Genomic DNA, 209,066 nt, shown 5'->3' with positions numbered 1-209,066 from the left:
CAAGAGGCAATACAGAGATTAGTAGGATTTTGGACTGGTGAAAATTTTTTGCGAATGTAACTACTGGTACTGCAACTGTAAATATTGTAGAGTATTTGAAGTAACTCAGGTTAATTATACCTGATGCTCTTCTGTATCTTCCAACTTGTTTATGCTTTTTATGTAGTCTGCCACTTCAATTACAGACGTTAATATAACTCATAATTGCTTTTGCAAAAATGGTACTTTTGTACTTATCCTCGAAGAAAGATGTGCCATATTGTTCTATTTGAACTAATCTACCATATTGCTAACCATAAGTGCACACTCAACATGCAAAGCAATTGTATTTCTTTACAATTATTTTGAGCGATCGTAAACAATTTTTTCCAACTTAAATGTACCAAGAGATAGCCATGCACTAATGCAGCTAGGATTTTCAACCAACCCTGGCCATAGGGCTTTTCCTGAAATTAGGAGAACATTTTTAAATATTTTATTACTTGGGAAAAAATGTATAATAGATTGATATTTTATATAACAAATACACAGTCAATTTGTGAAACAAAAAAACTTGAGTGACGTTTCAAAAAAAAAAAAGAATCTTATGATTTTCTTTCTGTAAGCAGAAAACGAAAAGCATCATACTGTAATGTCTAGAGTTTGAACAAAGGGGAAAATCTGAAGAACTACAGTTGAGTTAAGTATTTTGATGCATGTATAGAGATGGTATTTCATAAGGAAACAACTTTGGGCATTAAATTCTATGCTACTGGACTGGTAGCATCAATCTATGTCCAATTGCATCTAGGAATCAGCAGAATTACAACTCGGTTATAGCAGAAATGTTTCCCAATGAATATTCCAGTCTTAGACCTCAAAACTTGGTGAGTTCTAAGCGTTGAATGGTTTACAGGTTAATGCAGTTAGACATGATTGATAGAATTATTTAGGCTGCAAAGTTAATAAGTGTTTTCCAATTAGTAGAAATTAATACGTATTCAAAGTAGTCTACTTCTTGTAATATTTTTCATTGAAGCTTTTTCTTGACGAGTAACGGTGTCAATCACAATCCAATTATACTGATCCATTCAAATCCGCCCACCAATGACTGTCCATTAATTTTGAATAGGCCTAAATAGATGCCCAATTTAATCCATTTAATTGGTGAATAGTGGGTTGGTTCGACTCACCCATTTATACCTATTTTATAATAATTATACATTTAAACTCAATTTTTTGTAAGTTTTAAACAAATAAATTTGAATGTCTTACCAATCTAATAACAACAAAATACTGTTATTTCTTGTCAAACAACATGCGAAAAAATGAAAAAGAAAAATAAGTAGAATTTTAAGTAACTCATCAATGGGTAATTAGGTATATCTATACTTATTTATTAAATGGCTATAAATGGGTATCCATTTATATCCGAGTATGGATGAGTTGATCCAATTATAACACTTATTTTGATACCTCTATTTACAAAGTATACGAATTTAGCCAATGTTCCAAGGTACTACTATTGTTTTTGTTTATAGGCTCGTAGCTTTCTTTAAAAAAGGGCGCTAAACAAACATAGTCATAAACATAATTAGTCATGTGCACACTCCATGTGTTCCGAGACTTCCTGACTATTGACGAAACAAAGTCAAAGTTTAGTACCACTTTCGGTGGCAATTCAACGACACTTCTTTATTTATATCAAATAGTCAATTTATTTAAATTGTAATGTATTCTTAATTGTTTAGTAACCCAAATAAGTTTAGTTTAACTCAAGTTTTCTTTATTCTCACGCGATAAGTGGGACTAAAATTAAATTTGACGCCGAATAGTGATACTGAAATTCCCAATTATTTTGCAGGCAATGACATGCAAAAGCTCACTGCTGTCCAAGTGGCGAACGAATAGAAAGAAACCACTAGGATTAGAAAAAAAAAAATCTTATGCACGCATCAACGAGTGCAAGATATTCATCCTCCTCTCCTCCTTTTTTTTTGTTACCATGGATCTTTACTGTATGACTAAATTTCACTTCGGACTCTTAAACTATAAATGCAATTTCACTTTAGTAGGTGTTTGGTAAATAGGTTTCAAATTCAATTATATCCATATATGATGTTTGTTGGGGCAATGGGAATGATAGGTCTCTTCTATGAGTTTTCTAATTAATCACCTCTCACTTGGGAATCATCTTAATTATTCATCATATTCTCCTTCAATGTAAAAATTAGAATATACACGCTTACATTTATTATACTCCCTACACGCTCTTCCAAATCAATTTCACTTTTTGCCAAACAGTTAAAACCAGAATCCCCTCTTAAACGGACGAGGGGCTGGAGCGGTTGTCAGACAACCGCTCATAAACTTTTCATGGCCAAGATGTGGTGGGCCCATCATCAACGGCCAAAACGAAATCGAACAAAATGGAGATGAGTGTAGAGGATTGTTGCTTTAATACAAGCTTAACTTTTAACTCCGTTTGGTCTGGCCGTTAAGGGTATGAAAAATTCAAAATCAAAATTTGAAAATCAACTTTTGGTACGATCGGCGGGCTTTAAAACTCTTTCAACTTAAAAGATGTGGGAAGAAAATGGCGGTAGTGGATTTTCTCTGAACACAATACATTGTCGCTGTAGCTCCTTTTGTTCTTCTCCTCTCAACAAGCTCCTTCTGTTCTTCTCCTCTCAACAAATTATTTCGCATAACATAGACATAAATTTTTGTCTTCTTCTCTTCCAACTCTTAAATAAACCCTATCAAAACGGGCATCTTGTCTGAGGTGTGCACAAGATAATTGTGAAGATCCGCTGCAGCAACAATACACGCCGATTTAAGTAGTGGATGACTGAGATAGATATTCATCGAGTAACAAATGCATAGCCGAGACTTGTGAGTGGCCCATTTGAAATTTACTGCATAGTGAACTCTATCCAAGGTAAACGCTAATATTATATGTAATTTGATTGTAATAAATGTGTTATTTAGTGAAGCATGATTTAAAAATTATAAGAAGTATGTCATTATCCTTTTAGAGAGAATGGTTAACTTGTACAATAAAGATCCCGTACAGAATTTCAAAATATAAATGAGGATGTGTACAAATAAAATAACATAAGCGTAAAAATAACTTAACAATGTGACCAACTTAAATAACTACACAAACGGTATAGATGACAATGTATAGATTTTGAGAATTCTGTCAAACCTTACGCTATGTAAAAGTGTATGAGGCATACATGCATTTGTTATGTTACAAGTTGATATAAAGGGTGTACACATTGTTATAAAGTGTGTACATATGATTGTAAAGTATGTAAATACTGATATTATACACAAATTGGTTATAATATTTGTTTGAAATGTATATCTTATATAGTGAAATATGCTATGCAAATTATATTAGTTATGTGATTACCTATTACAGAGAAGATACACATCCATAAAAATTATTTTACAAAATGTTGTAAGGTGTGTACACGTCGTTATAAAGTATGTACATATGTGAATACAAATAATTAAGTGCTTATGATATGAATAAAGAAATAAAAAATAAATATAATTGTTTGTCCTGAAAAACAATAGCAAAAAATGCTTTTGTCGAATACAGCACAATGGAGGAAGCATTGTGTCCTAAGATCGGTATGGAGTTTCAGTCAGAAGATGAGGCATACAACTTCTACAATAGGTACGGATTAATTATTGGGTTCAGTGTTCGGAAAGACTACTTGAACAAGGATAAAGACGGTGTAGTTACATCGAGAAGGTACACATGTTGCAAAGAAGGTTTCAAACCACGATACGAAGGAGATGTAAAACCAAAGAGAACTCGGGCTGAAACAAAAACCGGATGTGAAGCTAAAATGGGGATAATTTTGAATAGAGAAACAATGAAGTAAAGGTTCGAGATCTGGTAATCGAGCATAATCACACACTACACATTTCAGAATGTGCTCATATGATGCATTCACAAAGAAAAGTAAGTATTTCTCCTTGAGCCCAAGCTGAGATTGCAAATGATGCAGGAATATCCTTGAAACAATCCCATGAACTCATGGAAAAATAGGCAGGTGGATTAGGCAATATTGGCTACACTCGTGATGACTTAAAACGCTATCTACGAACAAAAAGAGAGAGGGGATTAAAGTATGGTGAAGCTGGTGCAATGCTACGATACTTTGAAGAACAAAAATTGGAAAATCCGTCATTCTTCCACGCAGAGCAGCTTGATTGTGAAGAACAAATTACAAATATATTTTGGGCTGATGCATCAATGCTGATGGATTATACCTATTTTGGTGATGTGGTTACATTTGACACCACATATAAAACTAACAAGGAGTACAGACCATTGGGCGTATTTGTGGGATTCAATAAATTTAGACAATTGATTATTTTTGAAGCAACTCTATTATATGATGAGACCATTGAATCATTCAAGTGGGTGTTCGGTACATTTGTAGAGGCAGTTTGTGGAAGGCACCCAAAACTCATCTTCACAGATCAGGATGCAGCCATGGCCGCTGCAATTTCAGCTGTTATGCCTTCAACATACCATGGTCTGTGCACTTTTCATATTAGAGTCAATTTCATGAAACACCTTGGGAACTATTACAAGGATGGTAGTAATCTCCCATATAGATTTGCTGAATGTATGTATGAGATAGAAGATAAAATGAGTTTATTATAGTCTGGGATGCAATGCTAAAAGAACACAAGCTCGAAACAAATGAATGGTTGTGTGGCATTTATGCATGTCGAAAGAAATGGGCAAAATGCTTCATGAAAGGCGCCTGGACTACAAGTATGCGTAGCACCCAACTAAGTGAGAGTCTAAATGCTTCCATAAAAAAATATATGAAACTTGATCATGATCTGGTTCAATTCTTCAAACATTTTAATCGAGTTGTGGATGAAAAAAGATATAATGAACTAAGAGCTGAGTATCACAGTCGACAGAAGTGCCAATGTTGGGATTGCAACAGACTCCCGTACTGATCCAGGCAGCTTCTATATACTCTCCATACATGTTTGTTGCATTCCAGAATGAATACGATGAATCCACTACAATGGTGATCTTGGACCAAAAGCATACTACAATGCATGTGGAATACAGTGTCAGTCAGTATGATGGAGGAAGGGTGAGAAGAGTGACATTGAATCCAATAACTAAAGACATTACTTGTAGTTGTAATCTTTTTGAGCAAGAAGGAATCCTATGCTCACATGCTTTAAAGGTGTATGATATGGTTGGAACAAAATTTATTCCTGATCAATATGTGATAAAGAGGTGGACAAAGAAGGCAAGGTCCGGAGGCAACGTCGATTGCAAGGGTAGAGAAATATCATCAGGGCCGTCTTTCTCTATTTCCCATCGATATCGGCTATTAGCACCCGAAATGGTAAGACTTGCTACCAGGGCTGCCATGTCAGAAGCCGCTACAAAGTTAGTCAGTAGCGTAATGTCTGAATTATCAAAGAGAGTCGAAATGCTATTTTGTGGAGAAATAGATGAAATAACACAGAATAGTGGCTCAATAGATCTATGTAAGGAAATACAGGTGCAGAATGCAGCTGGCCACTTTGTGACTCCAACGGGTTTGAAGAAAAGAAGTGACAAAAAAACTAAGAAAGTATTGCGTAGTTGGGTGGACAGGCTTCATAGGCAAAAGAAGAACTCTACATTGTCCAAGGCAAGCACTCCTGAGATGGTTAGTACTGAATCTTATTTTTCGACTTACATAACTATATCATTTCAATTGACTCTACTATCATAAGCCAACTCAGTTGTTGTATATTTTTGTCTTGTCAGTCATCAGAATCCTATCAACCCATCCAAAATCCAAACATCAAGCAAATGTTTGTTATCGAATAATTCGGTGGCAGTAAGTAGCTATTTTTATACTTTACATAATGTGCATTATAGTTCATTGTTCGTTATTTCGGTGTTACAAATTAATGTTTTACTTGTACACATTGGTTATTAAGGTGTGTATATTAGTGACAGGATGTTCATCACATGTTATTTATTTTTGACATAGTAATATCACTTTTTATACATATTTTACAGATTATTAATTTATTTGCTCACATTTATTTTTTAAATCGTACAAGTTACAATTATTTTTTACCCGTTGTTTAGTTTTGACATCGTGTTATTACTTTGGTGCACAGTGTATTTTAGTTGGTACACATTACAGCGATCTCTTGATTTAATAGCATTTACATGTTTTTTTATGTGTACAAACTGATATATATGCTGTACGCATTTATACATACCATGTACCACTGGTTACTTTGTTTTGAAATATCGTTATTGTATTTGAACACATGATTACACATTTGCATAAAATTGTTTACATATTATTCATTTATTTTCTCATATTTATTTTTTAAATTGTACAAGTTACAATTATTTATCACCCGTTGTTTAGTTTTGACGTCGTGTTATTATTCTGGTACACGGTGTATTTTAGTTGGTACATATTACGACGATCTCTTGATTTAATAGTATTTACATGTTGTTATTTTATATTTACAAACTGATATATATGTTGTACTTATTTATACATACCATGTACCACTGGTTACTTTGTTTTGAAATATCATTATTGTGTTTGAACACATGATTACACATTTGCATAAAATTATTTACATATTATTCATTTATTTGCTCACATTTATTTTTTAAATCGTACAAGTTACAATTATTTATCACCCGTTGTTTGGTTTTGACATCGTGTTATTATTCTGGTACACGGTGTATTTTAGTTGGTACATATTACGACGATCTCTTGATTTAATAGCATTTACATGTTGTTATTTTGTGTGTACAAACTGATAAATATGTTGTACGCATTTATACATACCATGTACCACTGGTCACTTTGTATTGACATCGTGTTATTATCCTGGTACACGATGTATTTTATCTTGTACACACTACAAAAAGACCTTTGCAAATCTGTTGCATAGTTACTTCAATTTTAATGCATTGGTTATGTGTTATATTCATAGTAGCCCATAAGCTTGTAGTATAACTTTACAGTGTATTCATTTATGGTGACGTATGCACTGAATTTTGGATTTTCTTTAGATTACTTTCGGTTGATTTTTGTTTACATATTGTTAATTCAGTTGAACACGTTGTTATACATTTTGTACACATTTGTTTCATAATTTTCGTACATCATAGCATCTTAAATTTTGGACACAATGTGTATTTAATTTTTACGAATTAGTTATTTTGCTGTTATACACAGTGTTAGCATGACTTTGCAACTAATGTAATGTGTCACTCGTGATAACAGTCATTCAGTGAATCAAATTTTGGATCATCCCCAGTTATTCACTCAGATATGCAGTCTTGTTGTATGGTAAGTGAGATATTGCATTTGTGTGGATAATCAAGATTTTGGACAAATTTACAGTATCTTATTCAGTACAATACTGAAATCCAGCCCGGTGAACCTGGAATCACTCCTCAAATACTGGCTACTCATAACATCCGTATTGAAGATCGTAACAATCTCCCACTTTTGATTCCTAACGATCCTGTGAGGAAGACAAAGTACAGCTCATTCACCGAATTCTTAATGGTCAGTAATTCTTTGAAAAAATTTATTTAAAGTTATTATTTAGAATTATTCATACCTTGCTACAAGACTATTGTAGGGCATGCTTTTATGAACACTGAATATTTGATTTAAATAATTTATTGCTTGTTTCAATGATTGCCAGACCCCCATTGTGGCTTCTGTGGAAAGGTCAAAGAGCAGTACTCCCATACATATAAGCAACGAAGAAGTGCAACTACCTACGATATAAATGGGTAGAAGCTAATTGCATTCCATGAATATGTATGCTAAGATGTCAAATCTTGTGACCCTTTTGGAACTAGATTGGATCAATGTAATACTAAAATGATTGTTTTCTTTTTATATTAGATAGTAGTTTGACAATTGCAATCAATGCAGACTAGATTTAGACCATTTACATCTCTTTAATTGAGTACAAGAAGTTATATATTAACCGTGGTGTGCCAACCCTGTCTACTGCAAAAGGTCAAAAAATTCTAAATGTACCAACAGTAATGAATTTTGCTCCCAACAAAAAATTCTACATGTCCCAGTAGTAATAAAACCTTCATAACTAATGAACTTTGCTTCCAACAGTCTTTTTCCAAAAGGAGATAATTCTACACAACACAAGTACAAAATTCTACGCAACACAACTATAAATTACTAGATATTTATCAATCATTTATTACAACTGCTTTTTTTGTCGGGGAGGGATATTTAACAACTCAAGGATGGATTCGGCCCATTCATTATGCTCAGTTGCAACAATCATAGACACATATTGCACTCGATACTTCCACATGTTATCCTGTCCAAGCATTGAATAATCAGCACCACATGTTATACATAAGTCATCATAAAAATACATGCTACCAAAAAATTCAAATAAATCAAAATAATATATACACCTCCATAATGCGCATGCCTAATCTTCCATTCCAGTGCTCCAGAAATTTCATTGTGAACACACCACAATCATAGCTAAAACACGAGGTATACATTGTCGTGAGAACTAGATAATTGGACATACAAGTTTTACCTTACCATCCTAATAATATAACTTAGTTTTTAGTTATATTCCAAGATAGAATATAAATAAACTCTTATTCACCGTACATATACCTATTGTGTGGAGACTGTTGAGGCACATCTGCAACTTGCAATATAAATTCCTTGAAATCCACCATCCTATCAAATTGTTTTGCCATTATTAATCCCAAGGTTCGCTTCTACAACATACAAATATAATTTTACTGATTACACTTTCACACTAGTTACATAATTTAAAGCCATGGAACAGATCTATTAAAAATGCAAGTTATAAATAGTATTTAGATTTCACCAGTCGTCGCAAGATGTTAGTCTTTTGAACCCGTGACGAATCAACTTGTGAGTCAAAGAGATGAACAATGCCTTATGCAACATCAAATGAGTATACAAACCAGTGATTTTTGTTCACAACTGGAACCAGTATCTGAAAATATAACGTGTTAGACTTTACAAATGCAACACATTTGATATAAAGTAAAAGATATTTGATCCAGGAGTTATAAGAGATTGATCACGATATCGGCATTTGCTAGACTTGAAGCATTATCTGCTCTTATTTTGAACCACTTGTTCAATTGCAAATATAGGTCATCATCAGACATTTTCTCAAATTGATCCACACGTTGAATGGCAGCCTGCCCAACAAATCAATGAAATTGGATCGAAACTCATAGGATAGTTAGAAATTGCAACACTAGAACCAATACTATTTATTAAATATTGGAATCAAATTTTCTAACTTAACTAACAATGAGTGAAACTATATATGCATGGTGTTAGTTGGTTGTTAAAAAAAAGTTGACCATTATACTCACAACAACACATGACTCGACAATGTACCACTTAACCATCATCAGTCTTTTACTCGTATCCATATTCAACAACCTTGCATACATATCAATGACCTAAAAAAGGGGTGAGTATAAGTGCAAAATTTTTTTAGCATTCCAAAAGGTGAAACTATCTCCAAAACTACAATAAGTAAATTAGTGAAATAAAAAAAATTTGATTTTTCTCGTGGCTTACCCTATCTGATACCCAATGCTTCTCCCGCAAGGATTGCATATCTTTCCGGTTAAGGCTAAATTCGAACATTTCCACTAATATCTCACTACATTGAACATTTGAGTCAATAATGTTAAGTTGAATTATCAACAGCTTTTGAATAAAAATGGCATATAACTCCGAATATTATCACACATTAATGATTTTACCTCTGATCTCCCGCGTCTTGCCATGTGAAATTCGCAATCTTCCTTTGACATTGTGTCAAAGTAGCCTGGATTTGGAGCTGATAATCAGTAGACCTAATGAGCGTGTTGTGCCTTGTCGTCCGCAATGTCTTATGCATTCGACCATCTTCCGCATCTATATTAAGTCAAGAATAGCAAATGTTTTTGTAATGATCAATTTCATATCATTTACAAAGTGCAATAACAAATGGAAGCTGAATTTTAACTACAACATATATAACTTGCCTTCGCACTCTCTTTTTTCATATCTAGACCGACCCTTCCATTGTGTTGCAGCATATAGCGAATGTTGCTCTACTGGAGCTCCTGATGGGGAAGTTATACCTCCATCCAAGCAATGAACTTCTGCAATTGCCTTGGCATCATCTTTTTCTTCTTTATCTTCGGGCTCATTTGCCACATTTTCACCAAAATCATCATTCCTATCCCCAACACATGTCTCGTCTTGGTCGTTTTCATATTCAGATTTATCTGTATCAGACTCTATAACAACCTTTGCCTTCTCATGATAGATCATTCGCTTTTTTGCCTGTTTTCTTGTGGATCTAACGGCTGGCTGGGAAGATGATGCCATGGCACTACGTTGCGAGCAAAGGATACTTGCTATATTCATTACACTCTGTTGACACTCGATTGCTATCCGCTCGGCATTTGCAGCTTTTTTATATAGAGTCGCTAGATGAACCTGAATATTAAAAAAAAATGCAATTAATCCTCATATTGGTATAACTTGGGACATATTTGCATTCGTATTAGATTTAATTTATCATCTTACAGCAATTTCTCCATGTCCATTATTCACCATCTAGATAATCACATCCGGTGGAAGCTCAGTAGGTTCCTCTTCCTCATCTTCTGCTCTATCCGTTTTGTTTGACCCTACCTTTGTGGACAAAAAAGTATATTGTAAGTTTGCCAAAATAGTTAGCTGTGTAACATAATGTCTTACTAACTCAAATTATAAAAATATCATTGTTTCAGCAATACTTACTAGTTTTCCTTTGCCAAATTTTCCAAGACCACCCAATTCTAGTGTTTCTCTTTCCATTATATTGGCATCAGTCCATGCTTTTGCTACAGGGCAGGTCCTACGAACACAATGATTGAGTATACTTACTCGATCATAATAATGTAGTTGCAAAACAATAACAACTTATCCTTGTTACATATAATTAACAAATATAAGGTAAGTCATCCAATAGTTGAGATTTTCTTAACTTACCAGCAAAAATAGGATGCAACCTCCAACATTTTTGTGGGCATTGCTTTGCATATTCAACAATTTTTTGCATAAATCAGCTCTCACGAACTCAGTCCAATTAAATTTTGCTATTTCTGAAGTTGATTGTAAGCTCTCCCATAAATTGGCTTTAATTTCAGCTCGTGTTGTTGGAGCAAGCAAGCACCCACATGCAAAAATAACAAATAATCTCTTGAATTCATCCCCGACCTCCATAGATATTAGTTTATCTTCTATATCATGCCAATTATACTCCTTCTTCCTAGGATAATGTGCTTCACTATCAATTCCATCATCTCTAGTATCTTCAACCGGCACTGGCCCTTCACCTGGAATTCCAAGAGCCTTTGCTATATCCTCTGATGTTACAGGCAGTACACGTCCACCTTCAAGTTGTATATATGAATGAGTTGGATTGAAATTATTCACCAACCACATGCATATAATACTTGGAAGGATGTGGCATTGGATCTCCAGTAATCCACCAAAACCTATTTCTTTTATTGCAGCTAGTTTCGCCCCATCAATACGCCCCACAAACTTTAGAAATTTAGCTGGTGTGCATCTAAACCTGTATGCCTATAAAAACAATATAACAATGTTGATAAAAATTAACAAACAACAGTCCAATACTTGCACTTGCGCTTTGAAACTTCTAAATCATTCAATTTAAAAACAATAAAATTTGATGCTACGTCCTTGTTACGCTACATCACTCTTTATGCTTTCTCCCCTGTCCGCTATAGACTCCTTGTAGATTTTCATCAGCTCCTTATATTTCTTCATATTTGCTTCATTCTTCCATACAAGTTTCCCCTCATCACTCAATTTGTTCCATGCATTTCTAGAGGCTATGTTTAGCTCCTGCATTGTTAATGTCTTTCCCTTTGCTTTTTGCTTGCGTGCGAAGTCAATCCTACCATGATTTAATATGATTAGATCCATTACATAAACTTTTGATTTTATCATGAGTTTTTAAACTAATTCAAAGCCCCAAATGCAGACAATAATCCTTCTATAAAGTCATATATACCTGTATGCAATGAAATCACTTGGTGGCCTCACTGGCTTTACTGGATTATTGTCATGAAGTTCCTCAACCTGCTTGCCTTTATCTTTTGTAACATTCATCTTCTTGGTTCCTCGACGTCCCATTTCAAACTGCACCAAAATAAATGACATGACAAAAGCATAAGGGATAATTTCAATATCCTATCCCCTGAGGTTTCTTCACAGAAGTGTATTATCACACTTTTGTTGTTACAAATGTACAAGAGGTTTACATAAAGTTACAAAATGTTCAAAATGAACTTCTTCAGAAAAAAGAAAGGTTAAGAATTCCAAAATATTATAATACATCTTTGCTGGATAAATATTAATTAAACATTATTTACACCAGGGTAACATTATGAATTTCCTCTGCAGAAAGAATATAAAATACACTTACATCTTTCCAATTTCAATCATACAACTTAGGAGAGTGTATTCCAAAAATAATTGTCTGAGTTTTGATTTTTTTTCACAACACACTAAATAGTCTGAAAAACAGCCTCCAATGTTGACAAAAGTATAAGCTGTTTTTAACTTAATTATGGCATTCAAATTTATTAAGTTTGAAGACACGTATGTGTATAAAAATATAGTGTTATTCCTCTTAGTTGATATTTCATTACTAGGAAATAAAAATTCAAAACTCAATATGTAATGCAACACTTAACTCCAAAAAAAATAATAAAATAAAAATCATACCTCAAATTTTGGTATGTTCCTCCTTGTTCCACCTTCAAATGCAAGTACAGGCAAAAATGCCAAAGTTGGTCCTTTAATGTCCACCAGAAAGTTTTGCCATGACAATTATAGTCAAACTCTGACACTAGACATATAGCTAGTTTACCAACTTAAGAACCCAATTATCAGCTAAGACATTAGACATATCATCTTCACTAAATGTAACCATTATCATAGTGCATTATGAACCAGAACACACTTATAAAGAAGACAAAGGGATTGCAATGATGCATAACATCACCCTTTCATACTCTTTGCCACCATGAAGCCCTCAATCCTTCCCAGTTACTCAACTTTTGCACTATGTTGCATGATACTTCCATCAATATAATGGATAAAAAGGGAAGAGAGGAATCCCCTGCCATAAACTTGTATAGTTATCATATAGATCCTTGGTATCCATTCAGACTGGCTTGTAATCTGATGGTACAGATACAAAAGCAAATCATTGGACCTATTCTTACCGATTTCTTTGCAGCATTAGGCTTGAAGTTTCCAAATTATGCAGCCAACTCACCCCCCCTTTTTTCTTCCCATCACGTCCACTTTGACTGAACATAATACACTTAGATTATAGATATCAATGAAGACATCCCTAGATAGTTTGTATACAAAATAAGATATGCAAAGAAACATACATGCATAAAGTTAACAAGAACATTTTTGTGTCAGTTCAAAACTTAATATTTCAAGTACCCAAACAAGTTTATTTCTTGAGCGTTTGAAAACCTTGTCTAGTCTTCTATTATATGACAAAAAACTCGGGGCAGGGGCAGTTAAGAACGCTGCAGCCCAGATGTTCCTGGGAAACCAATACACATACACATACTGCAAATAAGTCACATCTTCACCACACATAATAAAATAAGGTTAAAGTGTTATGTCCATGCCTACCATATTCAATTAGGTATAGATAATTCCAAAGGGCTATCTGGAAATTTTGGAAAGAAACATGTATAAGTTATCCATATGGAACATTAAAGTCACCTACTCTACAAGTGATATCAAACTTTCTGTTACTACACAAATCAGATGCAAGTCAAAATATAATAAACAATGCTCTAAATGATTACTAGTGTAGAACTCGAGGCCCATATTATAACCACATAGGATGTTCCGCCCATCACCTCCATCTAGTAATCCTTTATCTAACAAATATAACCAGGAGCTATATTTGCTGAAACTGTGTCATAGCCATGCAGTGATCACTGAAAACAAAAAAGTACCGCCTTTATGTTACTATATTTTCTTTTAATGAAGATTTTACTTCAGAAATCTGAGTCCGAAGTGGCTTTATTAGATCACAACTTAGCATCAACAATTCAATACTCCACTCAGAAGCCAACATTCACCATCAACAAGATCATTGTAAATGTCATTAATGTGATGGACCACCAGGCTACTCAGTCTTGCTACAATGATATTAGGCATATATATCTATGTAGAATTTGAGTATTCTCAAACTCTTAGATATTAGACCCACATAAACCTTATTCTGTAAATAACGAAGAATATAGTTTCAGGAAATATAAGGACATATGCTAAGATATGGTGGCCAGGATTATCATGTTTAAAATGTTTTAATGATTTGAAACAAATTTTCCCACAACTGGTAGAAGAAGAGCAAAACTTCTCCTAATTGAAAACACTTTCACTAACTGCTTTGCACAAAAAAATAAGTAATCATCTATCTAGATAAAGTCCACAACATCAGCCTTTCTCAGCAAGCTCATGTCTGAGAAATTTAAGCACAAAACTTACCCTTTTCTGCGAGCTTTCAACCCAATACTTATTTGGCTTTGAAAACCTTAGCACAGCATCACCATCCTGAAAATGATAGCAATGCAGCTTAAGTTCTCATTTTCTTTCTCCTTCCGCATCTTCACTTATAATTTTGGGCTCAGGCCACTACGGTTTTAGATAGAGTTTAAGTTGATTTAATCTACTACTCAAAAAATTTAAAATTTAATGAACAAGACAACAACGGCAAAGGCAAAAGAAACTTTTCGAGCTTCTGGAAACCTTAAATTCAGCTTGCCCATCAATAGGCAAAAAACCAAATATTTTAGCATATCATGATTGCCAAAAGAAAAAAAAAAACTTACAATTAGCTTGAACAGAATATAATGCAAAACTAAACAAAACAGGATCAGATTTTTTTTGTCAATTTCTCATCTTTTCCTTTCGTTCTTCTAATATTGCGGGTTCTTTTGATTGATTACTAGATTTTCAATAATTTTGCAATTAAATAAATTAATTAAAATCGAAATTAACCACAACAACTTAGGCAGAAAAGAATTGACATTAAAAATTGAAAAATTCAACCAACATAATTGAGAGGGGTAAAGAAAAACCCTAGTGAAAACGGAGACATTACAGGAGACATTACAGAGAAATTACTAGTTTGTTACAAGATAAAAATAAAAAATCAGGAAGGAGACATTACGAACCGGTAATATCTAGCTAACAACGAAATTATTACCGATTACGAACTAGTAACAACGAAATTACTAGTTCGTAACAACGAAATTACTAGTTCGTAACAACGAAATTACTAGTTCGTAACAACGAAATTACAGAGACATTACGAACCTCCTCAAAAGATTTGTAAGCAGGAAGAAATTACAAGGGCAACATAGGAGCAGAGAGTGTAAAAGATCCCATCTTGCCTTGGATTATGCAGTTTCTCCTTCTCCAAAAAACACCGTGGGTCTTCTTTAGGAGGAATTCAGGCAGTTGTTTTGGAAATTAGCAGAGAACGGGGAGTGAAATGTGAGTGATTTTGTGGAGTGAAATGGCAGTTCTTTTGTGGATAGATTTTTTGCATTAGCAGACAACGGGGAAAGGGTTTGGGAAATGGGAAAAGTGAAATGGGGATTTCTGATTAAAAGAAACTTTTCATTAATAATTTGGGCGGGATAAATTTGACGCCGTTTAACGACGATGCTCCATCCGCTTCCAAAATTTTTATTTTTTTTATTTGCCACTCAATAAAACGACGCCGTCTTCTTCAGCTGATATAACTTTGCGACGTGGCTTCGTTTTGGCCGTTGATGATGGGCCCACCACATCTTGGCCATGAAAAGTTTATAAGCGGTTGTCTGACAACCGCTCCAGCCCCTCGTCCCTCTTAAACTGGGGACAGCCGCTCAATTGTGCACCTGCAAGTCAAACCCACTGAAAAAAAAAAGTAAAACAATTACAGCTATAACCGACTCAAACCATTAACAGCATTTAAAAGTAATTACTACCTAATTTGACTAGTTCAATGACATTAACGGGATCATAACATTATCTAATTTTATTGTTTTCCATATGATTACTCAGTCATGATGCTTTGTTTAATATTCTATTCATACCCATGACATAACCCCTTTTTGCTGAGATTTTTTCTTGAACTTATGAGGCCCTAATCCAATTTACATCAGGTTGTGGCTGCAAACAGAAAATCTTTTCAGTTGATCAGAAATGGATCTGCTCGTCGTGCAATTGATGTTTTGCTAGTATAGTGGTGAGTATTCTCGCCTGTCACGCGGGTGACCTGGGTTTGATCCCCGGCAACGGCGTAAAAAATTGATAAGTTGTCGAGCCTGTGCAATAATAAAAACCTGCTCAAACTAAAGGTAATTTTTGTAGATAGTGATAAGTGGAGTCGAATCCACAAGGATTGGGAGTAATTGTTTCTTTTGGAGTTCAAATTAACAAGGGGGTGTTTTTGTATAAACGATGACAATCAAAAAGGTTCGAATAAAAGTAAATAGCTAACTAGAAATTAAATGACAATTCACTAAAATCAGAGTAAAAATAATTAAGGGTCTACCCAAGAAATAACTTCAGCAATGGTTCACCCAATTGATCATCGATGCACAAGCAATTCCAATTATGTATTAATAAATAGGTTATAACCACCAAACAAGCGATGACAGTCAACCCGTCCTTACGGTGTCGGTGATTAAGGTACATCCGTTAATCACTGCTTTAATTGAGGAATAATCCTAAGTACGCCCGTAAGATTTAATTCCCCAATCGCCTTACGTACTAAAGGAGCCCTATTCTAACCAAATAACGCACTACTAGGGTTATTTTAGGTTAGCCCGCATATTCCCCTGGTACAAACCTAATCATGTCAGTTGTCACTATTTCAGGGTAATTAAACAATTACGGATTTAACGCCCCAATTGACAATAGATTATCAAATTAACTAATTATCCGAATCCACGACAACCAATTAATTGAACAATCATAAGCACTGTAATCAGAGAATATGCGAATATTAATAAATAAAAGGAAAAGATAAAATTAAATCGATCTCACAATTTTTAGGCGAACCAAAGTTTTCATTGTTCCTTGACTAGAGTAAGGGAATTAGTTCATCTTTAATGAATAAAGCCCACAGGAAATTGAAGCAACAGTAGCGGCCATTAGCCTTGTTCATGAGAATTCAATTTGAGCGATTGAATAAGGAAAAACCAGCAACTACAGAGGATGATTCAATTCTTCGTAAGGTTCCTGACATGCGTAGGAGAACTCCACTACCAAAAGCTAAAAAGAGAAAGTCAAAAGAAAAAGCTAAGCTAGAGGTCCCTCGTACGAAGAAGGAAAAACTCCCCCAAAGAAAAGTCAGAGGCTACGCCTCCCAAGTAGTGCCAGTACTCTGCGTTTCATTCTAATTTCTACCCCCCACCTCCTGCTGTGCGGCGGCCAAGGAAAATAATATTTAGCCGTCCTCTCCCCTTCAGCAATTATTAAAATGGGCAAAAGTTTTTCTTTGCCAACAATGTCCCGGGAATAAGCTTTGTGACTTGGACTCCTTTCCTGTCAAATTGGCACTTATTATCATATTTTCGTTCTACTCCCTGAAATATATGTAAAATACTAAAAATGAGTAGAATCTAACAATTAATCCACATCGGATCAGGTAGTAGAGGAATTTAATAATAAAATAAATGATAAAATTGCAACCTATCAATGTTTTGCTAGTTTCCAAGGTTCACAAAATTTATGCAATTGAAAATTAACAAAGGAGGTTCACAACCATGATTGATAAGCACTAAACAGGGGGTACTTTTAAAAACATTATCATGTGTAATAGTTGATGGGCGTAAATGTCAACCTCATTACAAATGTTTTATTTTCTCTATAATAAATTATTCAAATGAGTAAATCTTATATACACTGACAGTGTATACACTATCACCGCTTGATTCATAATTTTGCATAGTTATCATTCATTCAACGCTGATAATGTATATGCTGTCAGTGTAGGAAAGATTAATCCTATTCAAATTTACATCATCTTCATTATTTAACAATCCCATTTCTCTGAAATTAACTTATATGAACTTTGAAACGTTCCGGATTTTGTGGTGTAAGAAATTTGAATACTCCTAAACAAAGACTTTTTAAGGGTCCAATGGTCCTTGGAACAGATGCAACTCAATTTTGTTTTCTTTTGGCAGAAAGATGCAATTCCCCTGGATGTTGCTTCTTAGGATCTGCTTGAGAAAAAGTCAATGTTCTTCTTGTTTATTTTTTTTTTTTTTTGGGTACATTCTTACAGATGTCAAATCATCATCTGGTAGTCAAGTAATTACCAGATCTATAGTTTGAGCCATTACTGCTATTCAGAACATTACTGTCTACATAGGTTGAGCCATGAGGCTTGTCTTCATTCAAGATCTACAACTAAAACTCGAGAAAACCGTCTGTACACAACATATATCCATCCTCAGTACTAGTGATCAATGAGTTCAAAATACTTACTCTCCTCTCTCCTCTTCTTGTTAGGTTGGATAATCACCTTTCCTATATGCCCGACAATTGGAGCATCATTAGCTAAGCCAGGGTGCAATGATACTTGTGGCGATGTTCTCATCCCCTACCCGTTCGGGCTGAGTCCTGGCTGCGCTCTTAAAAGATCATACATCATAATTTGCAATTCTTCCAAGCCATATCTAAGCAGCCTCAGCCTGGAAGTGTTGAATATATCGCTATGGAACCAAACAGTCACGGTAAATGCCCCGTTGACTAATTTTTGCATCTCTCATCAAGCCCAGAAGAACAGCACCAGTTGGATTAGCTCCGATCTTGTGGGAACCCCTTTCTTGTACGCTCAAAAGTACAACAAACTGGTGCTTTTTGGGTGTGGAAATGCTGTACTAAACCAAGAAGACAGAAAGATTTTGTGCGGGTGTACGTCGACATGTGAACTCAACAGTTCTGATCAAACAACTAGAGCTACAAGCTGTTACGGGGTTAATAGTTGTGAATCAACAATTCCTTTCTATCTCACCAAATACAACCTGAATTTCAGGGGCTCAACAGTTAACCGCTCAGGGTACTGCCCATCTATGTTCCTGGTAGATAAAAACTGGTTACCGGAGAAATTTTCGGAATTTTTGCAACTTATTCCGGTTGTTTTGACCTGGACTCTATCAAAAGCCGATGCGACAGCGGCTTGTGATTGCTTCCCCTACATTGACAGTCTCTACCTGAATTCCGAGGCATACGTCCAATCTTTTGCTTGTCCAGTTTGCGGAATTGGCATGTATTTCCCTGATACTAACCCATATCTATCACCACAATGCGTAAGGTCAGGTACGATGGAGTGACATTGCATTTAAACACTTTTCTAAATCAACCTTGTCTTCCAATTTCTTTTTGTCTGTGTAGGGATACCTATTGATGCTAACTCGAGGACGAAGGACGCCCGGAAACAAGCTCTTGTAGGTGAGACAGCCTTTAATTCTTTGTTTTCCTTCAACAATAATTTTGGTATCTCTTCTTTCATAGAATAAGCCTTAAGAGAAAGCAAAATATTGGATCCATAGAGAATTGTGATAATATGTATGTTCCCGACTTCAACTTTCCTAAATGCATCTTTAACGGGTAATAAATCGTATTTTCTCATAGAGTAGAGAGAGAAACAAAAGCATGATTGTGGGAGCATAGTCCTTTTGGCCGTCCTAATCTTTGGGAGCAAAGTTTATATTGACATATAGAAGTGAATGTATTCCTTAAGGTTTAGACATTATGTAGAATAATATCAGCTTTTTTTTAGAAGAATTTGAAATTTTGTGAACTTCATGGAAATTGAAATGACCCACATATAATTTTAAAGTAACTTAGCAAGGCTCTGCCAAAGTTGGTTAGAATATATTATTCCCTAGAATGATTAAGTACTTTTTTTATTTTTGATTATAATTAAGTATTTACTTTGAATCTTTAACTGATTCTTCTTTTTCCTTTTTTCTCTTAGTATTTCTTGTTTTGCTTTTCCATTTTTCTGGGGTAAAATACAATTTATCTCCTGTAGTTCAGTGATTTTTCATATAACCCCTCTCTAATTTCAAAAAATATACATAACCCTCTTATAATTTGGAATAAAGTGTCAAAGTCACGGAATTTACATTTCATAATGAAGTAAACTAAAATGTCAAAAGTACCCTTTGTGAAGTTGAAAATTGTTAAATAACCACAGGGGAGTTATGTATATATTTTGAAAATTGTAAGGGAATTATGCGTTAAAACAATAAGCCATAAGTGGATCATGTAGTAAAATATAAAACCATAAAGAGTTAAAGTGTCATGCATATTAAATTTATATATTTTGATTACTTCAACAATTTTAGTTTTCAAACAAGGATATTCTCGACATTTCCTTGAGTTCCGTTACAGAGGATTATTTCCATCACATTGACACTTTAATGCAATCTATGAAGGAGTTATGTATAATTTTTAAAACTAAAGGGTTATATAAAAAATCACTAAATCACAGGGGATAACGCGTATTTTACCCTTTTTTTATTCCTCTTTCTTTTTTCAAGCTTCCTTTGAAATTATGTGACAAAGAATACCCAGAGGAGGATAAGAGGAGTATCTGGACTAATAAAAATTATGCAGAACTAAGACACTATGTCTTGTTTTCAGACTTGTACGACACTAAACCTTTACTTAGCAAATCACTATGGGAATTTGTGTTGGTCTACCGATCAACTATTAGCTGAAAATTCGTAACGTCTTTTGCAAATTAGTTACACAACTATTTACACTTTGAACTTGGTAGAGCTGATGAGGCAAAACTGTGGTCAAATTGTTTTGGCGCTGACCAAGAAAACAAATGAAATAACTCACACAAACCATCGTACGATTATGAAATTTTGCAGGTGTTTTCACAAGCATAGGTGCGTTACTTATCATAGCTGCTACTTCTACCATGTACGAACTAGTAAAAAGGAGAAGAAACAGAAGGATCAAGAAGAAAATCTTTAAACGAAATGGGGGTCTTCTGTTGGAACAGCAGTTACATACTGATGATAGTGCCATGGAAAGGACAAGGATTTTTGCAGAAATGAGTTGGCTAAGGCCAGTGACCAATTCAGTGAGGATCGCATACTTGGACGAGGTGGGCAAGGAACAGTTTACAAAGGAATGCTAACCGATGGAAAAATTGTAGCAATCAAAAAGTCAATGAAGGTGGATGAAAGCCAATTAGAGCCATTCATCAATGAGGTTGTCATTCTTTCACAAGTCAATCACAGGAATGTGGTAAAACTACTAGGTTGTTGCTTGGAGACAGAAGTTCCTTTATTGGTATATGAATTCATTCCTAATGGAACTCTCTCTAGCCTCATTCATAATCATATCGATGACGAGTTCCCCTTCACTTGGAACTTCAGATTAAGAATAGCAGGTGAAGTAGCAGGAGCTTTGGCATATCTACACTCGGCAATCTCAATTCCCATATACCATAGAGATATTAAGTCCAGCAACATACTTTTGGATGAAAAGTACACAGCCAAAATATCGGATTTTGGAACTTCGAGGTCCATTGGAGCTGATAAAACTCATCTAACTACACTCGTCAAAGGAACTTTCGGCTACTTGGATCCAGAATACTTTCGGTCAAGCCAATTTACAGAGAAAAGTGATGTCTATAGTTTCGGAGTTGTTCTTGTTGAGCTCTTGACAAGGAAAAAGCCCATATCATTTTCTGAATCAGAAGAGGGTATTCACTTAAACTTGGCCACAAGGTTTTTGACGATGATGGATGAAAATCGTCTTGACAGTATCCTTGATCGTCAACTTCTTGATGAGAGCATGGAGGAAGTGGTTATGGCTGTTGCTAAACTGGCTCAAAGATGCCTAGACTCAAATGGGAAAAACAGGCCAACTATGAAGGAAGTAGCCATCGAGTTGGAAAACATTCAAATGACGGCAAATGGTTCAACTATTCAATCACCTATTCACAGCCATGTGTTCAGAGAACCTGAATTTGTATCGTTTGCTAACACAAATCCTTCATGGACAACTGAAAGGGATACCATTAGCTTCGCTGCTGATGCTAATCCATTATTAGATTACAGGATTTAACTTTGAATTGGAAGCAATTCTCCTTCTCTCTAAATCAAATTGTCTCCTTGCAGAAAGGCTAGCTTCTTCTTCCATGCGAGGGAGACCAACTGGTATCTGTCTTTCCCTCTTACGGCTTTCTTTTGCTTTTTGTATCATAAAAGCTCACCTAAGATGTCTTAGTCGAAGATTTCTCCTATCATATGTCTCCTCTCACTGTAATAATTTTCTTTCCTACGCTAATGGTCTACTACTCTTCTACAACCGCACCACTCACCATAATTGGAGCTCTTATAGGTACCCTTGTGATAAATTTCTTCTCTTAGGGTCTGAGAATTTATTTTTTTTCTTCTAGTATTTTTAGTGAAGGTTTTTTTCTCTTTTAGAACTTTTTAGTAAAAGTCTTTTTTTAGTCCTTTCTAATATTTTATTTGTTAAATTTGAGTTTCAGATCTAAAATTTCTTGGATTTAATTTATTGCTGATCTTTATCCAAATTTGGAATAGTTTTTGGAGTGTCCTAGCGTAATCTTTGCTAATTTTTCAAATCTTGCTTATCTCTATTTGATTTTTCACATCTATTTGTTTCTTGTACCTATTTTAGTGTATCTTACGCCTTTATCATAGATTTCATGGAACGAAATGAAATTATGGTTGTATTAAAAAAATTTTGAGATTGTAGAATTAATTGGAGATTTTGTCTAGAGATCTCAGTTTTTTTTAAGATCTTACTCTAAAATTTTAGTCAAAAATCCAAGTAATGACAGAGTGCATGTACAATTTACAATATATAGTAAGCATGTAAATTACTAAATTCTTGCTATTTAAAATGAAAATTATCTATGTTCTTTATTGCCATATTACTCTTAATTTATAGAAATGGCACAATTTTACCATTTCAAGCCTCAAATTCGTAAGTCATGATGAAAAGTATCTGCTTGAGGAAAGTAAATGGTCCATGGCAGTTTAGCAACCCTGCCTGAAAACTATGAACCAAAGAAGGGAAATTTAGGAGATGATTTGAGCTTGTTTTGACCACTCCATTCCAGGCATGAACCCATCTGGAATTGCCTAGTCAAGAGTACACCATCTTCATCACATATTAGTAGAACTCAAAAGATTTACAAGTTAAACAAAGTCATAGTTAAGGATTTCGTTTACAGGCATATAACTGCAATTCTTACTCCCAAACTTGATGTGCATCTGTAACTAAATTGTTGTACACAGATATATATGCTCATTGTATATAGAGTTACATGCATAGTTACATCACAAAACGTTGACATGCATTTTTACCAAATGATTTGTTGCAAGTACAAAAATAAAATATTTTTAATCAGAGAAAGAGATCAAATGTAGCATTTTTGGATTTTATAGTATAGTGCAGTTACAAAAGTTGAATTCTTTGAGTATTCATCATGCTTAATCATGCAATTACAGGATCATGATTAACCGGCTGCACATAAGTTCTAGGGCTATTATATTCGCTCATCTTTTTCCTTTCCTTTTTGACTCTTTGGCCTCATAAAGGAAGCTCTCATTCGTCATGTTTTGTTGAATTCTTATATGTAATAATGAGATATTTTTAAAGTATTGGAGAGAGAGCTTAAGGAATGTGGCCTCGAGTGTCACAAAATTCATGCAATTGAAAATTAACAAACGAGCTGCTCGATCATATGATTAAATAGTGAGGAGGGCATATTGTTAAACTATTAATTACCATATGCACGTAATTGATTTCAAATGTTTTTCTGTATAATAGATGGTTCAAATTTGTGTCATCCACTTTATTTTTTTTTTTTATAGCAAATCCCGTACACGGGGAGGGATGCGACCCCTTTAATTTTATTAATCGTGTCATCCACTTTATTTAATCTGATCCGACCAAGCAATTGCTTCTTCACACAAATTAATTGTAGACTACTATGTTTTATCAAGAAGACATAATAGATAGAAATGGAAAACACTTTCGGGATGAAAAAGGTTCTTGAAAGGATAAATTACTTATAATCCGCCTTGATTCTATATATTGCATATGACTTCCCTAAAATTTTGAAATATCCACATTATCTCTATGTGATTTTTCGTAAAGCGAATAAACGGAAAGCAACGGTGGTTACAGTGTTGGACTACACGAGCTCCAAAACATGTATGTGATGGAAATCATGATATCCACTTAATATCCCTTATGATTTACATGACTATCCACTCTACCCCTTATATTTTTTATATTTATCCACATAATCACCTTATGGATTTATGCAAGAAGTTTGGGTTGTTATCTGGTTTAGCATTCAAATAAGGGCAGTATTGATATTTCAATTAACAAACGTTTTAACACCTTAATGGTTTTTTACATTTTCGTCAAGTTTTCATTTCACATGAAACTACAAGGGATAAAGTAGATATTTTGTAACATAAGGGGGGTCATTTGATGATTTGTAATTCCACAAGGGGTTACACGTAATTTAACCTTCTTACAATTGCTAGGCGTAGTATATTTTATTTCTCTTTAAGTGACCATGAATGTTGTAACTGCTCTCACATTCAATTCATAAGTGTAATCAATTCCTTCAATCAGTTTCAACTCATTAAATCTCCTACTTTGACACTTTCTGCTGATCCATACATGGCTTAATGAACAAAACATCACAAGTCACAATAGTTCTTCCTCAGAAGCATGAAAAGGATGAAGCTAAAAAGCCAATGATGAAAGAAACAATTTTTTTTTTTTTTATTTAAACTGAATTTTGCTCAAATAAATAAAAAAAAAAAGAAAATTAAATTTATATTCATTGATTTTGGTCCAAGGTTTCTACATGCTAGCTCTTTCAAAGTTCACATTAGTCAGAAGTCAAAAGTCATTCCCCAATTCTTTAGCTTTTTCTACAGACCTAAGCTCCCTTTTGCACAGCATCCATTAAACAAAGGAGAAGCCCGGACTACCATCCTCCAGCCTACTACCTTCCCAACATTTGTTTCAAAATTTTCATTGCCGACTTGACCGGAAGTACCCTAGATGTACTTTACTGGCTGTCCATCTCACTTCATCCTCATGCTAAGGTAAAGGAATAATCAGGTCAGATCTAGTGGCCTATTCCAAATGAAAGTTGACCCTTTTTTTTTTTTTTTTTTTTTGCTGAGAAGATAGCTTAACGAATTTGATCTCCATGCCTCTCAAATTTTATGCAGGAAAAGCCAATTTTCATTTTGATTGAGAGTACAGATGTCCATTATTATGTTGTAAAGATAGAAAGAACAGTGTTGACTTGCAACTGCTACATCTCATTGCTGTCCATATATATTAGTTTAAGAGATGAGCCTTGTGTTCATCCAGGCTCTATCCCTGAAAACTCTTTTCCAAATTGCTACACAACTCCCACTTAGTATAAACCAAAAACTACTAGGATTAGATAAAACTTTTTTTTGCACGTACTTCAATCATCAGTACTCGTGAGTGATCAATGGGTTCAAAATGCTTATTCTCCTCTCTACTGATCTTGTTAGCTTGGATCATCACCTTTCCTATATGCCCAACAACTGGAGCATCATTAGCTAAGCCAGGATGCAGTGATTCCTGTGGCAATGTTCTCATCCCCTACCCATTCGGGCTGAGTCGTCGCTGCGCTGTCAATCAATCATACATCATAATTTGCAATTCTTCCAAGCCATATCTAAGCAACCTCAATCTTGAAGTGTTGAACATATCGTTAGAAAACCAAACAGTCACAGTAAATTCCTCGTTAGCTAGTTTTTGCAACGCTGATCAAGCCCAGAGAAATGGTAGCAGCACCAGCTGGATTAGCTCCGATCTTGCCGGAACCCCTTTCTTCTACTCACAAATATACAACAAAATGATGCTTTTTGGGTGTGGAAATTCTGTACTAAATCAAGCAGACAACAAGATCTTGTCCGGTTGCACGTCCACTTGTGAATTCAACGCTTCTGATCTAGCAACTAATAGTTCATCGAGGTGTTATGGGGTGAATTGTTGTGAAACAATAATTCCTTTCTACCTCTCAAAATACAATCTGAATTTCAGGGGTTCAAGATTCAACAGATCAGGACAGTGCTCAACTACGTTTTTGGTGGATCAAAACTGGTTACCAGAGAAATTTTCAGAATCCTTGCAATTTATTCCGGTTGTTTTGGCCTGGACTCTATCACAAGCTGATGCGACCGCCGTTGTTAATTGTACTTACGTCAGTGGCTCTTTTTACTTGGATTCCGGGGAACATGTGGAAAATTTTGTATGTGCATTTTGCGGCTCAGATATCAATCCATACCTACAATCAGAATGCGGCAGCCCTAGTAAGATATCAAAATATGGGTTTCTATTTCCATTCTTTTCTTGTTACTTTTCTGCATCTGATTAAATAAGGAACATTTTGTGTAACAATATCTATTTGTTTGCGTATGAAGGATTTAAGACGAACGTGAAAGCAGCTGTACTTATTGGTAAGAAACCCTTCAGTTCTTTGTTTTACTGCGAGATTATAACTTTGGTGTTCTTAGAATGATATTAGATTGCAATAAGGAGCTTGATGATGTACATATGCTTGATTTTAACATTTCTAAATGTGTATCTATGGGATAAAAGGTAAAAATGATGTGTTATTCATTGACTTTACTCCCTAGGCACTTATTCTGACTAGTTCTTCTTCCCCTCATTCTTTAATTTCTTCTCTCTCTTTACCATTTTCCATCTCCCTACCCCTTTCCTCCTTTTTCCTTCAAGCTTCCTTCAAAATCCTATGACCAAGAAACACATGTCATAATGGTAGGACAATTCAATCACCAAAGAAGAGTCTCTAGTCCAATAGCAATCAATGTTTTTAAACTCGGACCGGTCAGTGAACCGGAGAGGTTGCCGGTTCGTGGTCCGACCGGTCCAACCGGCCGGTTCATAGGATCACTGTTTTTTTTTTTTTTTTAGTGTTAAGTACTAAGCAGATTTCATTCTACACTTGAACTTTACCAACATAACTTAATTTAAGTTATGATAATAATAAATTTCGTAAAAGTTATACATAAAACATGGAATGATAAATATAATTAAAATATCATAATTCACCACAAGTTTTCATAAATTCATTATAAATATAAATAGATACAATCCAAATGTTCACCAATTATCACAAATAAAAACACAAAAAATAAATAAATTAAATATTGAAATTCTTTTACAACCCTTAACAAAATCCATAAAAGAGTTCAAGTTAAGACAAACCATTTGAATAGCAAACTTTTATGAGTGGCATGATAAGTAACCACACCACCTTCACAATTTAATCAACTTAAGCTGAAAAAGTTAAAATTTTATTATAAAAATATAAATCTAATTGCTCAAACTAAAAAAAAAACTAAAAATTTTTGAAAAACAAATATACAGTTAAACACATAAAAAATTAATTGCTACTAAACATTACTAATTAACATGTTATATTAAATTCAATGATCCTATACCATTAATTATTTTAAATTCAATTATCAATAGCTTCGATTATGTGCCAACTACCATATTTTTTACCAGCCCAATGTTATTATTTGTAATTCCTACCCAATTCCTACATGGATGTGCACTACTTTTGCAAAAATTTCATCCTTAATTAATCAAATAAAAATAAAACAAAAAATGAGGGAAACATATGAAAATTGAGGGGAAAAAGAAGAAAATGCAAAAAAATCAACTAAAGATAGTAATATAGAAAAAAAAAGCCTTGAAAAGAAAAAAAATTAAACTTACCAAGATGTTGGAAAACAAGAAAAGTTGAAATTTTCAACTTGTTTACAATCTGCTAAAGATAATAACCTGATAATAATGGTGAAGACTTGAGAAAATCTTGTTGTGGATATTTGGGTTAAAAATGGTTAAGAAGAAAAAATTGAAAAAAAAAAATAAGAGAAGAACTTGATGTTTTAATATATTTTTTAGTCAAGTAGAATTCTCAACAAACTTAACTACAGTCTAGCGGTAAGATTGTCATATGCAAATCTGGAGACCCAGGTTCGAATCATGCTACACCATTCTTGATATTTTGTTGAAAAATTTAAAAAACCGCCGGTTCACGGTTCACACGGTTCGTCCGGGTTTCAACGGTTCTCCATGAACTTCCGGCTTTAGCATTAGACCGGACCGGTGACATGGCCGGTTCGCGGTCCAACCGGTCGAACCGGCCGGTCCGGTCCGGTTCTGAAAACACTGATAGCAATAGAACATTGAAAATTAAGATATGGTAGAAAAAAAATTGCCCTTCTATAAAAATTACATGTCATTTTTGTTACATTTACGTGACGTTATTCAAACTGTAAATTTCATAGTTACTATTCTATTAGCTAAATCTTGATCTTTAGAAGTTTGGAACGGTTATTTGCCCCTGTTTAGGTAGAAAATCAATTAGTAATCAAGACTGAAAATATTCCTTGGTTTCAAATTCTACGCCTTCTTGCACTAGGTAATTCAAAGATCTTTACATAAGAGAAAATATGCCATCGTTGACTTGAATAATTTTTCCTTAGATGGCTAGATTAGTTAAGTACTAGTTCTTCCTCTCCCATACCTTTTTATATCTTTTATCCTTTCCATTTTCCACCCGTCTACCCTTTCCAACTTTTTACTTCAACCTGTGACAAAGAAGTACAAGTGGTAGAACATTTGAACCAGTCACTCAATAGGAAACAAAGTCCATGGGTAGAACATCAATTAACTATTAAGAAGGCGTTTTAAAACAAATTAAATTAAACAAATTCCTTGTTTTCAAACATGCACCATAGTAGACCTTGACTTATCAAATAACTGTGATAACATACATTAGTCTACCAAATTGACAAAAACAAACCATCATGCCATTATAAATTTTGCAGGTGTTTTTATAAGCATAGGTGTTTTATTTCTCATAGCTGCTAGTTTTGCCGTGTACAAACTAGTAAAGAGAAGAAGAAACAAAAGGATCAGGAATAAGTTTTTTAAAAGAAATGGAGGTCTTTTATTACAGCGGCAATTATCTGCTGATGATAGTGTCATTAAAAGAACAAGGATTTTCAAAGAAAATGAGTTGGCCAAGGCCAGTGACCAATTCAGTGAAGATCGAATACTTGGAAGAGGCGGGCAAGGAACAGTTTACAAAGGAATGCTAACCGATGGAAAAATTGTGGCAATCAAAAAGTCAATGAAGGTGGATGAAAGCCAGTTAGAACCATTCATCAATGAGGTTGTCATTCTTTCACAAGTCAATCACAGGAATGTGGTAAAACTACTAGGCTGTTGCTTAGAGACAGAAGTTCCTTTATTGGTATATGAATTCATTCCTAATGGAACTCTCTCTAGCCTCATTCATAATCATATCGATGATGAGTTCCCTTTCACTTGGAACTTCAGATTAAGAATAGCAGGTGAAATAGCAGGAGCATTGGCATATCTACACTCGGCAATCTCAATTCCTATCTACCATAGAGATATCAAGTCAAGCAACATACTTCTGGATGAAAAGTACATAGCCAAGGTATCAGATTTTGGAACTTCAAGATCCATCGGAGCTGATAAAACTCATCTAACTACACTCGTTAAAGGAACTTTTGGCTACTTGGATCCGGAATACTTTCAGTCAAGCCAATTTACAGAGAAAAGTGATGTCTATAGTTTTGGGGTTGTTCTTGTTGAGCTCTTGACAAGAAAAAAGCCCATATCATCGTCTGAATCAGAAGAAGATGGTAACTTAAATTTGGCCACAAGGTTTTCAACGATGATGGATGAAAATCGTCTTGACAGTATTCTTGATTGTCAACTTCTAGATGAGAGCATTAAGGAAGAGGTTATTTCTGTTGCTAAACTGGCTCAAAGATGCCTAGACTCAAATGGGAAAAACAGGCCAACTATGAAGGAAGTAGCCATTGAGTTAGAAAACATTAGAAGGGCGGCAAATGGTTCAACTGTTCACAGCCAAGTGTTCGAGAAAGGAGAGTGTGAATCTGTTTTTTTAGCTGATACTACAACTTCGTGGACAACCGAAAATGATAGCAATAGGTTAGCTCCAGATGCCTGTCCACTATTGCTATGTGATACAATTTAACTTTGAAATCGTAAAATGTACAGGAGATTTTACCTTGAGATGTATAATCTTAGTTTTGCTATCATTGTGATTCTTTCTCTTCTTTCTTTATCTTTATTTTTTTTTTTTTTACATCTGATTTATCAAAGTAAGTTGATTCACGCCCACTGTTAATGGATTTGAATTCCCATGAAAGCAGGCTTGTACACTTATAAGCAAGTTATATTCCAGTCTATGGAAACAAAAACATTTATGAAATTGAATGGGATTCTTAAATTTTCTAGTCATAATACCTTTTTTCTTCTTTAGGAGCCATAGTGTCGTGACGTTGCTTTAATTTTCAATCAGTAAGTGTAATTGCTACTCTCATGTTGATATCTCATTAAAGAATTAAAGGATTCTCATACTAAATACTGAATTTGATTAAATTTCCTACTTCAAAATTTCTCCTGCTTCAAACACGGCTTAATATGAACAAAACATGGCAATTGTCAACTCACAAATTCTTTCTTGTCAGATCTTCCCATTTACTCCTAATTTAAAGCATAAATAGTCTAGCTAAAGCATAAAAAGAAAGCTATGGGTAAAGAAATTTATGCTCAAACTGAATTTTGCTCAAGTTCCCTTTTTTTTTTTTTTTGAAGGACTATACATTCAGTTGAACATCCGCTATGAAAATGGAAACAGCTACCAGAGTAACTATTCAATTGCATCCAGTCTTTTATGAAACTGAAGCAGATATAAAGGTGAAGAAAAAACAGAATGGTATGAATATTTTTGTGAGTGAACTGTGAATTCATTATGAAATTAAACCTTGCATCTATCTAAATCTTCCCTAAGAATTTTCACTTGCTAGTTCTTTTTTTTTTTCCTCTGTCAATCAAATCACTGCTCCTAGAACATCATCAATATCTTCATTAGAAAGTTGCTGAAAATCCGGCAACTCCATATGCACGGTTTGCTAAGGATTTCGGTGCAGCTGTTGATTCCCAGATTGCAGAAAGTTTGGTGGCACTGGATCTTGGAGATTTTCAGGATTGCCAAATGCTGCCTGATAAAGCTCAACCATCTTGTCGTCAATCATCCGCTGGTCTATACTTTTAGCTTGGCAATGCCGATTTGGCACCTCTGGATTGATCCCACCTTGCTGGAAATTTTGCGGCTCTAAATTTGGGAGACATTCAATTTGAGGGATATCTGCTCCAATTCCCTGAAGCTCATTTATCATCTCCTCAATCTCCTCAGGACTTTGATTATCAACACCCTCTTGATGTTTGCTCCCATTTCCTCCTTCTCTTAAACCTCCAAGCCATTTTTCTCGTGCATTGGCTGAAATGGGCTGGTTGTTTTTCTTCTTCTCCACCTTCTTAGCCACAGGGTTTTTATTCTTCTTCTCAACCTTCTTAGCCTCAGGTGTAGGTGGGAGCTGGTTCATCAGATTGTTGTAGGCAGTGGCAAAGAATTCCTCCAATTCGATTTGCAGTGGTGTCTTCTCTGCATTATCACCTGGGAAGCTTCTCGTGACCTTGAAGTTTGATCCATCTTCGAACCCTTTCTGTTTCCTTTTACCCTTATCAGATGAGGATGGTTCCGATAATTTAACATAGTTGTGTCGTCCCTGCCCCCAAAAAAAAAACAAGAGGCAATATGGAGATCAATAGGATTTTGGACCGGTGAAAATTTTTTGTGAATATAACTACTGGTACTACAAGTGTAAAATATTGTAGAGTACTTGAAGTAAGTAAATCAAGTTAATTACACCTCATGCTCTTCTGCATCTTCCAACTTATTGATGCTTTTTATGTAGTCTACCACTTCGATTACAGATCGAAATGTTCTTGGGCTCGTCGGATGAGAATAAAACTGCAGTACAAAAACTGTTCATCATTTCTACATCCAACATGCTACAAAGTACAGAAAAGCCTTCACCAATTATTAGCTTTTCCGTTTATTTTTTTCCTAAAAAGTAATGGTATTGTAAAAACTAAAACCAAATCCTATGCAACTATTTTGCCAAGCCAAGTTTACACATTAAGGCGTACAAAATAGTCGGTCCATACGAATTGTATTTATCCTAAATCTATCCTAAATGAAAACGAGACAGAAAAACAAGAATAGTTGTATATATGTACAGTCCTAATTATCATTATATTGCTAATTTCTTGTGGTTAATTTACACCTATAACTTTTCTGATACAAACATAATCCATAAATGGACAAATTTCTACTTAAGCAAAGCCTAGTGCTACTTGAGTTGAAAATGCAATGTACCTTATCTCTTGCACCATTGGGGCGTTGTCTCGTTTCCATCTTCCATCCTTTCAGCAGGTCAGGGAATGGTAACAGGGCCTCCTGATTCACGCCTGGTGCCATGTCTTCCACATCATAGTCAGAAGACTCAACCTGTACACACACACACACACACACACGTATATATATAGTCACAGGGACAACAACGTTACAAAACCATGGCATGATATATTTTAACTATTTATGGTTTTGGAAGTCTAAAGAAAGCTGGCCTAGGGATGAACTCACATCATTGCATAACACTAAGGCAGCCTGATTCATGGAATCTTCAGGTAGTTTGACAAATTTGAAGTAAACGGATGAAACAGCTACAATTTTTGCTGAACTTAGACGTCTTCCCCTTTCTTTCTTCTGTTGACCTTGTTCTTCATCCAGTTCAGGTGGCTGCTGCTGTTCATGGCTGGGAGGCAGCATTAGACGTTGTTCTTCAACCAGTACTGGTGGCTGGTGCTGTTCATGGTTCGGAGGTAGTATTAGTGAATATGGGACATTCGAAATTTGTGCAATTTTTTTTTTTTGGGGGAAAGAAAAAAATAAAGAATACAATCATATTTCTTCAATCTCAATTTCAAGGCATGAAAATGAACTGTTTTGCAAAAAGAAGGGATCCAATTAACTCAATGGCAAAAAACCTTAAGAGACCATTAAACCATTGTGATTGCCAAATGACTTGCAAATCTACAATTACAAATCCATCCCGAAGTGCCTTTTTTCTTTGCTCTTATTTTCCTCTCTCTCTATTTTCCATTTCTTTGCCCACATTTTAAGTTGTTTGAAATTTTTCTTTTTCGTTCTCAATTTTCAAAATCCTTTTAGGATGAAAATAATTTCACCTCAAGATAATAAAATCCAATTCATGTAGTTGACACGATTGAAAGAATGGTTATTACTGACAGATCTTCAAGTTGAATGACTTATTTGAGAAATTTTTCTTGTAATTAGTTGTTGCGTGAAAAAACCTTGCCACAGTATTAGCTTATTGACCTTTTTCGTCTAACATCAAATTAATATCATTTCGACTTGCTCAATATATATATATATATATATATATATATATATATATAAATCATTTCGACTTTTAAAAGAAGTCCTTGCAACAATACCTCAGGTCTAACAGCATTTTCTGGCCACACAACGGAAACGGGATCGGCCATTACCACTGCATTTGCATTTTCTTGTTGCACTGCTACATCCAACTGCTGCCAAATGCAAAAATGGTGCAAGTCAATTCCAAAACGTGCAAGAAGAATGAAATCTATATCGAAGCTAAATGTAAATGAGAAGTTAAAACTTTAACAAATTCTAGATTTTTTTTTCTATCTTTTAAGAGAAAGGAACAAGAAAACTACTTGAGTGTTAGAAAACTCTTTTCTTTGATTGTCACCATCTCTTTGTTCATTCAAGCCAGGTATGGGAACAAAGGGTGTTATCGCCCAGGTGCTAGTGATATCATAGGAATTCTGACTAAAGTGAGATGCCATTTCTCAAAAGATACAAGAAGAGATAAATTCAAAAGAGCCCAAAAGCTAGACAGAAAATAAAGATTGCTATTGATGAAGAAGGAAGAAATGACAACTCTTGAGAACATATCCCAGTTGGCTAAGGAGGCAGTTTTATAGTGCTAATGAGACAAAATCAAATGTGAATGTACTCATACCTCAATTTAATGAGCATTTTGGTATGTAAATTAATGGGACTTTCCAAGTTTAATCTGCCTTATCTTCTACTTTGTTCCTGTCTAAATTATTCTTTGATAGCACAAACTTAGTAGAGATTTTTGTAATTATTATCTCAATAAAAGTTTTATGATGTTAATATATGTTTTTAAGTTTCCTTACCATATTACAGCTCCAGGGGAAAATCTCTTTCTACATTGCCTGATTAGGATGGAAATGTCACCCCCTTTTGGAATGGCATTGCCTGGACTGTGGACACTTTATTGTACCAGATTAATAATACACTGTATATATACATCATATTTGTGCATTCTATAAGGGGAAAATTTTTTAATGCATGATGCCACAATTTTTTCTTTAATGACATTTGGTCATGTACGTAGTAGTGTTGTGCCTTAATATGATGATTCAGCTAGCTTAACAAAACCACAATCAGCATAATAGGAAAAAAATCAGGTTCAAGAAATAGAGAGCTAGCTTTCAATGTTGATTATTATGTTACTAATGTAAAGAAAGAGAATAAAATGTCCCATGGCCAGAAATAATATATATCCATATTCTATTTCTCCCAGCTTCATTGCACAAAATCTCAAACCAGATAAGAACAATTAATACTTGAGCTGGTTAATTTTCAACCTACTATTTTATGCAGAACCTAGGCCTTTCAAGTGTTTGCCTGTAGTTTATCAGAATGTGGATTCAAGGATTAGTTACAATTTAGTCAATGAACCACCAATGCCTCTCCTGATGATTGGCTGAGACTTTGGCCATTAAGATTGGCTGAGAATTTTGCCATCAAGATTGGCTCAGACTTGAGAGGCAGTCAATTTGGTGTATTTCCAGACGTGTAATTAAACTAATTTACAAGTATGGAGATTCAAAGTCCTCTAGATAGGTAAAAGATATAGGCTCATGGGCATCTTCAAACCATGGATATAACAGGATTTTTCAGTGTAAATACATATATCAAAGCTATTGTTTCACAATAAATTTTTGTTTATGCTACAAAAGAAAATCTAAGCTCTGCACAAATTTCATGGCCATTAACCTTAGGTTTAATTAGCGTTTGTGCTAAAATCTTTATCCTGGCTTTAAGCAAAGCTAAAACTTGGAAATTTCAATAATTTATCTTAGGTTTTCTCCATAGCTAAAAGTGGCAAAATTTTGGGTAAATCTGGTGGTCTTATAAACCTAATGACTCAAATTTTGTCACATCTTCAATAGTTGAATTTGTGAGACAGTGTGATAAATTTTGAATCACTAGATCTACATAAAACATCTACGTACCCAAGTGTTTGCTACTGAAAGTAATTAAACTTAAGTTTATCAATATGAATATGGATCCTCTAAGGTGCTATATATTGTGCTCGGAGCTTGAAACTCAGAGCAAACTTTCGTTACTTAAAATTCAAAAGGACAACCATGTAGAATTTTGTTGTTTGCCCAATAAGTGAATAGTTGGCTTATATATAGCTAGATTTAATTAAACTAATTTCCATCTCTCTTTATTATTATTATTATTAAGCTTCCCATCCCTCCCCACATTTTCTCTACCCCTAATTGCCATATATAGGAGACCCTTTGAGGTATAGTCTATTAAGTGGGTCTTCAAACCCTCGTTTTGTTCTAGTGAAATCGATGTTTTCTTTTTGTATATAGAGCATGTCATTATAGTACATATAGTAAGCAAAGGAAAGGAAAGGAACACTACCCCCCTCATTTCGCTCTCCCCCCTCCCAACACCCTCCCGAGGGTATCTTCTAACTGCTAGCTCAATAGCTCTATTGGAAGAATTACTTCAGTTAAGAGGAAGAACTCTTAACTCTAGTTCAGTCGGGTACATCTATATCCAGCAACTCCAAGCTCTAATAGCTTGAACTTCTTTAGCTACTATAGTCGGCATTTGTGCGCTAGTAAGTTTCTTTTTTGGACAACATAGTACATGCGGGCATGCAGGTCTATTGATAGTTTTCTATGAATCTACGAAGTTCAGTTCGATATTTCGTATCTCCTTTCGAGCTATCTCTGTAGCTACAAATGCAGGTGAAGCACGCCCGTAGGGCGAGCTGTCTCGTTGATAGATCATACATTAGGAGATTAAAACTAAAGATCTTCTTAAGTAAAGTGTCAATTTCAGAAAGTTTTACTATGAATGAAATATCAAAAGAAATGGACATTCTATTCCACATAGATTTGGTTTCACTAAAATAATGGAGAACCATTTTGTTTCAGATCCCAAAGACTCCATTTGCATTTTTTTTCCCCAGAAAATGGAAAACAACCCAAAATGATTTTAGGCCACAAAAAGATTCAGGATGATTTTGGGCCGTTTTGGAATACAATAGGGTCGTATGAACAGCAAAATTTACACTCAACGTCTTGGAAGTTCCCTCGTCTTCTTCCACTCAGGCCCTTTTGTTGGAGTTTATTTATTTTAATGGTCAACCACCAACAGAGTTTCTTGGTAATGTCTTGGTCCTATAGAGGGACCTACATGTTAATTTTCGTGGTCCTGGCGGGTCTTCGTACAAATCTCACGTCAAATTCCATCCTCGTGGTAATAACTTGTTCACACATTGAAAGGAAAGCTTTTGCATTTTTATGGCCAACACTCTGTTTCTTTCTTTTCTTCTCTGTTCTTTTTTACAATTTCTTGCGTGCTTTTATTGTCATAGTGAGCATCCACTAGAAAGGAAATTATGGGAAGGGCACAAACCTACGACACCAGTTGAAAAGAAATGGGATAATTTCATAAATCTCCTTTGAGGTTTCTGAAAGTTTCACTTAGCATCCCTCAACTTTGAAAAATATCACTTGTCTCCCTTATTTTAAACTTATTGTAACATTGTCAACCCATTTGAAAACATTATATTTAGCAACTCATTTTTTGGATAGAGGAGATGTTTTCATTCTAAAAGTGCCCTTTGTTGTCTTACTTTTTTATCAAAATTGTAAGCATGTTATAAAATGTTAAAATAAAGATATACTATACAAATGTGTAATAAAGACAAAAAAAGAAGATTATTCCTTTATTGTAAAGTGTTTTTGGTTAGTTTGAAAGGTTTTTCAAAATTTTTAATTTTTTAAGATTTTCTGAATTTCTTTTCTAGATCGATGGCATGTAAATCATAAAAAGACAAAATGTTTATGTTCACAAACTCATTTTGAGGTTTTTTCAAAGACAACAAGTCATATTTTTTAATTCGAAAGTAGTTATGGATGACATTAAGGATTTATGAATTGTGTACAAATTTTTTGAATTCTCCAATTCTTTGACTAGATCAATGGCTCGAAAACTTAAATAAGATAAAATTCTTAACTATAAATTTAAAAACTCATTTGAGGAGTTTTCAAGGTGCAAAATGTTGTTATCTTCATTGTAAAATTCTCGGGCAATTTTTAAGAATTTTCTAAATTATTTAGAATTTCAAAATTTTATCATATTTCTTGTGCAAACTAACGGCACAAAAATTAATAATAGGTCTTTCAACATGATTAGCACTTTGTAATTCCTAATTAAAAATCACATTGGCCAAGTGTTCAAAATTTAAGCGATTAACTATATTTGTTATGTAAACAAAATGGTTCACAAGAAAAGGGACAATATTAGAATGAAAATATATTCTCTATCCACAAATGAACTTTTTTAATAATATATTTTGAAATGGGTTGGCAATGTTACAAAAATTTAAAAACAAGGGAGACAAGTGATATTTTTTGAAGTTCAGGGATGCAAAATGAAATTGTTACAAATCTCAAGGGAGCTTTTTGAAATTATCCCAAAAGAAATTATTGGGAGAGCGCAAACCTACGACACCATGAGACTTTTTTTATATTCTTAATGCATTTTTTCCTTTTTTTTTTTTTTTGTCTCAATTTCACCAAATTAAATTTTAATGTTTGTAGATGTGTCCCTTTACTTAGAGGATCTCCCCATTCTACCATGCAATATAATCCTCTCTCTCTAGAGGATAACACGTTCTGTATTTGGAGAAAACTTTTTGCAAGAGAAGGACATTTTTTATGCAAACTGATCTCTTAGGGAACTTGACAAATAATTCTAACATCCATTTTGACTTTTCGAAATGTATACCGTGTTTCAAAGACGTAATCGTCTTTGTTTGTGTTGGAAAGAAAATGAAAGGCCTTGCAAAGTTTTTCCACGTACGAACGTCCCAACTACGTTGCCACCATATCTAAGAAATGCCTGAGAAAGTATTGCTTCATTTTTTGGAGAAGGAAGGAATAGCGTGTTATATGGTGAGGATGGAATTGGTATGCTGATGCCAACATTTCCTGAGGTCCAAATTTGTTCTATTAGTCACTTGTATGTATGAGAAACTATTTTACTTGCTCTGAGAAAAGTAAGCAAAAGTTTAATTCCATGAAGACTGGACTTTGGCTCCTCCATGAGGAAAGAAAAGGAGGAAGAAGATATAAGAAAGAAGTGATAGACTTTATTTTGGTTTGGAGAATAGCCAAGAAAGCAAAGGTTTCCAATGAATACCAAATTATCAGCTTAGTGTCTTTCATTCTTTGTTAAATTCATTATCTCAAAGCAAAAACCTGCAAAGTTCTCGTATTTTCTCAAAATTTTCTCTCTTCTTTTTTTTTTTAATTTGTAAACAACCATAAATTTTATGATCAACAAATGTCCGCATTAATAGCGCAATTAACAAAGTCAAGATTAGTATGACTTGAGTTAATATGACCCAATTAGAATGATCCAAAAAGTCTCAAAATCAATTTTATTTTGAGAAAAAAGTTTCTAAAAATGCCTTATCAGTTATCACCTAACTCGGTAACAGTACACAGAAAGGAAATTTCCAGTAAGTGACTTGGTTGACTTGTTCAGTTCATTTGCTCTATTAAACCTTTCATTCCTACGATCTCTAAAATGCTTTTGCTTCTTTTGCCACATTGATTTATACCTGTGAAGTAAACGCAGGACTAACTTAACTACAAGTTTACCACGTTAAGCTTGTTGTTAAAGAAAATGGCAGGTGTGAGGAAGCTGCAATTGGAAAGAACTCTATCGATACAATCATGCTTCCCTGAGAGCTTCTCTGGTCCAGGCTCAGGAACTTCTGATCAGGCAACCGGCTATGCTACTGCCACCATTCCACAACATGTTGTTTCGGTTCTGCTTTCTTACAATGTACCCGTTGGAGATCAATCTGATCACATCATCCAGAATGGGATGGAACTTGATAATAGGACTGTTTCTGCACAGATGCTCCATCCTCCATACTGGGAAGCCAGTTGAGTATTTCTTGTTCAATTTTGCTCTTGATTCTTGAATTTATGCTTCTGTTTCACACAATTTACCGAAAGCCCTTCTCATTTGTCTTCAATGTATGGCATTTTTGTTCATATTTTGCCTTTCAACACTATACATTTTTCAAGTCATATTGTATGATTAAGATTATGGTCAAGCATTACTTGTTGGAAAAAAAAAAGCTAATCTTAATAGATTGTTAGGGTACAAAGATGCATGTTCTGAAGTTAGGAGCTTGGGAAGAACGATTAGTCGGATCACAAACAACCACTTGAGGGGTTGTTTTACAATTAACTCTGTTGCATTATCAAATGGAACAATGAAGAAAAGAGTTTCTATTCAAGTTCTTTTCTGAAGCGGCTGTTTGTGTGGCCAGTGTTTGCGTGGGGCTGCGGGCAGGAAAAAGAGTGGGAGAGGTGGAATTCATCACAGCAAGAATATAACCTCATTCTAGGAAGAGGGATGAAGGGATTGATAATTAGGATATAATCTACCCTTGGTGTATACCATTGAGTCTATCACTCTTGTCACAGACTTTTCATATTCCTGAGTGAGTAAAGTCTTTTAAGAGTTCTTTTGCAGAACTTCTGACGCAACCTACTATGCTATTGGACGATTAATGTTTTGAATACATCTCAGACAGGAGACAAGTAGAATAAATTCCATTTATTTCACCAAAATTTGATTTTTGCAGTTAGTCTAAAGAAAATTCCTTTGGCGTGTGTTTAGACTGCAACTTTGGCGCTCTTAAAAGTGCTAAGTTCCAGGATCAGTGGATTATATTTATGACTCTTGTGGTTTTGAAATGCAGGCACTCCATCTGCCAAAAATCTTACCATTTACGTACCCTTGTACCAAGCTGCACTTAAGGGTGATTGGGAAAGGGCTAAAGCATTTATGACAAGGCATCCTGGGGCTTTAACCGCAACAATCACTAAAGGCTGGGAAAGAGCTCTCCACATTGCTGCTGGTGCCAAACAAGTCAAGTTTGTTGAGGAGTTGGTTGAATTAATGGATCCACCAGAATTGGCTGCACAAAACAAATTTGGTAACACGGCACTTTGCTTTGCAGCAGCATCTGGAATTACAAGGATTGCAGAATTGATGGTGGCAAAGAATAATGAATTGCCAATGGTGAGGGGTAGTAAAGGAGTTACACCCCTTCACATGGCAGCCTTACTAGGTTATAGAGATATGGTGTGGTATCTTGTGTCAGTAACTGATCCTCAATGTTTAACCAAAGAAGACTACGTTAGCCTGATTATTGCAACTATAAGTACCGATCTATATGGTAAGACAATATTATCATTTAATATTTGACTAATTCCAAGGGTAAGTGGATAAGGCTCATTTGGTTTCCCTTGCTGTCCTCAGATGTAGCTCTGCATATAATTCAATGCAAACCAGAATTGGCAGTTGAACGTGATCCTAACGGGGAGACAGCACTTCATGTTTTGGCACGAAAGCCTTCAGCATTCTGTTCCAAGAATGGACTGGGAGTCTGGCAGAGATGCATTTACCCTTGTAGGTTAATCTATTCCCATTGACACCTTCAACCATAGTCTCCTTTGTGTATTTTCTAGTAAAAGTATGTCTTGCAATTCAAGTTCGTCCAGCAAATCTATTACTTTCAATCAGTTGAAATTTCAGGTTATGGAAGACTAAATTTGTTTTGACATGTTTCTTTTGTCTATGGTATAAATGAATAAGGTTATCAAGCATTGCCATTTCTACCGTAGTAAGCCATGCTCAGAACAACTTTCCTTTCATGCCAACTATAAGAAAATATTAAAGGAATAGAAAACTCTGAATAAGAATGCAAGGTCATGGTATGCCCTGCACACTCACTTCCTCTCACACATGCACTGAAACTGCTAAAATGAAACCTTGATATGCAAGACAAAGTGTCTTTACACCAGTGCAGTTATCATGCAATTATTGGCATGGTGTTGAAGATTAGTTATGTGTAGGGAAAACAAACTAGCAGTCAGAATTTATGCATTTTCATGTGAACCAATTATACTAGTGGTCACCAAGCAGTTACATGTGCTAAGATATTTTCTCAGGGGTCAAACTGCACCTATGGAAGAAATCTTCTTATAAGTTTAGCAAGACGGTAGACCAGAATGACAAATGTACCAGAGGTGAGTAAATGCTGAAGCGTATACATTTACACCATATGTTGGAGGGGATAAAATTTCTGACTGACAGAATCTAAGGGAGAGACAAGTATTTTCTGCTCCAAGAAACTACTCTATTTATCTCCATTTTCTGGGAACTCAGCATTATAAAGTAAAAACTGAGTATCAGTCAGCATTTGATCTATTTTACAGTTAGTGAACATATTCCTAAATATATCTTTGCAGCGCACCTATTGTTCGATAGACTTCTTCATCGTGCAACAGAAAAGATAGGTAATGCATTGTTAACAACAGTTCTTGTTTTTTCTTTTTTGAGCAACTGACTTGAATCAGCTAAGTGGGCTAGGTTTTGTTTTACGAATGTTAGGAATCCAAGAAGTATTTGAGAGAAAACTGAAGCACTTCCAAGCTCTCGAGTTATTGAAATGCATTTGGAAACAGGTTATGTTGTTGGATGACTCGCAAATTGGGAAGTTACTCAGAGGTCCATCAAGACCTCTTTTTGTTGCTGCGGAGTGTGGAAACTTTGAGTTCATTGTTGAGCTACTGCGCTCCTATCCTGATCTCATTTGGAAGGTGGATGAACAAAGCCAAAGCTTCTTTCACATTGCAGTCATACACCGCCAAGAAAGGATCTTTAAACTAATTTACCAAATAGGAGCTCTTAAAGATTTGATTACATCTTACAAAAGCACAAATAACAGTAACATATTACACCTTGCTGCTAAGTTAGCAGCCCCAAATAGATTAAACATAGTTTCAGGAGCAGCCCTACAAATGCAGAGAGAGTTACTATGGCTTAAGGTAACTGACTTAGTTCACACATGTTGTCTACTTTCCTAGATTTAACTTGCTTTCTGTAATTGTTTAACTATGTTATTACTTTGACCATTAAAAGGAGGTAGAGAAGAATGTCCAACCGTTGTATAAGGAGATGAGGGATTCAGAAGGACGAATGCCACATATGTTATTCACTCAGGAGCACAAGGCATTACTTAAAAGTGGAGAAAGGTGGATGAAGGATACTGCCTCATCATGTATGCTTGTTGCTACACTCATAACCACTGTGATGTTTGCAGCCATCTTCACAGTACCTGGAGGCAATAATGATGAGACAGGCACACCAATTTTTCTCAAAGACAAAGCTTTCATAATCTTTTCCATATCCGATGCACTTACTCTCTTCTCATCAGTGACTTCAATCTTGATGTTCTTGTCTATTCTCACTTCACGGTATGCAGAAGTAGATTTCATGGAAACATTACCAAAGAGGTTGATCATTGGCCTTATGACACTCTTCTTCTCCATAGCTTCCATGCTTATAGCTTTTAGTGCAAGCTTTTCAATTGTACATGGCCATAAGATAGCATGGATTATCATTCCAGTGGCGCTAGCTGCTTGTATTCCTGTCTTGTTATTTGCATTTTCTCAGTTTCCCCTGGTAGCTGACATGTTTCATTCAAGTTATGGTTCAGGAATATTTGCCCAGGAACCTACAGATGTTCTTTTCTAGATCAGCTAAATGAAAATAATTATGGACTACTGTTGGATTCATATGTATTCTTTTCATTGTACTCACTACTTCAACAGTCATTCCATCCAATAAATCCAGGTCTTTCCATTTCATTAAATGTATTCTTCCATTTTAGCTGAGCATTAAAGAAGACTTATCTACTGAATGCAACACCTTATTGATATCTCTCTCTCTCTCTCTCTCTCTCTGCGTTTACAATTCTCAGGAATACTAGCCTCTTGGAAATCCATTATGATTTTTAAAGCTTCAGTAAAGACCACTAGCATTCAAGCAGGATTACAAGATTTCAGAGATATTTTGGAGACAGCCATGAACTGGGGTACACTAGACTTGTACCTTTAATTGATCAATGATTTCAGGGTAAATTACATGTAACAACCCCCCCCCCCCAATAATTATGTATAAAGTTTATAAATGGCCACATAACTCCTTTATAGTTTTACGTAAAGTGAAAAATGAATTGAATATGTAATTAATTACGGCAATTAGATCATACATGCTTTAAAAGGTGCGCATGATAAAATCATAATATCCACTTAACTCCTCATAATTTGTGTAAATATCCACTTTATCTCCTATAATTTTTGTATTTATCTGTGCAGTCCTCTTATGGTTTTGTACAAGCTGGCTAAGTCATTGTTTAATTTAGTATTTAAGTAAAAGCAATATTGGTATTTCAACTAATTATGACATTACATAGACTATTTTTCTTTAAATTTTTAATTTACATAAAATTGTAGAGAGGTGAAATGAATATTTTAAAATGTTAGAATATAATATGGTTATAGATGAAACTACGAGAGAGTTATTAATAGTTTACCCATGATTTCAAATGTTCTTGCACTTTTGTAAAAGGTATGTACCTCAATCACGTCGTCCAAATATTTCCAGTGACCGCAAGTACCGACTTTATCTGAGGGAGAAAAGTTGTTCCACAACTTTGAAAAAACAAAAAAGCTAGGGGAGGGGTTGACTAATGAAGATCAAACTTTAAGAAGTTAGACCACAGGTGCAAGCTTTTCCCATAAACCCTATCTGCTTTCAAATTTTATTATCCTTTGACCACATGTGCAATTTCCACTTTTTGGTCACTGGTGCCCCAATTGTGTACTGAAACTTGGCAACAGAGGATGTGCTCCTAAACTAGGCATGTTGCATCTTATTTATAGCAAGGTAAATACAGAACAGTAACACTTAATAGAGGGATTAGAACTGGCTCAAAAAATACCTTAAGGGATAACCAGCGAATGAGAGTAAACCTTGGGGAGGCTTACTGCAATAAACTTAAGTAAGGTCAAATCCTATGGAAACTGATGGAATCGGAAACTTCACCGTTTTCCATCGTTCTTTGCCACAGTTTTTGAGGTTGTGAGCCAATCAGCACAGAACACAGCCTGAATCTGTTGCTTCCCCCAAGAGAAAGTGAACCAAGAATTCCTAAAACTTTAACACCTGAAAATATGAAGAATGAGCTGGTCTTTGTTGCAGCACCAGGAAGAGGTCATATTGTTTCCGAGATCGAATTTGCAAAGCGCCTATCTGAAGTTGACCGAGGAATATCAGTAACTGTACTACTCATGAAGTCATCATCACTAGATCTTGATTCCTTCATTCAAGAATTGGCTGCCTCTGTTAGTAGCTCTAATATACAATTCATCAGCTTACCTAAGGTAGATCCACCACCTTCCGAATTGAAGAGTTCAAATGAGAGCTACTTTGCTGCTTACATAGAGAAGCATAAGTGTCTTGTCAAAGATGCAATAATTAACCATGTTCTGCCCAAATCAGGAACTCACCTTGCAGGGTTAGTGATTGATTTATTTTGCAGTTCAATGATTGATGTAGCGAATGAGCTTGGTATTCCTTCTTATGTCTTCTGCACCTCAAGTGCTGCGTTTCTTGGCCTTGTTCTTTACCTCCCAATTCGTCATTCCCTGATTGGAACTGAATTTAGCATCTCTGATCCCGATTCCAGCATTTGCTAACCTTGTACCCTCTGGAGTTTTACCATCTTTTCTGTTCAATAAACATGGTGGTTATTCGTCATTCATAAGTCATGGTACGCGGTTTCAAAAGGCAAAAGGATTCATCATAAACACATTTGCAGAATTAGAATCCCATGCCATTAATTTTCTAACATCAGATAAGGAATCACCTCAAGTTTACACAGTTGGACCTGTGATAAACCTTGACATAACAAAAAAGCTTTCTGAGTCTGATCGAAAGATTATGAAATGGCTTGATGATCAGCCCTCGTCGTCTGTGGTTTTTCTCTGCTTTGGAAGCATTGGAGGTTTTGAGCCACCCCAGTTAGCAGAAATAGCAATTGCTCTAAAGCAGAGTGGACATAGATTCTTGTGGTCTGTCCAGCCTTCACCACCAAAAGACTTCACTGCAAAACCAAAAGTCTACGCCAATTTTTCAGATGTTCTGCCAAAAGGGTTTCTGGAAAGGACGAAGGATAGAGGACTGGTGTGTGGTTGGGCACCACAAGTGGAGATTTTGAGACATCATGCAGTTGGAGGCTTTGTTTCTCATTGTGGTTGGAATTCTATCCTGGAAAGCTTGTGGAATGGTGTACCTATTGCAACATGGCCTGTTTATGGTGAGCAGCAATCTAATGCATTTCAGTTGGTGAAGGATCTGGAACTAGCTGTAGAATTGACATTGGATTACCGCTTTGAAAACTCTGATGAGATTGTAGTGGCAGATAAAATAGAGAAAGCCATTAACTGGTTAATGGATTCTGAAAATCCAGTAAGACAGAGGGTCAAAGATTTAGGAGAAAAGGGTAGAAAGGCATTGATGGATGGTGGCTCCTCATTAATCTCGTTTGGGCGCTTTATTGCAGATATTTCTGTGAACAGATTATGAACAACCAACTAATGCTCTGAGTCAAGCTTCAAGTTAGGTGGTTTAGTTTGTTTTGGTGATAGCAGTCCATCATCAGATCTAATGTTCTTGGTATTGATTGTCTTCTTCACTAACTGTTGTCAACTCAGTTAAAAATTACTACTATTATCTAGACTTTGCATTGTTTAATTTGTAACATCACTATTACAGGCATTACTGGTAACATTTCTTTACTTCCCAACAATTCCATATAAGGAAATTAAGTTGCAGGAAATCCACTCACTGTCTGGTTTTTGCACTTTGTGCTTTAGAAATCAACAGTATGTCTGATTTCTTTTCCTTATGATTGCAGTCCCACTGGACTGCTTGGATCCATGGAGAAATATGTTGGTGTGATACATGATATCATATACCTCTAGTATCACATCCATTGAAGCCTAAACTTCATTAAATGACAAGCTACATAATCCAATTATAGGAAGCAAGGAAGGTCGTCAAAGAAAAAAAGTGCACTTTCAAGCCCTCGAGTTGTTGAGATGCCTAGTATGGAAACAAACTCTTGTTATTGGGTGACTAAAAAATTTGGAGATCTACCAAGAAATGTATGCTGGAAAAATAGTATGCTGCTGAAGTGTGGCAAATCAGCCCTTGGCTCTCGTAGAAAGAGTTTGAGTTGGATTAGATATGTTTCGGTACAATACAAGTGCCCTATGAACACCCGTTAAATAAACCATTTGTTTATTTTAACGACTCCAAGTTAAGTTATTATTATGTATATAGTCAAATGCAGAAATAATAAGGTCTCAAGTGGATTGGGAGTTAGTGGCTTTATGACTATCTATTTGAAAATTTAGGATAAATTGGTGCAAAGGTTAACTTATGCCTTGCTTAAGATCAAACATTCGTGTTTAACTAGCAATGAGCACAGATCCTCTATAATCTACTCTATTGCTTTTCATGGTCCTATCATGCATCTTCTTAGGCCAATCTGAACCGTTAATTTCAAGATAAAAAAAATTAAAATAGACTCAAATTGGACTGAAGGGATGCAATCAGATTTGGACCGTGATAAATACATATAGGGATGGCAATTGCGGGCATCCGCCCCGCGGGGCCTAATGGGGTGGGGGTAGGGCAGGGCGGGGCAAGGGAATTTTTTCCCCCTGTTTAGAAACGGGGCTCCTCTGCCCTGATCCCCATCCCGCCACCCGTTAAAAAAATTAATACATATATAAGTACATATATATGTATGTATATAATTATTATATAATATTTAATTTAATTAGTTACAAATTTATAATAATATTATTATTAGTTATATATATTATATATTGTATATTAGTATATGTAATTGATATTATCAATTATACATGTCTACTAATAGAAATTATTAATTAGTTATAATAAATTTACTAATATATTTATACTAAATTCCTAATTACACTTGATACAACAACACTTTTTTGTCAACAAAAATACAATAATGATTTAGTGATTGTATTTGTATCAAAAGTGAAAATTTGACTATTTTAGTTGTATTTGTTTCATCATATTGGATTGTATTCAAATAGTTTTTGTTTGATTATTTTTATGAGTTTCAATTGTGAAATTACAATAGATAATAATTTTGAGATGTATTGATATGTTAGTACTTGATTATTTGTTAAAATTTGACTATAATAAAATTATACAACAAATTTTTATTAGTCCCGCGATAGGGGTGGCAATCGGGTCGAATTCGGGTTGGCGGGTCGGATTGAGATCCGGGTATAACAGAAAACCCGCTGACCCGAACCTGACCCACCAACCCGAAACGGGTCAGGATACCTGACACGAACCCGAAAATTTCGGGTTGGCGGGTTAGCGAGTCAACCCGAAATGACCCGAAACTTAATTTTAATTTATTAATTTATCACTGTAATTTCTAATAAAATCAATTTCTCACAAAATTAATTACATAATCAAGTAATAAAAATTTAAATAAATAATTCCAAACCAAATCTAAATTAAATTAAACACCGTAAAAGTGTTTTATCCCAAACCAAATATAAAATAAATTATAACAGTATAACAGTAAAAAATAATATAATATATTATTTGTTCAAATATAATAATTTCAACTTCACACAAGTTAAATAAATTCATTTAGGATTAAGTAATTAATGCCTTTGAAAAAAAACAATAACTTAGTTTAGTTAGATAAAATAATTTTTATGTTTATTAAATTATTTTTAATTCGTAAACGGGTCATATCGGGTCATAACGGGTCATATCGGGTCATATCAGGTCACCTACGGGTTGACCCGAAATCGACCTGTTTTCTTTTCGGGTTCATCGGGTTCGACCCGATTCTGACCCAAACCCTCGAAACCTCAACTCAAACCCATTAATTTCGTATTAGGTTCATGTCGTGTTTTTGGGTCGTGTCGGAAATTGCCACCCCTATCCTGCGAGAGATGGGAGGCGGGGGTGGGACCGTTGCCATCCCTAAATACAGAAACATCGAATCTATTTGAATGTACACTCACTATATATGACTCTCATTTAAATACTTTCCTAATTTAACATTGCTATCTACTATTACTCTTGTTTAGCCACTTTTCTAATGTAACATACATTTGTCACACAAATCCTTTTTAAATTAGTGTTTTTCTAGCAGATGCCTATTAGCCACTCGTTAACATATTTAAAATTCATTCAATTAATATTCACTTAACATCATATATATACACATACTAACAACCTCCTTTGCATTTAATTTATACCTTCCTGATACGATTTTCGATACGCCAAGACAAATCAAGAACGTTGACCACAAGCCTGGATCTAGAATTGAGATTCAATGTTTAGGATGGATATTCTTAATCAATCTTGGATCGCTCAAGAAAGATTAAAATGGGTATAACAACACCACAATTAGGGATGGCAATGGGGCGGGTGACCGGCGGGCACCCGCCCCGCGGGGGACTGTCGGGGCGGGGGGTGGGGCGGGGGCTGGGGCGGGGACGGGGGGTAATTTTATTCCCCCGTTTAAAACCGGGGCGGGGGACGGGGGTACATTCCCCCGCCCCATCCCCCGCCCCGTCCCCCGCATTAAAAAAAAAATATATATATATATATATATATATATACATATACACATATACACGTGTATATACACATATACACGTACCAGGCAACCCTAAATTTCATCCTCACTGGGCATCTCTTTTGCCATCTTCCTGTTTTTCTTAAGCCCATCAGGAAGAAGCTTGAGCAACTTGCGCTGCTTACGCCTTCTTTATTTCCCTCTTCCTCTTCCGCTGCTCCTCCCCCGTCGTGCTCCTCTTCTTGCTCGCGTTCCTCGCCGACTCCCTAAGCGTCCTCACCTGCTTCCAATTCCTCCCCAACACGTTCCGGCTGGAGCACCTGGGCAGACCTCACTTGGATGCTGCTCTGTAATTGTGAGGACCAGATTGAATGTGGGGCCAGATTGAAGTTTGAGATTGTGACCAGATCAATTCCATTAATGTGGGACCAGATTGAAGTTTGAGATTGTGAGGCTTGAGGAAGCTGTAAGTGGCAAAGCTCTGTAATTCTAGATTTGTTTCCAAAACCTGTGCCTTTCATTTTGGACGGGAACGGGGTGTTTAAAAATTTTGTCCCGTTGTTTCTGGTCTTTTCCTTTGACTTGGGTTGGTTCATTTGGGCATTTTTTTTTATGGGTAGATTGAGAACTCTAACTGATGGAGTTTGATTGGTTGTTTCATTTGGCTTTGGTTAATCATGATTCATGCGTGACTTGGCCTGGAACTTCAGAGTGCATATTTCACTTCAAATAATTAGAGCACAAATATTTTACTTAAAAATTTTGTCCTGTTGTTTCTATTAGTTCTGGTCTTCTTCAAATAATTAGGGGAAAAGGCTTTGCAGGACAAATATTATACTTGTTTTTTATTATTGGTTTTTATATTGTACACTGTGTTTTTTTTGGTAGTTCAGTTGCTGAATATTCTTTGAAATATGTGAAAAATGAATGGATAATTTGACTCTGCTGCCACCGTAGAAAACCCATATGAAATATCAAAGCATATGAAACGGGGGACCGCGGGGGACCGTGGGGGAAATGGGGCGGGGGCGGGGCGGGGGTGGGGGGCAAGGGGCGGGGGATGGGGCGGGGGACGGGGGGAGTAAGTTCACAATGGGGCGGGGGATGGGGGAAGGCTCCCCCGCCCCACCCCCGCCCCATTGCCATCCCTAACCACAATCAAGATGATTACTTGATTGATAAGTCGGAAATCACCTTAGGACTACTCTAAAATTCTCAAGGTTGGCTTTCACAAGCCAAGAAAGTTCTTTCTCACAAGAAAGAAATCTGAAAATTTCTCTAATTCTTATTCCATGTCTAATAATAAAAATGTAAAAGAACGTGAAACTTATTTATAGTCTTTACAAGACTCAAAAACCTAACTCTAGTCCAGCTTAAGCTAATAAAACCTAACTCTAAATCGGCTCAATTATTGTCAACATGACCTTAGCCGCGTATTTCCATCAAACTAATGACTTGAGTTAACTCTTAACTAACACTAGTTATCCAACTAATATTGCTGGAATTAACTCAAACAAATGACACTAAGAAAACACTCAAATATGATGACTTGATAACAATTATAACTAACATAAACACACTAAAACTAAGGAAGGGATGCGGGTTTGTTGAGCTTCAATGGATCAACCAAACGTATGACTTGAACATCATTGATCCCATGTTCTCACCATTCCCTTCCTCTTGAAAGCAATTTGCCCACAAATCAATATATTGGAAAGAATGTAACAGCTCAGGCAACACCTTTGTGAGAACATACCAAGTTGCATGTTGACAGGGTGTCGAGCCTGTGCAATAATAATTACCTACTCAAGAAAAATACAAATTTTGTATATAGCGGTGAGCAGGGTCGAATCCACAGGGACTGGGGATAATTCGTTTCTTCCAGAGTTCAGTGCATGAGGGATTTTTGAAAAATATAAAATAACTAATTAACTAACTAATGAAACAACTAATAGAAATAAACAGGAATTAATCAATAACCAATACGACTCTAGCCAAAGGTGCAACTTTTCAGACACGGTCCATTCAACTGATCATCGATACAGAGATAATTCAATTACTCATTACTAGATTGGTTATAGTTGTCATACACGCGATGAACAACCAGCCTTTCCTTAATTTCTCGATAGTCAAGGTACGACCGTTAACTACTTCCCTAACCAAGAAATAACCCTAGGTACGACCATAGGATTTAATTACTCGATTGCATTAATAATTAGAAAAGCCCAACCCTAACCAACAAACACGCTACGAGGGTTTGTTTAAATTAGATCATACGTTTCCCTAACATGAAACCAATCACGCTAGTCGCCACTGGTATTAATCAATTGAACAATTACGGATTCAATCAATTAATTTGGCATTAGATCATTAAGTTAATTCGAATATCGGGCCCTTGACATTCAAATAACATAACAAGCATAAGCAATTAAATCAGGAAACGCACAAATACCAATAAATAAAAGAAATAAGTAAAATAATTAGATCTCACAGATGTTCGGAACCGAGTTCTCAAATTGATCTTCGACTAGAAAAAATGAATTAGTTCATCTTCATGGAGGAAATCCCATGCAAAATTGCAGAAGTAATTGCGGCCATTGTCACCGAAATTGAGATAAGGAAAAACGATAAAGTAAGAACAACGGGAAAAACTCCCAATTCCCAAAGATAAAGCAGCGACCCGTGAATAATTGCCCGACCAAAGGAAAAGAATTGTTTCCTAATCTAAAACAAATTGCCTCACTTCTCTCCGTGGTCCCGCCGGATAAGGAACAAGCAACTGCCAAAGCTTCCTACGTTTCTTTCCTTCCAAAGCTAAAAATGACTCAATACCCCCTAGTTGTTTTTGCCAAATTAAGAGAAAAGGGTACCAAAGGTGGGACCCTGCCGAATTCCTTCTTGTGGGCCACGTTGATAGAGCTTTGCAGAAGACTCCCACGTGTGAAGTAATTTGCTTCAGAAAGTCCCTCTTTTTTTTGTAATTTTCTGTTCCATTCCCTGAAATTAGGTCCAGATACCAAATATAAGTAGATATTAATAATTAAAACAATATTTGGTAAGGACAAAGGGGAAAATTAACAATAAAATTACTAACAATTAACACCCTATCACATGTCGCTTATGTAGTTGCAAGAAGCACACAAGTAAAGTCTTCAACAAAGGTATGAACCAATGCGCACGAAGCTGGTTATAGAGCCACTTTGCTCTTTGTCCCTTATAACCATTTTCCATAAGCGCTCGAATCAGCCTTTTGGAATGGTTTGTGAAATCTGAACCTATGCAAGGAGTCACCCAATAAGTATTTGTAGATGTGAAATCACTCGAAAATTTACCATTTGCATCTACTAGTTAAGGATCTTCATAACAATACTCAATTAGGCTAGCAAACCCCCAAATCTGGTTGTGCAAAGTTGTAAAATCCACCACTAGTTGTTGTTTAGCCGTCACAACTTGCACAGGTGGAACAAGACAAAAATGGAAAGCTTTAAAATCTGCAAATAAGAGACAAATTTCATCATGTAAAGACCAAAAAATTGACAATGAAAGTATGGAACATCATTATCTAAATAATATGGAAGTTTAGAACAAAACTCAAGTGTAGTTACGCCTTTGAAATGACATTTGGCTTATCAACAAGTAAACTAACCCTAGATGAGAGATTAATTATATGTTGATAGCAACAAGAAACAACACTTAAGACGTAAACTCCATGAAAGCTCTTTAACTCTCCAATGAATATAGGAATGGAACAATTTAAGATTAATGCGATTACACTTTGCTTAACCTACACAAAATAAGAAACACTAACCAAAGCAAAGTTAATATCGTTAGTAAAACCATAAGCTCTCCTCACATCCTTAGATTTTGCAATAAATATTTGCTTTCTCTCATTTATTTCCACTATGGCCGATTCACTTGTAGGATTTTCTCCACTCAACTCTTTTGAATGTTCACTCTCTTTTTCTTTGTCACTTCTCTCGATTTTTACCTCATGCCCCACAATCTCATTATCACGCTCAACTCAGTAGAAATTTTTGGAACCTAGACATGACTCTACCTGATTGTGTTTGTTGCTGGAAATTTTGGAAGCTAATCCAAATGGCTTTGGATTCAATCCTAAGAAGCAAGCTACTGTTTTAGGATGTTTTCTAAGTATATTTTGGATTTGCAGTTGGAAAAAGTAAACCAAACCCAACAAGGAATAAAAGTCCTGAATTTGGAAACAAATTTCAAGTCAACTTTGGTTTTCCAAATTTGTCTTCTTGTTTCTAAACTCTAGGTTGTGATCCGATTGTGTTTCCCTTTTTTTTTACTGATCAGATTCTTTTTCCTTTCTTTTCTTTTCACTTCGGATCACCAAATTTTAAGAAACAAGAATGCCGCAACTTCAAGTTCAAGAAAATGAACTTAGGATTTTCAAAAGTTCAAGATTTGGAAACTTTGATTCAAAATTCTCAAGAAACCCTACTTTGCCACTCAAGAACTTCAAGATTTTCATGAAATTGTTCAAGAAAGTTCAAGAAATTCAAGATTTTAGGTCTAGAAATTCAGAACTACAAGTACTTCCAATCAACAAGAGAACCAGCCATAGATTACATTTGAAACACAAGGAAAATAGCCACGGATTATCTAAGAAAAGAGGTACAACCAGAAATTTTTTGTTATTTTTGACTCTAGACAACACAAGACTCCACGAAACAAAACAATCAAACACGAAACAAGACAAAACATGATTTGAACAAAGAAACAACACACGGACAGTAAGGGAAGAAACACGGACAACTAAAAAAGATGCAAACCCTAGCGACTCAACACAAGGTACTTCGGACAAACTTTGACACAAACAAGACAAGATACAGAAACGGACAAAAATACAAAACAAGACATGAATGGGACTACACAAATTCCAACAACAAGGTTGAAACAAACGAAACCCTAGCAAGAAACCTAACGACACAAGCAAAACAAACGCAGACAAATTTGAAACAAGGAAAACTTAAGAAGACAACAAGAAAATAAACAAAACAAAAAATGATATAATGTTGATACCTCCAACTAACTCTGATACCAACTAATACGATTCTCGATACGTCAAAACGAATCAAAAACGTGAACCACAAAGCCGGATCTAGAATTGAGGCTCAACATTTGGGATGGATGTCCTTAATCAATCTTGGACCGCTCAAGAAAGATTAAGATGGTAGAACGACGCCACAATCGAAGCAATTATGATTGATAAGTTGAAGATCATCTTAGGTCTACTCTAAAATTCTCAAGGTCGGCTTTCACAAGCCAAAAGAGTTCTTTCTCACAAGAAAGAAATTTGAAATTTTCTCAAATTCTTATTCTATGTCTAATAATAAAAACATAAAAAAAAAACTTAAGACTTATTTATAGCCTTTACAAGACTCTGAAATCTAACTCTAGTTCGGCTAAAGCTAATAAAACCTAACTAGGGCTGCAAACGAGTCGAGTCGAGTCGAGTTTTGATCTAATCGAACCGAGCCTCGACATAATTTCATTGAACTCGAGTTCGAGCTCGAGCTTGACGAGCTGACAATTTCGAGCTCGAAAAAAATAAAAAATAATTATTTTATTTTTTAAAAAATAAATAAAATAATATTTTTTCTTAATAAATAATAAAATATTAAGGATATATATGTAATTTTACTATTAAAATTTAAAATATATATATACTTAAAATAAAAAATATATATATATATACTTAAAATAAAAATATATATATATATATATATATATATATACTCGAGCTCGCGAGCTTAATATTTTGAACTCGAGTTCGAGCTCAATTTCGATTCGAGCCGACTCGAACTCGACTCGAGCTCAATTCGAGCGGCTCGCGAGCGGCTCGATTCTCGCGAGCGGCTCGATTCGTTTGCAGCCCTAAACTTAACTCTAAATTGGCTCAACTATGGTCAACATGACCTTAGCCGTGTATTTCCATCAAACTAACGACTCAAGTTAACTCTTAACTAACACGTGTGTTTGGACAGGAGATTATTTGTCCAAATATATTTGCTTACATCACCATTATAATTTTCAATACACTTTTTTATCTTCCCAATTATTTTTTTATCTCACATACATCACATCACAAAAAGTGCTACAGTAAAAATATTTCAAATAATTTACAATCCAAACACTAGTATCCAACGAATATTGCTAGAATTAACTCAAACAAACGACACTAAGAAAATGCTCAAACATGATGAGTTACTAGCAGTTATAACTAACATAAACACACTAAAACTAAGGAAGGGATGCGGGTTTGTTGAGCTTCAATGGATCAACCAAACGTATGATTTGAACATTGTTGATCCCATGTTCTCATCATTTCCTAACTTATCTTATCTATCTTCTCTCATATATTTACTTTTTCTAATTAATTTTATATTTTTAAATAAAAAAATATGATACATGAAGTATACGTTGAAGTAAAAAAAAAAAAAAAAGTATACGTTGAAGTATATGTTAACGAATGCCCATTTGGATAGAACCGTCATTCAGTGACAACAACTACCCTACTCAAACCTGCTGTGGTAGGTATAGGGGTTGAGATCAGGACATGGTCACATGACACAACAGAATCATGGGCACTAAAGGACAGAAGTCATGGAACCAAAAACATGGACGCGGCTGCAGCAATCAGATTAGTGTTATGCAAAGCGTTGCATAGGGGATGGCGCAACATCAAAGTAAGGGTCCAAAACAAAGAAGTGCTGAGACAAATATTGCTTGGGAAAGCGTTGGATGGCAGGTTAACAATGATCTTAGAGGACATATTTTGTTTAAAGCCATTGTTTCGAATGTGCTCTTTTTGTTTAGATAAGAATGATGATAGTTCTGCTAGTGCTAATGCTAGCTTATATGCCTTAGGCATTTTATTGGATGAGGAAGCATCACTTCCTCTGTGTTTTTGAACACAAGTTGTACAGCTTAACGAGCCGTTGCTCGACATGTAAACTCTTTTACTAGATCTATGAAAGTCTACTAACGTTTCAGAAAAAAAAAAAAAAAGATAGAACCGTCATTAGACAAACCCTTAAAAATAACCTAATTTTGGCCAATGTTATGCCAAAACTTGCCCACCACAAGGCTATTAAATGATAAGTTATTCATGCTCGAAAATAGGGTTAATTCCACTTTGTCCCCTCAAACTTTGGGCGATTACCCACTTCAGTCCCTTAACTTCAAAATGGGACACTTAAATCCCTAAACTTATGAATTGCTCCCAGTTAAGGAAAATTGTTGACAGAATCCTGATTGCCGTTGGTGGTCGAAGTGCGTGGCAAACACTGTCCTTTGACTGAGGGCAACAATGAAAATTCACAAAAAATCACATATATAGATTAAAAAAAAATGGTGAAATATGGAGGGAAAGTTTCCCTCCATGCTACCCACTTCAGATGGATAATGTAGACCCGATCCAAATCATAAAAGGGCACTTCAGGTCGGTATGCTGAGAGACCCAAGCTGTCATTCTGCTATCCACAGGGCAGGAAGAAGAAAAGGAGAACCCAACGCATGGTTCAACAAACAAAGAGAAATGGTGAGGCAATTTTGTGATTGTGGAAAGCAAACATTGATGATGACATCATGGACTGCCATGAACCCAGGAAGAAGGTTTTGTCGATGTGCCAAGTACAGAGTAAGGGAAATTAGGGTTTTGTGTTTATACTTGTTTTTTATTTTGGGTTTGTATGAATTGCAGCCACCTAATCTTGTCTGCAAACATAATGTTCTTGTCAAACTAGGAACAAGGAGGCTGCATATACTGGGATTGGGTTGATCCTGAGATGTGTCAAAGGTCAAAAGAAATAATACCTGGACTGCTAAGGTCGATGAACAAGATGGAAGCTGAGTTGGATAGGTTGAAAGAAAATTCAAGGTGCCAACAATCGAAAGTAAGGAAGCTAAGGATGTACTTGATTATCCACTGGGTTGCCATTGTCATGTGGTTGTTTTTGTTCAAATCTGGGGGAGAAGGTCCAAAATGAGTTGTAGAAGAAGCAACCGCTTATGCCGGACTGCCCGTTTTGTTTGCTCAAATATGGGACCACCTTTGTCTGTCATTGCTAAGTAGTGGACCTTTTGAGTGGTGCAGGAAGGAAATTCTTGCTTTTGCTGACTATGTAATTACCAGCACTTTCAGAATCCCGCTTGCGGGTTTCAGCGTTTTATGCTGTCGGGATGTTAACCATCTTGCTTGTGAACATGTGCTACATTGCTTTGAATTTTTGTGACAGGTGAAAGCTTTGTCTGATGAATGTATTTGTGAAATGACCTGAGTGGTGGTAGATGGGTTAATTGGGTCGGTCGCGTTACCCAATTATTTATATCCATAAGTAAAATTTTAAGATTCGCATACCCATCTATTCATGGCCGGTATGGGTAAATGTAGTTCAATAGAAATGTCAAAAAACGAGTTTGACAACCCAATTGCTCGTTTACAACCTATTTATTCTAACTTTTTACAAATTCGTCTAAATTAATTTTGAAAACTTAACTGCCAATTTATACAACCCTTTTTTTTAACTGTCATTAATTTAAATATTGACTTATAATGCCCAAAAAGCCTAATTACCAATTTTTTCTTCTCGCTATCAAATATAATATTAACCCGCATGCGAGGTAACAATGAAATAGTAAAAAGACAGAAACCCGCTTGCGGGTTTCAGCGTTATTATGCAGGCGGGATTTTAACCTGCTTGCTTGTGAACATGTACCACATTGCTTTGAATTTTTGTGACAGGACGAAAGCTTTGTCTGATGAATGTATTTGTGAAATGACCTGAGTGGTGGTAGATGGGTTAATTGGGTCGGTTGCGTTATCCAATTATTTTTATCCATATTTTTATCCTAATTACCAATTTTTTCTTCTCGCCATAAAATATAACATTAACCCGCATGCGAGGTAACGTTGAAGTAGGAAAAACACAGAATCCCGCTTGCGGGTTTCAGCGTTATTATACAGTCGGGATTTTAACCATCTTGCTTGTGAACATGTACCACATTGTTTTGAATTTTTGTGACTGGTGAAAGCTTTGTCTGATGAATGTATTTGTGAAATGACCTGAGTGGTGGTAGATGGGTTTTAAATGTATTGTATCAAATTTAGGGATATAGTGGACCTGCTATGTCCCATAATTGTGAACGTTGGACCTGCTATGTAATCAGAATTTGTTGTTTAGGGATTTTAGTGTCCCAATTTGTAAAGTTTATTGCAAGTAATCTATGTCACATTAACAACAGCAATCAACTCAGAACATAAAATTTTCAGCAAAAACCTTTGATCATTCAACAAATCATCCAATACATAATAGCAATACCAGGAATGACAAAAATTCCACATTAACAGCCTCTAAATTTCACCCATCTGGACTAGCAAGACAAAGGCTATATGAGTTCCACAACAGAGGCTACCAAAAACAGAGGCTAACAAAAATTCCATATTAACAAAAAAATTCTTAGTTCCAATGGACTATATGAGTTGAACAAAAGTTCGCCACATCTGGACTAGCAAAACAGAGGCTTTTACTGCCCAATTTGATTGTATCTGCAAAATAAAAAAGGCTATATGCCTGTACAATTCTCTTTTGCTTTCCATTGTTTCGCTGCGGACGCGGACGCTTTTTCTCTCACATTGACTCGCTTTCTTCCCATTCTTGCAATCTTCAGTGTTTTTCAGCAACAATCATTCGGATTTTTACACACTTTGGTTTTACCCCTCCTCTCTATTTTTTCATCCAAGACAGAGGAAAGAAACGACCACTCTCTGACTGTTTCGCACTTTCCCTTCTCTGGAATTTGTCTTTGTTTGTCCTTAATTTACGACCCAAATTTACGTTTATGTCCTTATCATTTTCAGTAACAATATTCCCCCATCTTCATTAACGGAGAGTGTTTGCCACGCACTTCGACCACCAACGGCAATCAGGATTCTGTCAACAATTTTCCTTAACTGGGAGCAATTCATAAGTTTAGGGATTTAAGTGTCCCATTTTGAAGTTAAGGGACTGAAGTGGGTAATCGCCCAAAGTTTGAGGGGACAAAGTGGAATTAACCCTCGAAAATAAGAACCTGTCTCCAATCCAGGACGCCTACACTGCGGGGCTCAGTGTCGTGGTGTGGATTTTACTTGCCACCAGACTGCTAAAAAACTACAGTTGCAAGATCTGATTGTCTGAAATTCGCCCAGACAAAAGAACTTTTACTACTATGAGATGAACCCAAGGCCCAAAATCAGATCACCTCCTCCCAATTCCAAATCCCCCTTCTTCAATGTTTTACCCAATTCTTCTTCCTCCTCCTCCCACAAGATGCCACGCAAATCCTTTATCAAACCCACCCTAACCTTGGCTTCCCTCCTCTCCTTCTCCCTCTTTGCCCTCTACTTCGCTTTCTCCTCCCCCAATTTCTACCTCCAGCAGAAAATTCATGATGGTTACGGCGATGATAAGGCGAACAAGGTGAAGGTTTACGTGTACGATTTGCCCAGGAAGTTTACTTACGGGGTGATTGAGAGATACGAGAAGTCCCGGGGAGGTGAGGCTAAAACCGACGATGCGTTGCTCAAGTATCCCGGCCACCAGCATTCTGCCGAGTGGTACTTGTTTAGGGACTTGAATCGGCCGAGTCGTGACCGAGTTGACTCGGCTGTTGCTCGGGTTTATGATCCTGACCAGGCTGATCTTTTTTACGTCCCGTTCTTCTCGTCACTCAGTCTCGTGGTTAACTTGAATCGGCCGGGGACTCTGGGTGCGGCGGCTCCGTCGTTGTATAGTGATGAGGAAATGCAGGTGGTTTTTTTTTTTAGTGCTGTTTTACTATTGAGTTGAATTTAATTGAGTTTCTTGACTTGCAGAGGAGATTAAGTTGAAATGTCTATGTAATGTTTTTTGCTTTTGGCTTGATTTTGTGAAAGTTTTTTTTTTTCGATATTTATTCTTCCATTGACCGTTTTTAAGAGGGTAGATTTGTTATCTTAGTAATCTTAATTGAACTACTGGCTGTTTTTGTTGGAAGAAATATGCATTCTTAGTCGTCTTATGTAAACTCTTCAGCTTATTCCAGTTTAATCATGATTCTTTTAGTTTATCTAATCGAGCTATTTATAGCCTGAGTTTGCACCATTTTATCTGAATGATTGGCTGTTTGTCAGGGATTGTCGGGTACACAGTATAATCGCTGTTAAATTTGCTGTTAAATTTTGCACGCATTTAGTTCATTTTAAAAGGTGACGGCATTGAATTGAGGCAACCATGACATTGAATGGACCAACAACATGGAGTTTTCACTATCTATCTTCAAACTTGTACTTGAATGCTTATGCTGGACCTAACATGTGCAACATTTTTTTTTATTTCTGAATTTCTAGGTTCTATTTTGTCGACTTTTAGTTGATAATTTTGGTTTTTTTCCTGCTTCTAGAGATATTGACTCAGCAGTAGTATGTCTTCCACTGAATTATTAGCTCAAATGGAGATAAGCATTGAATTGGTTCTATTGGGTTGCATTTTATCTTCTGGATTTTTTTTTGTGCCAATAAATGCTTATTTGTTCTTCTTCATTGATTTTTCTTTTTAAGTCCTTCTGTAATCTGATGTTTATTTTATTGTTGTTACAGGAATCTTTAATAGAGTGGTTGGAAAATCAGGAGTATTGGAAGAGGAATAATGGGTGGGACCATGTGTTTATATGTCAGGATCCTAATGCTTTGTACAAGGTGGTGGATAGGGTGAAGAATGGGGTGTTGTTAGTTTCAGACTTTGGGAGATTGACACACAATCAGGGATCACTTGTGAAAGATGTGATTTTGCCGTACTCACATCGAATTAATTCATATTTAGGCAATATTGGGGTTGAGAATCGTGATAAACTGCTTTTCTTTATGGGGAACAGATATCGAAAGGAGGTAACTTCTTTACAGTTGTTTTTCAAAAGGTTTCATATTGTATTTCCTGTACTACCACCTATTCTGAAGACAGAAAATAGATTTTTTGATTTAGACGGATCTTTTGTTTATAGACTGCTATTACATGTAGCAAGCTTGAGTGAAGTAGACTAGCTATTGTTGCACTTGCTTGGAATGAGTTAGCAGATTGATAAGTATCTTTTGTGTTGATTAATCTGAGTGGTCACCGTGAAACTGAATTTATCGCTGAAAATCAACACATGATTTGTGGTGCATTTTCAGAATATCTCCAACAAGGTTCAGCTTACCTGATGTGTGGTAGTTATGGTTGTTGAGCTTCTATTTAGTAGAAGTCCCAAGGTAAAGCCTTTTTTCAGTAGATTTTTTATGACATTCTACAATTTGTTTGTGCTTATTATCCGCACCATGATGCAAAAAGTTTCTGGAAACCAGAAGGTGTAACATTTGTTTTGCTGATTTTGTACTTTAGAATCCATGCTTCAGGGAGTGGAGAAGTACTCTTGTAGGTCAAAGATTCTTCCTATTTCAACACTAATGAAACACATACTTTTTGGTCTTCATATCTATTTTCCGTTAACCACTCTGAATTCCTCTGTATTGTTTCAAGTTCAATTGTTCCAATTGATGCATCGCTTATTTGGTTCACTGAAAGATAATCCATGTCGCTTCAAGTGAATATTTCACCTTATAAATGTCAGAAGAACAAGATTCTTTCAGTATTTAATACGAAAGAAGATTTTGGGCTAATTACCATATTTTCTTTGCTTTACATTTGACTACATAATAATGCATACCCGACTAAATTTCTAGTTTTGCTTTAATCTAAATTGTTAAGTTGTGAAGTTTTCAGGCTTCTATGGTCCATTGCTTTCATATAAGAGAATTTTGAATCCTATCATCTCAGCTTTGGTTAATTTTGGATGTAAAATTTACGCTACTTAAAGATGTTATCCAATGCATATGGGAAAATATATCCCGTGGAGGGAGGTGGTTTATTATTTTCTCGTATGGTAAAAATTTAGTTGGAGAAGAATGCAAAGTGTTGCCTAACATTTTATATGTAGTTATAACATATATGCATAAACTCTCTCATAAAGCTTTAATTAGTCAGTCGAAACATAAATAGGACAAATTTATCTGAAAAGAATTAGCAATCCAAAACTATTGGTTGCATGACACATTATTCTGTGGGTGTTAATTGCATCTTATTTGGTCTGTGTTCATGAGTAGCCCTTAGATTTGGATCTATATCTTCGTAATTAAGTTGGTAATCTTTTTAAACTTTAAAATCTTCCGATAGTGGCATTCTTTTACTCTTCTAGGGACCCTTTTGAATTTTATACATCTACATAATATCATATGAGGAAAGCTCATTTGCTCCAACTAAATAAATTAACCATGGTTGACCCATGACTTTAACAATAGGATGGTAAATTTTTACTTCATAAGTACTTTGTCCATCAATTAAATAGCCAGATCCACCAGTTTAACACATATAACTTAAAGCTTGGATGAAGTCAGATATAGACTGATGCTCATTACCTGAGAATGACCATTCACATCTTTGCAACTCTATATCTCCCTTGCCCTCTTCTTGAACCAGAATGGGAACTTGAGTCTTCCAAATTAGTCGTTGCAACTTTCATGGTAGCTGCTACTTTGCATACAAGATTCTAGTGTGGGATTTGGAGTTGGTGATGCCAAATTCTGCTCCTTGTGGACCCTAGTGTTTGTAAGAGGTCTATGGCTCATTAATAACCAACTCCAATTGAAAAGAAGTTCATGTCCAATGAAGGATGCAAAGTTCCTTTGTTTAGTACTGTAGACTTTTGCTAATTTTCATTGCTCATGCAATAGTTATCTGCATGTTGTGTGGTTTTTTTTTCGTTTCCATTTCTTTTGATAAAGTCATGTCGGTTGATTAGCGTTTGCTAAGCTTCCAATATTGCAATTCCAGGGGGGAAAGGTCCGTGACTTGCTGTTCCAACTGCTTGAGAATGAAGAAGATGTTATCATAAAACACGGTGCACAGTCCAGAGAATCTCGCAGAGAGGCAACAAGAGGGATGCACACTTCAAAGTTCTGTTTGCATCCAGCGGGTGATACTCCATCAGCTTGTCGGCTTTTTGATGCTATTGTGAGCTTGTGTATACCTGTTGTTGTAAGCGACTATATCGAGTTGCCTTTTGAAGATGTCATAGACTACAGGAAAGTTGCAATTTTTGTCGATACAAATACCGCTGTGCAGCCAGGATACTTAGTGAAATTGCTCAGGACAGTAAGCACAGAGAGGATTTTGGAATTTCAACGGAATTTGAAGAAGGTACTCCCGCTCTGTCCCTCTCTCTCGCTCTCTCTCTATCATAAGTAAAGAAAAACCTGTGGCAGAAGGAGAAAGGGAAATTAAAATTGATACACCTGTTTAATGTCATAATGCGTTCCGTCATTAATTACCGCCAAAAGATGAAAGCAAGAAGAAAATATAGAGAACAGATATGCAAAGTACAAAATCTGCCCTCAGTATTTTGTTTAGAGATTTGCTGAATAAATAGGCTAGAGTGACATACTTTTGTGTAAATTGTGCAAAACTTGTTCTCAAAGTTATTTCTCTTTCAGGTTAAGCATTACTTTGAATACGAAGATCCAAATGGGACAGTGAAAGAAATCTGGCGCCAAGTATCACAGAAGCTACCCCTGGTTAATCTGATGAAGAACCGTGACAAACGGCTTGTGAAGAGGGATTTGACAGAACCAGATTGTTCTTGTCTTTGTTCAAACCAGTCAGGAATCCAGACGACACTATGATTATTGCCTATTGGCGAATTGCGTCACTGGAATTGTGGCAACTGTACATCAGCACGGAAGCACCGCCTCTCATATGGTCAGGGGAGTGACTATTCTTTTCCGGAGACTGATCTAGTTATCCTGTCTGATTCGTTCATTCTTTCTCCGCTGTCACTCCGGTCACAAAACTAGAAGGGTCTCATCAAATGTATTATGCCTGATATTTTTGTCCTTTTCGCAAAATGTTGAGTTAATAGAAGCAGGAATTAGTTGTTTATGTAAAGAAATGAGTTGTACATTATGACATTAAAAACCACAGCAATTAAATCAATTTGGCCTTGATAATTATTTCTAAGTCATTGTGTAATTCATAAGTTTTCTGGGGCAAGGATCCGGGTAACAGTTGGCCCAGTGCAGTAGTCGACTTTCTGATGCAAACATTTGAGTGCTCTTCCATTGCCGTTGCCCTCCTTTCTGTTACCCATCTCTTAGATAGCTGATCTATCTTTGTTTTGAAGGATGTGGGCATTGGGATGGGATGGGATGAGATCATGAGAGGGGTGGGCATTGGGCTAAGTTATGGCCCCTCAAGGTGCTGTATGTTTGTATTCACTGCTAGACCTAAATTTTGTAAAAACATCAGGTATTGATTGATAGAAGTCACAACCAAATGCAAAGAAACATGAAAAAGATAAGTTCAAAAATCGGGAGGTGCTTGATGTCAACACGACTGCATGAGATGTAATTATGAGTTGTGAGTTCATAGCTCAAAAGTCAGAATGGATTAGAATATGTGGTTTGCAGCAAAGAGGAAAACTAAGAGTGACAAGCAGTTGAACCTACGTTACGAAAAACACAAAGTAAAAGCTGGAGATAGATGAGTGCTTCTGCAGAGAACTTGAAAAGCACTCAACCATCTTTATCTGTGAGAAAGCTGGCCGGACTAATGCGTTATGGCTTAATAACAAAGAAAAGTTAATTTAAGGAAGATCATTGTTGGATGGGATGAGCAGAGTATCCCATTAAGCATCTAAAGTTTCACATAGACAAGCAAATTCAGATGGATACTCTTGCAAACAAGAAAATACAAGATAAAACTGTCACAATCGGGATACTCTTTTCTTGTGCTCTTTTGGGATCAAAAGAAAGGACCATTGTGTTACAAGGAGGGAGGAAAAGATCACAAAAGGAAAAAAAGATGTCAAAGCATATGAACCTGATCTCAGCCTGGTGGCCATGCCATCTGCCTTCCACCAAGTACGTGCAAGTGCAGATGGTAGACGGATTGACCTGTATATAAGAAGAAGCAAGTCAAAAAATTTTGCATGAGGGAGCAAATGTTGTGATTGGTAAGAAAAAAGCAGTTTGGACTTAAAACCATGCCTTTTAGACTTCCATTTGCTCAGGTTAGAAGATGTAGAGAGCCAATTTTCTCTTCACTGAATTGGCACTAGTGTACTTGTTCCAATTAAAACACACACACAGAAAAAGCAAAATTATAAATGACACTTACATGCTGTTGGCCCACTATTAATAACAACACGAAAACCATCGACAATGCCTTCTTTTTCGGCCACAATTTTGGCTGCATAGAGAAGCTCACCCAGTATTTCTCCATGTCTTTTTTCAGCCTGCCAAAGTGTTGGAACTCAGCCAATGAATCTTTTGTTCACTACATAAACATTCCACCACATACAATGAATTCATGAATTTCTTTGAGTGAAAATACGAGTTATGTCAACAAAAGGGGCAACTTAATGTTAAGCATGACACTGAATGTAGTCACTATCAAGCCTAGAATGACTTGAATCTATAGAAATGTATAATTTAGGAAATCTAGCTTGTCAAGCGACGATAAATATCTGATTAAGGTAAACATGCCTGCCGATATGTTGCCTCCTGGCACTAATAGGAAGTCATTCTTTGCGCCTTTTACATGCATACATGCAAACACATACAGAACTAATAGATAACCAAACAACATACAAATTCTACACCATGGGAAGACCAGAATGACATTCCTAATAAGTAATTGCAGAAGATATTTTCCAAAGATTGGGATACCAGCAAATACGCCGCATATCTTATGATCTCTGGGATCATACATTGAGCTGTCTCCTGGATAAAAATATAAATCTGAAAAATGTCCACGAATGCTTGGCATGTAGTAAATGGGTTTTGGTGAACCAATTCCATGTTATCCTGTTGTTATATTGTACAAAGAGAATTTTTTTTCTATTCTTGCCCTGCAACTAATTTCTGTATTTCGTTTGTATTTCTCTTCCAATGAAGCAATCAGCATGGCAGCAACCCTTAACAATTTCCAGAATCTAGGCCTGTATTATCACTTCATTATTTCTTCAAGAAAGTAAAACAGTAGTATTCTTGTATACTTCATCAAATACCAAGCAAAATGTATATCTTAAAATAAGCAGCAAAAGTCCTTTTGTTGAAACGACAGATGAAAGAGAAGGAAAGAAAAATTACCTTGCCAAGCTGTGTTAACCCATCCCTTGATTTTGGTATGACTAAAACATGCACTGGAGCCTGTGGGTTGATATCTCGAAATGCCAGAACCTTGTCATCCTCATATACTATGGTGGAAGGAATTTCCTTTGCAATAATCTTGTCATATCTGATGAAGAACCATAACCAAAGAATGACAGATGGCAACAGATTTTAGCATCAATTTAGAATGTGTGGACACTAAAAGCCAAGGAAATTTCCTTAACAAACATTTGTTTCTTCTTTCTACATCTTTAGACATGAGAATGAAAGAATAGATATGTTAACTTCATCCTTGTTAAGATATCTGTGGTGTAGCTGATATGAATCATATTAATTGAGTTCATCAAGAAATAGATTTTTTCAGCATTATAGAACAGGAATTGTCCATTCATGTTCTTGAAAACTACTTTCCTTTTTCAGACATGGTAAACCAGATGTTATACAACCACGAAACATCTGTTTAATGCTTTGTTTTCTGGTTTCTAAAAATAAAAAACTGACACTATCTGAAACATTATAACTGGTTTTGTTAGCTCTAAGAACACTGACAAGAGAGCAATAATTTTCGCAAAAGTCTCCAACAGATTTCACTTTGCCAACCATTCTGTTATACAGGGCCAAAATCTAAAACAGATGCATTAGTTTCTTATAACCTTCTCCAAAACTCTACCTAAAGTAACCTACAATTAATTGCTTCATTCTTTAGTCCACTTTTTTATTTTTCTTCTGCCCTGGACAAGTCTAGCATTGGTAGACATAATAAGGTCAAGCACATAAAAGAAGCATGTAGCATTCAGCTTCATGCTCTATTCTCCAATTCTAGAATGTATCCGAGGCATTTAACTGAAATAGATATGGTTATGAAGACGACAAAAAAGAAATACTTTAAATTGATATAGAAGAAGAATACATGGTTGGTCCTCCAGTATCAGCATCTGCTGCAGCTACTCGAGCAGAAGTTTCTTCATCATTTGTGGCACCGGTAGAGGACATGGTTCTTCCAAATGCCAAACCAAAAGAAAAAACAAAAAAGTCAAACGAAAGAATGCTTCTACAGTGAAGATGCATCAAAAGTTAGTCACATTCAACTCGGAATTGAAGAGTACTAACACTCCCATTAAAGACACACGAGCAAAATTCAGAAAACTGAAGTCAGAATTCAATTGATACTCAATTCACATTCAACTCAGCTAAATGTGAACTCCCTTCTATCCATAACTACTCCAAGTTATCCAAATTATCCATTATTAGACCAACAATCTCATAACAGCATCAAACTTCAGATGATAAAATGCAAAAGCTTCACGCTCCGGCTGCAACCATATAAATAGACGACAACGGCTGTTAATATAAAGCAATATTTTAATTCTGCATTCTTGACCTTGGTAAGTCCCATGGGGCTAAATTCCACATGTTTTTGCTTGCCTTTTCTTTTCTTCCCCAGATAACAGAACCCATTCTATCTTTTTCCATCCCCTCCCTCCCTTCTTTCCTTCACCCCCCCCCCCCCCCCCGCCCAAGACTGCATTGCTCCAGACAACAAAAATATGCTATTATCTATTAAGTACATGAAAAATGGTCTAAAAACAAGGCATTTCCCACCACAACTTCTTTTACAGCATAAAAAAAATAATAAAAGGGGAATTTAATGGAAAGAATTAATCTTGCCAGTGGGTTCTCGTACCTGCGAAAGCTAAAAGGGGGGCGATGAAATAGAGGAAGGCTTCTTATTGGGATGGAATTGGAAGCTTTGACAAAAGCCAGAGCTCTTATAGTCAGAGGGCCACTGTAGAATCCATTTAAAATCAAGAAAGCAAAAAAAACCAAATATTAATAAAGAGCAGGGAATGGATAGAGATACTTTGGGGTTCTTCAAGCATTAAGAGCCTTACCGGAACAGGAAGAGGGAGTTCATGGCAGCCACCATGGTTGGGACTCAGTGGACTTGGAAGTTGGATGCACCAAAACACTGAAACTGTTTAGTAGGACTAGTTTTTAGATTTTGAAGAGAAGGGGGGCTCTTTAGGTAAAAATTGCGCATATGGATATGGATTTTCCTGAATTTTCATTTTACTCCTTAATGAGTTCTCTGTTCGTGAATTATACCCATACAGAATGTTGAACGCTCAATAGGCCACACTAGGTTGACAGTGGGAGCCAATTTATCTCGATAAAAGCTCAAGGTAGGTTTGTTAATTAATAGAACTAAATGAAAATATTTTTTGATTTTTTATTATCACTTTGATGGGGTCAAAATGATATTTACCTATAAATAAGAAATCAAGATAGATTTGTCAATTTATAGAACTAAATCACAATATTGCTCAATTTTTTTATTATCTTTTTTTCTCAATTTTTTTGTTATCAGTTTGACGAGGCTAAAATAATATTTACTTATAACTGAGTCAAACTATTCCAAACTTTGATTGACAAAAAACTTATTGACCTTGATTTGAATAGTATTTCAATCACATTCAAATGTAATTTTAAGCACCCTCACAAAATGAACCAAACTTGAGCTACTTTCGAATTGGAGTCGATTGGCTTATTTATCGCTTTAGGCCTCTATTGACAAGGAGTAGGGGCATAATAACAAAATAAGTTATTTAGTTTTAAAAATGTTGTCGAAGTATTAATTATACACAAACCATTCCCTTTAATACTTATAAGAGAAGGGGATTTAAACTCTTGACCTCTATAGAGCAAACACTCAATCATTGAGCATATGTAATTTCAATTTTTGTGTAAATAAGAAGACTATTTTCTTTTTAACTTTTCGTGCTTAACTGTAACAAAATCCATCATATTATAGAAAATAATATTGAAAGGAAAAAACATTTAAGAAATTGAGTATCTAATCTTCTACATTATTAAGCACATAAGTTTATCATTCCCTATAACTACCATCATAAAAAGAAATCACTATTATGATTGCTTTACATGAAATGATTAAATCATGAAATTTAAACTTCTTGATATTAGGATTCATATGCTACATCATATGCATGATATGTATATGCCAGAGACATTGAAATGTTAAAGAAAGAAATAAGAAAGATGTCATTGATATTGACTACACAATTATAGATAGAATAAATTCAATAAACAAATTCAAATGACTGAGTATCTCGCATCATTTTGAAGGAGAGATTGAATTTCCATTTATTCTATGTACATATACAAAATGTATCTTTTACAGCTTCTTTGAGAGAGAAGAAACAGGCAAAAAAAGAAAAGAAAAAAAAAAGAAAGTTTTGGACAGAAAGCATAATCTTTTCGTTTGTTTGAGAGCAATAGAATGAAAATACCAAAAATGGAAGGATCATACCTTTCCTCTCAAACCAAAATGTATGCTACTCAAAAATGGGTTGATATGGAAAGAAGGAAACGATGTTTTAATCAATGTTTTAATATGACAATCTTTACCCTTAACAACTACTGTATATGACTCATATAAAAGGCACACTTATAAAATTAATTACTACAAGTTTATTTCTTTTCCTTTTCTCCGACTCCCAAATAAAAAGAAATCACCTTTTTCCTTCATTAAGCTCTCAAATAACTGCGAATGAAACTTGGGTCTTTCTTTCTTCTCTTTAATGACCAATATTTTCTATCCTATTTCTATCCTAAGCTCCCAAACTAGCCATTAACATATGATATAACTCACATGTCCTCGTTGTGCACTCTTATAAAATACACGGAACCCCTTTATGGTTTCACGAAAAGACACCTTACCCCCCTATCGTTTAGAAACTTCCACATAAACACCCTAAACTTCATAACTAAAGTGAAAATTGACTTCTGAACCGGCTGAGTTACCGGCTGCAGGTCGAATACCCAAAATACCCTCATTTATAATAGAGAGGGAGAGAGAATCAAGAACTAACTCTCTCTCGTTCATCCTGTGTAAGAAAAAAATTCTAAAACAAGGTCGCATCCGGTAGCGAAGAAGGGAAGGTCAGATATGTGGTTGTATCTAATCGTGAAGCTTGTTCGACATTTCTAGGTAAGAATCAGAACTTATTGTTCAATATTCAGTCCATTTGGTGTTTAGGATTTGTATTATTTTTTCAATTTGTTTATTCCTTTTCCACTATATATTGGAGTTTAAATGTACGGTTTCTATCATTTTTATAGTTGGTGGTCCATATGTACATGATTTATCGAGAAAATGGAATATCAAAATGTAAAGTTCTTAACTTTTTTAGTTTTTTTGGAGTATGTGAGTCTTTTTCGGAGTATGTGGTTGATGTCGGGAGGAAATAATAATCTGAAAGTGTTGATTAAATAATATGTGTCGGGTCTAACTAATTGTTGTTGTAATCTGAAAGTGTGATGTAGCTTAATATAGTTTATTAATCTATATTTGAATTCTGAAAGTGTTGATTAAATAATTTAGCTTAGGGACCATGTCAGATCCTTTTAGGACAGTGGATATCCACATACACTATGGTGGGTGGTTTATACATCATCCCAAGATTAGGTATATAAGTGATTTAGTGAGAGTGTTTTACAAATGCGACCCTGATGAATTATCAGCATTTTCATTGTTGAACCTGTACTCCAAAATTGAAAAACAAGCGGCATGTGCAAAATTTTGGTATTCCATTCCAGACCATGATGTGGATGTAGGTGTTATCCCAATAAATGATGACGTGGACATAGAATTGTTGACTACCTGTTATGAAGGACTTCCTTATATGCATATATATGTAGAGGTAGGTCAGACCCCTATCAAAATTGTCTCACCAGATGGCAAGCTCTTATTCGAAAGAGTGACGAATGATGGTCCACTTGCTTTGCCGTATAATGAGAATTCTTCAGAAATCAATTCAGATCTGACTAGAAATCGTGCTGGAGTTTTACAAAATCCTGTTGATTTGACTGATTTTGAACCATATGTTAGAGATACAATAGGGCAAGAAAATGACTTAGATGGCACAGCTGATGTAGAAGCTAATAATGGCACACAAAATTCCTTCGAAACAACTAAGAAAAACAAAAGAAAGGGTGGTAAAACTCTAGTGAGGAAGAGACAAACTGTGGTGCAACATGTGAAGAGAGCAGCAGAAAAATCTGTAAGAAAATTATTTCAGCAGAATACCAGAATAGATGCTGTCGACAGCCAGCAAGAGGTTTCTTCAGTGAACCAAAGTGCAGAAGAATGTGAAAATCAAGGTAACTTTGACAGAGAAGCAGACACAGTCAATAAAGAGGAGCAGCAAGGTAATTCTGACAGAGAACCAAATCAAGTCAACAGAGAACAGCACCACAGTGAAGGAAACGAAGAACCTGATCCGGATTGGTTGAGAGAGGGTCTAAAATTTGCAGAAGATGAGAACATCTTTGCAACTGCTGGTTCAACTGTACCTCAAACAAATCAGCAAACTGATGACTTGAATGAGCAACAGCAAAAACATCAGAAACCAGAAGGTGAGGAGTCCACAGCACAGCATCAGTATGGAGGGGACCAACCTATTGGCCCTGACACTGAGGAATGGGAATGAAATGAACCTGTGACTGCAGAAGAAGACTTCCTACATTCCGATGATGAAAATGGGTCTGACTACTCATATTTCAATGCTGCAGTGAAGTTTAACAAGCCAAAATTTGAATTAAAGGTTGGGAAGAAATTCACTCATTTTACAAAATTTAGAGAAGCACTTGTGGAATGGAACATTAGAGAGGGATATAAAGTTTTATATGTTATCAATGATAGTTGAAGGATAACTGCCAAATGTGCAAAAGGATGTTCTTGGAGGATTCATGCAAGCAGAGTTAATAGGATTGACACTTTCAGATCAAAACACTAAAGGGAGAGCACCATTGCGGCAGATAGTACACTAACAAGCATGCAATTTCAACTTATCTGAGCAGAAAGTTTCAAGAGAAGGTTCGAGATGACCGTAATTGCAGCCTGGATGACATTATATTAAGGGCAAATTATCCAATTGGCCCTTTAACTCTTTGTCTAGGTAAAATTAAACTCCTCATCTATTTTTTGCTGACTTTAAGCCCTTGAACTTGTAAAAGTGGAAAATCGTGGCCCTTTAAACCAGTTTCTCCGATTTTGCAACCGGAGGATCAATTCACACGAATGCAAGTGTGCTTCTTCAAAGGGCATTTTTGTCCGCATATTCCAAGCAAAAAGGGCACAACTCCTCCCTCCCTCCATTTTCCTAACCCAACCCAATCCAACCCAACTGCTAGTCGAAACTTCACAGCAACAATGGAAGCAACAATGGAGTGGCAAGAGAAAATCTTTCCGACATTTTCCTTACCCATTTTCATCTTTCCTTAAGGATCTTTGCGGAGGGAGAAGAGCAAGAGAGAATCAGCACTGTCGGGTTTGGGTATCATCGACATTGAAGCAACAAGGAGTGGCAAATCAGGCCAAAAAATCATCGACATTGAAGCAAGAGAGAAGTCTGAAAGGAAAAAAAAAAGGGGAGAAGGTAAAAGTTTTGTGAAGAGAAGAAAAAAATGCGCAAATATCGCGGCCCTCTACTTCCTACTTGTCGTTGCGATAAAGTCACGAAGATGATTACTTCTTGGACTGATAGAAATCCAGGAAGAAGGTACGCCGTTTGCTCAGAAGAAGTTGGTGGCTGCGGGTATTGGAATTGGATTGACGACGAGATGTGCCGTCGTTCTATTGAGCTGATACCAGGCCTTCTAAAGAGGATCAATGCAACAGAAAAGCAAAAAGACGAATTTGAAACTGCAGCTGCGAGATCCGAGGCAAAAGCTGCCAAGTTGAAGGCAAAATTGAGAGAAACAAAGGAGCAGCTGCGGTGGCAGAAATGGTTGAATAAGTTCCTTGTAAGGGTTCTTGTGGTAAGTTGGCTGGTTGCTGTAATAATAGTGCTTACAGAGAAAAAAATTGCAGGTGGAGTCTCTCTTGGGATACTCCAAATTGGGAATAAATGTAATGGGATTATGCAAATTGAAGGCGATACATGAAGGGCAGTGTGTAAGTGTAACATATTGCCATCGGTACTGCCAGTTTTGAGGATCATGGATGGAGCAAATGGATCTATGGTGTATGATGCAGATGGTTAGAGAGAAGTATATTGTATTGTTTAGCTTAAACAAGTCTTTGTTATACCCACAGATTAGTGTAAAAGTGTGGTTGAACCCAATCAATGCTAACTGTAATTTTCGACAAGTAATGTGATGAGAATTATTTATCCCAATTCGCATGTCATGGGTTTTGTTGGATGTATTTGATTTACCTAGTCAACAAAAATTGCTATACCAAACCATACAAATATAAGATAGCAACTGCATAACATTAGAATATAATTAGCAAAAGAAAATTACAATGATGTTTGCCTGTAAATACAGTCAACAATCACTTTCATAGGAAACAGACAAATACACAAAAAGTAGTGACCTGTGTCCATATTGCTAGATACCAAGCATAGGCACATGCTTTGATTCCCCACAAAAGCCAATTCAAAAAAATATCATTTATAGTTTCAACATTCTAGTTATATCCATTTACAGTCAACAAAATCACACAAAAATATTTGCAGGTCCAGCAATACTTCAAGAACTTGTTCCAGATGGACCCTTTCCTCTTCCCCTTCCCCTGCCTCTTCCTCTTTCTCCACCCTCCCTGCCAGTTCCAACATTGAAAGGTGATCTTTGCCCAAATAAGCATAGTTGAGATTAATAAACCTTGTCTGCTTCTGTAGTGGCCTTTTTGATTACTTCTCTTGTGCCTATGAACTGGTGTTTGAGTGGATGCTGGGACTGAGGTTGATGTGTTGGTGGCTGCTGAGAAGGCTGGGACTGAGGTTGATGTGTTGGCTGCTGCTGAGTTTTTTGCTGATTTCTTTGTCCCTGATTCTTGCTTACCTACATATTAAAGAAAGCATTTCAGATCACAAAAAAAGGTCACAAACAGGCTGAAAGTTATAATGAAGTGCAAACGCACACATTGTCTTTTTGTTGGTGCTTTGTGCTGCTGCTGATTACATGGTTGTCCAGTAGGTGGTGGTTGTTGAGAAGGTTACTGTTTAGTAGATGACTTAGGAGGATTCTTGCAAGTTTTAGCATTATGTCCAATCCCTCCACACTTTCTACAGTGGATTACGACCCTCTTTCGCAACCTTTTGCCATGATCTTTTCCTTCTGTAACATCTCTCTTTCTAGCTTTCTTTGGCCTACCAGGTTGAGTGACACTTGTTGGTGGGTCCAACTCCAGCATGTCTGACTGTGGCCACTGAATATCTCCATTAATAGGCTGCAACACATTATCAATAGTGTTAACAATATTCTATGATGAGCAGTTTAGCCACATTTGTGGGGATCCTTTTTAGAGTTATGTAGAGCAATCCCTGTGGTGTGGTAATATTACATGTACCTCCTTTTTAAGTAATCTCGTCAAAGACACTTAAATAGAAGTAGTAAAATATCATATTTACCCTCTTTGTAAAACTTGTAGTTAGAGAAAACTTACCTTTAAAAAATTGAAGGTGGTTTCAATAATAACGAATTAAACTAAGAGTTTATTACTTAAATAAAACAGTTTTTAACCAGTATAAAAGAAAAAAAACCAAGCATGTAATAATCAAACTTGATAAAATATGCGCATAAAGGAACAAAAGAAAGAAAATGAAGAAAGAAGGAAAGCTTAGAAAACAAAAAAGAAATTAAATGTGAAAAGCAAAGAAAGGAATGGAAAAAAAGTAGAGTGAAAAAAGAAAACCGACAATTGAGCGATGAAAGAAAATTTATAGAAGCAATGTAAAGGTTCACTCAATCCACCACAAAAATGAGACGGACATGATTTTAAAAAATGAAACCATTACCAGATTCTCAAATATCCTTTGACTATTTAATCGGCCATGACAAAGTATTTTGTGTAGAAAAGCCTTCTGCTAGTTTGGTTTTACAATGGGTTACTAATAAATAGAGTAAAATGCCAATAGAAAGTTGGTACTTCATTTAGATAATATAGGAAAAGAATAAGGAGCCGGTACATTATGGAAAGAAAAAATGCGTACTACATTTTCAACCCTCTTATTCGCTTGAAATTTTAATTTTACTTTATCTTTTAAATAAATTATTTTTTGAAAAAATAGGTACTTTGTTCATATAATTGGGAAAATTCGTAAAGCACTGGTATTTTATGGGATAATGGGTATTACCCCATATAATCCAAAATTTGTCACACTATTTCACCAAATTACAAAATACGTATGGCAAATTTTGCATTACAAGGTCTATCAAATTTACTCTGATTTTATCTGTTAAATAAATTAATAATTTGTTGGATTCAAAATTTTATCTGTTAACCAAAATTTTTTTCTAAAAACACAAAAATCGATAGGTCAAAAATTTGATGGAAATCAATAAGGGTTATTCAGACTTTTGGCTATTTCCGTTACATATAAGTGACAGAAGTTAGTGTGGGGGAGGAATCTGTTATTTGGTCAAATTTTAGGGATCGATTCGTTATTTGGTCAAATCTAAGGGGGGTAAATGTAATTAACCCTAACAGTCAACGTCAAAGACTAACGGTTGAGGGACTTTTTTGTTATTTGGTTAAATCTCAGGGATCGATTCGTTATTTGGTCAAACCTCAGGGAGGTAAAACCATGCAGCCCCTAACATATATGTCTCAGCTCCATGAGTGATGTATACATATCAGCTACACGAGTGACTATAGATCAGCAAATCTGATGATTGGAAAACCTTCTCTCTATCTGCAGCTATGGATCCGGGAGTCGTATAAAATTAGCCTATACCAGAAAAATAATTGATGCCATACACTCTGGAACCCTTTTGAAAGCAAATTACACCACGGCGGAGGTGTTTGGGTTGGAGATCCCTACTGGAATTGAAGGGGTCCCTTCAGAAATCCTAAATCCTGAGAACACAGTAAGTTGACGTAAATTTGACATTTTCCCCTCCAGTACTTGATCACTTCCCTGCTGCAAGTACTAGTTGTATTAACCTTATTCTTTGTTGAATTGTAGTGGTCTGACAAGAAGGCCTACATGCTCTCCTGAAATTGGGCGGCCTGTTCAAGAAAAATTTCGAGGTATTCGCAAACTACAAGATCTGAGCGGACAACAAGCTGATGGAGGAGATTGTTGCAGCTGGTCCAAATTTCTATTTTGGAAAAACTGCCGTGCTCGAGGGTTGGTGGAATAATAGAGCATTGTGTTTAGGACGGTCTGTTTCCGTGATTATATCATATATCTGTGTAACTGATTAGAGAACTCCGCGTCATTACCAACCATCCTGCTTTTATTCCTGCCAGTGAATCTATCAAGCTGCAACTGAGGCAGCTTCAAACTCGAAACATTATCAGCTTGTTCTGTGATGTAATTCATCCATATATTGATGATGACGAAAAATTTTACTCCATTAAACAAGATTACAAGCCCTCAAGTTTTCTTGAGAATAGACTCTCCGGAGCTGTGAAGCCATAATCAAAAGGAACTTGGCTTTGCACTTGCAGGCCCTTGAGCCAAGTATCCTTGGATTCGTAAAGACAACACACGAAGTATGTCTTTCCCTGCATCATTCCAAAACCCCATTGAAATTAACTATGAATAGATGCCAATGACGTCTACTCATAGAGTTGCAAACCACTGCCCAAGTTATGTATATATTTTTTCGAAACAAAAAAAAAAAGTCATAATTAATCTGTGCCGGTGTTGGCACTTCGCGCAAAGTGGCAAAATCTTTGAATTTGCGGTGTCACCCTAGGTAGACTTCCAGTAAAAATAACTAAAAGAATTAAAAAAAAACCCAGTTTAAATTCAACTAATTAATCGTTAAGTTCACGACAGTGAACACTGAACTCAACACAATCTCAATTAAAGATCTTCAAATGTTCAACAGGAACTTATTTGAAGCGAACGATATTTCGTGGCCTGTAATTTAGCGTACTTATCGTTACTGTTCTCACCCAATCAATTCATAGTACCTATCAAGCAGACGAACAAAGATTACGTACCAAAATCTTCAAAGATTACGTACCAAAATCTTCCTTGGCCTATATTAATTATCCCCCCCCCCTCAACCTATAATAAGCTGGAGAAATTGATCCCGTCAAAAGAATCTTTAAGGACAGCTACAATACTACTAGTATAATGTGAAAAGCTGATCAGCAATGGAAAACTCCTAAAAATGGCAATTCAAACGGTGGTGGGAGCACTGGACATCACAAACAAATACTCAAATTGAACGCGGCAACCTGCTGCGCATGGCAGGAGGCAGCAACTGCGACGTATATTAACATGACAAAGGACTCATGAGTTGATAGGCTGAACTTCTACCAATTTGCTAGGAATTGTACATTAAACCTGCTCTTTTCACATTGAAACGTGCTCAGGAAAAGATGGTTTCAGCCACGGAAAACTTCCTTTTTTTTTTTTTTAAGTGATAGGTTTCAAGACCTCCTACTTACAATCCCTTCTACTGAGTCAATCTAGAAACGAAAATTCCTAATCCGGTAATCTAGAATAACCAGCATCATTGTTGTATGCAAAGTATCAGTTCAGCAACACTTTTACCACCACTTGACTCAAATATTCTGTGATCTTATCAGGCTTAAATTAGAAGCATCGGCAGGAAACATACTCTGTTAATAAAATCAACTTTTTGGCTGATTGTCTACCCTTTTAAATTGTTGATTAGGGCATAGCATACGGCCATGCAATCAACATATTCTTTGCTAGTTTCTTCAAAGACTTGACAGGAATCCCTTCACCGGCTTTAATAGTGCAAGTAAGCTAAAATATTCGACTTTTAAAAGGGTCCCACTCTCAATGACTGTAAGACAAATCTAAAAGAAAAGACTTGCTCAATTAAGATCAAACAGCTAAGACGAGTTGCGGACACAAAGTTTAATGGCACTAAAGCATTCAGCTAGACTAGGGGAGGTTCAGCTTTAGGTTCACAAAGCTAGGAAACAGAGTGGATTAAGTAAGCTAATAAAAGGAACTTGACAATTACTTTTAGCATTTATATCAAACAGATCACAGCTTTACTGGTAATCAGCAGATATCACAAGAAGCTGTCTTCATATTCATAATGATAAATATCAATAAAATACGACCTGACTCTAGCTGTTCTGTCGATCCTTTCCTCCCTTAACTCCTTAAACAGTAGTACCCCTAGAGAAACAATTCCTGATTGTAGTTTCTAGTAATTACCTTGATGGCTCACCCAAATAATTTGATCACCATAGCACAGAAAGATGAAATACATTCCGCAGTTTACAAACAACTATTCGAACATCACAAATTTACAATTTGCAGGAAATGTTTAGTGAATGAAAATGTTTTTTTTTTTTTTAGTGTAAGCGGGAGGACTTGAACCCAAGACCTCTTGCTTACACTCCCCCCCCCGTACCACCCAACCCAACCCTCCCCCCCTAGTGAATGAAAATGTAAAAGTAAGTTAAAGAAACTTCAAAAAGAGAACAACGATTAATGTTACCAAAAATATATTTTAAAAAAAAACACAGATGAAGCCTCTCAAACCAGTCTGTTAGCATATATGATTGACTTGTACATCTCCAAAGACTCCTCATCAACAATCTCAATACAGCATGGCATTTATTTAATTAGGCCAAGCTGAGAGCTCCAAAACTTGTATAGCGAGTCTATCTCATCTAGGATACAATTTTAAGTAATTAAACCTCACTGGAAGAGGCAGCATCATCTTTGTGTTTAATCATGCCGGAATCCACAAGTATAGGAATCTCTGCTGCAAGCCATGGTGCAAGGCCCAAACACAGTGCATGAGCTATTCCGAACCTAGGACTGCAAGAACATCACACGTGTAAGAACAAGTGTAACTTGATCAAATCCACTAAAATCACAAAAAAAATACCATACCAAGAAAGGGGAGGAGAAAATACAAAAACAAAAAGACCTATGGTGACATCATCTATGAAAGCACAATTAAATTAAGATTAAAAACCTAAATTCAGATTTTAAAAGTTGCCAACAACACTCAAAAAGAGTGGGACTCTCCCACTACCTTCATTGCAGCATCATACATGAATGAAGCAAGGATAATCACACTATGGCATATCTAAAGCTTTACGTATTTCTCCCTGCAGTCATCTTACCCAACATATGCAAATATAATCAATAACTTTGCATTAAATAATGAAACAATGCACTCGTTTACTTCACAAGGAACCACATTTCTCATGCTTACTACCTTACAAAGTCAACCATGCTAAAAACTGCTCTTTTAACCTCCATTTTAGTCACCAGGCGAGTCAGTACCCTTATTCTTCCCTCCTCAATAATCTGGAATCCACCATCCAGCTTATCACCTCCTCCAGAGTCCATCCCTTAACCCAAGCCCACAGCCCAAGCCAAAGCACAAGAAGCCTACCCATCATCAAAGCAAACCCGAGCCATGCCAGATAAGAAGGATCTCATTGTCATGGAAGCCCTTTACTTACTCCTCAATATAGTCTATGAGCACGCTTTTCTGACCAACTCTCATGACTTTAGGAGGGGGCCCCCTAAGCTAGCTCTCGCCTTCTTCAGGATTTGCCCCTAAATTCCAACAACTAGTATAGTAGGTTACCGAGACCACTGTCACTCCAGACCTTTGTACGCCCATACTTAATGGAGTGAGAATAGCTGTAAATGGTCAGAAGTTAAAGCAAAAGAACTGGAAAGCTTATTGATTTCTAACTGGTTTTTTGACATTGGACACTATCCATGGATACCAAAGATTTTTTCAGAGAACCAGCAAATATAACCCAAAATCAACACTGCTACACTGCTAATCCGACCTACTAAACAACTCCCTGCAAAACCACAGTTTGCCATTTTATCTCCAGTAACCATACAGCATACTACTTCAATTCCTTAGAACCAACGTCTATCCTAATTACCCCCATAGAAAGCACAAGAAAAACACATATACAATCCAAAATTAACGCAATCACATCTGTAATCAATCAAAACCACTAGTCAACTTCCTGAGAAACTATTTTTCTAATATTTAACTCCCCAAAAAATACAAATGCAGCAGACAAATTCCATAAATTACCCAAAATTAAAAAAAACTTGGACCAAACTTCACTAATGAAACAACGAAAATTGATATAAACATTCAAATCAAAACCAATAAAAACGAAAGACGTACCAATTCTTTGCCCATAGCGGTTTGAAATGCACTGTCAAGCAAATCTTCCCACCTCTATACATCTTCATAAATCAAAAAAGAGAAAAATCATCAAAACCAATCAAATTAATTTTAAAAAATCAGAACTTTACTTTAAAAACTCAGTCCAATTACCTTGTGAGTTTTGCCATCCAATTGAGGCAGCTCAAGTTCGGGAGCTGTAGCTGGATAAGTTACCGGGATATCGAACTGGAGGTCGAATTCATACTTGAGGAGGTTGTGAACGTACCAACACTTGCCGGTCCACCGGGTCCCTTCCGGGTTAGCAGCGGAGATCCGAAACCAATCGTTATCATTGGACTTATTCATCGAGGTATAAGCTATCAGCGCCTTGTACTCCTCCTTCAGCCGCTGCGTCCACGCCGCCCCGTCACGTGGACCCGCTTTTGTGGTCAGTAATGGGATCTGGGTTAGCGTTGATTTCGTCGTCTGATCCCACCCCTCCATGATTTTGATTGAAGGGACGATTCTCCCCAAATGCGATAAACCCAACAACCTTGCAAGAGAATTCCGAGTTTATATAGTAACTAGCAGAAGAACACCGTGCTTGCGCACGGTGAACAATTTAAGTGATGCCCACAATGAGTTGATATTCATGTAATTTATGGATTTTTTTGTTTTGTATAATCAAGGGTGCAAACGAGCCGAGCCGAGTCAAACATTGAACTTATCGAGTCAGGCTCGATTACTGTACACTCGAGCTCGACTCGAATAAGTAAGAAGTTGGCTCAAGTTCGACTCGATAAGGCTCGATTTACTCAACTCGACAAGAGCTCGAATTGGCTTGAAAATTCTAACAGGACAAGCTAAAAATTACCCCAGAATGAGAAAATAAAAAGTGAACAATCAAAAACTACAAACCAAAAGTATTTCAATCAAACAGAAGGTATATTCCATGAAAATGTATGTAAGAAGTTAAGAAAAGAAACCCAATATTCTTACCAATCTTCAAAAAACAGTCCCTAATAATAATAACAGATCCAAATTCAAAAAAAAAATAAGGAGAAAAAAGTACATTGACAGAAAGCCTTCTTCCAATCAATAATCAGTACAATCTTAATTCACCGATCATGATATAGAAAACAATTCAATACATGCGAAAGTCCAAATAAATTCTAAATAAATTGAGAGAAATTGGGGACGGAAATGGGAAAGAAGAGGCGATCTAATTCTAACGAAAGCTCTGTCGCCATTAACAGGAAAGAGGAAATTAATAAGGGAAGAAGAGAAAGCGCAACCTGTTCGCTTTGCCTGTTCGCGAGGCCCTCCACCAATAGAGCTGATGAAATGGGCGTTGGAGAGAGCGGCAGTGGTGGGAGTCGGAGATTGTTCGCTTTGCCTACCGTAGCTTCTAACTGGGAGTCGGAGAGAAATGGCGGCAGTGGTGGTGGCAGAAGTGGCCAACAAACTGCGAGTCGGAGAGAAAGGGCTCTTCAATTGAAGGCCGGCAGTGGTGGTGGCAGAAGTGGCTTGAGCCTTGAAGACAGTGGTAGCAGCGGCTAGGGCTTGCTTTTGATTTGGGGAAAGAAGAATGCGGACAGCAGAACAGCCGAGTGGGAAGAAGGAGATGTGTTTGTGACTTTGGGTCCACCGTCCTCCACTGTCTTGGTCCTCGGAGAAATTGTTATCTAGTTTCTAATTCAGTAATTAGTTATATAAGTAGAGATATTTATGTAATTTCCTATGGCTCGCAAGCCACTCGAGCTTTCGTACACATGACTCGAACTCCACTCGTGTTATAAACGCGCCGCTGGAGCTCGACTCGAACGTTGACCGAGTGGCTCGGGAGCAGATCGATTCGTTTCCACTCCTATGTATAATGAATGCAATTAAGGTGGTATAATTATTAAATATATAATAAATAGGGTTTCAAATTTTTAGGGCTAATACATGGAACTACGGCGGTATAGTACTATAGTGTCATAATAAAAAAGAGTGAATGGCATAGTAATGGATAAGAAGGAGTTTCATTAAAAAGGATGCAAATTTCATCTGTGTGGATATTATTTTTTGGATAGAGATACTTTTTAAATCATTTGTTGAAATGAGGTATAAAAATTGGATTAGTTATTTTGTAATATATATTTGGATTTACTAATATGCGTATTTGGTTATGCACATATGTATATTGTGTGGGTCAGAATAATTGGATATTTGATTTATATTTAATTTCTAAATTTTGTTTGAAAGAACTATAAGGGAAGGACTAAATTTACACCCTTATATACTAAATCCACATTCTATCGGCTTATTATATAAAGACTTTTTAAAGTATTTAATTAGTTGTTCACATAACAGAAAGAAGAATAGTATTATGTTTTCTTGCATCAGGATACTCAGTTCATACTGCCGCATCAATAGCTACTAATTAGTAACTACTTAAAAAAAAAAAGAAAACTTTGGGTAAAAAAAGAGAATAAAAGAAGGGGAAAAAAAGGGAAAGAATACTCTATTATAATAATAACATTATTATAAAAAAGCAACAACCTTGTAAAAAAAGAAAATATTGTAGTTTATAAAAAAAAAGAAATCGGCAAGTGTTTTTCTTTCCCTAGAAATACTTAATTTCTACAGCGTTATTTTTCATTAATTAGCTACTAATAAAGAAAAAGGGAAGAAACAACGTAACAACACAATTTTATATTCTACTATAATAATAGTATTATTATTGTTGAAAAAAAAAAGCAACTTTGGGAAAAACTGTTTGGATTGAGTGTTTTTGCACCTGTTTTTGAAAAACTGTTTTTCACATTCCAAATGCTACAGTAATGTGTATTTCAAAAACAACTTAAAAAACACCATATCCAAACAATATATCAAAAACAACTCCAAATATATTTCAATTATGTATATTTAATTTGTATATTTTAATAAGTATATTTCAATTTGTATATTTTAATTATGTATTTTAATATGAATATTTCAATTATATTTTAATATATTTTAATATGTATATTTCAATTATGTATTTTAATATGTATATTTCAATTATGTATATTATATATATATATTATATTAATATAAATATATTTATTTCAATTATGTATAATATTATATATATTATATCAATTGAAATAAATATTATATATTTATATAAATACATTTATTTATATATAAATTTATTAATATATTTATTCAATTTTGTTTTATAATATATATTAATATATATTAATATGTATATTTCAATTATGTATATTATACATAAATTATATTAATAATAATGTATATTATATATATTATACATTTCTAATATTATATATTTATACATACATATTATAAATATTTTATTTTATTTATAATATATTTTTATTTATTTATAATATATTTACATAAATATTATATGTTATATAAATTATATATAATATAATATATAATATATTATACATTTATATAAATGTACATTTATACATAATATATAAATATTTATGTATATTTATAATATACATTTATATTATGTATAATATATAATATAATACATTTATACATTTATATTAATATACATAATATTAATTTTACATTTATACATAATATTAATACATGTATATATTTATATTAATTATATTAATACATTTCTACATAATATTAATATATATTTATAATTTATTAATTTATACATTTATATAATATTCATTTATAATTTATACATTTTTAATAATATACACTTATACATTTAAATATACATTTATATTATGTATTATATATAATATAATACATTTATACATTTATATTAATATATATAATATTAATTTTACATTTATACATAATATCAATACATATATACATTTATATTAATTATATAAATACATTTCTACATAATATTAATATATATTTATAATATATTAATTTATACATTTATAATAATATACACTTATAATTTATAATATATTTATAATATTCATTTATAATTTATACATTTATACATTTATAATAATATACACTTATACATTTATAAATATATTTATATTATGTATTATATATAATATAATACATTTATATATTTTTATATGAATATATAAATATATGTATTTATAAATATCTATAAATGTATTATAAATGCATATTTGTATAAAAATATAAAATTTATAATTTATAATTTATACATTTATATAATATTCATTTATAATTTATTCATTTATAATAATATACATCTATACATTTGTAAATATAAATGTATTATAAATGCATAAATGTATATTTATATAAAAATATAAAAATTATAAATATTCTAAAAATACTCAAAAATATGTTTCAAAAATACCTCTAAAAATAATCCTAAAAAATCTACAGTAAAAGTTTTTCATATAGTTTTTGAAAAACAACCCCAAAAACAACTAATCCAAACGGACTTGTTTTTCAGATTCAAAATGCTACAGTGGTGTTTTTGAAAAACAAACCCAAAAACAGCTAATCCAAACGGAGCCGTCGTTAGTATAAAACAATGTAAGCATGGGGTTTGAATTTAGGAAACTTAATTCCTGCAGCCTTATCAATAACTACTAATTAATAACAATTTATTAAACACAACAGCACTATTCCATAATCTACTATAGTAATATTATTATTAGTATAAAGAAACTGAAACCCTAGGAAAATAACAAAATTTGTAAGTAAAAAAAAGAAAAAAATTGGCATTGGATTCGACGTAGTTAGCTAATTTATGTGACATTATCAGCAAGTATTAAAAATAATAATAACCACTTAACAATGTGATGGAAAGAAAACACCAAATATTGTTAGTACCAAAAAAAATAAAAAGTAAGCATGGCATTTGAATTCTGGAGAGTTAATTCCAGCAGCCTTATCAATAACTACTAATTAATAACTATTTCATATCATAATACTTGTTTTCATATCATCATAGTTACTATTTCTGAATTAACATCAATTTGAGTAACAATTGTTCTTTAACCGAGCGAATTTGAAAAATTGAAGCAGCTCAGGTTTTGTTAACCGCCTGTACCAGTGTGGATTTATCACCATCTTTGGTGCTTCTCTTTGTGCACCCTTCCATTGTCATGCTTGAAGGCTGGAAACAAAGGAAAAATGGAGACTTTATTTTAGGCAGGGATTCTCTTTAAGAATTGAGAAAATAAAAGACCCACAAAAGAAAGACAACTATAAATCACACTTAGCAACTATAATCTTCTCCATGTCACAATACAAGAGATTGAAAATTCCTGGTAAGTTCTAATATTTTGCCAACTTCATAAAAATCATAAAAGGCTTGCTGCCTGGAGAAAGGTCCTGTTTATCAAGTGATGCTAAAGCCAGCCAAAATCCTTTCAATTCAAAGAACTCTGAAACAACATTAAAAAAATAAAATTAAAAAAAATTCCAGGTTTAGAAACATTATCAGCTGACCAGCTCAGTTAGATTATAACAAACGGTTTGAATAGATTCATTAGGCATCTCAAAAAACTGATGGAATTTCAAAAAAAGGTTCAACGGTCAAAAGGGTAAGATGCATCCATTAATCAACCTAAAAGGTACAATAATACAATCCCATAATTTACTGCAAAAATAAATGTTAGAGCTCTCTTGGAGCACCTGAGAGTGACAAATATAAGCAAAAGGCAATATTATGTTATCTTCAGAAAATGACATCAAAAGTAATCTCCATCATAAATGTTCCCCAGCATAGAAGTAGACTATTCTTGGATGAGTTATGCTATAATATACAGGTAAGACACAAGATGCAAGTATCTTAGGGAAGGAATTCCATTGACTTCTCAAGCATGCTACTCTTACTTATAGCAATCTGGTAATGCAAATATAGCTATTTTATTAGTTCCATTTTTCTATACGGTTAGACAGAATCAATAATCAGAGACTCATGGCACTTAAAAAAGGAGTTGCAAACATATTTTTTTAAGCTTGCACAGATTTTGTTTAATCAATCGCAAATTGCCAATGGCTTAAATGGATGTTCAAACATCTAGGCATTAACGCAAGGCAAATATTAAAACACTAAATAAGTAGATCATTTACCATGAATTAATTCCCGTTACCTGCCTATAACAACTCTAACAATTTTAGTCCATCCATTGCCAAGTATATTCCACGCCTGCATACGATTTCTAAATTTCAGATTATCCCATCCAATAAGAAAAAATTTGACCATCCAAATTGAAACAATCAGATCAGTAAAATTTAGCGAAAATTGACATAGGGTTGAAAGCAATTGGTTAGCTTGTACAGTTCAGATTCATGAAATATATAACTAAGAAGTTTTACCAAGAGATTTATTGCATTTTGTACTACTAAACTGTACTATGAAAGCCAGCCAAAAGGTACGAAGAAGGGAAGAAAAAAGCTCCATTGACAATAAAAAAAACCTCTTGAATAGCAGGAAAGAAGAGAAGAAAAGCCATTTTGGTGGTGAACTAACTTTAATATAATTTATATTATATCCTCAAAATGTCATCCTATCAGATACACAAGCCAATCCCCTCAGAACAAAATTAGCAAAATTTTAATGAAAAACTTGTACTTTAGCAAAAGAAAAATGAAAAGGCAAAATTTATGCAAAGACATGAGGAAAAGGCACTTAGAAACAATAATCTAAAATAATGGAAATCCTTGATGACTTACAATGCTTTTGGTCATTTGTGGCTGGAAACCCAGCAACAAAATACACACAGAACTATCAAAAACAGATCCAACATTTGATGGCATAGAGCTGCAAAGCAAATAAAGAAATCAGGCATTCTCCTTAATGAATGGAAAAGGAAGCTCATGAAAGAGCATTCAAGTAATGAATAACCAGGAAAATCACAATCAAAATTTGGTTAAAAAATATTAAAAATCACAGTGCATTAAAGTAAACTTTTTATTAGTGAATGAAATAAAATATACCATATCTTAGAGTATTGCAGCAATGTTGAAGAGGAAAAAGCCCAACTTTCTCCACCTGCAATCACAAAAAAAAAGTAAATTTTAGATGAGTAAAAAGGGAAGAAAACAATGAAGAGAAAATCAAATGTACCAAAAAAAAAGTTCACAATGCATAAGCAGCGACTTTTAAACTATCGATAGATGATAACGATCATGATGTCTGCAAAACACGACACAGAAACTATTAGACACCCAATTTCCAAATTGAAAGTATCTAGGTTCTTAACCTTCCCCATTGGAGAAATTTATCAAATAACACAATCATCCACAATGTTAAAACAGTTAGGCAGATAAAATATTGAGAAATTTATCCGAATAATAAAAAATAATTGCACAGCATAAACATAGTGAGGCAAAAAAAAGATTAAACAGATTACACCAATTACTCCAACATCGTAACTCATTAGATTCAGTTCCACTGCCAGCTTAACATAAACTTTCACATTATCAACTAAATTTCAGAAACATTCAATTGAACTTGCTCCAATCAATAAAGTGAAAAATTCATGCTTTTAAATTTTCAATTGTCCTATTTCCCGTAACTACTACATCCAACCATCCAACCTAAGCAAAAATTTTCAGCTTTCAACACCCAATTTGATGACATCAACAATTAGTAATATAGGAAACGTCTCTTTACAGTTATTGTAGAAATAGCTATGGAATTTGATTAAAACTTAAATCATAAAGAGGGAAAATGGGATAAGTAAGAGGCGTAGTAGTAAAAGTAAAGATTAAAAAACCCCAAGTTTTGGAGTTTCAAAAAAAAAGGGGACAGATCAAGGGCAAAAAAAAAAAAATAGCACTGATATAAAAGACAAAGTATTACCTCTTCATGTGCTAATTCCACTGTCAAAGTTTATGAGCAGGAAGGCAGAAACACCCAAATGGATTTTGTGGTTCACTGGCATATCATTAATATAACACATCATAAAAAATGAAAGATAAATTAATAACACGGATTTCTTTTTACTTCTAGCCAAAACAAACGGAAAACATTAGACACAAAAAAATAAAAGAAACAAAATAAGGGTTTTCTAACAAAAATAAAAGAGAAATATTCAATAACAATAAAACGGAACAAAATAAGAAAATTTGAACAAAAACAACCATGTAACAGTTAGAAACTTGTGAATGGGAAACAGGAGATGAATCTGAGGAAGAAGAGTACAATGGAGAACAGAGGTCTTCTAGAAGTGCAAAAAAATAAAAAAAAATTTAACGCAAATCTGCAAAGAAAAAAAGATTACCTTATTAGTCTTGTTGCCTGAGGAAGAGGAAGATGACAAAGGAAAAGAAAAAGAGAGAGAATGACGAAAAAAAGGAAGAAATGAAAAGAGAACCAGAAGAGACTGAGGGGGAAGAGAGAGATAAAAACACATGGTTTCTAGCACACGTTTTCTAGCACAGGGTTTCAGGTAGTTTGGAAAATAAAAGGGAACAAAACCGGCACAAGAATTCCAGGACCAACAAGTCAACAACCACGGTGCACGTGATTTCCACGTGAAGAACGACGAAAGACCAACAACAAATTCCACCACCCATTCTCACTTTATATATAAGTTCTTTATAGTCCAATACTACAAAGTTAATAATTAGCGTTAATTATAAGCAATGAATCGCCTCTTCTTTTGGGGGAGCGGGGAATTTTTATCTTTTTGGGCAAGTTTAATATGAGAGGAAAGGAAGAGGAGAAAAGAATTTACTTAGCAACTAGTATGTTGTTGATCGCCGATGACTGATGCTGGCTTCCACTTTTGCCTCTATTGACTCTTCGAGATGGATGATGGCGCGGTTTTTATACTACTGAGGAGTGACGAACTATGAAGGCGTAGTTTTGCCTAGTGTTATTAGAACCCGCCTTTGAATTACCCGCTATTACGCCTAGCTTGGGAATCTAAAATAAAGGGTAAAAAACAAAAAAACCCCATGTGCTAAACTTAATACACAGAAAAATCCCCCATGGTTTCAAAATATACAACACGACCCTCACGCTTTGAACTAATTGTAAAGGTGACGGAATCCGTTAAACTTAACGGAAATGAACGAATTGACCAAAATCCCCTAATATAATTAAGCAAAAGACGACTCAAAAAAATCATTTGTTTTATTCTCTAAATAGAGAGAATTGAGGGTTAAGGGGTAGAATAGGTATATTTGATAAAAATTAGGTATAAATTTTTTTTTAGATTTCAATAAGTCATTTCCGTTAAGTTTAACGGATTCCGTTATCTTTACAATTTAGTTCAAAGTATGAGGTGTCGTATTGTATATTTTAAAACCATATGGGGCTTTTCTTTGTATTAGACTTACTATATGGGGTTTTTTTTTGTTTTTTACCCTAAAATAAATAACAATAGAAAAGGAATAGAAGATTTTTTTTTTTTTACCAATCTAGAAAAGTCAACCGAAATTCCAACATGTAGCCTTCTGTAAGGAAATTACTCATCCATTAATTTATAAGAAAAACTCCTATTTACAATCTAAATAACTATACGTCAACTTCAATATAAATAAATGAATAGCTTCATCTAATTACTGTATAACCCAAAGTGGGAAGCTATAATTCCATTCAACATTGTGTCTTAATCTAACTACAAATCTAGTTATTTCTATTTTACTTTCATCCTGTATACAAAAAATAGAAGCAAAACAGGAAAAAAAAAGAAGGAAAAAGAGGAAATGGAAGGTGGTTTTATTTTTATGAGAAGAGGATTTTTTTTTCAAGGAAGAGAAGAGATTTCTTTTTTCCGAACACCATAAATTTTATTTTACACCTATTCCTACTCTACACTAAGGGAGAGGGGTAGATTCAAGGGGGTCAATAGGAAATTCAGAGGGGATGGAATCGCCACCGGATCAGCCTTTTGCACCCATTGGTGAAATTTTCAAAAAATCTTGGAGAAGAATGCAGCCATTTCTTAGACAAGAATGAGTGGATCCAAGGGGATGAATAGGAAATTCAGAAATGACTGAATCGTCACCAGACCAAACCAGATGGGTGTTTTTTACACCCGTTGATGAAATTTGCAGGAAATCTTGAACAAGAATGCAGCCCCGCTACCAGACTGGATTGGTACCTTTTGCACCCGTTGATGAAATTTTGAGGAAATTTTGGACAAGAATACAAACCAAGGAATTCGATCTGTTGACTTACACTCAAGGAGAGTCTGAGTTTTAAAACTCTCCTGATGGCCAACTACTCCCAATTTCACTCAAGGAGAAAATGAGATGTGGCTTCCACGTCGCACGGTCCAAAGCGACAACATTCTATTAATCACCAAAAATCTTTTATAGTACGATGGGCAACTGTCCAAGTCAGCCTGTGATAATTCAACTAACCACAAGAGAAGATCATTCTTTCATCTAACGTCTTTCCTAAGTTTTGTTGCAAATAATGCAACTCTGTGACTTAGTACGTCTTTTTTTTTATTTGCATATGACAAACTACACTAGTCTGCTAGAAAATAATGCCAATATATCTTCAAGAAAACTAGTCCCTAATCAAGCTCTGCTGTCTTGCTGGAGTAACTTGTCAACAACTGGTTCAGTAAAGGTTTCACATGTCTTGATGACCAAAAAATCGTTGCTTAGTTTAGGTAGCACATTGATACTCCAACTTGCTCTAAGCCAAAAGTGGATTCACTTGCATCACTATTAATACATTCCCTAAATATCCATACTCCATTAAAAACTTTTTAGATTACTAAGAGCATGCTCCATAACATGAATCCCTTTAACAGTTGATTGAACCTCAATATGATGGAATCCAGGCCCAAGTAAAGTGCAATTTTCGCTAAAGAGATTTTGGCTATATTGAACTGGAAGCCAAATTGATGCGGAAACGTGTTTTCTTCATGTGATCTCTCTTCTTTAAAAATTTGTCAGCCACATGGTCCACATCAGTCCCTCTCACCTGAGAAAAACTCGACCCCAAGTTATCGTGCAAATCTGGATACAAATGAACATCTGAAGGTGAATGATACAAAGATAAATTCACAGGATTAAAAATTTTTAAGATGCTTATAGAATTAGGTAAATCAATCACATAAGCGTTTGAATTTACCCTTTGTAGAATCTTGTATGGCTCATACTTTCTTGGCTGTAACTTGTGATACTTGCCTATAGGAAATCACTTTTTTCACAAAAAAAAATCATTTCATGACTTACATCAAACACTGCAATCCGACAAAATTTATCTGTTGCTACTTTGAATTTGACATTTCTAGATTCCAACTTACCTCGCATCTCTATCTAAATTGTTTGGGCATTTTTAGCTATGTTTCCCCATTGCAACACTACACCCTAAAATATTAGGTAACTTCACAAGATTCACTGCATGTTTAAACTGTTGAACGTACACAATAGAAAATGGTGATCTTCCAATAGAACTATGTACAACACTATTGAATGCAAACTCCCTTTGAGAAACAAATACAACACACCAAATTCCTCAAATTATGCTTGACCACCTCCATTTTGCTATCCATTTGTGGAATGACCAGTACTGCTGAAGTTCAATGATGTGTCAAATATCTTCCACAAAGCGACCCAAAAATGACTAAAAAATTTGGTGTCTCTGTTGGACGTGATAGACTTGGGTACTCCATGCAAGCGAACCACTTCAGCAAAAAAAGGCGTGCAATATGTAAAGCATTTGAAATCTTGCGGTATGGAATAACATGCACTATTTTAGAAAACCCATCCACCTTTCTTTGAGTACGAGATAGTCTAACAATGAAATCATTGGGCAAGTTCTCCCAAATCCCCTCATGAACCAGCAAATGAGCAAATAAATTAGTATTTTGCGATTTGCTTTTTGCTACCTGATTAGCTTTGCACTTCCATGCATACTCACACATATCATGCTTTCACTATGATCAACAATGATGTGACTCCAGGTTAGAAGTAGTTTTAGCCATACCCAAATATCCACTAAAACCACCACCATGCAAATCCCGTATTAGTTTCTCATGCAAAGAGACATAAAGAATGCAAAACCAATTACTTTTGAAAAGATAACCATCATAGATGTGAAAGTCATTCCGTGTTCTTTTGATCTTACAAGCAAGCCATAGCTTCTTGAAATCGTCATCATCCTCATAAATCTCATGAAGGACATCAATCTCATGACTTTATGGCTCATTGTCACCTCCTACGGCTCCTTGATATTGGCAATGAATTCAACTTGTATTGGTAGCAATAAGCATCTCCTTGCTATCATTGGCTTCCTTCACATGTTTAGAATGTTCACTTTGGTTTTTAGGGACCAAAGTGATCCTTTTTATTATCCTTCATAGATTTATGGACATTTTCTACACATAAAGCTAGCATCAACTTCATACTATCAAGGACGTCCTAACAATAATTGGCAAACATTCATATATATTTACCGTATCACACATGACAAGATTAGACTATTGGCTGATAGATAAACGTACTTTACACCTATCTACCACCTTAATAGTTTCTACCTCTTTAATCTAATCCATTTTGTAGGGTTCAAGGTGTTTTTCAACAGGTAATTGAAGCTTCTTAACAAGTTGTCTAAATATAATATTTTCAGAACTATCACTATCAATAACCACATCAAGAAACTTATTGGAAATGCAACACCTATTTTGAAAGAGTTTGTGATGTTGTGTCTCCTCCTCCTGTTTCGATATCTATAGCATCTTACAAATCACGTACATGGAAACCTCGAACTCCTCGTCTTTTCATTTTCTTTGGATTCTGCTTCACATACGTAGTCTTTTACGCATTTATATCAATAACGGCAGCATGTTCTACCAGATTTATTTGCCTTTGGTCAAGGCAATTATTAGAGGTATGTCCCAACTTTTCACACTTATTACACTTGTCCCCCATGAATTTTGCATACAGGTTAGGGAACTTCGTGTTGTTAGGTTAAGGTTGCCTCGTGGGTTGCCTTTTAGGCACCTCATGTTCATTTACCATTGGCTTTTTGTGTTCATGGTACCTAACTCCTTATGCCTTTTGGTTGTCCCTTTAACTCTCTTTTGTATTAGATCTATTCGAGTGAAAATTTCTATGCAACTTTTCACTTCAGGTGCTCGATTTTTAGCTAAATTCAATTCAACCTTAAAGGTCAGGTTGTGCACATCTGATAGTGTAGGTATGGGCTGAATGCCAATCTTTTCATGCATATTGTGATTCAATCCATCCAAAATCTTGAAACAATCTAACCCTTGGATTTCAACACATTGTTTCTAGCTAATAAACATAAGAACTGAACATGATAATCATGAACAGTCCGATTACACTAAACACAATGATGAAATTGCAAAAATAGGAATTGCTCATAATCTGACGGTTGGAATTCAGCAATGAGAAAGTGTTTTATCTTCAACCATGCCCTCATTGGTTGCTTCTCCTATTGAAGTCTTTGATGCTGCAACTGCTCCCATGATGTCGAGCTCCGACTTTCAATTTACAAGCCACAAACTTGACTTGGCAGTTCTCAAGAACTTCCACATAGTCAAAGAATTCGTCAATCTCTGCAAGCTAATTCAAGAAGTCCTCGATGCTTAAATAGCCATTGTATGATAGAATATCCACCTTAAGCTTGTACTCATCCAGTTTCCTCTGTCAATGTTGAAAACCTCATTAGCTAAGGTTATTGGGGCTAAAAGCAATAACTGTCTATTTATCAGACAAATCATCCTTCTTATTTTTCAGTCTTCTGCGAGGATTTTGATTCGTCTGATCCTGATGTCGTGGTTATTGACCCAAGTTAACAAGAGGCAACTTAGGAGTGACTCTCCTGTCCTATTCATCTTGTTGATTCTATCCCGTGATACACATCCTATTCATATATTGCACAAGTAAATTCACAGATATTTAGATACGGTTCACCTGAATTCATAGTTCATTGCATCCTTACTTCAAACCATCCATGTGCTCTCATTCATAACCTGAATCTCTATCTTAAGGGCAAAAGATCTGTCTCTGGATTTGTTTCCAACCATTGATAATATTTCAAGATAGGCGAATATTACTCTAATACCAACTGACACAAAAATGTGTTTTAAGAAATTGTTTCATGAACAATTTCTGAAGAACAAAAGGAATGACTCACGACCAAATCCCAAATAAATCACAAAAACCGTTAAAGAACTTGAGAAAATTTGGTAAAAATCAGGAATATTTGATTAATAATGTTAAAAGTTTGAATAACAAAGCCCTATCACATTTATATTTTATAATAGAGAAGTTCTAAGCTAGACACGAAAAGAAATAACATTAAAAATAGTAAAAATGACTAAAATGAGGAAAACGACGTCGCAAGAAGTTTGGATGTCTACTGAAATAAGCACGCAGGTTATGAAAAATTTCAAATGCATTGCTTCTTTCTTGCCCTCTTCACGTGGTTCCTCTTCTTAAAAAATTTGTCAGCCACGTCACAAATCCATCTCATAACAAATTTCATTAATCAAAATCTCATTATTGTGCAATCACAATTTTTTTTCCTAGACTAGATTTCAAACCTTATAAAAGGGGAAGGGGAAGAGGATAAAATTTGGGAGTCTAATCAGAAATTTGAAGGTCAGTTAATTGGTTAGATCGGTCGAATCTGACCAGCAACCATGATTCTTTTGTCACAAGGCAGAACATTTACGGCCCCGGCCCGAGTTTCACTACAAAGCCCATTGACCCAAGTGAGATTTGCTAGCCTCCTCAGAATCTCCGTTCTTTTCTATTTTCGTCTCTAAGTCCAAAATGGTTGCGAGATAAAACCCACCTGGCTGTTTCATAAACCGTCCAAGAAAACGGAAGTTAGAAGATCCAGAATTTTTGGACCTAAAATAAAAGATGAATGAAGCACAGTCAAATCCAAGTTGTCCAATTGGGCCCAATCCATATGACTATATAGTCCCGGACCGCTAGACCCCAACCAAAATTTTTTTAGTTCCAAAAAATTCTCCGATTTTTCTCCTTTCTCCGATTACCCTTCTTAAAACTGCCCGGTGACAACGTCTCTGCAACGAGCTGCCGGTAATTGACGTTACAAAAATTTTTAAATTGCTTCTCATTCGAAACCCTAGAAATATTTTTAGTACTATTTAGCTTAATTTAATCGGAATTAGGTTGAGGCATGGCGGCACCACCGCCGCGGGAGCAGGCGATGGCTTTACTTGCCGCGGCAAACAACCACGGCGATTTGGCAGTAAAGATATCGTCTTTGAAGCAAGCAAAAGATATTCTGTTAGCAGCTGAGCCGTTTCAAGCCGCCGAACTATTTCCTTTTCTGGTCGAGCTTCAGTCATCGCCTGAAAGTCTCGTTCGAAAAACCCTTGTTGAGTATGTTTTACATTTGAAATTCTTATAATTTCACCGATATTAAAGGAAAAGTTTAATACATTGTCTTCTTTAACGTGTAACCCTGATACCTTGTTATTCTGCTTCTCGGTTTAGCTTAAATTTTGTTGAATGTCATTTTACAATTCAAATGGAGATGCAAAGAGTGTTCTTAGAAACTTAATTGTGTTCACTAGTATAATTCAAGAAGTTCTTAGTATCTGTTTTTTATCCTTTTTTGATGATGAATTTTTAATAATTTTATAAGATGATAGATAGCCGGTGTAAATTTGATTTATTTGTCCATTTTGTTTTAAGTTCTGATGAAATTTGCATTTTATGCTCGAAAGGATTTTCTTCATTTATTTGGCATTCAGTTTGGTAGGAAGGCATTTTAAGCCAGAAAAAAGAAACTGACAATGCTGCTTTTTTATTTTTTGAAAGCATGCAATTCACTAGATTTACAGAATTAACATTTTAAATTGAAACTTTTGGTGATGGTGTATAATGGATAAGTACATGCAATTTATGTACATGAGCATGGTAAGGAAATGTACTTATAATTAAATTACCTTACATAGATGATTGAGGTTGTGGCTTGAGTGGTGGGCTAAGATGCTGCCGTTGTTCCTATGGACATACACTGCCGGATCATTGATAAACTTGTAGAGTAAGGAAATAGGTTTATCTTAGTAAGCAAATAACATTATTAGAAAATAAAAGGGAACATTCTCATGGAAGTGTTTATCTTAGTAACTAAGATGCTGCCATTGTTCCTATGGACATACACTGGCAGATCATTGATAAACTTGTAGAGTAAGGAAATAGGTTTATCTTAGTAAGCAAATAACATTATTAGAAAATAAAAGGGAACATTCTCATGGAAGTGTTTATCTTAGTAACTAAGATGCTGCCATTGTTCCTATGGACATACACTGGCAGATCATTGATAAACTTGTAGAGTAAGGAAATAGGTTTATCTTAGTAAGCAAATAACATTATTAGAAAATAAAAGGGAACATTCTCATGGAAGTGTTTATTTTAGTAACTAAGATGCTGCCGTTGTTCCTATGGACATACACTGGAAGATCATTGATAAACTTGTAGAGTAAGGAAATAGGTTTATCTTAGTAAGCAAATAACATTATTAGAAAATAAAAGGGAACATTCTCATGGAAGTGTTTCAGTGACCAAGTTGATTAGAGCCATTTCCTTCTTGTGGTTTGTCTGGACCTTAAAATTTGTTTCAACATGTTGACAGATTGTTGATGGCACTTATCTGTTAGGCATATCAGAAAAAAGCTTTGAGTTATGAACCAGAAACAAAGAGATGTTTTTGATGAAAAGAAAGAGGATATCACATTCATGTTTTTCTGTTTTTGCTCCTTTTTTATGTGTCTGGTATAAGGTTCGTTAGGTGCCATGTTTGTTTTACATCATGTAGATTCTGTTCTTCTCCTGCTCCCCTGCCCTTCTCCCCCCCATATTGGATTTCCTGTATCATTGTTTATGTTTGTTTTCATTATTTTGACTGCTGGCTATACGGTTTGCAGTGTAATTGAGGACATTGGGTTGAAAGCATTGGAGCATTTTTCCGTACTAATGCCAGTTTTAATGACATTCTTAAAAGATGAAAATGCTATGGTCGTGAAGCAATCCATAATTACAGGCACGGGTATCTTTTGTAGTGTGTTGGAGGAGTTATCATTGCAGGTTTGTATCCTCTCTATAGTGTGTTTGAAAATATGTCAAAAAGCTCTACTAGCTCATGAAGCTCTCTCTCTCTCTCTCTCTCTCTCACTTTTTTGACTAGTTACTTATGATAAATTTCCTTTTTAGAAATTTTTTTTTGTTACTTCTTCTAATATCCCAATATGTCTAGCTAAAGGTTTTTGGTTGAATTTCAACCTTCTGGTGGACAATTTATGGTTTACTATTTTATAGCATTAAAGACTGCCCTGGGTGGATACTGATTACTTTACATCCTTTCCTTTTTATTATAAATAGTTGAATTGAAGAGGTAAATACAAATGTAATTCTGTAGAGAGAGGTATAGTTTAGAAGGAATAAGTGTTAGTAATAATCTTATAACATACTGGAACTGAAGATAGTTATGTTGTATATAGAATATTATTGCGCATTTCAATTTCACTTTTTACTTTGAAGCATGTTTATCTTGTTCAGTTGTATAGCCCAGTCTAGATTTGATTTATTTATCTAAGTTTTGCAAATGTACTCTCCAACAACCATCTTATACTTATTAAAAAATACCGTAGCTCTTAGTTGATTTCTTTTTTTAACCTGAAGAAGCAGCATCATGTGACCTGGGGTCTATTCCATCTTTACAAATATGTCAACAAATTTCTTTTTGGAAAACGTAATCTATCTTTGACTACTATTTGAAGAGAGAAATCCAGTTAAAGGTGGAGTTATTTAATTTATGCACGTACTAGTACCATCCTGTTGGATGCACTAATGCTGGGCATGTGGTGCTAATTTTGCACCAAGGCTGCCACACGTTCAATGTACAGATGACGAGCTTTGTATTTTTTTGTTTTTAATGTATTCATAGTTTCAATGGGCTAAATTGGAAGCTCAAGCCTATTCATCTAGTATCTCCTGTCTTCTGTTATGTCATTTCTAGTTGGAATCTTGTCTACTACATGAGGGTTTTCATAAACTGTATCTTGAAAACTGTGTAGTTTCTCCGGCATGGCACTGTTGAGATGTGGCTTGAAGACCTTTGGACATCAATGGTTAAATTCAAGGAAGCTGTTCTTGACATACTTTTTGAGGTATGGGTAATGGTCCATGTATGATGTCTTTTTGTCAGTCCTTGAATGTTTCACTTGTATTAATTGCATTGACTGCTATGGATTTTTTTTATTTTTTTTCTTTTTGTTTTGGGTTTTTAGTTTGGAATCCACTGCAGAAGATTTAGCCTTTGGTGACTTGTTAGATTCCTGGGAAGTCATGAAAGTTTTGTTATGACATGAAACTGGTGGTAACAATAAGTATGGTTTTAAGTCATAAAAAGTATGATTTTAAGTCAAAAAAGATGGCATGACATTCATTTACAAGTCACAATTAAGCTTGCGACTATGTAGACGGTGACCCTTGTTCACATGTCACAATTGATCTTTGTGACTATTTGATTCCTTGTGACTTGTAAATGAGGGTCACCGTGTGCATAGTCACAACAAATGTCATAACTATTAGTTGTGACTTAAATTCATGCTTTTTATATCTTAAAACCATACTTATTGTTACTACCACCAGTTTCACGTCATAAAAGAAAGTTTTTGTGACTTTTGCAATCTGACAAGTTGCCAAAACCTAAGTTTTTGGTTTGAAATTGATTAACTTTAAGGTGTTTACACTGAAAAGTTTGGTCAACTCTGTGAATGGACTTCCTGATTTAGTATCTGTATTCAAGGAGTTGGAGGCATGATTGCCATAGCCTTTGCCATGTTTACTGTTCTCTCTTCCAATCTTTCTGTCATCAGAAGGTTGCATAGCCTTGGTTTTGTCTTTGAATTCTCATGTTTGAAGATCTGGTTGCACATATTTGTGGCAAGAGTGCAATAGTTTCAGCTTTTCTGCTTCTCCACCTTAGGAGCTGTAATCGCACAATGTTGTTGCCTACAGTTGGTCGTCAGTATCTTTCAAAGTTTATGTTGACTTAGACCCCTTCATTTGCCTGCCAAATTGCATTGAATTCTACCTTTTTTTATTGCATTTTACTCCGTGAAGAAAATTTTTGGTAATGTGTAGATGTAAAAAACTTTTTTGACATACAAAAGAAGAGACTAAGAAATTAGCGTTATTAGTTGGGAGCTTGTATCAAATTCACTATGTTGAACTACATGACTATCATTGTCTAAAGTTGGAGAAAAGTAAAACGTAGTAGTAGCTGCAATTGAAGGATAATATTGCATAAGAAAAGAATACCGTAAAAGCAGACTTCAGATTTTTGGAGATTATTGTTATTTTCCTCAAAGAATCTGATTGAGGGATGTTCTAACATTGGAGGGAAAGCAAAAGCTGGAAAATTTGTCAATGACTAAAGGTTGGTCTGACTTTCTAAAGTTGGAGAAACACAAACATGTCAGTAGTTTCAATTGAAGGATAATATGCATTAGAAAAAGATTTCTATACAAGCAGGCTAGAAATTTGCGAGATTGTTGTGAATTTTCCTGAAGGAATCATATTGAGGAATATACTAACATTAGAAAGAAAAGAAAATGCTAGAAAAATTGTGAATATGACTAAGCATGAGTCATGCAATCTATATCCTTTTTTTGAAGTAATGTTGGATCATACGGAATTAAAAAAGTCTTCAGCTTTTGTGCAGTTAATATGGAATGAAAGAAATAGAATATTACAAACACAGTGAATAGATATTGAGAAGAATTTTTTTTTTTTTGCATCACATCTTTTTCTGGAGGAAAGAAGCCACCTGTCTAGAACCTTGGTTGTCTTTCTTTGATTTCTTAGATGATCTTTGTTCTTAGGTATACTTTTTTATGCTTTTGTGATTTGCTTTTTCAAAAAAGAAGATTAAATGAGAGAGAAGCACTTCTAGGATTGCTGAGAGACTTTAGGCAGTTAATTGATGGTACAAAATGCTAGCATGTAAAGGAAAGTAGCATAGTGCTGAGTATCGTTTGTGAATTTTCCGTCAAAGAGCATTGTATAATTTTATGTGCTTAGGTGTTTATTTGTTTTTCTTTTTCCAACTTTTTAATCAAGACATATGCTGTACTTTTCGATACTCTTGCTTAATCTGGATGACAAATGTAAATTGTTTGTATTCTTCTGATATGATAACATTTTTTTTGATGTGGAGAAAATTGCAACATTGTTTAAGCTGAAATATGAGACAAGCTTGATCTCTTATTTTCGGATGATATTTTCCAGATGTTGAGTATGGTGCACATACCTGACATAAAGTTTGCATATGTTTTTATAGGCTGCTCCTCTTGGCATAAAGATTCTGACAATAAAGTTCCTTGAAGTACAAATTTTACTTTTCACACCTGATAGAAATGACTCTGAAAGATCCGCAGGAGAAGGTATTGTATCTCATAGTCTGAAGATGCAGATATTAGCTTGTATTGGGAGTTCCAGATTGCACCGTCATTATTTATCATGTGACTTGTCTATGAGTTACTGTTCAATGTGTTATAGGCAATTCATTTTGATACTTTGGTGCAATGTTGATGCTGTCCTCGATGTAGGTATAGGAAGAGAAGGACAGGGGTTTAATATCTCATGGCTGGCTGGTCATCACCCTGTTCTGGATACAGCTATGCTTACATCAGATGCAAATAGATCTCTTGGGATTTTATTGGATTTGTTGCGATCAGCTAGCAATCTCCCTGGTTTATTAACAATATCTATTGTTAATAGGTGAGCTTTAATGTCTTTTTTTGTGCTTTCATTCGATTCAAGGAGAAAATTTGTGATATCTTGCCTTCTTTTGTTTTATGATTTGAAGTCATGGAATGAAATTACCGTAAATAAGATTTCCAGTTTTGCATCCAATATGTTGGAAGGCTAAAAGGTTAAAAAAATATGTATTAACTAGTGTAATTTCTTGAATGACCTGGACACTAATATAAATTCTGTGTGTGTGGTGTAGAGAAAAAGATTTCAACATGCAGTTAGTTTTTTGTGTCAATGAAAACTAGATAGCTTCTTAATAGAGTAGTTTGAGAGGATTGATCAATATATCCATTCCATGGCTGGAATTTCATTGGCCAAAAAAAAAAGAAAGGTATTATGCTTTCTAAACGAATGATGTTACTGAGCACTGAAATCTGTGTAGGATTGTCTTCGTTGAAATATATGTTGATTGGCAATGTTATGGTGGTTAAACAACATGATTACAGTAAGCTGTATTTTCTGCAATTTGGTTGTTTGGACAAATTTTAGAGGTTGACTTCTTAAGTTTTTAACTACTTCGTGCCTTTTTGGTTTATGAGAACTGATATGATATATGGAGCGTGGTCATTTAAGTTCTTTTTTCCTCTTGTTTTGATCGATTTCTTACTTATTTGGTATTTCTTACCCTTTGATTATGTGTGTTGTTTGACCTTCTATTGTTGTTGTATGTTATACATAAAGAGGGAAATCTTGGTTTTCCTGTGAATAATTCAATTAGGTTTTGTGTTTTGTGCACTTAATCTTGAGAAAATTTAAACTGTCTTGGATGCTTGTCGTGATGCCAGCTACTAATGTTGTTGTCCATAGATGTGATCCCTTATTATCGATGATGTTTGTGGTTTTGAGTTTTTAGTTTTGGTAGAGGGCTATACTCCCTAATTGGAAATTGTCTGGATTCCTTTGCATTTGGGATTTAAAAGTTATGTTTGCTACATTACATGAAGAATAGTACTTTTCTTTCTCATGAGTTACACTTGTCCTCTTTTGTTTTGCAGAAAGTAATAATCGTCCATCATACGTAAAGCTTTAAATAAATTCTTGATTGCACATAATAATTAATTTACTTTTTGAAATTTTGGAGGAAGCTTGGAAACAGGTTGTAGTTAAATTTTCAACTACATGTTCTGTTACTATTGCAGCAACCTCTCCAGCTTTTTAACAAGGAGATATTGGCATGTTGCTTGGGATTGCTGAACTGGTGGTTCAGATAACCGAAGTATGAGTTTGCTGATGTCAACAACATTGGCGGATGATAGGACTAAGCAATGGATAAAATGGTCATCTCATTTGCTTTGATAACTTTTGGAGTTACAGACAAGCAATTAACGAATGCTATGTATATTGTTTTGAGAGGCCGTTACCAGTGTTTAGTAACTTGTGCTGTAAATGCATGCGGCTGCTGAGTGTTATACTCTGAGGGTTCGTAAATGTATTATTTTTTGATGACCTTTGACACATATATTACCAATGATAATGAAATTTTTTAATGGATGTTGGTTATATATGCTACTATTCATGGGCTTAGATCTATGAGCATGATCTTTATCTTCCACTTCCTGTTGTTTGATGTCAAATTCGATTCTGATATAGCTTTAATAACAAAAGTAGGTGAAATCTACAGATGTTGGCAACCCGCACTGAGAAACATCCTCCTTGTAGAGTGGTTATATAAATTTCCTTCGTGAATCTTATATCTGTAAGTAGATCATTATAATGTGATTTGCTAACGACCTGATACTACTTTTCGGCGAGAGCAAAGCTTTTTGTTTGCATCAAGAAGACACACATATCCTTTTAATACAGTGAACTATGTACTGAAACCCTGTCTTTGCTTGAGTCGCGCTTGAACATTCTCAAAACCAGGATTTGGGAGTAACTCATTTCCTCTTTTACTTGTAATGAAGGTAACCTGTATCGGTTGTGCCAATCTTCAGGAGCATGGTACCTATTTGCCTTTTGTAACGAAAAAGGAATGAAACTGTAGTACTTTACTACAGCTGACTCAGTCACAACAGTGTTGGAATTAGATATCAGCCAGTATTGACAATTAAATCATTACATGTATTCAATTGACGCTAAAAGTGCAGTTTGTAAGTAATAGTTGATTGGAGCAGGAAAATGTTTCCTGTTGGTAAGAATTCTGCAGATATATGTTTTATAGGCAACAAAGAGATTGGACCATTTGAAGCACCAACAGTTTCTGGTGGTCGGTGTTGCTTTTTTGGTATGCAGAATCATTTTAGCAGCTTGAGAAGATTAATATATAGAAGCCACAGTAACAAGAAGTATTCTTATGAAGTATTATCCATGAGAATAACCTGAACAAATGAGAAGCATAATTGTTATGTTAACTAAATGACATCTGGTATTGTCCCATGAAGCAGCTGAGAAAACATTAGATTTAGGCCTTTTTCTAACCCTGATAGATGAAGTACAAGTTTAACTGGTATGGAAGCTTCTTTCATCTAAAGTGTGAGTCATGCTTAGAGGAACATCCAAAAGGAAGAGTTGGAGAGCAGCCAACATGGATGAATGCTTGTTGGTTGAAGTGAGGGATATTTAGGATACAATTTTTGTTGGGGTCATTGAAGAAGTTTGGTGGAAATTTGAGGACCTATCACTGAACTTTAGATGTGTAGAAGTGCCTACAGTTAATGTTTTACTTATTACCCCGTCATATTCTTGTGATTCAGAAATCTGACACATTAGATTCATGCTCCTCAGATTCACTTGAAAAACTCTTTCTAGTCCTACTTTAGGACTTTCCTAGAACGATTTTCATTTGTAATGCATGGATTTGCTGTTTCTTCCATGTTTCACTTGGTTAAAGCAGTTGCTAATCTTGAGGGAATAACTAGTTTTGTTGCCTGGGTGCATATGACTATTGGAGAAGTTGCTTGACATGAGGTTAAGTAGTTATACATAAGTTGGAATTTGAAATGAATTTAGTGCATCTGGTCTAGCATTTGCTTAGGGATGATCAATGGCATTAGTAGAATGCAGTCTTAGTGTTGAATAAAATATGTTTATCTCTTCTTTTGACTCTTCGCACATATTATTAATACTTGCTCTGTTGTTTGATATATTGTTTTTCTAATATGTGTGACTAATCAAAATTATTGTAGCATTTAAGTGATTTTTGGCACTTTAGAACTCAATGTGTGTTTGCGGCATAGGCAGTGAGATACATGTAATTGCTTTCCCATGCAGCGAATTATAGGGTCTTTTTGTGTTACAGTTATGCATTTCTCTGTCAGTTTCCTGTATAGTCCAAGTAGTCAATCTCCTTTCTGTTAACTTCTGATACTGTGATTGAGATGTTTCAACATGGTACATAATTATGGAGGAGGCAAGATTAGGTTTAGGAAGTGTTATCAACGGGATTTTCACTTGAAAACAAGGCAACAATTGGATATAAAGTACGTTACAGGTTTCTCATGTTATGGAGGAGGCAAGATCAGATTTGATAACACATCCTCTGTTTGGAGGATGCGTTATCAAATCTGTCTATCATATTTGTGTGTTAAACATTGATTGCATTTGTGTGTTAAACTTGAATGTGGCAACTGTGTGATGGAAAGATAAAACAGGTTGAGTTTCTACATATAGGTTAGATCAAACTGGAAACTTTGTAGCATCACTGACTTTCTCATGAAATAAGTCCCAGCGCAGCCCAGCGTAACTCTTCAGAACTCCTGCTGCTGTTAATCTAGTTTGCTGGTGCCCATAGATAAAAATTATACTGTCAATTGTTCCACTAATTGCCTTTGTCTTTAAGATGGTAGACTGGCCGCTAATTTTCAGTTTTTTGTGCTTAATGGTTTTATATAACAGTTGTTGTATGTCACAAGGATTTAGGCCTTAAGTTGCTGCCAGAGTTGGGGTTGTTTACAATGAATGAGTAGTTGTAAGAGGTTGAATATTATGGCACAGAATGCATGGTCCTTTTAGGAGCACGCTCATGAGGTCGAATCATTAGCCTTTCTGTCTTGTTCTTCATCTGGATGTTGCTTGAGCTCTGATGGTGCCAGTGGAATGTAGCATTGCCTGAATGTTCTTTTAGAAAATTGTAGGAGAGGGTATCAAGTTAAGGCCAGAAGGTCGTTAACAAAGTTGATCCTGGATATGTTGAAGTGATGACAGTGATGTGAAGTTTTCATATTTGGTGTCAACCTTGACACATCTGATATGTTGTCAACGCTGCTGTAAGTGTAGGATGGGATCTGCTCAAAACTCACAGAAAACTGTTACCTATAAACTATTGAATGTATTGAAAAAAGCTTTATATTCTCCTTGGTAGGTTTACCGGAGATGACAATTGGCAGAAATTCGATTTTCTAACAGGCAATTAACTTGATTATTTGCCTTTGCCTGGGAAGACGGGACATAATTTGTGATAGCATCGATAGTTTACTTTTAGTGTTTCATGCTTGTTTCAAATTGAAGCTTTGCAGGAACTTATCTGATAGTTAAATTAGTCAGCGTCCAGACAGTTTCAAACTCATCCTCCCTCTAATTTCTGAAACCGTTGTTTATTTGTGGCTAGTTTTCATTATTTTATGGATTATTCTTAATCACTGTGAGTTTGCCTTTTAGTTGTAGAGTAACATGTTTACATTAAATTTGTAAAGTTCTCCAAATTTGTCAGCACCTTTTTGTCCCTTTGTTTCCCCTTTTTTCAGTGTATGTTGTGTTATTCTACTGATACACCTACAGACTTGTTCCTGCATCTTCTCTGCTGTTAACTGGTTTAAATTTGAGTCCAGTGAAACTCAATGTCCTCCGATCCTTTAGTTTGCAACCAATCATGTTGGACTAGAGCAGATTTATTGAAAAGATGGACTATTTGGCAAGCCATCTGCTGGCGAAGGCCAGTGCACAACTGCACATTATATCATGATACGTATGTATGGTGAAAGAATAGTGCATATATGGCTAAAACACGGACTAGATGCAAATCTGTGCCCAGATGATCTTCATATTATGAGAGACATTTGGTATTTTGGGTTTGGGTAGGATTAAGCTGTCTTTATACTCCAGAAATTCTTCTTGTTTGTTGGTCATTTGTGGTATGTCTGGATGGCTTGTGCAGCTGCACTGTCGTGTTGAAGGGTGTCATGTTCTTTCTATGGGATTTGAATGCTAATTCTTCTCTATTAATTAACTTAATGACTGTATTTTTGTGTCAAGTTCAGCTCTTAAATATAGTTGTATTGAGCTTTTCTTTCCCTGATGCCTCGTCTCAATATGTTGTTGCTTCCTTCTTTTGCAGTCTTGCAGTTATTGCAAGAAAACGGCCTACCAACTACAATCCCATACTTTCAGCACTGCTTGATTTTGATTCTAAATTTGAGATGACAAAGGGTGGCCATATTGCCAGTATCCAGTATTCTATACGAACTGCTTTTCTGGGTTTTCTAAGATGTTCCGACCCGGTCATGTTGGAGGTACCTAGCCTAGTCTAATGGCGTTCTTGGCCCTATTGTCTGCTTCTTTACCTTATTTATCTTGGATTTATTGAATTTCAGATTATTTACTTTGACACAATCATTTGACTATTTGAGTTTTTAAATCACCTTTTTGTTTGATGACATTTTGTTATTAAATAATTTTTGAAGAACGATGAAGCATAAAATTTTCATTTTATAGTGATTACGAGCATGTTTACCTGAGATGGTTAGACATCAAAATAATAAGGGTAAAATACCAAAAGACTCCTTGTGGTTTACTAAATGTTCAATTTTACTCCTTTTGATTTGGAAACCTACATAATAACTCCCTGTGGTTTCGACTAAATTAAAAATTGAACGGAAAGCCTAACGGTTGTATGTGAAATGTCAATATCGCCCTTGCTATACATGAAATGCCTTCCGTTCAATTTTCAATTTAATCGATACCACAGGGAGTTATAGTATAGTTTTTCAAACTAGAGGAGTGAAATTGAACATTCAGCAAATCAAGGGAGTTCATTTATACTGGGGTAATATTGACATTTCACGTACAACTGTTGGATTGGATGCTTTCCATCCAATTTTGAATTTAGTTGAAACCACAAGGAGTTATAGTGTAGGTTTCCAAATTAGAGGGAGTTAAATTGAATAATTGGCAAACTACAGGGAATTTTTTGGTATTTTACCCAAATAATAAAGAAAATACAGCAGAGTTAGTAGCTGGAAGTATCAATCTCTGCTTAGTCATTTATCACAGTTGTTTTATGATTTGCAAAGCTCATGCTACCAAAAATTCCTTTGCATATTATGTTTGCATTCTTTTTTTTTGTTTGAATATACCCCGCTTGCCTCTTGCATTTATCACAGTTTTTTGAAGTTGTTTATTCTTCTTATTTTGCTTAAATCTGCTAAAATATCAAAGTTTTAAATTTTAGTGATGGTTTTGGTCTCAGCTTGTTAAGGTCATGTTATTACCCTGTCTTTGTCTCTCTTGATATCGTCTAAATGGTGTATGAATACCAGGCTAAACAACTTCTAGCAGTTTTGGGATCAAAAGTTCTTCCAGCCAATGGTTTAGGTTCAACAAGTTTAACTTATTCTTCCCAGAGTTACTGTGTACTTGGTTTGAGCTGTGATATTCAGGTGTCTTTGATCATGGGTTTACTTGCAATATGGTCCATATGCTTGATATCTTCCTGATATTTGGTTCAAATTTTCAATATGAAGCATACCGTGCATGCTCGTATTCTCTCTTTGATATTCTTATATGAAAACCAGATCATTCAATTATTGATACGCAAAAAATTTACCAAAAAGTATAAAATGACAATGAACTTAGAGATGCTTGATGTTAGTTGTAGTGTCGATATCTTTATAAATTTTCCTCAAGATAAGTTGATGAGGAAATTCTCACACTCAGCAGATTCCTTTTAAAATTAAAGAAGAGCTAAAAGCCAAAAGAAGAGGCGTAATCATAGTTTCAAGCCTAATATTTTGCTGGGTCTGATAATCCTCACTTCAGTTACATATGCCTCCTAAAGTCCTAATGAATCCCTCGCTGGCTCTACTTAATCTTTCCCGCAAGTTCTTGTCATTGCTCACTTCCGAATCATAGGCTAAGTTTTGTTTTCCCTTGTTTCCAGTCAAGAGACATATTGCTGAAGGCTTTGAGAGCAATGAATGCTGCGGATGCAGCTGATCAGGCTCTCCGACAAGTTGAAAAGATGATGAGAATTAATGGACGTGCTTCACGTGACTCTAGGCTGAGCAAGGTAATATACTTCAAAGAAGAAGATGTAGGCATTTTAAGAATCTCAACCGTTGATTCTATTTGCCATTTAATTTCTGAATTTTAATTTCTACCAGGATGAGCAACTGTCAGATCACTCGCCTGCTTCGGTGGATCATGGGAGGAAGAGGTCCTTATGTTTAGATAATGAAGATCCAGATGATAACAATGATGTAGCTCTAAAAAGAGGTCGTTATGGCTCTAATAACCATGTAGCTCCATCTGTTGACAAAAATGATTCAGGGCAAGATTATGTAAATGGAGTGTCCCCAAAGGTTCCCTTATTGGACAGCAATTTGACCGCTGTTGAGCAAATGATTGCAATGATTGGTGCTCTAATTGCAGAAGGAGAAAGGGGTGTTGAATCTCTTGAAATTCTAATATCTAATATCCATCCAGATTTGCTGGCTGATATAGTCATAACTAATATGAGACACTTGCCTAAAAACCCTCCTCCTTTAACTAGACCATCTACTTCAGCTCGACAAGGTGATTCAAGCAGTCCATCTCAGAGTGTGGCACCAGTGGGCTCCACCGTTCTCGTGGAAGCTCCAGAAGTTGCAGCTCAAGTGCCTGTATCTTCATCAAATGCAATTAGCTCTTCATCTTTTGATATGTCTACTTCCAATAGTCTCCCTTCTGATTCAAAGCGCGATCCACGAAGAGTAAGCTTAATATCATTGTTGTTATCCTCCTAATCATGGTTTTAACATTGCCATGGAGTTTTCCTTCTGCTGTTATTCATGTTGAATATATTAATATGCTAATTTAACAATTGGTAAGTTCTCCAGGATCCTCGTCGTCTTGACCCAAGGCGTATGATGGCATCTGTTAGTGTGCCTGCGGCTTCTGCTTCAGAGGATAATTCAAATGCTACACAAACTAGTGGATTACAACTTCATGTGGATTCTTCTAGTCCTTTTATTAAGCCTCTTTCACCACCAGGAAACCTGAGCTCTGAAAGTATATTGGTTCCCATGATGCCTAAATCTGATGCTGGTTTGAGTTCACTAGAAACTTTGCCGACATATTATGTTGATCCGGTTACTGAAGAGGAAGCTGAGAAGGATGGATCAAGGGAAGTTGTTCCTGACGGAGAGGAAAAAGGTGCTTTGGAGGTTCCATCAGTCCCTCTCATTGATGAGCAAGAGTTGGTGGGACAGTCATCATCAGAATTTACAATGGTGGATGAAGTTTACTCCCCACCTTCACTGGAAGCAGATGAACTTTCTCCTGCTATTTCTGACATGGAAGCCTCTGAGGATGCAAGTGTAGAGTTGCCCGTGCTTCCATCCTATATCAACTTGACTGAGAAACAGCAGAGCAATGCCACAACATTGGCAATTGAACGGATTTTTGGCTCTTACAAGAATTTGCGAGGTCCAGGTGACAAACAAATGCGCATGGCATTGCTTGCACGATTGGTGGCACAGGTGGGCCAATTTTTCTTCTGTGTACTGCTAATTTCATTGGTTAGTATACATGTATATTGCCTCGCTTGTCATATTTACAACTTATGACACTCAGCTGCACATCGCTGAGTGTTTCTCCTGCATTGCAGGAATGTGGACCTCTGTATAGGTGTGGCACACTGCATGATGCCCATTTCCTGTCAAAGTTATTTGAAATTTTCTCCTGGATTTGTAGGTTATGTGCTTGTAATTATGTGTTGTGGTTTTACTGAAAAGGACAGGGTGCAAAATGCATTCTGCATATTATGTCTGATGCTTAAGATACTTGCCCATTTTACCTTTGTAGACACACCCTAATAGAAGTTTATCATACTTTAATGTAAAGAGTTACTTAGTGGAAAGGAAGGCCAATATCTTTCCCATAATTGTAGAAGAATGACCATGATAATACACTGTTTCTTTGAAAGGCCAACCAATTAATGACCATCATTTCATTTAGAGTTGTAGGTGTTGAAGCGGAACCAAAGTCTGGCATATTAAGCCTCATTTTAGCATCCTGAATTGTCATTCTTGGTCGATTTTCTGTCTTTGTGAAAAAATAATAATAATAATTGGAGGAGTGGTTGTTTTGTTTTGGGGGGGGGGGGGGGAGGGGAGGGTTTGGGATTTGTACATGGGCTAGTCTTTCAGCTGAGTTATATATATAGATCTTTGTTTTAGCCTGGAATAAAAGACGAAGTGGAGTTGAAAGCTGATACCTGAAGTTCTTTACCTTTTTTACATTGATTGGCGTGTTAGAGCGTGTGTTCGGTTTGTTGTAATTTTCAATTGTAGCTTTTGACAATACATGAATGAAGGTCATTAATACCCGTCTTTTTCTTTCATTTTCATAATGTGATGTCTTCTTAAATAATGTGTGATGCTGATGATGTTATCTTAAATACCTTTTTGACTTTGAGGCATGATGTTTGCTCCAGATTGATGCTGCTGCTGATGATGGTATCGTGGCACTGCTAAAACAACTTGCTTTGGACTACCATCGCCAAAAGGTTCTTTCTCTTTCCAATATCATTTTAGTTACAATATGCATCACCTTTGGGGCCCTCTTGACCTCCAACTTCTGCTTACGTGTATGGGTAGCTAGTTCATATTCAGAAACCTCTGAGAAAATTTGTGTTTTGGCATCTGGTGATTGATCCATTTTGAGAATTACTTGGTCCTTACCCACTTCTTAACTTATGCATGAAGAAATACATGACTATTGCTCTTTGCATCCATTTAATGTAATTATTGTATCGGACGTTTAGGCATCTAGATGAGATGGTAATCTAAGCAGTATTACTGCAGGAGAAAGTGTTGGGTGCAATTGTTATTGTTAAGAGAATATAAGTATTCTTGTAGATAATAAATTAGTAAGGGTATTCTTGTAAATAGTTTGTTAGGTTTGTACTCCTATAAATACTAGTTGGTCACTCATAATACAGTGACTAGATGTTTTCCTTCCAAGATACCTGTTATCATGGTATCAGAGCTAAAGTCCTAGGGTTAGGGTTAAACATCTAGCAAAATCACTGTTCACGCTGCACTGTTCATCGCGGCACTGTTCACGCGTTACTGTTCATGCCGTTACTGTTCACGGCGCACAGTTCACGCGTTCGTCAGAAGTTTTGACCCGTTCTTTGGTTTGACGTGCTATTCGCTATGGTTGAAAGGTTTGTTAATACGGTTATCACTGATCAAGTTGAATCAAGTTCTTTAGCACATGGGTCCCAGAAAACTGTTACTATATCTGAGGAAGATTATGTTAAATTCCTACAGTACCAAGCTACAAATCACGCATCTCTTCCCTCTGCTTCTTTAGCACAAAAAGGTAATGACTCATGGATTATTGATTCCGGAGCTACTGATCATATGTCAGGTACCTCTAAAATTTTTCTAATTTTCAAGAGTCTATTCCCTTTCCTCATGTTACTTTAGCTGATAGATCTACCACTAAAGTTAAAGGACTAGGCACTGTAGAAATTAATCCATCACTTCCGCTGTCTTCTGTTCTTTACGTACCCAATTTGCCCTTTAATCTAATGTCTGTTAGTAAGCTCACTAAATTTCTACAGTGTACAGTTACTTTTTTTCCTGATTCTGTTGTCATTCAGGATTTAAAGACAAAGAGGACGATTGGTGGAGGGCATGAGCATAATGGTCTTTACTTTCTCAACTTCAATGGTCCGATAGCATGTCCTGCTACTGTTTCTCCTCTTGAAATTCACTGTCGTTTAGGTCATCCGTCTTTACAAAATTTGAAAAAATTGGTTCCTACTTTGAGTCAATTATCTTCGTTAGAATGTGAGTTTTGTCAGTTAGGAAAGCATCATCGTGTTTTTTTTGCTCCTAGAGTCAATAAACGAGTTTCTGAACCTTTTTTGTTAGTTCATTCTGATGTTTGGGGTCCTAGTCGAGTCACTTCAAAGTTAGGTTTTAAATATTTTGTAGTCTTTGTTGATGATTTTTCCAGAGTTACATGGCTTTATTTAATGAAAGATCGTTCAGAATTATATTCCATTTTTTGTGCATTTGTTACAGAAATAAAGAATCTGTGTTTGTACGTATACTTCGCAGTGATAATGCGAAAGAATATTTTTCCACTCCTTTTAATATCTTTATGACTAAGTCTGGTATTATTCATCAGTCCTCTTGTCCTCACACTCCACAATAGAATGGAGTTGTTGAAAGAAAAATTGGACATTTAATCGAAATTGCTCGAACACTGTTGTTGCACATGAATGTGCCCAAACAATTTTGGAGTGATGCAATTCTAACTGCATGTTATGTAATTAATCGCATGCCATCTAATATTCTTGGAGGTCAATTACCTCACTCCATTCTTTTTCCTCATGAATCTGTGTTTAAATTGCCTCCTCGTATTTTTGGATGTGTGTGCTTTGTTCATCAGCTTGCTCCCGGGGTGGATAAATTAGATTCTCGTGCTATTAAGTGTATTTTCTTAGGATACGCACGAGCGCAAAAAGGGTATAGATGTTACAGTCCAGTTTTAAATCGATTTTTTACTTGTGCTGATGTTACTTTCTTTGAATCGATTTTTTTATAGTGTATTTAGTGTCTGTTGGTAATTCATGTGCCTGGCCTATTGAAAGATTCCAGCACTTAGTGTGGATGGCCTGTAAGGGATTTACAAATAATGAAATTGACTGAGTTTTCTAACATTTTAAGCTATTAGGTGGGGTGGTTAGAAACTGGTCCTAATCAGGTTATTGAAGTAATTTGCTCCTTTTGAGCCTTTGAGAAAATGATTTATTCTGTTTAGATTGTTATCTGATTTTTGCTCAACAAAAATTATCATTTTGATTCTTGGCAGCCAGCACAATGATTCCATATGTTTTCACTGGAAGATCTGGGCTTATGTGCTTGGTGTATTTCTTGTTTGCTTTGGCCGTGAATTTTTGTTTGGATGTGCACATTGTGAAACCAGTTCTTATTTCATTAGCAAAATAATACATGGTCAATTTTAAACTCAGTTTTGAATTATCTGTTTTTAAGAAATTCATGTTGTCTGCATTCAGAGTTTGTTCTGTCCCATCTCTCCCTCTCTCTCTGGCCCATCATCATTTTGTCAATTTCGCCTCATGGTTTCTATCTAATCTAAATCTCTCCCACAAGCTACGAAGGAAGAAATCATGGTTATACCAATATATTATTGACGAAACTCTTGAGTGTAGGTTGCTGCCTAATATGGTCAGGCTTATGGTACATTTTCAATTGTAGCATAGGAACAGAAGAGAAGGAAAAAGGACAAAGGACAACAAATTAAACGAGAAAACAATACATGCTTGCAATCTCAGACCTTAGTCTTCTCTGCAAGAGGATAAACTTCATTAGTTTCTGGAGTCGTTGCTGTTACATTTCTTTCATGTTGTGGTTAAAAACTTTACATCTTCCCCTTTTCTTTTTTCAGCTGTCAGCTTAATATATAAAGGTTGTTGCATAGATCTGTTGGTTTTGATTAAAACTTTCTTTGCCCTGTAATTGAAGGATAGGATCCTATAGTAGTCAGTCATAGACTGCTTGCAAAATTCTTTTGTCTGATGGACTACTCAGTCATGAGCTACATATCTTGTCTATCACGTTTTTGCTTTCTCCAAAATAAACAAATAATTTTGAAAAGGAACGCTTCAAAGTACTCTATTAGTTTTGGTAAAGCTTCTTTCATGCCATGCAGGTATTTCAAACATTAATTTTTGAAGAGATGCTTATGAAATGTCTGGCAGGTTTCAGTTATTCTTTTAGCTTGCCAGCTGTATTTAATATTTCTAGGCGAAGGTATTTTTTATATTCATAGCCGATAGCAACTTCATCGTTACTGGCTAAATGAATACCTGTCCGTGTTTTAGAGAAATTTACCTTGTCAACTTCCGTTTAGATGATTCTAATATATACTTATTCAATTGATACCTTTTTTTAAACCTCAGGGGCATGAACTCGTCCTGCATGTGCTTTTCCACCTACATTCACTTATGTTATCAGATTCAGAAGAAACCTTGCCACTTGCTGCTGCTGCCTATGAGAATTTCCTGACTGGAGTGGTACGGCTATCTCTAAGCAGCCCTATTCCTGTCATTTGAAATCACTTAAGTAGCTTGTCTTTTGTAGGCAAAATCCTTGCTGGAGAGTTTACCAGCCACTGACAAGTCATTCAGTCGTCTTCTTGGTGATGTTCCTCTTTTAACGGATTCTGTGATGAAACTTCTTGATGACTTGTGCTGTGAAAGATATTTGGCAAAAGATGCTTCTGATGACCGTGTTTCTCAAGGTCTGGGTGCTGTCTGGAGCTTGATTTTGGGGCGGCCACTTAATCGTCAGGCCTGCTTGGATATTGCTTTAAAGGTGCTTATACCATGGGAAATTTCTGAGCCAAATTGTGCTTTTAATATTCCTGATTTGTGCATGCTCAAGTGCTGGGAATCTTCTTTAGCTCAGTTGTCTCTTTTTTTTTTTTTTGTGGGAATGTTCTCTTTCTCACTTATGAAGATAGTAAACGCCTGCACATTGAAGTTCTATGTTTTTACTTAGAATTACACAACTTATTTGTGCTCATCTGTTGCTCAGATCTGTGCATGGCTAGGGTGGATAGGTGGGGTTTCTCCAAAATGCTAATAAACCAAGTGAGAAGTGGCTAAAACTTTCTTGGTCGCATGTTTGCAACGAATTATGTAAGAATATTTGGATATAGAAGTTGACAATGACTACGGTCATTGTTGCAGGCTTTGGGGGTGGGAATCGAATTATGAGAGTACTTTTCAGCTGATTCCTAAATTCTAAAAGCTTTGGGTTCAGACTATTTCTTGAACTTGAAGAGGTTTTTTGGGGCTCCTGAAATCAGAATCTTGCTAAAATGGGAGAAGGAAAGAGGTTTACTGTGACTTTTTCATAACAAATCAAAAACTTGCGGCAGATTGTTCTTCTTCCAAGTCTGCATAGGACCAGGAGTATTTTAATGGTTACAATGGAAGATAGGCAGGGTTTTATGAGATCACAATGTTAGAATTTGTTATGTGGTCATATGTACAATATATACTGGTTAATTTAATGATCTGGAAAATTCATGTGCCATGAAAAACACGCAAACGGGCGTGCAGAGTAGCATATTGGCATCTATGTTTTTGTTTTATATATTTGTTTGTGACTGATGCATTTGCACTTTGCAGTGTGCCGTCCATCCACAGGACCACATTCGAGCAAAAGCTATCCGTCTGGTATGCATACTTGCAACTTGCAAATATTTGTGACTTGGCATCATTGTTGGATGTAGTAGTTTATTGCATTTTTATTTCAACTTTCCATTTCTGTTGGGTAGATGTTGTTGGCATTTCAACTTAAAAAATATTTAGTACATGTAAATATTAATTAGGCCCGTGAGGACTTGCCCTTTTTTACTTCATCTGCGCTTTCTGAACTCGTTTGTGACTGGCAGGTGGCAAAAAAACTCTATGTGCTTGGTTACATTTCAGAGAGCATTGAGCAGTTTGCAACGAGAATGTTCTTGTCAGCCATAGATCAACGTGCTTCAGATGTAGGCCTTTCTCAGTGTGGAGGGAGTGAACAGAGGGCAGAACCAGAGGTTTGAAGTTTGGCTTCTTATAGTTTTCATATCATTCATTTTCTAACTAGAATGAAATTAAAAAAAATTCTTTAAACAATGCAAGCATTTGCATGGTAGTTCTGTATATAACTTGAGATTGTGAAGTATTTAAACAAGAGATTTTTCTGCAATAGTTGACGAGTGATGCTGTAAGCATAGAAGATTAAAAAGGAGTAAGGAAGCAAAAACTCTCCTTCAAGAAATATTTTGGTCTGTCAATAGAGTAGGTGGTAGTTGGCTTTGTTGTTCCAATATGTCATCTCTTGCAATGATGTATACAACAAACTAGGAAATTATACAACAAACATTTTTGTATAGCTTGTTTTGTGGTTGGAGATGTCCTATGGAAACCTCTTTAGATGATTATTTACCGATTGGTTGTATTGCTTATAATGATTATTGACTTTGTTTTGCCATGGTCTTCAACACTTAAATCCTGTCTAAATGATTGCCCCAATTCATACCTTTGTTTTTTAGTGCTGCATTGAAATGCAAGAGGGTCTTACATTTCATCATATTGAATCATCTAGACACATGGTGTTAAAATCTGTGCGCCTATTTGCCTTGCATAGTTTAAGACAGTGAATTAGTTGAAGTTGGTTGCATGTGTAATAAGTGTCAGAAAATGGTTAGCTGATCATAACGTAATTGGGACTGGGCTCCATTGTTTTTCCACTTCTAAATGTAGCGGTTTTCTGAAAATATTTTCTTTTCATGACTCCCAACTCTGTGTCCTTACGAGACAGCTTTTGAATATTTGATAGTTGTTACAACCGTTATTCAAAATTACCTTTGACATTGCCATTTTTCATCGTCACATGTTTCTCTCCTAACACCTTCTTTCCTTTTTTTTTTCTTCCCCCTCTTTCTGTTTTCAATCTTAGGTGGGAAGCCAAGAAACATCTATTAGTGGTTCTCAAGTTTCAGAGCCAGGGGTATCTGAAATCGACTCCATGAAGGGTGCAGAAATTGATACTCAAAATGAATCTGCAGTGACATTGGCTCATGCTCAGCAGCATGTGTCTCTGCTTTTTGCCTTATGCCCAAAGGTCGAGACAACTGTTTATTGTTCTTTAGTTTTTTACATGGTGGAGCTTGAAAAGCTATTTTTGTTCCCCCTACATCAGGAGCTCCAGTGATATATGTCTTCCTCACTCCTTGTTTGTTCTCTGTCTTCTTTCTCTTTTCTCCTTTTTTGTTTACAGAAACCTAGTCTCCTACGAATTGTATTTGATAATTATGCACGTTCTCCCAAGGCGATTAAGCAGGTCTTTTTCCACTCTTCACTTTGTTTTCTTACTTGTTCGTTCAATCAAATATTCTGCCTTTGCATGTGGGATGATTTGTCATCGCTCATTATCTAGAACTTCATTGCTCTGGAGTTGTCTCACATGATCAGCACTTTTTGCCATCTGATGACCCTTCTTCAAGCCAGTGATGAACCATCAGAACCTGCATTTGTTATTTAATACCATTTCCCGGAATTTTATATTTGTTGTCTTCATGTTGTTATTGACAGGAATTAAGTCAAAACTCTGTGACCTTTTAGGCATCCAATTGACAAAGATAGAACAAGGTCATCGCTTCAAACTGGTTACTCAAAAGTGGTAATCAGTTTGTACTTAATGTACATTAAATTACAGCTGTTAGGAGTTAGTTTATCAAGGCCCATCATTCACTGGGTAATATGGTCAACAAATTTGTATGGTGGCCCCACACATCGATCTTTCCATTGACTGAACTCCGGCCTAGTTTTTCATATTGATTGGCATCAATCTGTGCTTTCTCCACAAAGGGTTTAATCTCATTGTGGCTTTAACTATTCAATCTTCTATCCCTTTCTGGTTAAAAGAATATTCATTGACTTTAGATGTCCAGTCACTGTTGTAGAATAGTGGGTACCTCTTGTCCCTATATGAAGTTTCACATGGTTGATTGTGCATATAGTTATATTGTTAATGAGTTTGCTTGATTAACCCAGTCATCTACATTTTTTGATTTTCCTACTGCCTTTGTTGGCATAGTCATCTTTTTACGTTCAACTGACTGAGAACTCATGAAAATAAAAGGACATGACTGAGGAGAAGTAACTGAGATAAAGGAGTAAAAACTTGAAGGATGAAATATTTCAGAAATGGAATTATATATGGATATTATTGTTATCGCTGGATGGTTCTTGTATTTCTGATGCTTGCAAGGACAAAAGGACTTTTGCCTTATTATAGGTTTAGACATGTTTATATGCTTGCTCTTGGCCATTTATGATATATAAACTAATTCCTCAATTGTTTGAATTTTTCTCCACCTTGTTGCCCTTTACTTGACAGTTGCCATCTTAAAAAGATTATTTTTTTGGAAAAAAAAAATGTCCCATGTTATAAGAGTTTAGTTCTTTTGCCTGTGTCCTTTTAACTGCAACATTTACTACAAAACATAATTTCAAATATGTCCACTCTCCTATAGTGGAGGACTTGGCTATTTCTGACACTTGGACACAACCATAGCAATTTATATGACTTTATGCTTCTAATTTGGATCCTTTGTAATTACTTCTGCAATTTTCTTTAGGAAATATCTTGTCTTCACTAAATTTCTTTTTGTTAGTGTAGGCTGTACATCGCCATATTCCTGTTCTTATAAGGGCTTTTGGGTCCTCCTATTCTCAGCTGCTTGAAATAATATCTGATCCACCCACAGGAAGTGAAAATCTTTTAACTCAGGTAGTCTCTTTGTTCTTAATTACTTGAACAGCTGGAAGTTGTCTTCCTCTTAATTCTTTTCCTTAAATAACGGTGACATGGTTTCTTCACTACTAGGTGATCAGTGTTCTATCCGAAGGGACAACACCTCCAGCTGATGTTATTGCCATTGTCAAACTTTTATATGAAACAAAGCTGAAGGTTTTCAACTAAAGCATTTCCACTTTCCAATGCCATTAGCACCAAGACCTCTCTCTCTCTCTCATTCATACGTTCACTTACAATATTTCTTGGTTATCCATTCTTATGTTTCATTTCTGTTGCAGGATGCTACTATTCTCATTCCAATACTGTCATCATTTTCCAAAAAGGAGGTAGGCGGTGGTTCCTTATATATTTTCTTTCTAGTTAAACTACTGCAAATAATGTGTGTCAGTGGTCTTTTGATCTCAGTGATCTGGGTAAGACTTATTTGCCTTCTAGCTCTGATAATCAAAGACTAACCTCTAGCAATATGGAATTGTAGGTCCAAGAGTAGATGTTTGGCATTCTTTTAAGGCCTGATATGGCATGCATATTATTATTTTTAGCACTATAAATGCACCTTTTTCACATTGGTTGTGTATATTAGGGTCGCTTGCTGGCTTGCTTCAATTTTGCTTTTTCATCTTATTTTTTAGCAAACTGTTGTTTCTAGTTAGTGTCATGGACTTGTGGTTGTTCTTGTAGTTAAGTTTTTGGAGCACTTTGTATATCCAGCTCTAGGTTATTTTATTGCTATATTGAAGCAACCTTTAAATATATGGTGTGGATATAATTTGAATAGGGGTAATCTTGAAGCTGACTATCTTTTTTAACCTTACAAAGGATAATGGATTGTTTCTTATGTATCAGGTTTTACCTATTTTTCCTCAGCTGGTTAACCTCCCACCGGATAAGTTTCAGACAGCACTTGCCCACATACTACAGGTATGAATTCATTCTTACTGTTACAGCTCTTTCTGTTTGCATCTTCTTATCATTTAAGATGTGTCTATACATGGTCATGCTTATGGCACCGGTGATGTCCCTTTCCTCCAATTTTCTTGTTCTCTATTTCTTTTGGAATGTCCTAAACAATATTCAACCATTCAAAATGGAATAGGCAGGTGAAATTCTCAATGTTTCTTTATGAACTGTTGCTTTTTTCTATGTGGAAGTAGTTAAGTGGTTGGTTTAATGAAGATATTTCCACTGCATGTTAAGTTAGATTTGTTTCTGTTGGGGAGGATTGGGTTGGGTGGTAAGTTGGGAGGGATTGAAAGTAGGAGGTCCTGGGTTCAAGACCTGCCACTTACAAAAAATTAAAAAGAAAAAAAGTTAGTTTTGTTTCTTGTCAAGGGAGTATATTGCTTACACAACATACACACACAGCACATACTGTTGATCAGCTTGAGGAATACCGTGGCAACATCACTATCCGCTGTAATTATCCTTTCCACCATGCTTTTACATGATAACATCTCAGGGATGGACGTCCTCTGTACAATTTATCTTTAGTTTCGACATTTAGAGGACACAGAGAATCCAGTGAAAATGATCATCGAACATGTCCCGAAATTCTTGTCTGAGATTTTTAACAAAGAACTGATTTAGAACCTTCTTGAGGATTACTGACTGAATAACAGATATTCTTATACTTGATAACCTATGAAATCATTAAACCAAATGAAAAATGTGCTGTAAATGCAATAGATATATCTCACATTAGGCCATTTTTATCCAACATTAAGTTTATCAGGATTACTTTCAATTTTTTCGTCATTGTATAGTTCTTGTGCATGTTTGTCTACTTATGTTTGAGTGTTGCCTAGTCATAATAAACTACAGCTTAATTGTATTTTCTCAATTCAATTTTTTTTGCACATGTACAGGCATATATTCACCATTCTCCTCAAACCCCAACTGTTCAAATTTGTCTAAGTTTAATCCAATCAAACAAGTGGATTTTGCTTGTGAGATTACTGCGAGTTGCTTTTGATAGTGAACATATCCTTATTTCATCAATGTCTTTAGAAGATATTATATTTGCCTGTCTATGTCATGTTGTCTATCCTGATTTAAGAGGTACTCAGATGAAAATGCAGAATGTAAATACTATGTCTGCAAATATATGGTCATAGCTTATTAGTGGGAATTAAATAATTTTTACTGAGATGAAATATTAGTACTTGTGCTGTCAAACCTGGATTGTGCTGTGATGTCTCTTGAGTCACTGTATTCATGTACGGTTGGTTGAATTTATTTTGAGCTGGCAAGCAATAGATAAATTTTAGCATTAGTCGGACTTTTAATTAACTGTCCAGAATTATTCATTTCTGGAAGTAACTTTAGCATCAATATTTGGTTGAATTGTATTCTAAGTTTCTCCAGTTTGGTGTCGGAAGTTTTCAGATTCAAAATGTTTCTTGGCAGGGTTCTGCTCATACAGGTCCCGCTTTGACACCGGCAGAAGTGATGGTGGCAATACACGACATTAATCCTGAAAGAGATCATCTTCCACTTAAAAAGGTTGGTATTTAGCAATGGCAATTCAAAATAATTTGGTTAGGTTTCATGGTTATCCACGACAGTGTCAGGAAAATGTGTATTGTTTATTTGGATTCCTAAGAATCCAAAGCAAGAGATTCCATCTTCAGCGAGCATATGCTTAGTGGAGTAAATGAAATCTTTTTGTTTTTTCCCAGTTCTTATGATTTCCATCCGATGCTTATCAATCTACATAATTCACATCGGAAGCAATTTAACCTTTTTTGCCTTTCAGATTACAGATGCTTGCTCAGTGTGCTTTGAGCAGCGAACGGTTTTCACCCAGCAGGTCATGGCAAAGGCCTTAAATCAGATGGTATAAAAGTTTAAAGTATGTGCATGTTACAGCTTGTAAATTGGAGAATGGTTAGCTTATGCATATTTATTTTTTAGGTGGATCAAACTCCTCTACCACTTCTATTCATGAGGACTGTGATTCAAACTACTGATGCTTTCCCTGCTCTGGTAAAATATTTTTCCCTGTTCAGCTGCATTCCTTGACATCCTACTACCTTTCAGAGAATATGTTGAACTACCTCATAACTGAGCAAAAAAATGAAGTTTCTCGAGATCAACTTTCTTAGGTTGTCGCTGGATGCAGGTCAGCTAACAAATGATTCCAATACGATGAGGACTAGAATTGAATAATCAATATGGAAAATTTGTGGAAGGCGCACACTTGTATGTTTATTCATGAAGAGGCAATGATTTTTGGCTGTTCATTCTAAAAGGGTATTTGTACTGTTTTGCACCTAAAGTCAGTGCAAACCCCATTTAAAATAAGTAAGCTTAAATTGTTACACTTTCCAAATTAGACATCCAACCATGTCCTTTCCATCAAGTTCGTAATTTAGTACAGCAATTAAAACTTGGTTTTATTCAGGAATTATAAATTAAAAAAAAAAAATCCTAACTCACCATAAACTACAATGGAAAAATTTGTCAAGGACCATGCAGTACTACTTGTGGAATGGAGTGATGCCAAATAGAATGAGATGAATTATCAAAAGAAATTATTTTATCACTAACATGGTGGTCCCAAGTTGAAGTGGTGCCCATTAATGCCCTTTATGCCAGTTTTTAAGATATAGTATCCCAACGTCTTTTATGTGTGTCCGCAAATAAGCTATTTTATGTGCCAGCACTTAATTACTTTACTTCTTGCTAACAAGTTTTCATTACTGAAGTGTATGCTATGACAACTTTGTTGTTAAAGTTAACAAGAGCTAAAAATAAGTCCCAAAAAAGTGGTATTGCTAAAGCCTTTGAGGAGTCCTCTTATTCCATGTATGCATTTTCCTTTCTGTGTCCATGTACTTATTCATAATTGATGTTCCAATTCTCACACATAAGTGTTTGAGACTTGAAGAACAATTTTATTGTTAAAGTTAACAAGAGCTAAAAAAAAGTCCAAAAAAGCGGTATTGCTAAAGCCTTTGAGTCCTCCTCTTATTCCATGTATTTATTCTCTTTCTTTGTCCATGTACTTATTCATAATTGATGTTCCAATTCTCAACGTAATTGTTTGAGACTAGAAGACTTGTATGGTGTTTCACTTCCCTGCTTTGAAAATATGGATATGCTCTTTACCTTTTGCTTTTTAACAGGATAAGAGGTTCTTGTGCATGTTCTGTGAAAGGAATGAGAACTGAAGCAGGAATTTTGAAAATATTCCAATCTAAGTAGATAACTAGGTTGCTATTTGTGAACAGGATATAACTATTATTTGTTTGCGATGGTATTGTGATTTCTTATTTGTGCATAATTCAGCTTTTTGATTAATGTAGTCGGCAATAAACAACAGCATGGTTTAACTTCATGTGCAGGTGGATTTTGTCATGGAGTTACTGTCCAAACTTGTGAGTAGACAGGTATGTTCTGCTGTTCCTTTTCTTATTCTTCTTAAAAATTGTCATAGCCTGGATGTTTATTCAAGGTGAGGCTGAGAATAAGTTTGCTTGTAATTGGAATTTTCAGCCCGCCAATTTATGGCCTAGAGTTTGTGCATTGGCTGCAGGTATGGAGAATGCCAAAGCTGTGGGTAGGGTTTTTGAAATGTGTATCACAAACCCAGCCTCATTCCTTCCGTGTGTTACTGCAGGTAGCGTTTATATAATTTACCTAATGTATGATTGTATAATTCGGGTTTTGAATTCTGCATGCCATAATCTTCAACGTTCTTTTTTTGTTTCCCATGTTCTGTTTGCAGTTGCCATCACCCCAGCTTGAAAGTGCTCTTAACAAATATGCTCACCTTCGAGGACCACTAGCTACCTATGCAAGCCAACCTAGTGTGAGAAATTCATTAACTAGGTAACGGGTGTTCTTGGAAATGATCATGCTTGGTTATGTTTCAAAGTACTCTCTGAAATTCTATTAGGAATATCTTCAATATTTTCTGGTTGCACCATCATTCTAATGATGGTTCAAAGTTTTTCTGGAAGTATATACGGTAGTAAAAAGGCAAAGGTGAATGGAAGGTGTTTGTTTGACACTATTAACCATTATCAGTGTACTATTACTAATCTGAGTATCGTGATACTCCTGAGTTGTGTTAAAAATCTACTGAAATCAACCTGGAGAAACCAATACTCAAAAGTTCTGTGCACTGAAACTACTCCAAATTTGTAATCATATGGTTGTGGTATGCAATATTGTCTCCGAGCATAGCATTATCATATTAATTCAACTATCAGAAATTTTAAGTTTCATTCCTCTTAGCCAAAATAATGTCAACCTTCGTCTAAATAGTGCACTCCTGTCTGGTTGATATGAAGGTTTACTTTTCATGGTCTTGTTTAAAGCTGGTTGATCTCATTTTATGTCTTGGCAAGTATGGTGGGTGTCCTTCAGTTGTCTTGTCCAGTGAAAGTTCTGTGTTTGAATTTTGCAGATCAACGCTGGTACTTCTCAACCTTGTCGATGAACCACATCTGCAGAAATCACATCTTACATCTTCATTGCATCCCCCAGACACTAGCTCTTCCCTTCATGGAGCAATGCCAACGTGACCCTTATGTTTTCTGGAATCTGCAACACCAAACCTTTTTCTTCACTCTCTGGGAATTGCTTGATCCCAGGATTCCAGTCCCTGCAAGCTCGGTTGAAACTGGGAGTTCCGGCTCCAGCCAATATCTGCGTTACAATTTATTTGGAGCAAGGACTTCTAGTGCTGATCCCGAAAAGGTTGGACAATTCTGGGCCGTCACTCAGCACAAGGTGTTTTGGAAAAAATTTCCTGGGCGGAAATTCTCCCTCTGCACCAAATCATAGAATTTCTAATCACCGTGTTATGCGATGCGCATGTCATAGCTTAGCGATTATGATCAATAAAGAAGTTTAATTCTTCTCAAAAGCTGTTGCTTGTAGACACGAGAGATTATTCGTTTATGGATTTTGCTTGCATATTGTTTGCGATGATTTTTGCCCACGGACAAGCAAGCAGCAAATGATATTGGTGTACCCTCCCACTTAGTTTGGTTGGGAACTTGCCCTTTTCCAGGAATGAGCATGCAATCCATCCAGAATGATTAAATCCCCTAGCATCCAGCCTTCTTAACGCCCAACAACCCTTCAGGGTGGATTTAATTCAGCTTTTGTGTTTTTTTTTTTCCTGCGTAATGGTGATAGTTCTAAGACGTGTGCTTCTATCCTTTCTCCAATATTAAACGCAAGCGTTGTAGTTTTGGAAACTTCTACGCAACATTGTCAAAATATTTAAAAGTATGATATTGTGAACGTTAAGGTATCCCCATTTTCTCAACTTTATTGTCCTTGTAAGCTGTAGCCACTATCGTAGAGCTCATATAAGAAATATCGCAGCCAAAAGTAGGCGCTTGCTATCAAAGTCTAAAGGAACACCGATCCTTTTACGCTTAGAGCAAGCGATCACTCCATATTTGAGATGGTATAATACACCCTTTTGATCGCATTACCGCCTGTATATACTGAGATGAACATGCAATCCCTTTAATTTCATGTGGTACTGCACAAGGTCCCATAACAATAAATAACAGTTATTTCACGGCAGACTTCTTAAGCGTTGCCATGTGAAATGGCAAGGAGAAGAATGGAGCAGTTAAAATAAAAGACTTGTTCCTTTTCATGTGTCCTAATTCATTTACAATTACCAGTCAAGAGGCCACCACATCAGAGTATATAGAAGCTATTACCATCCTGATGTATGCATAGGAGGCAATAGGATCGCTTGCCTGCTAGCTTTTTAGAGTAACTATGGCGCAGCAACCAATGGAGGAATTTTGCTAAAGATAAGAGGTTTTAGGCTAAAAGGACTTTGTATCGAAGACTAGAGATTGCTCCATAATTGTCTGACTTTTGGGCCCCCATTGAAAAGGACTCCAGATTGTTTGGCAAGGAAAGTGATCATTGGAACTGAGTCAAAAGTTCAAGGGGCTTTACGTAGAAAACACACTGGCAGAAGATCCTGTTCCTACTATGCTCCTCCTCCCCTATAGTTTAGAATAAAATAAGTTATACAATTGTTATCGTGTCCAGGGAGGAAAAAAAAAAAAAGATGATCCTGCTCCTGCAGCTGCCTCTATCTAGGACTGCAAGTAAATGATGGCAGGACATAGGGTGGGTGTCTGGTGGAGCAAACTTGGGGAAGCGGAAGCAAATCTTAGCAACTAATGATCATGCTTCTGATTAGGGTAGGGAAGGAGTTTGCTTGCACATGATGTTAGGGGAGTAATCCTCCCAAGAACCAGGCCATAAAATTCTATGACCATGTGATTCACTGAAAAAATGATGATAAATATAAAAAGGAAATTTTTGAAGAAACTAAAAGAATATCCACCTTCCACCATTATACGGAATGTTCCTCGCTATTACCAAAAATGGCATGAAAACAGAAAACAGCTACAAACAAAAGTTCCTGATTCTTGCTTCAACGTCTATGTTCCAACATGAACTGCTTCAGCTTGTGGAGGATCACATGATGCAATGCCCTGCTTTTAGATGAAGGTGGTCTACCACAATATGCTGTGCTAACATGCAGAGAAAGATAGTAATATCAGCAGTCATATCTTTTCATAACTAAAACAAGAGAAAACAGAGACACTTCACTAGTCATAATAGCAAGTGCAACAATATCGAATCAGAGAGGAATAACATATACATCCGATAATCCTTGACGTAAAGCCTAAGTTACCCTACTTTCTTTCTTTGTCTCTGTTTGCTTAGAAAAATTTCTGTCCATCATAAGGCCTACTATAATCCGTTTCCTTTTAGCTTTTACTTGATTTAGACACAGGAGAATAATTTGTTCCCAAACCATGGCCAACCATCAGAGTCAAATCTCGAACACATACCTGCATCAAAAGGTATATTGGCCAGTGTAAATTGCAACAATTAGCTCAAGCATCAAGGTTCTTCTGCAGCAGTGAAGCTTTAGAATTAAAAAGTTCACGTGCTTCCAGCTTGAGGTGCCAATTCAGTATCTTTGAACAACCAAGAGGAAGGCCTTCCATTTGGCTTTCATCTTCTACAACTTGCTCGATAAATGTGGTTCCCTGTAAGGAGACACAATGAAAACTGAGTTTTGTCCATCTGCTCTGGTTCTGAGAACCCATCAATTGCACAAAATAAGGATCCCAAACATAAATGGATAATTTATACTGCAAAGACATAATCCATACATGAAAACCCTCCTTCACAGTATCTAACTGCCGAATTGGATCTGAAGTTGGACGTTGCCATCTTTTTGGATCCCACAATATTGTACTATTGAAAGCAAAACCTGACATATCGATGTGGAATCTACGAAGTCCTTTACTCTTATTTGTATGCCATCCAATTACTTGACTCCCATTACAGACGGGACCTTCCAACTCCACCTTATTCCAAGTTTGAGCCAACATTGCAACCGGCCAAGTACCAAAACGCCTGTATAGAATAATAGGAAAGTTATGGCAAGAAAAGAGGAACACGATTCCTTTCATCTCACTAATTTTATTTTCTTGAGGTTCAGGTAGGGAGCTAAGATCAGAAAATATAACTGCCTCGTCAATCAGATAAAAATTACATGGCATCAATGTCAAGAAATCAAATAACAATCTCCCGTCACCAAATAAACAAAGGAGACTCATGTGGCAAACAAACAAATTAGGATAACCATCCAATTCGATTGTCAAGAGTCCATTTCTCCTCCTTACTGCATCCAAATACACTGCCTTGAATGACCTCATCGATCTCCTTTTGACATCATCAATGTTAAGGATTAGTCAAAGAACTTAACTATCGACTTCCATCTCTTAAGAGCATTAAAATTTTAAGAAAGATGTGAGGCTGGACCAATTCTCATAGAAGCTCTCCTCTCTTAGAATTCATAAAAAGTTCCCTAATCTAATATAGAAAAATACAAGACATAAACATGAAAAAGAAAAGAAAAAGAAAAACTACCACACAACAAACATGAAAACAACGAAAAACCCCGAAAAAATCATAAAAGCGATTGAGAAAAACAATAAAAAGTCAGCAATTCTTTCAGGAAATGTCTAAAAATTACATATATAAACTCCAATTTAAATTACTCCAACTCATAAATAATGAAATGAGAGGATGTATCATATATCATATTTCTAGATGCAAACAACAACTAAATCAACAGTAAATAATGAAACTGAGCTTAGGTGCACCATTTCAATGAAGCCACACTTGTGTTACTCTTCTGATGTTATTATATGTCAATTTTCCTTGATTTCCTTAGCTTGAAGGATCTAGTAGTGCATACTTAATTACTAAGCAGAATACCTAAAGTTCTGAAATCCTTCAATACTACACAAAGCCACAATGGAATTACGATAGTCATAGAATTCTTCTTTTATGCTTTGAGTTTCCAGCGATTTCGACCAATCAACAAAGGCAGAGATAAGGCTTGTATTGAGCAGTTATAAGGTCTGAACTCTCATTCAACTGACGCAGCACAAATATCACAGAATAGAATCCCAAACATTAGTGTACAAGAAAACTAAAAGCAGTTGCAATGCTAATCATAATCAAGTTACCTGATTTCTCTCAAGCACTCGAATAACTCGAGTGAATGGATACTATCATCATCAGCAAAATACACAACCCCATCAAGCTTATGATTCTCAATATGCTCCAGTGCTGTGTTTCTTTGATGCACGCTCTTGTCCTTTACATCCGTCAAATTCTTGGTAGTCACCAAATGCCTGTACATAACCCCAGTCTTCCTCAAAATATCTGCAGTCTCCAACGATGCAACATTCATCTCTACCACAATCCATAACAATGGCGGCGGCACCAGCCTCAGAACCTGTCCTAACCTATTTAAATAATAAGCTTGAAGTGCCCTATTATACGTCGGTGTCACCACAATCAACTGCTTCCGTGGAACAAAATCAAACCGCTCCTTCACTTCTTTTTCCTCAACAACCCGTAATTCAACTTTATCCACGACTAAACCTTCCCCACCTTTCGCCTCCACAACCAACAAATTCCTCACATCCCCCTCATCATTTTCTGCCGACTTTGCCATGGTATTCTCCTCGAACGAGAAATCACGGCCTTTAACATCCTCATATCCCCCAAAGGGAGCCATGCCTAATAGAAACCCCAGCGAGAAAAATATCAAACACCTAAAAAACCATTTTTTCCACGAGCTCATGCCTTTACGCGAACTTTTTTGTGAAAGTACACCGGGAAAGAACGGCGACAACGGAGACGAACTTTTGGCATTGGATAACGCCCTGTGAGACGGCGAGTTAACGGAAAATTGATTTCCTCCGTTCTGATACGGCCGATCGTGGTACAGCGACAGCGTTCTTAGCAGCGATGACATTTATATTACTAAGTTCTACTACTACCTTACTAATCTAGAAAGCATAGAGCTGATTAATTTCGTAACATAAATTAATCAAAATTTTACAAATTTACAAAGAAATTTAACCAATTCAACGTTAAATGCATAAGTTTCAAATGAAAAATGCAACAGTCCTACTGCATAGCTTCGTTAAAATCGAGGTATTCCACGAAATTAATTAACTTTTAGGAAAAAAAAATTCACCTGAAAAATGAGCTTCACAAAGAAATGAAGAGCTGAGATTCAACTTTAACTTACAAATGAGCAAGTAAAAAAAAGAAATGATTGAAAAGGAAAACGCTTACGGACTTGAGGTAAAAACTAACAATGGAGGTGAGAGATCCAGGTGGAGGTGATAATTTTGGGTAGAAAAGGAGATCCAGAAGATTTAGAAGAGTGATCAAAGAAGAAATTTACATCTCGAGTGGTGAAGATATGGAGGATTATGAATCTGGAAAGAAATCAAATTCTGTTGAAGCCGGCTGGAGCTCAAATTATTATACTCCTACCCTACCACCACTAGTAGCTTTTTTGTTCTAATTTTACCGCCGGAAGCGGGGAGATGTACTGGGGAGTGGGGAAGGAAAGCCGAAGAAGCGGATGGGACTGCAAGCTGGCCTGTGACCGTGACCGTGACCGTGACCGTGAGAGAGTCTGTCAACCGATGCATCGGACAAGCTTACGTTTTTGGAATATCTGACTTTACATACCAACCCATGATAAGTTAGTAGTAACCAGTAACTACTTGCGCTGCTACTAAAATAATCGATATATCATTTTCATTTCAGTTTTTGGTCATCCACTCTACTCATGATGTAAGCTAGAAGATACTCGTAAGAAAAAACATGGAAAGAAAAATTCTATACGTACAAATCAAAAGATGGCTCACCTCACATCGTGATTTTTAAAATTTCAAAAATTTTCATATTTATGTTTAGAGATAATTTCAGGCAATTTCACATAAACGCCCTCTGATATTAAAAGTTACGTTAGTTTCTCTTTGATTGACAGACATGTTCATTAATAAAATCAGTCCCTGTTAATCTCAAAAGTGAAGCAAAAGTATTGACACATATATACCCTCTTTGTCTCTTTAAGAAAATAATTACTATTAACATAATAAATAACAATCAATACTTAAAAAACATGTAAATAGTTTTAAAAACCTAAAAAAGTTTTGACCTTTTACCTCTAGTGATTTTGATGGAATCTAAATTGTGCTATAGTAATCACTTTTTTACACAAATCCTTTACCAAATGTAATATCACGAATGGCTGAGCCTCTACTTCCTTGATTTTTTTTTTTCTTTTGTAAAGCTATTTTGATTTTTCTCAGATAATAATGTTATTGCAAGTGCTACTTGGCGCTTTAAGCATATATACCTCCAACTATTTGGTGCCAAGTAGCAAAACAAACTATATTTGAAGCAATTTCTTTTTTCATATTTTCAATATTTGTTGGCACAAGTTGTTCAGGGCAATTTGGTCATTTGAATGCTCCTCATTATGACACTCGGTCATGTCTACGTGAAAGATGAGATCAATGTAATTTGAAATATTAGAGAGTATTTATATGAAATTGTCAGAGAGCTCGAGGGAGGTTTTTGAAATTATCCCTTGTATCTATCGCTCCCTATTGTGTTTTTAAAGTTGTGGGCTCCCATAGAATTAGTCTTGACTCTCATAGAATTAGTCTTGACTGAGCAGCTTATTTTACACGTTTAACATATTTGGATCCTTTAATTTCTTAAAAATATTTCCAACTTTTAATGGACTTTATTCCTTTTCTTTTTTCTCTCTCTGACAAGTGACAACTTTTGTTTTAGTATTTGGCACATTTTAGTAATTTATATTCAATGTATATTAGTGGGACATCGATGCACTAAATATTACGATTTTCTTAACATGAGTAAGTATAAGAATTGAGGTATCAAAATGATAGTTCTCCCATATTTAGAGGATCCATTGCTCTCTAAACATGCAACTACAGGGACAACGGTAAGAAAATCGGAGTGTCCGCTGACCCATGTACGTCTAGATAAACGTGTGTAGATATCTTAATGTCTTCAAAAAAAAATTTTTTCTAAAATGGGATTGTCTCTTGTGCTCTTTCTTCCATATGGAGGCAGTATATATTCGTAACTGATGTTGGAACTTTTAATTGGCTTTTGTTCTTTTTTGGTCTTTTAAAAGAACGATATAAACAAGAGAAATGGAGTAATGATCATTTTCTCATTACGGGAATAGTATTCCTACATACCGCGCATTACAGAAAAATATCTCACAACACATTTGTCTGCGTCCTCCTCCTCCTCCTCCTCCTCCTCCTCTTCCTCTCCCCTCCGGCGCTCGTGATTGCTTTTCCTTAACGAGCATAAAGCAGCCAAACCTACACATACCATTGCTACGTTCTCAGCACCTGATGAAGTGACATGCCAACCCCTAATCTTACTCAGGCAGCTACAAGTTATTGTACCCATTGCTTTTCCTTAATATAGAACAGGAATCTATTGAACAGAAAAGTTCTTGAGCATTCCCGATGTAAATACCAAAGAGAATAAAAGAATTCAAAACTATGTAGACCATATTTGTTCATTCTAATCCGAGTCCTAGTTCATGCACATTAACAGTAATGTGCAATGGTATCTCAGAAGTATCCAGCAAAGCTACCTGCATAAGGTTGGTGTAGGCAGCCGCAACATTCCTTACCTATGAACAGTTAGCAAAACTCTACAACAAAAATAGAATGCACTTCCGCTGCAGGCATATCCTCTGCTCAGCACTCCTTAACTCTGAACAAATATCAAAACTCTACAACAAAAACAAAGTGCACTTCCCCAAAAAAAATATCCACCTCAACCTTTGCTGGCGTATCCTCTGCTCTTTGCTGGACGTGGCATGAGATGAGAAAAAGATTAATGAACAAGCTCTAGCATATCTCTTTGAGAGCTGCTTCAACTTGCTGGGAGTCACTGCATAATAATTTGCTCCCACATGAAGGTGCTCCACCAGACTACGAGATGAGCTATCACATAGAGAAAGTATCAATTAGCTGTTCTTTCTTTTGCAAAGTACAAGAAATATCAGATAGAAGCTTATGTCAACAGCAATTATCATGTGAAACAACCTCCAATCACATAAATGATTATCACATAACAATTATTACCCAGTGTTTAAACTTTTTATGTGTGTTTGCTTGTCTAGGAGGCTCTTGACAGTCAAAAGGTTTACTATGCTTCCGTTGCTTTTTATTCTCACAGAATGACAACTCTCTGTATAAATCTAATTTGCAGGGTTAAAACCATTAGACAGTCTATACACAAGTATAACACATACCTCCAGGATCACACATACTTTGTCCGCTGTAGGCATAAAAATTAGCTATTATTTGAAATAACAACATCAAGATTTTTCTGAAGCAGCCAGCCTCTAGGATAAGAAACTTCACGAGCTTCCAAATGAAGGTGCCAATTCATTATCCTCGAACAACCAGGAGGGATACCCTCCATTTGACTTTCATCTTCAACAACTTGTTCTATAAATGTAGTTTCCTGTAAGGAAGCAAACTAGTCAATTAGTTTTGACCCTGTGCTCTAAACGTGAGAATTTAGCCATTTCAAAAACAAAATTTGAGTAAATGACACTCTAAAAATTAAATGCATAAAGTAAACTGCAAAGCTAAACTTCATACTTGGAAACCCTCCTTCACTGTGTCTAACTGCCGAATTGGATCTGAAGTAGGGCGTTTCCACCTCTTTGGATCCCACAATATTGTACTATTGAAAGCAAATCCAGACATATCAACATGGAATCTACGAAGTCGTTTACTCTTCTCATTTGTGTGCCATCCGATTACTCCACTTCCATTACAGACAGGACCTTCCATAATGGCTTTATTTTTACTCTGCGCCAGCATAGCAACAGGCCAAGTACCAAAACGACTATATAGGAAGAAGAGTAAAAGTTAGGAAAAGCAAAAAGATCACTTAACAACCCCATACTTTAGGCAGTTGGGGAGGTGGGGGTGTCAGAAGATAATTTCTTACAACAATTGATTTAAAACTGGATAATTCCTTATAATAACTGAATAAATACTTGATAACAAAAGGAAAATTCTGAAGAAAAAACAGCTAGTGCAGAAATTCAACAAAAATCTAGAAGGTTATAGATGTATTATGATCGATTCCCTCTATACAGAGGGGTCCTATAACAATGAAAGAACAGGATCTATCATATTTGTGATCTCAAAAGCAAATAAATCAAGACCAACAGTGACTTTGACCTCTAGTAAACAATTTAAATCTTAAATATGTTTCTTTTACCGTTCCAACTGTACCTCTCATATAACCAAGTCATGCTAGGACATCATACAATTCAACATCTACGTGAAGCCACAGCTGCCTGCCCCTTATCACATAATTCCTCTTCTACATTTATGTTTATGTCTTCAATCAAAACATGTATAAGCCAATGTCCCAGAGTTTACACAGCCCCTTACTACCAATACAATTTTCACACAGTACTACATTTCAGCTTTTCAACATTTTTAATAAGCCCACCTTCAAAGTCATACATAATCCTATAATTGATATGTGTAATGTTTCAAGTTTCATTCGCCAGACCATGATAAAAGCACCACTATTGCATCCCAAGCAATACTACAAACAATAACAAATTACTGAAAAACACTTGCAATACGAGTAGTAATCAAGTTACCTGATTGCTCTCAGACTCTCAAACAACTCAAGTGAATAGATGTTGTCATCATCAGCGAAGTAAACAATCCCATCAAGCTTATGACGCTCAATATGCTCAAGAGCTGTGTTCCTCTGATGCACGCCCCTGTCCTTTATATCGGTCAAATTCTTCTTTGTCACCAAATGCCTGTACATCACCCCAGTCTTCCTCACAATATCTGCAGTCTCCAACGACGCCGCATTCATCTCCACCACAATCCACAACAAGGGCGGCGGCACCAGCCTCAGGAGCTGCCCTAACCTGTTCAAGTAATAAGCTTGAAGCGCCCGATTATATGTCGGTGTCACCACAATCAGCTGCTTCCTCGGAACAAAATCAAACCTCTTGTTCACATCAACAACCCCTAATTCAACTTTATCCACCACAAAATTCTCCTCTGGCTTCTCAACCACTAAATTCTTCACATTTTCCTCCTTAACAATTTCCACAGGCTTAGCGACAAAACTCTCGTCAAACGAGAAATCACGGCGTCTAACATCCTCAACTCCGCCAAATGGAGCCATACCTAATAGAAACCCTAGCGAGAAAAACATCGAACACCTATAAATCCACTTTTTCCATGAATTCACGCCTTTTCGCGAATTTTTAGGGAAAAGGCCTCCCGCGAAGAATTTAAGAATGCCGAGACCGAATGAAGGTAACGTTGATGAGGCTTTCCCGTTATATAGCACCTTGTGAGAAGCCGATTCGATGGAAAAAGGATTTCCTCCGTTCTGATACGGCCGGTCGTGGTACGGCGACAACGTTCTTCGAATCGATGCCATTTCTTTCAACTTAATCCAATTAGCATAAAGAGCTAGGTCATCACTTCCTCCCGTAACATCTACTACTCAAGAATTTTCCGATTCCGGCGAAATTATTCGGCAAATAAAATTGCGAAGAAATGCAAGTGAATAGTTCGTCCAGCCTATTGCATTACTCGGTTAGAAATCGAAATTCTCCCAAAGTAAAATGCTTAGTCCCTAAACAATAAAAATGGAGCTGAGATTCACACAATATTTGGGATTTGGATGAAGAATTGATGAGCAATCAGCTGCAGCCTGTACAGCCAGTGCGAGATCAAGAATTTGCCGGCGGGGGTTGTTTTTATTTCTTTATTTTCCTTTCCGGAGTGGTTTTATACTAGTATTTAAAAAAAAATTGTTTATATGCTCCTTCATGTTTTCGATAAATCTTTATTAGCCCATCATGTTCAGATACAACGGTACAATTTGACAATAAATCTCTATTTAGAAGAGGCTTTTTCTTGGCGTTTATCTCCATCTCTTCAGGAATATTTAACTCCAAGCTATGAATATTTAGGATATTTGCTTTTCGATGTAGACCTACTGTTATAGGCAAAATTTACTTATATGTTATCTACTAGATTTGATTATTTTATTTGTAGTAAGAGGATTGATTACAACTTACAAGCATCCAACCTATTCTTCTTTATCTCGTACACTTCTGTGTGTTATTAGGATTACTACATTTTGTCGTCACATGTCTTTAAGTTTTGAAATTATAAGATATACGCTAATCACTTTTTTTATGAAGTAATAAATAATTTTTAACATTTGAAGAAAAGGTTTAAATAAAGGGCTCTTTACTATAACATAAGATTTTGCTACACAGTTATATTCTAAAAATTTATTTTAATTTCGATATACGTGATAAGCCTTTCAAAAATGTGATGTAACCTACGCATAACATGTTTTGCTAAGAGGTGCATGGTAAACCTGCATATGTCCCCGTATTTTCCGCGTAGAAAAAGAAAAAGGAAAGGGGCTGCCAATGACCAAAAAGAGTTAAGAGGTACTCCAAACCAAAATATTTCAGGGGGCTGTACCATTATATTTGCAAGATATAGGTGTTGAAAACAAACATTTGAGAAGGATGAAGAACTATTTTAGCAATTCCTGCGGAGAGTAGTTTGATAGTGCAGTGCGCACCGGAGGCGCCAGCTAGGAATACTACTGTGGCCTTGGTTGTGACTAAAGTGAGCTGGCAAGTGGCCTAATATAAACATGACACGTAAGGAGTTGGGGTCCAGCGAGATCATTGTTTTTGTCTTTTTCAGTCTAATCAATGTCGGAATTGTTACTTCAAAGAAACTAATCATATTGTTCTTTTGACTTTTGAGTCTGCCAAAGGACTAGATTACAAATTTGTAATAAATGGAAGGGGTAATCATCTCGTAATTGAAAGTTGAGGTAGGGACTGGAATTGAAAAACCAACTGATGTTCATGATTTTTCACCTTGTTAGGCAATTTACTTTGGCTTGGATTTTTTTTTCTTTTAAGCGACTTTAGCTTTGAATTTCAAAAGGACAATAACTAATGTAGTAATAGTACTAGTGGACTGGTAGAGCTAGTCTTGGACTCAAATGAATATTTTGTGTTTTGACCAACCAAAATTAGGAGCATGTTTCTTCTTCTTAAATAGTCTGGCTAGAATTGAATTTTAACAAGACCATAAATACTGCAGTACTAGTGGCCTTGGACAAAAATGAGTTTATCTTTTGAGTTTTGACCAACCAAAATTAAGAAGTTTCTTCTTAAATAGTCTGGGTAGGATTGATTTTGACCAACCAGAGTTTTGACCCCTTACCCTTTTCAGTCTCGAACTTCCAACCGCAACCAGATCTAAGATGGAACTCACGACCAGAGGATCATGACCGGAAAAAGGTTCCACCGACGGGAAAGGAAGGGAAGGGGAGGGGAAGAGAGGAGGGAAAAAAAGGAAGAAGAAAGAAAGCGGAGCAAAATGAGAGGAAGGAGAGATAAAAAGGAGCGGCGTGGTGACAGTGGTGGATAGTTGTCGTGATGTGTGGTTTGTGATGGTGGCTGAAAGAAAAAAGAGGTTATAATTTTTTATTTAAATTTATTATTTTTTAGGTGTATTCGAGATTGTATATATTTTTTGGAGTGTTACTATACATCCCAAAAAAATAATAATATAATTTTTGACAAACAACTCCAAATTTTACATATCCTAACTTTTCCAAATTTCATTATTAAAGGCAACTCATTCTATACATATATAAAAGGAAAAATCGTTCAAAATGTCCCTCGTATTTTGTACAATAACTATTTTCATGCTTCACTTTTAGAGTGTACTTTTACGTCTCTTATAAATTCATATTGGTCAAATTTGATCTCTATTTAGGTTTTCGACTAGTTTTTAATCGAAATTCATCACGTACCTTACACGTGATCATTTTTAAAGGGCAAAATTATCAAATCAAAATTTACTTAATTCGATCCATTGTCCCTTACATTTTACAAAATAAATTTTTTTCCCTCATATTTCACAAAATGAATTGTTTTGTCATTCACATTTCACAAAATAAATTTTTTATCCCTTAAATTTTACAAAATAAATTTTTTAATCCTTCATTGATTATGCGTATGAATAATTTTTTTTTTAAACTCATGTATATATCTATTTGATTCCACGTGAAAAATATGAATAGCATGTAATATATCTCTATTTGATTTCACCTGAACGTACCGTGCAGATGAAATTAAAATAGATATATACAGGGGTTTAAAAAAATTTATTAGTTTTTCACTCATGTTTATTTTCTTTTACTTGAAAATTAAAAACAAAAAAGACATTTAATCATAATTATTATCAAGTGTTTATATCGAATTAAATTTGGACAGAAAAAATAAGCAAAGAAAAAGTATGACAAAAAGAAATAAGTGATTGACACTTTCAAATTTTACGATAATTACAATGCAAGAAATTCATCTGTTGGTCTTAAAGGTGACGAGTAAAAATTTCAAATTTAAATTACAATTTATTAGCATAACTATAGAATTCGAGTTAGGACCGATTAATTAGATGGCCTAATTACACAACTCAATAAATTAATTATTACCAAAATAGAAAAGATTATAAATATTGAATAGATTCACATGGTAAAATCAAATATATATATATATTTATATATATATGGGTTTAAGATAAAATTATTAGATTTAAACCTATGTATATATTTATTAAATAGCATATGTACAACTACAATTAGTCTGTTTAGATGAAATCAAATAGAGATATATTAGATGTTATTCGTACTGTTCATGTGAAATTAAATATATATATATTTTAAAAAAATTATTCATACACATGATCAATGAAGAATGAAAAAATTCATTTTGTAAAATATGAGAGATGAAAAAAATTTATTTTGTGAAATGTGAAGGACGAAACAATACATTTTGTAAAATATAAGGGACTATAGATGGATTATATAAATTTTGATTTGACAATTTTTTTTCCTAAAAAATGATCACATGCAAGGCACGTGATGAATTTCGGTCAAAAACTATTCACAAACTTAGATAGGGACCAGACTTGACCAATATAAATTTATAAGAGATGTAAAATTACACTTTTAAAAGTGAGGGACGGAAAAAGTCATTTTACAAAATGTAAGGGACATTTTGAACGATTTTCCCTATATAAAAAAACACTTTAGACATAATTGTTCATAAATTTTCATCCCACCTCCTATATAATTTAGTAATTCCACACATTCTTCTTAAATTAGTTATGAAAATTGTATAAGAATATAATGCAAAGACTTGAAGCTAGAAAATAACCATTTCACCCTTTATTCAATCATTGGATGAGCTACATGTTATTGCATCATTAATAATTGGATTTTGTATGAAATTAAGACAATTTAAATGTCCGTAACAAGACTTAATTATTTCTTGACCATTATAATCATAACTACAAAGTGATTCAAATTCTTCTTCTTTAGTCTCCTATGTTTTAATATCGGGCAATCATAATTGCAATGTGATTGAAATTCTTCTTCATCGTTCCTGTGCTTTAAAATGTAACTATTGTTCAATATATTATTGTTCTTCTGCTTCTTTTTCATTTTTGGCTCTAGGTAATTAAGGAGATATGCTTCTTATTCTCTTACTTAATTTGATTTGTTTTGATTGGTTAATTTGCATAATTGTTTTGTTGTTTTTGTTTACAATTTTGTTAGTAATAATTTACTGTATAAAAAATGTGTTATTCCTTTTTGGTATGTGAGTTATAATCTCTAAGAAGTAGTTCAAGAATTGTACATCCAGATGTAATTTGTTGCATTCCATGAGTTAGAGTAAAAAAGTGAGCATCCTTTCTTGTAGCAACACCATACATGAAGCCATTTTATGCTATATATTTTTGTTATAGGCACTATCTAAAAGAATTCACTAGAAAATTTTTTAAATGAAGTCAATTTAAAAAATGCTTGTAGAATATATTCATTGGCAATTCATGCCAGAATAATTTTCCATATAATGGTTGCATTAGTCAAATTTGTGTGAAATTACTATGATTGAAGATAATTTTAAATTATGCATTATTGTGCGGTTATGTTTTCTTATATCATTATATTATTTTCTATTCTTATTTTCCCTTCATCCTTGCACTAACTTTAAATTCTACTAAGTGATTTTCAAAAATTGAATGCATTACAATACATTAGTAGATAAAATTATTATATTACTTTCTATTACTTCTAATACTTCTCGCAGTTTTTTCACTTTCTTTTTAATAAGACATTTCAAATTTGTTAGTTACTACTTGGATACTTTTTTTCACAACATAGGTACCAATTCCTGCATATTACGCGGGCCTCTCCCCTAGTCCTCAGTTATAAAGATCTTGCAAAATGATAAAGAAAACTTGTTCAATGATTGATGATATACATGTTGCATTGCTAGATCTCGTATCGTTGACACATGTTTTGTTCTACACGAATCTAATAAAGTTATACTCTTTTCGTCCCAATTATTTTCTCATATTTTGGAAATTCAACTTTTTAAAAATAGTGGTTTGATTGTGATGTTTGTGCTTCTCTTTTCAATCTTACCCTCACAAATTTAAATTTTGAATTTGAATAGTAACATGCATATGATTATAAGAGAGGGACTATATTGAAAGAAGAGATTAAAAAATACTTTGACTTTGTCAACATGACAAACATTTTGGAACATTCTAAAATGAAAAATATGACACTTTCAATGAGACGTAAGGAATACATATTTTGGTACATTATGCTAATGATAGTAATTTTTTTGATTATTTGTGTAACTAGTCTCTTAATTTAGTTAAGCAATGAGTATTAGACAATTTTCTATAACAGTTAAGAATCAACAAGAGTTTGAAAGTAAATTAGAAACCTTACGATAACTTAAATAATGTCATTACCAACTAAGGCACTTAAGTGCCTTGAGGGTAGGGGGGTCAAAGGTTTGACACCTACTTTCATAATTATCACTTATGTGGTTTCTTTAAGATCTAGATTTAGTAGTACATACGCACTTTTGGTACGAAAATGATTTAGTTCCCTCTAAACTTTAGTTGGATTTGCCCAGTTCCCCTTCCTCTTCCCCATAGGTGAGTCAGTTGTAAAAAGTAGTGTTCATTGACCAGGGGGAAAAAAAGAGCAACGTAAACACTAGCTCAGCTTGAAAAAATAAAAATAAAAAAACTCTTTATGTTATTGTGGCAGCCTTGAAATAAAATTAATCTATCCATGATTAAGAGCCCATTAAAGACTATGATCGAACCTTTCTAATAGCTAGTTTGTGAGTTTAGGACAGAAAGAAAAGGATGAGAAAACTTAATTATGAGAGAAAAGAAGAGAAGAGAAATAATTCTAATGTTGTTTGGGAGTTTTGGAAAGAAATGAAATGATTTGGACATGGAAGTCAATACAAATTCATGCCATAGCTTTTTAAGGACAAGATGGGTATTTAAAAAGTATTAGTAGGCTTTCAAGAGATTTCTCTCGCTTTCTGCCCGAATCTGGCTGGAAAAGTTTTTTAAATTGTAGCGCAAATTTTATCCTTCTAAATCCGTTCCCTTCCTTTCTTTTTCTATCTCATGAAAATCTCCAAAACACATGATAAGTCAACTTTTCCTTCATTTCTTATCTTTTCTGTTCAAATCTTTCCATCCAAACTAGCCATAAGGGTGGCCATGGGGCGGGGGTTGTCAAATAACTCCCCTTGTTCCCTGCCCCTATCTCCTACCTCGTTTCGCGAGGGAAGGAATTAACTTACCATATTTAACAATCTGTTCATTTATGGGACAATTTTATCATTCATTCTATCTTAAAATATTCAATAAAGACATGCTCATGTACTCAACTTTAATCCATTCAAACGAGTTGCAAAATACTAATAACTAAAGAAAAAATACAACCTGTCAATACCATGAAAATGACATTAAAACATCCGATTGAGATGTAATAGGATCAAGTCACAACTGTATATTCACTTACAATAATACAATTGTAAACAACACTAAATAAGATTAACAAACTGTCAATATGGAAACAAAACACAATAAGTCAAGTAACTCAAGTTACATTCCAGTATTCAACAAACTCAGTCAAGTTGATTTCTCATATTCAATAAACTAAAGACAACTTTTCTCTTCATCAGCCTAACTTAAGAATTGGATTATAACTAAATTATTATATTGTATATATATGTATTATATATACATCTATAAATTTAAATATATATATAAATTTTTTTGTATGCGGGGAATCGGACGGGTGTATGTTACCCCTCCTCCCCGATTTTAAGGCAGGGAGAAATTTTCTCCCCCACCCGCCCCATTTCTACCCTCCCAAGACGGATGCCAGTGGGTACCCATCCCCGTTGCCACCCTTAAACCTTCCTCATCAACCAAATTCTATTATTAGGAGTGTTCACGATCCCGATCCGTAAAAATTGGGTGACTCATTTTGTGATCCGTATTTGGATTCGCAAATGCACAGATCTGGATTATGCAGATTGGATCAATTGGATACCCGATTCGTATCTAAATTTTAAAATTAAAAAACTTATAAATCCCAAAAATAAAATAAAATTTAAATGTATTAGAGTTTCAAAATATCATGTAAGTGATTTGCTGCACTTAAATATGAGTTTTTAGTCAAAATTAATCAATATTTTTTTGTTGCAATATAAAATAACTTTATATGTTTTTCTTATTTTGATTCAAGCAAATAATATTCGATATTTCATTTACAATTCTTTTATCCACAAATTATATGACAATATGTTTAAAAACTTAACACCATATGCAAAGAAAGTCTATCTAGAAAGAGGACATAAATATAAAAATAAGAAATAATAGATAAAACTACTATGAATTAGTGGATTTTATGCATAAAAAATGATAAAAAATAAAAAATACTATGCGAATTAGATTGGATATCCGCGAGTCATAAAAAATGATATTTGAATCTGATTTGTATAACTTCTTGACCGGATGTGATCCGATCAACATATAATTTGATGGATTAGATATCCACTAATTCAAGTCGAATCCTATTCAGATGACTTGATCAAGATGCATATCCTTGCCTATTATGTGAGTGTGTTTGTATAGTAAATTATTTGCAATAATTTTTTTGCAAAAATATACTGTAGCACTTTTGGAAAAAGTGCTTGAAGTTTCAGGTCCCAACATCTCTTTCCTTCTTTTTCCTTTTACCTTTTTTCCTTGACTTTTTTTTTTTTTTTTTTTTTGTGTGGGTAAAACCTTCTTCCCTAATGGCTAAGGCTTCGTTTGGGAGTTGAGGATTTGGATAGAAAAGAAAGGAAAATAAGAGAAAGTTTAGTTTTCCTTTATTTGTTACTTTTTAGTAAAAAAGAAAAGAAAAGAAATGAGAGAATCCAGAGAGATGAGCGGTATGCAAAACATTTCCTCCCAAATTGGATAGAAATGAAAAGAAATTTTGAGGAAACTTGTCAAATTTTTTTAAAAAACTTATTTTGTCCTTAAAAAGGTTTTGAACAAATATTTAATGACTTTTATATCCAAAATCATTTCATTAATTTTCAAAACTCCCAAATAACATAACAATCTCCTCTTCTCTTCTCTCCTCACGTACCTTTAGTTTTCCTTCTTTTCTTTTCTATCCTAAACTCTCGAACTAAGGTTCCGTTTGATAACACTGAATCTGAATTCTGAATTCTGAATACTGAAATAATTAATTTGCTGAAATTTAAGTACTGAAAAGAGATATATGAATGTCTGAATCTTAATGCTGAATCTATTTATACTGTTTGATAAATATTCATAATTTAATACTTAATAAGTTAGATGGTACAATTTTGCCCTTCTATCTTTTAATCCAAAAAGGAAATAAAACCTATGATTTAATTAACTTAAAATTGTTAGGTATGAAAATGACAATGATTGTGAAGAGCAATGCATACAATGACAATGTTTCTTTGTGTGGGAAAAGGGTATGGTTTCATTGTTTTGAGAATGGGAAAACGAGTTTTTAATAGTCTAAAAGCACGTTCAATTACATTTCTCAATCTTGCATGTGTTTGGTTAAAGCGTTCTTCTTTTGATCTTGGACGAGAAGCATTTCGAAAATCAGACAACCAATATCTTATATTTCGATATGGTGTCATAAAGCCACGTGTGTGTGGATAAGCTGCATCACATAAATAATATTTATCTGTACAAAAAAATATATATAAAAAGATAAATGTTTGTGGATGAAAATTACTGCAAAAAAAATACTATTGTTAAAAACAATTTTTGAATAGAAAATATCAGGTTGTTTTGTTTAATTAGATAAGGATTTTGAATAAGGAATATTAAGTTGTTTAATTAGATAAGGATTTTGAATGTAATTAACAAATAGGGATATATTTGGTAGATAAGATAAAGTAGTTGAAGTAAATCTATTGATTCTTATCAAATTAAGCATTCAGCTACGATTCTTGTGCTGAAAAAAATACATACAAATTCAGCACCACTTAATAAGTTCAGCAGGTGAATTTTTATTTATCAAACACCCACAACATCTGAATGTCTGAATGAATTAGTTTCAGCACTTTTTTATGTTATCAAAGAGGCACTAGGCCTAAAACAAACAAAACAGAAAAACTGGTATCAAAAACATTTATAAACTTTAAAAAATAAAATAAAATTCCGGAAGTACCCTGGCGAACTCTCTCTGACCTCGCGCCATTCTTCTCGGGCAAAAGGGAAACATCGCAAATCCGTGGCAAAACCCTCCCCGTCAGGCCATCACTCACACCTCAGGTTATTCGGACAATGCATAAATCAATTTATGGCCGTTCGATTTTAATATAATTGTTTTTACTGATATATTGATATTCCGTTTTCAGATAATTTATAGTTTTACTTGCTTAACTTCAAAATTGGATTGTTTTCGCTGATTTAAGTAGCGCAGATTGTTTAAACATGTTTAGATTTGAGAGTTTGTATCGTTTTTGGTTAGCTCCGTCTCCAAGAAATATTTTTTTTATTTGAATTTGGACTAGCAGAAGCGGTTTATGTATACGCATACTCTATTTGATGAATTTTATTTCGATTAGAAGGTTGAGTTTTCAGTTTGCCAATGTTTAATTAGTTGAAATGGCACCAAGCAACTGGAGTATTTTTCCAGCCCTGAAAAACTGTGAATGGTTTGATAAATCAAAGTTGTTGTTGAATTGGTAGAGATGAGGATAGCAGTGGAAGGGTGTATGCATGGGGAATTGGACAATGTTTACGCAACCCTATTACATTTGCAAGAAGTGGAGAAAGTAAAGATTGATCTACTCCTTTGTTGTGGTGACTTTCAGGTAAGGGTTATTTACTCCTTTTTTTTTTTTCGGTCACGCTGTTATGCTTGTTTGAGTGAGTTTTGAGTTCAAAGCTATGTTCTTATTTTGTTGTCGTGTTCATGGGTGCCGTGTATTTTTTTTTTGGTCTTGCAATCTGCATGTTGTTTTGGTATTATAATATTTATTGGATTAGTTGCTAAATAAATTTTGGGAAATGTAATGTTCACAAGGAATAAATTAAGAAGAACAACAGTAGATAAACTAACTTATTGATCATCCTATGTTGATCTGTTATACATAAGTAAATGAAGCATAGATCATTATTCCTGTAGCTTAAGGGGTTAAGATGAGAGTCCATTCAGTAAGATTTAATTGTCATCCGAATCTTTTTCTTGGCTTGTTTGAAACAACCAATATGAAGCCATTGATAACTATGCAGGGTGTTATCTAGGTATATGTAATTCCCTTTTTGTAGTATCTTTTAATTCCACAGAAAAGTAGGAGAGAAGAAGTGTTTCTGGTGCAGCAATTAAAAGACTTGAAGGTAGTTCTCCATAATCTCTCCGTTGCTAGCATGGTAGGGTGGTATTAATTTCCTACAGAATGGAAATAAGAGCATGGATAGCACCAAACTGGATTCATTGTACCTGGCTGTAAGGCTAATACAAAAACTTTTAAACTGTAGTATGGCCTTTCAGGAGCTTTAGATGAACTGAGCAACTGTATGTCGCAAGATTGACCAGAATGGAGTCTGCTCAAGCCTATTTATTAAGATTTGAAGCACTAATGGGAAGTTACAACTGAAGAGACAGCCTAGCAAACTTGGAGTTTACCCAGAAACTTGTGGTTAGATCACAGTGACTTGGATAGCTTTGCTTTCCCAAGAAAGTAAAATCCTGAGGGAAAATAAGAAGTATGAGGATGAAGAAATTTGGCAAGAAGTATCTTTGTAATTTAAAGCTCAAGCGAGCAGCTCAGAGCTCTCTATCTTGCAATGAATTTACGTTTTTAAGTTCCCACTCTAGGGCAGCCTCTGAGATTGAAATCAGAATTAATACAACTATACTTATTTTGGCTGGAGATATAGGGTAAAATTGTACAGTTATTTCTGTCCATTTAATTCCATTAATCAAGATAACATGGTTGGTTGCAACAGAATTTATTATGTATCTGAGATGAATAGTTATGTTTTGTGGATGTTGTGGCTTGTGCTTGTTTTTGTTCTTTCCTTGGTCTCCCTTCAATTTTGATATGAAGTCTCTCTCTCTCTCTCCCTGCCCTCTCTCTCCTTGTTGCAAAACTTCTATGGAGCTTATGCATCAGATATTCTGTTCTTCATCTCCAATTCCTTCTATTTATGTAATGAATACATTTAATATTTTATTCTAATGAGCAGGCTGTTAGGAATGAAAAGGATCTGGACAGCTTAAACTGCCCTCAACATTACAAGAGCATGAAGTCTTTCTGGAAGTACTATAGTGGGGAAAAAGTTGCACCATTTCCCACTATATTTATTGGGGGTAACCATGAAGCATCCAACTATTTATGGGAATTGTAAGTTAGCTAATTCCTTTTCAAGTTTATCATCAGTGGATGTTCTACATTTTCAATGCTGCTTTTGTGGCCATGTTATGTGTCTGAACTAGGATTTCTTCTTTTTTCTTTTTGATGATGAGTACTCAGTGCGTACATGTTGAAAAGGAACCTTTATTGATCTTATGCCTGTTCAAGGGTTGATGAATGAAGTTCAATGTCCATAGAGTTCTTTTTCAGTATATAGGTCAACTAAATGCCCTCTCACCCCAAGCTTTTCTCAACACGATTGGTAATACTAAGAGTCGCTTTTTCTCTTGGTATAAGTTTGTCTTCTGTCTAGGGTTCCTTTTGGATCTACACTATATAGTGATTTTTGTTACTGAGCTTGTCTCTGTCAGTGTTATTGAGCTCGTCTCTGTTAATACACGACCATAAGCCTGATTTAGTCCAGTAATAGGTTGCTTCCCTTATCGAGAACTTATAACTTTGGGATCCTTTTTTTCTCATTAAAAAGCTACTTTAGACTTTTGTTACTTATGTCCAATTTGTTGATTTACTTGACTCTCTGGTTGCATACACGCTTGTATTTCCTCTGATAACTTGATCTGCTTGATAACCAGGAAACTTTTTTTCAATTTAACTTTCTTCATCATTGATAGAAATCTTGTATGTTTTATTGATGTTATGCTTCCTTAGTTCTTGATTGTTTCTGTACCCCCCGGCTGCCATTGGTTGCATAATGTGTATTGTGGTTGTAGAAAAATAGTTTGGTTATTAATTAAGTGCTTAAGTTCGAATGGAAAATAAAATGCATGTATTGCAACTGCAAGTGTGATGCAATTTATTCCTGCTAATCATTTGTTTGAGAACAATTACAATGACTAACTAATAAGGATATTTTCTCTGTTTCATTAGATACTATGGAGGATGGGTGGCACCAAATATATACTTCCTCGGGTTTGCAGGAGTGATCAAGTTTGGAAATATTCGTATCGGTGGACTGTCTGGAATTTATAAAGAGTATGATTATCATAAAGGTACTCTTCTATGGCATGCACTTATTGCCTCGTATGTAGTCCTCTATGATATTTATGCGCATGGGGAATTAGAGCTTGGGTTGGAATTACTCACTTTATGTCCATAGTGAGTTGAAAGTGTAGTCACTGGGCATATTTTAATTTTCAAAATAGCCTTCTAGTAAAAGGAAATCTTTAGTGATCTCAATATGCTTATGCTATCTGGTTATTGACATGTTAAGGTAATAACATATATGTGATGTGTTAACTAACTGTTGACATATTAATCAGAAATGAACATGTAAATCTTGAAATGTATCAACTCTGCTTTGAAGATTGATAGAAGTTCCTGAGCGGATTTTTTTATTTTAGCTGTTGCAAATGGTATTGTTAAAGCAATATTTACAGAATAACATTTTGCATGAGCAGGGCACTTTGAAAAGCTTCCCTACGATAAGAAAGATGTTCGGACTGTTTATCACATCCGTGAGTATGATGTTCACAAGCTCATGCAAGTTGAGGAACCAATTGATATCTTCCTTTCACATGACTGGCCACTTGGCATTACTAACCATGGGAACTTGAAAGATCTTCTTCGGGACAAACCCTATTTTGAGGAAGAGGTAGTCACTCAAGTTGGCAGTTTGAAAGTATTATGTGATTCAACATCTCATGTTATTTCCACATAGTTAGTGTCGTTGGTTTATCTTTTCTGTTATCTTTGTTACTTTGGTAAGAATACCCATACTTGCTTCTTCTGATTTACACATGTAAGTTTATGCACGAGGATATTAGGCTTTGATGATATTTCTCTTGCTTATTATCATCTATCTGTATATAATCATTAGCAACTTTTGGGTGGATGAGTTCTTAAACCATTCTCATTGAAACTTGTATGTGTCTATTTTGTATGGCATTATTTTTCTCCATACTTACAGAAATTTTTTGTAGATCAGAAAAGGGATTTTGGGTAATAAACCATCTGCGGAATTGTTGGATGGATTGAGACCCAGTTACTGGTTTGCGGGACACTTGCACTGCAAATTTGCTGCACTAGTTCAACATGGGGAGGATGGCCTTATCACAAAGTTTCTTGCGCTTGACAAGTGTGTTCCAGGAAGAAAGTTTTTGCAGGTATTTACTGGCAGTATTGCTTGTTTACTAGAGAGGCTTTTACTTTTATAATTTGAAATTCATTGGGGCTTTTTAGATTGTTGAAGTTGAATCAGGACCAGGACCGTATGAGCTGCATTATGATGAAGAGTGGCTGGCAATCACAAAGAAGTTTAACTGTGTTCTCCCTTTAACAGTTCAGCGTGCAAATCTTAGGTGTGTGTATTTCATCCATGCGCATTTGTTGACATTCTTTTTCTGTACGTTTCTGCTAATTGCATCTTTTGGTTATAGTGGTGCAACACTTGACATGCAAGAATGCCGTCAGTTTGTGAGAGACAAATTGCAGGCAAGAGGGGCCAAACCTTTTGATTTTGTGAAGACAGTTCCATGTCATGATCCTTCGGCTTTGGTTGCTAATAGCTCCTTTTCTGGTGATGACCAAAATGCCTGCATTTTTCTTCAAACCTTTTTGCTTAAACATCGCATGACTCCATAGTAAATGCTTCTAGTTTCAGTTGGTGACTGTGATCTGAAATATACTTCTCTGCCAATGAATCTGTTAGGATGAACTTTGTGATCGTTTTGTTAGTTAAGACTAGTTTTTGGTGAGAGTAAAATTTTGCATTAAAGATCTCTTGCAATATTTGCCTTGGGTGTTATACTGCATGGTTATTAGCCAGCTGATGATATCTCTATTGCCCTCTTTCTTGTAGGACATTGTAGGAATCCTCAAACTGTAGGTTTCTTTCAGTTTTTAGAGCTTGAATATCTTCTTGATGACAAGTCAAGGCAGGTAGCAGTTAGTCCAGCTTCATTTACTTCTAAAGGTACAGTATTGAATTCTTTGCCCAATTTTCATGTTATATGTGTCCCCATGATTTTCTAATACTGATAAGCGTCATATGTTATTGTGCTATCATAGTTGTTGAACTGTCACCATGAAATATATGCTGCCACCTACCATATACTAAACCTTGGTCAGCTCTGAAAAACAAGATAACTGACAGTTTGGAAGCATAAGGAACAAACTGGAAGAAGTTGTGGCTTTTAAGTTGCGATAGAACGTCTAACAGATCTTTGCAGACATTCAGGTTCAGCAGCAGTCAAAGGACATTCTGTAATTTCTCCAACCTTAAGTTGAACTAAGTGGCAGACAAGTTCCTTGACGTGAATCAGTGATTGTTTCTAGGAAATGGCTTCAGTGTTGATTTAATCCAATATTTGAAAATTCTGCACTTATGGAAAATTTTCAATGTGAAAGCAATTTTTGTACAATTTTAGGTGTATTTTTTCTGTTAATAAAATTAAAGAACCATGAAAGGGGGGAAAAGTTAGGATTCTTCTGAAGTCCTCTAAATGCTCTGTGTCCTTGCTTCTGAGGCATCCAGCCATTGGGGTCAAGTGATGACCTAAAGACGTCATCTTTATCTTGGCCATCCCAGTTGGAAGGTCTTTTCTGTTGATGTTTAGATCCACGAGAAGATGCTTACTTTGTTCTATTTGAGGAAGGAGATGAATATACTTCGGTGATCCTTTGTCCATAAGAGGTTCTATATTGATGTTATTGAGTAATTTAGAAATATGAAGAACCAGTATGTCTTGTAGTGTGCAACTGGAAGTTTTGTCTACAGCTATCTATCCTGGCATATTTTCTACAGTATGTCTTGTAGTGTGCAAATGGGAAGTTTTGTCCACAGCTATCTAACCTGGCGTATTTTCCATGTTCTTTTGTTGTTTTAGCTTCACAGTTGAAATCATCTTTCCACTTTTTGTGGTGCATCCTGATCCTTAACAAGTTTCAATTAATAGTTGCAGGCTCCTTTGATTGTGTTAGTGAAGACATTCCCATTGATGATGTGAATGATGAGGAAGAACTCAAAGCAGATGAGATGTAAATGTAGAAGGGATACTTCCTGTTACTCTCGGTAATTACTTTCTCCTATTTGAACTAAATTATAGAGTTATCTTTAATTGTTTTTACAATGCAGAATGATGATACTTGTTAAAACTCTTTCATAAGAAAGGATTGGGGTGAGATGTCTGGATTGTCTATATTACCTACATTGCTTCATTTAGTTAATGATCTTTGACATTGCCAGGCTAATTGGGTTCATTATTCTGGAGAACAACACGAGAGGATTCAGCTATGTTTCCAAGGATTACTGTCTTTTCCACCTTGAATAGTTTGGTTAGTGATAACTTAGGATAATTTGGTTCGTTATGCTGGAGAGCAGCATGAACAGAGGCACTGTGTGGGATTTGTTCAGGATCCATAGAAGTATCATCCTTCAGGCTCAATAGAAGTATCATCCTTCAGGCTCAAGACTTTACTTTTGCCAAAAGTAGGCTATAAATGCAGGCACTATATGGCTGATGATAGGATAAATTTCTTGTTGATATGTACTCGAACTCAGATCCCTATAGCTGATGATAGGATAAATTTCTTCTTGAATATGTACTAGAAGTCAGACCCTTACGCCTTAATATCGGGATGCCTGTAACAATTTCTTTATTCCGACATGATGCCAAGCCTTAAGAGTGTTGTTACTTGATGATTGTTTTGCCTTGAGAAGTGTCATTTGGTTCCTCATTGCCGAGTATTCTATTTATTCGTGCTGGATTTTGTGAATCCATCTTAGTTTTGAGCTTGTACTAGCTTGGACAAAAAGAAATGCATTCGTATTTCATTTTTGGTGGTAAATGTGGCTTCCTATGTTAGGGAAGACAAGTTTTAATCAAGATATTTTTAGGCAACTGATGATATTCTGCAAGTCTGGGTATGCTGGCTTTGCTTATAGAATCTATTAGTTGCCAAAAGGTGTTAAAATTGGTCTGATATTGCTTACAACTGTTTTTGTGGCTCGATAGAAGTATCATCCTTCAGGCTCAAGATTTTACTTTTGAAGATAATAGGCAAAAATGGAGGCAGTATAGCTGATACACAATACATCAAATTTCTTGTGGAACACGTACTTAGAACTCAGATCCTTACACCTACTATCCTCCGGGAATGCGGATACAAATTTTTATTTGACATGATGCCACGCCTTGATCAGTGTTTTGGTGCTGGATGATTATTGTGCCTCCTTGAGAAGTGTCATTAGTTTTGTTCATCATTTCCGAGCATTCAATGTATATGCATGTTGGTTTTTGTGAATCCATCTTAGTTTTGAGGTTGCACTGTCTTGGACAAGAATTGAAAGGCAATCATATTTCAATTTTGGTGGTAAATGTGGCTTTCTATGTCAGGGAAGACGAATTATAACCAAGATATTTTATGAAACCGGTGAGATTCTGCCAAGTTTAAGTTTGGGTATATGCTGTCGTCGCTTGTAGAAGCTGGAAGAGTAATAATATCTTCTGTTTGTTTCATTCGAGTATACAATTAATCTGCATTTGCTTGTTTGAGTTGGTTTTTACATGTTTCACTCAATTTCCACATATTGTTCGATTATAGTGGTCATATGCGTGTCCACAATAGTTGCATATATTGCACGCCGAGTAGGGGTAAACATCTGGTGCATGTACTGTTGCCCAGTCGTGGATGGATAGGTGTTCTTCTTGTCCTCTTCTGGTTGTTGCATGAACACTTGAGAGCCACTCCAGTCCAGCCTGCGAATTTTTTTGGGTTTGCTTAGAAGCTTATGCTTTGATTTTGTTTTTAGGGGCGTGGCCATTGGTCGCCTGATAATGGCATTACGACCAAATCCCTGAGTTGTCAAAATTGGTCTACTGTTAGCTCATGAATGAATTTCTGAATCCATTTTTTGACTCTCGTCCTCCTGTAGTTAGTGGTCATCAACAACTTGTCATCTTCGAAGCAGTGTGCAATTTCGGTTGTCGACGTTGACCCTTGCAAAAGTGTAAACCCCACAATAAAAGGCAAATATGGGTCGGGAAGCATAGTATCTTTCCTCAAAATTGTTGATTGGAAAAAAAAAAAAACTTTCTGGTGTGGCTGTGGCTTTTTGGATTTGGACTCCTTTTTTGCCTCTTCGTTTTTGTCTCTTGTTCCCTGTTCTGTCCATTTTCCAATTAAGTATGCTCCAAATTCAGTTGAAGATGACCGACTAATTCATACGGTCAAAACCACGGCATTTGGAGCCAATGAGTCAAACACTTGCTTAGTATGAAATCATGGAGATGTCCAACCAACCAAAGCTTTTGACATGGTAGCTTTCCGGTCCAAGCAAAGCAACGTATTATTAAGCATAACCAATTTCGACTTTCGAGTTAAGCCTCCACGTGTTTTGCAATTACCCAATCAGCACCGAGATAGCAGATACTTCCAATCAAAGTAAACTGGAATACACAGAGTTTGTGTAAGCGTGTGTTTCAGTGGTTTCTCTTTTTCTCGGCTTTCGCCTAAAGTCGTGGCTAAGCTTCGTTCATCACCATTTCTTGTCGTAGTTTTTTTTTTGTCTTTTCACTTGTTTTTCCTTAGCTTAAAATAAGTACGCATTGTTGGCAACTGGAAATGTGGGCCAAATCGAGTTTCGTAAGACATACCAATTATGGGTCGGTTTGGTTTATTGGAAAAAAGAAATAGGGACGCAGAAGTTTCTGCTATATTTTGGTTCATTATTGATTTCTCACTTTTTACGTGTCTGCATTTGATGCAAAGAGGGGGGCTCGTCCCATTGATTGATAGAAGAACAGACAACGATGAGTTTCTTTAACACAAATATATAGCTCATCAGCCGGGGAGGTTGAAAATCAATGGCATGGATTCTGCTACGGTGGCATTACTTGAAAAAAAAAAACAAAAAGGAACAAAGAAAGATGGCAATGGAGAACCAAAAAAAAAAAAAAGAAGAAGAAGACAAGAATAGCAATGTAATTTTGTCAAACTCCTCAAGCCCAAAAGCAAATGCCTGCTGCCCCCTACAAAAGAAATCCATTGTTACTAGAGGTGGTGCCCGAGTCCAACTACTCTGCTCTGCAAGTATGCATATAATTATGCACATTTGGTGATGAAAAGTCATGGGTGGAGTGCCCTTTCGCCCTCTCATTGCATGTATCTCTGGCTATTATGGTCCACATCCCACCATGTGATAGGATTTAGGGGCAACACTTTTTCTTCCTTCCTCTGGAAAACAGTACTGCACTCATGCTACTTCTACAGTATTGAGTAACAGCATTAATCGTAGTACCACACGATTGGTATCTTTGAATGGGGCTGCAAGGATTGATCTCATTTTGAATCGGATAATTCTTATCTTCTTCTGATCACTACTCATCGACTACTAGCATGGCATGCTAGCAGGTCAAGACGCATCTGTTGCTATGGTAAAAGCCGTATCCATTATCACAATCTCCCTTAACCAAATATCACTGTATTGACCATTACCACTCCATCTCTTGATGTCATCCCACCAATCACAATCCAATAGCCCCATTACTCCCGCATTGTTATGGTATTATGCAGACGTTGTTTTCTCTATTTTGTATATCTAATGTTAGCTCTATTCTTAGGTGTTGGGGATTGTGAATTTGTGAGTTGAACTCTTCCATTATCGGCGAAACCAGTTACATCTGTCACTCAATTTCCATCACGGTTCCTTTGTCCCAATTTCTATTACATACATTTACATTCGTTATCCCACCTTCTATTATATGATCACCAGTAAATTACATATTATCTCCTTGTGGTTTTTAATATTGCGACATTACTCTCATAACATTTTAAAATATCCACTTCACCCCAATGATTTTATGTAAAGTGAAAATTTAACGAAAAAAAAACTTATGTAACATCGTAACAATAGTATCCTTACTTAAATGATAAATCAATTGACAGCTTGTATAAAAGCGCAGAGGGATGGATAAATGCAAAAATTACAGAGGGATAAAGTGGATATTTTTACATACCACAATGTGGTTACATGGAGAATAAGATTTTATCACATACGCGCATTTGGTACGAACGCTCTAACTGATTGTTTGTGCATTACGTCCATTCTTCACTTTACACAAAATCATAGGGGGGTTATGTAGCTATTCAGAAACCTTAGAGAGAGATCATTTGACATAATGTAACAATCACAGGGGGATTATAAGTAATTTACCCTATTATCACTGTGTGTTTAGAAACTAATAATCTCCTTTTCCCTCCTAAAGACTAAAAAGGGAAAAAGAGCCACTCTACGTTTCTTAGTGCTAGCCACTACATACATGCATGAAACTTAAGCCCTAGAAATAGGTGATGCATGAATCTGATACACATCGGCAGCAGGTATCTCCTCAGCCATGAAATGCCATAGGTTCGACCAATAATTCTAGCATTGGGCTTTTGGGGACTTGCTAGGTAGTAAGCAATGATCCATGTGGGTCCATGACCAGGAGAGCCTCCAAATTCCACACCTTGTAGGCTTTTTAGCCTTACAATGAAAAAGCAAGGCTTTCGGCAATTGGGGGAGGGCATGAAGCATCATCTGATCTTGAGACAAGTTTCATTCCCTAGGTGCAAGATGGTCACAACACCTGTTACAGTAAAAACATTTTAGTATCACAAAAATTGTGGGTTCGGAGCTGCTTTCTTCCACCGTTCAAAATTTCATGCATTCTTTGCTATTTTTCTTTTATCTCCATTGGCTGCAACAGGAAAAGGATGATATGAGTGGCACTTTGCCCATCATTTCAAGAAGAGACCTTGATTGTGATAACACATCAATGTAGAAATAAGCATAAATACTCAGTTGCAATATGAGGTATGGTTCAAGCAACTCTTCCTCAAAACAATTTGATTAATAAAAGTTCCAAGGGAACTTGTTCAAAGAGGTTCTCTATCAAGCACAATCATCCCCTCCCTTTGTTGTTTCTATACTTTGTGTTCCCCTTTTGTGGATTTTGTGCATAACCCTACCACTCCCAAGTCCCACCAACAAAAGGGGTTGGCTATTTTTATTTTATTTTTTCTGATTAATTGATTCTTTAATTTTGTTTTTTTTTTTAAATTTTTTTTTGGGATGTGGAAACATAAAATGATGCTATTGGTGGACTACTAAGTTAAGAAAGAAGGCAATTTAATTTATGGTTTGTGCGAGTCACGTAATCGACCGGCACTAGTGGAATTAGAATAGAATTTGTTGTGCAGGGAGGACACGTGGCCTCTTATTATTCCATTCCAGGTTATAATGATGTGCTGGGCACTGATGATGCTGAATGATGATGGACATATCCATGTCGACTGCCATTTGAATTGCAGGAGATTATATTCCATCCTTTCTTTTTCTCCCCAGTCCCCCTCCCCCCCACCCCACTCAAATATCACATTGTATCTACTTTTTTTTTTTTTTTTTAATAAGTAGAAGATTTTGAATTCAAAATCTTTATTTACAATACTATTATCTCATCGTCTATCTTAATTCTTCCTCCTACTATTAATATATTCGTTTGAATATATAATTTGATGTATTTATCTTTATATTATTCATTTATTTTTATAATTACTGTATGCATATGGGTACGTGCTTAAAGTAAGATAAGGAATGTATAAAGTTGTGAAACTAATGAATTTGGTATTCTACTCCTGTCAACTTATGATTACTAAACTTAATCTCTGCTGAAGTAAATGCTAGTCCTTGTCAAAAAAAGAAAAAGAGAATAATAATAGAAATTATTTTTGTGTTATGTCCGAAGAAAAGTCTGCTTTGATGGCCTACTTAGGTAACCCCATGATGAGTACAAGAGAGAAGGAAGAGGGTCCTAGAGATAATAGCAAAAATGCAATTATACTTCCACAAAAAACTTATTTGAATATATATGATGGTGATGTAGAATTTATTACCTTTTTGGCGGTCCAAAATTTTATAAACCTCAAAATTATTTGAGGCAATTTTGACTTTTATAGGCCATGGTAGTAAAGTGTGCAAATAATTTGGGCAAAGCTGATGAAGTTTGCATCAAAATTCTATGCAGGCTGGACATCTTTTACCCGAAAACAGTAGTCAAGAAAAGAAACTGAAGCAGAAGCACCTTTGGCTGGATTGCAATTTAATTGATAAAGCTATCCTTTCTTGTTCTATAGAATAAAGAGCTTTCATGGAAAAAAAAGGACGCTGTCCCTGCAACCAACACACAGTCATTTGGAAGGTGATGAGAAGCTTGTCTTTTTGGAAGAGGCTTAAACAAGTACCTCATCTATCTATACCAATTGAAGGACGCCAGTACCAATGTAGGACGATGGTCACACTGTTTGGAGTTATCATTCTTCTGCTCCTGATACTTGAAGCATGTGTACTGGCGTAACATGCATATAAGTTAGCGTCACAACCTTGCATCATGTCCTACTGCATGGTCTACTAGCAGTGACATGAAACTTTTTAGGGATAATTGCAGAAACCTCCCCTGAGTTTTATGGTAATAGCATTGACCTCCCCTATGAAGTTTAAAATAGCAATCACCTCCCTAAAAAAAGACTGACACAATTTAATACATTCTTCATTGTCAATTTACTAAAATACCCTCACTAAAATTTAATTTTACCAAAGAATGTGATGACTTAAACCTAGTAAAACGTTTGTCATTTTGATAATTGTAGTTTACACTAAATTAACTATTTATGCATAGTTTAACTAAATAACTAAATAACTAATAATCTAATTAATTAATTAACTAATTATCTGTTGACATAAATAACTAATTAACTTTAGATGCTTAACTAATTATCTAATACACTAAATTTTTTTTTTTTAAGTAATTTGTTAAATAGCCTGCCTGAAACCCGCTTGCGGGTTTCCCCCTTATGTAAAATGACTAAAAGCTGCGTTTCTGTTCTATTTATATCAAACACATACTCTCAAACCCTCACCTGAAGGGTGAGGATGAGAGGGGAGGTTTGCTGGGCATCCTAGGGCCCTCCGATGGGCATATGCAACTCATGCATGTAAAAAAATTTTTTTTTTTTTAAGTAATTTGTTAAATAGCCTGAAACCCGCTTGCGGGTTTCCCCCTTTTTTTTTTAAAAATAAATTCTATGCTAAAATGACTTAAAACAAAAATAAAAGACTAAAAGTAAATAAAAACTAGCATGAAAAATAAAAATAACAGTAAATAAAAATACACTAAAAATTTGGTGTCTACAGTAGTTACTGAATAATCTGGAAACAGATTGAATGAAGACTCAGAAGAAACGGAAGCTGGTCTCTTATTATTAAAGAGTGAAGGCTAAAATAGGCATATCAGGTGAAAGTTTGTGGTGGAAATCTGTTTTTCGCATATGCACGCGCCTTTGCAGTTCGTTTAAGACACACGCCGAATATTTGACGATTTCCGTCCACTTTTCAGGTTAATTCAAACCACGGGGTATCGACTGGTATGATATGAAACCACAAGGGGTTTTTATGTATGATTGCCTAACCACAGGGGGCTTTTTTGTTGTTTACCCAAAAAAGTATAATTTGTTGGGGTTGTTTTCAGACTCAGAAATCTTCAATGTTGCCTTTCTATTGCACCAGCAATATTTGTTTTGTATTGTGAAGGATGTAGGAGAGTTCCATGATGTTCTCCTGTGGCTGGAAGAAGCCATTTTCTGATTTCTGCAATATGACTTGAAACTGCCAAACTGAGTATCAAGCAAGCTGTGTTTTGAGCTGGAAAATTGCTGCTGCATACATGAGTCCAGATTCTGGTATTCATTTTGCTACTGACCATCGTTTATAAGCTAGTGCCTTAGTTACATCAATTAGCCGTTAAGTAGCCGTTGGTTTCTCAGCAAATGAAGTTGTTGCAGGTCATCATCTGGAAGCATGTTGTTGCATTTATACCCCCTGAACTTCCTTGTGCTTAATGAAAAAGCCCCTCCCTTGTTAATACTACTTGTCAACCAACATCAGGGCAAATTTGGAACAAATTTTTTATCTCACTTGTACAGCTAATTTTTTAATGGGAATTGAAGCTGCCTGGACTGATTTTGCAACTTAATGTTCCTGTTGAGGGGTGCTATCTGCCATTTCAGAACTTAGAGGGGAGCTCAGTGCAACTGTCAGTAGTTTCAGGGGAGGTTTCTGCAATTTTCCCAACTTTTTATATGCGGTCCCTGGACCCCCCTAGCACCAAGAAGAAGAATAGCCTCATTAATTGAATTTTCTTTCCTTCTTTTCTCGTCTTCTTTTTCTTCTTCCCGTTGATTGAGGTCGAGAATTGATTGGATAGTTAGCAATCGAAAATTTTCTAGTCGAAGTAGTTGTAGAGATTGAATTCAAGTTTACTACGTAGGATTTGCCTATTCGCATTTTACTACGTAGGAATTCAAGTTCCGTTTTTCTGTAAGTTTAAAGGATCTTTGACCGCATTATTCGATCGTGCTATCATCTCAATCATTACGTTAGATATTAATCTTAAAAAATCTGCTTGTTATGTGGTACAGCCAATGCAAAATAAATAGAAGGTCGCATCTTAATCAAATCTGAAAAGAAATAACACAAACGTGTTTGATCAGAATTAAAACTTGCATGGATTCTTTCTAGTATTTTGACCAAGATAGTTATTATAGTTTGATTTTGCCATCCATCTCGATCTGCTTGTGATGGACATCCTCCACATAAACTGGAATGGAGACAGCAGGTAAATTTGAAAGACAATTATTATAGTGTGATTTTGCCATCTCATTGCCATGAATGAAATCAAGAAAATGAAAGCGAAAAAAAAAAAAAAAAAAACTCTAGTGAATAGACCTCAATTTTATCTGCAATGATGTTGTTTTCTGGCACTTTTCCATTTCAACATTCTCATTCCCTACCACTAGCGAATATCTTCTCTCCCCCCCCCCTCTTTCTCTTGTATCGTCTTCTCTGCCCATCTTGAATCAATTCCCTCCAAGTAAGACTTGTTTCTCATGTTATCTTTTTCAACACATTGTTTTGCTATTCGTCCATATTCTTCCAACTACAGTACGTTAAACAGTTGATTGGATAAGGTGTCTATTCCACACCTTAAAATCTCTTGAAATCAGGACATTCAAGAACTTGTGCGCCATGCCATGTTAGCAATTTTAGGCCATATTTGTACGCAACCATAAAACTTGTAGACACCAGCTAAGTGATGATAGAGCTCTACACGACTCTGGCTGGTAATTAATGTAAAGTCCTCCAAGGACACATGTATTAGGCTACAACAAGTGCTTAATTAATATACAATTGGAGCCCTAACAATTAATTGAGTTTAAAGAATAATTAGTGGGAATAACAGTCATATTTAATACAAAGGGTTTTTGCATGGTTCAGATTCAGTCTCACTATCTATTTAAAGTCTTTAGATATGTATTACTTTTTCGTTTTTGGGTATGCAAAATTGATATCCGGCCATTCAAAATACTCTTTTAATAGGGTTGCCGGTGCAGAAGAGAATGTTAAAAAAATGTAGACAGTAAAAGTGGTGATAAAAAGTTGGTTTGGAGCACCAAGTTAAAAGAAGACAAAAATGGATAGAGAAATGTACCAAAATATAAGATGACCTACCTAAGTTTTTGCACTTAACTAGATGTAAGAGATGGAGCCATTACTAAAAAAAGTTAAGATTCACATATCAAAGACTTTAAGAAATTACACAGTAAGTGCTACCTAATTTTGGAAACACGCATCAATTGCATATAGTTTGCACTATGCAAAAGCATCTAAGTAAAATATTTATCCCAAAACAAATTCCTTCTTCTTTTTTTCACTTCTTCTTACATGCATATATTAATAAATTATATAGTGCACATATTTATTTGGTATAATAATCAATAATACAGAGAAAGATATGCTACTACATATGGACGTACGGCTGATATGGAGATTTTTAGAGCAATGAAATTGTTTTTTGGTGGTGGTTTTGTGTTGGATTTGTAAGAACAAGAGGAGCAAGAGATGGTGGGGTGGGGGGCTGCTGGGAACTGCTATGCAGTGGCACTGCTCCATTTTTGTCATCTGAGAAGTAGACAGAGGCAATAATAGCTTGATTTTGTTTCTTGAGTTAGAAGCAGGGACCCCCACCACCCTTCATCCCCCACCCAAACACCCTCTTCTACCGCTCTCTCTTCAGCAGATACTTCTCTTGTGCCAATTATCATCATTGCATGTTTTGTTTGGATGCATCATGCACACACACATACACACACACACTAACAGTCTAACACAACATTTTCAGGTTAAGGTTTCATTTGTAGGATTTCTTAGTGCATATGCTTTTTCCAGCAGTGAGTCCTTTATTTTCTTGTCAATACGATTTCTTGGAGAATGAAACATTTTACTTTTAAGAGCCAAAAGTGTTTTGATTATTATCTTCATACCACTAAATATGCCCATGTACTTACTTGTTAGTGGGGAACGCTGCAAACTGGGCTGAAGCTTCTTCGTTATAGCCAATGGATTGAAATGTGGGAAATAATGTGGATCACACCTACCTAAATACATCTCAACCTCTTTCTCATGGCCACATTTTCAAACGGGACACGTGAATAGACGGAATCAAAAAATTTGTCTTCGGGTGACGAATTTGGATATACCTAAACTTACATGTATAGCATAAAATATTTTTAAGGGTCTATCTCAGATGATTTATGGGCATTCGTTAAGATATATATTTCATGTGTTATATTTTTGAAAATGTAAGATTAATCAGTGAAAGAAAATAAACACAAGAGAAGATAGGTAAGATTAAATAGGGGAAGAAGTATATAAATGCAAGAGAGGGTAATAATTGTTAGTATGTGTATATATATAGTAGATTAGTTGAATGTTAAGGCTATTTTTAAATTTTTACCGGGGACAAAACTCTAATTTATAAAGAGTGTTCTAAAAATTTCTAATTTTATAGGGGATAAAAACTGAATTTTCTAAAACATATTTTTGGAAGGGTGGGGGGTTTGTTCTCGTTTCCCCTGATTCCTTCCGTGATGCATGGTTGATTCAGTGAATATACAGGGAAAAAATCCATCATCATATTGCTGATGAGGGGGGATATTTAGTTAAGAATTAATTTTTAATACACTAGCAGTGTATATACTTTCACTATTCGATGCATGACACATAATTCGAATTTGAATTTAAAATCTAATTTTACATATGTGTCGTGTATTTAATCATTACAGTGTATGTAAGATTTACTGCTTAGGTAATAGATGATAGAGATAAGGCCTTAAAATTGGGAGATATCTTCAAGCCCTTAACCCTAACATGACCTAATTGGTGTAATTATTGACTTCCTGTTATAGTTCTTATACAAGCCATGTCTATCGTGATTACTGTAACACAGAATTTTCTCCACATACGATTATTCATAACGTCATAACATCAACATACCGCACCAACACTTTCGAGAAATTTCTAACTTTAACTCTAATTGACAAGTCAATTAAACAAGAATGTTTTGTAGGTTTTCAACAAGTAATTGTTAATTGATGCAGCAAATTTATATATAAGTTATCATGTATGTATATTAACATGTAATGTCCTCTACATTTAGATACTTTCCAAATTAGCTTCATTTTTGTAAAAAAGAAAAAAAAAACACACTTCTTAGGCGTGATAGATTTTACATTTTGCCTTACTTAAGTAAAATTGTTATTGGTACTATGATAGATTTATATTTAAGCATGAAAAATTTTATATTTTAGTGACTAAAGTGGGATAGATTTTATACTTTAGGGATAATTTCAGAAACCTCCCCTGAGGTTTCTGACAATTTCGCTGAGTTCTCCTGAGATTTAAAAAATTACACATACCTCCCTTATCATTAAAAATGATAATTTTACTCTTAAATATTTTAATGAAATTCCCTTATTTGGTATGCTTATACTTAGAATGAATTTTAAATTATGTTTTCATTCTTTTTCCTTTTGATTCTTTTTTTTTTTTAATTTTTCACCAATAAAACTATAAAACTACTACTATTGCCTCTTGTTTCTATTATAACCAAATGTCGAACTAGTGATTTTTTTAATGACTTAATTTTATATGTTATCCAATGTTTTTATTGATTCTTGTTTTCTACTTTTTTGGTATTAAAATTAACAATAAATCAAAAAGAAATGGCCCAAAAGCACTACTAAATTATGATAATCCCACTACTCCAAAAATTCATAAATTCTAAATGAATTATTTGAACATTTTCTTTTCTATCTTCTAAATCTAAATCCATAATAAAATACCATCAAAAGTATCATATCACAGTAATAAAATTATTATTATAGTTGTTTATAGTAGATATGGACATGAAAAATTTGGCACCTTTTCCTTATAATTATACTAAATAATCTTATAATTATATAGGAAAATAAATTAAAACCCATTAGACAAGGGTATTTTTGGGTATTCATTTAAAAAATTGATCAAGTCAATATTATTTTAAGGTTTTGTTACTAAAACTATCAAATCAAGAAAGGTAAGTATAATTTATCAAACCATAGGGAAACTCAGTGAAATTGTCAGAAACCTCAAGGGAGGTTTCTAAAATTATCCCTATATATTATGGACCAAAATACGATAGATTTTCTATTTTTTAAAGCTAAAGTGTCCCGTTTCAAAATTTAAAGGCCAAAGCGAAAATTCGAGAGTGCAAAGTTGGAATTAACCCTAATAATCGTGAAAACGTGTTTATCTTCTTTTTAGGCAATTGTGACATGGAAAGATTCTGCATCACTTGTATCGCACATACTTCCCAAAATAGTATCCAAACCAAGCACAATAACCATACTACTTTTAATCAATTCAACATGACTATGGATTCTGATATGCCTAACTAACTTTATGATGAAGTTTCTAATGCATTTAGTAGATATTGTAACTAAGAAAGCTTGGCTACCAAGCTTGTTTGGTTCTTCATTAATTAGTTTTTTTTTATTTTGTTATATAGATGCCATAACAAATTGAAATGCATGAGAAACGGCCATGATTTACATTCCAAATTTCTTTTCTTTATTACTAGCTAATACTATCAAGAGCACAATGTTGATTAGAGGGTGTTTTAGAAACACGTCTAGTTTGAGAACTATTTTAAGACGTACACTTAAAAGTTTCATTGCACGTCAATAAACTAATTGTAAAGAAATAAACTCCGTTCTTGAAAGTTTAGCTTTTAGCTCAATCACTTTTGGAAACCGAAGGAGGAAAGGCGGAAGAAAAGTTCATACTTTGTTAAGATTGGCAATGTCTTTTGAAGCAACTTTGTGCAGGAAAGTAGAGGGTTTTAGGAGGACAAGAACGAATAGAAAATCGCAAACCAAAAGCAAAATAAACATATAGCAAGGAAAAGTTAGCAGGATTACGCTGAGTTGTTGATGAGGATTATGCCAATTTGCCTTTTTAGGCAGTCAATGTTGTGCCCTTTTATGGAATGGAACAACAACAAAGTCAGGCGGATCCGCTCTCTCACGTCTCTTAAAACAACCGACAGCTTAACATTCCCCAAGTCCCGAAACAGCACCAATCTCATTTCCCTTCCACCACCAGATTATAAAAAAAAAAGAGAGAGAGAGAGAGAGAGCCCTTTCTGCAGTATTCGACATTAACTGTTGTTTTAGTTGATTACTAACAAGAAAATGAAAAGCCCTGCTGGACAGATTGGAAAATTTTCCAAAAATTATGGGTAATAGTTCTAATTTTATAATAGTAGGAAGGAACCAAATTAATTAAACTGTCTTCTCCAGACTCTATGGGATACAATGAGAGACAGAGTAAATAAGTAGTCATAAGTAAAAATCAAATAACCAATTTTCACATCAACCCCTCAAGGGGGACTTGGAAAAAACAAAAAACCAAAAAAGAAAAAATCTTGAGGGTTATAACTCTGATTAATGCACAATGTGGTTAGATATGAGAGGGTCAGTTTCAAGTGAAGCTGACTTCACCAACTCATCATTAGTGCACAATATCTGTTCAAGATTAACTGTCTTGCCAGCTCCATCATGCTTGGTGGTGGACTGGGAAGGCGGCGATGACACCGGCAATATAACACCACCACCAGCACCTGCTGAGGTAGTTGTTTTTGTGGTAGTAGTAGTAGTAGAAGAAGAAGATGATGATGATTTTGTTAGCTCTTTTGCTCTTTCAACTTGAACTATCCAATCCGTTCTGCATAATACATAGAGCATAAGAAGTGCACATGAGGCCTGGGCTGCAAGCAATCCCAGCCACAGCCCAGCAAACCCCATTTTTAACACGAAACCCATCAGTATTGCCACCGGCATTCCGACCAGATAAAATGATCCCAAATTGATATTTGCTCCGGTTGTAGGCCTAGCACTTCCTCTCAGCACCCCGCAGCCGGTTGTTTGGGGACAATTTCCAAGCTCACAAAGCCCAACTATGGGCAATGCTACTGATGTTAGTTCAAGAATCTCAGCATCGCTGGTGAAAAACCGGCCCCATTGGTGCCTCATCAAGATAGTGAAGAGCATTGCCGCAAGGCCTAATGCGACCGCGCAAATTAGGGAAACTATCATGGAAATGCGGGCTCTGGCTGGCCGGTTGGCTCCGAGTTCATTTCCAACTCTGGTGGAGACTCCCAGGCTCAGAGCAGACGGAAAAACATAGACCAATGAGGTTGTTTGGATGAGGATTCCCATAGAAGCAACTGTTGCTTTCGGGTTGAGTAGGAGTCCACAAAGCATTATCATGAACTCATACCACCACCACTCAAGGCAAACAGATACACAAGTTGGCACAGCTAGCGCTAGCAAAGATGACCAGCCGCGTAAACAATCCATGCTGGGAGCCACCCAAGAATCTTTATACACCCCAGAGAAATAGAGGAAGGAGCAGAGCAGAAGAAAAAGGTTTAGGTTAGTCCAAACCATTGCCAATGCAACGCCGGTGATTCCCATGTTAAAGTACCTGACTAGAAGAAAATTGAGTGGAACATGAAGGAGAACTGAGATTGCTGAGCAATAAGTTAAGGGCAATGTGATGCTTTGAGTCCTTAAATAGACACGAAGAGGGTGGAGCAGTGAAAGGAAGAAGAGGTCAGGGATTGCGTAGACTAGGAAAGTATGTGACATTGATGAGATTTCTTCATCTTGGCCGCACCATAAAAGGATTCTTTTCATGTTGAGCCACGTCAAGGAGATGGGAATGGAGGTGGAGAGGAGGAGGAGGACAGTTCTTTGCAGAGTTATGCCTAGAAGTTTCATTTGTCTGGCGCCGTAGGCTTGTCCACAAATAGGTTCCATGCCCATGGCTAAGCCTGAAATGACAGAGTAACCAGTGATGTTTGCAAAGCCTATAGCAAGAGATCCTCCTGCCAGTTCAAGCTCTCCAAGATAGCCAAGAAATAGCATGGAAATCATGGCCCTTGAATATAGTAGTAGCCCTGTCAGGGCAGTAGGTCCTGATATCTTCCCTATGGCTTTGATCTCTTGCAGGGCCTAAAAACGAAAGTAAGAATGCAAGAAATAAGCCAGGTTAGTTTGTCATGTGAATTTTTGATACATATCCTTCATCATTTAGAAAAGAGCAATTTTTATGATTTAATAGTTGATTTTACAGTGGTTATTAGGTTATTACCTCAGTAGGGGTTGGCCATCTATGAAGTTGATCATCATCATCATAATCATAATCATCATGAGTAGTGCAAATATCCATGTGTTTTTGGGGTTTTGTGAAATGATTTTTCTTAGTGTTGCAGACAAATGAGGATGGGGAAGAGGGCTTTGGATTGCACATAGCTAGCAGTGATAAGGATGGTAGTAGAAATATGTGTGCTAGCTGAGAGAATAAGCTTGAAGGCTCTCCTTGGTTGAAGTCTTGGAGAGATGTTAATGATTATTCTATGGCTTTCAAAGTAAATAAGGAAAATCCTGTTCGTTTGGGATTTTGGTGTGGTTTTTTTTTTTTTTTCTCGGTCGTGTGTAGAGGTTTTGAGTGCAAGTGATGAGGGATATTAGCTGAGTATATATACATGTAGAAATTGGGGCCTACCCTCGTTGCTCCCCAAAACGTGTCAATATGCAGATTACAGAGTCTCATAAATGTGTATGAACGAAAGGAATGCTGTGTATCACGACTGCTAATAAAGGCCGGCAAAAACTTAGATAGACCTGGTCATATAATAAGTTATAATATGGTTTCAATGTTGTAAAATCTTCAATTCTTGAATTAGTAGCAGGGTGGTGTGACAAAATTTCGACTATATAACCGGGCCTACCCCAACCATTTGCCATAAAGACCACCATAGAGCTTTTGAAGAGAAGGGATAGGGACCGACCTATCTTTTCAACCGCTCCCTCTTACAACTCCTTACTATTCCCCCGCCCCCCTCTTTTTATCTCGAAGACTTGTAGTAATTACTTTCTTCGTTTTATCTTCTCTCAATCGGGACACATGTCAAATGATGGACTGCGGACTTCGTTTTCAAGTGTTATTGTTGTTTTTAACAGATGGAGAATAGGGCCCTGGCACAAGTATAACACAGCCATACGTTAGATTAATAAAACTCTTTGATCTTATCTAGTAAATAGTCATTAGTGGTGAACTGAATACTTTAATTGAGATGGTTTCTCTTTATAGTTATTATTTAATAAATGATATAGGTGGTGGATGCATTTGTTTTAAACCGTCCACCATAAGCATCAACCTGTGCCTGTCTCCAAGAAGCTAGGTTTTATTTGCCATCATGAAGTGCTCTTGTGTTGTGTGGCATATGTCAAGGAGGGTTTTTTTTAGTTAGTTGTAGTTTGGTTAACTTTTGGAGGATAATCTTTTAAACCTTCTCTTTTTTAGGTTTTGGTCACTACGCCATCTCTTCTACTCTCAAGAAGTCTCAACTCAAAGTGAAGAAAGCATCACAGGAATATTTTTTTTTTTTTTAAAAAAAAAAAGAGGTTATCTTCGGATTGCCAAGTGGATTGAATGGATTGACGAGCAATCCAATTCCCTTGTAGTTGTGTTGAAATGACGCAGCATATTGGCATATAATTTGACAGGGCAGCGAAGTGTGGCCATTAAAATGCTGGCATGTTCTAAGGCAACCATGCATGTAGCTTCTTTCACAGCCCATGTGATGCTCCATAGTCAAGCATGACTTCTGTTGTCTTCAACCGCTTTCAACAGCCAAACGCCCCCTGGCTACTTGCCCATTTTGAGAGCTACAAGTATTATGTAATTTCTGTGTTTTGAGGCCCCATTTGGTTTTGGCTCCCTATGTTGTGTAATAGTGAACCAACCAATGAATGGGGCGACACATATTGAGTAGAGAGACTTGTAGTAAGAATAGGAGTTATCATTGTTTCCTGCCAAGAAGCGGCTGGCCGTGTTTTGGCTTCCTCCAAAGATCTTAAGCCATCAACCATATTAAGTCTAATCAAGATATAAAATGTCGGTTTTTGGTGGGCCTTTTTGATGTGGGCTGGCAATGCTTGCTTCGAGTCGTCCTAATGATAAAAGGGGACCTTCATTTGTGGGAGATCTTTTGCTCTATCTTTAATGCAACTAGGTTAGTGACGAATGGGGTTGGTGCCCTGTTGGTTTCAACCCCAGTTTGCACTCGATAATGAGACCTTGAAACGTCTAATAATAACTGTGCTGTAGAGTTGCTCTTCATGATTGAGATTGAGATAATCAAAGACATATATATATATATATATATGAAGAGCAGTTCAAATCTCCTCCAAAAAACAGAAGAGGGGGGGGGGGGGTCCTGTGTCCACTCTACAATGCTGGCTGGTCCCTTGGCTACAAACAAAGACGTACCACCAACAGTAACAGGACGAGGGAAGTTGAAGGGGCCAAAAGTGCAAGTCCTGTGGATCTTTTAACCTTTTTAATATGGCAATATAAAAGTTTATCCTCATGCACTTCTTGCATACATGGGGTGAAGAGGGAGGGTGGGGGGTGGTGGTGGTGGAGGTTGGTATTTTATCCATCCGTCTACTATCTATCTATCATGCAAAGGGAGGGAGGGACCACAATGGTTAATGGGGTTGACAGTTCATGGCTGTATTGGGAACCGGCAGATGGAAGAAAGGAAACACATTTTGAAAGATAAGTACGTGCAAGAATTGCAGCCATTTAATTTGTATCCCATTTCTCACAACACGGAAGATAGTGTCTCAAAGTGGGGGCCTCCGCTCGTGTCACTGGAGACTGTCTGTAAGCCGTAGATAGGAGGCCTCCGCCATCATCTCCTCCCTCTCTCTGAAACCAAGAACAGCACTGATTTTCTGTCACTGTATTTTTCACACACACACACACAGAGGAGAGGTTCACAGTCACAGTCTGAGAGTCTGAGCAACTTCAAGAATCAGCCTCCCCTTTCTTTGTTCCTTTCTGCAAGAAATATTATTAATTTCCTTTGAATCAAACATATATCGCGCTGTCAGACTACATGTGTCTCCAGCTCCAATAATATAATTTTTGCAGCTGTGAGAGAGAAGATAAGAGAGTGCTCTTTCCTGTTTACCCTGCGTGGTGCAGCAGAACCTTTGGAGGTAATTGTCCAGTCTTCAAAAATTGTTTGTTGCATTCTTCTTCTGTTTCATTTTTTCTGTCCCGTTCGTTTGCATATTTAGCAATGTAGTTATAACAAAACCAATTTGAGATTTTGCCACCCTAACTGGGGAAGTGGGGTTCACCATGGAGTTTGATTCCATGACACCATAGCTAGGGAAAAATTGACAAAGTTCTAGGATCAAGAAATGGAATGGATCTGATTCACGTGCACGGCCCAATGTGATAATTGATACCTGAGGTTTTTTTTTTAGTTATTCTTATATGCAGGATCAGAAACAGGGCTCAACCACATTGTTGTACTGCCAAGGCTTAAACCGTAAAGCAACTCACTAAAACAGCAAAAGCATTTCCTCATCGTTCAAGTTATTTCCCTGTTTCAGTGAAAGTCACTGAAGAGGAGGAGGAGAATAATTATTCTGTAACAACTAACAAGAACAGATTCCTCGATACCGGTTTCTTCCTAGCAAATAGGGAGTTTTTTTGGGGGGGGGGGGGGCTATTATTCTCTCCTTTCTCTGCGCCATCAAGTTGTTTAGTCCATTAACTTTAATTTACACTGTATCTGCAAAAGGGCCATCCAGGAAACTTGATGAGGAGAACAGATACATTATTCTTACGAAAAATATCTTGTCATTCCAAAGTTGATTCCAGACAAACTTGACTCTCACTATGTGTTTCAATTTAAAGCAACTCCTAAATGACATTTATCGTGTGCTTATTATCTCATTTTAGGAGAGACTTTACAGATGTTTCTGGTGCACTAACAAGAAGCTCTACCCAGTCTGCAGAAGGCAGACCTTCCTTCGATTGATGCTCACTAGTGCAAAATACATAATAGGAATTTATTCCAAGGTTCAGATGCAAGGAAGGAAAAGAGAGAATAACGGAAGAGGGAATCCTTCACAGAAATCAACCAAACCTTATGGATTACAAGTTTCAGAAAATGTACGAAAAGAATACAATGTACCAAGACATCTACGTTGAAGTCACAATCAAGGCATCATTCCATGAACTGTTAGCCACCAATCATATACCTTACAGGAAACATTTAGCAATTTTGCACACCAAAGGTTCAGATTCATAGATTCCAGCACATTATCAAAACCGCATCACTTGTAAGCAGTCGAAATTCCTCTAATAAATAAACATTGCATACAAAAGATTTTGCTTTAGTAAATATATCCCCATGAAGTGTAGCTTAGAAACTATAAACCAAAAGATAGTAATTGCATAACCTGGAACTACTGACGAAGCTTCTTTTCGTTTAACCACATGAACGCCACCAAAACCACCTCCCTTGAATCTTAATAAAAATCTTCTTAGTTTTAGATGCTACAACAATCTCAAATGTTGATCTTAGTTGAATTTGCTATTTCCTGCATGAAGAGACTAACAGCAAAAGTAACTTATTCCTAGAGTACTCAAGACTGCTAGAGAAATCGAGCAAATTGCAGCAGTCCTGAGATGATAACATTCATGTCAGAGGAAGGAATGCTCATTTGAGTGTCAAATCCACCAATGTCCAAGAGAAAGAAGCTCCACAGGAGTCCACTCCTTTTCATTAGGTCTTCAATCCACAAGAAACTTGTTTACATTTCATCAGCGCTTCAGTCCCTGGTCAACTGACAAGGAAAATGAGCAGTTGGGGTGCATAGTACCATACTACTCCTCAGCGCTTGGCAAATTTTACGTTCACCAACAGCCCAAACGTTTCAAACCTCGATCTAATTTCCATAGCCCAAATGTTTTCAATATAACCTTGATCTAACTTGCATATCAAGCCCTAATTGCTTCAGGAAATCCACCCAATGGAAACTTTTGAAACAATAGACCCAGAAGCTCACTACAAACTAGGAAGTGAATGTCTTCCTTTGCTCCAAAAAAAAAGCTAACCATGGATTTCCATATAATAGAATTTACTTGCAACATACAGTTTTACCCTGCGTAATGTCTATACTTGGAGATGTTAACACACAAAACAAGCAATGGCATTCTTTTTCTATAATCATGCTTGTTATTATCCTCAGCTAAAATCTGCTGAAAGCAGAATCAAGAAGTGCGCTCAAAGAAACCTGACTATAGAGTACCTCAGCTTGGAGCAAGGCGAGAATATAGCAATCCAAATGAGAAAGGAAAGATCACAATTAAAAACATAAATATGTAATATGTAACAAGCACGAGGATTTTTACCCCCTAGTTGTTATTGTCCAGCTACAGCAGAGTCCAGCGAGATTAGCGATATTGATGTATGATAGGATTCTTTTGATATCAATAGTATAACAAGCATAAAAGAAATTTTACATCTTAATTACAGACTCGATTTTGTTTCCACATACAGAAAGTAGAAATAAATTGAATATGTTGAAATAAATATCATCCAAAGCTATTGACAAAATCTTGAGTTATAGAACTCTGTTGCTAACACATTGTGCCAAAAAATTCGATACAACAAAATACCTCATTGTGGAGCCTGGATATTAATCCTTTGATGGTGGAATAGCCAAAATTCCACATGCCACAATGATTTAAGTTCCTGCCAGCATTGGGATTCACCTGCACCATATCCTTGGCTCCCATAAGACGCCAATCCAATGGTGGGCAGCAGCAAAATTACTTCAAGTAAATAGCCTAAGAAAGAAATACAAAATCAGAGGAAAGACGGTATCGTCTTTGAATTGAAGAAAAAATATTTATTTAACGCCCTCTAAGAAAACTAAAATATATTCTAACCACAATATATCGTCATATTGGGTGTTCTGATAGTATTCACAAGTTGGCAGTTCATGAGTGCAAGGAAAATACAAAAGGAGAAGAAAAAGTGAAGGCAGTAAATACACTCATGATTATTTTAACATTAGTCCCAAAAAAGCGTTCAGGATGGAAACTTGTATGTCACCAAAATCCAGTAAATTTTGTTTATTTACTGAAGTACATGGAAATCTTCTTAAATTCGTGTTTACCTATCATACCTCAGGGGAGGATTCTTGATTTTTCCACCCTTGTTCGAGGAATTGCCAGAATGGCTATGAGTCCACTAGCAAATGCTGAAACAGCTGCAACTGCAAAGGCTGGTGAGTTGCCACCACCAAATAGCTCATCCCAAGGTCCGCTTCCAAGAGAGACCAAAATCTATTGTCAAAATCCAAAGACATGTCATCAACAACATGCCATTTTTAGGATTAGTTGTATAACACATCTCTCTCCCCACCTCTCCCCCCCCCCCACAACAAAAAAAAAAAAAGGGAAAATAAGAGAGGAAAACAGACAAGAAAGAAGAAAAAGGAAGGAATATGGTGCAAAAAAGTGTGGTGGATAAGAGGATAGGAGATGTGGGGACGGGATACTACACGTCACATAATTCTGCCCTCAATTCAGATGGTATCTGCCAAAACTTGGATATTGTGTTTACAAAATCTAAAAGAAGAAAAGCAATAAACATGACAGAACGATAGAACGGTTGCTACTTCAATATCATGAAATGAAGTCCTAATTCAGGCCTGTCTGTAAATAGATCAAATGGGTTTTATGTAAATCACTGAGTTAAGTAGAAAATATGCATGCATACCATCCTACAAAGACGGGCATGTTAATATGTTCATTTCCAGCTTAAATTCCATCCTCAAAAAAATGACAGAGGAAAAGGTAAAGCTGGCAAAACAAAGATGCCATGTGATGTAGAAAATTGTATTCTGAAATGTTCTTTCTCCTAGTCTTGCTTGGTCTTCATACTTTTTTTTTTTTTTTACACCAAAGGTTGACAGATCAAATTGAAGTGGATGTTTCAAACTGGTAATTTAATTGTCAACTATGTTATTTCATTAGTGAAAACTGGTTTCAAAATCAATTTTTGGAAAACTCTGTTTAGGTTTAACCTGCCAGATGAATGTAACCAGTCTCTTCCAAGAGCGAGTCAATGCTAGCTTAGACAACCTAGATGGCAGTAAAATGAACCAAAACCAGTGAACCAACAAATGGAATAACTCTTGAGAGAACCAGATCTATACCTGTGGGACCACAATTGCCAAATTGAGAACACCCATTGACAATCCTGCATGGTTGAAATGCATGGCTCAAAGATTCATGCCTTTCCATCAGTATAAGGTCAAAATGTTTAAAAACACATACCCTGGCCAAGCCCTAAAGCATCAATCCGTGAGGATATCAAGGCATAGGGAACACTGTAGGTTATCTGCAAAGCAAGTAACAAGGTTGGGTTCTTTCACGAAATGCTCCAAACTTGGATATCTAAGTACTTCCAAAGGAATATCAGGATGAATAATTAATTCCTAGGTCCTTTTAAATAGCCAATTCGCTAATCTGTTCAACAATATAGGCAATCCTGAAAGAGCTCAGCAAAATAAATTACAAAGCCTCAAACTTAATCTCTGGGTAAGACTTGGTACAAAAAGTAAAGATACATACCGCGAGGGGAATCCCAAGAATGGAAAATACTACCAGTGCAGCAATCACAACACCATCTGGAGGAAGATGGTCACCAATGTCCATATGAGTTCTGACTGCAGCAATTATAAGCATTGCAACAAAACAAAGAGACATGATGATGTTTGAAACTCCCCATGTAAAACCAGCCCCCCATTTCCGGCAGAGCTTCTCCATGAGCACTGAAGTTACTCCAAGGAACACTGAATTCAACATTAGACCAAAAGCACCCATTCTGACTCCAACACTGTAATTCTGGCCAACATTTGGCTCCCCACCATAAATTTCTCGCCCCATCCAATCAGTATCAAAGAGAAGAAAAGGAAACCATCCAATCCAATTCAAAGCAATAGCAAGCAAGATAATCCATATAACCCCAGTGAAATATTTAAAAGTTCCAAACATTTCCCAAAGGAAAGCTTCTTGTTCATGGCTTGACTGTTCAGAACTTCCTTCTACAGAAGCAGGTGAACCATGGAGGGAATCCAGCGGCTTCTCCTGGGCTCCTGATATGCTTATATATGTCGTAATTGCTATAAAGATAATGTCAATAAGGAAGGCGGCCTTAAGATTTGCACAGTTGACGTTGCACGCAGAACTGAGCGTAAAGGGTAAAAGTTTGAACCAACCACTGTAAGCTCCAGTGGCATAGCCAAGGATATTTCCAACAGCCATCCATAGTGAAAAATATGCATTTGCTACTCGAGTCCTCCGGTGATCCTTTTCTAATATGAAACAGTAAAATGGCAAGCGTTAATTTCTGATTGGCTGTGGGTGCAAGTTATCACCTCTTTCCCTGGGGGAGAAGATTGAAATAAAAAAAGCACAGACCATGAACTTGCTGGAACTGATAGCGTGAGTTTGTTTTTCTCCTTCTATGAGGATAGAAACGTATCAGATAATTGACGACATAACTCTATGAAGCCATGCTACACTAATATGCTCTAAGTTAATTATATCTGATAAATAAATCTACATCTGCTGCCACATATCTTCAACCATATACTTCCCACTTATACCATCTGTTATCAGCTAAAGAACCACACTTTTCCAACAAGCATTTCACCTTAAATTCGCAAGTACCTTATGTGGAATTCCAGCATGACTTATTACTCAACATTATGCACTTTCACAATGCAATACCGTGTAAAAAGATGTAGGAATCATGCATAGCCCCATCAATCATTCGCTCCAAGAATTGAGGCATTAAAAGAGTTATATAGTTCCACATAATGTGTCACTAACCACATTCCAGAATCAAAAGTCTATGACTTGATGACTAAAGTAACTTTAGAGCGTCAACATCTTCGTATAGGTCTCTGCAGTCATTTCAACTCAAGTGCAATGTCAGTCATGCTACGAGGAGCACTTGTAAATTTAATATACTAACCAATTCCCTTCTAAGTGAATGGGATTCCACATATAGTAGCCCAAACAGTTAAATCACCGGCAAATGCATTAATCCCTAAGCAACACAACGTTATGCAAAGAAAAAGTTATTTGCGCTCGTAATTACCACAGTTAAAATTGGAGGGCATTGTAAATATTTTAATCATTTCTTACTTTATCTGAATGATCTTACTAAAACTAAAAAATCATCCCTAAGCCGGGGCCCATTGCTTATGTGCAAAAAGACGAAGGAAAATCAAGCACCACTTTTTTCTTTGCTTCTTCTTTCAGTCACTTCTTTTCTTCTTGGAGCCCAGTATTTCCCAAAGGAAGAAATGCACCGAGGGATCCACCAGTTCCACAATTCCAGCTCTGAGGGCATTAGAGTCAATGTCATACTCAATTAAAACGCCTAGAACATCATTATTCCTCGTAGCCTCGACCCCAATGGCTCCATAATAACTCCAAGCGACTTCCATGATTAAAACTTCCCCTTTCACTCACCAAAAGTTTACGCCGCACATGTCCAAAACATTAAAAAAGTAAAACATATCGTCACGTTTCCCAAGAAAATACGACACAAAAATAAATAAATAAACACAAGTATAATTGCGAGCATTTCGAGAAAATATTCAGCTCAGCAGAGCAGACGGCCGGCACGTAAAAGAGAAATCCAAATATATTCAGCAAAAATATTTTAAAATGTTTTTTTGGAGGTTGAGGATATAATTCAGTAAAATTTTGCATAATTTTTGTACCATCACTAACTTACAGAGCTCAGCGTTCCCATCTTGCATGCAAATTAAATTAAACTTAAATTCACGCATACTATACGTATGCCTCGCGTATAAAGTACGTATACATGCGTATGGAGTACGTACCAGTTAGATCAGCGAGGAGAGCTCTACAAGGACCTTGCGTCATGTTATTCGCAACATCGAGGAGCCAAAACCCTATGACGAAAGCCACAATAGCGCGTAGCTTGATTTCCCCGCGGTCGCCGAAAAGCCAGCCGATATCAGCCGAGAAACCGATGACGAGAACGGCAACGACGATCGATGCCGCGCCGGCAATAATAAAAGGCCTTCGACGGCCGAGCCGACTTTTGCACCGATCGCTCATGTGACCAACCAGCGGTTGAACGAAAAAACCGGAAATCGGTCCGCATAACCATATTATACTCGCCCAGGCGTGAGGAATCCCGAGTTCTTGTACGTAGGGAGTCAGTAACGATAACTGTAGCGCCCAACCGAACTGAATTCCGCACGCGACGGATGAGACTCGGAGAAGAAAACGTAAGGGGACTCGTTGTGGTCGAACCGGTTCCCTAACCGGAGGACGAGTTGCTCTCGGTTTGTTTTTACCATGCCCTTCGGCCTCCGGCATCGGCATTCGACTGTTGAGGACTAAAGTGGAGTGGAAAATTTGAGCTGGTGGAGTGAAGAGGAGAAAAAGGGAAAATGGAGGATTTAGTTGAAAGATTCGGAAAATATAGGCCCTTATATTTGGAGAAAATTACGGGACAAACGGAGAGGGAATGGATAGGGGTAGGGGTTGTAATAATGGTTGAAGTGTGAGGGCGAAGGTTAAGGCGAGTTGGGGCTGGATTGGAAAGAGGGAGTATAATACTACTATTTGAAGCAGCGGGCGAGTTTTCGTTGATTGGAAGGTTTTGTTAGTGGACTTGCGGGTGAAATCCGCCTGCTGAGGATTGTTTGGATTGATTCTAGAAAAGATCTGGTCTTAATAACGGGAGTTACGACGATGATAAACCGGCGACAACCGCCGATGCCGTTCCGAATCCGACGCCTGTTTGTTGGTACTTCGACTTCAAGACACTCCTGTTATTTTTGTTTTCCTATCCATAACTTAAGCAAAGCTACCAAAAGACTTTGATACGATAGAAGTTTGGAGTAGAAGGATGAATTAAACTAGTTGATATTTAAATTGGAGTTTGGTTTGATCCGGCCCAGTTCGAGTTTGGTTCATCAATTAGTTAAATTAAATTGAAATAATTAAAATTCACCCAAATTTGATTCGAGAAATAAATAAGTTACATAAAAATAAAATTTTAAAATTATTAGAATAATTAAATAAATTTAAATATTAAAATATTTGACTTAATTAGATTCGTTTACTGGATGTTATAGGATGATTTTTCTTTAATAATAAAGTGTGAATAAATTAGATTCATGATGTTGTTTTTCTCTTTCTTTCGTCATTCTACATAAATCATCATAGTGAAAAAGAGAAATAAATAATTAAACGAAAGCAGAACGGGGTTTAGAGTGTACCTAGTTGTAACTTTGTTAGAACAGGTCCTAAGATTTGGTTGAGTTCTTGGTTGGCTTCATAATTATCCTGAGTTGGAGATATTCCTTTCGTGCATGAATGAATCATTCGAGCCCGTGCATCTAGGCCTGTCAACGGGTCGGGTCTAAATCCGGATCCGGACCGAATTCGTGAAATTATTGCGGGTATGGGTAGGGATTTAATTCCGTTTTCCGGATCCGGATCTGGATCCGTTTTGTCAAACAAAAACGGGTCGGATACGGAATATAGTATTCCGCCCCGTATTAGACCCGGATCCGGATATAAATGAATTAATAATTTAAAAAATATATATTTATCAATACAATTTGATTAGGGTGATGTATTTGAGTAAAGTCAATTTAATTTCTTTTCTTATTTGGTTTTTTCTTTGCATTAGTTAGAAATTAGTTTACAAATATATTTTTTTCTCATTTTTATTAGAAATTATAAAGTTTGCTAAATTTGTTCGGGTAGACCCGACCTGGATCCGGGACCCGCCGGATCCGGATCCGGAACATGAAATAAAAGACCCGTCGGATAAACGGGTCGGGTCTGGATCAGGAATAGCAATTCGGGTCCGGGTCCGGAATAATGAATTCCGGCCCGGACCCGACCCGTTGACAGCCCTACGTGCATCTTAATTTTAATAATCGCATGACGCCATCAACTTTGAGTACACGCTGAAGTTAATTGTACATTTCTGTCTACAAATCTCATCAACTTGTACCTGGACTGGACGGGGATTTCAGAAACTCTCCAGGATGTTGAGTTGTCTAGCAGCACCAAAAGAAATCAAACTCGAGATCAATAGGAAACAAATGTACGGTCCATAATACGAATTGATAACGTTATGGGATTCTTTGCTTGCTGACATAACGTTACATAACATTTTTACTAGCGAGCACGCATCGTTAGTTAGCGAGGGAAGGTCGGATTGAACGATAAAATAGAAAAATTGTAAATAAGAGACTTGGTTCGAGACCTTTCATTTATTAAAAGAGAAAAAGTTTAAAAAAAAGGGCATCGTTAATATAATTAAATTATATTTAATTTAGTATGTGAATGCATATACAAAAATATATTTACTCAAACTTAATTAGCATATAAATACACATATTTACATTTAAACACTTTTTTTTTTATTAATTTCAGTCTACAAAAAATTAAGGCCTTGTTTGGATTGCCGTTTTCCGTCGAAAAATTACGTCGTTTTCCGTGATCATATTTCTTTATTACATTTTTTTCTCACATACATCAAATCGCTACAGTAATTTTTTCATAAAAAATCATGAAAAATACAATCCAAACACAACCTAACTGTTTTTCTTAACAAGTATCCGATGAACATTAATAATTTATGGACAAGCCCATGTCACAATAGCAAAAACACATGTCATAATCACTTGACAAGTTGTCAACAAAAGTCTCACTATTCAGACAAAGAAAGCTTAGTGGGGTCGAGAGCAGGTATACAATGTTGCCCGGAAATTGCACTTCTTGCGAAGGTGAAGGGTTAAGATATCTCCTTTTTATTAAGCAGAGGCCTAAAAACATGCTAAACTAATATAATACTAATAACTATGGGGACAATCCTAAACAAACGCGCATACTATAATATAAGTCTATAATTGCTAGGCTTGGTAAAGGTGCTTTTCATTAATTGGGGCGGCCGTGTATGATTGCAAATTTGCTTTACACCTTTCATATCACACAGAACGCTTTATAGTCGGCTTTGTGATGCAGATTTTGGTGTAAGAATTTCATTCGTTCTTTTTCATTTCTTTTTACCGATTCCATGGATCTCTTGTATGATTGCCATTCGTTTGCAGTTGTTTTGTTGAGCTGTACAATTTGTTTTTTAACAGGAACTCGCGGCAAAATCTTGTCGTTTTATTTGGCTATTTTTAGTAGCTTCAAAGTGTTTTGACACGCTTCAACTTGGAGGAAAAGATAAGCCACCTGGGACGCAAAGTGCAAGTTGTGACCACATGGTTTGTTTCCATGAATCAATTTTAAGGGAAAATGTACTGCCATTGCCTCACTTTTGGCAATTTCTCGTGTTTGCATTATTTTTCTTTGGCTGAGTTCTGTTCAAGGATTTAGAAAGGGTGTTTATTTCGGAGGTCCTCCCAACGCCCCCCCCCCTCTCCTTTTTTTTTGAAGGAAGAGGTCTGTTTCCAATAAGAGCGGCTTGGTCAAAAGTTTAGCGAGCTCGAGCTTGAACTATTCGTTATGTGTAACGAATCGAGTTCGAACATCAGAAGTAAACACTCAATTAAGCTCTTCGAATCGAGTATTTATATTATTTATATATTATATATTTTAATTAAAGAATGAGTATTATGGGTTCATATTTTAATAAATTTACATGAAGTAATATTTAGTAAAAAAAAAGTGATAAATGATAAAATGGTAATATAATAAATCTAAAATATTAAAAGAAAAACTTAAACTCGAACTCGAATAGTTCGAATTTAATAAGTGTTGCAATTTACTCAAATTCAAACGAGTCAAATTCAAACTCGAGCACGGTGATTCCCGAACTCGACTCAATTAGATAGCACCCCTAATTTTCAAGTGCTCAATAATCTTGATGTTACCTTTTTGTTTTAAAGAATCCGTAAGGTATGTCTTGTTTAGAAGAATGTTGATGGCAACGTTCGGTACCAAGTAGTGTCATTCATCATTCTGTTTACCCGTGTAGTCGTACTCCCATGTATTCATCTGATTGATTAAATATTCTCCTGCAATTATGTACTCCACTAGTGTACTAAATACAGAATGGGGGGTCTTAGTTCGAAGAAGAATTTAGAAAAGAATAGGAATATTTTCGGGCAACCAAAACCTTTCTAATATGTCAAGAAATATTCTTAAAATTTTTCTTGCGAAAACTAGCAATCCAAACATTTAGCACTAAAAGTTACTTGAAACAGATGAATATACATAAACATTACTTTTGACTTATAACCGGTGTATAATCTTTAAGTTCCGCATCCCCACAAATTTCCATTTATGAATCCATGGAGCGCTTTAGACTTTTTAGACTCTAAATTATGATAGATTAAATTATAGAAATATTGTTGTTACTGTAAAAAAAAAAAAAATCCATGGAGTCCTTCGTTTCCTCACTAATCATCTCAGATGAACACTAACGAACACAGTGCATTACCCTTTCAAGATCATCCGCAAATGGAATGGCTCTTTTGTTTTTTTTTTTTTTGAAATGTTGCAAGTATTATTCATAATTAATGAAGTCATATTCTTTTGTCTGAAAAGTTTGCTCGAAAAATTCCAAACCATGATATTTCCACATATAATTTACATAACATAATAATGGTTTTATTTAATCTAGCTGTCACTAGTCAAAGCTGGTTTTCACCGAAAAAGAAGAAAAAGGTCATAGTCACACCTTTTTGTGAACAAATTGCCTAAGAGTAAGAACGACTCTACTTCTTTTTTTTTTTTTTTTTTCGACTCTACTTAATAGGATTTTCCTAGTATTAAACTGTACACATAGTAATCTACATGGACCCGTCGAATTGTCATAACAAATAATCAAATCGATTCCAGTTGGACACCAAATTGAATTGATGTTATGGTTATCGTGGGGGTTACTATGGTCTATACTCTATAGTTCTATTAACAATAAGCTCCGGGTAAAGCGGATGAAACTGAAGATAAGATCAATAAAAGATGGGAGCGAGTTAGCCAGTAGTCGCTGAAATTTTTGAATAATAAAGATGTGACCACTCAACTACTAATAATATATTTTAATTTATTGAACTATTAAATATATAGATTTTAGCTCGTTCAGTCCGATTCTACTATTAACTCTATCGGATCTAAATGTTACTTGTTTGTTTCTTCTACTATTTACTAGGGTGCAGGTGCGTGCGTGTGTGTGTGTGTGTGTGTTTTTTTTTTTTTTTGGCTTTGACACATAGTAGTATCCATTATCCGGCAGTTGTTTGGCAGCTGATGCAATCATGCAATAAAAATATTAGAGGTACTTGAGCTGTGCAAAGCACAGCTTGGCCCCCTAGAAATTTAGTCAAACACATAACATCAAATTATTTTGGCACATGATGAATCAATAGAAATATAGGAGAAAATTGGGCCTCAAAACAATTAAAATTAACAAATGTTATTTGAACTCTCATTTTTGTTAATCACATTTTCACTATTATTTTTATCATATAGTTTTTATTTATAGTAGGAATACAATTAATAAAATATGGAGTATAAATAAAATTTCCCTCAAAATTTGTTGTGAAGAGAAATTCCATCTATGAAGTTAATACCCCTATTTATTGTGATTTGAATAAAGATTTTTGAACTATTATTATGATAATACCCAAAAAAGAGAGAAAATCAATACACTACAAGTGCATTGCTGTATTAATTAGCAGCATAGTCTTAGTTGTAACTAAATCAAAAGTAGTCATAATGCTTCCAGTATTTTAATAATGAGAAAAAGTTTAGAAAGCCACTAAGACATGTCACAATCTTCAACATCAATATAACTTATTCTAAAGTTTCACATTTTTCTTTCTTTCTTTATTTAAATCCCGTTTAAAGGTGACAATATTATCCTGTAGCTCCAGAATATAAATAGCAAGGTTAGATAAAAATATATGAATTGCTATGTTTCCAGATCTATATATACAAATTAGAATTGAACCATTTTTTTTATTGCAAAAACATCTTCCTAATCAAAATTGAATTTTCTAACAATTTTTAATTGTGACTTCTACCACCAACTACAATTTTTATATGCCAACCCAATTGATACTACAGAACCTAAATAATTAAAAAACAAACAAAAATTAACGTTAGTTTAAATATATACAAAATCTTATAGAACACAGAGGTTACACAAAATTGTATCTTTTCTCTTTAAAAAATACACAAAATTGTAGATAATTATAAAATGTAACCAAAAAACAAAGAAAAAGAAAAAAAATATGAAGTAAGAAATCAAATCGTGGGAGGAGAAAAGAAAAGAAAGAATTATTGTTCTATTCTTCATAGAAAATGATCATTGGTATAAAATGAATTCTAAGATCTTTTTACATATTTTAATATTTCACCTTTTATCCATGAAAAATACCAAATAATAGCATCATCCTATAAATTTAACAAACAAATGTCAGTTGACTATAACATTATGATCGAAGAATAGAGCAAATATGAGAGATTAGACATGAAGAAAAAAAAAAGGAAGAAAAGAAAATGTAAAATGGGATAAAAAATAATAATAAAAACTTCTCTTTGTTAAGTAGCTAATCATCTCGACGAAAAAAAAAGAACATGGCAACAATTTTAGTTAGATTAGTTTTAAAAAATAAAAAATAACAGCACTTGTCGCAAGAAGAAGAAGAAGCGACACAGTTGATTTTCTGAAGGAGAAAAAATATTTTAATTATTTTGGCCCAATTGAATCAAAAAAGGGAAGGAAAAGTTTAGCTAAAATGACCAAGAATCTACTTGTCAAAAATATGTGCAATACATGTGTCAAAAAGATGAGGTGCTATAGTAACTTGGCTTTTTTCTTATATAATAGGTAGATAGAGGGGCCAAAAAATAATGGGAGGCTAGTATTTTAGTACTGTATTTAAAGAATAAAGCATAGTATAGTTAATTTTAGGAGCGGATTGCTCTTATTGACTTGTTTGTTTCTTCTGATGAGTGCGTGCTTACACCCCATGTTTGGTAAGCATGAATAGCATGGAAAGAAAAGGCCTTCCAAGCCTTTCCAACTTATTAATTTTATTCCAAATTTGGTATAAATCATTTAAATGGAAAAATTCTTTCCCCCTTCACAACTTTTTCCGTATTCCTCAGAAAAATCTTGGAAAAGCTCTTTTCAATTTTATCCTAGAATACCCAAATTAATAGGATGTCAAATTTATCCTTATAAATCTTTTTTCTCTATCACCATATCGCAAAATGTTTGTGAGCCCAATTAATAGTTAAATGTAATCTTTCTTAATAAATAATTTTTCTCAAGTTTAAAATATTTTTTCCCTTTCTAGTAGCAAACAAATATTTTAAGATACTTTACTAATTGACATTTGAACAATTTTGTGAAATTTTTTTGTATTTTATAAAAAAATTAAAAAACATAATAACATTTTAAAATATATTATATTTGTTTGGCTTCATGTAATTTATATTTTACACTACTAATTAAGCCGTTATATTGCGCGTGGATGTAAAATTTTAACATAAAATTCTATATGCTGCAATGAATTAAATATTTTAATTGAAAAAATTTAATATCAATAATCAATTATTTTGAAAGCAAAAAATGTCAAAATTCTACATAAACAAAAAAATAACATAATATAATAAATAAATAATGTTATGTCCTCTAAACTAATCCAGGACAATAAAGTCAAATTTGTATTAATTATATTCCATTCTGACATTTAAATATGAATTTCACCAAACACTGAAAATGAATGGATAATCCATTTTGACTTTGTGTATGAGACACTGGAATGACAAAATTCTTTTCCCTACCATTCTAGGCAGAAACGTATTTTGGGTGGAAAGATCTTCCCATTCTGGTCATTTCTGTGTACCAAATGAGAGGCATAGTGTCAAAAGTTGCAATGATGAAAAGAAAAATTAGAAGGGATAATTTCAGAAACCTCCCCTAAGGTTTCTGACTATTTCACTAACCTCTATTGAACTTAATTATCTCATAATATACAAGTCCAATCAATAATTAAAAAGTGATATTAGGAGAGAAAAAAAGAATATGATTTCATCATTGTCCCTCATCTACTTTATTATTTAATTAATTTAATACCAATCCGTACTTTAAAGAAAATACTAAAATTTATTGTTATCATTAGGGATCAAATTACATATAGCATCAAAAAATGGTATATCATTTTATATTTTTTACTTAATACATGATCCGAAATACTCTTTTCAATTACATAACCATTGTCAAATATGGTCAACAACAAATAATCAAAAAATTTGCAACCAAAATATTACACTGAACAAACTTTAACATTATATATATTCTTATCAATATATTAAGGTTAGTTGTTGAGATTTTTATGGTATTAAAATTTGCTGTTTGTAATATTTTTGTTACAAATTTTTTTTTGTTATTTGTTGTCGATCATGTTTGATAATAGGTTCGTAAGTGAAAATAGCAATTTGGATCTTACATTAAATGAAATATGTAAAATGATATACTATTTTTGATGCCACACGTGATTTAATTGCTGATGATAAATAATAAAGGGATAATTTTAGAAACCTCACCTAAGATTTTTAACTATTGCAAGAAGCTCTCCTCTAACTTAAAAAATTACACCTAGTTCTTCTATGATTAGCATTTTATTAACACTATAGATCCAATATGCTAAATTTGTCCTCAAAAAATTTAGAAGGGGAAAAACTCACTAATAAATTTATTCCACGTTGCAATTATTGTAAACAAAATAAACACTACCCTAACGAACTCAATAAACCACTTCAGTTTAATTCTCATATTCTCACAATTTTGACAGCCTACCATTGTCGTTCCAAAGCTTCTTATGCAAATCAATTGTGACGTTTTTTAACCTTCATTTAATGTGACAACAAATCTGATCCAGTAACTTATCATTTGACAATTTCAATTTAATAATATTTACACAAAAAAAGGGAAAAAGAGAGAAAGGATATATTTTCATAATAATGAGGATTTGAGATGTATTAGATTGTTATGTAGATGGTAGTTGCAAAAAAAATAATGCATTATGAGATGCAGGAGAAAGAAAAATAGAAGAAATAGTCGGAGAGAGAAAATAAAAGTTTACTTTGTATAGCAGTCGTTGCTTTAGAATAAGTGACTAGTTGTAGTTGTAGAATTTTTTTTTAGGAATTGTTTATAAATGAAAGATATTATAGTCGTTTTACTTATGAAGGGAAGTTAGTGTAATTATTCAAACCTAAAGGGAGGTAAGCGAGATTGTCAAAAACCTCAAGGGAGGTTTTTGAAATTATCCCAATAATAAATTATAGTATTTTTCTTTAATATTTGGTTGGTATTAGATTAATTAAACAATTTAGTAGATGAATGGAAATGGTGGAATCATATTATTTATCTCTCTTAATATCACTTTTTAATTATTAATTGGATCTAAATATTACATGACAATAAATCTCAAGAAAGATTAGTATAATTTTCAAAACCTGGAGAGGGGCTCGTGAAATAATAAAAAATTTCAGGGAAGGTTTCTGAAATTATCCCAAATTAGAAAGACAACCTTTTTCTTGTCATAAAATTAAATCTGCCTATAGTCCTTTCATACTACTAACACATAATCACCTTTAAAAAACTTTTCTTTATGATGCGGCATACATGAGAGAACTTGTACTTCCATAATCATGGAGACAATTGCATAAGGCGCTCCGTAGTCTAATCATCAAATTCGAATTTAAAATTTTATTTTGAATATTAAAAGTGACTAATTTTTCATGCACTATCAATGTAAAAAACTTTTTTTTTAAATGCAACTTAAGCCTTGATTGGATTGTCATTTTTCCTCAAAAAATTTTAACATTTTTAATAAACATGTTTTTCAATTCGTATTTTATCTCACATTCATTAAATTGCTATAATATATTTTTGTACAACAACTTTAGAAAATAGCAATTTAAACGGCCGTTAGATCTTGGTCAAGTAAGATCTTGTAATTTGGGCCGTCAACTGTTTCATAAAACTTAGTCCTCAGTCCAAGAAAACAAGAAAAAAGAGTGGGTCAGATATCTTTGCTGCTAACACAACAAAAGAAAGCATCTTTGCGCAAACTGCAGCATCTACGCAACACTTGGAGTGAAATGGATTCTCAAAAACTTCATCTTCCGTTTATGGGCCTCAAGTTTCAAAACCAGTTCACTGAGGGCTGGACATGGGATCAGTTATTTCATCCGGAAAGGCCCATTGGGCGCGGATAGAATTATTAGGCATAGAAAGGAACCGTCAAAGAAATGAGCCGATGGCAATGTGAACTCCAGCTTAAAGAAAAGAAATTTGCGGATGTCCACAGGAACATTAGTCAGGTTACTATGAATTTCGCGTCTTCTATCATACATCTCCTTTTTTATACCTAACGAAATAATTTCTTAAATTGACTAAGAAAGATGTTCTAAAATTTAGATTCTTATTGTTTATTGTATAAGACATTTGTCAATTAGATAGCTATTGTAAGAAGATTGTAATAAGAAAAGTTGTAATAGAAGGTCGTTGGTATAAGGATGAGTTCTTTTGCGTCCTCGCATTTCCTCCTTCCTCTTGTAAGGTTTTGAATCTCCGTTAAACCAAAAAAATTAGTTAGTGTAGGACATTTAGTTTAATTAATGTCAGCATTATATGTTTTGTCAAATTATTCATGCTAAGCAACTATTGGCACGATAGGTTAGATGCATAATACTTTCTCCTAAAAAAGAATGAATGACACAATGATATTATATGAAGTTATTAGCCTATGCCGTTTCCTTATGTCACAAAAAAAAATGAAAAATGGAAAAAAAAGAGGAAATTGAGACAATTTTCATATTCTTGGTTACTTTTTTTTTCGATAGTCGACAATGGTCTACTCTATACTTATTCCTACTTCTATTTTAACCTATTATAAGGGGAGCCCAACTAAGCAAATGGAGGGACCGGTGGAGATTGAACCATTATCGAACCAAACAGGTGCATTATACACCTGTTTGAATTTTTTTAGAGAACCACATAATATGACAATTGGTGAGAGGCAAGATTCCCACAAAACCTTAAAGGACTTGGTGGTGGCCTAAAGCCCGAAAGCTGGTGGTTCATATTCTTGGTTACTACTTCATCAAAATCAAACACGAATACAAGTGCAACACTAACTGTGTATCCGTTACTGTCCAACTTAAGAGTTGAAAAAGTCGTTCACACAAAAGCTTGACATTATTATAAACCTTAATCATGCTTTGTGTTCCGTATAAGACCAAGACTTACCTCAATCATTCTGGTAGGACTCCTTTTGTTTATTGTCATTCTTGCCTCATTCAAGACTCTTAAACAAAGCATTCGAATCATACGCCCATTGAAGCACGCATTAAGCAAATTTAAAACAAAAATGATTTGCCAAATAGATTCATTTTGAACAACAAATAGAAAAAGAATGGCTGATGAACTGATGACAGCTGATTGTGTCAAATAGTAGTGTTGAATGTAACTTCTAAACCATTGTGATCGATTCAGTGGCCATGAGAAGACTCTTAGGAGCCATTTAGTTCAAATTCCACTATTATTATCACTATTAATACCATAGGGTGGTCAATGATAATGGATTTTGAAGAAAATCCGTAGTGTGATTGTTAATGTGGAATGGATTTTATAATTTATAATTTTTCTTTTTCATTATTTCTTTTTTTCTTTTCTTTCTATTTGTTGAAACCAGCATAAACAATGGCATTTTGTTTTCTTATTTTTACATTTAAGGGGAATAAGATGAGTATTTTTACATTCAAGAAGAATAAGATGGGTAATTAAAATGATTTCCTAGTGAGACGTGGTTAATCAGAAAACTCATAGAAGAGGTCTATCATTCCCATTGATTTATTTCCATTGGCCCTAAGTAAACATCATATATATATATGGGTATAATTGAATTTGAATTCATAGTAATAGTTGAAACCCATCTACCAAACACCACCTCTTTAGAGTTCTTTTTACTATCAGGTTTAAAATTCAAATCTTGAACCTGGTAGTTGAAGATAAGAAGAGTGTGGAAAGGGACAGGAGGGTGTTAAAAGGAAAAAACTGAATCTAACTTATGAACTTGTAGCCAACTCCAGATGTTGATAACAAATTCTACTTGATTCTTTCTTAATTACTTTCTTCAGAGAAGCAATGAGCTTCGATTCTCATGTATAGGATAGCCATATAAGTTCTCTCTCTTACTAAGTTAATTAAGACCCTTAATTCACATTGATGACAAATACCTAACTGGACCTTGGCAAACAATTAACTAAATCATCCCTTCTTTAAACATAATCACAAGACCAAGAAACGAATAAATTAAGGGTGATGTTATTTACACTCCTATTATATTATTTTAACTTCCATTACTCCATTTTTATTTTGATAAGACTATATTACTCCTGCCCTAATTACTATTGGAGTATACTTAATAATATTGCATCGATTAAATTTTACTAATTCTCTGTTTATTAGAATCCATACGTATAAAGACTAAGGGTCTGTTTGATAACATAAAAAAATGCTGAATCTGAATTTTTTCAGACATTCAGATGTTTTGAGTGTTTGATAAATGAAAATCTATTTGCTGAACTTAAGTAGTGCTGAACCTGTGTGTATTTTTTTCAGCACAAGAATCCTAACTGAATGCTTAATTCTGATAAGAATCAATAGAATTACTTCAACTACCTTATCTTATCTACCAAATCTACCATTGTTTGTTAATTATGTTCAAAATTCTTATCTAATTAAACAACCTAATATTCTCTATCTAACGATTTTTAGTTTCTCTTTTCTCCCTTTTTAATGACTTTCACATCTTCTCCATACTTCTCATATAATATATTTCATCTTTTATATTAATTTGATTTAAAAATAAATATTGTCATTTTCATACCTAACAATTTTAAACTAATTAAATCATAGATTCTATTTCATTTTTGAATGAAAGGATATAAGGGCAAAATTATCAAATTAAACTTATTAAGCATTCAGTTATAAATATTTATCAAACTGTATAACTAGGTTTAGGATTAAAATTCAGACATTCATATATTTTTTTCAGTGCTTAAAATTCAGCAAATTAATTGTTTCAGTATTTAGATTTCAGAATTCAGACTTCAGAATTTAGATTCAGTTTTATCAAACGGAACCTAACTCGATTAAGTGACTGCATACTTCAGCATTGGGCCTTTGAAATGTTGAAAATCTTACTTTGGGGGGTCATAACTGATTGGCGTACATTTAGAGCAAAGTATGTGCAGTATTATAAACGTCTAAATCTCAAAATTTTGTGGGGTTCAAATACACAATATATGTGCCTAATTGGTCAAAGATCACATTTGCTAGAAGATAAGAGCACTTACAATTAATTTCGTTAAAAGCATCAAATCATAGATAATGTTCTTTTTAGCCATTTTCTTCTTTTGTTATAGTAACAAAGAATAGCTCAAACGAACTTCAAAGAAATACCATTTTTTCCTTCGTTGAAGACCTTTCTAAGTATGCAAATAAGTCCCTTGGGGGACATCCGATAAAAGTATGCAAATAAATTAATAAATGGATAAAAGTGTAAAATTATTATATTCCGTCCACGTTCAATTCTCGTACTACAACTTATTGATGTTTTATTCATTCATAATTAGTAATTATTACGCGGTCAAATGTACTATACTGTGTTGAATAACGCCAACACAATGCCCAACAATCATGCGGACCTCATAATGCGATGGCGACTAAACTGATGAATTGAAAGGGCTGCTTAATTCAAGTTCTTCAACTGTTGCCGTGTTGAAAACCTTGTAGAAGAAAGCCTAAAATGGCTCTAATCCACAACATGATTAACCTACGTTACATGGCAATTCTAATTAAAATACTAAAACCGATGGAAATTGTAGTGGTCTAGTTCTGACCGTCTGAATGCGGTTGCTAGTGCAAGAACCTTTTTTCGCATGCAGACCATTTTGGCAAATGGGAGATGACTCAAAATGCATCCTAGAATATTCTACAGCGACAGATGTCATTTTTGTTTTTTTGTTTTTGCTGCAATGGTCCATGGGGTTGGCATCTTTGTCTCACCTTAATGGACAATGTATCACTTTCACAATGGTTCTCTCATTTCATCCTTCTCTTTTCTTTTTCTTTTTTTTTTTTGATAAAATATTTCATTAAAATCTATACTAGTTGCAGAAGTTACATCATCAAAACATACACAGATATCAAATAACAGACGCGAAAGAATAGATACTATAGATTTGAAGAACAGATAAAAATTAGATTGTAACGTTTCATCCTTCTCTTTCTTGTTCATTACTTTGCAGCAAAGGTGTTTTTACAGACAAGCAGCCTCATAAGTCATATGGAGCAGTTTGATAATTTCTTGGCTTCAAACAAAAAAAAAAAAAAAGGGAAGGAGAAAACACACACACACGCACACATCGATTGGAGGTAGAGAATTCTTCTTGTACCTTACAATAATCCCTAGAATTCAACTTCGAAACCAGCGGCTGAAGTCTGTAAGTGTTTCTTAGCATTTAAAGTCAAATTTGTTAGTCTAAATTGCAATTATTGTGACCGATAATTGCAATAAATGGCTTACCTCCTAAAAGTGGCATTATGATTGAAATATTTCACAGGATAAGGGCTAAAAAATCCCTCAAGGAGGGCCATGGAGGAGTGCTGGGTATTCACGAGACCGGAAGCACAAATATGTTTTTTAATCTGACCACCTCAATCTAATTCTCCTCCAAAAAAAGAAGAGATAGAGAGAGAGAGCCTCAATCTAATTAAGTAGAGGAGCTTGGTGAGTCTTTAATTTGGAAATTTTTTGTTGTACTGTAGACACATTCAGATATGAATATTTTTGAAAACTAAATCAATTAGCTCGTAAATTCTAATTAGTGTTGAATTAAATAGTACATGATCTCTTAAAAATTATTAGGAAAAAATTGTGAAATTTGTACAAGGTGTTCAGACATTTTTGTTAAAAAAAGTACATCTCTTGCGGGAAAAAAGTATTTCAAGTCAAAAAAAAAATACAACAATTTATCTGTAGCTCACAACGAAAGAAAAAAGTATCTAGTAATTTCTTTATATGTTTGAAAAGTTTTTTCCTCTTTATCATGGTGCTCGGAAAAAAAAAATCAAATGAGAGCGTTTAATTAAATCGTTCGTCCATTCATGGATTTCACCAATAATCCTAAAACAATTACCCTAAAACTTCGTATTTGTATACCTAAAATCCATTTCTTAAATCTCCATAACTGTAGTCCGCTATTTTCGAATATATGTGATGGACAAATTCACTACAAGAAATTTAAACCTTTCCTGACTTATCAGATTAATGCAAGTAACGAAAAACTTAATTTTTATGATATGAAACGGGTGAATGTAGCAATAAGTTGGTTCTAAATCATAAAACGCATAGTTTTAAATTACAAATAACGTAAATAACATCTATTCACTGTTTATATAGTCACAATTGATCTTTTAAATCACAAAATCAACTGCGACTATGGAAATGTGACTTTCATTTATAGGTCACAAAATTAACTGTGACTTGTTGTAAATGAATGCCATTTCTGTTATTTGTGACTTAAAAATCATATACTTTCTGTAACTATCACCGGTTTCATCTCATAAGAAATAAGCTACTACTTGATGAGTCATAAAAAGTCTAAATTTCTTGCAATGATTTATGCATGATTTGCAACTATGTGACAAAAAGATAATAATAATAAAATGCATTTTAGTAAGCAATTTTTCCGTAACCACGTATTGCCCTTAAATGTAACCATCAACATGAGATGAGTGCCCGTTTTTCTGACCCGATACAGCCCTTTTACCGGCTGGTGCACAGATTGAATTCAACGCTACAGATGACATCGGCGGTGTCCATTTATGAGATGTAATTTTCCATCCAGAAGCTCTAAGTTACAGAAATTTCAATCTTACAGGAAACATGTCTCCCTTTAGTCTTGAGGCCCCGAAGAAAAATCAAAGGCACAACAGCATTCACAAGTTTTCAGATGCCATCCAGGCTACAGAAGCATTAATACACAGCAAAAGTACTGAAAAAGCTTCAAAAGTCAAACATATTATTGGTTCACAAACAGTAAGGTCTAGTCATATTTACTAAAACCAATGCGAAAATGGCGCAACTAATTTCCTCATACATCTTAGGCCTTTGCAGTGGCAAGCCTAGCGACAGTGACAGAACTAAGAAATTTCATTTGAGGGGCGCGAAATACATATACATATAAATTTTAAAGTCGAAATACAATTTTTTAAGTTTTTTAGGGAGAAAATAAATTAAAGTACAGAAGTGTTTTTTTTTTTTTCGAAATTCACAAAAATCTTAAGGGGTTGAAATATGAATTTGTAGACCCCCCCCCCCCCAAAAAAAAGAATCCACCTTTGGCTGGCCAAGTAGCATGGAAAAAAAATAAAATTTGGATAAGTAAATTGAGAATCTATAGCATAAATGTACCTTCGTTTTGATGATGTTGCAAATTATTCTGACCAGTAGTGCATTGGATCTGATCGTAACTTGTGGTTGGATCCATCCATTTATGTGAAAGGACTTCACTGATCACCTCAAAGATAGTACAGTGTCATTTGCGTAAGATGGATGACTTTCTGGTTCTTTTCATCAAGTTGAACTTAGCAAGAGAATGTCACATGAGAAAAATTATTTCCAATCTACCATACCTTTCAATGTATCTAATCTTTCAATTGATTGGTTGTTTTTGAAGATATTTATTTACTAACATTTATTTGTATTTTTTTCGTTACAACGATAACATTTATATAATCTACTTTAACTTAGTCTAAGGAGAGGGGGAGCCGACGGGAGGAAGCCACGATTAAATGACAAGGGTTGAAATCTTGACCTCCCACTCTACCAAAACTTAAATGTCCAACGGATTTGTAAGTTACTAACATTTATTTGTAAGTTACTAACTATTTCTAACATTTTCCCATATTTGTTGTAATGAGAATGGTCGATAATTTGTCCAACGGATGGACATGCACTTTTATGTTCCTTCGTTTCGGTCAATCAGAACAAACATATTATTTAGCAAAAACATGCTAAATTTAAGCATTCGCCCTGTTTGTTATGCTAGAATATGTCAACAAAAAAATTGTCGATATGATTCACAAACTTAATCATTTGCTAGTCTGGTAATATGTGACGTCAAATTTTGAAGTTTAAACGCTAAAGAAACGAAGCAGAAAGTATCTAAGAACAAAAGCATGCATCAATAACCTCTGATTATTACATCCTTGATCATATGTCAGTCGGAATTTAAAGGGAAGGAAGGGAAAAAATGAGATCGATCATTTCTTCCAAGATAAATTAGATTATCCAACTCAACATTGTATTTATATATGGCATAGTAACTCAGCACTACATGCACAAGCTGTTAAACTTCCAATTTACCTCCGAAATGTGGCATAAGGTTTGGTGTTCTTAAGTAGGGACTGAAATCAAACGAGAGATAGACTAATTAAGTGCCTTGCTTCTTACGTTAAAAAAGTGGCATGACAATTGATGTCCTTTCAAGTTTTAACATGGAGGAGATGGGACATAAAAACAAGGGTCCCTTTGGTTTGCATGATTTGGAAAAAAAAAAGATTAATCTTTTCTACACTGACAGTGTATACACTATCAATATTGGATGATTGACAACTATGCAAAATTTAAATTTGAAATTCAACTTTTACACATATGTCATGAATCCAACGATGATAGTGTATACACCGTCAGTGTAGGAAAGATTTACTCAAAAAAAATCAAACATTATCTAATTTGTATCATAAACAAAATTTTTAACTATCTTTGAATCTCACATACATCATATCACAAACAATGTTATAATATTATTTGAAATAATTTTTCAAAACTATTCTTTTCTATTATAGAATTTAAATGCTCAATAATTCTGATTAGAACTTACAATAACGAACTGAAAGTGAATAGACCATTTTTCCCCCCTTAAAGAAAAAGAAAACATAAGTTCCTTTATTAATATCTTCGAAAAAGATATGATGATTTGAGTACATGCAGTATTTTCCACGCAAAATTGCAAGATAGATTTTTCACCCCTTTTGGCTTTTGGATGTTGGAGGGAACTGCAACGATCACCATTTAATTTTTTTTATTTTAAGGATAATATTTGTATAATTTATTCTAGTTTAATTTTAATTATGATAATAATTTAGTTGTAACAGTCACAATTAAGAGATTAGATGGGAGGTCAAAGTGAAAGGTCAATCATTGATCTCCCATCCTATCGAGACTTAAATGTCTCGGTGCTAACATCGATAGGGAGCTAGTGGGTATATAGACTCAACTAGACCAAGGAGTGTTATGGCACAACTCTTAGATTTTTTTCGCAGCAAGTAAAGTATAAACCCTCACCTACAGCCTAAAGAAGGACTCAAGTCCCTCGTGGTAGCCACTGAGCAATTGGTCCAGTGGTTGATCACCATTTAATTGAGTGGCTGCTTTCTGTTAGCCTGGTAGTGGTAGCCCCAATTTGTAAGTGTAACCAGCCAACTAGCCAAGCCTGACAATAGGTTGACTTGACCGCAACTAAAAAGATTCCGTTGACTCAGCCCATCAGTTTGACTGTTGACTACAGAAAAAATTATTGGAGATGGGGCAGCATTGTTTGTCAGTTGCCCGTGCCCGTGGGGCAATCCAATTTTGCTTTCAAAGGCCATAATTAAAATTTTTTTTTGAAGCAATCAAATGCCATAATTTGGCTAGCTAAGTAAAGAGTTTAGAATGTATCAGTTGAATGACATGACTTAAAAAGAGTAAATCTTATATACGCGTATAGTATATATATTATCGCGATTGAACGTACGATATATATATATATATATAAATTAGATTTTAAATTTAAATTTGGATTATATATATTTAATGGTGATAATATATAGAATATTAATTCTTACTTAAATATGATATAAGTTTCCCATGTATTTTATGAGTTCCACATAAAATTGTGAGTTCCACGTAACTTTGAAAAACGTTCTTAAATGTGATCAATCAATTACTAATCTCAAAGATGCTGTCTAATAAACGTGCCTTGGAATTATCCCAAGTAATGACTCTTAAACCATGCATGAATTACCTTTATCTTCTTGACTTTAAGTTCATAGTTGATAGCACTTGATAGACGGTAGGCCACGCCCACACAAAAAAGGTTTCAAAATGATGGCGTAAAATTCACCCTAAATGAGATGGGATTCTGAAGAAAAGTTAGAAAACTACCATCACTAACTATACCAGGCCAACTCTGGAAAAGTGAAAGCATCAAGAATTGAAACTTTTGAGAATGGTTTAGACCATTTGGTCAAAGTATGGAGATTCCTGTTTTAGTATCATTGATGATGCCTGATGGTCGTAAATCAAAGTACTAGTGTGTTTGGATAGTAGATTATTTTGGATAATTTTTTTTTTTTAAATATGTGATGTAGGTAAGATAAAAAATGGTTAAAATGTATTAATTATGCTAGCAAATAATTCACTAAATTTTAGCAAACTGGTTTTACTTGAAAGAGTTAGGTCCTGTTTGGATTGCAATTTTCTGGAGTTTTTATAGCAAATGTACTATACCAACTTGATATATATGAGGTAAAAGAGTGATTGAGAAATGTGATTTTTTTTTGGGTGGAAAATGACTAGATAACTTGCACAGACTTGCTTCCTAGATTAAGTCTTAATTAATGATCATCTCGAAGACAATGACGGGTTTCCGAAATTAAGAATACAAACACGAGAGTTAGTGCCATGTAAATACAAAACCTTACGCAAAATCTTGTCAATGAGAAACATAAGCTTTTTAGGTAGGAGATGGTAAGCTGTTGCAATTCCTTTTCCTTATTTTATGTAAACTTGGTTGATAATACAACTGATTTCTTTGTTCCTCACCAAATATCAAATACAAAGGATGAATATGCCCGCTTCCTGGATCCGCCATCTTGGTGGTTGTTCCTTCTTCCAACCGACCAGCAACACATGTGATCCATTAAAGAGGCATATAAATTCCGTTAAACAATTATTAAAAAACTAATGAAGGAAGTTCACTGCTCACTACTGAAGATCATGATGTGCAGAGAACGTTGGTTAGTTTTAATTCTTATTCAACCGGAAGCATCTAATTACTATATTAACACTTAATAGTAGTATTAGCCATTAAACAATTATAAGCTCTAATAGATTAACTTTCTGATTGACTCTTTCAATGGTTTAATTCTACAAAGTTAAAACAAGGGCTTGCAGTACCGGTTGAATAAGAAAAGGAATAAAAAGAAGATAAGGTAAAGAAAACTTAAACAATTTGTCTGTTAGCATCAGAAGCTACAAAACCCTTAATCACTTGCGAGTTAGAACTAGTCAAGCAAAAAATTTGTTCAGAAACTTTCGTCAATGGAGTTTCTTGGGTGCTTAGGCCTGCAAGCAAACTTACCAAGTATTTTTTCTCTTCATCTTCATATTCTTGTTCGGATTTTGTTTTTGTTTTTTTTGATCAATGGCATGAATCATTTGGAACTTAATAAGACAGCTAAAAAAAGATCATTGGTTTTATCATTGACATTATTGTCGTTGGAGAGATACAGACAATCTGAGCAAAAGTGACAATTGCTCCGTGAGATTAAGAAAAGATGGCGACAATGAGAAAACCAACCCATATATATAATAGGCCCAATAATTCTAGGCATTCAAATTGTCCTTCATTAACTTGTTTGTCCTATAGTATAAAGTAGATGATCAATGATATTTGTGGTAGTTTTTCTACTATTATAGGTGGCTGCTTATCCTAATATAGTATACTTGTAAATACGAAATGTAGTTAGATTGATTGGATCCTAAATTAAAATATCCTTCTGACCTTTCACCAGCATCATCTCATTCATTTGTATACACAATTTGGTTAGAATGTTAAAATTTACAAAAAAAAAAATAAAAATGAAAAGAACCCTTCAAAATTTGTCCTTACTCAATTTATAAATTCCTATAGGGCAGCTGAATGATACGACAATTTCCTAATTTAATCAAAAGAAATCTCATGATATTATCTCTAGCTCTTCATAGTTCCTTGTATATCTTCATCATCTGAACAAAAAATGGTGGAAGTAGTTGAATCGAATTGTGAAAGCAGAAAAGGTTATGCATGCATATTCAATAATTGGTACCCACATGTTCCCACGAATTGTGACAAAATTTACACAATGATATATTTCTAATTTGCCTTCCATTTTTGTTTTGGAATCTCGAACAAGAAAAGTGCCACCGTCCATGACGTTAATCGGTGATCCATCTTTTCGTCTATCATGCTTTCTTGCTTCTCGACGAGATAGATCCCTTGGGCAATTTTGTCTTGCTAAGAAATGTGTTGCTACAACAACCTTGGCTCTTTGCATCATGTGTCCTTGTGAGAAGAAGGTAATAATAATTAATGTTGATTAAACCCCACTGGCCCTTTTGTTACAGCTGTGTTTGGCTAATTTGCATTATCCATCCCATTTGTTGTTTTAATTCCTTTTACATTAGAATGGAGTAGGCGACAGGATAGAATTTGAAAAGAACATTTTTAGACCATAAGCTGATAATAATATGCTAGTGTGTTGGGGAAAGGGAAAAAAAGGGAAAAAAAATTTTGGAAGAGAAACGTGAGATGACCAAGGATTAAAACTTTTATGATACGGGATTTGGGAGTTTTGGGGAAAACAGTAATGGCACAAAATGAAAAAAGAATCCTTCCTACATTCAGGCTATATATATACAGTAGCAGATGATCTACGCCACACGTGTTAATGTGAAGTTTAGAAATAAATTGAGATTAAATGAGATACACCTAGACCCGTTAATCTATATATATTATCAGTGTAATAAAGATTAATTTGAAAAGGGTTTGGCTAGCACTCATTAGAAGCTTTTAGGTACTAATTTTTTTTTTTGACAAGATAGAAATTAATTTGGAAAAGTATTTAAATGAGGAGGGGGTAGTAAGTGCGAGTGCCTGCATTCATATAACAAATTAGATAGTATAATTTATGTATTTTAACGAGAGTACTCGTTAAAAAGAATCTTTCAATGGTAAAAATCAGTGTTATGATGTTTTATTGCGTGTTGAAGATCATTTAGATTTCCTACTGCACGTCATTGGGCAGAGTTTTTGTAAGGTTTACTTCTACAACTTTGCTGTCATTTATTCTCACTAGCTGAAACAAGAAGCAACACGGAATGATCTTGGATCGTTCCTTCTTTTTTTTTTGCCTTAATAGAAGTACTTTACAACGTGATAATCCTTTTGAAGTAACTTCTTTTCTTCAGAGACTACTTCTAGAATTGCATTTACAGATTCCATTCTTGTCCCCTGGATTCCCACGTAAACAGCTATGCAGGAGGAATATGATTTCTGAATGAAGCCATACCCGTGCAGAACTCAAAATTTCTTCTTAGGTTAATTTCAGACAAGAAGAACAAAAAAAGAGTTCATGTTGATCGGTTCAATTAAGTTAAAAAAAACTCTCTACCATTCTCAATAATCCCTGATCGGGATCAACCATACGCTTCACCTTTTCACTATGCAAGTTAATGAATTCTGCTTTTTTGGATCATGATTTTTTGTAAAAGAAATTTTTACGTTTTCTTTGAACATATTTTTTAATTTTTTTTATTTTACATACATCAAATCTTTATAGCATATTTTTTTTACAAAAATTTCAAAAAATAACGATTCAAATCAAATGGGAGTAATTCCTCATAAATAAAATCACAAGAAAGTGAGTGAAATATGTCACGCGGGAAAATCGTTGTGCCACCAACTCTGTCTTCAAGTTGGAATTGACATCAAATTAGCTTCATGCCACTAATTGACTTGATTCAGATAACTAAAGCCTCTAGAAGGAAGAAGTGGAGCAATTTGTGATTTCTTTTTGATCTTGACAAAATAGTTCTGCACGTTTGGCCTTGGAATTGCGGTGGAAAGTGATCATACATTACATTTCCACTTTGCACTTTCCCAAGACCTTCTTTTTTTTTTTTTTTTTGAGTTTTTCCAAGACCTTCTTCTCATCAATAATTAGCAATTATTAGTCTTTCCTACCATTTCCCCTTCCGAACCTCACTACATCTGTGTCACTCGTGACTCTTCACATGCCATCACTTTTATGACAACTATCAAAAGATTGGATCGGATTTGGACGTGGTGAGCACGCTCTATAGGAGACGTGAGGAGTTAAGGATAGTTAGTGGTGGATAAAAGACATTAGTTTACTCGTATATGACAATTAATAGATATGGAAAAGGGGACCCGGCCACGTAGCGGTTGGGACAAGCAAGTCAAAGTCGGCGGCTGCTGACATTTCCGTGGAGCACTGGCCAGTCTTCCTACCGGACGCTCGGTCATTGTAATGGATGCTTCTTGCAAGTTGCAACTTGCACCGTCCTCCTTGACAATTTGGCATGAGAAACACTTCTCCATCGAAGTGAAAGGTTGTTAGCACTAAAAATAGGGAGAAAAAAAAAAGAAAAAAAAAAAGAGAGGAAGACTTACTTCTAATCAAAATAAAGAACTAGTATTTTGGAGTACAAATAGGGATTTTTCTCATTTGCTTATTTCACTTAAAGTTATAGGCTTTGTTTTGGGGGCAAGTTTTTTATCCTGTTTTTAATGCATAATTTTTATTTTTTTTTTGACAATTTTGTCTATAGTAACCCTCTAAAACTAATTTTGAATAATCAGTGCTTTAGTGATCTTGTTTACTTTTACATCTAGATTTTATATCTTTTTAATAGTTAAAGAAAGATAAAATGAAGAATATGCAAAAGAATTGCTTTAGTTGATTCTGATTATTCTTTATAATTACTTTTCGTAATCAAATTTTATAAAATCTATAATAAAAGAGAACAAATACATAAATGGTCTCTGAAAACAAGTATATATAATGAGAATTACAGCTCAATATCACTTATATATCATCCATTTCTTGAACCACAAGAATATCCTCAAAACAAGTGCAAAATTGAATTGCTATTTTCTTTTATTTGGTTGGATTTTTGCTATAATTTGATATAATCCTTGCAAGTCTTCTTTGTTCTTGCCTTGACGTGGAGTTGATCATTAAGCTCATTATCCTTATGCAAACTCTTCGGCAGCATGGAACCTGCACGTCGGTTGGCATTTGCTGAATCGGATTTTTACTTGTCAGCTGCGCTAAATAAAATTTACCTGTCAACGTTCTAGTATCGTTAATTAAATGTTTCTTTCTAGAACATTGCTTGTCATATTTTCTTTGTTAATTGGTAGTGGGATGCAATTGTCAATTACCAAAGCCTAAAAAATATTATCAAAACTTTAAAAAATTCGGTTATCTTAAAACCTGTTTATTTTTCTTCGGCAAACTATGCTGGGATTGACTGCAAGTCTTATTTTATGTACAACAAACGAAAGAAGACGTTAATGTGAAATAGATGGATGGTAGATTTTGTTCTTGTTCAAGTGGAATTTGGAAACCAATAATCTTTTGACCGTTGGCCATCACCAAGATTTTAAAATTCGGTGGAGTGGGAGGTCAAGTGTTTCCATCACAATATGTTTCCTCAAAAAAATTCATATGGATACATAGTGTATCTGTCTGGTCTGATTGTGGTTCAATCCCCCATCAATTTCTCATAGGTTCAATTGGGTCTCCCTTTTAGATTAGATTACAATAAGGTAGTTTAGTTAAAATGACGATGACAAAAAAAAAAAAAAAAAGAATTTGGAAGTGATCAAGCAAGGTTTCAGATACATTTCCTTCTTCTGCTTTGACATGCACATATTTTTCATTTTTGTCATTTCCTTTTTCTCGCAAGTGTGTGACATGAGACTTAACCAGGATGCGTGCACGGGAAATACAAAATGGCAACATCAGCTGTTTGTATCACTTGCAACTGATGATGAAATTTATCTTCCTATAATCAAAATAATTAAAGAAATTAATTTCTCTTCTTGATAATTTCGAGATTTTTTTTTTGTTTGTTTTCTTTTGCCTGGATTAGGGTAATGTTTCATTTGTTGACACTAGCAAACAAGAATTGGTTCAATCCTTCATTTCTGAACACCTCTATAAGTAGAAGAATGTAGAGATTTATGTCCAAAACTGGTCCAAATTCTGTAATTACTAGCCGACATCTTTAACTTCATACTCCTATGTAACAAAACGGTGAAATTAAGAAACCTATTTGTAGGTTGTATTATAGCTTGAAAGTTTTTTTTTTTTTTGAAGGAATTATAGCTAGTATCAAAAAATAAAAAAAGGGGAATTATAGCTTGAAAGTTGAAACCACTGAAACACCTAGAGCCATAATGTAGAATTGACTATCTCAATTATACTTTAAAATGGAGATATACTTTTAACTCATCGCTCACCGCAACCTTGACTATTTCCAGCTGCCTGATCGCCTAAGCATACTATTCATAGCCTTCTCAATGAAAATTGCAAATAATAAAAAAAATATTAATTTATTACGAAAAAAAATATAGAATAAATAATTTGTTGCTACTGTTTATTTTGATTTTAGAAGCTTATATGATTTGATACATTATACGTACATATGTGCATACATGATGTATATACACATCATATATACATGTGTGTGTGTGATATACATATATATATATATATAATTGCACTATACAAATATATCACATCGTAAATATAACAATTTCTAAAGCTCACTACACATATATTAAGAAAATGTCCATAAAATATGAAGATATAATAGTAAACACTACGTAATTTAAATGTTCTTATAACAAATGACATAATATAATAAAACTTCTTTCTAATCAAGATAAAACTAAGGAAAACTTTTATCTAAGCTCATAGTACAATGATGATAAACTAGCCTGGATGTTAATATGATGAAATTTCCAAGATGTTACTAAGATTCCAAGTTCTTCAATTAAATTCAATACTACCAAGTTGAATTTTCCCTTATCATTACTAATATAATTAGTTGCCAGTGACATTAGTATTAGTTATAAATACTTTTTCAATTAGTATTACAAATAATCGCTACTATTTTCAATTCGAATTTTACGTAGTTATTATTCATTTGATACTGACAGTGTATATACTGTTAGTGCAAGAGAGATTAATCCTTACTAATATTACATGTAATGTACTAAAGTTATTTAGAATTAGAATTAGGACTATTACGCATATTGCTAGTATTTAGTACTATTATTAACATAACAAGCTACTACTAGTATTAATGCCGAGTATTGATATTGAACTCCCAAAACGTCGGGGTAGGTACAGAAGACAATAATTAACAATTAGTCTCAGGAAAAGAAGTCAAATGCCACTTTTAATTAGCCGTCACTTAATTAACTATCAGCTTGATCTTCGTTAATTTCATCAAAATGACAATAATCTGCCGAGACTACGAGCTGAAGATCATGTTGTAATTTAACCGAAGATATCAAAATTGAGACAACCATGAGCATTTAATTGTGTGACAAGTGCCTAGTTTTAACGAATATGAGGACAATGACGAGTTTTTTCAAAGCTAAAATGTTGATAATTCAAGAATTGCAATAACTTTTTCTCAAGCCTTGAGCACGTTTGACATGATTTATCCAATTCCAAATTTGCAGGGCTTCTTCCAAATGTCATAGCCACAACAACAAACTGCCAAAGGAAGAAAATAAATTGAGTAAACTAGACTGACCTGATATTTTGAGGGCATGGTTGTTATGTGCATAAGTCAATAAATGATTACAAAGAATTAATTCAATAAGGCTTCATTTGCATTGCAGGGATTTGACAAAAATATTTGGAAATCCTCTCAAATTAATACATCTAATTATTTAAATTTAGGGCTGCAAACGAATCGAGCTGCTCGCGAGCGGCTCGATTCGAACTCGAGTCGAGCTCGATTAATATCGAGCTCGAGTCGAGCTCGAGCCGGCTCGAGTCGAGCTCGAGCTCAGAATATTAAGCTCGTTAGCTCGCGAGCCGGCTCACGAGCTTGAGTATATATATATATTTTTTATTTTTATTTTTATTTAATAATAAAATTACGTATATTATATATATATATATATATTTTTATTTTCATAGTAAAATTACGTATATATCCTTAATATTTTATTATTTATTAAGAAAAAAAATATTATTTTATTTTTTAAAATAATTATTTTTTATTTTTTTCGAGCTCGAGCTCGAGTTCGAGCTCGACTCGAGCTCGGCTCGACTTGATTCGAGTCGAGCTCGAGCTCGAAAATTGCCGGCTCGTCGAGCTCGAGCTTGAGTAAAATTTAGTCGAGGCTCGGCTCGATTAGCTCAAAGCTCGACTCGGCTCTGCTCGTTTGCAGCCCTATTTAAATTATTTAGGAGGTATTTGAAATTATAAATCACAATTTATTATAGTACTTAAAATATATTTTGATAATTGATGAATTATAAATTCTTAGTTAATCCAAACAACTATAGTGATTTGTGTAACTAAATAAAAGAAAAGGGAAATTATTAACTAAAGAGTTCTCACTTTTCATTTCCCATTATTAAGAAACCACTTTGAGATTCATGCTACTAGAAAATTTTTAAAAAAGGGGGATAACAATTCATTTTGCATATTGCTAATTTGGATAATAAGCTTAGGATGTACTAGTTATTTTTTGATGGGTATATTAAAAACCAATAGTTGAAGTTATTTCAATGTTATTTTTCTTAAGAATTCATTTACAAAAAGTGATTTAAAAAATGCGATATGCCTGTGTGATATATACAAACGTAAAAAATCTTAAAAATCGGGAGATGGGTCACTTTTTAGTTAATTTATATCTATTGTCGTATAAATCGTATAGAAGGATTTTCCTTTTCTTAAACTTCTAAAAAAGTACGTAGCAAGCAAGGGCTTTGTTTAGATAGAGTATTATTTGAAATAATTACTGTAACACTTTTTATGATGTGATATATACGAAATAAAAATGTGGTTGGGAATATAAAAATGTAGATTGAGAAAAGTGTTTATGATGCAAGCGAAGTTTTTTTTTTTTTGAAAAATTTGCTACCCAAACATAGGGAACAATAATATGAGAAATTAAAATAAATGCCCCCTAGGGAACAATAATATGCATATGTCCATTTTTAACTTAAATGTATGCATGTATTAATAGTTACTATTGTAAGGACTCCTAGTTATCAGTTTCTTGGAAAAAGACATTAATTAGCTTCCAAAATTTAGTTCATAGGACAAATGAAACTAGTTGACAGATAAACCTAAAATTAAAAGATTAAGTCGGTCAAACACCCCATTTAACTTCATTTTGTCGTAACTAAAAAGAAAACCGACGGCACTAATATATTAGTAATCTCCCACATTTTATTTTTCCAATTTGATATTCACTAAATTAGTACACCACTATTGCCACTATATTACTTTACTGGAATTAAAAAAAAAAATCCCAACAAAATTACTAAAAGAAAAACAAAAAGATGTCATCTGCAAAGGAAAAAGACAACACCACAGTGATGAGTGTGAACGCCCCCGCAAACCGCCATCTGTTAAATGCCACTCCCTCTTGTGAGAAGTTTTCCTTTTACTCAAAGTCTATCTGTCCAATATCCACGAAAACCAAACATTCCCTTCCCCGCCAGCCGACCCAAATTCACCGGCCAACATGCCATCGGAGGAACCAATTTCCCGGCCATTTCTCCCAACCCTTTTCCTCCTCCTCTGTCTTTTCTCATTAGCCACCTCAGATGAGCTTCAAACTCTCCTAACCATCAAAACTTCCTTAAAAAACTCGAACACTTTTGTTTTTGATTCCTGGGATGCTAAGATTCCTACATGCAATTTCACAGGAATCACTTGTGACCCTGCCACAAAACTTGTTAAAGAAATTGAACTTTCCAAGCAGAACCTGAGCGGCCAGGTTCCTTTTGCTGCAATATGCCAGCTGAAATCATTGGAAAGGCTTTCTTTGGGGTTCAACTCTTTGTCTGGACAAGTCACAGAGGACTTAAACCAGTGTGTGAATTTGAGATACTTGGATTTGGGCAACAACTTCTTTTATGGTTCTGTACCGGATATTTCGGCCCTGAGCCAACTCATGTACTTGTACATGAATTTGAGCGGATTTTCTGGTACTTTTCCTTGGAATTCTCTTGACAACATGACCAATCTTGTTGCATTGAGCCTTGGTGACAACCCTTTTGATAGGACACCGTTTCCTCTTGGGGTTGTAAAGCTTAACAAGCTGAATGTGCTATATCTATCCAATTGTAGCATTGACGGGAAAATTCCACCAGGAATTGGGAAACTCACTGAGCTTAGAAACTTGGAATTGTCCCAAAACTATCTTTCTGGTGAAATTCCGGTGGACATTACGAAGCTTCAGAATTTGTGGCAGCTTGAACTTTATGGGAATGAGTTGACCGGGCCATTACCAGTGGGGTTCGGAAATTTAAGCAATCTACAGCGTTTTGATGCTTCCTCCAATCATCTTTCTGGTGACCTTTCAGAAATAAGGTTTTTGACGAAATTGACGAGTTTACAGCTCTTTGAGAATGAGCTAACTGGAGAATTGCCGGCAGAGCTGGGGGAGTTTAGGAATCTGGTGAATTTTTCCATTTACAGGAACAAGCTGACAGGCCAGATTCCTCCGAGTCTTGGCTCCTGGTCGGACTTCAATTTCATTGATGCATCTGAGAATTTCTTCACAGGTCCAATCCCACCTGACATGTGCAAGAAAGGGACCATGACGCAGCTCCTACTCCTCCAGAATAACCTCACCGGAGGAATCCCAGAAACCTATGCAAATTGCTTGACCTTAACTCGTTTCAGGGTCAACAAGAATTTGCTTTCTGGGGTGGTTCCTAAAGGCTTATGGGGGCTACCTAACGTTGGAATGATTGATTTGGCAATGAATCAATTGGTAGGTCCTGTTACTTCTGATGTTGGAGATGCCACATCTTTGGCTCAATTGCTTCTTTCTGATAACCAATTCTCTGGTGAATTGCCATCAGAAATTTCCAAGGCTTCTAAACTGGTTTCTCTTGATTTAAGTAGTAATCAATTTTCTGGTGGGATTCCATCAACAGTTGGGGACTTGAAGGAGTTGGACGATCTTTATCTCCAGAACAACAAGTTTTCTGGTTCCATTCCAGACTCTTTGGGCTCTTGCGACTCCCTCAATGTTATTAGTTTGGCTTACAATTCCCTTACAGGTAATATTCCAGCGTCTTTTGGATCTTTACAGACCCTGACTTTTCTAAACTTGTCCAACAATCAGATCTCTGGCCAAATTCCTGGGAGCTTGGCTTCGCTGAAGCTGAGCCTTCTTGATCTTGCTGATAATCGCTTAAGCGGTCCCATACCTCAGTCTCTCGCCCTTGAGGCCTACAATGGCAGTTTTGCTGGAAACCACGGTCTTTGTGGCCAGAACTTCAAGGATTTTCGTCCATGTAAGGCAGATTCTAAAGCTTCAGGGAAGCTCAGAGAGCTTCTAATTTGCATTCTGGCGCTGGGAATTGTAGCCATGCTGGCTTCACTAGCATGTTTCTGGTACCTAAGAAAGAAGGGCTTGAAGGACGGTAATCGATCATGGAAGGAAGATTCATGGGATTTAAAGTCATTCCATGTTTTAAGCTTTACGGAGGATAACATTCTTGATGGAATCAATCAGGATAATTTAATAGGGAAAGGTGGTTCGGGAAATGTGTACAGAATAAGACTACAAAATGGCATAGAATTGGCCGTGAAGCATATTTGGAATTTGGACTCTGGTGGGAAGAAAAAGATGGAAAGTACTACTCCTATGCTGACAAACCGCCGGAGCAAATCATCAGAATTTGATGCTGAGGTCCAAACATTGAGCTCTATAAGGCATGTTAATGTGGTGAAATTATACTGCAGCATAAGTAGCGAGGATTCTAGCTTGTTGGTGTATGAATATATGCCAAATGGGAGCTTGTGGGATCGATTGCATACTTGTAAGAAGTTGGCTCTTGACTGGGACTCTAGGTATGAGATAGCTTTGGGTGCAGCAAAAGGATTAGAATACTTGCATCATGGTTGTGATCGGCCGGTCATTCATCGCGATGTTAAGTCCAGTAATATTTTGCTGGATGAGGATCTCAAGCCAAGAATTGCTGATTTTGGGCTAGCAAAGATTGTTCAGGCCAACGCAACCACAGATTCCACGCATGTTATTGCAGGAACGCATGGTTATATTGCCCCCGGTGAGTAAATTTTCGCGTTCATTTAGTGCTAATTTCCCAATCCATTTCTTGGGTTTGAACTGGATCTAATTTTGAGCCATTGTTTCTGTTATGCAGAATACGGTTACACTCACAAAGTGAATGAAAAAAGTGATGTTTACAGCTTCGGAGTCGTCCTAATGGAGCTTGTAACGGGTAAAAGGCCGATTGAGCCAGAGTTTGGGGACAACAAGGACATAGTCAGCTGGGTAAGCAGCAAGTTGAAGAGCAAAGAAACCGTGTTGAGTATTGTGGACTCGGCTATCTTAGATGGTTACAAAGAAGAGGCTTTAAAGGTCTTGAAAATAGCCATTCTTTGCACCGCCAGACAACCTGTGCAAAGGCCTACCATGAGGACTGTGGTTCAAATGTTAGAAGATGCTGAACCTTGTAAACTAGTTGGGATTATTATCAGTAAAGATGATAGTATCATGAGGAAGGAATTGAAGGAGAATGAGAAGGTGTAACTCAAGCCCCCCCTAGAAGTATTGTATGATGTACCATATTAACCAGAGCCTTTGTATTGTATCATATAGTTAGCTATTGGCCAAACTGCCAAATGCTTGCTTCTTGTACAAAGAGAGTGCGATTAGGGGCATAGAAAATGGCCCGCTTTTGAATTAGAAATTTGGTTCATATCAGCTGTTAAATGCACAGGTCGCCAGTCTGCATAATTATTGCAGCCCATATTCCCACAGCAGATTATTCAGTTTTTCTACCGCGTTGGGTGCATTACAGCCTTGATATGAATCAAGTACCACAACCATTGAACCACTGAGCTAGACTCAAAAGCCACCAAGGGAGGGACTTAAAGTCCCTTTTTGGGCTGCTGGGTTGTAGGTGAGGGTGAGGTTGACTTGCAACAAAAAAAATCTAAGGGTAGTGGCATAGTACTCTCCTGGTTTAGTTGGATCTGTATATCCATTAGTCTCTAACACACAAGTCTCTTTAGACTCTCTCTCCCCTAGATTAGGATAGAGTAGGTTATACAATGTATCGTTGCTGGCAAAAAAAAAAAGAAAAAGTACCACAACCATTGAGCTTGGCTCAGAGGCCATCAAGTTGTAGGTGGGGGTTCAATTTTTACGTACCAAAACATCCTTTTGGTCTAGTAAGATTTGTATACTTGCTAATCCCTAACATAAGTCTCTTTAGACTCCTCCTCTCTTGTAATTTAGGATAGAATAGGTTATATAATTGTTATCGTTTCTGAAAAAAAAAGAGTCCCATAATACATCATCAAAATGGAAGCCCTTAAAGGATCTATAACACACCTAAAAATGCATATAGATGTTCGCGAGGAGATCTATAATTTACCTCTTCATTTTTTATCTTTTCTTTCCCCTCACAAACAGATCAAATACATGTTCGATTAAATATATGTGTTTGGATAGCTCAATTTTATCAAATAATATTCGATTTGAATTATAAATATATTTTTCAATTCATTTTTTATATTTTCAATTATCTTTTTATCTCACGCGCATTACATTACAAAAAGTGTTACAGTAGTTATTTTAAATAATACTATCCAAACACTCATGTAACTTTTGAATAATCATACGCTAGCAACATTCTAATCTCCAAGTTCAATGTCTGAAGTTGGTTGAAGGACGAAATCTTAGTGGGGAAAACGGGACAACACAAGGGCGAGTGCTCAATATCACCCCCTATTCGCAGGTTTTTATGACTTTTTGAAGGGTCTTGACAGCGGCGCTCCTCGATTAGGCAATTAGCCGCTAGTGCTCTATTGACTCTATTTAATTTATTTTATGACCAAATTACTCTTCAATCACAAAACCCACTATCACGTCTTTTCCTACTTTTGAGTTTACATGGCCACCAAACTCATAAGAACTTGCCATTCGCATTATCTCTGCTGCAAGCCCTCCACTTACACTAGCTTTTACAATCCAGTAATAGCTCCATGACCCCTATACTTACCCGTTAGTCTCGTCTGCCGCATGAAACTCCAATTTGGGGAGGGATCAAATTTATTAAATGCGACTCTATTAAAGTAGGAGTGGCTTTTGAAGAAGTGTAAGAAATCTTGATTTTTGAGTTGCTACTAATAATGGATGTAGGTTATGAACTTCTTCATGGTTTCTAGCAGCAAAAACAAGTATGTATAAGCCAAAAATTAATCGAATAAACAATTTGAACTTGGATTCTCTGTGTCTACGTTTAGCCCCGAGACCATAGGTCGTTTACGAAATTCTTACAAATTGTTCACCAATACACCATCGATCTTTTGTGATGAAATAATCCG

The 209,066-nt window shown here is 35.3% G+C and overlaps 12 protein-coding genes and 2 pseudogenes across 27 annotated transcripts; 8 read left to right on the top strand and 6 right to left on the bottom strand.

Annotated features, from left to right (window-relative positions):
• Nucleotides 1-18,637: 18,637 nt before the first annotated feature.
• LOC113750316 lies at nucleotides 18,638-22,265 on the top strand (annotated as a pseudogene).
• A 3,442-nt stretch (nucleotides 22,266-25,707) lies between these two features.
• On the top strand, nucleotides 25,708-30,312 carry LOC113750315 (wall-associated receptor kinase-like 1). Its single transcript, XM_027294308.1, has 3 exons — nucleotides 25,708-26,554; nucleotides 26,666-26,701; nucleotides 29,108-30,312. The coding sequence occupies exons 1-3, from the start codon at nucleotides 25,708-25,710 to the stop codon at nucleotides 30,310-30,312; spliced, it is 2,088 nt and encodes a 695-aa protein (XP_027150109.1).
• Nucleotides 30,313-38,753: 8,441 nt separating this feature from the next.
• Nucleotides 38,754-43,327, top strand: LOC113749765 (ankyrin repeat-containing protein At5g02620-like). Of its 3 annotated transcripts, none has more exons than XM_027293605.1 (8): nucleotides 38,754-38,769; nucleotides 39,226-39,538; nucleotides 40,367-40,846; nucleotides 40,930-41,079; nucleotides 41,622-41,699; nucleotides 41,922-41,969; nucleotides 42,064-42,500; nucleotides 42,595-43,327. In XM_027293605.1, exons 2-8 carry the CDS (start codon nucleotides 39,274-39,276, stop codon nucleotides 43,207-43,209), a joined length of 2,073 nt encoding a protein of 690 aa, XP_027149406.1. In that variant the 5' UTR covers nucleotides 38,754-38,769; nucleotides 39,226-39,273; the 3' UTR covers nucleotides 43,210-43,327. The 3 variants fall into 3 exon arrangements, with proteins under 3 accessions (XP_027149406.1, XP_027149405.1, XP_027149404.1); XM_027293604.1 differs by lacking the exon at nucleotides 38,754-38,769 and adding an exon at nucleotides 39,091-39,106; XM_027293603.1 differs by lacking the exon at nucleotides 38,754-38,769 and having other exon boundaries at nucleotides 39,140-39,538.
• A 1,151-nt stretch (nucleotides 43,328-44,478) lies between these two features.
• On the top strand, nucleotides 44,479-46,308 carry LOC113749870 (annotated as a pseudogene).
• Nucleotides 46,309-59,304: 12,996 nt separating this feature from the next.
• Nucleotides 59,305-64,266, top strand: LOC113749261 (probable arabinosyltransferase ARAD1). Its single transcript, XM_027292950.1, has 4 exons — nucleotides 59,305-59,991; nucleotides 60,819-61,106; nucleotides 63,085-63,450; nucleotides 63,744-64,266. Exons 1-4 carry the CDS (start codon nucleotides 59,416-59,418, stop codon nucleotides 63,930-63,932), a joined length of 1,419 nt encoding a protein of 472 aa, XP_027148751.1. The 5' UTR covers nucleotides 59,305-59,415; the 3' UTR covers nucleotides 63,933-64,266.
• Nucleotides 64,267-64,865: 599 nt separating this feature from the next.
• Nucleotides 64,866-68,399, bottom strand: LOC113749262 (14 kDa zinc-binding protein-like). Its single transcript, XM_027292951.1, has 6 exons — nucleotides 68,312-68,399; nucleotides 68,104-68,205; nucleotides 67,330-67,416; nucleotides 66,399-66,546; nucleotides 65,425-65,542; nucleotides 64,866-65,201 (listed from the first exon to the last, which is right to left on the bottom strand). The coding sequence occupies exons 1-6, from the start codon at nucleotides 68,344-68,346 to the stop codon at nucleotides 65,134-65,136; spliced, it is 558 nt and encodes a 185-aa protein (XP_027148752.1). The 5' UTR covers nucleotides 68,347-68,399; the 3' UTR covers nucleotides 64,866-65,133.
• Nucleotides 68,400-78,880: 10,481 nt separating this feature from the next.
• On the bottom strand, nucleotides 78,881-89,225 carry LOC113749985 (ubiquitin-fold modifier-conjugating enzyme 1). 2 transcript variants are annotated; one of them, XM_027293882.1, is made up of 4 exons: nucleotides 89,204-89,225; nucleotides 80,718-81,099; nucleotides 80,565-80,626; nucleotides 78,881-79,213 (listed from the first exon to the last, which is right to left on the bottom strand). In XM_027293882.1, exons 2-4 carry the CDS (start codon nucleotides 81,048-81,050, stop codon nucleotides 79,084-79,086), a joined length of 525 nt encoding a protein of 174 aa, XP_027149683.1. In that variant the 5' UTR covers nucleotides 81,051-81,099; nucleotides 89,204-89,225; the 3' UTR covers nucleotides 78,881-79,083. The 2 variants fall into 2 exon arrangements, with proteins under 2 accessions (XP_027149683.1, XP_027149682.1); XM_027293881.1 differs by lacking the exon at nucleotides 89,204-89,225 and adding an exon at nucleotides 81,842-82,209.
• A 6,206-nt stretch (nucleotides 89,226-95,431) lies between these two features.
• Nucleotides 95,432-124,878, top strand: LOC113749106 (symplekin). 4 transcript variants are annotated; one of them, XM_027292764.1, is made up of 28 exons: nucleotides 95,432-95,513; nucleotides 95,606-95,819; nucleotides 97,370-97,529; nucleotides 98,519-98,611; nucleotides 100,789-100,891; nucleotides 101,057-101,228; nucleotides 106,537-106,711; nucleotides 108,358-108,486; nucleotides 108,581-109,168; nucleotides 109,295-109,936; nucleotides 110,893-110,964; nucleotides 114,400-114,513; nucleotides 114,581-114,814; nucleotides 115,636-115,683; nucleotides 115,902-116,048; nucleotides 116,954-117,118; nucleotides 117,275-117,337; nucleotides 118,679-118,789; nucleotides 118,886-118,969; nucleotides 119,095-119,142; nucleotides 119,663-119,737; nucleotides 121,223-121,318; nucleotides 121,572-121,652; nucleotides 121,730-121,801; nucleotides 123,163-123,207; nucleotides 123,354-123,437; nucleotides 123,546-123,649; nucleotides 124,230-124,878. In XM_027292764.1, exons 2-28 carry the CDS (start codon nucleotides 95,614-95,616, stop codon nucleotides 124,345-124,347), a joined length of 4,029 nt encoding a protein of 1,342 aa, XP_027148565.1. In that variant the 5' UTR covers nucleotides 95,432-95,513; nucleotides 95,606-95,613; the 3' UTR covers nucleotides 124,348-124,878. The 4 variants fall into 4 exon arrangements, with proteins under 4 accessions (XP_027148565.1, XP_027148566.1, XP_027148564.1 ...); XM_027292765.1 differs by having other exon boundaries at nucleotides 95,438-95,819; nucleotides 119,684-119,737; XM_027292763.1 differs by having other exon boundaries at nucleotides 95,438-95,819.
• A 1,210-nt stretch (nucleotides 124,879-126,088) lies between these two features.
• On the bottom strand, nucleotides 126,089-129,874 carry LOC113749403 (probable beta-1,4-xylosyltransferase IRX9H). Of its 2 annotated transcripts, none has more exons than XM_027293131.1 (4): nucleotides 128,362-129,874; nucleotides 126,994-127,240; nucleotides 126,667-126,867; nucleotides 126,089-126,342 (listed from the first exon to the last, which is right to left on the bottom strand). In XM_027293131.1, exons 1-3 carry the CDS (start codon nucleotides 129,156-129,158, stop codon nucleotides 126,712-126,714), a joined length of 1,200 nt encoding a protein of 399 aa, XP_027148932.1. In that variant the 5' UTR covers nucleotides 129,159-129,874; the 3' UTR covers nucleotides 126,089-126,342; nucleotides 126,667-126,711. The 2 variants fall into 2 exon arrangements, with proteins under 2 accessions (XP_027148932.1, XP_027148931.1); XM_027293130.1 differs by having other exon boundaries at nucleotides 126,089-126,337; nucleotides 128,362-129,873.
• A 1,847-nt stretch (nucleotides 129,875-131,721) lies between these two features.
• LOC113749437 (probable beta-1,4-xylosyltransferase IRX9H) lies at nucleotides 131,722-135,001 on the bottom strand. The gene is made up of 4 exons (XM_027293180.1): nucleotides 133,896-135,001; nucleotides 132,871-133,120; nucleotides 132,516-132,730; nucleotides 131,722-132,204 (listed from the first exon to the last, which is right to left on the bottom strand). The coding sequence occupies exons 1-3, from the start codon at nucleotides 134,699-134,701 to the stop codon at nucleotides 132,557-132,559; spliced, it is 1,230 nt and encodes a 409-aa protein (XP_027148981.1). The 5' UTR covers nucleotides 134,702-135,001; the 3' UTR covers nucleotides 131,722-132,204; nucleotides 132,516-132,556.
• Nucleotides 135,002-143,914: 8,913 nt separating this feature from the next.
• On the top strand, nucleotides 143,915-150,839 carry LOC113750220 (lariat debranching enzyme). 3 transcript variants are annotated; one of them, XM_027294199.1, is made up of 11 exons: nucleotides 143,915-144,015; nucleotides 144,436-144,560; nucleotides 145,939-146,096; nucleotides 146,994-147,115; nucleotides 147,524-147,717; nucleotides 148,046-148,228; nucleotides 148,305-148,423; nucleotides 148,502-148,641; nucleotides 148,924-149,037; nucleotides 150,026-150,135; nucleotides 150,310-150,839. In XM_027294199.1, exons 2-10 carry the CDS (start codon nucleotides 144,438-144,440, stop codon nucleotides 150,103-150,105), a joined length of 1,233 nt encoding a protein of 410 aa, XP_027150000.1. In that variant the 5' UTR covers nucleotides 143,915-144,015; nucleotides 144,436-144,437; the 3' UTR covers nucleotides 150,106-150,135; nucleotides 150,310-150,839. The 3 variants fall into 3 exon arrangements, with proteins under 3 accessions (XP_027150000.1, XP_027149998.1, XP_027149999.1); XM_027294197.1 differs by having other exon boundaries at nucleotides 150,020-150,135; XM_027294198.1 differs by lacking the exon at nucleotides 143,915-144,015 and having other exon boundaries at nucleotides 144,184-144,560; nucleotides 150,020-150,135.
• Nucleotides 150,840-163,884: 13,045 nt separating this feature from the next.
• Nucleotides 163,885-165,852, bottom strand: LOC113749978 (protein DETOXIFICATION 48). The gene is made up of 2 exons (XM_027293873.1): nucleotides 165,694-165,852; nucleotides 163,885-165,554 (listed from the first exon to the last, which is right to left on the bottom strand). The coding sequence occupies exons 1-2, from the start codon at nucleotides 165,850-165,852 to the stop codon at nucleotides 163,983-163,985; spliced, it is 1,731 nt and encodes a 576-aa protein (XP_027149674.1). The 3' UTR covers nucleotides 163,885-163,982.
• A 1,983-nt stretch (nucleotides 165,853-167,835) lies between these two features.
• LOC113749740 (sucrose transport protein SUC4) lies at nucleotides 167,836-176,131 on the bottom strand. 7 transcript variants are annotated; one of them, XR_003464578.1, is made up of 7 exons: nucleotides 175,347-176,129; nucleotides 173,059-173,801; nucleotides 172,762-172,825; nucleotides 172,641-172,684; nucleotides 171,597-171,765; nucleotides 171,094-171,264; nucleotides 167,836-168,453 (listed from the first exon to the last, which is right to left on the bottom strand). XR_003464578.1 is itself a non-coding variant. In XM_027293568.1 (6 exons), exons 1-5 carry the CDS (start codon nucleotides 175,855-175,857, stop codon nucleotides 171,607-171,609), a joined length of 1,521 nt encoding a protein of 506 aa, XP_027149369.1. In that variant the 5' UTR covers nucleotides 175,858-176,131; the 3' UTR covers nucleotides 170,781-171,189; nucleotides 171,597-171,606. The 7 variants fall into 7 exon arrangements, 3 of the variants coding, with proteins under 3 accessions (XP_027149369.1, XP_027149370.1, XP_027149368.1); XR_003464575.1 differs by lacking the exon at nucleotides 167,836-168,453 and adding an exon at nucleotides 169,127-169,198; XR_003464576.1 differs by lacking the exon at nucleotides 167,836-168,453 and adding an exon at nucleotides 169,378-170,258.
• Nucleotides 176,132-204,156: 28,025 nt separating this feature from the next.
• On the top strand, nucleotides 204,157-207,497 carry LOC113749373 (receptor-like protein kinase 7). The gene is made up of 2 exons (XM_027293078.1): nucleotides 204,157-206,779; nucleotides 206,876-207,497. Exons 1-2 carry the CDS (start codon nucleotides 204,217-204,219, stop codon nucleotides 207,262-207,264), a joined length of 2,952 nt encoding a protein of 983 aa, XP_027148879.1. The 5' UTR covers nucleotides 204,157-204,216; the 3' UTR covers nucleotides 207,265-207,497.
• Nucleotides 207,498-209,066: the final 1,569 nt, after the last annotated feature.

Source organism: Coffea eugenioides, chromosome 10 (genome assembly GCF_003713205.1).
Source record: "Coffea eugenioides isolate CCC68of chromosome 10, Ceug_1.0, whole genome shotgun sequence".
Classification (NCBI taxonomy): domain Eukaryota; kingdom Viridiplantae; phylum Streptophyta; class Magnoliopsida; order Gentianales; family Rubiaceae; genus Coffea; species Coffea eugenioides.
This window is presented reverse-complemented; position numbering and strand designations above follow the sequence as displayed.

Bases quoted from the DNA above. Each gene is read 5' to 3' on its own strand.
- LOC113749373 (XM_027293078.1), top strand. From the start codon at position 204,217: ATGCCATCGGAGGAACCAATTTCCCGGCCATTTCTCCCAACCCTTTTC. The intron at 206,780-206,875 runs GTGAGTAAATTT...TCTGTTATGCAG, and splicing joins GCATGGTTATATTGCCCCCG to AATACGGTTACACTCACAAA.
- LOC113749765 (XM_027293605.1), top strand. From the start codon at position 39,274: ATGGCAGGTGTGAGGAAGCTGCAATTGGAAAGAACTCTATCGATACAA. The intron at 39,539-40,366 runs GTTGAGTATTTC...TTTGAAATGCAG, and splicing joins TCCTCCATACTGGGAAGCCA to GCACTCCATCTGCCAAAAAT. The intron at 41,080-41,621 runs GTAGGTTAATCT...ATATTTTCTCAG, and splicing joins GCAGAGATGCATTTACCCTT to GGGTCAAACTGCACCTATGG.
- LOC113749740 (XM_027293568.1), bottom strand. From the start codon at position 175,857: ATGCCGATGCCGGAGGCCGAAGGGCATGGTAAAAACAAACCGAGAGCA. The intron at 172,826-173,058 runs GTATGTATCTTT...CTTGCTTTGCAG, and splicing joins TTCTTGGGATTCCCCTCGCG to ATAACCTACAGTGTTCCCTA. The intron at 172,685-172,761 runs GTATGTGTTTTT...TCAACCATGCAG, and splicing joins TGCTTTAGGGCTTGGCCAGG to GATTGTCAATGGGTGTTCTC.
- LOC113749978 (XM_027293873.1), bottom strand. From the start codon at position 165,852: ATGTGCAATCCAAAGCCCTCTTCCCCATCCTCATTTGTCTGCAACACT. The intron at 165,555-165,693 runs GTAATAACCTAA...TTTCGTTTTTAG, and splicing joins GATGGCCAACCCCTACTGAG to GCCCTGCAAGAGATCAAAGC.
- LOC113749106 (XM_027292764.1), top strand. From the start codon at position 95,614: ATGGCGGCACCACCGCCGCGGGAGCAGGCGATGGCTTTACTTGCCGCG. The intron at 115,684-115,901 runs GTATGCATACTT...TGTGACTGGCAG, and splicing joins GAGCAAAAGCTATCCGTCTG to GTGGCAAAAAAACTCTATGT. The intron at 121,319-121,571 runs GTTGGTATTTAG...TTTGCCTTTCAG, and splicing joins ATCATCTTCCACTTAAAAAG to ATTACAGATGCTTGCTCAGT.
- LOC113749985 (XM_027293882.1), bottom strand. From the start codon at position 81,050: ATGGAGGGGTGGGATCAGACGACGAAATCAACGCTAACCCAGATCCCA. The intron at 80,627-80,717 runs GTAATTGGACTG...TGATTTATGAAG, and splicing joins TGGATGGCAAAACTCACAAG to ATGTATAGAGGTGGGAAGAT. The intron at 79,214-80,564 runs GTACGTCTTTCG...ATGTTCTTGCAG, and splicing joins CCGCTATGGGCAAAGAATTG to TCCTAGGTTCGGAATAGCTC.
- LOC113749403 (XM_027293131.1), bottom strand. From the start codon at position 129,158: ATGTCATCGCTGCTAAGAACGCTGTCGCTGTACCACGATCGGCCGTAT. The intron at 127,241-128,361 runs GTAACTTGATTA...TATTCTATACAG, and splicing joins GAGTGCTTGAGAGAAATCAG to GCGTTTTGGTACTTGGCCGG. The intron at 126,868-126,993 runs GTATGGATTATG...GTCTCCTTACAG, and splicing joins CTGTGAAGGAGGGTTTTCAT to GGAACCACATTTATCGAGCA.
- LOC113749262 (XM_027292951.1), bottom strand. From the start codon at position 68,346: ATGGTGGCTGCCATGAACTCCCTCTTCCTGTTCCG. The intron at 67,417-68,103 runs GTACGAGAACCC...GGCATTTGGAAG, and splicing joins CCCCCTTTTAGCTTTCGCAG to AACCATGTCCTCTACCGGTG. The intron at 65,202-65,424 runs GTAAGTGTCATT...TCTTATATACAG, and splicing joins TAATAGTGGGCCAACAGCAT to GTCAATCCGTCTACCATCTG.
- LOC113750315 (XM_027294308.1), top strand. From the start codon at position 25,708: ATGGGTTCAAAATGCTTATTCTCCTCTCTACTGATCTTGTTAGCTTGG. The intron at 26,555-26,665 runs GTAAGATATCAA...TTGCGTATGAAG, and splicing joins ATCAGAATGCGGCAGCCCTA to GATTTAAGACGAACGTGAAA. The intron at 26,702-29,107 runs GTAAGAAACCCT...TAAATTTTGCAG, and splicing joins GAAAGCAGCTGTACTTATTG to GTGTTTTTATAAGCATAGGT.
- LOC113749261 (XM_027292950.1), top strand. From the start codon at position 59,416: ATGAACCCAAGGCCCAAAATCAGATCACCTCCTCCCAATTCCAAATCC. The intron at 59,992-60,818 runs GTGGTTTTTTTT...TTGTTGTTACAG, and splicing joins ATAGTGATGAGGAAATGCAG to GAATCTTTAATAGAGTGGTT. The intron at 61,107-63,084 runs GTAACTTCTTTA...TTGCAATTCCAG, and splicing joins GGAACAGATATCGAAAGGAG to GGGGGAAAGGTCCGTGACTT.
- LOC113750220 (XM_027294197.1), top strand. From the start codon at position 144,438: ATGAGGATAGCAGTGGAAGGGTGTATGCATGGGGAATTGGACAATGTT. The intron at 148,424-148,501 runs GTGTGTGTATTT...TTTTGGTTATAG, and splicing joins GTTCAGCGTGCAAATCTTAG to TGGTGCAACACTTGACATGC. The intron at 148,642-148,923 runs GTGATGACCAAA...TCTTTCTTGTAG, and splicing joins TGCTAATAGCTCCTTTTCTG to GACATTGTAGGAATCCTCAA.
- LOC113749437 (XM_027293180.1), bottom strand. From the start codon at position 134,701: ATGGCATCGATTCGAAGAACGTTGTCGCCGTACCACGACCGGCCGTAT. The intron at 133,121-133,895 runs GTAACTTGATTA...CTTCCTATATAG, and splicing joins GAGAGTCTGAGAGCAATCAG to TCGTTTTGGTACTTGGCCTG. The intron at 132,731-132,870 runs GTATGAAGTTTA...GCTTCCTTACAG, and splicing joins CAGTGAAGGAGGGTTTCCAA to GAAACTACATTTATAGAACA.